Source organism: Schistocerca nitens, chromosome 4, assembly GCF_023898315.1.
Source record: "Schistocerca nitens isolate TAMUIC-IGC-003100 chromosome 4, iqSchNite1.1, whole genome shotgun sequence".
Classification (NCBI taxonomy): Eukaryota; Metazoa; Arthropoda; class Insecta; order Orthoptera; family Acrididae; genus Schistocerca; species Schistocerca nitens.
In genome coordinates this window covers 660,939,030-661,182,822 of record NC_064617.1, presented here as the reverse complement: position 1 = coordinate 661,182,822, position 243,793 = coordinate 660,939,030, and the positions used below count along the sequence as shown (strand labels likewise).

At 41.4% G+C, this 243,793-nt stretch overlaps 2 protein-coding genes across 3 annotated transcripts; one reads left to right on the top strand and one right to left on the bottom strand.

The window, feature by feature from the left end:
- Positions 1 to 1,980: 1,980 nt before the first annotated feature.
- On the bottom strand, positions 1,981 to 118,823 carry LOC126251672 (serine/threonine-protein kinase RIO1). The gene is made up of 10 exons (XM_049952250.1): positions 118,641 to 118,823; positions 118,394 to 118,554; positions 86,280 to 86,496; positions 85,725 to 85,973; positions 57,840 to 58,026; positions 57,628 to 57,746; positions 51,970 to 52,073; positions 44,394 to 44,605; positions 36,896 to 37,138; positions 1,981 to 2,688 (listed from the first exon to the last, which is right to left on the bottom strand). The coding sequence occupies exons 1-10, from the start codon at positions 118,724 to 118,726 to the stop codon at positions 2,596 to 2,598; spliced, it is 1,671 nt and encodes a 556-aa protein (XP_049808207.1). The 5' UTR covers positions 118,727 to 118,823; the 3' UTR covers positions 1,981 to 2,595.
- A 176-nt stretch (positions 118,824 to 118,999) lies between these two features.
- On the top strand, positions 119,000 to 197,367 carry LOC126251673 (peptidyl-prolyl cis-trans isomerase E). 2 transcript variants are annotated; one of them, XM_049952251.1, is made up of 7 exons: positions 119,000 to 119,134; positions 168,055 to 168,224; positions 178,138 to 178,314; positions 178,396 to 178,602; positions 185,793 to 185,974; positions 188,610 to 188,676; positions 196,828 to 197,367. In XM_049952251.1, the coding sequence occupies exons 1-7, from the start codon at positions 119,101 to 119,103 to the stop codon at positions 196,894 to 196,896; spliced, it is 906 nt and encodes a 301-aa protein (XP_049808208.1). In that variant the 5' UTR covers positions 119,000 to 119,100; the 3' UTR covers positions 196,897 to 197,367. The 2 variants fall into 2 exon arrangements, with proteins under 2 accessions (XP_049808208.1, XP_049808209.1); XM_049952252.1 differs by lacking the exon at positions 188,610 to 188,676.
- The last annotated feature ends 46,426 nt before the right edge of the window (positions 197,368 to 243,793 follow it).

Here is a 243,793-nt window from a genome sequence, read left to right as displayed (position 1 = left end):
GTACTCATCAAACTTCAGAGGCAGACATTACCAGAGAGGCATAGGGCATCATGATGAGGTATATTATTAAAATACCAACAGTTTACATACCAGGAAGTGTAATGAAACATACTCCCCCTCCCATGTACATCTCACAAAATTATGATTTTCAGAGTATAGTTGTAGATTTAAGTACATTATGTTGCAAAAGTCATAGAAAGGAGTGTAGCACTGTTGCTACAAAGCTGCATCATATTGATTAAGAATGGCCATAACAATGTGAGTCTTACCGTTGCTACAAAGCTGCACCACATTAACTGATGATGGTTGTGGGTGACATGAGGCACCCAGTGGCATAGTTGATGATAAACAGCTGCATATGAGGGGAAATAAGAGCAGCAACTATTACACAATCAAAGGCTATAAAATACGAAGAATGGAGAGCTCTGAAGGATCTTCCTGTGACCAGCTTCTGACCGTCTCTGTGACACTCAGCTGGAGGGTCACGACTTAGAATTTGGACTAGGTCTTGCTTGATTAGAATAAACTGCCTATTGGCTTCTGTCTCGGGTTCTTCGGCCGACGTTCATCTAATGATTTTTCTGACGTTTCGCCAGCACGAGTGGCTGGCATTGTCAAAGCTTCACCCTCCATTGCCGGTGGTGAACTGGAGGGTGAAGCTTTGACAATGCCAGCCACTCGTGCTGGCGAAACGTCAGAAAAATCATTAGATGAACGTCGGCCGAAGAACCCGAGACAGAAGCCAATAGGCAGTTTGTCAACAAGTGGCCACGAAAGCCTCAACAATTTTGATTAGAATAGTTGTGGAAGGTTACGCTCCTCTCAAACATGCCTCAGTACAGCTTTCACTGTATCTCAATATATTCGGGCATCTTAGTCTTTAATTAATTTTCCTACATTTATGTCTTCTCATCACGTTTCCTAGCCTGTAAAACCATTCAGCTCCAAGATTCCTCAGAGAACTTCAAGCGACATGGAACACACTCCCTGATCCCTTGCTCATTCAGGTTTGCTGTCAATCAAAAATTGTCATCTTTAACTCACTCTCCAGGATGAAAGATTTATTCTGAACTTAAGTGGTCAGCCTTTTCTTTGTCAGTTCCTCAACAATCACCTGAATTCGAGATACAAAAACAATTATTCTCACTTATACAGTTTTACATGCAGTAATAGAACATGAAAACACATTATATGGTAGACTACTAAGGACCTTTTATGCCAGCCTTTCCATAGGTGACCTACTTATAGCTTTCCTGAAGTCCAGACTGATTACATTTTGAGGATACTGCTGCTTCTGGTTTCGTGCAATACTTGTGGAAAGGGTCATGTGATAAAAATGTCAGCCGACTATAACTCAATGGATCAAGATAAAAATCATCAGAAAGCATTTCAATTATTTCTTGCTGCACACAAATCCGCATGCGACCCCCCGCCCCCCCAACACACACACACACACACACACACACACACACACACACACACACACACAGACAGAGAGAGAGAGAGAGAGAGAGAGAGAGAGAGAGAGAGAGAGATATGATACTTTAAACCCTGGCTTGTAGCATCTGAGAACGAAGTTACCACTCTGAAACATCTTTCACCCAATTAAACATCGGCCCACTCTGGGAAATGTCAAGACACCATCAAGGAACATTACACAAACTGCATACATGTTGTCTTTAATAATGAGAGCCTTAAGCAATTCTCATCAATAGAACATGCCTGAGACTGCTTTAGTAATATACACTACAATAGTAAGGAAACTTGTTCTGGATATTTAAATTACCTCAAATTTTAGTACAAATTACACTGAGTCACCATCAGTACTGACCATTGCAGTGCAATGTACCACCAGATGCCCTATAGGAGAAGTAGAAGTGTGGGAGTGAGAAAAATGGAGAGAGGGAAGGAGTTACATACTTAGGCACAGTAGTTACAAAATATTTTCAACTTTTTATTTATGGCAGTTTATTTATTTTATAAATATATATTTTACAAATCATATTGTACGATCAGTATTCATCACACATTCTGAAAATCTTGGCATGCAGTGTTCACATAATTTCTGAAAGGAATTACTAACCATGATCTATTTTCTTTAGCTGCCTTATTTCAATCTGTCAACAATGAAAAATTGTATCTGCTTACCTCTACATCAGGTGATTATTTGTGTAACAGACAAGTGTAAAGAGATATCTATTCTGCTTTTAAAAAGTTTCATTAAGCTATGAGACTAAAAACGTTACACACATTTCTCTCCATTATTGACACAAAAAGTATCATGGGAGGAGAATGTATCAACTACTACGCAACAAGTGAGGAGCTGGACTTTATATCTTTATTACATGTTTCATATATGAAATTAGGCATACTGAATGATATACTGATCATATATTCTATAATGATAGTGACAGCTGACTAAGGGAACATACAAAGTAAGGCTGCCACATTACCTGGCAGCAATTTTCCCTTGCAGAACAGAGAATTTTAGAATTTTACATACTTGGAAACCATTATGAACGAAAACATATTCACAAAAATATAGATACAATAATTTGTACAATACAATTAAGCTGAGCATTTGAAAAGAAGAATTCACTTCTTTTTCAGTAGTCTTTTTTTGACATGTTTCTTCATCTTTGTTTTCCTCTTTTCAGCCTGTTGTTCCTTGATAGCCTTCTTTCTTGCCTGAAACATAAATGGAATTAAAATGGAATTAAGGTCACTTGCTAGTGAATCTGCTTCAAAAATTCGAATATCTTTCCATCTTAAATCAATATTTAGAGTTTTGTGAACAAACTGGTAGTTAAATAAATCGATTTGGACATCGAGATCATCTTTAAAAACAAATTTAAATATATGTTGGTATGCGGCATTGACCATGTTTCCGCTGTGGTCGGATGTCAAATGGCGTCATTATTATTTTGCCACTTCAAAAAGATACACTGCGTAATCGTTTTGAGTTAGCAGCCCTGTTAGCACACATGCTTTCCAATGCTCCTTTGTTTTCCTTTGTATATCTATGGTTTTCAAGAGTTGTTTGTGTTCAAACTTCTGTACATTGTTGAGTTGTTGGTGATGTGTCATTCTCAGAAGTAGTTACACCTCCAAAAAAGTGTTTTGAAATAGGAAAACTTAAGTTTTATGGTAATCGGTTTACTCCATGGGAAAGCAGAGACTGTGTAATTACATCCACAAACCAACTGGATGTTATGTCAACACCACCAAGTGTCTCAAGACAGAAGCTAAAATATTTGAGTACCAAGAGCGACATTTCTATAAAATTTGATCAAAACACTGTAGCTGAAAGTGTTTCCATAATTCCTGAATTGAGTGCTTTATGTTCGCTTCTAAAGAATGCTGCTGTGTGTATGCTTTGTGGAAAAGGTGGTATTAAAATCATCGAAGATTTTGAAAGCAGGAAATGTGTGTTCAGTAAGTTACAAATGTTTTGTGATTTCTGTGGGGTAACTAAAACTGGGTATTCTTCTGGATTGTGCAAAGGAAGAGTTCATAACACAAATATCAGACTTGCATATGGAATGAGGTGTATTGGGAAGGGTAGAAAGGCAGCTCAAACATTTTGTGCTATCATGAATTTGCTCCCACCTACAAGATTTGAAAAGTAAACACAGTTATTTCTTGAATGTCTTGGTCAAGTGAGTGCTGTGTCAGTGAAGAAAGCAGTAGAAAAAACTGTGTTATGCTATGAATATAGCTGCAGCCTTTGATGGGACATGGCAGAAGCGTTGTCACCTATCACTGAATTATGTTGTCACCGCAACATCCCTAGAAAATGGAAAGGTGATTGACATATAATGTATGAAAGTACTGCCATGGTTGCAAAGGAAATAACCAGGATCATGAAACTTGAATGTCTTGGTCAAGTGAGTGCTGTGTCAGTGAAGAAAGCAGTAGAAAAAACTGTGTTATGCTATGAATATAGCAGCAGCCTTTGCAGCTGGAACCAGGATCATGTTTGTGTTCAGAATTTTTCTGGGTACAGTGGTGGAATGGAATCAGAGGGAGTTCTCAGAATATTTCAAAGGTCAGAAGAGAATTATGGTGTACGGTATGTGAAGTAACTTGGAGATGGAGACTCCCAAGGGTTTGCAAATGTGTTGGAAAATATACCTTATGGAAGAACTGTAAAAAGTGAAAAGCTAGAGTGTGTTGGTCATGTCCAAAAGAGGATAGGCACACATTTACATAAGTTAATAAAAGATATGAAGGGGAAAAGGCTCAGTGATGGCAAACCAATTGGTGGTCGGGGTCGTCTCACTAAGGAAGAGGTGGACAAACTGCAGCTCTATTATGGATTAGCCATAAGAAGGAATCGAGACAATATTGAGGCAATGAAGAAAGCAGTATGGGCTACCTTTTTCCATAAAGCGTCTACGGATGACCATCCACAGCATACTCTCTGCGACAGTGGTGTAGACACATGGTGTGGATACAAAAAAGCAATCACTCCCTGCCATATGAGGTATTGGAAGCAATTAAGCACATATACAGGGACGTAAGTGACACTAAACTATTGTCATGGTGCTTACGTGGAAAGACAAAACGTTAATCAAAGTTTCAACCTTGTAATTTGGGAACACCTGCCTAAAACTGTGTTTGTTGGTTTCAATACCATGAGATTAGGTGTAATAGATGCAGTTATTTGCTTTAATGATGGGGCAGTTAGCAGATGTGATTGATGTTTTAGAGTTGTTGGGACTAACTCCTGGTTTCAATATGAGACAAGCACTGATGGCAACTGATTCCTTGAGAGTGACCAAAGGTGAAACCTAGGTTCTTGAGATAACTAAAGAGGCCAGAATAGCAGAGGAGCAAGAAAAGGAAGAGAGAAGATGAGGAACACACAAACCAAGGATATTATGCAACTGGAGGGTTTTAGGAACAACAGAGGTGCTCTGGATGGTGGCGTGCAGAAGTAGCAAGATACAGCCGTGGAGTGGGCACTGCCTTCAGTCTTGGTGTACTTGGATTTCAGCCAGGATGAGGGTGTGTTCATCCTTGTCATTCAGCAGGATATCATTGCAGATATAGGCATCCAAAAACTTGGTGAACTGCACTTGGGAACTGTGTGGAGTTCTGGCAACATGCTTACTCTGTCAAATGTTGTCTGAAGTGAGGGCTGTGTTATTGGAGAATTGTGAGAATAAACATACTATTGATGTCTTTGCATGTCAAATGTTTAATAGTCGGCAATGAAAAGAGGAGACCATGGTTCAATTGGGTTCTCACATAGATACAATGAATTCCATTTCAGGGAGACAGCAAAATGAGTAATGAAGGACGAGGAAATGATAGGCAGTTATGCCTTAGTTGGGAAACTAGGGAGGGCAGTCTTTGTTGAAGAATTATATGAGGACAGGATAAAGATGGTAATAAAGGCTCAAGGGGAAAAGTTGACTATCGGAGACCATTGATTTAGTGGTGCCAGAAGAATGCGCAATTCTGTCTGACAAGGAGAAGCACCGGGTAGTAGGCAAGCCCCGGCTAGAACGAAAATTAGCTGCTAAATATTTCAACTGTGACAGGACTGGGCATACAGCGCAAGTCTGTAGACAGAGGTACACTGTCCATAAGGCAGATACAGCATAAGAAGCTCCCCACAGACCCGACAGTGCTAGGCTGCCAATTAAGGAGATAATTGTTAAACAATTCAAGGGAAACGGGTCGCAATCACATTGTCCTCTGCCAGTATGATGTTCACAGTGCAATCTAACCAGGCACTCTGCACCATGCCTCAAGGCAAAGCCTGTGACATGCTTCAAGGGTCACCAGTTTGGACATTTTACCCAGGAATGTCAGGAGAGGAATGAGTTGGCAAACACTATACGGGCGTATTGCAGCAGTCCCATTACGCTGCATCAGGGATAGTATGAACCACTGACTGCATTGGAAAGAATCACTACACGTGTTTGCAAAGTAGGGATGTGAATGGAACAGAAACAAAGCTAGTAATTGATAGCAGTGTTCACGTGAATCTCATAAAGGTGAGTGTCTTGGAAAAGCATGTACAATGGGACACCAGGAAGGTAGTAACTATAAAAAGTATTGCTAATAACGAAATGCAAACAAAAGGGCAGGTATCCATACGGCTGCAGACCAAGATAGAGGCCAAATAGATGTCTTAATTCCAAGCAGAAGATCCTCATATCAATTTACCATTTGACAGACTATGGGGGCTAGAATTTCTGGGAAAGAAAACCGTTGTACTAAATTTTGTGCGCCATGAAATGGGGATACATGGAGAACGAATCACATGAAGGGAAGCCAGGGCAGATGCGACTATAGGTCAAATTACACTGCGAACTAACAGAAACCAGGATGGGGCAGGGAGGGGGGGGGCACGAACAACCAAAGTCTTCAGTCGTAACGAAAACGAGTTGTAATAAATGTACAGCAGCTATATGTGATTGCAGTCTTTCTCTGTGTATTCCACTGATGAATTCTTCTTGAGTTATCGGCCTAGTGGTGGCGTCATCTTGTCACAACGTTTCAAGGAGTTTCGTGCCCATCATCATCTGGCGAAGTGTCGGGATGCTGTGTTTTGCATATCCATATAGCTGCTTGGCTGTCATCCGCTACTGTAGGCTGGCCAATCACGTTCTTCTGGAAGGGGGTACTGCGTCGGTGGTGGTGGTGGTGGTGGTGGTGGTGGTGGTGCAGCGGCGGTGCGGCCCTGTGTCGAGACCCGGTGGTTATCTTGACGGCAGGAACACTCCGATCTGAAGGCAGTGGCGTCCGCAGACAGATTGGATAGCCACCTAGTCTTGACACTAGGCCACGCCCCCCCCCCCCCCCCAGCTACCACCACCACCACCACCACCACCACCACCACCACCATGGTACCCCCTTCTGGGGGAACATGACAGGCCAGCCTACAGTAGCGGGATGATGTCCAAGCAGCTATAATGATATGCAGAACACAGCATCCCGACACTTCGCCAGAAGATGATGGGTACAAAACTCATTAAAATGTTGCGACAAGATGACGCCACCACCTCAGCTGATAACCCGAGAAGAATTCACCATGTATGGCAGCGTCTCACAAAGGAAATGCGAGTTGCAGGGGGGACACACAACCCAAAGGGATAGCAGCACAGCTGCTCGAAGATAATGACGTGCAATGAGCCTGGGTTAAGGACAAGCAAGTGAGTCTCATAAATGAACAATCACAGAAGTTACTTTCGCCCGGCGTCTCACAAGCTGAGAATGGGGAGCTGCCAACAGGCTATGCACTCCGGAAGTGACAAGAAATTATCCAAACAGGGGCTGAGAACTAATGGGCCATGAAATGGCTGGAATCAACCCAAAATAGTTATCGGAGCATGGGAAGGAAAGATTCTAAAAGTCCGGGTGACAAGCCGATGTAATAATTCTGAGACAAGAAATTAGACTAGGGGTCTCTATACTGGAAGCACTAGGAACAGTCAAGGTTGGGAAGTGTATCACAATTATAATGAACACCAGAGAACAGGATGTACAGTTTCCCACACTTTAAGTGTTTGTGGAGGAAGTTCCATCTCCGAGCAGTCAAAGTTTTTTAAACCTCGTCAAGGCAGAAGAGTGGCAGGATGTTTATAGTTCTGATAGCAAAAATGACAAATATAATGCTTCCCTTAACACATTTGCCATGCTCTTTGAGAGTTGCTTTTCATTCAGGGTGTATACGTGGACAAGGCAAAAAAAAAAAAAAAAAAAAAAAAAAAAAAAAAAAAAAAAAAAAAATTCCCAAATTTTTCCCGGATGACAGTATATTTTCCCTGAACAATCCTTTGAATGATTATGGTTTTATACACGGGCGAACAATTTCCCGGCACTTTATAAATCAAAACTCAGGGAAAAAGACATATTTTGGGAACATCTTTGATGTGCAGCAGCATGTACGATGCGTATTTTCGTATTACGGAGGAGGTACACACTGGAATTGCACCAAACACTGCCTGTTACTTTCCGAATCATTGAAATTGAGATTTCGCCGCGCTTTTGTAGGCCGTTCGTAGTTCATGTCACGTGAGCTCGCCAGCCGATGACAGCGGATATTCAGAGCATAGGACACGTGATGTAGTCAGCCAACAGCAACATCACTGTTAAGCAGCACGAACGCACAAACAGGGGCAGTAAATAGTTTAAATTAATATACATAGTGTTGCTACAAGAAAAGCAAAGTTTTCACATATAATATTGTTCTCAAGCTGCAAGAGAAGCTAAGCTTTCGCATATACTGTTGATCTTTTTTGCGCTTATTACACTTTAAGATATATCACACAAATGTGCCAGTAAAATTTTTAATAATGACATAAATGTCTGATCTTTGGGGTTTGAAAATCTTCTAAATGGCGCGTCATCAAAGATTTGATTTTTAAATGAGAGTCAAACGCTCTGTGATATAATAAATTCATGGTACATTCTTGCACATAGTTCAACTTACATAAAAGGATATTTACTCTGAAAGTAACGCTTTTCAAACCACTATTTGCAATATTTTCCCACGACCTGTTAGAAATAGGTTCGTTTCAGCAGTTGCCAGAAAGCGCAGATAACAGGCGACACCGCGCTTGGGTAGCTATCATGATGTAGGAAGCCCGTATGTACGTACATGTAAAACATTGAAAGATCATACATTACGTCATAAAAGAAATAAGACATCAGAGGATACTGCAAGAGCATCAGAATTTCGTGAACAATATTAGAAAGTGCACATTTAAATTGCATACTTTAAGTGCACATTCGTATGTCCGAATTCCCAATGAAGTAGACCTCGACCTTATGTTAAGCTTTTCAGTGTGGTTTTCGGGATGTAAATTTTCTTGGAGCACCAGTACTGTATTATATCAGATTTGGTGAAGGCAGCAGAGGATCAAGTAGGTAAAAAGACGAGGGCTAGTAGAAATCCTTGGGTAACAGAATAAATATTGAATTTAATTGATGAAAGGAGAAAATATAAAAATGCAGTAAATGAAGCAGGCAAAAAGGAATACAAACAACTCAAAAATAAGATCGACAGGAAGTGCAAAATGGCTAGAGGACAAATGTAAGGATGTAGAGGCTTATCTCACTACGGGTTAGATAGATACCGCCTACAGGAAAATTAAAGAGACCTTTGGAGAAAGGAGAACCACTTGTATGAATATCAAGAGCTCAGATAGAAACCCAGTTCTAAGCAAAGAAGGGGAATCAGAAAGGTGGAAGGAGTATATAGAGGGTCTATACAAGGGCGATGTACTTGAGGACAATATTATGGAAATGGAAGAGGATGTAGATGAAGATGAAATGGGAGATACAATATTGCGTGAAGAGTTTGACAGAGCACTGAAAGACCCGAGTCTAAACAAGGCCCCAGGAGTAGACAACATTCCATTAGAACTACTGACGGCCTTGGGAGAGCCAGTCCTGACAAAACTCTACCATCTGGTAAGCAAGATGTATGAGACAGGCGAAATACCCTCAGACTTCAAGAAGAATATAATAATTCCAATCCCAAAGAAAGCAGGTGTTGACAGATGTGAAAATTACCAAACTATCAGTTTAATAAGTCACAGCTGCAAAACACTAACACGAATTCTTTACAGACAAATGGAAAAACTGGTAGAAGCCGACGTCGGGGAAGATCAGTTTGGATTCCGTAGAAATATTGAAACGCGTGAGACAATACTGACCTTACGATTTATCTTAGAAGAAAGATTAAGGAAAGGCAAACCTACGTTTCTAGCATTTCTAGACTTAGAGGAAGCTTTTGACAATGTTGACTGGAATACTCTCTTTCAAATTCTAAAGGTGGCAGGGGTAAAATACAGGGAGCGAAAGGCTATTTACAATTTGTACAGAAACCAGATGGCAGTTATAAGAGTCGAGGGGCATAAAAGGGAAGCAGTGGTTGGGAAGGGAGTCAGACACGGTTGTAGCCTCTCAATCTGTATATTGAGCAAGCAGTAAAGGAAACAAAAGAAGAATTCGGAGTAGGTATTAAAATCCATGGAGAAGAAATAAAAACTTTGAGGTTCGCCGATGACATTGTAATTCTGTCAGAGACAGCAAAGGACTTGGAAGAGCAGTTGAACGGAATGGACAATGTCTTGAAAGGAGGTTATAAGATGAACATCAAACAAAGCAAAATGAGGACAATGGAATGCAGTCGAATTAAGTTGGGTGATGCTGAGGGAATTAGATTAGGAAATGAGACACTTAAAGTAGTAAAGGAGTTTTGCTATTTGGGGAGCAAAATAACTGATGATGGTCGAAGTAGAGAAGATATAAAATGTAGACTGGCAATGGCAAGGAAAGCGTTTCTGAAGAAGAGAAATTTGTTGACATTGAGTATAGATTTAAGTGTCAGGAAGTCGTTTCTGAAAGTATTTGTATGGAGTGTAGCCATGTATGGAAGTGAAACATGGACGATAAATAGTTTGGACAAGAAGAGAATAGAAGCTTTTGAAATGTGGTGCTACAGAAGAATGCTGAAGATTAGATGGGTATATCACATAACTAATGATGAAGTATTGAATAGAATTGGGGAGAAGAGGAGTTTGTGGCACAACTTGACAAAAAGAAGGGACTGGTTAGTAGGACATGTTCTGAGGCATCAAGGGATCACTAATTTAGCATTGGAGGGCAGTGTGGAGGGTAAAAATCGCAGAGGGAGACCAAGACATTAATAGACTAAGAAGATTCAGAAGTATGTACGTTGCAGTAAGTACTGGGAGATGGAGAAGCTTGCACAGGATAGGGTAGCATGGAGAGCTGCATCAAACCAGTCTCAGGACTGAAGACCACAACAAGAACAACAGCAACAACAACAACAACAACAACAACAACAACAATGCCATACGTGCTAGAAAATGAAAACGTGCACTTGAAATGCAGCGAACAGTTCAAACTAGCCAGTACTGTGTAATTAAACATTTCGTTTCAAATACATTGACTGCCTCTGCAGAAAAGGTTAACAAAAATCAAATTTCTTTAGCAAACAGACAAAAATAACTTCATTGTTCTGCAAGGCGATTAATGCTTGACTGTCAGAAAGGTGGAAATAAAATAAAATCTGAAACTAATGACATATTTTAGCCAGCCGTAATTATGTGAACGTGTTTTAATTCACTTGATATCTGTTTTGTTTTCATTTGACAGTAAACAAAGGGGAAACAGCAAAATCACTAAATGTAAACACGGGTCATGTGGAGACTACCCACAACTCAGACTGCTCTGCACATCAGCCCCGGATCTACGACATTTGAGAACTGAGTCAATACTAAAAAAAATTGAATTTTCAAAATATGTTCATCTTGTAGCGCACATCTTTCTGAAAAATCTGAAACATAAGATATATATATATGAGGAAATGTAAGACATGTTATTTGGTCTTAAGTATGCCAAAGTGCAGTGCCACGCCTCTTCGTAAAGCATTTTTCTACCGCACGTCCAAACTATATTCAGGCGAGTGGAAACTGAAATGTCCTGTGGTGCTTCTCCTGCTCCCAGTCGGCCAGTTTGACAGCCTGCCCCTCTTAAAAGAAATCTCGCAATTAGTAGCGGATGGGATTATTTGTAATCCAGAGAACAAGAACTCTTCAGAAAATGTGAACTCTTTATTGCCTATTAATTAATAACTTGCTGTTTTGTGTGACATAAAATTAAATATACGATATATAAAACCAATACTGACAAGAGATAAGCAAGAAAATACACATTTCTTCAAACCTTACCTCCTAGCATTTTTTTTCTCTTTAATCTTTCTACTGCTTTAAATGGCGTGCCTTCCTTTCTGCGAAAGAATCTATTACCTCATCAAAGTTCGTCAAACGTTTTGCTCCATGAAAAATCGAAATGTCGTTATCTGATACTGAAGAAGCTGTTAATACAAATAATACCCAAGACTGGTGTGGTTTCTCGATCTGATTACGTCACTGTCTGCTAGATAAAACAAAATAGGCCTTTCTAATATGGCAGCAATTTTGTAACACACCAAATAAACGAGACTGTTTTGGTACAAATAGCCATTTTTATAACACGACAGAATATAATTCACGAAGTACCAATATCAAATGTCTATTAGGCCTACTACAAGCAAAAACCTTTGTGTTAGGAAATAGTTTCACATTTGACTCAAACGCACCAGTTTCTCAAGCATGAGTTCGAAAAGTAGTATTATGAAATTTTTATATAAATTTGGAATCGTCTTGTTCTTCCATAATTTGTATGATGTCCCCGTTTCTTCTCCTTCCTCGTTCTAACAATCTTGTTATCACCAATTCTGTAGCTATTGCTGCCATTGTCAAAATTTGTTCGCCAATTAACTTCACTAACCCTGTCAGAATCACAGGTTTAGTTATCCCGCGATTATTTTCCGGTTAGGCGTTATTACATGTTCGAACGACACGTTTTCCATGTTACTTCCAGAATAGAACTTACGCGACTGCTAGCCGGGGACTGTAAAACTGGTCCTTACTAGTGTAGCGATCTGGCCAAAAATTTCTGTCAAAATTTCATTTTCTTGGATACACCGAGAAGATAATACGTAATCTTTCTCACCTGTTATTCCTGTTAGTCGTTTATTTCCATTCTGGTAGTAATTATAACAATGCTGATCATTCGCAAATCCAATCAACCACATAATCAGACAGCGATTGGCATTCATCTGTTCGGCCTTACTCCCTCAGCTTGTATTGCCCCACCCCCCTTTGTCTGCGGAAAGTTTTTTTTTTAGATGTGATGAGGATTCTCCTGATTGAGACATCACACACACTATGCATGCATTCAAAACCCAACTTACGATTCATTCAGAAATCCACTTAAAATGTGTTCAAAAATGTTCAAAAACCAACATTGAAGCGTTTCAAAATCATATGAATAATCAATAGATAAACGTGCGCTGGATGCTAGGCGCTTTGTGAAACAAGTTTTTTTTCCTGAAGAATATGAATTTGGCGCCCCCTCTTCCCGGTAGCATCTAGCTGCTTGCTGCGACTGCTTGCACAGTCAACAGCGACAGTCCTGTAGCCAGAAGCGAGAGAATCTACTACTCAAATGTGACCCAACTGCGCATGCGCACGAGCCCGCGCGTAACTGCTAAAACAAATCAAATGTAAACAGTTGCGACTTCACGTTCATTGGAGGCAATTTATTGTTATGAAGCACTGCATAGTCTTCCTAAAGCATTTGACGCTTGCATGAGCACTGTGTGTCGTCGTTGTATATGGCGCATTTCCTTTGAAATTTAAGTTATTTTTGTTTTTTTTTCTCTTGTTTATGTTTTATTGTTTTCCTGGTTTTCTCCCAGATGAAAAAATTCCCGGGTTTTTCCCGGATCTCCCGGTTGTCCCGGGTCGTATACATGATGTACAGTTTCCCACACTTGAAGTGTTTGTGGAGGAAGTTCCATCTCCGAGCAGTCAAAGTTTTTTAAACCTCGTCAAGGTACAAGAGTGGCAGGATGTTTATAGTTCTGATAGCAAAAATGACAAATATAATGCTTCCCTTAACACATTTGTCATGCTCTTTGAGAGTTGCTTTCCATTAGACTGCTCTAAACAGGGTAGTAGCAGTAAAAAGCATCTTGGGTGGCTGATTAGTGGGATAAGGATATCATGTAGAACGAGGTGGGAATTATAGCAAAATGTTAGAAGTAGTCACAATCAAACAACAGTAGCTTATTACAAACAGTACTCTAAGGTGCTAAAATTTTTATTAGGAAGGCAAAGAGTATGTTGTATGCAAATACAATAGCTAATTCACGGGGTAAAATTAAAACCATTTGGTCAGTTGTGAAGGAAATGCGTGGTCAGCAGCACAAGGTCGACGATATAAGTCAGTTCGTAGTAAAAATATTTCTGTTACTCATAAATCAGATACAAGTACAGTACATAACCAGCATTTTCTGAGCATTGCTGGTGAATTAAATAAAAATTTAGTTTCTACAGGGAATAATGTAACTCTCTTGGCAAATGCCTTTCCGAGACCGATGTCTGAAATACAGACAAGGGAGAGAGTGAGTCAATAATTAAATCACAGAAGACTAAGGACTCTCAATGGATATGATGGGGTGCCTAGTGGAATATTAAATTACTGTGCTGCACATGTTAGCCCTGTATCTAGCCATATTTGTAATTTTTCCTTTATGAATGGCCAGTTTCCTAAACGATTAAAGTACTCAGTAGTAAAGCCACTTTATAAAAAGCGAGAAAGGGATAACATAGACAATTTTAGACCTATTTCTATGCAATCAGTGTTTGTTAAAGTTAGTGAAAAGGCTGTGTATGTAAGGGTAATTGATCATTTTATTTCGGCTTTAGAAGTCATTTAACAACTAAAAATGCCATATTCTCTATTCTCTGTGAGGTACTGAATGGGTAAAACAAAAGGTTTCGAACACTAGGCATATTTTTTGATTTAACTAAAGCGTTTGATTCTGTTGATCACAAAATACTCCTCCAGAAGTTGGACCATTACGGGATATGGAGAGTAGCTCACAATTGGTTCATCTCTTACTTTAGCAACATACAGCAGAAGGTCATTATTCACAGTGTTGAGAATGGCTGTGATGTGGAGCCTGAGTGGTGTACGGTCAAATGGGGGGTGCCCCAGGGATCAGTGTTACAGCTCAAATGGTTCAAATGGCTCTGAGCACTATGGGACTTAACTTCTCAGGTCATCAGTCCCCTAGAACTTAGAACTACTTAAACCTAACTAACCTACGAACATCACACACATCCATGCCCGAGGCAGGATTCGAACCTGCGACCGTAGTGGTCGCGCGGCTCCAGACTGTAGAGCCTAGAACCGCTCGGCCACTCCGGCCGGCAGTGTTACAGCCACTCCTGTTCCTGATTTATATAAATGATATGCTCTCTAGTATTAAGGGTAACTCTAAAATACTTCTGTTTGCTGATGATGGTAGCAAAGGATGTCGTGTGAAACATTGGCTCAGTTTCAAATAGTGCAGTTCATGACCTAAGCTCATGGCTCGTAGAAAATAAACAAACACTAAATCACAGTAAGACTCAGTTTTTACAGTTTCTAACACACACATTGTAATTCTGTCAGAGACAGCAAAGGACTTGGAAGAGCAGTTGAATGGAATGGACAGTGTCTTGAAAGGAGGATATAAGATGAACATCAACAAAAGCAAAACGAGGATAATGGAATGTAGTCAAATTAAATCGGGTGATGCTGAGGGGATTAGATTAGGAAATGAGACACTTAAAGTAGTAAAGGAGTTTTGCTATTTAGGGAGTAAAATAACGGATGATGGTCGAAGTAGAGAAGATATAAAATGTAGACTGGCAATGGCAAGGAAAGCGTTTCTGAAGAAGAGAAATTTGTTAACATCTAGTATAGATTTAAGTGTCAGGAAGTCATTTCTGAAAGTATTTGTATGGAGTGTAGCCATGTATGGAAGTGAAACATGGACGATAACCAGTTTGGACAAGAGGAGAATAGAAGCTTTCGAAATGTGGTGCTACAGAAGAATGCTGAAGATAAGGTGGGTAGATCACGTAACTAATGAGGAGGTATTGAATAGGATTGGGGAGAAGAGAAGTTTGTGGCACAACTTGACTAGAAGAAGGGATCGGTTGGTAGGACATGTTTTGAGGCATCAAGGGATCACAAATTTAGCATTGGAGGGCAGTGTGGAGGGTAAAAATCGTAGAGGGAGACCAAGAGATCAATACACTAAGCAGATTCAAAAGGATGTAGGTTGCAGTAGGTACTGGGAGATGAAGAAGCTTGCACAGGATAGACTATCATGGAGAGCTGCATCAAACCAGTCTCAGGACTGAAGACCACAACAACAACAACAACACACAATTCAACAAAACCTGACCTTTTCATTTCACAGAATGGGCATATGATTAGTGAAACTGAACAGTTCAAATTTCTACACTTCCGTATCTTGTTCAAAGACTTACTGCTGCCATTTTTACTATTCGAACGGTATCTGAAGTGAGTGATCGTTTGACATGAAAATAAGCAAAGTAGACTAATTTTCATTTGCTTATGTCATATGGTATTATATTTTAGGGTAACTCTTCCCATTCTAAAAGTGTATTTTCGGCTCAGAAACGGGTGGTTTGGGCAATAAGTAGTGCAAGTTCACAAACCTCTTGTCGACTCTTGTTCACAAGTCTGGGTATTTTGACATTGGCTTCTCATTATATATATTCCTTACTGTCATTTCTTGTTAACAATATTAGCTTATTTCCAAGAATAAGCAGCTGTCACTCAGTTAATACTCAGCAGAAATCAAACCTGCATTTTGATCAAACTTCCTTAACTCTTGTGCACAAGGGTGTGCAGTATACTGCTGCATCCATTTTCAATAAGCTATCACAAGAATTCAAAAATCTTAGCAGTAATCCATGCGCTTTCAATTCAAAACTGAAGTGTTTCTTCATGGGTCACTCCTCCTATTCTGTCGAGGAGTTCCTTGAAAAATTAAGCTGATTCTTGTTGTATTGTTGATTTCATTTACTTAAAAACATATGGACTGACTGTTTTCAGGTTCATAAACATTTTATTTTTATCAGTTATTACTTTGATGTTGTAATTTCATGTACTGATACTTTCCATGACCCTGGAGATTTGCTCCTCAATTTGGTCCTATGGAGCTTGATGTGAAAATAAATAAACAAATAAATAAATAAATAAATGTGAGTTTCTCCGCAAGGAAGTGACATTCCTAGGACAATTGCTAATTGAGGAAGGGTTAAAACCTAATCCTACCAAGATCGAGGCAATAGAAAAATATCCGCAACCGAAGACAATGACTGAATTAAAAAGTTTTTTTTTAGAGATGATCAGGTATTACAGGCATTTCATGAGCTATTTTAGTAAAATTCCTAAAGCTTTGCATGAGGTACTAACGAAAGGGGTTCCCTATGAATGGGGAGGAGTGCAAGAAGAATCATTCCAGCAGTTGAAGGAGGAAATGCTCAGTGCTCCATCTCACAATACCCGGATTTCGACATGGACTTTTTAGTCATGATGGATGTGAGCAGTCACTCTTTGAGCACTTACCTTAGCCAAGGGCCAATGGGAAGAGACCGAGTTGTTAAAATTCCGCCTAAAGTTAGAGGAGTATGACTACCAGATACTGTACAAAGAAGGTAGGAGTACAATTAACAGACACTGTACAAAGAAGGTAAACAGAATCGAGTAGCTGATGCGCTTTCCCGTATCCACAGCAAGTTAGATGGGGATGCAACACAGAAAGAGAGTGCTGAAGGGTCAGCCAGGAACAATGACAAGTATAAAATAAGCTGACTGCAGCCACGTCCACGGAGATGCAAGCAACAATAATGGCTCCACATTGAGCACTGAAGAACAAGCCAGTGATGTAGGAGAAGACGCATCGGAAACACACAAGGAGAATGTGATGAATACCAAAGAAAAGCAGGGAGTGCTTAAGCAAATGCACTATCGGCGGACATCAGGGGATGGGGAGGACATATGAGCGAGTAAATCAATACTGTACTTGGCCTGAGATGAAGGCAGACAGAGAATTTCATATAGAAGCGTGAAAGTTGCCAGAAAAACAAAATAACACAGATAAAAACGAAGCAGCCAATGGAATTAACACTGACCCCAGAGTCTATTTTTGAAAGATGTGATATTGACATCTTAGGTCCCCTACCACTAACCCAATCCGGTAATCGATATGTCCTGTGGTTTCAGGACTTGCTCACAAAATTTGTTATAGCCGATCCAATTGACCACTAAGACGCAGACATGGTCGCGCATAAATTGGTAGAGAACATAATCCTGAAGTTTGGGATCCCAACAGATTTACTCAGTTACATGGGGAGTAATTTTACAAGCGATACTATGAAGCGAGTATGTAAACTATTGAGGATAGATAAAATACAGATGAAAGCTTACAGCTTACCATCCACAGACAAATGGTTACAGCACTACATTAGCCGAGATCAGGGCAATTGGGACCACTGGATTTAATTCACGACATTTGTGTACAACACAACTCCACACCGTAAAACAGGGTACACACCTTTCAAATTGTTTTTTGGGAGGAAGTGTAACCTACCTGGGTGGTTACATAGAAAACCTGCAAATGTAGTTTGTAACTACATGGATTACATGACTGAGGTCTGAAAATGGATGCAACTGCTGCATCAAGATGCCCCTGTGGTGACCCGGGAAAGCAAGGGGAGAAATAAGGTTAATTATGACCAGACGCAAAACCCAAAAGAATTTAGAATGCATGACCGCATGTTGTTCTATGATGAAAGCGTGCGAAGAGGAAGCAGTAAGAAGCTGGACAGTCAATGGCGAGTGTCGTACACTGTAAAAGGTCCAAATGTAATAATTCGATTAAAAGTAAATAAATGTGTAAAAGTACATATGAATTGGTTGAAAGAACTTTTCTGAGTAATATGGGATGATTAAGGTAGTGCATACCAGAGTGAACTGATGCCAGCGAAAGAAATAAGGGGTCATGCAAATGGAAACAGAAGGCTGAGGAAAGCCGTTTCTTTTGCAGATGAACATGATGCAGGCACTATAGGTGACAATCATTATGGGGAGTACGATGCTGACTGTCCTCACGGAACGAAGAGTGCTGCCAATGGACATACGAGTGCAGCAGTTTAAGTCAGCACCAGGGATATATTACGACAACCACGGTATAGTTAACCTGTACAGCACAACTTGGACAATTGTGAGTTATTTTCAATTAAAGGAACTACACGAAAACTTCGAGCAGATGCAAGCATTGGCTGACAGAGCAGTAGTGCATTGTCTCCACAGGTTGCACCAGGTAAAGTTGAAGGCTGAGAAGTGTGAAAACGTTCAAAAGACAGTAGCACATATGTGGGAAAAATTACACAGTCAAGGTGGTTAACTGGGCAGTTACCCCAGCATGAGAGACCCAGAAATAAACAGAGGAAATTAAACTTTATTGGGGAGACTAGTAAAATACTATTTGGCATGCTAGACGAAGATGACGCAGCATTTTTCAAGACAAAAATAGATGTATTAGAGGAGCAACAGAGAGAGCTGTTGCGACTGTCCAAGGAGCAAGAGACGATAGCCAAGTCGTCATTGACAGGGGATAATCAGACACTAAACACGGTAACTACAAATGCTTAAATTATTGCAGATGAAATCGCGAAGCTAAATGCGCACATAGAAGACTACGAGAACAGCACCAACAGGAAGGTACAAGAGGCCTTGATTATGATAACCATCATGGAACAGTTAGTGCAACTTACAGCCATGTTAAATGAATTAGAGTGAGAGTATGATTTGCTGATTTCTGCAATTGTGAATGCGCAGAAGGGTCTCCTAGAACCACCTTTGATAAATCTTGTGCAGGTAGTTAAGTATTTGGAACCAATCAAAAGAGAACTGAAAGACAAAAAGTTCCTGCAGAACTCTGGAAGGACCAAGGATATATGTTATTGCAAATAATACATTTAGACATCTTTTGAGTAGACGACACCTTAAGTTAAGTATTAATGGTATTTTTAGTTGATAGTTACATATATACACTGTATAAGGTATGGCCATTACCAATTGAGTACGATACGGTAAAGAAATTGTTCTCTTATATAGCACCAGAAGAGGAGTTCCTCATAATAGATGAAGCAAAGTGACAGTACGCGCAACTGTCACGTGACCAGTTACTTTGTAAAATGGTTACGGTGAGAAACTAACAGGCAATACTGACTCTGCAACTTATCTTAGAAGACAGATTAAGAAAACGCAAACCTACATTTCTTGCATTCGTAGACTTAGGGAAAGCTTTTGACAATGTTGACTGGAATACTCTCTTTCAAATTCTGAAGGTAACAGGTGTCAAATACAGGGAACAAAATGCTATTTACAATTTGTACAGAAACCAGATTGTAACTATGAAAGTTGAGGGCCATAAAAGGGAGGCACCGGTTGAGAAGGGAGTGAAACAGGATTGTAGCTGATCTCCAAAGTTATTCAATCTGTATACTGAGCAAGCAGTAAAGGAAACAAAAGAAAAATTTGGAAAAGGAATTAAAATCCATGGAGAAGAAATAAAAACTTTGAGGTTTGTCTTTCAGAGACAGTAAAGGAGATGGAAGAGCAACTGAATGGAATGGACAGTGTCTTGAAAGGAGAATATAAGATGAATATCAACAAAAGCAGGACGAGGATAATGGAATGTAGTCGAATTAAATCAGGTGATGCTGGGGGAATTAGATTAGGAAAGGAGACACATAAAGTAGTATACGAGTTTTGCTATTTGGGTAGCAAAATAACTGATGATTGTCGAAGTAGAGACGGTATAAAATGTAGATTGGCAATGGCAAGGAAAGCGTTTCTGAAGAAGAGAAATTTGTTAACATTTAGTATAGATTTAAGTGTCAGGAAGCCATTTTGAAAGTATTTGTACCAAGTGTAGTCACATATGGAAGTGAAACATGGACGATAAATAGTTTAGACTAAAGATAGTAGAAGCTTTCAAAATGTGGTGCTACAGAAGAATGCGGAAGATTAGATGGGTAGATCACATAAATAATGAGGGAGTACTGAAAAGAATTGAGAAGAGGAATTTGTGGCACAACTTGACTGGAAGAAGGGATCAATTGGTAGGACACGTTCTGAGGCATCAAGGGATCATCAACTTAGTATTGGAGGGAAGTGCAGAGGGTAAAAATCGTGGAGGGAGACTGAGGCATGAATACATTAAACAGATTCAGAAGGATGTAGGTTGCAGCAGTTACTTGGAGATGAGAAGCTTGCACAGGATAGAGTAGCTTGGAGAGCTGCATCAAACCAGTCTCTGGACTGAAAACCACAACAACAACAAGCAGTTTTGAAGGATAGCAGGTACACAGGAGAAGCATAAAATTATGCTACAACTAAGTCCCCATGGAAGTGACTAAGTACAAAAAAAAAAAAAATTCTGCTGGAAAAATAAAGGAAAGGTCAGGAGAAAGAAATTAAAAAAGACGAACAGGAAAAGCGCTGCAAACTGAGGTCAGGTGGGTTGTAAGAAAAAAATATTATGTTGCAAATTTCCATCTGAAGTTCCAAGAAACTGGCACCAGAAGGGAGAATACACATAGTGTATATTGAGATCAAAACAAAGATTGTATTGCAGATGTAGCTCTCCACAGGGCACGATGTATTGCCACAGTGGGCATGTGCACGCTTTATGCGAGTTGTTTGGCTCTCCCTTTGATGAATAGTTCTTGCCAGTAATGAAGTTGGTGCAGGTGGCAATCAAGTGCAATGAGATAAGCTTTACACAATGTGGCAAGTTAGGTGAGTTGCTTCTCCATCAAAGTGAGAGCTCCCTCCAGGCCTGGACCCAAAGTCAAATGCATGATGTACCAGGATAAAGTTCAAGTGGCAAACTGCTGCTGCAAAGCTCTGAGGTGTGTCGGTGTGTCAAGTGCTCAGGCAACTGCGACAGCTGTACCTGTGATCAACAAAGAAGAGGCTCCAAGATGTGCGTGCTGTTGTGGGCCTCGTGTTCCCAACTGGTATGACTGCCAGGCTGCCTCAAGCAGCAGCTGAGCCACAGACAAGAAAACAGATACAGCTCCAGCAGAAATGGACATTGATGCAGGAGAAGGTGCTGACAGCCAGTGGACTATTCTATTTCCTTGGAGTGCTTGGGAAACTTCAACCGTTTAAATAGTTGTGGTGTGTGTGTGTGTGTGTGTGTGTGTGTGTGTGTGTGTGTGTGTAGGGTGGGAGGGGGGGGGGGAGTACAAGAATGGAAAGTGGCAAACGCTGCCTGTGCCAAAGACGATGCACTGGAGGTGGTAACACCATCATTCAGTGAACTCTTGCCCGACAGAAGCTAGCCATCCTCAGCTGCCCTGCCCATTAACAGCTAGAATACCACCCAATGAGAGTGGAGAGCCAGCCAGCCATGTGCAAAAAGACAGCAAGGACTACATTAGGGCCAACAAGAAATCAACGAAGCCCCAGAAATCAACGAAGCCCCAACCACATATGCTGACAAGACATAGACAAAGATCCAATTCGTCCTCTAAGAAGTACAGAGTAGATTCTTTGAGCAACAGATTCAGAACTGAGTGCAGCAATGAAAATTACTGAAGACCCACAATTAACAATGGAGGAATTGGTGCCACAGGTGGAAGAAGATCAGCCCAAACCTTGAAGACTAACCAAGAAGTGCAGACTGATGAGGTTTTTTCAAGCAGAATGCTGGTAACCCAGGAGAGACAAGAACTCATATTAAAAATTAATGAGAAAGTGGTACAAACAGCACAACAGCAGAGAGAGAAACAGCCACGTACCACAATGGAAACATCCTGTGGCAAAATAAGGTGTCAACACAAGCAGTTTTGGCCAGTGCTTTGGGAGGTTTCCCCTGACTGTACAGTAAATATCTGAACTGTCCCCAACAACACCCACCCCATATATTCCCACTGGAAAAACAAAACAGCATCACAGAAAAACAATGAAGCTGTGAATAGAAAAACCAAACCCAAAGGCTGCTAAAGGGTATACAAAAAGCCTTCAAACAGTCTGCCCTTCTTCATAAGACAAGGGAATGAAAAGTTAAAAATACACTGGAATATAAGCCATAAACAAGAAAATGGATTTAGGAGGAGTACAGGATCTGATCAGAATGTTGTGCAACTGTAGTGAAGGAATTAGTTAGGATGATGTAGGGATAATATCATGTGGCCAGACTTTGTTGGCAATGGCAGTAAGGACTTCTGATACAAGAATTCACTCTCATTCTGCCAGAAGCCTTGTCAAAGACAGCAGAGGAGCTCACAGAAGTTACCCTCTTGATCTTGGGGTGGGAAATTGCCCCTAAAATGCAGCAATGATTGATGACAGGATGCTGAAGGCAATGGAAATCACTGCATTAAAGACATACTATGTATCCACGTGAAATGTGGCCTGCAGTTGCAAATGTGTCATGGTGATCTCTACACTGACAAAAGAAATCTGATTAGACCCCCCCCCCCCCAATTAAATAACCAATGAAAGCATAACATTATTAGTCGGAGCACATGGAATGTGAAAAGCTAGAAAATTTACAAGGGAATTGCAAAGGCTCAGTCTAGATATAGTGGGGGGCCAGAAACTTTAAATGGAAAAATGGTAACGAATTCTGATCAGATAAGATGTTGCAATGTGCAATGACAATCACAGGTGGCAATGGCTGTGTTCCATCATGGAACTGGTCAGCGGTGAACGGGGCCTGTTAAGCACATAATGGCAATGCCAGCAGTGTGGATTATCTCATTGGACAGATCACAAATAACTTTATCAATACAACCTGACAAAGATGAAGAAGGTATGAACATGACCTGGCAGGTATATAGAGGCCAATCCGAATGATGGAAACCCATTGGGGTAACCTGGACATCAGCAGGCAGGAAGGGAAGGAGAGGAGAGAATCCACAGAAAGTGATCACTACCAGAAAGGACACTGTGGGGCGACCAGTGTAAGGAAGGACGAAGAGGAAAGGAGGGGTAGTGAGGGAAAGATCAGTAGCAGAGAAAGTGTCATATGCGGCAATATAATGAGTAGGGAAACCCTTATTAAGAAGGCACATATCATGGTCCAAGAGAAACTGGTCAATAAGGAGCCCACAATTAGATGAAAAAGCACTGCGCCACAAAGGGTGATGGGCATTAAAATCCCCAAGGAGGAAGAAGGGAGGGGGAGTTGCTAAAGTAAGGCAGGTAGGGCAGCAGGTGTAGGTGGCCTTTCGGAAGGGAGATAGAGATTGCAAACCATGACTGACTGCAGTGTCCAAGTGGACCTGGACGGGAGCTCTTAAAAAGTGGTACGAAGGGAAAGCCAAGTACTAACAATGTCCAAATAGACCAATGTGCAAACACCACAGGAAGCCCTCAAAGGGCCGACCCGGTTCCTACAGAAAGCACAGAACCCACGAATGGTAAGTGAGTGAGCAACAGTAAACTGAGATTCTTTGAGAACAACACAAACTGCCAAGTAAAATGAGATAAGGGATTGCAACTCTGGAAGGTGACGGTAGTATACATTACAGTTCCATCAAATGAGCACGGAGCAAGGATCCAAATGGGAGGCAAACAGGCTGGAGCCCATAACGCCACAGGGTAACCATCTGTCACCAATGAGGATAGGGTGACATCCATAACTAATAGGTTAGGCTCAAGTTGTGAGGGGGAAGACGGCGCCACTGGGGGCGAGGGGGCGGGTGCGGGCTTGTCCCGAGACCTCCTCCTCCTCCTCCTCCTCCTCTTTTGTAGGTCGAGGGGGCAGGGCAAGGAGTGTGTGTGTGTGTGTGTGTGTGTGTGTGTGTGAGAGAGAGAGAGAGAGAGAGAGAGAGAGAGAGAGAGAGCAGGCTTCTCCTAGATCCAGAACTGAAAGAAAGAGGGCAGCCTTGGGTCACACTGACTGTGTGCACCACAGCTGAATTGTGGTAGCAGCTCTCTAGCCTGGGAGACGCTGGTGGAAGGGTCCAGGAGGGAACCCCATCACCAGCAGGCACCAAAAAAGGGCACTCTTCTGGCCGGGGAGCAGAAGCGACACCCAAAGAGGGGGCGGGGTGCGCCATGGGAACTACAGGAGAGAGGTAGAGGAGCGGGAAGTAGGACTGGGGTAAGGAGGAGGGAGAAAGGATGTAACAGAGGCAAAGTTAGATGTTCATTGACACAGGAAAAAGTCCGTCACATTTCTCAAAAGCCTCAGTGCAGAATAAATGATAAAGGGATTTTGCCTCTTACCTTCTTCTCCTTCTTATAAGCCAGGCAATCTGGTAAGCATGAAGAAATGATCACGACAATTAAGACACACTAGCTCCCCTCATGTAGTGAGGGTCCACATTCACCACGTAGACGGTCCACCATACAACAGGAAGACACGTGCCCGAAACGCAAGCATTGGAAACACCCCATGGGTGGCAGGACGTATGGCTTCACTTAACACCAATAACATGTAACCTTGACCTTCTCTGGGAGGGTATCTCAAATGCCAGAATAAAGGTACCAGTACCAGTGCAACTGTATTAGCTTTCTGAATATAACAAACAAAATGAACTCCCTGTCGTTCCACAATGACCCAGAGTTACTTACCAGTTTCAAGGGTGATGTCCCTATGAAAAATGACTCCCTGAACCATATTCTATGACTGGTAAGGAATAATGGAAACTGGGACCTTGCCCAGATGGTCACAAGCCTGGAGGGCTGCAGACTGGGTGGCAGGAGTAATTTTGATCAACAGCAAACCCGACCGCATCTTACTGAGAGACATCACTTTGCCAAACTGTTCATCAATATTTTCCACAAAACACAACGGCTTGGTGGCGGTGAACCTGTCCACATCAGTTCTAATGCAGACCAGGTAGCGCGGAAAGTGTTTCACCCCAGGATGGCGAGTCTGGCCCTCCTTCCAGGGTTTAGCAAAGGAAGGGAAGACTGCAGAGTTATAAGAAGCAGACTTAAATGATCCGTTAGCAACTGAAGAGATGCCTTTAGAAGAACAGCCAGTTTTTTTTGCAGTTTAATACGTTTCATATGCAAAGCATCCACCCTGAAACCACCCATCCAGATCATGGGCTCTCTCTGTGGGCACCATTCTGACACAACAAGGGCCCTCAGGCAATGCAGCTGTTGCCACGAGTTCCAATGCTGCAGTACAGGAAACCACTCCCAGACATACACAGGGAGGCAACAGCTCAGGTATCATAAGTGAGATCCCTGTTTTGTCAGCGGGCTTCCATGCTGTGTGTGTGTGTGTGTGTGTGTGTGTGTGTGTGTGTGTGTGTGTGTGTGTGTGTGTTTAGGAATACTGAGAGAAGGGAAGGAGGTTGCAGAGGGGGAAGGATCATGGACAGAGAAGGAGGTGCAATGGGATGGAAATGTAGCCCGGGAAGGAAGAATGGGTTGCAGTAACTCAGGGTCCTGTGTGCTCTATACACGAACTCACAAAAGAACCCTGAGGCCCCTGGAGGGATTCCTGCTGAGTTACACCATGGTCAGACAGTGATTACAAAAGTAGATATCGGATTGTAAGACAGACCCAGGGACAGATAAAGACTCAGTTTAAGGTTTAGTAATAATCATGAGTCAGTTGAAATTTAAGAGAATAATTCAGAATAATCAATGTGGAAAGAAACGGGATAGGCCTATTTAAGTACTGAGGAATGATAAGGTGTTTTTCAAAGTTCTCTATGACTATACATCCTGTGATAAAGAAAACCACAACAGTTAGTTCACTGAAGATAAGTGGGTATCTCTGAAAAGCACTACTGCACAATCTGGAAAGACAAAAAGATGTACCACAATGTAAATGAGAAGAGATCTTGGGTAACAGAAGAAATACTTAACTGACTGACAGGAGAAGGAAGGATAAGAATGTTCAGGAAAAGATAGGGAAACAGCAATCTAAGTCACATAGGAATGACAAAGTAGTACAGAGGTGCTAGATGAAATTTATACACGTCAAATGCAAAGAAATTGAAAAAGAATGAGCGATTCAGCACACAGAAAAGTCAAAATGACCTTGGGTGAAATTAATAGCAAGGGCATCAATATCAAGAGTGGAGGAGGTATTCCACTCTTACACAAAGAGAAGAGAATAGATAGATGGAAAGAATAGACAAAAGGCTCTACAAGGAGGAACTGTCTGATGATGTGATAGAAGAAGAAATGGGAGTCAGTATGGAAGACAGAGGATCTACAGTTAGTGCCAGAGTTTAAAAGAGCTTTGGAATAACTAAAAAACTACGATTTAATACATAGGATTTAAGACATATCAGGTTTCCAGCAAAATCACTTCCACAAAAATCCTGAAGTTAGCAATGGCAACTAAGTGCGTAAACTATGTACAATCAGTTTAATAGCACACATACCAAAGTTGCTGACAAGAATAGAAGAATGAATAATCTAGAATCTGTTAAATGATGAGCAGCTTGGTTTAGGAAAGAAAGATACCAGAAAGGTAGTTTTGATGCACTTTATAGTAGAAGCAAGACTTAATAAAATTCAAACACATTAATACAAACAGTTCACCTAGAAAAAGTGTTCGGCAATGTAAAATGGTAGAAGTAAAAAATTCTCAGAGAGACAGGTGTCAGCTATTGTGAAAGATGGGTAATAAACAACACTAGTGAACCCGGGAATGTTTTGCATCACCCCAGTTTCCAGAACTCGGGAAGATAGATGCTGACTGTGCATATTGTATCACAGAGACAGTCCCTTTGACTGTTCAGGGATGTCACTAAAGCTGCCCAAAGATGTAAACAACTTGCATGAGCAGGACCTGTTAGACATAGGGCGTCCGACAGCCAGTCAGTTCCAGAACGTCCACCAGGAAGGAAGTACATGGCTCATGTTGCCTGTAGTTCAATCATGCCTAGATGGTCAATACCACGGTTTGATCGCATCCACATAGTTACTTTGTGCTAGGAAGGGCTCTCAACAAGGGTAGTGTCCAAGCGTCTCAGAGAGAACCAAAGCAATGTTGTTCGGACATGGAGGAGATATAGAGAGACAGGAACTGTCAATGACATGCCTCGCTCAGGCCGCCCAAGGGCTACTACTGCAGTGGATGATCGCTACCTATGGACTATGGCTTGGAGGAACCTAACAGCAATGCCACCATGTTGAATAATGCTTCTCGTGTAGCCACAGGATGTCGCGTTAGTTTTAGTTTAGTTTTAGTTATGTCATGTTCCGTAGATCATTTTCCCGATTATTTTATCGATATGATGTGGAACAAGTCAGATTACAAGATATATACACACACATGAATAATGCTATTATTAATATTACTGAAATTTATAGTTCTACACATGCAACTACATTTAGAGGTACATTTTTTTTTTTTTTTTTTTTTTTTTTTTTTTTTTTTTTTTACCGTTCTGAAATAGAAACTCGTCCATGGAATAGGAGTTGTACAAAAGAAATGATTTTAAGCTAGATTTAAAACTTGATCTGCTACCTGCCAGACACTTTATGTTGTTGGGCAGATGATCAAAGATTTTTGTTGCTGAATAATTTACTCCTTTTTGAGCAACTGATAGCTTCAATAACAGATAGGAAAGGCCATTTTTCCCTCAAGTGTTGTGGTATGAACATCACTGTTCTTCGCGAATTGAGATGGATTATTTATAACAAATTTCATTAGCGAATATATGTACTCTGATGATGCAGTTAAAATACCTAACTCCTTGAAAAGGTGCCTACATGACGTCCTTGGGTGAACACCACTAATTATTCTCACTGCTCTCTTTTGTGCAATCCATATTTTATGTCTAAGTGGTGAGTTACCCCAGAAAACTATTCCATAAGACATTATTGAGTGGAAATATGCGAAGTACATTAGGAGGCTGATCTGTTTTTTACCACAATTAGCGATTATACAAAGAGCGAAAGAAGCTGAACTTAGTTGTTTGAGAAGCTCAGTAATATGCTTCTTCCAGTTCAAGTGGTCATCAAATGTGAACTCCCAAAAATTTGGAGAAATCTACCCTGTTAACTGAGCCCTGTTCATATGCTACATCAATTGTCGGTATGACTATTTGGTGTACAGAACTGGATATAGCGAGTTTTTTCAAACTTAAGGGAGAGCCCATTTTCTGAGAACCACCTAATAATTCTTTGAATGACATCCTTAACAATATCTTCAGCTGCTTTTTCTGGAATGGGATTTATTATAACACTCATGTCATCTGCAAAAAGTACTAGTTCCGCTTGCTGAATGTTAAGTGAGAGGTCATTCATATGAATAAGGAACAGCAGATGACCTAAAATTGAACCCTGTGGGAGTCCCTTTGTGATAACTCCCCATTCACTAGAATTTACCACCCTCACAACATTATTTGTGCTATTCAGCACAACTTTTTGCATTCTATTCATTAAGTACGATTCAAACCAGCTGTGTGTATAGCCTTCAATTCCATAAAACCTGAGTTTTTCTACGAATGTGACATGATCCACACAGTCAAATGCCTTGGAGAAATCACAAAAAATACCAACTAGCGATAATTTGTTGTTTAGGGCTTGTACTATTTGATTGATAAATGTGTAGATAGCATTCTCAGTTGAATAACCCTTCCAGAATCCGAACTGTGACATGCTGAGTAAATTATTTTCACTTAAATGTGAGACTACTCTTGAATACATAACTTTTTCGAATATTTTAGAAAATGAAGTCAGCAATGAGATTGGTCTATAATTATTTAAGTCACTCTTGTCCCCTTTCTTATAAAGAGGTTTGACAATTGCGTATTTCAATCTGTCTGGAAAAATTTCCTGCGCCTGTGAAGCATTACATACATCGCTAAGGACTTCACTTACTAGATTAGAACAACACTTCAAAATCCTTTTAGAGACTCCATCAACACCTACATGAGCTCTTGTTTTTCAGTATATTTATAATTCCCTTAATTTCAGTGGTGGATGTTGGTGCTATTTCTAAAGGCCTAAAGTCCTGGGGAATGACGTTCCCAACATATTTTTTTGCTTCTTCAACTGAAACTTTTAACCCTATTTTTGCTGCTACATTCAGAAAGTGATTGTTAAAAATACTTGCAACTTGTGAATTATTACTCACAACATCATCATTTAGCTTTATTGCTATGGTATGCTGTGCACTGTCGGGCTGCCCCATCTCCAGTTTCACAATACGAGGTGTGGCTAGAAAAAAACCGGACTAGTACTGGTGAAACAATAAAACGAATGCAATAAGGCTGAAAGTCGCGTGGCCTGTCACGTGACTCTCGCTCCGCCTACTGCTCGAGTTTCATCTGCCTCCTGCACTCAGTCTGCCCGTGGCGTCTGTTTTAAGTAGTTGACGTTTTGTCTGTGCGTCGGAAAATGTTGAGTGTACAGAAAGAACAGCATGTTAACATCAAAATTTGTTTCAGACTAGGAAAATCTGCAAGTGAAACGTTTGTAATGTTACAATAAGTGTACGGCGATGATTGTTTATCGCGAACACAAGTGTTTGAGTGGTTTAAACGATTTGAAGATGGCTGCGAAGACACCAGTGATGACACTCGCACTGGCAGACCATTGTCAGCAAAAACTGATGCAAACATTGAAAAAAATCGGTAAACTTGTTCGACAAGATCGCCGTTTAACAATCAGAGCAGTGTCTGAGTTAACAGGAGTTGACAAGGAAAGTGTCGAACAAGTTTACCGATTTTTTCAATGTTTGCATCAGTTTTTGCTGACAATGGTCTGCCAGTGCGAGTGTCATCACTGGTGTCTTCGCGGCCATCTTTAAATCGTTTAAACCACTCAAACACTTGTGTTCACGATAAACAATCATCGCCGTACACTTGTTGTAACATTACAAACGTTTCACTTGCAGATTTTCCTAGTTTGAAACAAAATTTGATGTTAACACGCTGTTCTTTCTGTACACTCAACATTTTCCGACGCACAGACAAAACGTCAACTACTTAAAACAGACGCCACGGGCAGACTGAGTGCAGGAGGCAGATGAAACTCGAGCAGTAGGCGGAGCGAGAGTCACGTGACAGGCCACGCGACTTTCAGCCTTATTGCATTCGTTTTATTGTTTCACCAGTACTAGTCCGGTTTTTTTCTAGCCACACCTCGTATTCCATATAGTTTTTATCTTATTATCCGCATCATTAATTTCAGTCAGAACACACAAGCTTCTCGACTTCATAATGACTTTCCTTAAAATATTGCAATATCTTTTGTAGTAAGCAAGTAGCGTCAGTTCCTGACTTATTCTGGCCTGTCCATATATTTCCCTCCTCCTCTTACACGATATCTTAATTCCCTTAGTAATCCATGGCTTACTTGACTTTGTAGTGCCTTTTTTGGATAACGTTTCAGGAAATCAACTCTCAAATATTGAGACAAATTTACGGTGGAATGAATTGAATTTGGCATCAGCATCATTATCTGTGTATACTTAATCCTACTCTACCTCTTCTAGACTGGACTTAAAACTCTGTATCCTGTTCGCATTACTAAGCCTCCCTGCCTTGTATGAACCTGCCTGAATCCCGTAAGGTGCTATATGTGTTATTTCCATTAACTGTGCATCATGATCAGATAACCCATTACCAACTGGGTACAGATTAATTGTTTCTGCCTGAGCACTGTCTACGAAAATGTTATCGATAAGTGACACATTAATTGTTTCTGCCTGAGCAGAATGTTATCAATATGTGACCAACTATCCCGCTGCACACGAGTTGGAAAATTTACAACAGATACTAGATTGAAACAACCAAACAAAGATTCTAGCTCATTTTTCCTATCCGTATCTTTTAAAAAATTTACATTAAAATCACCACAAACCACTAACTGCTTCTTTCTGTCTGGCAGGTAGCTCAATAATGCCTCAAGATTTTTCATGAATAGCTGAAAGTTACCTCGAGGGGATCTGTAGTTGTTACAATTACTATAGAAGTATATTGCAGTAGCAACTCACAAGCACACACTTCAAGGATCTGATCTACACAAAAACTATTTGTTTCAATATTTTTAACTTTGTGTCCAGTTTTTATATACGTAGCAACTCCTCCTTTTTCCATGTTGACTCTACATGAATAAGATGCTAATTTTTAATCCCTTAAATTTAACTTCTCCATCCCTGCGGTTACATGGCGTTCACAGAGACACGAAACATCTATACCTTAAGAATTTATCCCATTTTCTAGGCATTCCAGAAGCTCATCTATCTTATTTTTCAGTCCTCTAAAGCTCTGATGAAACACACAAATTTTATTTCTTTGCATGCTGCTACAGACATTATGGCACTGTTCTGTTTAAATCTCTTTCATTACTCTCTGTCTGTAACCTGACCCTAACCTAAAAAATGTATTCCTCTGACCCAGTAATCACAGGTATTTTGTCTTGTGTGCATGTGGCCTCCCCCCCCCCCCCTTACATTTTCTGCAAGAAGATCAACTAATCTATCCTTCCCCCTCCTATTCAGGTGCAGGCCATGACTAGTATAACGCTACCTCCCATTTGCATCAACAGGCAGTGCACAGATATGAGATTTAGTTTCTGCCAACAGTAACCCCTCCAGCTCTGTTAACACGGTTGACAGCCATTGGCGCTGCAAAACATCCACAAACCCCACGCAAGTGTGAGCTGTTGCTGCACCTATTACATCCGGGTCACACCTAATACTGTAGTCCGAATTGCTAGCAAGGCTGTTTCCTGCTCCTCCTACTATAAGAACATGGTCCTCGCCATCAAAATCTTTGCACAAGACCCCTAGGTTTTCTGTAACCTGGCTAAGCTTAGCACTAGGTTTCACAATGCTTGTGGCCTGTTACTCTACTCTTAGCCCATCCTGTAGCAACTGGCCTACACCTCTCCCATGACTGCTACCTAACAGCAGGACTCTCTTCTTTCTACTTGACTTTACTCCCAACCTAGCATTACAATTGTTACTACGAGTCTGCTGCATCCTACTTTGCTAAAAACTGTTTGAGGCTCTTCTACTTCAGGTAACAAATCAAACTGATTGCTCACTGGAATCTGAAAAGTGATTTCAGGGGTTTTCTTCTTCTGACTACAACTTATAACCTGTGCCCAGCCCCCGTTGTCTCTTTCCCCCTTCCACCTGTCTAATTCAAAGTACACCATTTCTAGTTCAGCCTGAAGGGTACAAATCTTTTTTCCCTGTTCCACAATTTTCTTGTCATGGCTACATAATCTACAACTCCATTGGCGAGCTTCATCTGGCACTATAACAGCTTCCCCGTACAATCTCCCCATTGAAACACCAACCCACAATCCTGACATTTCACTACCATGCTCACTAATCTACAACAACATCCACATTTGTCACACATGACGGCAGATTAAACAATAAAAATTACACTACAAACAAACAACACAAATAAAAACAATACAAATTACACTACAAACAATTCCCTTACACCAATTAATAATTCGCAGAAAGTAACTTAGCTTATGGTGAGATGAGTAGAGAACTTCTGGCCGTCAGGCGAATGTAGCAGCAGGTGAATGCAAACAGCGCAACGTTAATTGCTAGCATAGGTTATAGCGGCGGAAATCACGAAATGAGTAAGAAACTGAAGGGGCTCGATATTTTCTAATGACAATACTGAATTACGTATAAATACTCAATGGAAACAGAAACACCACATACCGACTTTACTGCACAATATGGAAAATTAACTGTAAGGAAGTATAGAAAAACAGAAAACACGAACCGAATGAAAACTCCCCATAATAAAGCTACATAGACACTACCCGGAAATTACTGAATAATCATATAACTTACTGTGGTCGATAACGAAAACAAACTCATGCCAAAGGCTTGCACTTTAGAGCAGTTGTCCTTTCAAGAAAACTATGCAAGTAAAAGTGAAACCTTCAATATATAGATCACAATAGATACTAATTTAATAGGGAGAAACATTCCACGTGGGAAAAATATATCTAAAAATAAAGATGCTGTTACTTACCAAATGAAAGCATTGGTATGTTGATCGGAGACAATAAAAAACACACAAACACACACACAAATTTCAAGCTTTCGCAACCCAAGGTTGCTTCGTCAGGAAAGAGGGAAGGAGAGGGAAAGACGAAAGGATGTGTGTTTTAAGGGAGAGGGTAAGGAGTCATTCCAATTCTGGGAGTGGAAAGACTTACCTTAAGGGGAAAAAGGGACAGGTATACACTCGCGCGCGCCCGCGCGCACGCACACACACACACACACACACACACACACACACACACACACACACATAAGCAGACATTGTAAAGGCAAAGAATTTAGGCAGAGATGTCAGTCGAGGCGGAAGTACAGAGGCAAAGATGTTGTTGAGTGACAAGTGATGTACGAGGGGCGGCAACTTGAAATTAGCGCAGGTTTAGGCCAGGTGGGTAGCGGGAAGAGAGGATATATTGAAGGGCAAGTTCCCATCTCCGGAGTTCTGATGGGTTAGTGTCAGTGGGAAGTATCCAGATAACCCGGACGGTATAACACTGTGCCAAGATGTGCTGGCTGTGCATCAAGGCATGTTTAGCCACAGGGTGATCCTCATTACCAACAAACACTGTCTGCCTGTGTCCATTCATGCAAATGGACAGTTTGTTGCTGGTCATTCCCACATAGAACGCTTCACAGTGTAGGCATGTCAGCTGGTAAATCACGAGGGTGCTTTCACACGTGGCTCTGCCTTTGATCATGTACAACTTCCGGGTTACAGGACTGGAGTAGGTGGTAGTGGGAGGGTGCATGGGACAGGTCTTACACCGGGGGCAGTTACAAGGGTAGGAGCCAGAGGGTAGGGAAGGTGGTTTGGGGATTTCATAGGGACGAACCAAGAGGTTACGAAGGTTAGGTGGAGGGCGGAAAGACACTCTTGGTGGAGTGGGGAGGATTTCATGAAGGATGGATCTCATTTCGGGGCAGGATTTAAGGAAGTCATGCAGCCTATTGCACACAGTTTGAGCTTGTAGCTGACTTCCTTAAATCCTGCCCCGAAATGAGATCCACCCTTCATGAAATCCTCCCCACTCCACCAAGAGTGTCTTTCCGCCGTCTAACCTTCGTAACCTCTTGGTTCATCCCTATGAAATCCTCAAACCACCTACTCTACCCTCTGGCTCCTACCCTTGTAACCGCCCCCGGTGTAAGACCTGTCCCATGCGCCCTCCCACTACCACCTACTCCAGTCCTGTAACCCAGAAGTTGTACACGATCAAAGGCAGAGCCACGTGTGAAAGCACCCTCGTGATTTACCAACTGACATGCCTACACTGTGAAGCGTTCTATGTGGGAATGACCAGCAACAAACTGTCCATTTGCATGAATGGACACAGGCAGACAGTGTTTGTTGGTAATGAGGATCACCCTGTGGCTAAACATGCCTTGATGCACAGCCAGCACATCTTGGCACAGTGTTATACCGTCCGGGTTATCTGGATACTTCCCACTGACACCAACCCATCAGAACTCCGGAGATGGGAACTTGCCCTTCAATATATCCTCTCTTCCCGCTACCCACCTGGCCTAAACCTGCGCTAATTTCAAGTTGCCGCCCCTCGTACATCACTTGTCACTCAACAACATCTTTGCCTCTGTACTTCCGCCTCGACTGACATCTCTGCCTAAACTCTTTGCCTTTACAATGTCTGCTTATGTCTGTATATGTGCGGATGGATGTGTGCGCGAGTGTATACCTGTCCCTTTTTCCCCCTAAGGTAAGTCTTTCCACTCCCGGGATTGGAATGACTCCTTACCCTCTCCCTTAAAACCCACATCCTTTTGTCTTTCCCTCTCCTTCCCTCTTTCCTGACGAAGCAACCTTGGGTTGCGAAAGCTTGAAATTTCTGTGTGTGTTTGTGTGTTTTTTATTGTCTCCTATCAAAATACCAACACTTTCATTTGGTTAGCTACTAATTTACTTATTTAAGCTACAATATTGCCTCAAATTGTGTGCAATAGGCTGCATGACGAGCAACTTCACTCCCGACGTCTGTGGCGAGGTCCATCTTTGCAACCACACCACTGTGCAGCATGGTACAGATGGGCCCAACAACATGCCGAATGGATCGCTCAGGATTGGTATCACATTCTTTTTACCAATAAGTGTCACATATGCCTTCAACCAAACAATTGTCGGAGATGTGTTAGGAGACAACCTGGTCAGACTGAATGCCTTAGACACACTGTCCAGCGAGCGCAGCAAGGTGGAGGTTCCCTGTTTGTTTGGAGTGGCATTGTGTGGGGTGGACGTACACCGCTGGTGGTCATGAAAGGTGCCGTAATGGCTGTACAATACATGGATGCCATCCTCCGACCAATGATGCAACCATATCGGCAGCATACTGGTGAGGCATTCGTCTTCATGGACGACAATTCGTGCCCCCATTGTGCACATCTTGTGAATGACTTCCTTCAGGACAACGAAATCACTTCACTAGAGTGGCCAGCATGTTCTCCAGACATGCATCCTATCAAACATGCCTGGGATAGACTGAAAAGGGCTGTTTATGGACGACGTGACCCACCAACCACTCTGAGGGATCTACGCCAAATCGCCATTGAGGAGTGGAACAATCTGGTCGAACAGTGCCTTGATGAACTTTTGCATAGTATGCCACAATGAATACAGACAGGCATCACTGCAAGGGTATTGGAGGTACTGGTGTGTACAGCAATCCTGGACCAGCAACCTCTGAAGGTCTCACTGTATGGGAGTACAACATGCAATGTGTGATTTTCATGAGCAATATAAGGGGCGGATATGATGTTTATGTTGATCTCTATTACAGTTACCTGTACAGGTTCAGGAAACAAGGTGACGCAAAACTTTTTTTGATGTGTGTAGATCCTACATAGTTTCCAACAATGCATATTCCACAGTAGTATTCTAATCATAAGCTGACAAGCTGTACGTACCACTTTCCTCTTTTCTGTGAAAACCAAATGCAAGGACGAAAACAAAACAGCACATAGCTGTGTATACAATTTTTGTTTAAAATAAAGAATGTATATGGGATAAACTGTATCTATGGTTTGAATGAACTGCTTTTGTAGTTAAAGCTGAGTGAAAGATAGAAAACAAAACCGTACATTTTCAGAGTACAGCAGTTTCTTTCTTTCAGTTTGTTTCAACAGAAAACCAAAAAAGTTTTTTATGAAAATATTTAGTCTTTGTCCATCTGAAGATTTATTGGACTGTTGTGTAAAAATTTGAAGTAAAAAGGTCAGGAACTTATTTAGAATTTTCCACAATGTTATTTTACAAAAATTTGAAATACATTGGTTGAGAGTTTTACTAACATGTCTGTCTGATGTTTATTAGAGTATTGCGAAAAATCTGAAGTAAATCTGTCAATAACATTTACTATATGGTATCATTCCATGCAGTAGAACTGTTTTTATTTTGTATGGATATATTGACCTAGTCTTAAAACCCACCTTCTTGCTTTCTGGTGATTCATCTCTCGGCCTTGCACTATCCACAAACTTGCTGCTTTTTTCTGTGTCTGAATCATCTTCTGAGGCATTTTCTGTATCTGAATCACTTTTCGCACCCTGAAGAATCTCTGGTGTTTGCTGTGGCTGGGACAGGTCACTTTTGAGTCCTGTGATTGTCTTGTATGTGAGATCTTCTCCTTCACCCGCTTTTGCTTTAGTAATATCTCTCTCAAAATCTACAACCTGCAGCAGACATGAATTGATAGAATGGGACTCCAGGTATAGCACACATGAAACTAAATACTCAAATAAACCAGATCGAGTTACAACAATATACAAGACAAATAAAAATAGCTATCAAACTGTCTTAAAGAGAGAGAGAAAACTCACTCCTCACCACCACCACCACCACCACCACCACCACCACCACCACCACCACCACCACCACCACCACCACCACACCTATTAATGTGTGTGATATTTAAACTATACTTAATAGTTTTCCTTCTCCTACATTTTTATCTAATACCCTTGAATTTTTTATAATTCAATTTGCCCCCCCCCCTCCACCCACCCCACCCCACCCCCCATGAACCATGGACCTTGCCATTGGTGGGGAGGCTTGCGTGCCTCAATGATACAGATAGCCATACCGTAGGTGCAACCACAACGGAGGGGTATCTGTTGAGAGGCCAGACAAACGTGTGGTTCCTGAAGAGGGGCAGCATCCTTTTCAGTAGTTGCAGGGGCAACAGTCTGGATGATTGACTGATCTGGCCTTGTAACACTAACCAAAACGGCCTTGCTGTTGTGGTATTGCGAACGGCTGAAGGCAAGGGGAAACTACAGCCATAATTTTTTTCCGAGGGCATGCAGCTTTACTGTATGGTTAAATGATAATGGCGTCCTCTTGGGTAAAATATTCTGGAGGTAAAATAGTCGCCCATTCGGATCTCCGGGCGGGGACTATTCAGGAGTACGTCGTTATCAGGAGAAAGAAAACTGGCATTCTACAGATCGGAGCGTGGAATGTAAGATCCCTTAATCAGGCAGGTAGGTTAGAAAATTTACAAAGTTAGATATAGTGGGAATTAGTGAAGTTCAGTGGCAGGAGGAACAAGACTTCTGGTCAGGTGAATACAGGGTTATAAATACAAAATCAAATAGGCGTAATGCAGGAGTAGGTTTAATAATGAATAAAAAATAGGAGTATGAGTAAGCTACTACAAACAGCATAGTGAACGTATTATAGTGGCCAAGATAGACACGAAGCCCATGCCTACTACAGTAGTACAAGTTTATATGCCAACTAGCTCTGCAGATGACTAAGAAATTGAAGAAATGTATGATGAGATAAAAGAAATTATTCAGGCAGTGAAGGGAGACGAAAATTTAATTGTCATGGGTGACTGGAATTCGACAGTAGGAAAAGGGAGAGAAGGAAACCTAGTAGGTGAATATGGATTGGGGCTAAGAAATGAAAGAGGAAGCTGTCTGGTAGAAGTTTGCACACAGCATAACTTAATCATAGCTAACACTTGGTTCAAGAATCATAAAAGAAGGTTGCATACATGGAAGAATCCTGGAGATACTAAAAGGTATCAGATAGATTATATAATGGTAAGACAGAAATTTAGAAACCAGGTTTTAAATTGTAGGACATTTCCAGGGGCAGATGTGGACTCTGACCACAATCTATTGGTTATGAACTGTAGATTAAAACTGAAGAAATTGCAAAAAGGTGGGAATTCAAGTAGATGGGACCTGGATAAACTGATTAAACCAGAGGTTGTATAGAGTTTCAGGGAGAGCATAAGGGAACAATTGACGAGAATGGGGGAAAGAAAAACAGTAGAAGACGAATGGTTAGCTCTGAGGGATGAAGTAGTGAAGGCAGCAGAGGATCAAGTAGGTAAAAAGACGAGGGCTTGTAGAAATCCTTGGGTAACAGAATAAATATTGAATTTAATTGATGAAAGGAGCAAATATAAAAATGCAGTAAATGAAGCAGGCAAAAAGGAATACAAATGTCTCAAAAATGAGATCGACAGGAAGTGCAAAATGGCTAAGCAGGGATGGCTAGAGGACAAATGTAAGGATGTAGAGGCTTATCTCACTAGGGGGTAAGATAGATACAGCCTACAGGAAAATTAAAGAGACCTTTGGAGAAAAGAGAGCCACTTGTATGAATATGAAGAGCTCAGATGGAAACCCAGTTCTAAGCAAAGAGGGGAAAGCAGAAAGGTGGAAGGAGCATATAGAGGGTCTATACAAGGGTGATGTACTTGTGGACAATATTATGGAAATGGAAGAGGATGTAGATGAAGATGAAATGGGAGATACGATACTGCGTGAAGAGTTTGACAGAGCACTGAAAGACCTGAGTCGAAACAAGGCACTGGGAGTAGACAACATTCCATTAGAACTACTGACGGCCTGGGGAGAGCCAGTCCTGACAAAACTGTACCATCTGGTGAGCAAGATGTACACGACAGGCGAAATACCCTCAGACTTCAAGAAGAATATAATAATTCCAATCCCAAAGAAAGCAGGTGTTGACAGATGTGAAAATTACCGAACTATCAATTTAATATGTCACAGCTGCAAAATACTAACGCGAATTATTTACAGACGAATGGAAAAACTGGTAGAAGCCGACCTCGGTGAAGATCAGTTTGGATTCCATAGAAATATTGTAACACGTGAGGCAATACTGACCTTACGACTTATCTTAGAAGAAAGATTAAGGAAAGGCAAACCTACGTTTCTAGCACTTCTAGACTTAGAGGAAGCTTTTGACAATGTTGACTGGAATACTCTCTTTCCAATTCTGAAGGTGGCAGGGGTAAAATACAGGGAGCGAAAGGCTATTTACAATTTGTACAGAAACCAGATGGCAGTTATCTCCCCAATGTTCTTCAATCTATATATTGAGCAAGCAGTAAAGGAAACAAAAGTAAAATTTGGAGTAGGAATTAAAATCCAGGGAGAATAAATAAAAACTTTGAGGTTCATCGATGACATTGTAATTCTGTCAGAGACCGCAAAGGACTTGGAAGAGCAGTTGAACGGAATGGACAGGGTCCTGAAAGGAGGATATAAGATGAACATCAAGAAAAGCAAAATGAGGATAATGGAATGTAGTCTAATTAAGCCAGGTGATGTTGAGGGAATTAGACTAGGAAATGAGACACTTAAAGTAGTAAAGGGGTTTTGCTATTTGGGGAGCAAAATAACTGATGATGGTCGAAGTAGAGAAGATTTAAAATGTAGACTGGCAATGGCAAGGAAAGAGTTTCTGAAGAAGAGAAATTTGTTAACATCGAGAATAGATTTAAGTGTCAGGAAGTTGTTTCTGAAAGTATTTGTATGGAGTGTAGCCATGTATGGAAGTGAAACATGGACAATAAATATTTTGGACAAGAAGAGAATAGAAGCTTTTGAAATGTGGTGCTACACAAGAATGTTGAAGATTAGGTGGGTAGATCACGTAACTAATGAGGAGGTATTGAATAGGATTGGGGAGAAGAGAACTTGACTAGAAGAAGGGATCGGTTGGTAGGACATGTCCTGAGGCATCAAGGGATCACAAATTTAGCATTGGAGGGCAGTGTGGAGCGTAAAAATTGTAGAGGGAGATCAAGAGATGAATACACTAAGCAGATTCAGAAGGATGTAGGTTGCAGTAGGTACTGGGAGATGAAGGAGCTTGCACAGGATAGATTAGCATGGAGAGCTGCGTCAAACCAGTCTCAGGACTGAAGACCACATCAACAACAATTCAATTTGCAATATTAATCTAAGGATTTATGCTTCCACTTTAATCTTTTCCAGTTTTCAAACACTCATTGTTTCACTTTCCTCCACAGAGCTGTGGATCAAACAGTTTTCAACAAATCCTTTCCCTGCTGTAGAGAGTGTTTACATAAGTTCATTTTGCTGTCTACTAAGAATGGTTCTGTACAGACAGTGAAACCCTCACTCTCCCTCCACTTCTCCTCAAGAAAATCACTTTTCCAAGCACAGAATTTTTTGCTAACTCTTTATTAATGAGTATCTCATCTAGAAATCTAGAAATAATAATCACGGAGGTGAAATTGAGATATCTGAATTTTGTAATTCTGTGTCTGAACACAGTAAAATTGAGACTTAGCACTAAGTATCATTAAGAGATATTACACATCCTCAGGGCGAGAGAGTAGGTGTGGCATAAGAAGGAGCAAGAACATTTTGAGATTGGGTGGGTGACAGAACATCACTTTAGGAGGGGTGGGAAGGATTGTAGGCAGTTTGTTCTGCATTTATCATCATGATGGTAAGTTGTTGAAGCCTGGCGAAGGATATGCTCAAGTTGTTCCAATCCATGATGGTGTGTGATGAGGTAGCTGGATCATGAGGGCGATGTGAGGATTAGGTGCATGTGTGGATCTAACATGGAAAATGTTTGCCGACTAGGTTTGGCATAGTGCCAGTCTGTGAAGGCTTAATATCTTCAGTATAATGTGCAAGGGACTGCTCGTCGCTGCTGATGTGCCATCCACAGATCGCCAGACTATACTGTAGAGACCTTAGGTTGGAAGAGATGCAGGTACTGTGGGTGGCTAGCAGGTTTGATATGGACTGAGGTCTGAATTGTGCTATCAGGGAAATGTACATCCATGACCAGGAAAGGGGCACTATAGGCTGAGGACACCCAGGTGAAGTTGATGAGGGACACTATGTTGCAGCTGTGAAAGAAAGAGGATAGGATCTTGGCCCTGGGTCCAGACCATAAAAGAATCATCAAAGAACCTGAAACTGACAAGGGGTTTGGGATTTTGGACGGCTAGGAAGATTCCTCTAAACGGTCCATAAACAAGTTGGCATAGGAGGGTGTAATGTAGGCACCCATGTCCAGATCTGTTGGTGCATCTTGTTTGCAGAGGAGAAATAGTTTTGTATAGGAATATAGTTTGTCAGATACATAACGAGTGGGTTCAGAGTCAGTACAATGTTGGAAGAGGTAATGTTCAATAACAGCACCACCACTGGGCATGGGTGGTGGTGGTTTATAGGGAGGCAGTGTCAATATTGGCAAGGGCACTGGGAATGGGCATGGTTGGTGTTTGTTTGTAAGGAGGTGGTGCCAGCAATGAAGAGTAGGGAACCATTTGGTAATGGGGTGAGCATAGAGAGACAATGAAGAAAATCAGAAATGGATGTTATCCTAGACATCTGGGATGGGATCATTATCCTGGTAGGTGGAAGAATCATGCCAGGTTCATCACAACTGTGGCAGAGCCACTGTCTGCAGGGGCAGGGATTAAATTGGTGTCTGTCTTATGCTTTGAGTGGCTGTTCTTTCCCCCTGCTCAGAAATGAGGAATGTCCTAAACTAATAGTTCCCAATCACCCACACTCTTGCCTATGAAATATCCTAGTCCATCCTAACACTACAAATACTCCCAACCCTTGCCACAGAAGTCATACCATGAGAAGGACGTGGGTGTGAGACTTGTCTAAGCATCCACTCAGCACATCCTACACCAATCCTGTCAGAGGCAGCACTACGTGACAGTGAGAGCAGTCATGCCATATCATATCACATTATGCAACAGCTCTGCTGTAACTTCTATAAAGTATTTTATGTGAGAATGACCACCAACCAGCTGTCCACCCGAATGAATGGCGACTGCGAACTGGGGCCCAGAGCAGAGTCAACCACCCAGTGGCAGAACATGCTACTGAACAAACCATGCTCGATTTCAATGGATGCTCCCGAATCCATACAATCTGGTTCCTTTCCACAACTGCAATTTCTCTGAATTGCCTAGATGGGAACTGTTCTTCCAATGCACCCATCCATCCATAAATACTTCTGGTCCCAATGTCTGACAGCTCCTGCCCCACACTTGGCTCCAACCTGTCTAGCTTAACCAATTCTACACTCACACCCTCCCCACTTCAGTGTCCCTCTTTCTTCTTCTGTCAAATACTAACCCCCCCCCCCCCCCCCAAACCACTCCTCCGTATTATTGTGCACTGCACACAACTCCCCATACCTGCTGACAGAACAAGTTCACTGTCGCCACATTCCTAGCCCTTGAGCCAACTGCTCTCTCTTACAGTTGTCAGCCACCTTATCCCACCTCTCCAACACATTTCCCCACCTATCTCCACTCAGCCACGCCACCTGAGAAGTATCCATACCCCAGCTGAACAGCAGCAGAGGCATAACATAGTCAGAAGAGTTCCTGTCATACGCTTTTGGTAATCACAGTTTCTGTGGTGTAATACAGCTTTAAAAATATTAGCGTAAGAGTTAAAAATCACCACAGTGAGGAGAGTACATTTCCTGATACAATAACTACATGTATGTTGTTATGGTATTCAGTCCAAAGACTAGTTCGAAGAAGCTTTCCAAGCTAGTCCACACCGTGCAAGCCTCTTCACTTCTGCATAACAACCACAATCTACATCCATCTGAAACTGCTTACTGGAGGCCTTGGTCTCTCTACAATTTTTACCCTTACACTTTCATTGCCAAACTGAGATTTCTTTGATGCCTGAGGATGTGCTCTGTCAACCAGTCCCTTTTTTTAGTCAAATTGTGCCATAAATTTCCCATTTTGGCAGTTCCATTAAGTATCTCCCGATCTATTATCTGATCTACTGGTCTAATCTTCAGCAGGCCTCTATAGCACCAAATTTCGAAAGTTTCTACTCTCTCTCCTTTCCTCTATTGCTTATCAACCACACTCCATTTCCATGCAAAATTACTCTCCAAATGTTAAAAAAACAGGTGGATCCCTTCCGACTGTTGTCTCTCCCCCCCCCCCCCCCCCCCCTTCATGTCCTCTGACTCTTCTCTGCAATTTATCTTCTGTAGAAGTCATAAATATCCTTTCAATCCCTGTATTTTATCACTGTTACCTTCAAAATTTCAAAGGGTGTAGTCTAGTCAGCATGTCAAAAGCTTTCTCCAATTCTACGAATGCTATAAACATAGGTTTGACTTCCTTCAAACCATCTTCTACAATAAATTGGAGGGTCAATATTGCCTTTTGCATTACTACATTTCTCTGGTACCAAAACCAATCTTTTCTGAGATTGGATTCTAACAGTTTTTCCATTCTTCAGTAAATTATTCATGTCAATATTTTGCACCCAAATTAAAATGATTTCTTTTTCAAATTCTTAACATTTTTTACCTGCTACCATTTCACTTCCGCTTCCCTTCCTATTTATTTCATTCCTATGTGCCTTATATTGCCATTTCCTGTCTTATCCTAAACAATTCTGTACATCCTTCCTTAGCTAATCAACAGAAATATTTCTTCTGTTACCCTAGTTTCTCTGCAGTTATCTTCTTTGTACATATATCTGTCTTTCTGACTTCACAAGACAGAGCACTGATGTTGCCACATTCTTCTAAGTAATCTTCAGGCTAAGCAACACATGCAGAGTGACTGTGTTCTAACCTCACCCAATTTTTAACATACTGCACAGACATTCTTACCTCCTGTAGATTCTTTGGTATGTAGGCTTTCTTGAAGACTTCTTCTTCAATTTGTTCTTGAGCTGTTGTCTCTTCCAGAGTTCTTGAAGCAGCTTTTTCTGAAACTCTATCTAAGTATTCCTCCATATTTCTCTCCGTTACAGTTGGATCAGTAATGAAGTCAAACAGTTCTTTCACTGTCATTGTTGCAACTCCTTTGCGTCTAAAAAAGTCTGTAAACAAGGTGGTGTTCTCTAATGAGAAAGGAGCCTTGTGATACATTTTATTAGAGACATAGTAAGCACACCAGAGTTAACTTATCTAGGATAGCTCATAATCAAGAAGCACAAATAAGTGCCCAGTTTCACATGCCAGATTTAATAAGGTTTCACATATTGTACTGTAATAATACCCCTCCCACAAACACATATATATATCACTGCAATGTATATTTAAAGTACATCAACATGCAGTACGATTCCATGTTAGATTAGCACACGTAGCATACTCAAACAGTAATATTACATCCGACCACATGAGGTACTTGATAACAGAGGTTTACTTAAATCTAGGATATTACATACATTATAACAACACAGTGCCTGATTTCAGTATCCTGTAAGTCAGAATGACACCTGAATTGGGAGTGAGAGTAGCCTTATTTAAGTCTATTTTAGGTTGTTGGAGAGTGGGATGGGGAGGTCTCATTACAACACTCATAACTTCTATGTTCAAATTGATTCCACAGAACTTTAACCATTTTCGAAAGCAAACTAATAGTTGTCTAGAGAATTGTCAATTTTTATTTTCATTCATCTTCATACTATTGCAGTTAAGAAATTGGAAATAGGTTATACTAAGTTGTGTGACCATTTTCACATTTTAACTGCTTATGCTTTCCTGAGTAATACATGGATTATTATTTCCCAGATTATTGATGGCAAGTCATCCTCTCTTGTGCTGCCTTTTGAGAAACAGGTCTGCAAACAGTATGTGTCCCTTTTATGCTAAGATCACTACGGTTGTTTCAAATTGCCTTTCTTGGAATTCCAAAATGATCTGGTTTTGGTAGGGATAAGGTACGAAAATGACAAAATTATTTCCACGACAGTAGTGGCTGGTGCTCATTTGCGTTGGTAGGATGCAGGTAACAAGTCAATGAACTTCATAACGGAACTGCTCCAAACTGTTTCACACAACCTCCAATTGTGTCATAATGCTTCAGAACCACTAGAAAAAATGTAAATATGGTAATTATACACTTACAAATTTATGCCTAATCCAAACAAATACTAAAGCTAATAATAAAGTATGTACAGAAGTGAACTAAATATTTTTGTGTTGTGTGTGTAATAACGTATTTGGTTGATGTGCACCTAACCACTTGATCTGTAGCTTCTCTTCCACACTGAATTAATGTATAATGTAAATGGATAGGCAAAAAACTCATCTCACCAAGTGGTGACAGGAGAATACACTTAAAGTTATTTAAGTATGCAAGCTTTTTGAACCAGTGGTTCCTCCTCCTAGCAGACATGTTGAAGGGGAAGGAAGATGGCTGAAGGAAAAGGACTGGTGAGGTTACGGAAATGGGGAACGTTCAGGAAAGTCACCTAGAACCCTGGGTCCAGGGAGACTCACTGAATGAGATGAGAGAGAAAGGCTGGTTTTGAGGACTTCACTGGATGAGATTTGAAAATCTGAGAGCTTAAAGGTGGAAGAGAGGGTAATACGCATGACAGGGAGTACTGCCAAAACACCACACAAGTTAATGAGAGCAGAATGCTAAGTGCATTGTATGTGTTGTAGAGGTGGGAGTTGGGAAGGGGGATTTGGGGGGGGGGGGGGTGGGGAGTGATAGACATGTCAGAAAATGAGAGAGAAAACTAAAGGGAGTGGAGAAATGAACAGTTACTGTGAACAATTGGTGAGACTGAAAAAATTAATGTAAATTAAGGCCTCACGGGTGGCAAGAACCAAGGACATGTTATAACACCATTTCCCACATGCAAAGTTCTGAAAAATTGTCTCCAGGGGAAGAATCCACATGGCACATGTAGTGAAACAGGCACCAAGGTCATGACTGGCATGTAGTAGAGCATGAGCATGTTCTGCAACAGAATATTGTGTTTTTTCCCGTATACATTCTCTGTCTATTCATCCTAACTCATAACATAGCCATGCTGATGTTAAAGGGTGAGCAGTGTTTACATAATAGCTGGTGTACAACGTATGTCATTTCACAGGTGGCTCTCCCTTTGAGAATATGTTTTGCCAGTTACAGAGCTGGTAAAGGGGGTGGTAGAACAGTGAGTAGATCTTTCATTTATCCAATTACATTACATTTTAAAACACTGATTATTTTCATTGATATAGTAACTTAAAATGTGTTTTTAGCAAACAGTCTTTTTTATATGGATCAGTACTGAGAGATGGCACCATTTGCAGTTTGCAACATTTCTCGTTGATGAATGACAATGGGAAGGGGGCGGCAGACAGGAGAGGGGTGGGCAGAGGGGGGAGGGGGAAGGGGGGCAATGCAGGGTAGAACAAGCATCACACTGTGTTGTGCATCAAGAGTGCACTTAATTCATACAGCTGCTGCCTCGACAGCTAGCTTCCCTCAACAATGGAAGTTTTGCTGTTGCTTCATTACAGTATTGTATGGTCTCAAAGTTTGGCCACTGTGTCTTAAAGCTTCCTATTTTTGCCAATTTCTGCCAACTGAGAACTAGAGTCAAGTTGTTTAAGCTAGACTGATTCAAAATATTTGATAGAATAATAATTGAAATGGGAAACCTATCTCACACATAATACATCATTTCATCCCATTTTAATTTCCTACCAGAGCTCTATCTTATTCTGAAAATTATGCAGTGTACTGGAGAAGCAGTCAAATTCGGCTACCTTGACAATGGACTATGACACAGCTACTAAATTTGACTTCAATGACCTTATCAATGAGTTTTCTGCACTCAGAGCAAGGAAATGGAAAGTAAAATTATAATAAGAACTCAATTCTTGAAAAGGAATTTGTTGTCAAACACTTGATTACAGACATTTTTGTTTTGTTTCCCAATTAATAATTCATACATTGTTAATAAATTAAGAGGAGCAAATTGTGGGGCGCTCAACGGTGCGGTCATCAGTGCCCATACACAGCCCAATTTTTTATACACAGTCCAATCTAACCACTGTCACAAATGATGATGACATGATGAGGACAACACAAAACACCCAGTCCCCGGGCAGAGAAAATCCCCAACCCAGCTGGGAATCAAACCCAGGACCCCGTGATCCAGAGGTAGCAACACTAGCTACTAGACGACAAGCTGCAGACTATCTCTCCCACAAGCTACAGATTATCTACAATACACCATGATAAAATCAATGTACAGCAGCTACTGCAAACAGTAACACAGACTTTGTTTTACTCTACATTCTTTTAATGAGTTTGTACAATCTGTAAATTATTTACTACAGTGATACATTTAACAGCAGAGGTGAGGTCCCAATGAACAACGAAGGGCTGCACAATAAGAGATACGATTATAAACGAAGATATTAGAATAGAATGCATTACTTTCAACATGAATCAAAAAATTCAAAAATATAATGAAGATAGGAGACAACATATCATGTGAATCTCAGGCTACAGATTCCCCGGAAAATGTAAATAACAAGTTGAGTGGGAAGACAGATAGACAGATACTGGAAGACCTTGGTGGGGGGGGGGGGGGGGGTGAGAGGAATGACTCACTGAGTTCGGAACAGGCAACACCCTAATTGTTTTAAGGAATATGACTACAATGATGAGACATTTAATTTGTTCTGTGCAATATTTTTTTGTCAGTTTAGCTCACTGACGTAATATTTTTCAGCAACACTTCATTTTTTATCAAACCTATCTTGCAAATTACAGAATTTCCTATATCTGTGTAGAAAAAAAATTGCGGAAAGGTAGTCACATACATCTTCTTCCCTGCATACAAATGATTTCAGACTAACTTCACCAAAATTTCACAAGTGCAAACTGATGACTGCCATGGAAGAGTGTGTCTGGTTGTGGAATAGAAATCTAGCACAATTTGGGCTTATGGCATTTAATGCACTGTGGAACTCTTTCCTTGCTATTTCTTGTAGAGAACTTTATTGATTACATTTGTAAAGGGCATACATTCACAGTGGAATAGGATGCTCTTTGTGATTGAAAATGTGATGAGCATTCACACAGAGCCTTTACTCTGCATTTTATTGCACGTGGCTTTTCTGTCAACAGCGACTCTGAGCCTACAAATAGCCTTTTTCCAGAACTGTTTCATGGGTAACAATACATTTTACTGCCTACGATAACAGGCACTCTGATGCCTTGATATGAATCAGGAAATTAAATGAATTAACATATGGTGTGTAATAACAATGGCGAAAATTTTGACTGGAGACAAGACTTGTGCCAGTGGCTGAGGGAGTACGACCATTATTTTTACTGCACAGTTATACATGTAGAGGAGAAAATTCCTTTTAATGATGAGTTAGACAAAGTATACAATGGATATCGTAAAGGAGACTACAGGATAATCTTTGGAGATATTAATGCTAAACAGCCTTGTATTGGAAAATAAATCTATATGATTACCCAAATCACAATAGGAGCAGGTTTGTACAATCTGTTTCCTCCACAAACATGGTAGTGCACAGAAAAAATTTTAACCACAAAGATATACATAAAATGACCCAGAAATATCCAGATTGAAATACTTTTAAACAAACTGACTATCTCCCAATACGCACAATGTCTGTTCAACATAACGGATGTAAGGTGTTGTAACAGTACTAATGTTGACTCTAACCATTACATTACAATAGCAACAATCGGAAGTTGTAATGCGAGGTATGTATATGGATGTCATGCAAGTAAATTCCATATTGATTCACTCAAGGAGCTTGAGGCTGCTCAAAGACTTTCTGACCAACTAAAGTGAGACCTCATCCACTTACCCTACAGTGAGTGTATCTAAGAAATATGTAAGAACCTAAAAGCCAGCATTACAAAAACTGCTGATGTAGGCCATACACAGTGGCTTATATGATGGAGGGTGCACATTACTAACAGCAATTAAATATGAGGTCTACAAGAGAACACAACAGGTAAACCACACCCGAGGATCTATGGAGATTATAGAACAGTAAGAAGAGAAGAGAAGAGAAGAGAAGAGAAGAGAAGAGAAGAGAAGAGAAGAGAAGAGGAAGAGAAGAGGAAGAGAAGAGGAAGAGTTGCACTAAAAGAAAAAGAGAGAGCAAGAAAAGAAAGAAATGAAACAGCTGCAAGGAATGAATGAGGAGTAAGTTAATTAAGATCCAAAAGGATTTCCAGTCTAGGACACATTTATATAGAAGTACAGATGGTTCAGTTTTGAATAGTGATGAAGCAATATGTAAAAGATGTTGTTAACAACTTTAACTGCTGAATGAGCATTTAGCTGAGAACCAAAGAATCTTACCCTCTATAAATACAAAGTCAGAAACACAGAGACCAGTACCAACTGTTGGGAAGGTGGAGGCAGCCATCAAAAAACTGAAGAATAATAATAAGGCCTCAGAAATGAATCCCATACAAGCATAATGTAAAAATGCAAGAAACAAACTTGTTAAACATTTCCAGTAGTTTATGATTACAATTTGGGTAAATGAAAATATCCCCGATAATGGAACATCATCATATGTCTGATAGACGGGAAACGTGGTATCATGGCATGCTCCAACTATAGGGGATTTGTCTACTATCTACAGCACATAAATTATTCTCCAGCATCCTGTTTAGTAGGCTTGCACCCTATGTTGAAAATGTAGCTGGTGACTGTCAATGTGGATTTCATGAGGGAAATTCTATTACTGATGAGCTCTTCAAGACACAGCAAATACAAGAAAGTGACAAGAATTTTGGACTGATACACATCACCTTTTTATAGACTTCAGATCAGCCTACGACAGTATCGATGGAAGAGTGCTGTAGATAGTAATGGTTCCCAATAAACTGATTGCCTTAGAGAAAGCTACTATGAACAACACCTGGAGTCAAGTTAAAATATAGAATCTGTTATCACGTGCTGTCACTACAAAAAGATGGAGTAACACAAGCAGATGCATTATTCTGCCTTCTGTTTAATATTGCCATGGAAAAAGGTTATGTGAGATGCACGAGTCAATACACAGGACTATCTTGTACTAACCATATGTAGATGATATTGATAGAATTTCAGGAAAAGCAAGAGCAACAAAAGAAGGTTTTCCAAGTCTTGAAAGAGTTGCTAGAAAGATGAACCTATAGATAACTGGAGGAAGAACCAAGTATATACCCATTACTAAGAAAGACTATCCTAATGAGCCTCCATTCATCATCTTATCAGTTTGATTTCACAGGTAGTTTCACTTCTATCAGAAAAACTGTTCCTGAAGCTTCAGCTCTGAAATCCAAAATTAATGTGTCCACCAACAAGTGCTACCATGCCATCAGAAAACATCTGAAATCTAACCCGCTGTTCGAGAAAACTCAAGTTATGACACAAAGTTTACGTAACGCTTGCACTAAAATATGGTCTGAAACATGGACATTAACGAAATTCAGTGAAGAGAGATTGACACATCTGAAAGAAAGATTTTGTGACAAATTATTGGATCAGTGGAAGAAACTAGTATCTGGAGGAGGCAGCTCAACTATGAATTACAGAATCTATATAAAGAATGAGACACTGTCAGCTACATTAAGATTAGAAGGAGGGAATGGACAGGACAGGTACTGAGAGCTAACAACAGAATGATAAATAGATATTCAGTTCAGTCCCTGAAAGAACCAGGAGAGCTGGACAACCAGAGCTAAGGTGGGAGAAAAGTGTCAGAGAGGACCTAAGGAAAATCGGAATTCAGAATTGGAAGAGTTTAACACTAAACAGCAAAGAATGGAAAAATCCTCTACAGAAGAGCAATGCTCATAAAGGGCTGTCTTGTCATCGCCGCTGGTGGTGATGGTGGTGACTTTGACTACATAGTCTGTTTACCACTTACTGAGCCAACTTACTGGGCTTAATCTCTTACCTCCCTAGAACAGTTTCTGAAATAAAAGTTTAAGACATGCAGATCCATGAAGCTCACATTTCCATTTGCAGCTTACATTTCCATTTGCAGCTCAAGGCAACACTTGAGTTATATTAATATGACAAGAACCAACACAACAAAAGTTCATTGACATTAATGCAATCTCTGTCTCAGGCCAAAATTTCATCCTGTCCTTTTAGTTTTATTCAAATATTTTCTGTTTTGCTGCTTTTGTTATCCCTGCACATTACACTTTGCGATTATAATGTTTTCCTCACTTGCTCAAATGCTTCAAATGTGACATAACTATACTCTTCCTAGTACAAATGTTCTAAGAAATCTTTTTCTGACCATGTAAATGTTCATATAAATACACATCAATAACACAAAGTCAAATTTCATGAACAGACTAGACTCTCTGAAGATGTGAGTGACAATTTCGTTTTCATCACATCACCACAAGAAAAAAGGACAGCTTGTGGAATAATAAAACTAAATTCCATACCTGAGATGTTTGTACAGTCTTTCCTTAAGAATTCCAATGCATGAGGATGGTCATGTTCTACTGACTGAGACACATCTATCATATAAATTTGACCATCGTGATACCTGTAAATAAACAAAAATATGGTGAAGAGAGTTATACTCTGACATTTCGGGAATTTAACAAGCTTCAGTACTCGCATGACCACTTTGCCAAGTTATGAAAGATAATAGTGCATTATACATAGTCATAATATCTGTGTCTAAACTTTCAACTCGATAATAACAAACATTCTCTTTTTCAGAAACGCTTTCCTTGCCACTGCCAGTCTATACATTTTATATCCTCTCTACTTCGACCATCATCAGTTATTTTGCTCCCCAAATAGCAAAACTCCTCTACTACTTTAAGTGTCTCATTTCCTAATCTAATTCCCTCAGCATCACCTGACTTAATTCAACAACATTCTAATATCCTCGTTTTGCTTTTGTTGATGTTCATCTTATATCCTCCTTTCAAGACATTGTCCATTCCGTTCAACTGCTCTTCCAAGTCCTTTGCTGTCTCTGATAGAATTACAATGTCATCAGCGAACATCAAAGTTTTTATTTCTTCTCCATGGATTTTAATACCTACTCCGAACTTTTCTTTTGTTTCCTTTATTGCTTGCTCAATATACAGATTGAATAGCATCGGGGATAAGCTACAACCCTGTCTCACTCCCTTCCCAACCACTGCTTCCCTTTCATACCCCTCAACTCTTGTAACTGCCATCCACTTTCTGTACAAATTGTAAATAGCCTTTCGCTCCCTGTATTTTACCCCTGCCACCTTCAGAATTTGAAAGAGAGTATTCCAGTCAACATTGTCAAAAGCTTTCTCTAAGTCTAGAAATGCTAGAAACGTAGGTTTGCCTTTCCTTAATCTTCCTTTTAAGGTAAGTCATAAGGTCAGTATTGCCTCAAGTATTCCAACATTTCTACAGAATCCAAACTGATCTTCCCCGAGGTTGGATTCTACCAGTTTTTCCATTTGTCTGTAAATAATTCGCGTTAGTATTTTGCAGCTGTGACTTATTAAACTAATAGTTCAGTAATTTTCACATCTGTCAACACCTGCTTTCTTTGGGATTGGAATTATTATATTCTTCTTGAAGTCTGAGGGTATTTCGCCTGTCTCATACATCTTGCTTACCAGATGGTAGAGTTTTGTCAGGACTGGCTCTCCCAAGGCCGTCAGTAGTTCTAATGGAATGTTGTCTACTCCTGGGGCCTTGTTTCGACTCGGGTCTTTCAGTGCTCTGTCAAACTCTTCACGCAATATTGTATCTCCCATTTCATCTTCATCTACATCCTCTTCCATTTCCATAATATTGTCCTCAAGTACATCGCCCTTGTATAGACCCTCTATATACTCCTTCCACCTTTCTGCTTTCCCTTCTTTGCTTAGAACTGGGTTCCCATCAAAGCTCTTGATATTCATGCAAGTGGTTCTCCTTTCTCCAAAGGTTTCTTTAATTTTCCTGTAGGCAGTATCTATCTTACTCCTTGTGAGATAAGCCGCTACATCCTTACATTTGTCCTCTAGCCATCCCTGCTTAGCCATTTTGCACTTCCTGTCGATCTCATTTTTGAGACATTTGTATTCCTTTTTGCCTGCTTCATTTACTGCATTTTTATATTTGCTCCTTTCATCAATTAAATTCAATATTTATTCTGTTACCCAAGGATTTCTACAAGCCCTCGTCTTTTTACCTACTTGATCCTCTGCTGCCTTCACTACTTCATCCCTCAGAGCTAACCATTCGTCTTCTACTGTTTTTCTTTCCCCCATTCTCGTCAATTGTTCCCTTATGCTCTCCCTGAAACTCTATACAACCTCTGGTTTAATCAGTTTATCCAGGTCCCATCTACTTGAATTCCCACCTTTTTGCAATTTCTTCAGTTTTAATCTACAGTTCATAACCAATAGATTGTGGTCAGAGTCCACATCTGCCCCTGGAAATGTCCTACAATTTAAAACCTGGTTTCTAAATTTCTGTCTTACCATTATATAATCTATCTGATACCTTTTAGTATCTCCAGGATTCTTCCATGTATGCAACCTTCTTTTATGATTCTTGAACCAAGTGTTAGCTATGATTAAGTTATGCTGTGTGCAAACTTCTACCAGACAGCTTCCTCTTTCATTTCTTAGCCCCAATCCATATTCACCTACTAGGTTTCCTTCTCTCCCTTTTCCTACTGTCGAATTCCAGTCACCCATGACAATTAAATTTTCGTCTCCCTTCACTGCCTGAATAATTTCTTTTATCTCATCATACATTTCTTCAATTTCTTAGTCATCTGCAGAGCTAGTTGGCAAATAAACTTGTACTACTGTAGTAGGTGTGGTATTCGTGTCTATCTTGGCCACAATAATGCGTTCACTATGCTGTTTGTAGTAGCTAACCCGCACTCCTATTTTTTTATTCATTATTAAACCTACTCCTGCATTACCCTTATTTGATTTTGCGTTTATAACCCTGTATTCGCCTGACCAAATCTTGTTCCTCCTGCCACCGAACTTCACTAATTCCCACTATATCTACCTTTAACCTATCCATTTCCCTTTTTAAATTTTCTAACCTACCTGCCCGATTAAGGGATCTTACATTCCACGCTCTGATCCGTAGAATGCCAGTTTTCTTTCTCCTGAAAACGACGTCCTCTTGAGTAGTCCCCGCCCGGAGATCCGAATGGGGGACTATTTTACCTCCGGAATGTTTAATCATACAGTAATGCTGCATGCCCTCGGGAAAAATTACAGCTGTAGTTTCCCCTTGCTTTCAGCCGTTCGCAGTACCAGAACAGCAAGGCCATTTTGGTTAGTGTTACAAGGCCAGATCAGTCAATCATCCAGACTGTTGCCCCTGCAACTACTGAAAAGGCTGCTGCCCCTCTTCAGGAACCACACGTTTGTCTGGCCTCTCAACAGACACCCCTCCGTTGTGGTTGCACCTACGGTACGGCTATCTGTATCGTTAGGCACGCAAGCCTCCCCACCAACGGCAAGGTCCATGATTCGGGAGGGAGGCGGGGGGGGGGGGGGGGGCGATTTCGGATGCAGTGCATCTTATTTTTGACCAGGTTCTTTCCCAGCAATTAGGTTCTCTGTGCTCTGAGTTCATATCTCTTCTTGGATGGGATAATTTGTGCCAGTAATTTTGTGTCCCACACTACCCTGAAACCTTTGGTGTGGCTGTACTTTTTCTTCTGTGTGCACCCTGTTCCAATGGCTTTGTGTAATCAAGTGATACCGAAATTGAACAGGCTGATGTCATCAGGGGTACACAGCCTATTACATGAGTGAGTTATTGGTTAGACTCGTCTGGGTCCAGTTTTTCTCTAAAACTGATTTACCTGAAGCCTATTTACAGGTTCCGCTGGATGAAAATTCTAGATTGTACCTTGTGATTAAGAGGTCCTTCAAGTTGTACCAATATCAGTGCCTCCCACTTGGTGTGGCTAGTGCCCCAGCAATTTTTCACTTTTGGAAACAATTGATGATGTCCATTTTAGGGTGCATCAACTACCTCTTTGTGAATTTTAAAATTTTCCCGGCGAATTGACTGTTCAAACAAATTTCGGGCTTGCAGCCGGTCGTCGTTCAATACTTCGCACGATATTTCAACTGGACACCTGCCAGTCATCTTCAGGTGAGCCGTCGCAGACTGGCGATAAAGTTCTCCGCTCCGCAATATATAGCGTACTGTAACTATTCTGCGCATGCGTCGAAAACTTGATAGTTGAACCAACACTGCCCGCCGGCAGCGCCCTCGCTGGTGGAATAGCGGAACTCAGTCGCCCTCTGCGTTGCTGTTTGCCACGGCCGTCGACGCACTCTGTCGTCTTCGATTTGAGCAAATCGTGGAGATGATGGTATTCCATGCACTGTCCAGCTGGTAGCCGCTGTCACGGTTTAACAGATTTTCCGCCAGTCGTATTTCTACGGATTCTTTAATAATGGAATCCCAGAAAGACGTTGCTGTAGACAAAATAATTGTTTTCTCATACTCCATTGAATGTCCAGTAGAAATACAATGTTCAGCAATAGCGGACTTGCTTGGCTGCAAAAGGCGGGTGTAACGTTGATGTTCAGTGAAGCGTTCTTTCACGGTGTGTGTGGTCTGACCTATGTAAGCCATACCACATTGGCACGGTATCTTGTAAATTCCAGCCTTTCGCAGTAACAGATTGTCCTTAACTGATCCCACAAGGTCCGCAATCTTTGATGGTGGGCGGAAAACCACTTTTACCTGAAATTTTCGGAGGATTCTCGCTATTTTAAAATCCGGTAAATGCCAAATAACACCTTGCTTGGTGCAAGGAGCATAACCACTGGACGACTGAACAATGGAAAAACATTGCTTAGAGTGACGAATCACGGTACACAATGCGGCGATACGATGGCAGAGTGTGGGTATGGCGAATACCTGGTGAACTTCATCCGTCGGCATGTGCAGTGCCAACAGTGAAATTTGAACGCAGTGGTGTTATGGTGTGGTTGTGTTTTTTGTGGAAGGGGCTTGCACCACTTGTTGTTTTTCGTGGCACTATCACTGCACAGGCCTACATTGATGTTTTAAGCACCTCCTTGTTTCCCACTGTTGAAGAGCAATTTGGGGGATGACGGTTGCCCTCTTTCAACACGATGGAGCACCTGTTCATGATGTACAGCCAGTGGCAGAGTGGTTACAAGACACAGAGTCCTGAGCTGAATCCCGAAGAACACCTTTGGGATGTTTTGGAACGCTGACTTAATGCCACGCCTCATCGATTGAAATTGATACCTCTCCTCAGTGTAGCACTCCCTTATGATTGGGCTGCCATTCCCCAAGAAACCTTCCAGCACTTGATTCAACGTATGCCTGCAAGAGTGGAAGCTGTTATCAAGGTTAAGGGTGAGCCAACACCATACTGACTTACAGCATTACCGATGGAGGGCGCCACGAACTTGTACATCATTTTCAGCCAGGTGTCTGGATACTTTTAATCACATAGTACACTTCGCAGAGAACAGGCACTGCACATGTCCACAGCCGCACCACTTCCACCCTACTAACCAGTTCCAGCCTGGAATCTCCTTCCACCAAATAATCACCACCTGTAGCATCTGCTGCAGAGGCCACCAATATGTAACAGTCACCCCAATACATTAGTGGAGTGCCCTTTTCCCAAGAGAGGAGGGGAGAGATAACTGTTGCACATACTACTTTGATATGCGCTGTGGCTCCTGGCCACTGGCATACACTTTAAATGTTCTGCCAATGGCATCCGTGTGTGCTGGCCACCAGAGGCTGCCCCCAATGGGCCGAACGAGTTGTGCATATAGCTCGGTATCTGCTGCACTGTCTGCCTGAACGTCCCCTCTTCATGAGCGAAGGCACTCGCTCTCGTATTGTGTCCATACTTACTGTCATCAACTACTTGTATCGGTACCGGGACTGTTTCTATGTTTGTGTCTTATGTTCTCAACTGTTGTTAACTTGTATGTGGAAGAAAACTAACATATAGTTCACTGTGGCCATGCTATTGTTTGTGTCTTAAAATGTAGGAGAATCTGAACTGAGATGACATTTCACTTGCTTCTACAGTTTAAGCAGTTCCAAATCACAAAATTTCAATGTGAAAAACTCACAGCATATTGAATTCACTGAGGTCTGCATGCACAAGTTTGCACTTGTTGTACATTGTCCACATCATTACAACACAGTCCCTATAGAGCTTGCATGCTTTCGACACTGATAATTCCACATCCTGTAAAATTAAAAATAGTAAAAATAAGTATAAAAATATATTCATAATACTGAAAAGGAAAACGAAAAGCATGCAGACCGAAAAAAACCAAACCTTTAATTTAGGAGAAGGCCAACCATTTTTGCCTAGGAATTCCATAACTAAAACATGGCTCCTTAGCAAAATAGGTTCTGGAACAGCAAGACCTACAGTGTACATGCGAACCAGATTCCTCATTTCTTTCTCTGCCCAAACTCTTACCATTTTCCGTGGGTTACGGCGGCAATAACCATGTCGAAACCTGTCCAGTTAAAGTCGCATGTATTAGTGTCCACAGTATCATTGAAAAACATAGCAACTAAAGATGTTCCTTAATGCTAATTATGATTACAGTAGCGAAGGAATGACTACTGACACACTACCTCCAAAACTTCTGCAGCATAATATATTAGCAGCTATATTTGTTGTTATAAAATCTATGATACAATATATTTCAAACAGTCTGTTTCAAAAAACTGTAGGGAACAGGATTCTTTCTGACCCCCGGTTCTGCTCATGAACACTCAAGATTATTTCATTTAGAGCTACCATGTTGAAGAGAGAGCAACCAGGAAAATTAAAGAATTCAGAATGTCACAACTCCAGCACAGTCAGACCTCATATTGATCATGACTCTTGATGCCTGATATTAAGTGCATTTAATTATGGCTGAGTCATGCCCATCTGGTGCATGGAACACTCCAGCTTAAAATCAGTGGAGAGCATTTGGCTTTTCATGTGTCCTCTTCAGAAGCTCAATTTAGCACATCTTTCTGTCCAAGTGTGGGTGATTTTCTTGACCAAAGAAGCAGGGTCTCCACTTTGTATATTTTCACTCCATGTTGCCTGATGTAATTACATTCTGGGGATGTGCATCTAAAGCAGTTTAAGTATTTGTTCAGCAGAAGGGAACAGTAAGAACACCGTGTGAAGTAGCACACCTTGTTGAGGCATGTTGAAGGGTCTTGGAACTTTAACATTACTTCCCAGTACATTTTTGTGTTGGTAATAAAAATCAGTTTCTGATACACAATCACAATGCAAGACACAAAAATAATTTTCATGTAGGTATTACCCTCTTGTCTGTGATTCTATGTGGATTTATGTACTCTAGTACAAATGCATTCAAAATCTTCCATCTAACAAATCAAGAAATTGGTAATCCCAATAATTTCCTAAGAAAATTGAAAACATATCCCTTTAGCAAGTTTTACAAATTATATGAAAATCAAGATTCCAGAATTGAAAATTTACATTAGCTACATGATAAATAACAGTGTTTATTATGAAGCTACACAATTTGATGGGCATACTGTAAACAGTACTTTGCATTTATGGATGTAGGCACTTTTCTATTTTAAAACTATCCACGTATTCAAGTAAATATTAAGCTATATTTTGTATCTGACACTGATTCAGATTCCCCGCCTAGTGCAGAGGCGAATATGTCAGAGGTATCAAGTGGTTGCTGTGGGCCACTGCCTTAAGGGGAGCTACAGCCTGTGGCCCAGGTTCGTGGTGAACCTTATTGCTCAGTGTACTTTCTAGTTATTTGTGTCGCATCATTACACAGGCAAGATGACTGTTTCCTGACCTCACGTGTCTACTGATTCAGAACTTTTGCGTTTCCATGCTGACTTCGTATGACCAGACTTATTGGTGTTCACTCATGAACTTACAGGCTATTGTGGACTCACAAGAACATGTGTTTATTTCCCTGTTTGGTCTATCAACTGGAGCAAGTGGAAGCAAGTGGAAATGAACAGTCTACCTATGACACACAGGATAGTAAACTTCCAATATGAGATAAAAATCAGATATTTAATATAACTGAAGAAGCATCTTTTTTTAAAAAAAATAGCACGTATTTCTAAATTAAAAGGTTAAATTTAGATGTCATAACCACTAATAGCATTAAGAGTGTAGTATTGATTTACTGCCAATGAAATTTACAGATTAAGTTTCTATGATATGCTTCAGTCCACATCCCCGATGGTTCCCCTTTTTTGATGGATTCTACAGTGTAGCAAACTTCACACAGTATTTATAAATCCTAACAGATTTCCATACAATCAGTGCTTAGCCTTCCCAGAAAAACACGTCAAAGTTCAACTTATACACAGGAAACTTACTCATGTTTAAAAAGTCATGGTTGTGGAGTACTCAGAAAAATTCAAAAAATGTTTGTAAAATAATATAGGTAAACTAGGATGCAAGGAGAGGTGGAGGAGAGAGGCACTAATATAAAAAAGAAAAGAAAATTACAAATGTATACATCAAAACTCACTAAATGAGTATTTGGAATGATAAATCCAAGTGAAAATACAAACATGACAAAGAAAACATTCTAACTCTGCTGACATAGAATCATCTTTCTGTTATAACTTCAAGTTGAACAAACATATTTCAAGGACGACACAATACATGAAAGTCACAGATCAAGTAAACAGAGTATGACGTGTGTCACTTTAACAGTCAAATCATAACTGAGTCCGAGTCTAGCGGCCGCTGGCTGGCTGGCTGCTTAGGTGGCGCTGCTGCTGCATGGCTGGCAGACAGCGCCACATGTAGAGGACGCGCGTAACTGCGCGGCAGCACTTTGAAAGATCGGCGAGTCACAACACTTTTCCCCTGTTTGAAGTTTTTCCACAGGTCTTGATGGAAGTGGCCTGTAGATTGTTAACGTGCATAGGTGTTGTTTGACTGGCCGTACGGACGGAAGTGTCCCCGATGATAATGGGTCGAGATGACAAGACACATGGGGGTCAAATCTGCTGGGGCCCCGTGCACCAATCTGCCCGTTGTGGCAAGTCCGGGTATTATAACAGGAGACATGGGCGATGCGTCCGCGTCCGTAGGAGAAGGAGGCGAGTAGAGTTGCTCTGACAGATGATGGTCATCTGGTTCCTGCATGGGTATGTTACACGCGTCCTCTACATGCGGCGCTGTCTGCCAGCTATGCAGTAGCAGCGCCACCCTAAGCGGCCAGCCAGCCAGCGGCCGCAAGACTCAGACTCAGTTATGATTTGACTGTTAAAGTGCACACACGCCTTACTCTGTTTACTTGATCTGTGACTTTTATGTATTGTGTCTTCCTTGAAATATATTTGTTCAACTTGAAGTTATAACAATTGGCGACGAGGTAGTGATTTTTCTTTTCCGTCGTTGACCCACATGTTTCCATGGCTACTTTAGAGCAACTATTGCAAGGTCTCATAGAACAGCAAACGCTTCTCACAAATGTGATTCGTGATTTCGTCGTGGCATCAATTGCGGGGCGTCTCTCGTCGTTGTCTCTACCTCCTTTTCCTCCTTACGACGAGATGGTGGAAGACTGGTCTGATTACGAAAAATGTCTTCGACAGCACTTCTTGGCATTTCATGTCGTGGACGGACAAACATGCAAGTCTCTGTTCTTCTCATGTATTTCACCTCAAACATATCGGTTGTTGTCGCAATTGGCTCCTTTGAAAGATCCTGCGTCTTTGTCCTTTGCTGAAATGTGCTCACTTCTGTCCGTCTATTTCCAAAAGCAAACGCATGTGGTACACTTTCGTGTTGCCTTTTATCGTTGTCAAAAACAACCGAATCAATCCTATCGCACTTGGGCTACTGAACTTCACAGCCTTAGTAGAAAGTGTCAATTTGTTACTGAAGTTCACAAAGAATCCTACGCCGATTCCATGGTACGGGATGCTATTATCCGATCGGTGCCCGACAAAGAAGTTAGGCAGCGTGCCCTTCAGTTGGCAAATCTGACTCTAGATGAAGTTCTATCCATCGCTCAGTCTTTTGAAATTTCTTGCGCCGCTGGAGTGCAAATAGAGGCATGGGGTGACGTCGGGGAAATACAACCTCTGTGAAATGTTGACGAAGCGTGTGGCGTGTCCCCGCTGGCCGACGTGGCCGCAGTACGCTCCCAAGCGCAGCCTCGGCCTAACCGTAAACAAACCTCTAAGAAACTGCAGCAAAACCCATGGCAACTTCCTTCATGTCCGCGGTGTTTTACGAAACATTCACAAGAAGACTGTCCACAACATTGGGCCGTGTGTCACAAATGCAAAAAAAAAAAAAAAAAAAAGGGTCATGTGTCATCCGTTTGCAAATCCGACCGCATACATGATGTTCATGAACATGGCGCTGATTCTGATTCTGTGTTGTCTGTCAAATGTACTTCTTCCCTGGTCGAGATGTTCGCATGCAGGTGGATACTGGTTCTGCTGCCACTATCATCAATTCTCAGACGTATCTTCAGTTGAGTTCTCCAATCCTGTCACCTGTCTCTAGGCAATTACAGAATTACAATAAACAGAAGATTTCTCTCTTGAGACAATTTGATGCTGAGGTATCTTACAAATCTGTCATTCACACTGTTCCCATATTTGTGGTCGACCATAGTAACGCGGAGAATCTTTTTGGTTTCGATGCCTTTCACGTTTTTGGGTTCTCCATAGATGATTGTCAATATTGTCTCTGATGCCATTCCTTATGCTCAATTGGATTCCTTGTTGACGACATTTTAGTCCCTTTTTTCTCCTGGGTTAGGCCATGCAAATGACTTTGATGCTCATATCACGCTCAAACCCACTGCTCGGCCTAAGTTTTTTCGGGCTCGGCCCATTCCTGTGGCCCTTTGTGATCAGATCAAAACGGAGCTGGATCGTCTCACTGCTTCAGGGGTCTTGCTTCCTGTCACTTCCAGTGAGTGGTCCTTTCCTGTCGTTGTCGTTGCTAAGCCAAATGGTGATAGTCGTCTCTGTGGCGATTTCAAAGCCACCGTAAATGCAAAATGCCTTATCGACACTTACCCTATGCCTCGCACAAACGAAAAAATGGCTGACATCGAAATAAGTGTCCAAGGAATAGAAAAGCAACTGGAATCACTCAACAGAGGAAAGTCCACTGGACCTGACGGGATACCAATTCGACTCTACACAGAGTACACGAAAGAACTTGCCCCCCTTCTAACAGCCGTGTACCGCAAGTCTCTAGAGGAACGGAGGGTTCCAAATGATTGGAAAAGAGCACAGGTAGTCCCAGTCTTCAAGAAAGGTCGTTGAGCAGATGCGCAAAACTGTAGACCTATATCTCTGACGTCGATCTGTTGTAGAATTTTAGAACATGTTTTTTGCTCGAGTATCATGTTGTTTTTGGAAACCCAGAATCTACTCTGTAGGAATCAACATGGATTCCGTAAACAGCGATCGTGTGAGACCCAACTCGCTTTATTTGTTCACGAGACCCAGAAAATATTAGATACAGGCTCCCAGGTAGATGCTATTTTTCTTGACTTCCGGAAGGCGTTCGATACAGTTCCGCACTGTCGCCTGATAAACAAAGTAAGAGCCTACGGAATATCAGACCAGCTGTGTGGCTGGATTGAAGAGTTTTTAGCAAACAGAACACAGCATGTTGTTATCAATGGAGAGACGTCTACAGACGTTAAAGTAACCTCTGGCGTGCCACTGGGGAATGTTATGGGACCATTGCTTTTCACAATATATATAAATGACCTAGTAGATAGTGTCGGAAGCTCCATGCGGCTTTTCGCGGATGATGCTGTAGTATACAGAGAAGTTGCAGCGTTAGAAAATTGTAGCGAAATGCAGGTAGATCTGCAGCGGATAGGCACTTGGTGCAGGGAGTGGCAACTGTCCCTCAACATAGACAAATGTAATGTATTGCGAATACATAGAAAGAAGGATCCTTTATTGTATGATTATATGATAGTGGAACAAACACTGGTAGCAGTTACTTCTGTAAAATATCTGGGAGTATGCGTGCGGAACGATTTGAAGTGGAATGATCATATAAAATTAATTGTTGGTAAGGCGGGTACCAGGTTGAGATTCATTGGGAGAGTGCTTAGAAAATGTAGTCCATCAACAAAGGAGGTGGCTTACAAAACACTCGTTCGACCTATACTTGAGTATTGCTCATCAGTGTGGGATCCGTACCAGATCGGGTTGACGGAGGAGATAGAGAAGATCCAAAGAAGAGTGGCACGTTTTGTCACAGGGTTATTTGGTAACCGTGATAGCGTTACGGAGATGTTTAATACACTCAAGTGGCAGACTCTGCAAGATAGGTGCTCTGCATCGCGGTGTAGCTTGCTCGCCAGGTTTCGAGAGGGTGTGTTTCTGGATGAGGTATCGAATATATTGCTTCCCCCTACTTATACCTCCCGAGGAGATCACGAATGTAAAATTAGAGAGATTAGAGCGCGCATGGAGGCTTTCAGACAGTCGTTCTTCCCACGAACCATACGCGACTGGAACAGGAAAGGGAGGTAATGACAGTGGCACGTAAAGTGCCCTCCGCCACACACCGTTGGGTGGCTTGCAGAGTATAAATGTAGATGTAGAATTGTTCACTAAACTTGCTCCAGGCCAGTATTTTTCTAAACTTGACCTAAACTGACTTTCTCTTGACGCTGCTTCCCGGCAGTTTCTGGTCCTTAACACGCCTTTCGGCCTCTATCAATACCAATGGTTGCCATTCGGGGTTGCCAGCACCCCTGCTCTCTTTCAGCGATTCTTGGAACATTTATTGCTCACTGTCCCTGGGTGTATAAATTACCAGGACGACACTGTTGCCACTGGCTCCACCACTGAGGAACATCTTCAAAATCTCCGCACACTTTTTCATGTCTTACACACTGCCAGTCTTAAGTGTAATCTTCAGAAATCAAAATTTTTTCAGGCATCTATAACGTACTTGGGGTTTCAACTCTCTCGGGATGGTATTCGTCCGCTACAGCAAACTGTCACTGCGATCGATACCCTTCCTCACCCTACATCTGTTAAGGAACTGCAGGCCTTCTTGGGGAAAATAGCATACTATCACAAGTTTTTACCGTTGCATCGCCTGTTGCATAAAAATGTGCCTTTTCACTGGTCCGTGTCATGTGATGCAGCTTTCCAGAAATTGAAGACTATGCTGAAACAGGCCCCGTGCCTGGCTACTTATCGACCTGGCCAACATCTTGTTCTTGCCAAGGACGCCTCTCAATACGGGGTCGGTGCAGTTCTTGCGCACCGTTTTTCTGACGGTTCTGAACAACCCATTGCTTATGCCTCCAAAACGCTCACGGATGCTGAACAAAAGTATTCTCAAATTGAAAAAGAAGCTTTGGCGATTATTTATGCTCTTCATAAGTTTGGTGTTTTTCCTCTATGGATCCAAATTTCGTCTTGTTACGGATCACAAACCACTTGTTTCCTTGTTTCATCCATCAAAGTCACTTCCCGACAAGGCTGCACACCACCTCCAGCGTTGGGCTCTTTACTGGTCTCGTTTCAATTATGAGATTCATTTCCGGCCAGCGGCTCAACATGTGAATGCTGATGCACTGTCTCGCCTTCCCATGGGTCCTGATCTGGCATTCGATAGGGACGAACTTTTGTGTTTCCACCTGGATGTAGCCGAGCAGCGGGTTGTGGACAGGTTCCCCATCACCGGGGACTGGCTGGCGGCTGCTATGGGTTCTGATCCTACCATCTCCCGGGTTTTACGTTGTATTCAGAAGGGTTGGCCAGATCGTCCGTCCGCTAAGACTTCTGATCCGTTGTGGAACTACTACGTTTTGTGTTACCGCTTCATGGCTAGGGTTGGTGTTATCCTCCTTTCCACGGAAAATGCTTCGTCGCGTGTTGTGGTACCTGCGTCTTTGCGTACTTCGGTCTTGTGCCTCCTTCACCAAGGGCACTGGGGTGTCTCTCATACAAAATCGCTGGCGCGCCATCATGTGTATTGGCCCAGCATTGACACTGAAATCGCACACATGGTCGCTGCCTGTGGGTCACAGGCCGCCACCCTGAAGTCATCTTAGTCACCGTGGCCTTCGCCTGAGAAGCCCTGCGAGCGTATTCATGCTGACTTCGCGGGACCTTTTTTAGGTACTTATTGGCTTCTCGTTACTGATGCCTATTCTAACTTTCCTTTCATTGTCTGTTGCATGTCGCCTACCACCGCAGCAACCACCAATGCTCTAGCACGCATCTTCTCTTTGGAAGGCCATCCCTCTACTCTTGTTACTGATAATGGTCCACAATTTGCCTTTTCCGATTTTGCGGATTTTTGTGCCTGTCACGGCGTCATGCATGTCACGGCCCTTCCGTTCCATCCACAGTCAAACGGTGAGGCTGAACGGCTGGTCCGCACATTTAAGGCTCAGATGAGGAAACTCCTGACTTCTTCTGCTGCTGATGATGCAGCTTCTCCAATTTCTGGCTTCTTACCGTTTCACCCCCATGGGCGACCACAGCCCAGCTGAGCTCTTACACGGCCGACAGCCCTGCACACTACTTCATCTTCTGTGGACTTCCACCTCACGGCCGCAAGTGCCTTTGCTGGGCCGGTTCACCGCCGACGACCTTGTTTGAGTACGGGGATATGGCAGGCAGCCAAAATGGAGTCCTGGCCACATCTTACGACACCGTGACCAACGCCTGTATGAAATCCAGACGGACACGGGTGTTGCAGTGCATCATTCGGACCAGCTTCGCCCTCGTGTGCCGGCAGCGCCTGTTCCAGATGCCGTAACACCACCTACGGCTCTACCTGACGCTCAGGATACTGGTATCTCTCATTACTCCGACGCAGTCCTCTCACCATCATATCGGTGCCAGCACAAAAACTAACGCCACCAGGAGACGTGCCCATGCAGGAACCAGATGACGTGCCCATGCAGGAACCAGATGACGTGCCCATGCAGGAACCAGATGACGTGCCCATGCAGGAACCAGATGACGTGCCCATGCAGGAACCAGATGACGTGCCCATGCAGGAACCAGATGACGTGCCCATGCAGGAACCAGATGACGTGCCCATGCAGGAACCAGATGACGTGCCCATGCAGGAACCAGATGACGTGCCCATGCAGGAACCAGATGACGTGCCCATGCAGGAACCAGATGACGTGCCCATGCAGGAACCAGATGACGTGCCCATGCAGGAACCAGATGACGTGCCCATGCAGGAACCAGATGACGTGCCCATGCAGGAACCAGATGACGTGCCCATGCAGGAACCAGATGACGTGCCCATGCAGGAACCAGATGACGTGCCCATGCAGGAACCAGATGACGTGCCCATGCAGGAACCAGATGACGTGCCCATGCAGGAACCAGATTACGTGCCCTTGCAGGAACCAGATTACGTGCCCTTGCAGGAACCAGATGACGTGCCCTTGCAGGAACCAGATGACGTGCCCTTGCAGGAACCAGATGACGTGCCCATGCAGGAACCAGATGACGTGCCCATGCAGGAACCAGATGACGTGCCCATGCAGGAACCAGATGACGTGCCCATGCAGGAACCAGATGACGTGCCCATGCAGGAACCAGATGACGTGCCCATGCAGGAACCAGATGACCATCATCTGTCAGAGCAACTCTACTCGCCTCCTTCTCCTACGGACGCGGACTCATCGCCCATGTCTCCTGTTATAACAACCGGACTTGCCACAACAGGCAGATTGGTGCATGGGGCCCCAGCAGATTCGACCCCCACGTCTCTTGTCATTTCGACCCGTTATCATCGGGGACAATTCTGTACGTATGGGAAGCCTCCTCCTCGGGACTTTACGGCCAGTCAACAACACCTATGGACGTTAGCAATCTACAGGCCACCTCCATCAAGACTTGTTCAAAAACTTGAAACAGGGGAAAAGCGTTGTGAGTCACCGATCTTTCAAAGTGCCGCTGCGCAGTTACGCGCGTCTTCTACATGCGGCGCTGTCTGCCAGCCATGCAGCAGAAGCGCCACCTAAGCGGCCAGCCAGCCAGCAGCCGCTAGACTCGGACTCAGTTATGATTTGATTGTCAAAGTGTACACACGTCTTACTCTGTTTACTTGATCTGTGACTTTCATGTATTGCGTCTTCCTCGAAATATATTTGTTCAACTTGAAGTTATAGCAATAATGCATCATCATTCCAATAATGCCTTCCCAGTAATAAAGTTAAAGTAAAACGTACATGCATGAGACCTCATAATGGTGTGTCATAAATGGTATAAGTGTGTCATCCAAGACTTAAGTTACTATACGTGCAAGGTAACTACGGCAATCCAAGCATCCACAAGTATTTTTGAGTATACAAGAAGATCCCAAATAAAGTAATATCAAAGGCACAACAGCTAGGAAATAAACCCTTGATATCTGAACCAGAAATGTATAGATTTATGGAATATTCTAAGATAGACTTTACAAACTGACACCAAACAAAATCGTGCAACCACTCAGTTACAATGGCAAACAAACAACAGATATCAAGCAATAATTTGTCACATGTAGCTAGCAATCTTCCGCTTGTTCACTCTCCATCAACAAAATGCTAAAGACATGCAAAAATCACTTTAATGGCTTCAGGTCTGGAAGAGTTCCTTCACATTAATCAAACTATATGACAAATTTCCTTCACATTAATCAAACTATATGACAAATTCTCTTCCCATTTGGTCTTGATGGTATATCTTACTACGTAATAAAATAGGGAGACAATTGTAGCCAGAAAACTTATGTAACAAATAGCTCCATGAGCTCATGAGGTCATCACAGTACATACATACATACATACATACATACATGTAATTCAATTACACATGCACATATATGATGAAAGAAATTGTGCACCTGATATGATAAGAAATGAGTGATGTAGAAATTTGAGTTTGTCCAATGTTTTACACAAAAGTCAACTGCCTTTGTTTATAAAAGTAAAAATACTTTCACTGGAGTTTGACTGAAGGTGTTATACCTATATGACACAATCTTCAAAAATTCATGGTAAAACCTGAGCTATCTGATTCCTAAGACCACAGACATGGAGAAGGAGATGGAATTAAGAATGCTGATGTCATATGCAGGGTAGTGGGCTCAACAACATGCAAGCTGGCTGTCAATGTGTGTATCTCAGCCGCCCCCAACACAGGTGACAGACCACAAAAGAATCCAATTTTTACACAGAGAGGGATCCATGTGGCAAGGACATGATTATCAAAGGCTAGTGGTAGCCACAAGCATAGTAATGGTATTCTATGTTCAATACTGACAACAGCAGAAAATCAGCTGAGCTATGATAAAACCAAAAACACCATTGGAAAATAAATTTCAGGCAAGAATTTTTGTTGTAAAGGACTAAGTCAAACAACAAAAACTTTAAAGTTATTCTTATTTAAAAGTGAAGAATTGGGTAATTTATTTGAAAATAATGTTAAGCAAATAAATATTGCTACAGCGATTGACAAAATATCAGTTACTTGTAATTCTTATGTACTATCAAATGCTTTAGAGATCTCTGATAAAATTAGTTTCAGATGTGGTATATGGCTAAGGAACTTGAGACTAATGTACAGTAACAATAATGTAGTTTTACCTTTAAGTTTGGATCATAGTTACTGACTCCAGAAATTGTGTGAAGCTAACCATCTTAATAACAGCAAAACTGTGCACAGTACCGATTTTATTAGAAGAAAGGTAATGAAAAAGTCTTTCAGAATATCATATTGCATGTCTGTTTATTGCGAAATGTAAACAAGTTTCTTTTATTGTACAAAAATCATTCTAAGTGAGAGTTCTTAATTGTTTGTTTACCAAAAGACATGTTAAGATAAAAATTACCTTCTGGCACCATGTTGATCGGAGCATCAGGATGCACATTTTTGTATACTTGAATTTAATATTTAAATGTTACACAATAATCATTTACTTATGTAGTGAGAGGGTTAGTGTTCAGGTATACTGTGCCAGTAGTACAGAGTGTACAGACCAGTATAGTGCAGTTAAATAAGAGGAACCTTTGTCCGATTGGCAAGTAACAAAGTCACACGAGATAGCTGGCTTTAGTGTGAATCCTGATAGTGAACTGTGAAGACTTAACATTTTTCACTATGTGTGACTCATATTTTTGGTAAATTTCATGGCAAAAGTCACACGACTGACAGAATTTAGTGTAAGTTTGAACAATGGAAAATCCAGGATGGAATGTAGCAATATAATGAAAAGGATAGTTGCTGCTCACCATATACTGGAGATGCTGAGCTGCAGAAAGACTCAGCAGGTCCGCTATATGATGAGTAGCAACTATCCTTTTCATTATGTTGTTAGTGTAAGTTCGGGAACTTAAGAGAGTTTACAGCATTATGGGTTATTAACAAGAAGAAAAACATATTAACATCCAAGAGCTTCAGCCTTGAAATCAGGAAAAGATTTTTGAAATCACATGTGTGGAGTGTGGCGTGCTATGGGTGTGAAACATGGACTCTCGGGACAGAGGAAGACCAGAAGCTAAATTCTTTTGAAATGTGGTGCTATAGACGCATGCTCAAAATAAAATGGATCGACAAGGTCACAAACGAAGTGGTTCTGGAAAGAGCAGGTGAGAAGAGAAGCTTCTGGAGTTTCATTGTTAAAAGAAGAGTGCAATTTACAGGCCATCTATTAAGACATAAAGGACTTCTGAACACAATCATAGAGGGATATGTCGAGGGAAAAAGACCAAGAGGAAGACCACGACTGAGGTACATGGATCAAATCGTGAAAGATGTGGTATGTAACACCTATAAAGAAATGAAGAGAAAAGCTGAAAGACGCACAGAATGGAGACAAGCTGCCATTGTAGCTGTTGCAAACCAATCCTTGGATTGACCACTACAGAAGAAGAAGATGTATCTGAGACAAAGTTGGATTGATTCCAGAATGGTCTAGTGTTTGAGGCTACTCATTCTCTTTATATTTTTCAAGGCACATTTTCCCGACGTTCTTAACATTGTGTGTTGGTAAATCCAATGTCACTATGTAAACCAAGTAGCTGGCTCAACACTGCTGTAGCACTGTGGTGCTACACCCAGGGTCTGCTGATTATCAGGAGCACCCTCTGATAGCATCATGCCAGAATTTGTCATGTAAGCTGGCCGAGGGCCAGTCTGAGTCAATTTTAATGTGATTTACAGATTGCTTGGCAGATGTGCTACTGCTAGGGCTAACGTGTTAATATGGTGGGCTCTATCTGTTGTAGGTGGAACTTTGATACAGTGTGGACTGAACCTTGCTTTGAAATACTGACTTAAGTTAGCTCACACTGTTTCCAATGAGCATCCTGTACATATCTTATGTTGTAAATAGATCAGGCATTGTCGCTTCCAGCTCATGTGTAACTCAAATTTAGAAATGTGGTGATGAAGATGGGATCTGTGGTGTACATCACTCAGACAGTGAACATTTTAGTAATCAGGTGAGAGTATGGAATTTCAGCTATGGAGGAAACCACTACAAATACTAACACAAATGGTGCAGGGTTGTCAGGAGCTAACAACAGCTATACTATAGGATGCAAGTGCTACAAAGTTTTGCAGGAACATCTTCCACAATACCTGTATTTGTGGGTTTTCCACCATATAACAAACAACGCAAAGGGTGGTAAGCTTTACTGCAAATGATTGCAGTTACATTTGTCAGCTTTTTGATATGGAAAGACAAAAGGCCATATTTTTTTCACAAAATCCTGACCTGTATAATCTAATTTGAAGAGCCATTAACAAATCTGGTGGAACTTGAGTTTTCTAAAAGACTTTTCTTTTTACAAGACTTTTTTGCAATAAAGTAACATATTATTGCACAAAGGCTAGAATTCTGGCAGTGGAGACAGAGCTCCAATCAATTAGAATTACATGTACTTCATAGACAGGTACATTATAGCCCATCTTACCTCTGACTAAGGTGACGAGCCACACACTGAGGCAATGAGATCTGCCTCTGATGGCAGTAATGCAAATGAAACTGCCCATGCAGCCCAGAGTTTGTTTATGATCAACATAAAAATCACAACAGTCAGCTCTACGACACCAGCCACATTGGAAATCATTTCCTTTTCAGTGGGGCCTTCACCTGCTCCATGGCCCAGATGTTCTCGTAAAGAATCATACCTGCAGCGATGGCACATGTCTCCTTCACTACATACACAGCACTTGCCCCCACTGTGTACAACATGTCCCAGGCGTGGCAAGAGGTGTGCTGTAGCAGTTCTGATTCAGATACAACCGAAGTTATGGAAATCTAAAAAGTGAGTGATGACTCTACCGAAGTGTATTTCTCAGTGTGTGGTCCAGCAAATGTATTTACAAGCATTCACCGGCAACCACACTATGAGGTTACTCTGCACCACTGATTCTGTGACCTTGTAATCAGCTGAGACAATTCTTTGGATCTATATACATCAGTTTGTGAGGTTACAGAACTGAGCCGAATTAAATTCAGCAATTTTCCCATAAACCTTAGAGGTGATGCATTTTCTGTACCATCGACTAATACATGAGCAGGAGTGTGTAAAATTACAGACTCTATATGTGGACAAAAAAAAAAGTTCTCCAGTTTTTCCCATATTTCCTGGTTAAAAATAAACTTTTTATTCGGTGAAAATACACTAAATCCCTGGTGAAATTACCGTTTTCCAAGTTAAGTGGCGATATATTTTCTTCCAGAGCTGTAAAACTTAGCAATCTTTTGAATGGTAAAGGTTTGGCGCAAAACTTCCCAGTGCTTTACAAAACAAAACACAGCAAGAAACAATGTGTTTTGGAAATATCTTCAACACACAGCAACAATTACACTGCGTATTTCGTGTTACAAAAGTACAAATACAATTCCACCAAATACAGCACAATAGCCAATGGCAACATCATGGTTAAGTAGCATAAACACATAAATAGAAAAAGTTAATGGTTTAAATTAATATAAACACAGTATAGTTAACAAAGAAACCTAGGCTTTCATGTACAATATTGGTCGTTAAGAGGTTTTTTTTTTTGACAGTGTGGTTAGGCAGGATCCTAGGAGCACAGTTTAAATTGTGGCAGCTGAATATTTCTGACAAGTATGATTATAAATTTCCCTGCTGTGCACCAAACACTTTGTGGGTTACCTGGCCGAATACATATTCCATAGAGCACTACAACTTTTTCACAGAGAAGACAATTATAGGTGAAACTGCTAAAGAACGCACTTTGCCCTCCTCCTCCCCCCTCTCCTCCCTTCTAAGGATAATTATACTTTTTGCTATCATTATTGTAGGGTTTGTAATCTATAAAAGAACTAAAATAAATGTGAAAAACTAACCTTGAAACCCCCTCCCCTCCCCCTTTTATTTAGCATGTGTTACGTTTTACGATATGTCAAACACAAATGTGCCAGCAAAATTTTAAATAATTTCATAAATGGTTGTCTCCTGGGCTTGAAAATTTTCTAAGTGGCTGGTCCTCAAAGTGCCATTTTTTGAATGAGAGTCAAATGCTCTGTGATTTAAGAAATTCATTGACATTCTCTCAATTAAAATAACTCATTTGGCTTACAAGGAAATTTACTTTGAAAGTAATTCTTCCTAAACCACCATTCGCAATCTTTTCCCACGACCTGTTAGAAATGTGAAGTTGTGATGTCATGCTCATCGAAATGAGACATATGAGAAAGATGCAGCAAAAGCAGTTTGTTGGTATGAAGTATTGCGTGGACTGATACATTTTGCTGGCAGCAGATGCTTTTGTGTGCACTGTGTTTTGTTGCTGTAAACACATTTTGTTTGCAACTAAAGTTTTATTTTGGTGTTATTCTCTTGTTTATGTTTCACTCCTGCAGTGTTATTCCAGAGCAGTGAGCTAAAGTAAAATTACTTGTTAGAGTATTAGTTCTTACAAATAAAAATTACAGAAATTTAATTGAAAACTGAAACAACGAAAAATTCCTGAAATTCTAAAAAATGTCTGGGTTTTTCCCGGATGAAAAAATTCCTGGGTTTTTCCTGGGGCATATACATCCTGTAATTAGTTTTGTTATATTTCTAACAATAATGAAAAGGGACCACACTAGTCCAGAAAGATGTTATTTATTCACATGTGGGAGATATATGTGTCCAAAGATTTGTTTTGTATTTTTATTATTATTTGTTTGATGTCCTTTTTAGGCAGCTTGCGGCAGATGGAGTTTGAGAGCAGACATCCTTACATCACAGCAGGTACTGCATTGAGCTACCAACATCACACAGAATGCCAAGGTGGGCCTCAGTACTCCATTCCATGGACGTGCAATCATTGATAAAACTACATATATGTTCTCACACATGTAATGAAAGATGATTATCTTAAAGGGACAGAAATAGTTTTAAGTACATAATAATAATAATAATAATAATAATAATAATAATAATAATAATAACAGAAGAGGAAGAAATCAAGATTAATGTAAAACTGAGTACTAAAAATGTTGAAAAATAAAGGTGCAGTAATGTGAGAAACCAAACAAGGGATAAGCACTAATCAGATAAATATTACACTGTTGTTGGTCTTCAAAAATTCAGCAGGGAGGAGAGATTTTAAAACCAAATACCAATAACTTTTATTTCAACTCAATTCTGCTCACATTTTGCCTTTTAAGGTGTCCTTGCAAGGAAATCTTTCAGTTTCACTCACTCACAAATGAATTCTCTTATCCAGTGAAATTCCTTGAGATAGCCGACTCCAAAGTTTTGGTCACTGGTGTGACTCCACCACTTTCATGACATTCAGCTCTTCATTTCTGGAATACTCTTCATACTTTCGGATTTATGGTTCATGAAACATGCACACCACGTCAATACAGAGTATCTTGCACTGCCTGAAAGACTTGCTGTGATAGACATGCTCAAATCTTCTCAATGAGATTACGTAAGACACCTGATTTCAAAGCTGGTGATACTCAAACTGACTGCTACTCCAAGTTTTTTGAAAGTTAGCCCTATGCCCATAGCTCTAAAGGATGCCCTCAAAATAGAGCTGGACAGACTCACTCCGCAGCTAATGGCCCACACATCAGGGAACAACACACAAACCCAATGGCACACTGAGACTTTGCAGCGATTTCAAGGTAACAAACAATGCACAGGTGGAAATGGAAATTTACCCCTTACCAAACTCAGATGAACTCTTTGTAATTTATTCATTGATCTCTGGGAAGCATATTTTCAAATCCCCTTGCATGTAGCATCAAAGGCTAACCTCACACCAAATACCTCACATAGCCTTTACTATCATAATTTATTAACTTTTTGAATCTATTCAGTTTATGCCGTATTTCACCATTTAGTCATCTCTTGCTACAAATACTCCCAACTGTGCCACATGCCTTGATGTTATTTTGGTCACTGGTGTGACTCCACCACTTTCACAGTATTCAGCTCTTGTTCTAAATGCTGGCAGATGAAAGACTCAAATGCAATCCACAAGTGTTTTTTCATTAACCATCCTTGACATATTTGGGGTTCAAACCCTTGGCAAATGGACTTGCACCAATGAAGGACCAAGCCGCAGCTGTCATCTGTAAGGAAATGATGTCCAACACTGCATGTAATGCGTTATATGGTTTTTTAACAACTTACAGGACTACCCTATCTGAAGGCCACAGCCCAGCCGAATGGCATCTGGCCACTTATCACCAAAATCTTTGGGACATGCCAAACCCACTGCTGACACACGATATCATTGAGGCCTCTCCCTTCCAGGTGGGCACTCTGGTATGGGCTTGTAAGTTTATGCCACCCTCCCTAGATCCATGGAATGCATCTCCACTTGCCACGAGTCTGTGACAGGTACCACAGCTTCCAGCTACAGATTTTCGCGGTGCTGTCAAAATCAGCTTTACCTCCACTATCCCGGTCAGTAGCCACCTGCTTCTCTGCCCCTTGCAGATCCTGGTTCCATGGTGACTCTTGCATCTTCCATTCAGTCTCATCCTTCCTCGACCTTTCACAGCAACTTCCTCATACGCTGACACGTGGCACCTTTCCTGGTGGCCGTTCCTTTGGACCGTGCACCACCTGCATCTTGCAGTGATGCTATGCAATGTCAGTATAGAAACTAAACAGCTGGCACAACATTACTATTGATCACTGTTGTGTCACTTGTCATTATCTAGCATGTGCTTGGTCATCTGAAGCATCCTCTTGATGGGACCAGACCACAATTATGCATATGAAGGCCCATACACATGCAACGATCTGTCTGCGCAAATGCCTGTGCATGCAACTGATCACCACAAATATTTGTGTAACCCAAGTTCCAATCTACTGTTCGCCCCCCAACTGTTTGTGAAGAAACGAAATTTCAGTGGCAAGCGACTACACCCTTACGCAGTAACCTTGAAGGTTATTTCATTATTCAAAAATGGAGAAAATTCAATTACAATCTGTGTTTGCAACTTGTGTTGCAATAAAACAAGTGAACAAAATGCCAGAAACATGAAGACACATCAAAATGGTCTACATAGTGGTTGCTTCGGCAAAGCCAGTTTTCAAACATATATTTACTTCATGAGCAGCAGAGCTAACTTGAGGACAGGTGTAATTATTTGAGAATGAATTTAGAAATGTTTGATGCTTATAACTCTTAGTATAATGTCGAAAAAAATTTGTTTGAGAAGAGCAAATTCTCCACATGAGTGGCCGATGGCAATGAAATTGCCTCAAATGGCTCTGAGCACTATGGGACGTAACTTCTGAGGTCATCAGTCCCCTAGAACTTAGAACTACTTAAACCTAACCAACTTAAGATCACCACACACATCCACGCCCAAGGCAGGATTCGAACCTGCGACCGTAGTGGTCGCGCGGTTCCAGACTGTAGCGCCTAGAACCACTCGGCCACCTCGGCCGGCGATTGCAATGAGATTCCTGGCAATTGGAGCTACAAATGTCCAGAATTTGATCCTGCAATTTTGAAACAAGCATTGTGTGAAATCATACCCAACGCACCTGAGCTACTTATGAAGTCCTGAATGATGATTTCATGATGTCAATTAAAGTACTGTACCTCGATTCTGACAAGTTACAGATTCCAGGCCTAGTTCTACCATTTTAGAAGTGTGAGAGACACAGTGTATTCTTAGAAGTAATAAGCGTGGTCAATGAGTTAGTTGAGATTCTCAAGTCCCTGCCTTACATCTAGCAGCAACTTTTACACTAGAGTATGAAATTCCATTCTGAACTCTTGACAGAAATTCATAATAATAGACCTGGAAAATTTTACATGTAATATTGTGGTAGCAGGTTCTGAAGTTCACCTCTAAATCACTCTCGTAATGAACCACATATTATATTAGGAAGTAAAAGTAGTGTAATAATAACTATGTCCCTGAAGAACTTCCATTGTCAGGTTAACAAAATATTCTGTCAGAACTCTTCTTTAGGACAAATATAGGGCCTACTTTTTGGCTACACTGTCACAACTCACAGTACATTATGGTGTTGGGCAGTATTGAGTGAAAGTATGTTAGCAATGCCATGGCACCAGATTGAACAGATTTTGTTACTTTCCTTTGCTCTTTGCAGTAAGCATTCTGCCATGAATTTTTCCTTTTTTTTTATTATGTAATGTTTGTCTGTTTGCTGTACAATCAACTGCTCATAATTTTTCTGTTAAAGAATCATAAGCAGCTACCTTCTTATCCATATTGCTGTATTCCATGCTTTTAATTTTCCATAAACATTTATGGCTCCTACACATTTCAATAAAGTTGCCAATGAACTACCAGTATCTAGAACACTGATGTGTGACTGCCATTTTAAAATTCACTCTGCACACACAAATGAGAAACACACAAGTGAAGGAACAGCTGACTGAAACACCTATTAGTGACACATTTTTAGCGATCTCCTGTCCACATGCTGTAACTTGTCTGCGCAGATGTGACCTGAACCTACAGATTTCAATAATTTCACTCAAATTTCCAACTATAACTTACGAGTTTGCACACATCTCGTCTGTGAAAATCTTCTGTTTACACGCAACAATCTGACTGAGCAGATGTGGTGCACACACACACATTCGTGCGCATGGATAAGTGTGTGTGGATGGGCCACAAGACAGTCCAGGCTTAGGTGAGTCTTGTGATGTGAGCTGTGTAGTCTGCAGCAGGTGTGCTACCAGTTTAACTAAGGTATTAATATGGTGTACTTTATTTTTCATAGGCAGAACTTCAATATGGTGTTGACTGGACTTGCTTTGGTTTTTTGGTTGGTTTAAAAGTGTGTGTGTGTGGGGGGGGGGAGACAAAGGGACAAAGGACATGCGCTAAAACTTATATAGAATGATAAAACCCACAATCACGTATAAAACGTAAAACTAAATTAGCTGATGAGGCATTGTCAGATAAAATTAACGGCAACAAGGCCGGTAACTGAAGAGTCAGTCGCAGGGCAGTCAAAGTGGGACAGTGCATCAGAATAAGGGCCACTGTCAACCGGGCGCCACACCGAAACTTCCTGGCAGATTAAAACTGTGTGCCCGACCAAGATGCGAACTCGGGACCTTTGCCTTTCGCAGGCAAGTGCTCTACCACCTGAGCTACCGAAGCACGACTCACGCCCGGTCCTCACAGCTTTACTACTGCCAGTATCTCGTCTCCTACCTTCCAAACTTTACAGAAGCTCTCCTGCGAACCTTGCAGAACTAGCACTCCTGAAAGAAAGGATATTGCAGAGACATGGCTTAGCCACAGCCTGAGGGATATTTCCAGAATGAGATTTTCACTCTGCAGTGGAGTGTGCGCTGATATGAAACTTCCTGGCAGATTAAAACTGTGTGCCCGACTGAGACTCGAACTCGGGACCTTTGCCTTTCGCGGGCAAGTGCTCTACAATCTGAGCTACCGAAGCACGACTCACGCCCAGTCCTCACAGCTTTACTATTGCCAGTATCTCGTCTCCTACCTTCCAAACTTTACAGAAGCTCTCCTGCGAACCTTGCAGAACTAGCACTCCCGAAAGAAAGGATATTGCGGAGAGCTTCTGTAAAGTTTGGAAGGTAGGAGACGAGATACTGGCAGTAGTAAAGCTGTGAGGACCGGGCGTGAGTCGTGCTTCGGTAGCTATGATGGTAGAGCACTTGCCCGCGAAAGGCAAAGGTCCCGAGTTCGAGTCTCGGTAGGGCACACAGTTTTAATCTGCCAGAAAGTTTCATATCAGCGCACACTCCGCTGCAGAGTGAAAATCTCATTCTGGAGGCGCCACACCAACACTAAGGTGGGTCATCACGGCGCAGGAGGTGGCCATGTCTCACTCAAGCATGGCCAATGCAGAGCCGGCAGAGAACTATAGAGTCCCTGCGAGAGGCCTGCATGGAGGACTACCACACATTCATGGTCTCCTTAATGGCACGCAGTTTGTTGTGCGTGCTGAGGTTATGCCATTTCATCTCCCAAAGCCACAAAACCTTGTGGCTTAGTACTGACCGCAGGTCAGTTGCAGAGAAGGTGATCTCCATAAGCGGTTTCCGCATAGCCTGTTTGGCCAGCCTGTCGGCAAGCTCGTTGCCTGAGATTCCAACGTGACCTGGGGTCCAGACTAACACCACTGAACGACCGGACCGTTCCAGGACATAGATGGACTCCTGGATGGTTGCTACCAAAGGATGACGAGGGTAGCACTGGTCGATAGCTTGTAGGCTGCTCAAGGAGTCGGTACTCAGAAGAAATGACTCCCCAGGGCATGAACAGATATGCTCAAGAGTACGAGATACAGCCACCAGCTCGGCAGTGAAAACACTACAGCCATTGGGCAAGGAATGCTGTTCAATAGGTCCTCCATGGACACATGCGAAGCCGACGTGACCATCAGCCATTGAGCTGTCAGTGTAAACCACTTAGTGGCCTCGGTACATATCAAGAATCAAGAGGAAGAGACAGCAGAGCCGCGGGGTTAACTGAGTTCTTAGGGCCTTGTGAAAGGTCCAGGTGAAGCCGCAGCCTAGGTGTACATCATGGAGGTGAAGATGAATGGACCTCAAGCAGAGGTGGTAAAGGCAAGGACTCCAGTTCAGAAAGATGGGATTGGACACTAACTGAAATTGGAAGCCCTGACCTGGGCCACTGATGTGGGAGATGAACCGCCTTGGGTGGGTAAAGGAGATGGTAATTTGGATGCGCAGGGAACTACAAACATGTGCAATGTAACTGGCCAGCAGTTGTGCATGCCTAACCAGCAATGGAGGGACTCCGCCCCTCACCGGGATGCTGGGCACCGGACTTGTCCGAAAAGCTCCTGTCGCTAGGCAAACGTCACAATGGTGCACTGGGTCGAGTAAACGCAATGCTGAGGGCACCCCCAAACCATAAACCAGACTCCCATAGTCAAGGCGGGATTGAACAAAGGCTCTGTAGAGCTGCAGCAGCATAGAGCGGTCTGCACCCCATATGGTGTTGCTCAGGCAGTGGAGAGCATTGAGGTGCTACCAGATCTTCCACTTGAGCTGACGAAGGTGAGGAAACCAAGTCAATTGGGCATCAAAAACCAGTCCTAAGAATCAATATCTCTCCACTACAGTGAGTGGATCATCATTAAGGTAAAGTTCTGGTTCTGGATTAACAGTACGATGCCAACAGAAGTGCAGACCACACGACTTTGAGGCCAAAAACTGAAAACCATGGACTAGAGCCCACGACTGCGCCTTGTGGATGGCTCCCTGTAGGTGCCACTCAGCAACACCAGTACTGGTGGAGCAGTACAGAATGCAAAAGTTGTCTGCATACAGAGCAGGTGAGACAGATGGGCCTAAAGCTGCTGCTAGACCATTAATAGAGAGACAATCAATACAGTGCCCTGCGGGACCCCATTTTCCTGGATATGGGGGGAACTATGGGAGGCACCAAAGGTGACAGGAAATTTTGGCTAAAAATCAGGAGCGGGCCTCGGAGAACCCACTCGTATAATGTGGCAAGGATATGATGTCGCCAGGTGGTGTCATACGCTTTTCACATCAAAAGAGACAGCAACCAGGTGTTTGTGTCTGGAAAAGGCTGTTCAGATGGCAGACTCGAGGGACACAAGATTATCAGTGGTAGAGCGACCCTGGCGGAAGCCGCCCTGACACCTGACATGGAGCCAGTAGGTCACATGACTTCAGGACCCAACCCAACCACTGACACACCATACGTTCCAGCAGCTTACAAAGAATGTTGGTGAGGCTGATGGGTTGATAGCTATCCGCATCAAGTGGGGCTTTGCCGGGTTTGAGTGCTGGTATGACGGTGCTCTCCCACCAGTGAGATAGAAAGACACCATTGCACCAGATCTGGTTGAAGATGACGACGAGATGTCGCTTGTAGTCAGTTGAGAGATGTTTACTCATCTGACTGTGGATCCGATCTGGCCCAGGAGCTGTGTTGGAGCAATGTGCAAGAGCACTGAGGAGCTCCCACTCTGTGAATGGGGCATTGCAGGATTCACTGTGGTGCTGGATATCAGGTGCAACCAAGAATACAAGTCCATTATCATCGTCAGAATAGAAAATGATACCGCACAGTTGATGAAAAAATATGCACCCAGCAAGGTGACCTCACCCACCAGCTGGAGAATGAGTATCCATGTCGACAAACGATGTGATAGGTCTCAGCACATGATGGACATGATGCACCACGTAAGGCGCCTTTCCCCAATTGGCTCGCTCTTCGGGATAATTTTGAAAAATGGATGTCAAACCCTACAGGGGACCATCACATAAAGGCCCAAACGTGAGAGACTCTATTTAGTCGCGTCTTACGACAGGCAGGAATACCTCAGGCCTATTCTAACCCGCAGGAGGACTTGCTTAGGAATATGGAATTAAGTTAGCTTGCACTCTTTCCAAGGAGTATCCTGTATATATCTTTGATCTTTGATTATAATAAACTGGGGCAAGTCCTGACCAGCTCTTGACGAACTGGACCAACAAAAAATCCAGGATGGACTGTGGCTTCAGTTGCCAGAGACTGTGGTCGTGCGTGTGTGTGTGTTGCATCTGCCGTGTGTGTGTGTGTGTGTGTGTGTGTGTGTGTGTGTGTGTGTGTGTGTGTCATCTGTTTTGACAAAGGCCTTGTTGGCTGAAAGCTTTTGTGACAGTCTTTTTCTTGTGCCTATCAGACTCAAGATCTCCACTATATCTTGACTACCTTACCTTTATAAAGCAATGTGTGTCTAATCAAAGTGCAGTCAAAATTTATTTCACTTCCTGATATACCAGTAGTACAAATTCCCTCCCAAATTTTTTTCACCAAAATCTTCACAGATGAGTTATCACATTTGGAAACTGTGTCTGGTCCTCAGCATCTGTTTCTGCTGGTCACTTAATTGTTGTAGAGTGTTGTTGTTGTTGTGGTCTTCAGTCCTAAGACTGGTTTGATGCAGCCCTCCATGCTACTCTATCCTGTGCAAGCTTCTTCATCTCCCAGTACCTACTGCAACCTACATCCTTCTGAATCTGCTTAATGTATTCATCTCTTGGTCTCCCTCTACGATTTTTACCCTCCACGCTGCCCTCCAATACTAAATTGGTGATCCCTTGATGCCTCAGAACATGTCCTACCAACCGATCCCTTCTTCTAGTCAAGTTGTACCACAAACTTCTCTTCTCCCCAATCCTATTCAGTACTTCCTCATTAGTTATGTGATCTACCCATCCAATCTTAAGCATTCTTCTGTAGCACCACATTTCGAAAGCTTCTATTCTCTTCTGGTCCAAACTATTTATCGTCCATGTTTCACTTCCATACATGGCTACACTCCATACAAATACTTTCAGAAACGACTTCCTGACACTTAAATCTATACTCTATGTTAACAAATTTCTCTTCTTCAGAAATGCTTTCCTTGCCATTGCCAGTCTACATTTTATATCTTCTCTACTTCAACCATCATCAGTTATTTTGCTCCCCAAATAGCAAAACACCTTTAGTATTCCATGGAAAATGTCTAGCATAAACAGAGTGAACACTGTATGGCATATAGTCAATATAATCATCGACTCATCACTTCATTTTGAGATATGTGACTCAATGTAAGAAGACCTTAAGCAAAGCAAAATTGATTAAGTAGGTATTAAACTACAATCCATCCAAAATTTTCTGTTCTGAAAGCCATGTAAGGCAGAAGACTGCAATGAATATAAATTCACAAAAAATGTTGCAAATACACTCCTGGAAATTGAAATAAGAACACCGTGAATTCATTGTCCCAGGAAGGGGAAACTTTATTGACACATTCCTGGGGTCAGATACATCACATGATCACACTGACAGAACCACAGGCACATAGGCACAGGCAACAGAGCATGCACAATGTCGGCACTAGTACAGTGTATATCCACCTTTCGCAGCAATGCAGGCTGCTATTCTCCCATGGAGACGATCGTAGAGATGCTGGATGTAGTCCTGTGGAACGGCTTGCCATGCCATTTCCACCTGGCGCCTCAGTTGGACCAGCGTTCGTGCTGGACGTGCAGACCGCGTGAGACGACGCTTCATCCAGTCCCAAACATGCTCAATGGGGGACAGATCCGGAGATCTTGCTGGCCAGGGTAGTTGACTTACACCTTCTAGAGCACGTTGGGTGGCACAGGATACATGCGGACGTGCATTGTCCTGTTGGAACAGCAAGTTCCCTTGCCGGTCTAGGAATGGTAGAACGATGGGTTCGATGACGGTTTGGATGTACCGTGCACTATTCAGTGTCCCCTCGACGATCACCAGTGGTGTACGGCCAATGTAGGAGATCGCTCCCCACACCATGATGCCGGGTGTTGGCCCTGTGTGCCTTGGTCGTATGCAGTCCTGATTGTGGCGCTCACCTGCACGGTGCCAAACACGCATACGACCATCATTGGCACCAAGGCAGAAGCGACTCTCATCGCTGAAGACGACACGTCTCCATTCGTCCCTCCATTCACACCTGTCGCGACACCACTGGAGGCGGGCTGCACGATGTTGGGGCGTGAGCGGAAGACGGCCTAACAGTGTGCGGGACCGTAGCCCAGCTTCATGGAGACGGTTGCAAATGGTCCTCGCCGATACCCCAGGAGCAACAGTGTCCCTAATTTCCTGGGAAGTGGTGGTGCGGTCCCCTACGGCACTGCGTAGGATCCTACGGTCTTGGCGTGCATCCGTGCGTCGCTGCGGTCCGGTCCCAGGTCGACGGGCACGTGCACCTTCCGCCGACCACTGGCGACAACATCGATGTACTGTGGAGACCTCACGCCCCATGTGTTGAGCAATTCGGCGGTACGTCCACCTGGCCTCCCGCATGCCCACTATACGCCCTCGCTCAAAGTCCGTCAACTGCACATACGGTTCACGTCCACGCTGTTGCGGCATGCTACCAGTGTTAAAGACTGCGATGGAGCTCCGTATGCCACGGCAAACTGGCTGACACTGACGGCGGCGGTGCACAAATGCTGCGCAGCTAGCGCCATTCGACGGCCAACACCGCGGTTCCTGGTGTGTCCGCTGTGCTGTGCGTGTGATCATTGCTTGTACAGCCCTCTCGCAGTGTCCGAAGCAAGTATGGTGGGTCTGACACACCGATGTCAATGTGTTCTTTTTTCCATTTCCAGGAGTGTATATATCTTTTCATAATAGGTTAAAAGAAGAAGATGAATTTGTTAGCCAGTGAGGTAAGAACTGACTTAATTTTTCCATGAAGGAGATGAGTGTTGTACTACAATGCTAAGAGGAGGAGGCGGGGGGGGGGGGGGGGGGTTCCTATATTTAAACACTCCCTCATTAAAGCAGTGGTGCCTAAGGGGCAGAGTTTGCCATGGGAAGGAGGCACTGCAAACTACACATCAAAAGTCCATCATGGAAAAAACAATTCACTAACTTACAGTCAATACTTTGAAAAGTTCCACATTTCGTTGGGATAGAAATTTTAGTAGTCAATTTGATTAGTATGTAAATACTTTAGTGGCACATGGTATGACAACTCATTCACTTGTTTGACTAAAAGTGTGATTAAGAACTTAATAGCCGAGTGTTGCTATGATTTAGCAGCAAATTACTTTGGCGACCCAGCACAAGCACAACTGGGGCCATGAAATTTCGTTCAAAGGAGTGCACCCAAGTATATCTCAGGCTGTGATGCTTCACAATGCATAAGCTACCTATTGTTCGAAAACTGGACTGGATCCATATGAGAAGAATGTATGGATGCCTTGTAACCTATCCTTTGACAGTTACCACCCTCTACTGTGTTGACTGATTGAGTTTCTGTGCTGCTTGAATGACACAGCGTTGAAAGGTATGGGAACAGTCTGAAATAAATGGTGAAGGACTCTTCCAGAAAGGCACAAAAAGGCTCAAGAAACTATTACTAGTGCAACTATCAGCAACTAGCTTGTATGACAGCACTTTCCTGATAATATTCTTGCAGCTGAGATGAAACAGCATCAAACACAGGTTTGCGAGATTTGTCTGAAGAAGGCCACACAATCTATTGGCAAAGCAAGCATGAAACAAAGAACCTGATATTTCCCTGGCTGCAACATACTTCTGTGAAAGCCAGAATGTCTCTGACTTCACTGTTGTGGCAGAAGTAACTGTTGGTCTGTTGTGTTTGATTTGTCATCAAATGCCAGAATTAAAGGTACTAAAGGCCTACAGGTAGGGCAAAGGTCTCCCCACCCTTGTCATTGCTTGATGTTTCATTATGTTCTGACACATTTCCATCAAAGATGAGTGGCTTCTCCAGCTGACAATTATCCGCTTTATCATCAAAAAATACTGGCACTCCAGACAGGTCATATACAGTTGAACTTTTTAGAATCTTACCAGTGAAGCAATCTGAAAGGCACTGCTCATCACGGACCCATGAAAATATTATATCATAGCTAATATTTGATGCTGCTTTTGACATTATTGTAAACTGTGTACAGTTGCTGATGGATTATAATGCTTACTTGTTACACTAATGGTTGTGGCACACAAAATGTTCAAATTGCTTGTAATTCAATTTTAGGTCTTAATGTTCAAACTGTGTAAAAATTAATTTACAGCCACACATTACAATTCTAGTTAGAACAAATATTAACCCTTCAACCTAATTTACAATATGAAGCCAATAATAATAATCATCAAGATAATACAATGATATTAGTATCTGAACAACGGCCAGGTCAAACTTTATTTTCCACATACCTGAATTCTCCAGTAACATATTTATCCCTGTCTTTAAATACAAGTATTGAGGTTTTATAAATCTTTATCGCGTAATCCTTCCCAGATTTTGAGGTAGCGTGATACACATTAGCTTCTTTGCCTGTAGAAATACAGCCATTTATCTCAGAGATGACTTCTCTACTAAGCAGTTTGAAAAGTATCATCCGTGTCCTGGGATCCATAACCTGCTCTGCTGTTGCTCTGTCGTGTTTATCTTTGGTACGTATCCTTTAAAACAAAAATGATGATTGATGATTACCAGTGTGTGCGTTTATATTATTCTAAAAAATTGCCTAATTGCAATAACTGTCACGAAAGTTCTAGAATGACAATTCTTTTTAATATAGAAATTATGTACATATACACTATACAGGGGCAGCATAAAATTGGTCACCAACTAATTTTACATCACACTAGTAATTATGTCACTATCGATTAAGTTACTCAATGAAACCGAAAATTTCGGTGTCAATATTTCAAAACACTATTTTGAAAATAAAAAAATGCTTCAAGACATTAATTATAAGCACTAACCTGTCAGAATCCAGTTTTCTACTGCTTTCTATTAAATGATTTAAAGCATGTGATGGTAGTGCTGGTCCTTCATATCTTTCAACATTTATTTTATTTAAAAATTTGTTGAACAGTTTATCCTGTGGTTGATAAACAATTGTTTTTCCTCCTGCATTTACTTCATAATTGGAATCTAGGTAAGTACTGACTGAGTGTTCTTTATTCTTCTGATTACATGCTGGAAATTGAATTTACAGTTATTAAATGTATCTAAATATATAAGTGACTACTATTGTGTAGGTGCTTTTTGTAACTAACAACTGTTTTAAAATACATAAAACTAAAGTAAATATAAGATTTTTAAATCAATTTAACAACAGCTCAAAATTATAAAGAAAAATGTAATCACTTCATTTCAGGGTGCACTTAGAGTGGAGAAAAAAAAACAACAAATATAAGTAAAAAAAAAAATTGAAGACGGGTAATGCAACAAATCATACACAGTGATCGGCATATATGTGATATTCACATCCGAGCAGTTATGAGCTCACCTATGTTTTCTAATTATTAGCATTATGCCAGATACTGGTTCAGCACCTTCATTTAAGTGATTTCTTGTGTACTTGTGTCTCTGGAGCACAATTAATTTATTGTCCATTTCCTTGCATTAACATGTTGTTCTATGACACTTCCATAACGTGTATTATTCTCCACTTTCACAATTGTCCGTATTTCTATCTTCCAAAATCCACCACTGTCTTTCCTGGCACACACTTCACATGGCTATAATCAAATGTGTTCAGTACATCAACAATTTCCAAGATTATTTGGGATTGATGCGTGTCCACCAGCATTTGGGATTGATTTGTGTCTACCAACCTGGTCCTAATGTCACAGACTGATATACATTCATCTTGTTTTCTGAAGACGACTTTCGTGTCTACTCACAGAAGAGTTACGGCCTCATTCCATGATTTCATTTTACAGTACTAATCATGGGCACTTACCCAACTGCTGTCAAGTTTGGTGTCCCCCCTCCCGTAACATTCCAAATGACAGTGGATAGGCACAGGCCAACAGCAGACGATAATTCATTTATAAATCAAACTGTATTTCATGAAGTAAATGTACATCCCATAATAAACAGTTCACTGGCTACATATGGTACAAAAGTTCTCTCAAGCTCATTAAAGTATAAATCTGAAACCTAGCAAGTTTTCCTTCCTTCTGTATGCATAAGAACAACTAAGTACTTCTGCTTTTCAGAGAGTCATCTCCTTTAATCAAAAAGCGTTTACTGTATGAGGTGGTTAAATGGAACCACTTGTGCATCCCCATCAACCAGTCTTAGCAAAGAAGAAAAAAGTACTGTTTTATAGAATTACAAATGCTAACAGTGTCACACTATTGAGAGAGAATTTACAGAATGAACAAGGAGAAGAAAGTTTACTGAGGACAGTAGATGAGAAATTTAATTCTTCTCTAAAATTATTTTAATAACCCAGTTTTCTTTTGTAAGCAGCTGCAGCAGCAAGTCGTATACTCCTAGCTCACTCATTTCTTACATAGTTTAATTCTTAATTTCTTTGCGTGTTTTTGGTACTTGCATTGTTTGATACATAAATTTCGGGCGTATTATAGTATTTGAGAGTTGTAGCATCGCGTTTTAGTACCTGAATAGTGTAAATTCGTGTAGTCATTTGTCTTTTGTTTTTGTTTTGAACGGCCAGTGTCGGTTGGTCAGTCAGTGTGCTCCCTGCCGCCGTTGGATAAGCAGCTGCAGCAGCAAGTCGTATACTCCTAGCTCACTCATTTCTTACATAGTTTAATTCTTAATTTCTTTGCGTGTTTTTGGTACTTGCATTGTTTGATACATAAATTTCGGGCGTATTATAGTATTTGCGAGTTGTAGCATCGCGTTTTAGTACCTGAATAGTGTAAAATCGCGTAGTCTCCTTCCGCTGCCGAGCAGTGTGTCAGCAGTGCGTTAGTAGCAGCATTACTGCATTTACTAGGCAATCTTGTATTTTAATAACCGTTTAAATTTTGTCGATTTGTTTGCACTCTCTGTAGATTAGTTCAGACGTTCTTTGCAAAACAGTTTTTAGCATGGATAGGGACTGCAACTGCTGTGTTCGGATGCAGGCTGAGTTGGCATCCCTTCGCTCCCAGCTTCAGGCAGTGTTGGCTTCGGTCACACAGCTTGAGGCTGTTGCCAATGGGCATCACTGTGGGGGTCCGGATGGGGGTTTGTCGGGGACGGCCAGCTTGTCCCACGCATCCCCCGATCGGACTAAGACTGTGGTTGCCCGGGATACTGCCCGCATTGAGGCTGATCCCTCACCTGTGGTAGAGTGGGAGGTAGTCTCAAGGTGTGGCAGGGGGCGAAAGACATTCCGGAGGGCTGAACGGAAGGCCTCTCCAGTTTGTCTGACGAACCGGTTTCAGGTTCTGTCTCAGGCTGATACTGATCTTCGGCCTGACATGGCTGCTTGTCCTGTTCCAGAGGTTGCCCCTCAGTCTGCAAGATCCGGGCGGTCGCAGAGGGTGGGCTTACTGGTAGTTGGGAGCTCCAACGTCAGGCGCGTAATGGGGCCCCTTAGAGAAATGGCAGCAAGAGAGGGGAAGAAAACCAATATGCACTCCATGTGCATACCGGGGGGAGTCATTCCAGATGTGGAAAGGGTCCTTCCGGATGCCATGAAGGGTACAGGGTGCACCCATCTGCAGGTGGTCGCTCATGTCGGCACCAATGATGTGTGTCGCTATGGATCGGAGGAAATCCTCTCTGGCTTCCGGCGGCTATCTGATTTGGTGAAGACTGCCAGTCTCGCTAGCGGGATGAAAGCAGAGCTCACCATCTGCAGCATCGTCGACAGGACTGACTGCGGACCTTTGGTACAGAGCCGAGTGGAGGGTCTGAATCAGAGGCTGAGACGGTTCTGCGACCATGTGGGCTGCAGATTCCTCGACTTGCGCCATAGGGTGGTGGGGTTTCGGGTTCCGCTGGATAGGTCAGGAGTCCACTACACGCAGCAAGCGGCTACACGGGTAGCAGGGGTTGTGTGGCGTGGACTGGGCGGTTTTTTAGGTTAGATGGCCTCGGGCAAGTACAGAAAAGGCAACAGCCTCAAAGGGTGCGGAGCAAAGTCAGGACATGCGGGGACCAAGCAGCAATCGGGATTGTAATTGTAAACTGTCGAAGCTGCGTTGGTAAAGTACCGGAACTTCAAGCGCTGATAGAAAGCACCGAAGCTGAAATCGTTATAGGTACAGAGAGCTGGCTTAAGCCAGAGATAAATTCTGCCGAAATTTTTACAGAGGTACAGACGGTGTTTAGGAAGGATAGATTGCATGCAACCGGTGGTGGAGTGTTTGTCGCTGTTAGTAGTAGTTTATCCTGTAGTGAAGTACAAGTGGATAGTTCCTGTGAATTATTATGGGTGGAGGTTACACTCAACAACCGAGCTGGGTTAATAATTGGCTCCTTTTACCGACCTCCCGACTCAGCAGCGTTAGTGGCAGAACAACTGAGAGAAAATTTGGAATACATTTCGCATAAATTTCCTCAGCATGTTATAGTCTTAGGTGGAGATTTCAATTTACCAGATATAGACTGGGACACTCAGATGTTTAGGACGGGTGGTAGGGACAGAGCATCGAGTAACATTATACTGAGTGCACTATCCGAAAATTACCTCGAGCAATTAAACAGAGAACCGACTCGTGGAGATAACATCTTGGACCTACTGATAACAAACAGACCCGAACTTTTCGACTCTGTAAGTGCAGAACAGGGAATCAGTGATCATAAGGCCGTTGTAGCATCCCTGAATATGGAAGTTAATAGGAATATAAAAAAAGGGAGGAAGGTTTATCTGTTTAGCAAGAGTAATAGAAGGCAGATTTCAGACCACCTAACAGATCAAAACGAAAATTTCTGTTCCGACACTGACAATGTTGAGTGTTTATGGAAAAAGTTCAAGGCAATCGTAAAATGCGTTTTAGACAGGTACGTGCCGAGTAAAACTGTGAGGGACGGGAAAAACCCACCGTGGTACAACAACAAAGTTAGGAAACTACTGCGAAAGCAAAGAGAGCTTCACTCCAAGTTTAAACGCAGCCAAAACCTCTCAGACAAACAGAAGCTAAGCGATGTCAAAGTTAGCGTAAGGAGGGCTATGCGAGAAGCGTTCAGTGAATTCGAAAGTAAAATTCTATGTACAGACTTGACAGAAAATCCTAGGAAGTTCTGGTCTTACGTTAAATCAGTAAGTGGCTCGAAACAGCATATCCAGACACTCCGGGATGATGATGGCATTGAAACAGAGGATGACACACGTAAAGCTGAAATACTAAACACCTTTTTCCAAAGCTGTTTCACAGAGGAAGACCGCACTGCAGTTCCTTCTCTAAATCCTCGCACAAACGAAAAAATGGCTGACATCGAAATAAGTGTCCAAGGAATAGAAAAGCAACTGGAATCACTCAACAGAGGAAAGTCCACTGGACCTGACGGGATACCAATTCGATTCTACACAGAGTACGCGAAAGAACTTGCCCCCCTTCTAACAGCCGTGTACCGCAAGTCTCTAGAGGAACGGAGGGTTCCAAATGATTGGACAGAGCACAGGTAGTCCCAGTCTTCAAGAAGGGTCGTCGAGCAGATGCGCAAAACTATAGACCTATATCTCTGACGTCGATCTGTTGTAGAATTTTAGAACATGTTTTTTGCTCGAGTATCATGTCGTTTTTGGAAACCCAGAATCTACTCTGTAGGAATCAACATGGATTCCGGAAACAGCGATCGTGTGAGACCCAACTCGCTTTATTTGTTCATGAGACCCAGAAAATATTAGATACAGGCTCCCAGGTAGATGCTATTTTTCTTGACTTCCGGAAGGCGTTCGATACAGTTCCGCACTGTCGCCTGATAAACAAAGTAAGAGCCTACGGAATATCAGACCACCTGTGTGGCTGGATTGAAGAGTTTTTAGCAAACAGAACACAGCATGTTGTTATCAATGGAGAGACGTCTACAGACGTTAAGGTAACCTCTGGCGTGCCACAGGGGAGTGTTATGGGACCATTGCTTTTCACAATATATATAAATGACCTAGTAGATAGTGTCGGAAGTTCCATGCGGCTTTTCGCGGATGATGCTGTAGTATACAGAGAAGTTGCAGCGTTAGAAAATTGTAGCGAAATGCAGGAAGATCTGCAGCGGATAGACACTTGGTGCAGGGAGTGGCAACAATCCCTTAACACAGACAAATGTAATGTATTGCGAATACATAGAAAGAAGGATCCTTTATTGTATGATTATATGATAGCGGAACAAACACTGGTAGCAGTTACTTCTGTAAAATATCTGGGAGTATGCGTGCGGAACGATTTGAAGTGGAATGATCATATAAAATTAATTGTTGGTAAGGCGGGTACCAGGTTGAGATTCATTGGGAGAGTGCTTAGAAAATGTAGTCCAGCAACAAAGGAGGTGGCTTACAAAACACTCGTTCGACCTATACTTGAGTATTGCTCATCAGTGTGGGATCCGTACCAGATCGGGTTGACGGAGGAGATAGAGAAGATCCAAAGAAGAGCGGCGCGTTTCGTCACAGGGTTATTTGGTAACCGTGATAGCGTTACGGAGATGTTTAATAAACTCAAGTGGCAGACTCTGCAAGAGAGGCGCTCTGCATCGCGGTGTAGCTTGCTCGCCAGGTTTCGAGAGGATGCGTTTCTGGATGAGGTATCGAGTATATTGCTTCCCCCTACTTATACCTCCCGAGGAGATCACGAATGTAAAATTAGAGAGATTAGAGCGCGCATGGAGGCTTTCAGACAGTCGTTCTTCCCGCGAACCATACGCGACTGGAACAGGAAAGGGAGGTAATGACAGTGGCACGTAAAGTGCCCTCCGCCACACACCGTTGGGTGGCTTGCGGAGTATGAATGTAGATGTAGATGTAGATGTAATTAATGTGGAAGTTGAGACATACAGTGGCTGACATCTATGGTCAAAGTATTTTGTGCCAGGAAAAGCTGAATTAAAACAAGTCCATGCTTATTTTGATATGACTCACACGAAGGACTTCCAAAATTGCAACTATATGAAACAATCATGAGCACAATTTGGAACTGCACAAACAGGAATAAATGTTTACAAAACAGATGCTGCCAGACATTTCAAAATAACAAATATGCTACAGTTCATGTGAAGAATCAACTATGAGGAAGTTTTGTACAAAATGGGCATTGCATTTGTTGAATTCTGATCAAAAGCAAATACGAAATGCAATAGCTCAGCAATTTGTGGACCATTTCCAAAATAAACCAACTGATTCTGTTTTTTGATATTTTGCTGAGGGCGCAACATGTGTTCAATTATTTACACCATAAATTAAAAGGGCAATGAAAGAAGAAAAAAGGTAAAAGTGACAATATTGTGATTAATTTGTCGCCTACCAAATGGCAGAACAATAACTATCAATTATCATTAAGTCTTCTGAACCAACTTTATGAAAAACAAGAAAGCTAGATTACAAACTCAGGTACTTTAAGTAAAGAACAATGAAATATCAGTAGTATATAGCATGCTCTTACATATTACCACGGCTTAAGTTATATGGCTAGAAAAGTTTTGAGTCATCAGACGGTAAGCCAAATAGGGTAGTTGAATGTGGGTATTCACAAACCTTCCATGATTATACTCTTGACCCTGGAGTGGGAAACTGCCCCTAAATAGCAGAAAGATCAGCAATTATCAAAGGTTTCAGGATGCAGAAGGCAATGGAAACTGCAGCATTAATGACAAAATGTATATCCATGGGGCATGAGGCTTTCGACTGAGAAACTGTCATTATGGTCACTCCGCTGGCAAAAGTCCCAGATTTCTGTGAGGGAACTTGCAAGGAGATGATTACGATGAAAAGACTGAATTACCAATGAAATGGCCATGTTCTAGGAGTCTGAGCATGCACTGTCTGAAGTCCAATTTGTGGTTAAGAAGTTAACAAAAATCTGAAAGGGGAAATCTAAAGGATCAGTCTAGATATAGTGGAGGGCAGTGAAGTGATATGGAAAGAAAATAAGGATTTTTAGTTAGACAAATGCAGGGTAATATTAACAGCAGTAGAAAATAGCTGCGAGAGAGTACAATTCAGTTAGAGCAGAGAGAATTTACTGTGAAAAGGTCAGAGATAGCACTATTCTCTTCAAAATATAAGGAAACTAGCACCAACAACAATTCAGGTTTACACGCTGGCGTAATAAGCACAAGATTAACAGGCAGATGAAGTACATGACAATACCAAATGTGTAATTCATTACTTAAAGAGAGAGGAAAATATAATGGGAGAACATGGACTCAGTAGTAGAAATTAGAGAGGGAGAGAGGGAGAGAGAGAGAGAGAGAGAGAGAGAGAGAGAGAGAAAAGAGTGAATTTTGCCATAAATTACAGCTAGTGATGGTGAATACATTGTACAACACTCACAATCAATGGTATATTTGGGAAAGGCCTGTGAGGAGAGAGGGCAATTCCAGCAGGCTTACATTATGGTCAGGCATATTCAAAAATACCACAGTGGATTATAGGACACACCCAAAAGCATATACAGACTCTGATCACTATTTAGAAAAGATGAAGATTAAATTGAGTGAAGACGGGTCAGCTTGCAAAGGAATAGGATATTTAGGTACAATACTGTGGAATGAGGTGGTGTTTGAAGTTCTCTAAGACAGCAGACACTGCTATACTAATACCACAACAGACAGTTATTTTGAAGAGGAATGGACACCTCTAAAAAAAGGCAACCACAAAAGCTGGAAGACAAATATAGGTCCGGGGCAGCGGGCAGGGAGGAGGGAGGGAATGGTCGTCAGGAGTGACTCAGCATACAGAAAAGTTAAAAGAACCTTCAGTGAAGCAAAGGCATCAACATCGTAAGAGCAATGGGAATTTCCATCTATACGCTCTCACCATAGATAATGGTGAGAGCCTATAGGTGGAAAGAGTGCACTTAATGCCTTTATGAGAGGGAAGAACCATCTCATGGCATGGTGGAAAAAGAAATGGAAGTTGATATGGAAGACATGGGATACAGTATTAGTGTGAAGAGCTCAACAGAGCTGAGCTTTCAAAGACTTATGACCAAATAAGATGGAAGGAAAATATTCATTGCTTTGCAATTTCTAAAATTATTGCGCCAGGGAGGAGGGGGGTGGGGGAGATGGGGGGGTGGGTGGGGGGGGGGGGGCAGGGGGTGATGGCAGTGTGACTACTATTCAAACTGGTTTGCAGGTTCTATGAATCTGGAGATCTATAATTAGACTAATGAAAAGTATTATTTGCAGAATCCTGGCCATAACAATGTAACATAAGAGTGAGCACACTCACAACATCAGCTTAACAGCTCAAGTATCCAAACTGCTGACAAGAATAGTGTCTCTTACATAAAGATCAGTTCATTTTTAGGAAATGTAAGGGCACAAGAGAGGCAGTTACATGCTGTGACTGATGATGGAAACAAGATTTAAGAAAAATCAAATATGTTCATTGGATTTGTTGATAAAGAAAAAGCAATTGACAATGTAAGATGTCACAAGATGTTAAAAATTCTCACCTGTGCAGTTCAGACAAGCTGGTGTTGGTACAACACATCCAGATGGCATAGGAAGTGAAGCAGTCATTGAACTGGAACACACTGTATTGGGCAGCATGTTCTGCAACTTGGTGGTCCTGCTATCTCTTGGCCATAACAGTATTTTTCAAAGATATTAAAATAAGCCATTGTTAAATACATCTATAAAAGAGGTGATAGGTGAGATCTCCATAATTACTGACCTGTTTCACTACTGACATCTTTTCCCAAATCTTTTGAGAACATGATGTATTCTAGAATAGTATCCCACTTCAACAACAATAATTTGCTTAGTAAATCACACTTTGCATTTCAGAAGAATTGCTCAGCTGAGAAACGCTATTTACACACACACTCACCAAATTTTAAAAGTATTAAAAAAAAATTAAAAAAAAATAATTCTGTTACCTCTCTAAAGCATGTAATAGGACGAGTCACAAAATTCTCCTAAAAAAACTGAGGTTCTATGGCGTTGATCGTGTAGCCAACCAATGTAGTCCAGTCAACAAAGGAAAATTAAGGGGGAAAAACTTGCATAGTCGCAATGTTGTACAGCAGCAATGGACAGTGTAATGAACAACATACTAAGAATTTTGATCAGGGGGGTGTGAGCATGGGAGGAGAGTGTTAAAAAGTAAATTTTTACATTTTTCTTGAGTACCTCGAAGACTGAGGCTTCTAGAGAAAATGTTTCCCAGTACTAAATTAAATTACATTAAAATCCTACAAAAAAGGTCCTATCCATTTTTCCATAGATCTAATAGTTTCTGTGTTGCAAGATATGGAAAAATTGCAGATTATTAAAAATAGTGATTTACTTAAGGGTGTTTCAACAAAATTATAACGACCCTTCCTCAGCTGACTTTATGAGTCAATTTTTCTTTTTCACAAAGAGTGTTAACACCATATTGAATAGAGATACAAATTACTAATAACATTAATGCAAGAAATGCATCGGGGCAGACTATGTAAACCTCTGCACAGGAGAAGTTGATTCTTAGTCATCCTCTATGGCAACTGTAGTGTTCTTCCAGGACAGACAACTTCCTCCACCACAAGCGCTTCTCGCTTTTTCTGTTTACAAACAGACTATACCTCCCCAGCATTACCTCTCAAGTTCTCTCACATGAGCAGACACAGTAACTTCACTGAACTTTTATTTATATAATGGAATTAGGCTAAAAGAACAGGGCCAGTGGCATTCATGGTGGAGCTTATCTACTGCTCATAGGCTGACAACATGGCAGTTTTGTGTACCCAATGGGGTGATGCTTTCAAACAACTAATGAGGGGGGAGAACATAGGAAATGTATTTCTAGCATCAAAATTGAAACCATTGTCTTGTTTGCCGTTTCTTAACTGCGTTAATGAGTTTACAATGGTATTCTGTGATTATGTCAGCAAATGGTATGAAGTGAAGTGGTCTAACAGATTTAGTTCCACACAGCGACATCGCCCATTGGTATATGCATCAAGGACTAACGGCAGAGATTTGGAAGGGTATTAAATGCGTGTGTGAAGTGGTTCTTAAAGAGTCTAGAATTTGTGTTGATGGAGTCATTTGGAAGTGTAGCAGAAGCAGCCACTTCTAAAAGTGTGGTATTAGAAAGAACTACTGGTTTTCTGGTAATAAGCTACAAATTAGTATGGTTTTGCAATTCACATACTTATGAATTTATGAATACAATTTGAGAATTTGATTTGGCGAAGCAAACTGGGATCGACTGGTGACATTTCTGTACATAGGTTTGCATGGACACAGGACTCTGACAGAATAACAGATTGCCGAGATTGATGAATCACAGTTCGGAAAGCAAACAGGACGATGGGTGTTTGGCACTACACAGCGAAATACACAGAAGTGTTCCTTTCCTGCTGTGTCAATGCGATAGAAAGCAATTCTTCTGATACTTATTAAAGAAAATATTTTGCTTGGGGGCAACCTTTACTTCTAACTGTTTCTCAACATACAAATGTTTGAAAAATGAAGGCTTCAGACACCTTCAGGTAAATCATAAAGTAATTTTCAAAGATCCCGAAACAGGTGCCCACACAAATACTATAGAAGACAAATGGGCTGTCATCAAACAGTCCCTGCATGGCATGAAGCACTGTAAAAATTTCTTTGGCAGCTACCTCTTTGAATATATGTGGAGGAAGCAGAAACAGAGCCAGATATGCTTATATGTTTTTGTGGGTAGCTGCACTAGTCTACAACGCATATGAATAAAATTTGCTGTACTTTCAGTTTTTGCTTTCATCTTATTTGCAGACCTCAACCAAGAACTAATAACATTTATTAATCTACCTCCTCCTCTTCTTCTTCTTCTTCTTCATCCTCCTCCTCCACAGAAATCCCCCCATGATGTAATTATAAAAGACTGATCCACCTACCTTTTAAGTAAAATGATTTACTTCAGAAATATTGGTCCACTTACCTTCTCCCATGACTTAATTAAAAAACATTGATCTACTTACTCCATGTGCCCAAGCAGATCAAATGCTTAGCAACACACAACAGAGAAATACTCCACTGTTTTTTTTTTTCTTTTTGATTACATCATAGTTTGCAATGCAGTCCTTGCAATACACTTATAATCTCATTTATAGCAGTGTTTCAATTTCTCTTCTCAATGTATTCAAAACACATTTGTTTCCTACTCTCTCACTGGTTGTGTAGCACAAACAGCTGAAACATCATCTTTGTTCCCATCATACCTCACGGTACGCACTAACATTATTCCTGTGTGAAACACAGAAGTATGCCACTGGTCCTATTGGCTTACTCTATAACAGTTTTCTGTCACCTAGATGTTATGTGACTTCAGATATTTCCACTCAAATCAAGCAATGCATTACAGAGATTACTGTTTTAGATTTGAACATGATCAATCTGTTCCACCAGACATATTGACACCCACCTTGCAAGGTATACTGTGGAGGCAAGTGCAGCCCACTCTAAAACTGAAACCATTTCCTGGTTTGAAGAGATTAATGCAGTCTACTGGTTACACAATTAATAGTGTAGAAGTGCAGCAGCTGCCTCTGTTTTTAGATGCTTGTGTTCCCTTTTGCCTATTCATTTGGTGGATTTTTTATTTTCTCCTTTCATCAATTAAATTTAATATGTCATGTGAAGCCCATGGATTTCTACTAGGCCATTTTGTTTTGTTTTGTTCTAGGGCACGAAAACAACTGGGGTCATATGTGCGCAAGTCAAAACTATAGAACACAAAGACAGAGAGGAGTTAAAAAACGACTATACGTCAGTCTCAATTGATGTAACAGAAGACAGGTAAAAACAGGGGTGTTGAGAAAGGGATAAAAAAGACACCATACAGACACAGAGAGCAAAAACTAAAAATTAAATGGCCTTTGCCATATTGCTATGATGGGTAAAAAGTAAAGTGCGGTCGACAGTCTGCACATCGTTTGCTAAAACAGCCGATAACTCAGATAGCAAACCCAAGCAGGAACATCATTGGTTAAGAATGGACATTCCATCAGGAAATGACAGACAGGTAAAACTTGGGTGCAATGTGTACAAAGTCGTGGGGGAGCAACACTTAACAAATGACTATGGCTAAAAAGGCAGTGCCCAATACACAACTTAGTTAAAATGACCTTCTCCCCATGGGAAGGCCGAGAGGTGGTCATCCAAGCCACTGGGAGAGGCTTAATAATGCAGATACCATAGTGACGCCACCTCCTGACAGACAGCAACACAGAGATCATTGGAGGGGATATATGAACTACTGGGCTGTTTCTAGAATGAAATTTTCACTCTGCAGTGGAGTGCGCGCTGATATGAAACTTCCTGGCAGATTAAAACTGTGTGCCGGACCTAGACTTGAACTCAGGACCTTTGCCTTTTGCAGGCAAGTGCTCTACCAACTGAGCTACCCAAGCACGACTCGCGCCCCATCCTCACAGCTGTAATTCCACCAGTACCTTGTCTCGTACCTTCCAAACATACGAGGACTGAAGCTTTGGCAGGAGCATCGTTTCCTGGCAGACCAACATGACCAGGAACCCACACAAAATATCACAATGGCTCCACTAAAAGTGAGCAAGTGACAATTTCCCTGGACTCGTTGCACTAAGGGATGGGTAGTGTACAGTGCACATAGATTTTGAAGGGTGCTGCACAGTCTGAGCAGAGAAGACAATTGGTAAGTGTGTCGCCAGATGTACTGCATGGCCTGTTACAGGGCAAAGAGCTCAGCTGTAAATACTGAGCAGTATACCAGAAGTCGATATCGAAAAGTGTTGGTGCCAACTATGAAGGAAAACCAGACACCATGGTCAGTTCAAGAACCATCATTGTACACAAAAGTACTATCGTGAAGTTCCATTCGAAGGTCATGAAACCGAAGGCGACAGAGTGAAGCTGGACTAGTGTCCTTAGGAAGCAAATGAAGGCCAAGGTTAACACAGGCCTCTGAACGAAGCCAAGGTGGTGAAGGGTTCGCACCCACTGGGAAAGTTGCAGGTAGTGTTAAGTTACACCAGCAGAGCAAGTACCGAGAGCAGACTCCAGGAGGTAACAGAAGAGGGATGCGTCCTATACTGGCAATTGAAGGAATCATCGAAGGAGGCGGCATAGGATGGGTGACTACGCATGGCAGACAAACGGCACGCATACTGGCTGAGAAGAAAGTCATGGCGATAGGACAGTGGTAGTTTAGCAGCTTCAGCATACAGACTCTCATCCAGGCTAGTGTAAAAGGTGCCAGTAGCCAAACAGATGCCATGATGGTGGATAGTGTTAAGATGGCGTAAGAAGGACGAATGTGCAGATGCATCAACAAAGCACCTACAGTCTAGTTTCGAATGGATAAAGAACCAGAACAAATGGAGGAGGGTGGTTTGTTCCGCACCCTAGGAAGTACCATTGAGGACACGTAGGACATTGAGAGACCGCGTACAGTGGGCTGTTAGGTACGACACATGGCAGGACCAAGACTGTCTCCTATAGAGCATGAGTGGCAGGAATTTCATAGTTTCGACAAATGGAAGAGCAACAGGCCCAAGATGTAAAGATGGTGGGAGAAATCAATTGTGCCGCAAGAACTTCATACAGAAAAAGTGGAAAAACGAAAGCCATTTTGATGCTCCCGGAGTAAAGATGATCAAAACATTGCTGAAAATGCCACTCAGTGAGGCAAGTCTGTGGAGAACTGCAATAGATGGCAAAATCGTCAACAAAAAGGGAGCTGGAAATGTCCGGCGGGAAACAGGGTTAATGGCAATAGCAAAGATGACGACTCTGAAGACTGAACCCTGAGGCACACCAGTTTCCTGGATAAAGGTGGCTGACAAAGCAAAACCAACACACATCTTGAAAACTTGGTCTTTTAAAAATTTTTGAAGGAAACACGGCAGGCAGCCATGGAAGCACCACGTGTAAAGAGTACAAAGGATACCAGTTCTCCAGCAGGCGTCGTAGACCTTCTCCAAAAAACACAGTCACAGTCTGGGATTTCCACAGAAAAACATTCAAGACATGGGTGGACAAAGTGACAAGATGGGCAACTGCAGAACGGTGCGCTCGAAATCCAAACTGTGCAGTCGTTGGTAAATTGCAAGACTTGAGCTACCATACCAGCCAGGCACGAATTATACGTTCCATCATCTTGGGAACACAGCTGGTGAGAGAGATGAGGCAGTAGCTAGAAGGAAGGTTTTTGTCCTTAGTGGGCTTAGGTGTGTGTATGACGGTGGCTTCTCGCTTACGTCTGGGAAATATGCCCTCTGTGCAGATGCAGTTGTATGTATTAAGCAGAAAGTGCTTGCCCACAAGAGAAAATTGCTACAACATCTGAATATGGACAGCGTTTGACCCTGGCGTGGAGGATCAGCATGAACTGAGAGCATGATCTAGCTCCCTCATAGTAAAGGTGGCATAGTAGCACTCAATTCTGAGACAAGAAAGGTATTGCCCAAACCTCCTCTGCTCATTTCCGATGGAGGAAGGCAAGGTGATAGTGGGAAAATCTTCAAATTTCTGCAAAATGGCGGCCCAAGGTGTGAGAGATAGCAATAGGGTCAACAATGACGTGGTCTGCTAGTTTCAGGCTGTAAACTGGCAAATGGATCTTGGTCCCAGAGAACTGTTCGAAGCTGGCCTACACAACAGAGGAAGGGGTTGAACTGTTAAAAGAACTAGTGAATGAAATCCAGCTAGCCTTTTTGCTATCCCAAAGAACGCGACACACTTTGTGTGCATCTGTTTATAATGAATGCAGTTTGCCATCACAGGATGATGGTTGAAAACACAGAGAGCACGTTTCCATGCGCGAATTGCATCGTGGCATGCCCCAGTCCACCCAGGGACTGGGGACACAGCATGGTAAAAAGTAATGTGTGAGGAATCGAATGTTCTGCAGCAGTAAGGATAGTTTGCAAGATATTCCACCTGGTCATCACAACTGGGAAAATCTTGTTCTTCAGATGTTGCCGGGGAGGAGTAAAGCCACCAGTCAGCCTTAGTAAGCTGCCATTTGGGTGTGCACGCAGGTAGGGTAGGAGTCAGCAAACAGATAGCACATGGGAAATGGTCGCTTGAGTAAGTGTCAGAATGAACGGACCACTCAAGACAATGGGCAAGCTGGGCAGTGCAGAAGGATAGGTCCAAATGGGAACAGGTGTACGAAGAAAGGAATTTGACTGTTCAAGTGTTAAGGCAGAAGAGGTTGAGTTGATTAAGAATATTAGTCAAAAGGGCACCTCTGACAGATTCTGGTAGATTCCCAAAGGGGATGATGCACACTGAAGTCACTGAGTAGCAAAAACGGAGGGAGGGGGGGGGGGGGGGGGAAGGTAGCTCCCAAACAAGCTAAAGAAAGTCTGTCCTGGTGGCACTGAATGACTGAGGGACATAAATGGTACAGAGGGAAAAAGTCAGATGAGGAAGTAAAAGGCCAACTGCAACAGCTTGGAGATGGGTTCACTAGAAATGTCATCCTGTATGAGCAGCACAATGCCCCCACGAGATGGCATGCCGAACTCAGGGAGAAGGTCAAAACGAACCGGGAAGAAAAGTGATAGCTCAAAGCGGTTGTGAGGATGCAATTTTGTTTCCTGAAGGCAGAGTACAAAGGGATGCACTGATGTTGAAAGCAGCCGTAAATCCTCTTTGTGGGGCCGAAGGCCACGAACGTTCCATTGAAGGAGAGTCATGATGAGGAAGAAATGAAGGGGTGTCACCTTGGCGGCTGCCGAGTGACAGCCTGCGAAGACTCGCTGCTACAGGAAACTTAAGCAGGAGGATCCTGCTCCATGAGGTCCACAGAAGCATCAGCTTGCTTGTGCTGATAGTCTGTGGAGTCCAACACAGAAAAAAGGTTGGTGGTGTGCACCGGCAACATGGAGGCTAGCCGGGCTAAGGTATCATGTGGCAACACCATCAAAGAGGATCTTCGAGTCAGTGAAGGAGAAGACCATTTGCGTTTGTTGGACTTCCTCAAGCCTTTCTGTTTAGTAGACGAAGACTCAGATGTTGGTTAGCTGGAGAGATATAGTAAGTCTTCACGGGAGTACTCTTTCTGTCCTTTCTGGCCTATCAGTTACGTAGCTGGTGACTTCGCCCCTTGAGGCGAGAGTTTGATTGTGTGTTGCACAGCTAGACGAAGGGATGGCAATGCTACCTCGACACTGAGCAATTTTACAACCTCAGAGCTGAATTTGAGGTTGCATGTCTGCATGGCAATGTCCTTTATGGAGCAAGAGGTAGCAATAACAGAACTATAAGTGCCTCACAGGAGAACGCAGGGTTTGTGACTAGCCAATAACTTGCGAGTGACTGGGTTAGGCACTTTTTCCTTTACCCGGATCTCCTGCAAAGCCCGCTAGACAAGATACACAGGACAATCCCAAGAGGATGCAGCATGGCCGGCATTGCAGTTGATAGAGCGGGCAGGAGAAGGTGGACAGTCACCCTCGTGCTCATCCCTACCACTGGTTACACATTTGGTTGGGTGTCGACAAGACGTTCTAGTGTGGTTGAAACAATGACACTGGTAGCAGCAGATCGGGTTCAGAAGTTGCAGACCAACTGTGATAATTTCATAGCTCGCTTTGATCTTGGACGGAAGGTGAGAAAAAAAAAAGTGCGCGTGGGCACTAAGGAGGAATCTACCCTTTTCATCACACGATGGAGGCAATGACACCCTGATCAGAGTGGTATGATTGGATTATGGCCTCTTTCAGACTATCTAGCAGCCTAGTGTAGGTACCACAATGGGAAGAATCAGAGTTCTATGGGCCTTGACACAAACAGCATAATCATGGAGAAGCAAGGTGGCAAGCAGCTGTTGTACTTGAGAATCATAAATAGTCTCCAAAAGCAAAGTGCCATACTATAAACAAGAGCACGATTTCACAAGGCCGGCAACTGCATCAAAACCTTTCTGAACAATAAACAGATTTACATGAAGGACTGACTTTCTTCAGTATGTGAAACCATGAGGAACCATGGTGCAGCTGGAAGGGGTCTTTGAATCATTAACCTCAGTCCATTTACGTTTTGTAGACATTGATTATGAAGATGATTCGCTCATTGCAAGAAAATCCCCCATGATTGCCAGCATCTCTGATGGCGTGTTCCTTCCAACTGGAGGCCCCATTCACAAGGGAGCACACCTCCCTTAGTTAATTGTTCACATCTCAGGTCACACGTCTCTAACATCTGACAGAGGGACCAATTGGCAATTTGGGAAGGTAGCAGCTCAGGCAATCACCCCTCCCTGGGCCTGGCCTGTACCAGGGGGTATGTGCGAAACCTACCTTTTGATGCGGGGCTGGGAATTTCGCATTACCGAGTCACCTGTTAAGTGTTAGACACTTGGGCCGACAGTCAGGAATGCACAGCGAGGAAGAAGGAAAAGAAGAACCTCAAACGCCAAAGCAGAGAAACGAGGGGAGAAGGGAAACAAAGAAAGGTGAAAGGGAATGAAAAACAATGGTGAGACTGTTCTTATGTCAGCGACGGACAATGCGGGACATTCCCAGTAACACCCCAGACATGTTCCAAAGGGAAATTATGGAGATGGGAACAATATAAATTGAAATAACCTGAAATCAATCAGAGTTTCGAACGAGCGTGAAACAACAATTTATGAAACAAATGAAAGGAATACAATACAAGACGAATTAGTAGCTCAGAGATTAAATAGTGAAGGCAACAGAAAGTCAAATGGATTAAATCAGGGCCTAGTAGAAATGGAAAGGAAAGAGGAAATACCTGTATACGAGGTGTGGCATAAATTTCTTTTCACCTTGGTTCCAACTATCATAAATCCCCCAAACAAAAAACTGTGCCCATTTCTTTGATAAAAGCACAGTCACACCTGTCTACAAGAAGGGTAGCAAAAGTTATCCACAAAACTACTGTCCAATATCCTTGACATTGATTTGTTGTAGAATATAGAACATATTCTGAGCTCAAACATAATGAGGTATCTTCGACAGAATGACCTCCTCAATGCCATCCAGTATGGTGTCCAGAAACATCGATCATGTGCTACCCAACTTGCACTTTTCTCACATGACATACTGAAAGCTTTAGACCACAGCAGTCCGGTAGATGCACTATTTCTCAAAAGCATGAGACTCAGAATCACACCAACACTTATTGCGTAAAGTACGATCATATGGGGTATCACATGAAATTTGTGACTGGCTGGAGTTTTTGGTAGGGAGGATGCAGCATATTATCCTGGATGGAGAATCATCGTCAGATGAAGTAACTTCGGGTGTGCCCCAGGGAAGTGTGTTGGTACCCTTGCTGTTCACACTGTATATTAATGACCTTGCAGACAATATTAATAGTAACATCAGGCTTTTTGCTGATTATGCAGTTATATATAATGAAGTACCTATCTGAAAGAAGCTGCATAAATATTCAGTCAGATCTCGATAAGATTTCAAAGTGGTGCAGAGATTGGCAACTTGCTTTAAATGTTCAGAAATGTAAAACTGTGCACTTCACAAAACGAAAAACCATAGTACTCCATAACTACAATATCAATGAGTCACAGTTGAAACGTCTGCCTCGACAGCTGAGTGGTCAGCGTGGCAGACTGCCCTGTAAAGGAGCCTGGGTTTGATTTCCAGCTGGGTCGGATGTTTTCTTTGCTCAGGGACTGGGTGTTGTGTTGTCTTCATCATCATATCATTTCCATCAACACGCAAGTCGCCAAAGCGGTATCACCTAAAAAGACTCGCACCAGGCGACCAGTCCACCTGACGGGAGGCCATAGCCACACAACATTTCATAGTTGGAACTCGCCAGCTCATACAAATATCTGTGTGTAACATTTTGTAGGGATACAAAATGGAATGATCACACAGGCTCAGTCATGGGTAAAGCAGGTGGTAGTCTTCAGTTTACTAGTAGGATACTGGGGAAGTGCAGTCAATCTACGAAGGAGAGTGCTTACAAATCACTCATATGACCAGTTCTAGAACTTTACTCAAAGTGTGTGGAACGCATACTAAATACGACTAACGGGAGATATTGAACTTATACAGAAAAGGGCAGCACGAATGGTGACAGGTTTGTTTAATCCATGGGAGAGTGTCATAGAGATACTGAAGGAACTGAAATGGAAGACTTTTGAAGATAGACAAACTATTCAGAGGAAGTCTATTATCAATGTTTCAAAAATCAGCTTTAAATAATGTCTCAAAGAATATACTACAATCCCCTACATACTGCTCACATAGTGATTGCAAGGATAAGATTAGAATAATTACCACACACACACACACACACACACACACACACACACAGTTGGAATTTTGTGAACAATATATTTCGTGTGAGATGGCGGCAAAGTGCATCACGTGAAATATAATAGACTTCTCTGGTGCTATTGCATGTTATGAGTTTGTGTGTGTAATATAATGTTACTTGGTTTTTGTGTTTGATTTGTTTGACCTGGAAGTGCAAATATATTTACTGGATCTAAATGCCTTTTACTCACTACTACTTATGCAACTGTGTCAACTCCAATAGGTTATGGGCTCAGTGATGCATTTGGAATAAGTATATCCATAGTATAAGTAGTGAGAAAGTATTGGAAAAGTTCCCAGTAGTGCACTTGCGTAAAGTACAAGTTACCCTTAAAAGACAAATGCAACTCTCTCTTATTATTCTTCAGTATTATTCTTTACGTTAACAAGATCAAAGTTACCATTAAAATGAACACAGTACAAATTCTGTAGATTGAAAGACTTATGGGTCACCAAAACTATGCAACATGGAAATCTGCAGTAGAAGCGTATTTACGTTTGGACAAGGGTTTTTTTTTTTTTTTTTTTTTTTTTTTTTTTGTGGTTTTAGGGCGCACAACGTCAACGGTCATTAGCGCCCAGACTACTTTAGGAATGCACCGCGAGTCACAAGTTTAAAACAGCAACGAAACGGAAAACACGATGAAAGACATACTGACAGGCATAGGATTAAAAAAGAAAACAGCATAATCAAATGTCCTTTGAGAGGGTTGTCAAATTGATAAAATGAAGAACGCGAGCAGCTGCTCGTGGGTCATCCGCTAAAATAGCTTCTACAGTACATGGCAGGCCAAGATCGAGACGCAGGGTGTTAAAATCCGGACACGACGTTAAAATGTGGCGGACCGTCAGCAATTGCCCACATGGGCAGAACGGCGCCGGCGCAGCCGTCAGCAGATGGCGATGGCTGAACCGGCAGTGGCCAATTCGCAACCGGGCCAAAACTACCTCCTCCCACTGAGAAGGGCGTGAGGAGGACGTCCAAGCCACGGGAAGAGCTTTCAAGGCCCGAAGCTTGTTGTCTGTAAGTGCAGCCCAATCGGCATGCCACAGCGATACAATGCGCCGACAAATTACCCTGCTACAATCTGACGAAGGGACACAACAAGAAGCTGTCCGAGGCTGGAGGACCGCAGCCTTGGCCGCGGCATCTGCAGCTTCGTTCCCAGGGATACTGACATGGCCAGGAACCCACATAAAGCTAACCGGAGAACCGACGTCCACCAGCTGCTGAAGAGAGCGTTGGATCCGGTGCACGAAAGGGTGAACCGGGTACGGATCACCGAGGCTCTGGATAGCGCTCAGGGAATCGGAGCAGATGACATATGCAGAATGTCGGTGGCGGCAGATGTAAAGGACAGCCTGGTAGAGGGCAAAGAGCTCAGCTGTGAAGACCGAACAAAGGCCATGGAGCCGGTATTTGAAACTTTGTGCCCCGACAATAAAAGAACACCCCGTCAGTGGTCTTAGAGCCATCTGTATAAATGAAGGTCATATTAATGAACTTCGAACGAAGTTCGATAAAACGGGAATGGTAGACTGAACCAGGGGGTAACCTCCTTCAGGAGCGAGCAGAGGTCAAGGTGGACGCGAACCTGAGCCTGGAGCCAAGGTGGCGTGTGGCTCTCGCCCACTCGAAAGGTGGCAGGGAGTGAAAAATCAAGGTGTTGAAGGAGGCGACGAAAGCGAACTCCAGGGGGTAGCAGGGCAGAGACATACAACCCATATTGACTGTCGAGAGTGTCATCAAAAAAGGAACGATAAGACGGGTGGTCGGGCATTGCCAGTAGCCGACAGGCATACCGACAAAGCAGTATATCGCGCCGGTAGGTGAGTGGCAACTCACCAGCGTCAGCATGAAGACTCTCGACGGGACTAGTATAAAACGCTCCGATCGCAAGTCGTAAACCCCGATGTTGTATGGAGTTGAGGCGGCGTAAGATGGATGGCCAATCCAGCTTGGAGCGGACGATCGACCGATATAGGCGAAGGAGGACGGTTCGATCCGCTCCCCACGACATACCACTGAGAACACGGAGGACATTGAGAGAATGGGTACAACGGGCAGCCAAATAAGACACATGTGGAGACCAACTAAGTTTCCCGTCAAATGTAAGACCTAAAAATTTTGTTGTCTCCACGAATGGGAGAGCAACGGGACCGAGTCGTAAGGACGGCGGGAGAAACTCTTTGTAGCGCCAGAAGTTAATACAGATCGTCTTCTCGGCAGAAAAACGGAAGCCATTGGCGACACTCCAGGAGTAAAGACGGTCAACAGAACGCTGAAGACAGCGCTCCAGGAAACACGTACGCTGCGCGCTGCAATAGATGGTAAAATCGTCCACGAAAAGGGAGCCTGATACATCAGCTGGGAGGCAATCCATTATTGGATTGATCGCTATGGCGAAGAGAGCGACGCTCAAAACTGAGCCCTGTGGCACCCCATTCTCCTGGCGAAAGGTGTCTGACAGGACAGAACCCACACGTACCCTGAACTGTCGATCCATTAAAAAGGAACGAATAAAAAGAGGGAGGCGACCGCGAAGGCCCCATGTATGCATGGTGCGGAGAATGCCCGCCCTCCAACAGGTGTCGTAAGCCTTCTCCAAATCAAAGAACACAGCCGCAGTCGGGCGCTTCCGCAAGAAGTTATTCATAATGAAGGTTGACAAGGTAACCAGATGGTCAACAGCAGAGCGGCGCCTATGAAATCCACATTGTACATTGGTAAGTAGGCGTCGAGATTCGAGCAGCCAAACCAAACGAGAGTTAACCATTCGCTCCATCACTTTACAGACACAGCTGGTAAGCGAGATGGGTCGATAACTGGAAGGCAAGTGCTTGTCCTTCCCCGGCTTAGGAATCGGGACAACAATAGACTCGCGCCAGCATGCGGGAACATGTCCCTCAATCCAGATGCGATTGTAAGTACGAAGAAGAAAACCTTTACCCGCAGGAGAAAGGTGCTTCAGCATCTGAATATGAATAGAATCAGGCCCTGGAGCGGAGGACCGTGATCGGCCAAGTGCGTTTTCGAGTTCCCGCATGGTGAATGGGGCATTATAACTTTCACGATTCGAGGAGCGGAAGTTAGGTGGCCTAGCCTCCTCTGCCTGTTTGTGGGGGAGGAAGGCAGGGTGGTAATGAGCGGAGCTCAAAACCTCTGCGAAAAAGCGGCCGAAGGCATTGGAGACAGCCTCAGGGGCCACAAGGACGTCATTCGCGACCGTCAAGCCAGAAACTGGTGAGTGGACCTTAGTGCCAGATAGCCGGCGCAGGCTACCCCAGACAACAGAAGAAGGAGTAAAACTGTTGAAGGTGCTTGTGAAAGCAGCCCAGCTGGCTTTCTTGCTTTCTTTAATAATACGACGACACTGTGCACGTAATCGTTTATAATTGATACAATTCGCCACTGTAGGGTGGCGTTTAAAGGTGCGTAAAGCACGTCGACGAGCACGTAAAGCGTCTCTACATGCTGCGGTCCACCAGGGGACCGGTACGCGACGTGGAGAAGAAGTAGGGTGAGGGATGGAATATTCAGCAGCAGTGAGAATGACTTCCGTGAGGTGTGCGACCTGACTATCGCAGCTTGGGAATGTTTGATCCTGAAAGGTCGCCCTGGAATAGAAGAGCCCCCAGTCTGCTTTGGAGATGTTCCAACTAGATGAGCACGGAGAGGGGGTATGCTGCAGGAGATGGATAACACACGGGAAGTGGTCGCTCGAATATGTATCAGAAAGTGCATACCACTCGAACCGGCGTGCAAGTTGGGGAGTACATATAGAGAGATCTAAATGGGAATAGGTGTGAGATGTGTCCACAAGAAAAGTAGGGGCGCCAGTATTGAGGCAGACAAGATTGAGCTGGTTGAAAAGGTCTGCTAACAGGGAGCCCCTCGGGCAGGATGCTGGAGAGCCCCAAAGGGGATGGTGGGCATTGAAGTTTCCAGTTAACAAAAATGGCGCAGGTAGCTGAGCAATAAGTTGCATCATGTCTGCCCTGGTAACGGCAGACGACGATGGAGTGTAAACGGTACAAATGGAAAATGTAAAAGTGGGGAGAGTAATGCGGATGGCAACTGCCTGCAGGCCGGTGTGCAACGTGATGGGATCGTAGTAAATATCATCCCGGACCAGCAACATAATCTCTCCATGAGCTGGGATACCTACCACAGGGGGTAGGTCAAAACGCACAGAGGTGTAGTGTGCCAAGGCAACTTGATCGCATGGGCGTAGCTTCGTTTCCTGGAGGGCTACGATGAGCGGACGGTGCAAGCGGAGCAGCAACTTCAAGTCCTCTCGGTTGGAGCGAATGCTGCGAATATTCCAGTGAATAAGTGCCATCGTAAGAAAAAAAAAAAAAAAGGGAAGACGAAAGAAGGGGTCACCTCGAAGGCCGCTGAGGGCCTGGCTTCGAGCGAGCACTGCCGCCGCTATCAGTAGGCGGACAGTCAGCGTCCATTGGGTCTATAGGTTCATCGGCCATCTGGGGAAGATGGCCGGGAGGGGGAGCTTCCTCCGCCGGTGAACGGCCAGATGTTCGGCTACCAGCGGTGCGGCCAGGCGAAACGGATGACGGCCTGGGGCGGCAACCGCTGGGTGGCGCAGGAGAAGAAATGCGCCGTGGCAGAGAAGGAGAACTGTGCTTCCTATTAGCCTTCTTGGAAGGTCGTTTGGTGGAAGTACCGGTCGAAGGCTGGGAGGTCGAGGTACGTAGGAAGTCTGCACGGGACGGTTCCTTCTTGAAGGCCCGTGCATCTGACTTCTGGGTCTTCGTCTTAGCAGAAGCTGATGAAGGGGCTGTTGTCTGAAGGGTGATGGGAGGAAGAGGAGACGTCGACCGCGCGATCTTAGCACTGGCCGAACGGACGACCATGGTGCTGAAGGTCAGATCGCATGTCTGGGTTGCCACCTCCCTGGTAGTCCGAGGAGAGGCGAGGACAGTACTGTATTTCCCCGCTGGGAGCAGCGTGGGCTTCCTACTAGCCAATAGCTTGCGAGCAGCCGAGGTGGACACTTTCTCTTTGACCCGAATTTCTTGGATACAGCGTTCTTCCTTATAGACAGGACAGTCGCGGGAGGATGCGGCATGGTCACCCTGACAGTTCACACAACGAGGAGATGGAGGTGGACAGTCACCCTCATGGGCATCCCTGCCACAAGTGACACATTTAGCCGCATTGGAACAAGACTGGCGAGTGTGATTGAAACGCTGACACTGGTAGCAGCGCGTAGGTGTCGGGACATAGGGGCGAACAGAAATAACCTCGTAGCCCGCTTTGATGCGCGATGGCAGCTGAACACTATCGAAGGTCAAGAAAAGTGTCCGGGTCGGTACAAGGTCATTGTTGACCTTTTTCATGACCCTATGGACAGCCGTCACGCCCTGCTCAGCGAGGAAAGATTGAATCTCCTCGTCAGTCAAGCCGTCGAGGGATCTAGTATAGACCACACCACGAGACAAATTCAAAGTTCGGTGAGCCTCCACCCGGACAGGGAATGTGTACAGGAGTGTGGCCCGAAGCAGTTTTTGTGCCTGAAAGGCGCTCTCAGTTTCGAGTAATAAGGTACCGTTACGCAACCTGGTACAAGATTTGACAGATCCAGCTATGGCATCGACGCCCTTCTGGATAACGAAAGGGTTGACAGAGGAAAAAACCTTTCCGTCCTCAGATCGAGAAACGACGAGGAACTGTGGGGCAGGCGGTAGTACTTTTGTCACTGGTAGCTGGTCACGTTTCCGTTTTTGGGCAGAAGTCGAGAGAGATGGAGTAGAATTCATTGCGGAGGAATCCCCCATGATTGCCAGCGTCTCCGATGGCGCGCTCCTTCCTTGTGGGGACCCTCTCAAAGGGCACTCCCGCCTTAGGTGAATGTTTACACCTCAGGTCACACCTCCCGAGAAACAGACGGAGGGACCAATCGGCATGGTCAGAAGGTATCAGCTCAGGCAATCACCCCTCCCCGGGCCTGGCCTTTACCAGGGGGTACGCGCGTGCCTTACATGTCTACCCAGGGCGGGGAATTACGCGTTACCCCGTCACCGGCTACGCGTGCGAACGCGTGGGTCGGCCTTCAGGCGCGCACAGGGAGGAAGGAAGAAGAGGAAAAAGGAGAGGGAGAGAGAGAGAGAGAGAGAGAGAGAGAGAGAGAGAGAGAGAGAGAGAGAGAGAGAGGACAGTGTCTCAAACACCGAGGCGGAGACCAGAGAAGGCAAGGAGAAGGAGGCAATGAGAAGGCAAGGAGAAGAAGACAATGAGAAGGCAAGGAGAAGAAGGCAATGAGAAGGCAAGGAGATTATGCAGGGGAAAGAGTAAGGAAGACTGAGGTGGAGAAGAGCAAAGAAAGGAACCAACCAAAGGAAGGAAGAAACGAGAAGTGAAAAAGCAAAATGACCGCAAATAGAGGTCGTGGAACCGTCCGTCTCCGGACGCAGGCGCTAACTACCCCCTTGAGGGGGAGGGACTCCTTTTAGTCGCCTCTTACGACAGGCAAGAATACCTCGGGCCTATTCTTACCCCGGACCCGCAGGGGGGGGACAAGGGTGGTGATGGGACAATGAAATCCACGGATCAGAATTGTTCAAGTAAGGACAGGAAAGCAAAATCAAAGTTGATATTACTGATTGACTCAGTGAATTACGTTCGCGTTGAAAAAGCTTTGACAGCGAAAGAAGTCTGAGAGAAATTACGAAGTGCATTTGAGGATGGAGATCTTACAAGGAAAGTAGGATTATTAGGCGAGTTAATTACCACTCAGCTAGACAAATGCAAGAATGTAGACAAATATGTCAACAAAATAATAGCCACATCAAACTGACTGAGAAACATTGTGTTTGAGATCGCTGACAAATGGATATGAACACTACTGTTGGCAGGACTGCCTGAAAGGTAAGCACCTATGATTATGGAGCTGGAATGCTCAGGTATACTGATCATGGGCAACAGTGTTAAAAGTAAAAATCCTACAGGATGTAAAGAGTACTTCAAGCTGTCATGTATTGGAGAAGGAAACTGCATCTGCTCTTTTTAATTTAAAAGAGAGAGAGAGAGAGAGAGAGAGAGAGAGAGAGAGAGAGAGAGAGAGAGATTGAAAAAAATAAAAAGGAAGAAATCAGTGAGATGCTATAGATGTCAGAAGAAGGCGCATATTGCATCTCAGTACAGTGAAAAAGTAAACCCAAGATCTGAAACGCAGCAAAAGAGGTATGTTGCTCATAGCTCAGAGAGAGAGAGAGACCAATAATAAAGGTAAGGCACTTTCATGTTTTTATTCTTTTGGAGATGTGGGTAATTGTCAACGGGAATGGATTTTAGACTCCGGTGCATCTGTGCATATTGTTAAACACAAATCTCTTCTTTATGATGTTAAAGATAAGACTCCTATGGGAATATCTACTGTTGATGGCAGTAAGCTCCAATGTCATTTGGATGGGGAACTAGACCTACATGTAAGTGTGAATGGGAATGTAATATGGTTACAGCACATGATGTTCACTATGTAAAAAGTGTTGCGACTAACCTACTGTCTGTAGGAGAAATTGTCAAGAAAGGAAATACACTCACTTTTGACATGCATGGAGCAAGAGAAATCAAGTAAAATGGTGAAGTTATAACTACAGCAAGTAACAAAAGGGGTGTTTTTAAGTTGGATACCACTGACAGTAAACATAGGAATGTTAAGTCATTGAGTACACTCAGTGGAAGGTTTTTTATGGCACCGCAGACTTGGACACCTAAGAGTATGTCTAATAAGGAATATGGTAAAGGGAATACAAAATTATAGTATATCCAAGGACCCTTGTGAGATATGCATGAAAGGAAAACAAGTGAGGCTACCTTTTAAGAGTGGTAAAAGTAAATTTGCAGAGGTCTTACAGTTAATCCATACAGATGTATATGGCCCAACTGAGTGCAAATCCATAGGTGGGAGTTGTTATTTTCTTACATTTATTGATGATTATTCACAACATCATGTTTATTTTCTTAGTTCCAAAGACTAAGTGAGTGGCGCTTTTGAGGAATATTGTAATATGGTCAAAAGGTGGACAGGAAATAAGATTAAGATCATCAGGTCTGATAATGGGAGAGAATATGTTAACCAGAAATTGAAGACACTTTGTCAAAAATGGGAATCAGACATCAAACCACCATAAGGTAGGCCTATAGCCCATCTCAAAATGGGGTTGCTCAGAGGGCTAACAGGACCATTGTTGAAAAACAAGGAGCATGAGAACTGATGCTGGATTATCGAAAGATTTTTGGGCAGAGGCAGTATCAATGGCTGTATACTTGAACAACAGATCACCTACAAAAGCATAAAGGGATAGAATCCCCCCTCCCAATGAGATATGGCTAGGGAGGAAACCTGACCTAAGCAATATAAGGGTTTTTGGGTGTGACATGTGGCACACATTCCAAAACAGCTGAGAGGAAAATGGGACCCAAAAGCTAAATAGTATATCTTTGTAGGCTATTGTGAGAATTCAAAGGGCTACCGATTAATGGATCCATTGGATAAAAGCATAGTTACAAGCAGATATGTAGTATTCTTTGAAAATAGAAAGGACTCTGAGGGGGGCAAGACTACTAAGTTAACTGCACCTAGTCACGAGAGTGAAACCTTATGTGAAGAATGGCAAAGTGAAGAACAGGAAGGGGACAGTCAAAGGCAAATTGAGACTATTTATGATGACAATGAGTTGAGGGACGAACAAAATGAAGAGAACAATGTAAGGCGTTCGTCTCGCGTACCAAAACTGAAAGAATATCCGGATTTTGAGATGTATGCAGCCCAGGCTTTTAATGATGAGCCAACAACAGCAGAAGAAGAAATGAGCGGCCTGAACTCTCAAGAATGGAAATAAGCGATGGAGAGGGAATTGGAATCTTTATCACAGAACGAAACCTTTGAATGGGTAAATACGCCAGCAGATAAGAAACCATTACAGGCAAGATGGGTATTCCTTTGAGGAGCCCTGAAAATTTATCACCAAGATATAAAGCACGACTTGTAATAAAAGGATATTCACGAAAACAAGGGGTAGATTACAAAGAAACTTTTTTACCTGTAGTCAAGTATGTCTCATTGAGATGTCTTTTAGCCTTGGCAGCAAAACAAAATTTAACAATTCATCATACAGATGTAAAAACAGCATATTTAAATGGGAAATTGGAGGAGGAGATATTTGTCATTCCACCAAGAGAAGTCATGAAAAACAGATGGAAAGGGAAAAGATTTGGCATTTGCAAAAAAGTATTTATGGACTTAAACAGAGTGGACATTGCTGGAATCGATGTCTACATAAACTCTAATAAATATGAATATGAAGCACTCAAAGGCAGATCCCAGTATATACTATAAAGGGGGAGGAGAATGGATAATAATAGTGGCAATATGGGTGGACAACTTCCTTATCCTGACTGAAAATGAAAGCCAAATGAGAATTTTTAAGAAACAGCTGTAAACCAAGTTTGAGGTGCATGATTTGGGGGAGGTTAACCATTATTTAGATATCACTAAGGATGAAGAGAGACAAAAACTGAGTATAAATCAATCGTCAAACACAGAAAAAAACTTAAAGAAATTTGGCATGAGTGATTGTAAACCCATAACTACTCCAATGGAAGTAGGAGTGAAGTTAAATATAAATGAGACAGACGTGGAATGTGATAAGAATGTTCCATATTTAGAAGCATTAGGGAGTCTGTTATATTTGTCTCAAACATCATGACCTGACATTGCTTTTGCCACCAACGGAGTGAGCAGATACCCCAGAGACCCAAAGGAAAAGCACTGGAAATCTGTGAAAAGGCTACAATTTAAGACATAGAGAAGGTAATGAAAAACTAGAAGGCAACAGCGATGTGAACTGGGGGACTGAATTGGGAGATAGGCAGTCCACTACTGGCTGCTGCTTTAAATTAATGGGGGGCCACATTTCGTGGTCTTGTCAAAAGCAAAAAACTGTTGCATTGATTACCATAGAGGCTGAGTATATGGCGCTATTTTACACCCCACAGGAAACATTGTGGCTAAGAACATTAATATGTGAAACAAAACCAAATTTAATTGTGGAACCTGTAATGATCTTCTGTGACAATAAAGGAGCCATTAACCTAGCTAAAAATGATTTCACTAGTACTAGGACCAAATATAATAATATAAGGCACCATTTTATTCCAGACCACACAGAATGACAGAACATTGCCATGGACTACCTGAGCACAGAAGACGTGTTGCGTGACCTGACAAAACACTTGAGCAAAGAGAAGTAAGAACAGATTGTGGGGCTATTTTGATTATCTTGGAAAGGCAAAGGGGGTGCTAGGATTGTGTGAACAATATATTCTGTATGAGATGCAAAGTGCATCATGTGAAATATAATAGACCTGTCTGGTGCTCTTGTACACTCTGAGTTTGTGTGTCTAATATAATGTTTCTTGGTTGTTGTGTTCAATGTATTTTACCTGGAAGTGCAAATATCGTTACTGGCACTCTGTGTCAACTCACACACACACACACACACACACACACACACACACACACAGAGAGAGAGAGAGAGAGAGAGAGAGAGAGAAGAAGAAGAAGAAGAAGAAGACTGTAGTTTTAGACATAGATGAAGATTCAGTTAAATGACTTAATTAGTTACCTGACCTAAACACTAATCTGTATTTGATGTTAACACATTAATCTTTCCTCTACTTTTGCCATCAGTTATTTTGTACCCGAACAACAATTTCATCAATTACTACTAGTGTCATTTCCTAATCTACTTCCCTTGGCACCATGTTATTTAATTATACTTTATCGTACATATCTGGCTAACCTGCGTTAGAGTTACAAGATTGTAGCAAAAACTTCAAAATAATTTAAGTTTCTTCCTGAATGAGGAAGGATCATTAATGCTGTAGTATACAGAGAAGTTGCAGCATTAGAAAACTGTAGCGAAATGCAGTAAGATCTGCAGCGGATAGGCACTTGGTGCAGGGAGTGGCAACTGTCCCTCAACATAGACAAATGTAATGTATTGCGAATACATAGAAAGAAGGATCCTTTATTGTATGATTATATGATAGCAGAACAAACACTGGTAGCAGTTACTTCTGTAAAATATCTGGGAGTATGCGTGCGGAACGATTTGAAGTGGAATGATCATATAAAATTAATTGTTGGTAAGGCGGGTACCAGGTTGAGATTCATTGGGAGAGCACTTAGAAAATGTAGTCCATCAACAAAGGAGGTGGCTTACAAAACACTCGTTCGACCTATACTTGAGTATTGCTCATCAGTGTGGGATCCGTACCAGATCGGGTTGACGGAGGAGATAGAGAAGATCCAAAGAAGAGCGGCGAGTTTCGTCACAGGGTTATTTGGTAACCGTGATAGCGTTATGGAGATGTTTAGCAAACTCAAGTGGCAGACTCTGCAAGAGAGGCGCTCTGCATCGCGGTGTAGCTTGCTCGCCATGTTTCGAGAGGGTGTGTTTCTGGATGAGGTATCGAATATATTGCTTCCCCCTACTTATACCTCCCAAGGAGATCACGAATGTAAAATTAGAGAGATTAGAGTGCACATGGAGGCTTTCAGACAGGCGTTCTTCCCGCGATCATACGCAACTGGAACAGGAAAGGGAGGTAATGACAGTGGCACGTAAAGTGCCCTCCGCCACACACCGTTGGGTGGCTTGCGGAGTATAAATGTAGATGTAGATGTAGAACTCTAATTTCTTCTCCAAATTTCTTCTTGGTTTCTTTCACTGCTTGCCTAATGAATATATTGAATGTTTGCAACCATATATCATTCACTTGTGAACTACAGCTTCCCTTTCATGTCCTTCGTATCTTACAAATGCAGTTTGATTCAGGATACAGCCTATGTATCCCCTGCCTAAGCTCTTTAATAATTGATGATGGGTGTAAAGTTAAAATTGGTAATGAGTAATGCAATAAAATGTGAGACTGAATTCTACTATTTGCTTATTACTTCCTTGCACAGTCTTGTATAATACTTATGACTGTAAAATCAGAGAAATTTTGCTTATACTGAGGTATGACAATTATTTTTCTAACAAACTATCATCAAATGGATGAGAAGAGTGGGGTGGAAATGCTATACTAGTACACTATGTAGCCTTCAAGCCACACAGAAGTGGGTTATGAAATCAAAATGTAGATGGGGAGATGATGTACTGATTCCACCAAGAACTAAAACCTCAGGGATGTGAAACAAAACGTTACAATACAGTTTGGTAATCACTAATTAAATAACATTAAGAACCGTATTACAAAGATGCTCATCGACTCCAATATCTTACTCGGGTTTGCTGCTTTCATTCAAATTGGAAGGGTGAACTAAACACACTGCAAGGAAGCAGAATAAGGCGAGGGGAAAAAGGGCAAAATCGCGGGTTATTTCACATAGCAGCTCAAATATTCTTATTAATTGACAGAACTGCTATGCAGAACAGTTTGCAAAGCAATTAGAGCTCTGCTTCAATGCTTCATGGAGTATCAAAATGATTTCGTCCAGACGTTTACCAGCTAGAGATAATATCTGGATTTAAACGGCCACCACACGGGTCTGTACACGTGACAACGCAAGGCAACATGCCCGTTAAGTATTTACAAATAATTGGCTTACAATATACATTATTTTAGGAAAATTCATCTAAAAACAAGTGGGAATTAAATTTACCTGGTGCTTTTTGTGGCCAATCGTACATTTCATCCAGATAGTCTCCATTATCATCTTCGGCTTCATATCCATCACTTCCACTTCCATCATTAATTTCGAGGTTTTGCAGACCTGTCACAAGCTGTGATTTGACCAGTGGTTTGCCTCTAGGTGTAGGATAGCTTTAAAATAATAACAATAATAAAGAAACACAAATAAGTAAAACTTTCAAAGTACCGTTTACCCTGTTTTCGTCGGCGGTGCTTACCCAACATCGTCCTCTGCGTCGCTAAATTGCCCATCGACGGAATCTATATTCCAAGCCTCCTTAATTTCTTTATCAACCAAATCCATTTTCTATGCATTAGCAGACTACTGTTATACATATGCAATACTCACGACACCTAAACAGACCGACTTTTGTTATGACGCAATCATACGAATGCACTGTCGCCAATAGTAGTAAAATCAGAGGCGATTGCAGGGTGTTGAAGCTGTAATGTTTACGAATATTGTAAACAGTCAGTGCAGTTTCATATTACTATCTGTAAAATAACACACTATACTGAAGAAAACCAGTTCAGTAGTCAGTATCGTTTAAAAGTTTCAAGTTTCAAAAGTTGGAAACATGTCACCCACGTCCCGATACACTTTTGTTCACTGTATGTTGCATGATTGAAAACTGAGTTTCAAATGTGTAGTTTTGTGTTGTGAAATAGTTCAATGCTATGACAACAAATACTAAACGTACGGTGTATGTTGGTAAGTGTGATACCTGTTGTTTACATTGCCGATACTTGTAAGATGACTTTATATTTGGATTACAAGTAATATACTCAAGTGATATAATATAGACATATACCGCGATGACATATTATTATTGAAGTCAATTGTAAATAAAAGAAAATGCTATCCCTTTCTTCTGTTCGTTCGGTAATTATATGGTAAACTAGTATGTAGCGTAGCCCATGGCTTATGATCATCGCCGCTTCTGCTATAACGCATTCGTTTTCACACTAAAAAAAAATTTAAAAAAATCTGGGAAACATGTTCTCGGAATAAAAGCAGGTAGTAACACTGTAACAATGTCTAGCGTAATTTATATTATATAGAACATACGTTATTGCAGTTCTGTCTCTTAACATCCTACAGTAAATAAATATATAAAGTAGGACATTCAATAATAATATACGTACTAAGAGAATATGACATCAGATGTAAAAATAACAGTGATGCAGCATACTTAACAATGCCCAAAAAAATTAAAATGGATTATTATATACAGTAATGTAGCTTATTATAACTCAGAGTTCCTATGTGTGAAAATTAAATATAAATTCAACATCAAAGACTGAAAAATAATTTTTGTTTAGAACGCAGATACGTATATAGGGATATTTGGAATGGTAACCACTGCTTAACTGTGCACTTGGGAGGAGGAATGATCCAGGAAGGAATTAACAAGAATCATGTGGGAGGAGTTAAAGATGCTGTTCAGAAGTGATGGAGGAAGGAAAAAAGGAGGGCAGGTTGAAGGTGAAATGCACAGAGTGGAGAGAGATCGAACCCATCCCATCACGGAGGAGAACCTTTGGGGATGTTGAAAGAGTCTAGTAATGTGTTAATAGGCAAAAGCAGCCACTGCTGGCTACTTCTTTAAAGTGTTGTATCAATGGATTATGAGTAAACTCGAACTAAGACTTAAGGTAATTACTTTTGATTTTGTAATGTGTGTATGTTAGGAGAAAAAGGGCTACCTTGGAACAAGCCACTTAATGAAATATGGTGTGAAGGTTCTATATGTTCTTTGATGCTGATATACCAAATTTCAGTTCACTATCTTCAAGGGTTGAATTTTAGGGGCTTTCAAAGAGAGGCTACTCGTTTTCACATCACATGCAAATGTGCTAGGCTTTTTTAAAAGTTCTAGCACACATTTGGTCATTAGCTTTAACATACATAGGTAACGTTTTATGTTGAATCACACCACGGCAAAAATTTGGGATTTAGCCACACCTAAATATAGATATAAGCCTCTAAAGTGGCAAAAAAATTTGTCTTGCTATTCTGAGAGCTAAGGTTTTACCAACCACTGCTACTTTTCCTATGAAACATAAGAGGGCTATTCCTACTAATAGTGTCTAAATGGATCAAATTTAACTAACATGGATGCCTAGAAGAAAAGGTTTGCATCTGGGAGATTCCATGGTGACTCACATTACATTTTGAAATTGGTGTTTTACTATGGTGACTTGTTATCAATCTATAAACCCATATTTTCATTTGTAAATCATTATTATAAATTGTGTTATTCAGGCAAAGATCTTGAAGTGTTGTTTAAGCAGGGAAGAGGATTAAACATAAAGAACAGGAATGTAATTCATTTTGTGACTCATGTTACAAATTTGGGACATCCTACTCCTAATGTGCATGTTAGGTCCAAAGTGTCCTCAATCTATTAAGAGTGTGGATCTGGTTTTTATCACAGCAAATGCATATTAGATTGGCATTCAAATGACAGAGTTACAGATTTCTAAAAATATTTATACCATGTGAAACATTATAGCCTAATATATTGAATAAGGCGCATGACTCAATGTTACGTGATTCACATTAGGTGCTGCTACTTGTTGGAAAAACCTTTTTTCCTGCAAACAGAGAAATGAAAATAAGACATTATGTGCCAAATGTTGTTGTTGTTGTTGTTGTTGTTGTGGTCCTCAGTCCTGAGACTGGTTTGATGCAGCTCTCCATGCTACTCTATCCTGTGCAAGCTTCTTCATCTCCCAGTACCTACTGCAACGTACATCCTTCTGAATCTGCTTAGTGTATTGATCTCTTGGTCTCCCTCTACGATTTTTACCCTCCACGCTGCCCTCCAATGCTAACTTAGTGATCCCTTGATGCCTCAGAACATGTCCTACCAACCGATCCCTTCTTCTAGTCAAGTTGTGCCACAAACTTCTCTTCTCCCCAATCCTACTCAATACCTCCTCATTAGTTACGTGATCTACCCCCCTTATCTTCAGCATTCTTCTGTAGCACCACATTTCGAAAGCTTCTATTCTCTTTTTGTCCAAACTGGTTATCGTCCATGTTTCACTTCCATACATGGCTACACTCCATACAAATACTTTCAGAAACGACTTCCTGACACTTAAACCTATACTCGATGTTAACAAATTTCTCTTCTTCAGAAACGATTTCCTTGCCATTGCCAGTCTACATTTTATCCTCTCTACTTCGACCATCATCAGTTATTTTACTCCCTAAATAGCAAAACTCCTTTACTACTTTAAGTGTCTCATTTCCTAATCTAATCCCCTCAGTAGTTCTAATGGAATGTTGTCTACTCCCGAGGCCTTGTTTCAACTCAGGTCTTTCAGTGCTCTGTCAAACTCTTCACGCAGTATCTTATCTCCCATTTCATCTTCATCTACATCCTCTTCCATTTCCATAATATTGTCCTCAAGTACATCGCCCTTGTATAAACCCTCTATATACTCCTTCCACCTTTCTTCCTTCCCTTCTTTGCTTAGAACTGGGTTGCCACCTGAGCTCTTGATATTCATACAAGTGGTTCTCTTTTCTCCAAAGGTCTCTTTAATTTTCCTGTAGGCAGTATCTATCTTACCCCAAGTGAGACAAGCCTCTACATCCTTACATTTGTCCTCTAGCCATCCCTGCTTAGCCATTTTGCACTTCCTGTCGATCTCATTTTTGAGACGTTTGTATTCCTTTTTGCCTGCTTCATTTACTGCATTTTTATATTTTCTCCTTTCATCAATTAAATTCAATATTTCTTCTGTTACCCAAGGATTTATATTAGCCCTCGTCTTTTTACCTACTTGATCCTCTGCTGCCTTCACTACTTCATCCCTCAGAGCTACCCATTCTTCTTCTACTGTATTTCTTGCCCCCATTCCAGTCAATTGTTCCCTTATGCTCTCCCTGAAAGTCTCTACAACCTCTGGTTCTTTCAGTTTATCCAGGTCCCATCTCCTTAAATTCCCACCTTTTTGCAGTTTCTTCAGTTTCAATCTGCAGTTCATTACCAATAGATTATGGTCAGAATCCACATCTGCCCCTGGAAATGTCCTACAATTTAAAACCTGGATCCTAAATCTCTGTCTTACCATTATATAATCTATCTGATACCTTTTAGTATCTCCAGGATTCTTCCAGGTATACAACCTTCTTTTATGATTCTTGAACCAAGTGTTAGCTATGATTAAGTTACACTCTGTGCAAAATTATACAAGACGGCTTCCTCTTCCATTTCTTCCCCCCCCCCCCCCCCCAATCCATATTCACCTACTATGTTACCTTCTCTCCCTTTTCCTACTGACGAATTCCAGTCACCCATGACTATTAAATTTTCGTCTCCCTTCACTACCTGAATAATTTCTTTTATCTCGTCATACATTTCATCAATTTCTTCATCATCTGCAGAGCTAGTTGGCATATAAACTTGTACTACTGTAGTAGGCGTGGTATTCGTGTCTATCTTGGCCACAATAATGTGTTCACTATGCTGTTTGTAGTAGCTAACCCGCACTCCTATTTTTTTTATTCATTATTAAACCTACTCCTGCATTACCCCTATTTGATTTTGTATTTATAACCCTGTAATCACCTGACCAAAAGTCTTGTTCCTCCTGCCACCGAACTTCACTAATTCCCACTATATCTAACTTTAACCTATCCATTTCCCTTTTTAAATTTTCTAACCTACCTGCCCGATTAAGGGATGTGACATTCCATGCTCCGATCCGTAGAATGCCAGTTTTCTTTCTCCTGATAACGACGTCCTCTTGAGAAGTCCCTGCCCGGAGATCCGAATGGGGACTATTTTACCTCCGGAATATTTTACCCAATGGGACGCCATCATCATTTAATCATACAGTAAAGCTGCATGTCCTCGGGAAAAATTACGGCTGTAGTTTCCCCTTGCTTTCAGCCGTTCGCAGTACCAGCACAGCAAGGCCGTTTTGGTTAATGTTACAAGGCCAGATCAGTCAATCATCCAGACTGTTGCCCCTGCAACTAATGAAAAGGCTGCTGCCCCTCTTCAGGAACCACATGTTTGTCTGGCCTCTCAACAGATACCCCTCCGTTGTGGTTGCACCTACGGTACGGCCATCTGTATCGCTGAGGCACGCAAGCCTCCCCACCAACGGCAAGGTCCATGGTTCATGGGGGAAGATGTGCCAAATAAGATAAACTTAACATTAACATTGCACTTTTCAGACACTAAGAAAAATTATAAGAGCATGCCAACTGGGAAAATGAACTGTAAATTCAATTAAGTCAGAGAATTGAAATATCCTTTTGCATTGACAACATCAAATGGATTAATTTTCTTTATAATTTCATCACGTTTTTCGGGCCATTTCGAATAGCGACCAGCACACTCCATTGCACTGACTAAGTAAGAATTTCCAAAAACGGCACATACTTCTCCAGCATTGAATTTACCGTCATATACTACTTTGTTCCAGTCTCCAATTTTCACACTTTCTATAGTTTCTTCAGTATGATGATCCGCAGCAGCAAAATTATTTGGAGACAGCAGAGAGGTTTGTAGTGAAAGCTATTTATGCTTGGTAGTGATGGTGCTGAAGAAAATATTTGAGCCAGATTAAGTTTCACGTTGATCCCTTGAATTTCATCAATAGACATATGAAAAACCTGCATAGTTGTGGTACTTGCAGCCATCTGAGCGAAAGTTGATGCATCACCTACTATGAATTTTCCCTTTTTTACTGCATTCCCCACTAGCTGTTCCTCAACTGCACCAATTCCATCTATGGCCTCTTTACCATGGGATGTAGCAAATAAGTTCCAGTAGATTTCCCCATTATGAAATGATTGAAATTAAGATACAGAAGCAGTAATATATTTGTTTTTCAATTATGAGGCAGGTCCATCTGACCAGATTGTAACTACCTTCACATTTTCAGGTATAGTTGACAGTAACTTGCCAGTGTAAGCAATTGCAGCACTCAAGCCATGGCTTTATCCAGAGCATTATGTGACTTCTACAGAACAGAGACAAACTTGCTTTACTAGGTTGCTGATCTTACACCTTATGTTGCCTATGTTTTCTAACTCTCTCCACCGCATGGTCCAAGGCGTCTTGTCACAGTCCGCACGGCTCCCCCTGTCGGAGGTTCAAGTCCTCCATCGGCCGTAGGCATGTGTGTGTTGGTGTCCATAGTGTAAGTTAGTTTAAGTAGTGTGTAAGCTTAGAAACCGAAGACCTGAGCAGTTTGGTCCCATAAGATAATACCACAGATTTACAAATTTTAACTCTCTCGCTATTTTTAACTCTTCTAGTAACAGTCCTTGCTTATGTTGACTCAGCTGTAGAAACTTTTTGTTTCTGCTTCTGCTGAGTTTTTTGAGCTTCTTCCAGATACTTCTTCTTAAATTCTTCATATTTTCCTTCACTCTTTAACTTTTCCCTCCTCCTACTCTGTCTTTCTGCTGCTGCTAAGAGCCATTGTCTTCTTCTAGTCTTAAATTAATACAACTGTGACTCACAGCACACATTTAATTTTCTCTCTCTACAATACTGGTTGAAACTGTGAATTTTTAGTAGTGTTATTAGTTACACATTCACACTATGAAGTAAATTACTGAACAAGATAAACTTATCTCTAATATCTCTCTTGGTATAAAAACTTGATTATATGAAAGGTTGTGCTGTTGTATTATATTATTTACCCCAACCTGTAATTTACCCACTTCAGTTTTATGCTCTTTATTTGATACATTAGGGTATGTAACAATAATATAAATAATGATATGCTAATTCTTACCTGCCAGTTAGTTGAAATAAAGGTCCAAAATCACCAATAATTCACACTCTCGTCACTTGAAAAACATATGGCGTTATAAAAATGCCTACAAACCAGGGAGGGAAAGCAATAATGGGCCACAAACCATTGTTGCCCTACTTGGTTCAAGAATCATAAGAGAAGATTGTATACATGGAAGAAGCATGGAGATACTGACAGGTTTCAGATAGATTATATAATGGTAAGACAGAGATTTAGGAACCAGGTTTTAAATTGCAAGACTTTTCCAGGGGCAGATGTGGACTCTGACCACAATCTATTGGTTATGAACTGTAGATTAAAACTGAAGAAACTGCAAAAAAGGTGGGAATTTTAAGAGATGGGACCTGAAGCAGGCAAAAAGGAATACAAACGTCTCAAAAATGAGACCGACAGGAAGTGCAAAATGGGTAAGCAATCAAGGCTAGAGGACAAATGTAAGGATGTAGAGGCTTATCTCACTGGGGGTAAGGTAGATACTGCCTACAGGAAAATTAAAAGAGACCTTTGGAGAAAAGAGAACCACTTGCTTGAATATCAAGAGCTCAGATGGAAAGCCAGTTCTAAGCAAAGAAGGGAAAGTAGAAAGGTGGAAGGAGTATACAGAGTGTCTATGCAAGGGCGATGTACTTCAGGGCAATATTATGGAAATGGAAGAGGATGTAGATGAAGATGAAATGGGAGATATTATACTGCATGAAGAGTTTGACAGAGCACTGAAAGATCTAAGTTGAGACAAGGCACTAGGAGGAGACAACATTCGATTAGAACTACTGACAGCCTTGGGAGAGCCAGTCCTGACAAAACTCTACCATCTGGTGAGCAAAATGTATGAGACAGGCGAAATACCCTCAGACTTCAAGAAGAATATAATAATTCCAATCCCAAAGAAATCAGGTGTTGACAGATGTGAAAATTACCAAACCATCAGTTTAATAATGCGAATTCTTTACAGACAAATGAAAAAAGTGGTAGAAGCCAACCTCAGGGAAGATCAGTTTGGATTTCATAGAAATATTGGAACACGTAAGGCAATACTGACCCTACAACTTATCTTAGAAGCTAGATTAAGAAAAGGCAAACCTACATCCCTAGCATTTGTAGACCTAGATAAAGCTTTTGACAATGTTGAGTGGAATATTCCCTTTCAAATTCTGAAGGTGGCAGGGGTAAAATACAGGGAGCAGAAGGCTATTTACAATTTGTACGGAAACCAGATGACAGTTATAAGAGTCGAGGGACACGAAAGGGAAGCAGTGGTTGGGAAGGGAGTGAGACAGGGTTTTTAGCCTCTCCCCAATGTTATTCAATTGGTATATTGAGCAAACAGTAAAGGAAGCAAAAGAAAAATTCGGAATAGGTATTAAAATCCACGGAGAAGAAATAAAAACTTTGAGGTTCGCAGATGACATTGTAATTCTGTCAGAGACAGCAAAGGACTTGGAAGAGCAGTTGAACAAAATGGACAGTGTCTTGAAAGGAGAGTACAAGATGAACATCAACAAAAGCAAAATGAGGATAATGGAATGTAGTCGAATTAATTCGGGCGATGCTGAGGGAATTAGATTAGGAAATGAGACACTTAAAGTAGTACAGAAGTTTAGCTATTTGGGGAGCAAATAACTGATGATGGTCGATGTAGAGAGGATATAAAATGTAGACTGGCAATGGCAAGGAAAATGTTTCTGAAGAAGAGAAATTTGTTAACATCGAGTATAGATTTAAGTGTCAGGAAGTCGTTTCTGAAAGTATTTGTATGGAGTGTAGCCATGTATGGAAGTGAAACATGGACAATAAATAGTTTGGACAAGAAGAGAATAGAAGCTTTCGAAATGTGGTGCTACAGAAGAATGCTTAAGATTAGATGGGTAGATCACATAACTAATGAAGTACTGAATAGAATTCAGGAGAAGAGGACTTTGTGGCACAACTTGACTAGAAGAATGGATTGGTTGGTAGGACATATTCTGAGGCATCAAGGGATCACCAATTTAGTATTGGAGAGCAGCGTGGAGGGTAAAAATCGTAGAGGGAGACCAAGAGATGAATACATTAAGCAGATTCAGAAGGATGTAGGCTGTAGTACGTACTGGGAGATGAAGCAGCTTGCACAGGATAGAGTAGCATGGAGAGCTGCATCAAACCAGTCTCAGGACTGTAGACTACATCAACTACAACAACAACAATAAAACAAATCTAATACACAACACAGCAGATTTGCAAAACAGAAACACTAAAGAGTGAGTTCCATATTTTGTTAAATAGTTATACGATTTTGTAAAGGCAGATTGAGAAAAATTGTATTATCTTCCTGATGATGACTGTGATTGCGCTTTTGAAGTCACAAAAATAGGTTGCACAGGAATCCAGCAGGTGTCTTACGCAGCTGGCCAGTGGAAGAAAGGAGCAGAACCATGTGGTTGCATAAAGCTGATGAGGACATCTTCTTGTTCATGTGAAATATGCTATTAACTTCATTTGAAAGGCATGGACAGCAATGGTATCATAATGGAGACAGTCGGTAATCAAACAAATGCTAATACTCTGACTTTCTTTTCCACCAAAATAGATAACAAATGAATGTAATGTGGCCTTCTCCCAATGAAATCCTTGCACAGCATCTTCAACAGCAAATGAATAATTCTCAGCAAAATACGTCAATATAATTAATTCATTTTATGCAAGATTTCTTTTTAGCTGCTTACTTTACACCTTAGTGTCTTGTCACAAAGTGATGGCTTCTTAAACCGGTAATTTTCAAAATCAGTGTGCCTATGAAATCTTCAACAGTTCTCTGACGTGTCTCCAATGCATGTCTGTCAGTATGGATCTGTTGTTAGTGTTAAATTGTTTCTTCAGGGTCATAGTCTTCAAAAGTGTCTCCGAGAAAAGCTTCTAGTTGTGTATTTCCTGGACATTCCTCACAACATTGCATTACACAGTCTTTTGATTTCAAACTGCATACAGTTTTTTTTTTTTTTTTTTTTTTTTTTTTTTTTTTTTTTTTTTCAAAACCTTGTAGTCATCTTGAATGGACGGTTCTGAAGCCAACATTAATTTGACATTTTGATGAACTGCACATACACATATTGAATGTGTACCAGAAGCACCAACACAAAATTTTGAGAAGCTCAGTTGATTTCCATATTGCTTACAATAAGCAATGAACATTTCTTTCAGGTTTCAAACGAGCATACATATCTGCTTCTGAATCTTTTTCCCATTTATTTTTACTGCATCACAATCCTTTTAGCCTGAACATAAACAAGAAAAATCTCCAAAAAAAGTGAAGACATTTTGTTTTACTTCATCGTTGAGCATTTTCCCTTTTCAGTTTGCACGTGTTGCCAAAATCCCATCTTCTATCTTTAGTTTCCTAGACTTCTCCATTTTAGTCAAAACAGCAAATTCTTTAGCCAGTTTTTCAATAGTCCAACTATTTTGGGCTAGGGTCAAAATTTGAACTTTACTGCAATTTCTTGAAGCCTTAAACTTAAGTTCTTCATTTAAGATATCTACATCTTTAAATTTTTGGCATATGTCCATTTGTATTTGAGCAATGTCTACTTGGCCTACACCACCAGCTGTGGTAATTACCTTAGTAATGCTACCTTGGGCTTTCAGAACTTTGCACTTCATGTATCTCATTGAACCCCTTTTGGTGGCCTGTTGAACCTTTAATAGTGACTCTCCAAGTGATGGTACTGAAGTATTAGCAGTAAAGCAAGCAGCAACAACATCCATATCTTCAGTGAATGATGATTCTTGCTTATGCTGGTGGGATGATTCTTTTTGGGCCACTTCATGTCTACATTTGGTACAAATTTTCTGACCATGTTTAAAAACATTAGTCAGTAACGTCAACCTATCAGACATTGCAGCGGTCACTGCTCCTAGAGCCTTCTTGGTTAATGTTTTTCTTTACCAAATGGGTTGCAGTAAGTCTTTTGCAGGGACTGAAATTTTGTCATCAACAAGGCATTTTGGTATTATGGACAAATTTGGATATCTTCAGTAAAATCAAGCCCAAACCTATGTCGTAGAAGCTCCTTGACCATTGGAGACATTTCCTTAACTAGTTGTAGTTGACTTTTGTCATCAGTGAATGGTAATGACTTATGACAATCAGCTCCATCTGATCCACCAAAGTAGCTGGGTGAAGGGGTCTCTTGGTTAATTTTATACAATAGTTTATTAACCTATAACTAGCAATTTTGAAAGCTTATGAATATCCAGGTTTGAAGCATGGAAGATTCAGTCTTGTTTGTATATAAAATATACAAATTAGGCCATCAAGACATATTGTTTTAGTGCTTACCTTGTACTGCAATAATGATTGTTGATTATTCAAACACTCAGTACTCAACACTAAGTCTGTATAAGGTCAACACCAAAGATTACACCTCACAGAAGACTGACACATTGAAAACTGCCAATAATGAAAGGAACAATTGAAAGTGGTATTTCAGCAATGTATCACTGCTGCGAGGATAGAGGCTTAAAAAACTATTGCTGCTTTATAATGTCGATGGAAACAGTGACAGTGCATATATGCATCACCATGCATTGTAGGGTTAAAACATTCTAAACAACATAACTCTCCATTATGATCATCTAGATTTTATGATCTTAAGAGCATTTTCTGAGGTTTTTTTACTATATTTATATTGTATATTGTAAAATAATGTAAAAACGCTTATTAACGCAGTCACATTCCCTAAACTGCAGGCAAATTTTACACCATTAAATGACACTACAATTACACATTTTTTGATTTACAACTTCAAATTTTATTAATTTTCTGTATTTACCAATAATCCATTTTCCCTACTTTTGAATAGGTATTCTTACTCATCAATATGCAAGGTCCAGAAATTAAACAATATAGTATTTTGACTAAAGTTCAGTCTTGATCACACCATTTATGTTTTAATGATGTAGGTAACCGGTTTCGGTTCTTTTTACAAAACCATCATCAGACCTGTGAATAAATTTTAGGAAATACTAGAAACCAATCTTTAAATAAAATGAAAGTGTCTAATAATGTCAAAATTTAACAAGATAAAATAAAATTAATTATGATGGTAGGCGGAGCTCTCTTCGCTGCTACGCAGTCAACTGATGGTTATGAGTACTGAGGACGAGCTTAAATATGCAGAGACTCCGCCTACTTCCTGTCACACTACTTCACAACTGCCAATCAGCGTTCATAATATGACGCTATCGTCAAAGTATAAAAGTAAGAAATACACTAATAACATAAAACTGATTCATTTAAATGTCTGATTAACAGATAGTTAGTATGTGTACAGCTTATTTATATTTTGGATAAAAACAGTAAACTACGATGTGTAATAGTTGTGCCCTCTATGGGCAACCTTAATACTATTACAGTGTCAGTTACATCAAAGATGTGAAAGTCTTTGGAGTTGTGGTATATATCGATTATACCGAGTCGCCTACATCACAATTGCATCTTTGTTGGATGCTGCAGAATCGTCTTACTTTAACTGTAGTTTTCATAGCAATATTCTTTATAGCAGTAGGGTAGCAGCTAAGAGTACGTTCCGCATTATGTATGTCTGAATAACTGATGAGACTGCTGATTAAATTTTTAAAACTCATCGATCTAATAGTTTTTATAATAATCAATGTCAATTTAATAACTATTTGTTGAACAGCATATTTTACATACATAGCTTTTGCCATGGGTATAACTAGTCTTATATTTTAAAAAACAAAAGAGTAGATGCTTTTATTATAAAATTTCGTCAAAAAGGTCGTAATAATATTTTTCGCGAAAATCTAATTGTTCACTGAGCAGCACTGATGATTTGGTTTTCAAATGAGCATATATCTCGATTTCTTCTAAGATATCCATAAGTAAGCCTTTATTTGCATAATGAAGAACTTGTAAATTCTGCTCTACTGTCCCCTCAGCATGATTATTGAATGCTATACGATGGCCGAATACAGACTTTGTTCGTGAGGTACCCGACGTATGTTCTTTGTACCTTACTGCAAAATTTCGACCTGTTTGGCCGATATATACTTTCTCACAGTCTCTACATTGGATCTTGTACACTCCTGATGTGGTAGATTTTCCATTATCTTTACTTACGGTATGTCTTATTTTTTGTTGTAAAGTATTGTCAGTTGTAAATGCTATTGTTATTCCAGAATTTTTGAATAAATTAGTAATTCTATCTGATATGTTTCCCATATATGTCATCTTCATATATTTTGGATTACCTATTAGTGGAGTACTTTGTGATTGTTGCACTTTATTAAAAATGCTATCTAACTGTTGTGTGTTGAAAGAGTTGGCTTTTGCAATTTGTTTTAAGATGGTCATTTCCTTTTTAATCTCATTAGCTTCTAGCGGTAATTTTAGTATTCGGTATATCATAGACTTAAAAAATGCTTTTTTATACTTATCAGGATGACATGATGTGGCATTAATAATATCAGTGGTTGTAGGTTTCCTGTATATGGTGAAAAAATGTTTCCCATTGTTATTAGTTATAGTGAGATCTAGGTATTTAATAGATTTTCAATTTTCATGCTCAACCGTAAATTGTAACTTCGGATGCATAGAGAGTAATTTTATAGCAAGTTTCTCAATTTCATCTTTTGAACCATTATAAAGCAATAATGTATCATCTACATATCGCTTGTAATATATGATTTTATTTGCGATATCAGGGTTATTTTTCAGGAATTGCGTCTCAGTGTGGTTCACGAAAATGTCTGCAACTGTCCCAGCCAAAGAATTGCCCATTGCTAAGCCATCTTTCTGACAATAGATTTTAGTATTAAAAGAGAAATAATTGTAATCTAAAGTGCATTCAAGCAGTTCTATAAATTCGGTTATTTCGTCTTTAGTCATATTTTTGTATTGTACTAAGTTATCCCTAATTATATTAATCGTCTCATTAATGGGTATATTTGTATACAAATTTTTAATATCTAATGAGGCGAAACTTGCACTAGTTGGAATGTCTATATTGTGGATTTGTTGTGCTAGTTCATAACTGTTTTTGATACTGAAATTGCTGTCATATATATAGAATGCTTTCAAAATTTTATTAAGTTTCATATTTAGTTTATATGAAGGACTACTTTTGTAGTTGACAATAGGTCGTATAGATTTCTCTTTTTTATGTAGTTTAATCAGTGATCTTAATTTAGGTATTTGGGGATTCATATTTTTCATCATATTCTTTTCTTCAGGGGTCAAGAGGTGAATATTTTCATCGACTAATTTCTTGATCTTTATCTGGAACTTTGGAGTGGGGTCTTTAGTTACTTCATTAAAAAATGAGAGTGTTTTAAATATATAATCGTCTTCTTTAATAATAACAAGGGTATTTCCTTTATCGGCCTTTACCACAATTGCTTTCTCTGCTAGTAGTTTATTATTGATATTTTTAAGTGTTTTATCTTCAGTTTTTCTATGCAGTTTATTTTTCTCTTTTAGAATTAAATCTTTCGTTTTTAGGGCTATCTTACATGCTTCGGGTTTATTTATTTTCGATATTTTGCTTGTTGCTATAACATCAGCAATTATGTGTTTAACATTCGTATTATTTAGTGGGGGAGTTAAGTTATATTTTAAGCCTTTGTCAAGTAGCGACATTTCGGACTTTGTGAACTGAATATCTGTAAGATTCATTGTCCTTGGATAAAATTGATGTATATTGTTGACCTTTTCTAAAAGCTTATTTTGTTGTTTAGCTACAAGTAAATCAATTTTTCTCTGATGTCTTTGGGTAATCGCTTTACGTAAAAAGTCTATTTTCTCATCAATGCTGCTTAGTAAAATAGAAAAAATCAAAGGTGAGAGTTCATTACTTAGCAATAAATGCAGACTATACATTTCAACATTTAAAAGATCTTTTATCTTAAAAGCTTCTCTAATTTCAGATTTAATCCATAAGATACTACTCTTTTGTTGTACATATGTTGCATTACTAGATTTGGATTGGATATTAATTATAGCATATTTTGGTATGATATGTTCCATGAGGCAAGTTTTATTAAATTTAATTTTCATACCAAGTTTCATAATTTTGGTTCTAATATTTCTAAACCTTCATTATGCAAATAAAGGCTTACTTATGAATATCTTAGAAGAAATCGAGATATATGCTCATTTGAAAACCAAATCATCAGTGCTGCTCAGTGAACAATTAGATTTTCGCGAAAAATATTATTACGACCTTTTTGACGAAATTTTATAATAAAAGCATCTACTCTTTTGTTTTTTAAAATATAAGACTAGTTATACCCATGGCAAAAGCTATGTATGTAAAATATGCTGTTCAACAAATAGTTATTAAATTGACATTGATTATTATAAAAACTATTAGATCGATGAGTTTTAAAAATTTAATCAGCAGTCTCATCAGTTATTCAGACATACATAATGCGGAACGTACTCTTAGCTGCTACCCTACTGCTATAAAGAATATTGCTATGAAAACTACAGTTAAAGTAAGACGATTCTGCAGCATCCAACAAAGATGCAATTGTGATGTAGGCGACTCGGTATAATCGATATATACCACAACTCCAAAGACTTTCACATCTTTGATGTAACTGACACTGTAATAGTATTAAGGTTGCCCATAGAGGGCACAACTATTACACATCGTAGTTTACTGTTTTTATCCAAAATATAAATAAGCTGTACACATACTAACTATCTGTTAATCAGACATTTAAATGAATCAGTTTTATGTTATTAGTGTATTTCTTACTTTTATACTTTGACGATAGCGTCATATTATGAACGCTGATTGGCAGTTGTGAAGTAGTGTGACAGGAAGTAGGCGGAGTCTCTGCATATTTAAGCTCGTCCTCAGTACTCATAACCATCAGTTGACTGCGTAGCAGCGAAGAGAGCTCCGCCTACCATCATAATTAATTTTATTTTATCTTGTTAAATTTTGACATTATTAGACACTTTCATTTTATTTAAAGATTGGTTTCTAGTATTTCCTAAAATTTATTCACAGGTCTGATGATGGTTTTGTAAAAAGAACCGAAACCGGTTACCTACATCATTAAAACATAAATGGTGTGATCAAGACTGAACTTTAGTCAAAATATAATAATTAATTGATCACTGTTTTCCAAAAATGTTTACCAAAATTGTATAAACAATATAGCTTTGAGTAGAATATTCCGGAGGTAAAATAGTCCCCATTCGGATCTCCGGGCGGGGACTACTTAAGAGGACGTTGTTACCAGGAGAAAGAAAACTGCCGTTCTACGGTTCGGAGCGTGGAATGCCAGATCCCTTAATTGAGCAGGTAGGTTAGAAAATTTGAAAAGGGAAATGGATAGGTTAAAGTTAGATATAGTGGGAATTAGTGAAGTTCGGTTGCAGGAGGAACAAGACTTTTGGTCAGGTGAATACAGGGTTATAAATACAAAATCAAATAGAGGTAATGCAGGAGTAGGTTTAATAATGAATAAAAAAATAGGAGTGTGGGTAAGCTACTACTAACAGCATAGTGAATGCATTATTGTAGCCAAGATAGACACGAAGCCCACAACTACTACAGTAGTACAAGTTTATATGCCAACTAGCTCTGCAGATGACAAAGAAATTGAAGAAATGTATGATGAGATAAAAGAAATTATTCATATAGTGAAGGGAGACGAAAATTTAATAGTCTTGGGTGACTGGAATTCGATAGTAGGAAAAGGAAGAGAAGGAAAAGTTGTAGGCGAATATGGAACGGGGGTAAGGAATGAAAGAGGAAGCTGCCTGGTAGAATTTTGCAAAGAGCATAACTTAGTCATAGCTAACACTTGGTTTAAAAATCATGAAAAAATTTGTATATGTTGCAGAGGCTTGGACACACAGGAATGTTTCAGATAGGTTATATATTGGTAAGACAGAGATTTAGGAACCAGGTTTTAAATTGTAAGACATCTCCAGGGGCAGAGGTGGACTCTGACCACAATGTGTTGGTTATGAACTGTAGATTAAAACTGAAGAAATTGCATAAAGGCAGGAATTTAAAAAGATGGGATCTGGATAAACTGAAAGAGCCAGAGGCTGTAGACAGTCTCAGAGAGAACATTAGGGAACAATTTACAAGAATGGGAGAAAGAAATACAGTAGAAGAAGAATGAGTAACTTTGAGAGATGAAATAGTAAAGGCAGCAAGGATCAAGTAGGAAAAAGACAAGGGCTAGTAGAAATCCTTAGGTAACAGAAGAGATATTGAACTTGAATGATGAAAGGAGAAAATATAAAAATGTTGTAAATGAAGTAAGCAAAAAGGAATACAAAAGTCTCAAAAATGAGATTGACAGCAATTGAAAAATGGCTAAGCAGGGATGGCTAGAGGACAAATCTAAGGTTGTAGAGGCATATATCACTAGGGGTAAGATAGGTACTGCCTACAGGAATATTAAAGAGACCTTTGGAGAAAAGATAACCACTACCATAAATATCAAGAGCTCAGATGGAAAACTAGTTCTAAGCAAAGAAGGGAAAGCAGAAAGGTGGAAGGAGTATATAGAGGGTCTATACAAGGGCCATGTACTTTAGGGTGGTGGTATGGAAATGGAAGAGAATGTAGATGAAGATGAAAAAATGAGATTGATACAGCATGAAGAGTTTTACAGAGCACTGAAAGACCTTAGTCAAAACAAGGCCCCAGGAGTAGACAACATTCCATTAGAACTACTGTTAGCCTGGGAGTGCCAGCCCTGACAAAACTTGACCATCTGGTGAGCAAGATGTGAGACACAGGCGAAATACCATCAGACTTCAAGAAGAATATAATAATTCCAACGGCTGCAAAATACTAACGCAAATTCTTTACAGACGAATGGAAAAAGTGGTAGAAGCCGACCTCGGGGGAGATCAGTTTGGATTTCGCACGTGAGGCAATACTGACCCTACAACTTATCTTAGAAGATAGATTAAGGAAAGGCAAACCTACAGTTCTAACATTTGTAGACTTAGAGAAGGCTTTTTGACAATGTTGAGTGGAATACTCTCTTTCAAATTCTGAAGGTGGCAGGGAAAGGACCTGGATGACCAGTTGAACAGAATGGACAGTGTCTTGAAAGGTGGACATGAGATGAACATAAAAAAAATGAGGTGGTGATAAGGGAATTAGATTAGGAAATGAGACACGTAAAGTAGTAGATGAGTTTTGCTATTTGGAGAGCAAAATAAATGACGACACTTGAAGTAGATGTAGACTGTCAATGGCAATGAAAGCGTTTCTGAAGAAGATAAATTTGTTAACATTGAGTTTAGATTTAAGTGTCAGAAAGTCATTTCTGAAAGTATTTGTATGTAGTGTAGCCATGTATGGAAGTGAAACATGCACGATAACTAGTTTAGACAAGAGGAGAATAGAAGCTGTCGAAATGTGATGCTACAGAAGAATGCTGAAGGTTAGATGGGTAGATCACATAACTAATGAGGAGGTACTGAATAGAATTGGGGAGAAGAGGAATTTGTGGCACAACCTGACTAGGAAGAGGAATCGGTTGGCAGGACATGTTCTGAGGCTTCAAGGAATCACCAATTTAGTATTGGAGGGCAGCATGGAGGGTAAAAACTGTAAAGGGAGAACAAAGAAAGAATACACTAAGCAGATTCAGAAGGTTCTCCCCCCCCCCCCCCCCCCCCCAGGGGGCTCACCACCCTTAGGCGGGTTCATGCTTGGCTACCATGGGGCCCCAGCCTTTGCAGCAATTTTTCCCTTCCTTGCTGCATGTCTATCCTCTTGCTATTGTTTTTACCCTCCCTTGGAAAACATGTCTGGGGTATTATAGGGAATGTTCTGCATTGTGTCGCTAACATGCGAACAGTCTCACCTTTAAAACTTTAATCCATTCTGGATTTGGAACACTGCTACTGTCTTGTTAAAGGTTTCAGGAATTACTGCAACCAGTCGCTGTTTTTTCTCGAATTTTTATTTATTCATGACCAGTTTCGAATCGCCTGGCGATTCATCATAAGATGAACCAAAGAGTGTTCGGTTTGTTTATATTTTGTAAAGTATGTGGGAGTCACTATCAGTGGAAAAGTGCTTGTTTCACCTGATATTTAACAATACTGGAAAGCATACATTATGTTTTCCAGAGCAGTGCTTGCAACAATCATAAAAACAGTGCACGGCCCCCGCAATACTCCAAACTAAATTGTATCATCTGATGATGAGTCGCCAGACGATTCGAAACCAGTCATGAATAAATAAAACTTGAAGAAAAAAACGGCGATTGGTTGCATTAATTCCTGAAATCTTTAATCTCACCTTTGTTTGTGGCTCCCTTTTCCTTTCTTTGTTTCCCTTCTCCTTTTGTACCTCGGCTTTGGCGTTTGAGGATCCGTTTCATCTTCTTCTTCTACTTCTTCTTCTTCTTCTTGTTCTTCTTCCTCCTCCCTGTGCACTCCTGAAGGCCGGCACATGCGTCTGACGTATATCAGTTGACTGGGTAACGTGTAATTCCCAGCCCCGAGTCGACAGGTAGGGTTTGCACGTACCCCCTGGTACAGGTCAGGCTCAGGTTGGGGTAACTGCCTGAGCTGTAACCTTCTCAGATTGCTGATTGGTCTCTCCGTCAGATGTTCAGGAGGTGTGAACAGTCACCTAAGGCGGGTGCGCCCCCTTGTGAAGGGGGCCCCCAGTTGGAAGGAGCGTGCCTTCGGAGATGCTGGCAATCATGGGGATTTCCTCACGATGAGTCAGTCATCTTCCCCATTGATGTATACTAAAGGTAAATGTAATGAGGCTACTGATTTGAACACCCTTCCTGCTGCACCGTGGTTCCTTGCGGTCACACGTACTGAAGCTGGTCAGTCCTTCGCCACAGTCAATCCGTTTATTATCCAGAAATGTGTTGATGCAATTGCTGGCCCTGTGAAATCCTGCTCACGTTTACGGAATGTCACTTTGCTTTTGGAGACAGCTTCTGATTCTCAAACACAACTACTGCTTGCTGCTTCGCTTATACATGGCTACTCTGTTCGTGTCGAGGCACATCGAACTTTGAATTCTTCCCATGGTGTAATTTACACCAGGCTGCTTGACAGTCTAACTGAGGCTGAAAAACAGTCTTACCTCTCTGATCAGGGTGTCATTGCTGTCCATCGTGTAATGAAAATCATCGATTCCTCCTTGGTGCCCACCTTGGTGCCTCACCTTTGATAGGATGGTGCTGCTGTCCAAGATTGAAGCAGGCTATGAAATTACCACAGTCCGGCCGTATGTTACGAATCCGATGCAGTGCTACCAGTATCATCATTTCAGCCACACTCGAACATCTTGTCAACACCCAGCCAAATGCGTAACGTGTGGCAGGGTTGCACACGAGGGTGAATGTCCACCTATTTCTCCCGCTGTATCAACTGTAATGGCGGCCATGCCGCTGCCTCTCAAGACTGTCCCATGTATCTAGATGAATGGGCTGTTCAAGAGATTTGGGTAAAGGAAAACGTGCCGTACCCAGTAGCTCGCAAGTTAGTGGCTAGTCTTAAACCCTGTGTTCTCCCATCTGGCACCTATAGTTCTGTTCTTTTTACCCCTCGCTCCATGGAGGACATGGCCACACAGACATGCGACCTCAAATTCGGCTCTGAGATTGTGAAATCGCCCAGCGTCAAGGTAGCATTGCCATTCCCCCACCCTGCTGTGCAGCAAACTGTCACTCTCTCGCCTCAAGGGACGAAGCCACCCATTACACAACCTGCAGGCAGGAAAGGACAGAAGGAGTACTCCCATGAAGACTTCCTCTGTCCCTCCAGCCAAACAACACCCAAGTCTTCCTCTAACCAGAAGGACTCGAAGAAGTCCGCTAAAGACAAACGATCTTCTTCGCCAACTCGAAGATACTGCTCGACAGTGGCACCACGTGGTCCCTAAGGCTGGCCGACCCGTGTCTCGCCAGTGCACACCACCAACCGTTTTTCAGTGTTTGGCTCCACAGTCCAACCGAACAAGCACGCCTTTGCTTCTGTGGACCCCAAGGAGCAGGATCCTGCTGCTTCCGTGCCCTGTAGTAGTGACTCTACATCGTGTGTCACTCGGCGGCTGCTGAGTTGACACCCCTACATCTCTTCCTCCTCATGACTGTTGTCCAATGGAACCTTCATGGCCTTTGGCCCCACAAAGAGGATTTACGGCTGCTTTTAGTATCACAGCAACCCCTTGTACTCTGCCTTCGGGAAACGAAATTGTGCCCTCATGACCACATTGAGCTTTCACATTACTTACTGATTCGTTTTGATCTTCCCTCTGAGGTTGACATTCCATTTCATGGGCCGTCATGCTGCTCTTACGGGATGACCTTCACAGTCAACCCGTCTTCCTGACTACCCGTCTTCAAGCTATAGCAGTTTGCCTTTCCTACCCTGCTTGACTGTTTGCCTCTGTGCCATATATGTCCCTCCGTCATTCACTGTCACCAGGGCAGACTTCCTTCAGCTTATTGGGCAGCTACAACCCCACCCCCCTCCCCCCTCCCCCTCCACCTCCCTTGTTTTTGCTACTCGGTGACTTTAATGTGCATCACCGCCTTTGGGGTTCTCCCAGGACCTGTCAGAGAGGTAACCTCTTGACTGACCTTCTTAACCAATTTAACCTCTTCTGCCTTAACAGTGGAGCACTCACTTTCCTTCAGACTCCTCACTCTCCTATTCCCATTAAGACCTATCCTTTTGCACTACCCAGCTTGCCCATTGTCTTGAGTGGTCCGTTCTTTCTGACGCCTACTCGAGCGACCATTTCCCATGTGCTCTCCGTCTGCTGACTCCTACCCCATCTGCATGCACGCTCAAATGGCAGCTTACTAAGGCTGACTAGCAGCTTTACTCCTACCTGGCAACTTTCGAAGAACAAGATTTCCCCAGTTGTGATGGCCAGGTGGACTATCTCACCAACATTATCCTTACTGCTGCAGAACGTTCCATTCCTTGCACGTCCTCTTTACCATGTCATGTCCCAGTCCCTTGGTTGACTGAGGCATGCTTCGACACAATTTGCGCATGGAGACGTGCTCTCTGCGTTTTTAACTGCCACCCTACACTGGGAAACCGCATTCGTTATAAACAGATGCGTGCAAAGTGTCGTTGAGTTCTTTGGGATAGCAAAAGAGCTAGCTGGATTTCATTCACTAGTTCTTTTAACAGTTCCACACCTTCCTCTGTTGTGTGGGCCAACCTCCGATGGCTCTCTGGAACCAAGATCCATTCCCCAATTTGTGGCCTTACAGTAGCTGACGATGCCATCGTGGACCCCATTGCTATCCCCAACACCTTAGGCCGCCATTGTGTGGAAGTTTTGAGCTCTTCCCACTATCACCCTGCCTTCATCCATTGGAAACGAGTGGAGGAGGCTCAGGTGATACCCTTCTCTTCTCAGAATCATGAGAGCTACTATGCCGCCTTTACTATGAGGGAGCTAGATCATACTCTCAGTTCATCCCGATCCTCCGCCCCAGGGCCAGACGCCATCTGCATTCAGATGTTGCAGCACCTCTCTCATACAGGCAAGCACTTCCTGCTTAACATGTACAACATCATATGGGCTGAGGCACATTTCCTGGACACTGGCGTGAAGCTACCGTCGTACCCATACCTAAGCCCAGTAAGGACAAAAACATTCCTTCTAGCAACCGCCCCGTCTCTTTTACTAGCTGCATTTGCAAGGTGATGAAATGTACGATTCATGCTCGGATGGGGTGGCAGCTCTAGTCTCGCCACTTACTAATGAATGCACGGTATGGATTTCGAGCATGGCATTCTGCAGTTGACCATCTCATTACTTTGTCCACCCATGTCATGAATAGTTTTCAGCAGAAATCCCATACTGTGGCCGTGTTTTTCGATTTGGAGAAGGCTTACGACACCTGCTGGAGAACTGGTATCCTCCGTACTCTTTACATGTGGGGCTTCCGTGGGCGTGTGCCCTGTTTTCTTTGGGCATTTACAAGACCAAGTTTTCAAGGTACGTGTGGGTTCTGCCTTGTCAGACACCTTTATGCAGGAAAATGGTGTGCCTCAGGGTTCCGTCCTGTGCTTCGTCCTCTTTGCTATTGCCATTAACCCTCTAATGGCCTGTCTCCCACTGGGTATCTCTGGCTCCCTTTGTGTCGATGATTTTGACATCTATTGCAGTTCTCCACGGACCTGTCTCACTGAGCGGCTTCTTCAGTGCTGTCTGGATCGTCTTCGCTCCTGGAGCATCGATAATGGCTTCCGCTTTTCCCCTGACAGAACCGTCTGTATGAATTTCTGGTGGCACAATTGGTTTCTCCCACCATCTCTCCATCTTGGGTGTGTTGCCTTTCCATTCATTGACACTACGAAATTCCTGGGGCTCAAACTCAATAGGAAACTCTCTTGGTCCTCCCATGTGCCTTACCCGGCAACCCACTGTACGCTGTCTCTCAGTGTCCTCAGTGGTACTTCCCGGTGTGCCGATTGAACCACCCTCCTCCGTTTGTAATGGTCCCTTGTCCTTGTCCGTTCAAAACTCGACTATGGGTGCTTTGTTTATATATCTGCATGCTCATCCCTTGTACGCCGTCCCAACACTATCCATCATCATGGCCTCCGTTTGGCCACGCGTGCCTTTTACACCAGCCCGGTTGAGAGTTTGTATGATGAAGCTGCTGAACTACCACTATCCTACCGCCGTGACTTTCTCCTCAGCAGGTATGCATGCCATTTGTCTGCCGTGCATGGCCACCCCTCCAATGCCTCCTTCTTTGATGGTTTCCTTTGATTGTGGGTATGGGGCTTGTCCTTCTTCTCTGTTATCTCCTGGAGTCTGCTTTCGCCACTTGCTACGGTAGATTAACTTCACGCTACCTGCAACCTTCCCAATGGGTTGAACCCTTCACCACCTTGGCTTTGTAAAGCAGCCCACGTTAACTTTGGCCTTCATTTGCTTCCCAAGGACACTACTCCAGCATCGGTCTGTCGCCTTCAGTTTCACAACCTTCGCATGGAACTTCACAATAGTACCTTTGTATGCACTGATGGCTCTCAGACTGACCGTGGGGTCAGGTGTGCCTTCGTCATTGGCACCTGTGTCTTTCTATTGGCTTCCGGCACATTCCTTAGTATTTACAGCCGAGCTTTTCACCTTGTATCTGGCCACAGAGTACATCTGATGACACAGCCTTCCCAATTGTGTACTGTGCTAAAACTCACTCATTGCCTTCCAAAGTCTCTGTGCGCTGTACACTGCTCGTCCCTTAGTGCAACAGGTCCAAGAAAACTGTCACTTGCTCACTCTTGGTAGAGCCAATGTCATGTTTCTGGGGGTCCCTGGTCATGTCGCCCTGCCAGGAAACAGGGCAGCTGGCGCTGCTGCCAAGGCTGCAGTCCTTGTACCTCAGCCTGCGAGTACCTGTATTCCCTCCGATGATCTGTGCGTTGCCGTCTGTCAGGAGGTGGTGTCCATTTGGCATTGCCAATGATTCTCCATTCACGGGAATAAGCTTCAGCTTATTAAGCCCCTCCCGGCACGTTGGACGACCTCCTTTTGGCCTTCCCGCCGGGAGGAGATTATTTTAACTCGGCTGCATATTGGGCACTGCCTTTTTAGCCTTCATCATTTGCTCAGTATTGCTACCCCGCCACTTTGTACTCATTACGCCCAAATTATAACTGTGCCACTTTGTGCTGGAATGCCCTTTTTTTAACAATTTACGTTCCAACTTGGGTTTGCTGTCTGATTTATCAGCCGTTTTAGTGAATGACGTGGCCTGTCCACTGCGTTTTACTTTTTATCTGCCAAAGCAGTATGGTGAAGGCCATTTCATTTTTAGTTTTGGACCTCCATTTCTGTATGGTGTTCTTTTGTAATAGCCCTTTTTCCACGTGCCTGTTTTTAGCTGTCTCCTATTCTGTCCATTGGGACGGACATATAGTTATTTCCCTCCTCTCTGTTCATGTTCTATAGTTTTGACTTGGGTGCGTATGATCCCAGTTGTTTTTTGCACCCTAAAACAAAACAAACAAACAGATTCAGAAGTATGTAGGTTGCAGTAGTTACTTGGAGCTTGGAGTTGAAGAAGCTTGTGCAGGATATAGTAGCATGGACGGCTGCATCAAACCAGTCTCTGGAATGAAGACGAAACAACAACTGCTTTGAAAGCTTAAAGCATGCTCTTTCCAGGTTTGGTAAGAAAAATAGGACTGAACAAAACACAGTTGGGATATTGCACCCCAACAATACTGTAAAATTTGTATGTAGAACATTTTGGCCAACTTTGCAGATGTGTACCTTTTCTTCTAGGCATCCAGTGTTAATTAAATTTGGTCCACCTACAGACATGATGGGTAGGAATAACCCTCTGAAGTTGTGTGATTGGTTCATTTGAAAAGTAGCAGTGGTCAGTCAAACCTTGGCACTAAGAATTGCACGATGAATTTTTTTGCCACTTTAGAGGCAATCTATATTTAAATGTGCCAAAAATCCCAAATTTTTGCCATGATGTGATTCAGCATAAAAAGTTGCCCATGTATGTTAAAGCAAATGACCTAATGTGTTCTAGAACTTAAAAAAAAGCCTAACAAACATGGCACATCTGCACCTTCGTACATGACGCAAAGGTGAATAGCCTCTCTTTAAAAGCCCCTAAAAATTCAATCACTGAAGATACTGGACTGAAATTTGGTATATAAGCATCAAAGACCATATAGAACCTTCACACAATTTCATTAGATTTGGAGATGGTCGATGGGGACACTTTTTAATATGATCCGTTTGACGTGGAACGACCCCACTGCTCCTTCTTCTATGGTACTCAGCTGCTGTTTTTATCCAGTCAGGGTGTATACGGCCTGGGACATCCGGGAGATCTGGGAAAAACCTGGGAATTTTTTCATCCGGGACAAATCCGGGAATTTTTTAGAATTCCGGGATTTTTCATTGTTTTTGATTTCAGTTAAAGTTTTGTAGGTTTGACGTGTAAGATCTGATACCCTGACAAAGAACTTTAATCCACTACTGCTGAATAATACTGTAGCAACGAAACATAATCAGAGAATAACACCAAAATAAAAGTTTAGTTGCATAGAAAATGGGTAATTTACACAATGCACAGACCAGAGTGCCGACACCGAAAAGTGTCAAAGGCTTTAGGTCGAAGGTTATGCAGTACGTCCGTAACAACTAACGTGCATTCGATGTGCGTGACGTCGCAATTGTTAACATTTCTAACAGATCACCAGAAAATATTACGAATAGTGGCTTGAGATGCGTTACTTTTGTAGAAACGCACTTTGCCGAGTTGAGCGAGTTCGGCCTACCTTCGTAACGTACACGCCGCGGCCTGTCTTTCTTGTAGGCTTCGTGCTCTGGATAACTGCCGTCATTCGCTAGCGAGATCACGTGACATGAGCTATGACTGGCTGACAAAAGTGCATCGCTCAACGCAATCTCTATTTTAGAGTTTCGGAAGCTACCGTGCTGTAATTTGTGTATATACTTTCGCAATACGAAAATAAACTCTGTGCATATTGTCTCGCATCAAACAACTTTCCAAACGCATTGTTTTTCCTGGATTTTGTTTCCTAAAGTGCTGGGACGTCCTCCGCCGGTATAAGACCTTTACGATTCAAAGGACTGATAGGTTTTACAGCTCCGAGGGAAAGTATACTGTTACTTAACACGGATGTATTTTCACCTGCTTTATACGTAATTTCATCCGGGAGAAATTGTGTTTTTAACCGTGAAATCCGGGAAAAATCTGGGAATTTTTTTTTTCTTGTCCACGTAGACACCCTGTCAGTGCTACAAACAAAGCATTTACGTTACTTTACACAAAAAGCTGCCTCCCTCTGTAGCAACACCTCCAGTGCCCATAACAATAAACTTTTAAGTGGTGGACCATCCTTGCATTTTTCATAGTTTGTCTACAATATATTTACTGTATACATTATCCATCAGAACACTCATCAGAGTTTCATAGCTAAAAATATTATACAGGGTGTTACAAAAAGGTACGGCCAAACTTTCAGGAAACATTCCTCACACACAAAGAAAGAAAATACGTTATGTGGACATGTGTCCGGAAATGCTTACTTTCCATGTTAGAGCTCATTTTATTACTTCTCTTCAAATCACATTAATCATGGAATGGAAACACACAGCAACAGAACGTACCAGCATGACTTCAAACACTTTGTTACAGGAAATGTTGAAAATGTCCTCTGTTAGCGAGGATACATGCATCCACCCTCCGTCGCATGGAATCCCTGATGCGCTGATGCAGCCCTGGAGAATGGCATATTGTATCACAGCCGTCCACAATACGAGCACAAAGAGTCTCTACATTTGGTACCGGGGTTGCACAGACAAGAGCTTTCAAATGCCTCCATAAATGAAAGTCAAGAGGGTTAAGGTCAGGAAAGTGTGGAGGCCATGGAATTGGTCCGCCTCTACCAATCCATCGGTCACCGAATCTATTGTTGAGAAGCGTACGAACACTTTGACTGAAATGTGCAGGAGCTTCATCGTGCATGAACCACATGTTGTGTCGTACTTGTAAAGGCACATGTTCTAGCAGCACAGGTAGAGTAGCCCGTATGAAATCATGATAACGTGCTCCATTGAGCGTAGGTGGGAGAACATGGGGCCCAATCAAGACATCACCAACAATGCCTGCCCAAACATTCACAGAAAATCTGTGTTGATGATTGTGATTGCACAATTGCATGCGGATTCTCGTCATCCCACACATGCTGATTGTGAAAATTTACAATTTTATCACGTTGGAATGAAGCCTCATCCGTAAAGAGAACATTTGCACTGAAATGAGGATTGACACGTTGTTGAATGAACCATTCGTAGAAGTGTACCCATGGAGGCCAATCAGCTGCTGATAGTGCCTGCACACGCTGTACGTGGTACGGAAACAATTGGTTCTCCCGTAGCACTCTCCATACAGTGACGTGGTCAACGTTACCTTGTACAGCAGCAACTTCTCTGACGCTGACATTAGGGTCATCGTCAACTGCACGAAAAATTGCCTCGTCCATTGCAGGTGTCCTCTTCGTTCTAGGTCTTCCCCAGTCGCGAGTCATAGGCTGGAATGTTCCGTGCTCCCTGAGACGCCGATCAATTGCTTCAAATGTCTTCCTGTCGGAACACCTTCGTTCTGGAAGTCTGTCTCGATACAAACGTACCGCGCCACGGCTATTGCCACGTGCTAATCCATACATCAAATGGGCATCTGCCAACTCCGCATTTGTAAACATTGCACTGACTGCAAAACCACGTTCCTGATGAACACTAACCTGTTGATGCTACGTACTGATGTGCTTGATGCTAGTACTGTAGACCAATGAGTCGCATGTCAACACAAGCACCGAAGTCAACATTACCTTCCTTCAATTGGGCCAACTGGCGGTGAATCGCGGAAGTACAGTACATACTGACGAAACTAAAATGAGCTCTAACATGGAAATTAAGCGTTTCCGGACACATGTCCACATAACATATTTTCTTTATTTGTGTGTGAGGAATGTTTCCTGAAAGTTTGGCCATACCTTTTTGTAACACCCTGTATATAAGGCAGTGTGTATTATATGTGGCATGAATGTAGTCATCAAGATGCCCTGCAAATCAATCTGTTATCACAATCAATATTTCGTTTTCACAATAATTGGTTTCACCAATTCCCAACCATATTCTACCTTTCAGTGCAACCTATACCTCCAACTACACTGTATATCAGTCTGACACTACCTATGTCAGTATTTAGTTGACTCGATCCCGTCAGTTCTCCAGCCGGATTCGTCCCGCGACATAATTATGTTGTGTGACATACATGTGCAAACAGGAAGAGAACGGAACACTGTCGGTATTATTTTTTTTAAATGTAGCTTGTGGTGACAGACTGATCTGTAGTATAGCCAGAGGTATAGGTTTGCTGGAAAGGTGATAGTTGGATTTGAGTTGGCAAAGCCAGCAAATGTGTATAATGTGTATGAAATATTCAGAAACTACTTCAGGTATGTGATCTATCTGATCATTCATGTGGATCTTCTATCCTATTATACTTTCCTTTTTTCTCATCCAGTAGTTACAACATTTTATTTGTTATTGTTGTTTGTACTTTCAGTTACTTACTGGTTTTTCTACCTAACTGCTCCCCTGATCTCACCAAATGATCTATACTTCCTATTCTTACCTTTCTCACATGTTAGTGCATTTTTCTTTCCCTCGGGTGATAGTATTCCGCCTGATGGCAGATCCGTAAGTGATCAAAATATTCATCTAGACTATTGTTCTTCGGATTTGATTATGGATCCATTTATTTCCATCTCAGTTTCTTTCTCCAATGCCAATAATTTCTGTGTGGTCTTTAATTTATTATTCACTTGCTGTCTTCTTCCTTGCATTTACATTTTCTTTCTATTCTGTATTTTCCACTGTCATGTAGAAGACACTTAAATCTACTTTTGTTACCTACCCTATTATTATACGTGTATGGTATTTTTCAGAATAAATTTCCTCTCACTAAGTTGTTTCATCACCCCTTTTTCCCAACTGGACCAATATTTATCTTAATAGACACTAGATATGTTTTTGACTGTCTCTGTGACCATGTCAATTTGACATCTAATTTCATTGGTACAATAATCAGTTGTTGCCATGAGGCCCCCAATGAGGCTCACGATTCTTCTGTTGTGATTGACAAACATAAGGCCACCAGCATAAGTAGTACTATTTCCCTCTCTGTGGTAAAAGTCTAATCTCTGACTATCTGACTATAACGTGTGAAAAAGATAGATTCACCACATAGAGGAGTTGTTCAGTCACAGATAGCCACAACAAAAAGTCTGCTATACTTGTGAGCTTCCGACCAAAACACCCAAAACACCTTCTTCTAATGTAGAAAACACACACATACACACACAACTTGCACAAAAATGACCACTGTCTCTGGCTGCTGAGGCTGGACTGCAAGCTGTTGCATGTGATGGGAGAGGCTATCTACCTGGTTGATTTAAGGGGGATGGCAGGTTAGGGGTGGGGGAGGGTGTAGTGCTGCTTTTGGAACCATGCAGGGGTCAGGGTAGGGTAAGTCAGATGGTTTGGGGAGAGCACAAGTAGCACTACACCCACCCCCACCCCCACCCCTACCCTACTATCTCTCTCCCTCCCCACCCCAGCCTCTTCCTTACCCCACCACCCAGATTTCTTCTTGTCCGAAACCCACATGTATAGCAGTCTTTTTGTGGTGCCTGTCAGCAACGCAACATCTCCTCTATACGGTTTGTAGCAATCTATCCTTTTCATAGTGTTGTCATTATTCCATCCTGGTTTTCCATGTTTGATAATGTCTGACTGTCATATACACTCATCACAGAGGTCGAACCATTAGAGAGTTCAGTTATAGAGAATTTAGGGTTCCCAAGCTGTGGGTTGTCCAGTGCTGCCAGTCCTCATTTACTGTAAGCTCTGTGAGTATTTCATCAACCACTGTGCAGCCCAGGAGTGGAACATTGCGTTTTTCTGAGAGCAGGGATCTTGCCTTAAGTGCTAGGTTGGAAGAATTCTAAAAACCTATAAAAGTACCCTCGATGTCGAGGTGTGCTCTGGTGTGATGCGTTGTTTGGCTGTTGGGGCAAAACAGTCTCTAGTGGACTGCCTCTGGGTTTCAGGGGCACCCCTGGTTAGTGAGACTTACTCAGGAAAGCAGAACTTATTTGGTTGAACATCTATTTTGGCTCAACTCACAGTGTAAAGGGAGTACTAACACCCAGTCAACAATGAGAGCTCTGGTGGAGAGCCCTGAGAAAACAAATTGTTGGAATTGTAGTGAAGGAAGTTTTAGTAGGAGGGGCTCATTTGAAATGCTCTTCCATTTCTTTATTCACAATGGTTTACAAGTAACAGCGGGATCATAGAAAGAAGTCAAATGGTTTTGAAGCAATACTCTGCTGGCCAAGACAGCCACATAACATGAAGTGTCTGAACTTTCAGGGTCCAAAAAAATAGGTGACTGCCATATAGTAACTGAAATCTGTAACACCTGTAATTCCAGTAATATAATGGAAATTGATCTCCAAGAATTAGAAGAATGGCCAAATCTGGGCTTCTCAGAGATAAAGAACAATATGAAGAAAGTAAAAAACTAACTAGGAAAAAACTGTGGTTTGTATTTTAATACTCAGCTTCCTTGTATTACCATAGTACTTCATAGGTAGGTGCATCCCCTTCATTGGTAGACCATGTGTATCAAACCCTATAGAATTTTTTAAATCCCTAAAGTTTGCCCCCCACCCTTGCGGGTCCAGGGGTTAGAACAGGCCTAAGGTATTCCTGCCTGTCGTAAGTGGGGACTAAAAGGAGTCTCACACTTTTTGGCCCCATGAATTCAGGTCCCATTCTATGGTTTGGCCTGCCACTTTCAAAATTCTACAGAATTGTGGGCCATATGGGAAGGACGTCTTATGTGGTGCATGAGTTATCCATAGTGCCCTCAGATTCGATCTCCTGAATCTCTTGTCGTGGCTTTGCATCTACACTTGTGATTCAACTATTTGGGCGAGGACACTTTCCGGGGTATGTTATCTTCTTCTGCTGTCTCCTGTCCTCTTTTGCCTCCATGACAATATTGGATTTCTCTGCACCCAATATGCAGCACGGTAGCCAGTCTGTTGTGGTGGGGCCGTTATGTACCCATTTGGTGGTAGCCCCCTGACAAGACAGGGATCGCACTGCTGATGCCTGAGCTGTAAACTCCCCACATTTGCCAAAGAGTAGATGCCTGTCTTCGTGGGTCATCAGGGCTCCCGGCAACGGCCATCATGCCAGTTGGTCTTTGCTATGTCTGGGTGGCACCCCTGGGTAGAGCCCCTGATCGGAGTGGGTGGCATCAGAGCGGATGACCCGCAATGAAGCAGACTGTATCATCTCTTGCTGGTGACCATACGGCACCAGCAGTCTCTAAGAAGGCAAGATTGAATACAATGCTGACAGGTATGACCCTAAATAGTTTCCCTCCCTCGCTACACCATGGGAGGAACATAGGGCAACAGAACAGAGAGAGCTATATTCGCCTCAGTTTTTAATATGTAGCAGAACTGGTGGGGACTCCTTTCTAACTAGTAAGCCTCAGTTTTTCATTGAACAGCTTGAGGATAAGTTTGGAGAAGTGACAGTGCTGTCCAAGATTCGAAACAGCGCAGTCTTGATTCAGACAGCAACTTTGGCCCAATCTCGAGCATTACTCGCCTGTGACAAGCTGGGTGATATTCCTGTTTCTGTCATTCCCCATAAAAGCCTCTACATGGTCTAGGGGATCATTTTCCATCACGATCTCCTCTTGCAGTCTGACAGTGAGCTCCGCACCAGTTTAGAATGGCGGGCTGTTCATTTCATCTGGTGCATTTACAGGGGACCGAAAGACAACAGGGTTGCTACCGGCGCCTTCATCTTGGCCTTTGAGGGTGATTCATTGCCTGAAAAGGTCAAGGTGATGGTTTACCGTTGTGACGTTAAACCATATGTCCCTCCCCCTATGCGGGCTTTAAGTGCTGGAAGTTCGGGCACATTTCCCATTGCACTTGCAGCACCACATATCGAGACTGCGGACGTCCACTGCACCCAGATACTCCATGTGCACCTCCTCCCACTTGCATCAACTGTGGGCAACACCACATCTGCATCTGAGAATGTGTGGAGATCTCGGCATCTCCTGAGGACCTGGATCTCACTGATGCCTCATCCACAACAGGAATGGATACAAATATTGAATCGGTGGCAGCAGGTGACCCTGAGGCATAACCTGCCTCCTTGCGCACTTCATATCTTCCTAGCTTCACGATAATGTCATTCTCCAGTGGAATTGCGGCAGTTTTTTCCACCACCTAGCTGAACTATGGCAACTGTTAAATTTTTACACCTGCTAACTGCATTGCCCTCCAGGAAACCTAGTTGCCGGCAGTGCGGACTCCTGCCCTTTGCGGCTGCAGGGGATATTACAATAACCGTAGCTAGTATAATAGTGTGTCAGGTGGAGTTCGTGTCTATGTCCTGAAATCGGTATGCATTGAACCTGTGCCCCCTCAAACCCCTCTTGAAGCTGTGGCTGTCAGGATAAGGATGACACAGGAACTAACTGTCTGCAACATATATCTTCCTCCAGATGGCCCAGTACCCCTGAACGCATTGGCTGCACTGATTGATCAACTCCCTAAACCTTTCCTACTTTTGGGAGATTTTAACACTCATAACCCGTAGTGGGGTGGCACCGTGCTTACCGGCCAAGGCAGAGATGTCCAAAATTTACTGTCACAACTCGACCTGTGCCTGCCTCATAAATACAGGTGCCCCCACACATTTCATTATGGCACGTGGCACATATTTGGCCATTGATCTCTTGGTTTGCAGTCTTGGCCTTCTCCTATCTATCCACTGGAGAACACCTGACATCTTGTGTGGTAGTGATCACTTCCCCATCTTCCTGTCACTGCCCCGGGGTCAGGCCCACTGACACCTACCCAGATGGGCTTTAAACAAGGCAGATGGGTAGCCTTCACCTCTGCTGTCACTGTTGAATCTCTCCCACATGGTAACATCGATGTGGTGGTTGAGCACATAAATGCAACGTTTCTGCAGCGGAAAACACAATCCCTTGTTCTTTATGGTGCCCCGGTGAATGACAGTCCATTGGTGTTCGTCGGAAGTTGCTGAGGCAATTAAGGAATGTAAGCCAGCTCTACAGCAGTATAAGTGGTGGCACCCTTCCCTGGAGCACCTCATAGCCTTTAAACGGCTCTGTGCCTGCGTTCGCCAACTTATAAAATGACGGAAACAGGAGTGTTGGGAGAGATACATCTCGACCATGGGGTACCGTACTTCACCTTCCCAAGGCTGGGCAAAGATCAAACGAGTTTTTGGGTACCAGTCCTTAACAGGTGTTCCCGATGTTAACATCTATGGCGTGTTATCTACCGACGCAAATGCGATTGCCGAGCACTTTGTTGAGCACTCTCAAACAGCAGATGGAAGGGAAAATCCTCTTGTTCACTACACACCACAGTGAACCCTATAACACCCCATTCACAGAGTGGGAGCTCCTCAGTGCCCTTGCACATTGCCCCAACGCAGCTCCTGGGCCAGATCGGATCCACAGTCAGATGATTAAACATCTCTCAACTGACTACAAGCAACATCTCCTCGTCATCTTCAACCAGATCTGGTGTGATGGTGTCTTTCTATCTCACTGGCGGGAGAGCACCATCATACCAGCACTCTAACCCAGCTAAAACCCGCTTGATGTGGATAGCTATCAACCCATCAGCCTCACCAACATTCTTTGTAAGCTGCTGGAACGTATGGTGTGTCATCGGTTGGGTTGGGTCCTGGAGCCACGTGGCCTACTGACTCCGTGCCAGGGTGGTTTCCGCCTGGGTCACTCTAACCACTGATAATCTTATGTCCCTCGAGTCTGCCATCTGAACAGCCTTTTCTAGACACCAACACCCTGTTGCCGTCTTTTTTGATTTACAAAAAGTGTGTGCACCAACTGGCGACATCATATCCTTTTCACATTATATGGGTCGGGTCTGTGAGGCCCACTCCTGATTTTTAGCCAAAATTTCCTGTTGCTTCATACTTTCATGTCCAAGTTAGTGCCTCCCAAAGTTGCTCCCATATCCAGGAGAATGGGGTCCCACAGGGCTCTGTATTGAAGGGTATCTCTGATTTTAGTGGCAATTAATGGACTATCAGCAGCTGTAGGGCCGTCTCTGTATGCAGATGGCTTCAGCACTTCGTATAGCTCCACCAGTACTGGTGTTGCTGATTGGCGTCTACAAGGAGCCACCCAAAAGGCGCAGTCATGGGTGCTAGCCCAAGGCTTCCAGTTTTCAGCCTCAAAGTCATGTGTTATGCACTTCTGTTGGCATTGTACCGATCACCTGGAACCAGAACTTTACCTTGCTGATGATCCCCTCACTGTAGTGAAGACTGGTTTTCAATGCCCGATTGACTTGGCTTCCTCACCTATGTCAGCTTAAGTGCTGGCAGCACCTCAATGCCCTCTGCTGCCTGAGCAACGCCAAGTCAGGTGCAGATCGCTCTATGCTGCTGCAGCTCTACAGAGCCCTTGTTCAATCCCACATTGACTATGGGAGTCTGGTTTATGGTTGGGCGGCACCCTCAGCATTGCGTTTACTCGACTCAGTGCACCACTGTGCCGTTCGACTAGCGTCGGGAGCTTTTAGGACGAGTCCGGTGACCAGCGTCCTGGCAGAGGCTGGAGTCCCTCCATTGCAGGTCAGGCACGCGCAACTGCTCACCAGTTATGTTGCACACATTCGTAGTTCTCCTGCGCATCCGAATTACCGTCCCCTTTTCCCATCCACGGTGGTTCATCTCCCGCATCGGTGGCCCAGGTCAGGGCTTACAATTGCAGTTCGCATCCAATCTCTTCTGTCTGAAGTGGAGTCCTTTCCTTTACCACCTATACTTGAAGTCCATTTGCGTACACCTCCATGGTGTACACCTAGGCTGCGGCTTCTCTTGGACCTTTCACATGGCCGAAAGGACATGTACCAAGGACATGAAGTGGTTTACACTGCCAGCTCGATGGTGGCGTCCACTTCGCGTATGTCCATGGAGGACACATTGAGCAACATTCCTTGCCCGGTGGATTTAGTGTTTTCACTGCCGAGCTGGTGGCTTTATCTCGTGTTTCTGACCACATCCGTTCATGCCCTGGGGAGTCATTTCTTCTGAGTACTGACTCCTTGAGCAGCCTGCAAGCTATCGACCAGGGCTACCCTCGTCATCCTGTGGTAGGACCATCCAGGAGTCCATCTATGCCCTGGAACGGTCCTTTCGTTCAGTGGCATTAGTCTGGACCCCAGGTCACGTCGGAATCTCGGGCAACAAGCTTGCTGACAGGCTGGCCAAACAGGCTATGATGAAACCGATTATGGAGATCGACATTCCAATAACTGATCTGCATTCATTTTTACACCGCCAGGTTTTTTGGCTATGGGAGATGGAATGGTGTAGTCTCAGTACAAACAACAAACTGCGTGCCATTAGGGAGACTACGACTGTGGCAGTCCTCCATGCGGGCTTCTCGCAGGGACTCTGTGGTTCTCTGCCGGCTCCGCATTGGCCACACTCGGGCAACCCACTGCTGCTTCCTGCGCCGTGAAGACCCGCCTCATTGTTGATGCAGCACCTGGTTGACAGTGGCCCTTATTCTAATGCACTTTCCTACTTTGTCTTCGGTTACCAGACTTGTTGCTAATTTTATCTGACAATGCTTCATCAGCTGATTTAGTTTTATGTTTTATTCGTGAAGGTGGGTTTTATCATTTGATCTAAGTTTTAGCACATGTACTTTGTCCCTCTGTGTCCTCCACCCTAGTGTTTTTAGCGTGGAGGTTTTAATGTGTTGTAGAGTGGCTGGCTTCTCCCTTTTATTCTTATGGTCAGCCAGCCATGGTAATCTGTTTAGTCGTTTTAATCTCTTCTACCTGTTTCTTGTGTTTCCGTGGTTTTCTTGTCCCATTTTGTCCATTTAAGTGTTTGTTGCCCTTCCTTCATTCTTGTGGTTTTTCCTTTCTCTCCATTTTGTGTTGTCAGTCTCGCTTGTTTTATTCTCACCCTTGTGGCATTGTTTTATTCGGAACAAGGGACCAATGACCTATCAGTTTTATCCCATCCCCCTTCTTTTAAACCAACCAACCAACCAACCAAAGGTTTGGAAGTTATGTGTGAGGCACATGAAGGAAATGGACTATGTTCATACCTACCAAAATGTATTAATTGTTCATCACCATGTCAGAAAGATAGGGAAAAAGGAAGCCCTCACTGATCCACAGCTCCTATAATTCAATGGAGGTTGAAAGGACTGAGAACTTACATCATGGAGCTGAAACTACTGGCACAGCAAAAACCACTGTGTCTTTGTCTGTAGAAGATACATTTGAAAGTGTCTGATGTCATTGAGCTAAGAGCTTACTCTCTTCACAGTATTATTGATCTTAGTGATGAAAGACTTACGGGGGATGGGGGCATTATTCCTTAGTAATACAGGCAACATGTCATCTGTCCCACTTCCGTCCAGTTTGCAGGCAATACTTCTCGCCATCTGCGCATCACTAAAAACCACTGTATGCACAGTATTTTCTGTATGCACTCAATAAAAAGGCTTTCATAACCCTAATTAGACAACCTTCCTGGCCATTCCAAAATTTTTGAGGATTTTAACGCACCTCATGTGCTATGGAATTTCAGGAGCACCTGCCCCGAGGATTGAGTCATTCAGAATCTCATTGTATCAGGAGATATCTGTCTTTTAAAAACAGGTTTGGCAACACATTTCAGCTCTGCCACAAGGTGATTCTGAGCCATCAGCCTTATCTTCTGTTGCCTGCACTAAGGGATATTACAGATTAGAAAGTTGGCACTGATTTGCACTCAGTGGCAATTTCCCCATCTGGATTTACTTTCCAGATAGAAGAGAACTCTAAAGGAAGCTACCAAAATGGATCCTCAGGATACTATGTAACAAGTAATGAGACTTTAACACAGAGTTAGCGTACAGGATTGGGTGAATCACATTGCTGCATGCCGTTCATCATTCTGCGTGTGATAGCAGTTATAGTTGCTGGCTGGCAGTGTTTGGGTCACTGGCTCTATTCTCTCCTTCTGTAATTTTTTATTATTTAAGGTTTTGGAGTTGTGTATGAAATATTGAAATTTACTGCAGCATGCTGTATATGTATAAATAGGAGCATTCTCTGCTCTGACACCACCTGCAGGTCCCGGGGTTAGAATAGGCCCAAGGTATTCCTGCCTGTCATAAGAGGTGACTAAAAGGAGTCTCACACCTTTTGGCCTTTATGTGATGGTCCCCTGTAGGGTTTGACCTCCATTTTTCAAAATTTTCCCAAAGAGCAAGCCAATTGGGGAAGGCCACCTTACATGGTGCATCGTGCATTGAGATCTTTAGCCCACTTTCTCGTCGTGGCATTGCAGTCCCACTCATCCTCCATCTCTTGAGCGAGGACACCTTCCTGGGTGTGTTTTTCTCCACCCAATATACAGTGTTGTTTTCTGTGCCTATGATGACCATGGAATTCCTTGCATCTCATATCCAGCACGGTAGCCAGTCCGTTGTGGTGGGGCTGCAATGTACCCTTTTGGTTGTAGCCCCCTGACTACACAAGGATCACTACAGATGTCTGCGCCATTAACTCCCCATGTATGCCAAGGAGTAGATGCCCGTCGCCCTGGGGCTCGGTACTCCCAGCAATGACCATCCAGCTGCTGGGTGGCACCTGAGGGGAGTGCCACTGGTTGGAGTGGGTGGCATCAGGGTGGATGATGCATGATGAAGTGTACCACGTCATCAGTTGCTGGTGATCAAATGCCAGCAGTCTCTAAGCGTTCCAAGTCTCAGTACAATGCAAGAAAGTGTGATCCTAAATCGTTCCCCTCCCTGGCCACACCATGGGAGGAACACCAGGCTAAGGATGGCAGCAAACATTATTCTCCCTTGTACCTCGTATGTATGGGAGTTGATGGGGACTCCTTTGTCTCGATGAAGCCTCAGTTTTTGTAGAGCATTTAGAGGACAAGTTTGGGGAGAGGGAGGACTTGTCCAAAATACAGTCAGGGTGAATCTGGATGAAAACAGCATCCTCTGCCCAGTCACGGGCATTACTCGCTTGTGACAAGCTGGGGGATGTTTCCGTTACCATCACGACTCATAATGGCTTAAATATCGCCCAGGGTATTATTCCACACTGACCTCCTTTTGCAGTCTGACGATGAGTTACGCACCAACTTCGAGTGACGACGAGTTCATTTCATCTAGTACGTTCATCAGAGTCCGAGGGATAATCAGGTTGCCACCGGTACCATCATCTTGGCTTTCGAGGGTGACACATACTCGAGAAGTTCAAGGTGATGGTCTACTGCTGTGATGTCAAGCCATATATCCCTCCCCCAATACGATGCTTTAAATGCTGGAAGTTCGGCCATATGTCTTCCCACTGTACTTCCAAGATCGCATGTCCCCCACAGGGGGTCCACAACTCTTTTGTGGATATGTGCGTAGCGAGCATGGGACCCCGAGCTAATGTGGCCCTCCTTCCTTTCCGGGCTGCATACCTTCCTTTTCCGCATCCTTCCCTCTCCCCCATCTTCGCCCCTCCTCCCCTCACCTCTGGCTCTTTCCTTCCCTTTCTCCCCCTCTCGGAGTATGGTTTGTGCCTACGTCCGGAGACGGACGCTCGTAAATGTACTGCATTCTTCGCCTTCTCTGCTTGTATGTCTTCATCCTTCCTTTGTCCTTCTCTTTTCCTTACCTCTTCTCTTTACCCTTTTCTCCGCTGCGGCGTTTGAGACCACTCCTCTTTCCTTTCTCTTTCTTTGTTTTTCCCTTTCTCTTTCTTCCTCCCTGTGTGTGTCTGAAGGCCGACCCACGCATTTTTGTGCGTAGCCGGTGACGGGGTAACGCGTAATTCCCCACCCCGGGTAGACAGGTAGGACACGTACGTACCCCCTGGTAACGGCCAGGCTCAGGGAGGGGTGATTACCCGAGCTGATACCTTCCGAAAGTGCTGATTGGTCCCTCCATCCGTTTGTCGGGTGGTGTGATCTGAGGTGTGAACAATCACCTAAGGCGGGAGTGCCCTCGGAGAGGGCCCCCACAAGGGAGGAGCGCGCCATCGGAGACGCCGGTAATCATGGGGGATTCTTCCGCAATGGTTTCCTCACCTTCCACTATGTCTGCTCACAAGCATAAGGTCACTGAGTCTCAGCCACAGGCAGTTTCTTGTTGTTTCTCGGTCTGACGAAGGTCACGACTTCTCCACGGTCAACCCTTTCATTATTCAGAAAGGTGTCAACACAATTGCCGGTCCTGTAAAGTCTTGTTCCAGATTACGGAATGGAACCTTGTTGTTAGAAACAGTCAGTGCCCTCCAGGCACAAAAATTGCTGCGTCCTTCACTGCTCCACACCTTCCCTGTCCGGGTTGAAGCGCACCGCACTTTAAATTCCTCGCGTGGAGTCGTTTACACACGCTCCCTCGATGGATTGTCTGACGAAGAAATTCAGCACTACCTGTCTGACCAGGGCGTAACGGCTGTTCATAGAGTTATGAAAAGGGTTGACACGAACATCATTCCAACCCGCACTGTCTTCTTGACATTTGACAGAGTTCAACTCCCAAACCCTACGCATTGCTATCGGTGTCAGCGGTTCAATCACACCATCCAGTCCTGTTCCAATCTGGCCAAATGTGTTACGTGTGGCAAGGATGCCCATGAGGGTGCTTGTCCACCTCCATCCCCTCGCTGCATCAACTGTATGGGTGACCACGCTGCTTCCTCTCGAGATTGCCCCGTTTTTAAGGACGAAAAGCTCATCCAGGAAATCAGAGTGAAGGAAAAGGTGTCGACCTTTGCTGCTCGAAAATTATTCGCCAGTCGACAGCCCACCGTGCCTCAGACAGGAAAATACGGCACTGTCCTTGCTTCTCCTCGGCCAACAAAGGAGGCGGTCACGCAGACTTGCGACCTCACCTTTAGTGCCATGGTCGTCAGATCGGCCAGTGCAAAGATCGCCCGTTCAACCTCGCCACTTTCGCCTGCCCACTCTATGACTCATCCTTCATTGGGTTCTGCTAAATCTTGAGCCCAAAAGTCAGACACCAAGACTTCGAAAAAAGAGCATACTCATGAAGATTTTTTACATACCCCAACTTCACAACCATCGGTTCCTCCTTCTTCTACACATCATATTTCCAAGAAGGCTACAAAGAAACCCAGTTCATCTCCTTCTCCGCCAAGGCGTGTCCCATCTACAGCACCACCTGGCGGAAATCGCCCTCGGCCGTCTTCTGTGTCGCCGAGGCGCACTGCTGGCGGCCGATCAACCGGCCGATCGCTGGTGGCAGGAGCTGCTCCTGAACAACCTATGGATCAGGATCTTCTGCCTTCGACTGAATGCCATTCCATGCTGTCGGTCGCAAGCTCTGAGCAGTCGTTGAGTTGACAGCAACCTTGGTCACATTCCTCCATTTTCTGTTCACCCTATGTCCATTATCCACTCGAATATCTGCGGCATTCGCGCCAATCGGGATGAATTGTCGATCCTCTTACGATCCTACTCGCCGGTCATCTTCTGTCTTCAGGAAACAAAGCTGTGTCCCCATGACCGCTTTGTTCTCCCTCATTTTCAGTCCGTCCGATATGATCTCCCCTCTGTTGAAGACACTCCAGCCCATGGAGGACTCATGATTCTTCTCCATGATACTCTCCATTATCACCCAATCCACTTAAACACTTCCTTCCAAGCTGTCGCCGTCCGTCTTTCCCTTTCTGGATACACGTTCTCTCTTTGTACTGTATACATTCCATCGTCCACACCAATGGCACGAGCTGATCTCCTTCATCTTCTTGGTCAGCTTCCAACCCCCTATTTGCTGGTTGGGGACTTCAGTGCCCACCAACCGCTTTGGGGATCTCCACATCCTTGTCCACGTGGCTCACTATTGCTAGACGTCTTCCACCAAGCGGATCTAGTTTGCCTCAACACTGGGGTCCCTACATTTTTGTCTGCCTCCACGACAAATTTATCTCATTTGGACCTTGCAGTCGGTACTGTTCCGCTAGCTCGGTGCTTCGAATGGTTCGCCCTTGATGATACGCACTCTGGTGACCACTTTCCATGTGTCCTTAGACTGCAGCCTCAACTGCCATATATGCGCCTACAACGCTGGAAGTTTGCCCAAGCCGATTGGACACTTTTTTCGTCTCTAGCGACATTCGATGACCGTCACTTACCCAGCGTCGACGATGAGGTAACACATATTACTGACGTTATTCTTACAGCTGCGGAACGTTCAATACCACGCACCTCCGAATTGCCCCGGCGCCCCCCAGTTCCTTGGTGGAACGAGGCATGCCGTGATGCAATACGTGAGCGGCGACGTGCTCTTCGCGTTTTCCGCCACCATCCTACTTTGGCCAACTGTATCCGCTATAAGCAGTTCCGTGCGTGATGCCGTCGTGTCATCCGCGATAGCAAGAAGGCAAGCTGGAAATTCTGTATTAGCTCATTTAACACCTTCACTCCCTCTTCGGAAGTTTGGAGTCGGCTTCGACGGTTCTCAGGCGCGCCTAGTTTCTCCCCGGTCTCTGGGCTCACTGTCGCGCATGATACATTAGTGGACCCCTTTGCAATTTCTAATTCATTGGGTCAGCACTTAGATTTCGAGCTCTTCCAATTATCCGCCAGCGTTTCTCCCGAAGAAATGTGCAGCGGAAGTGCGACATCTTCCTCTCAAAATCGTGAAAGCTACAATACTGTTTTCTCCATGTGGGAACTCCAACATGCACTCTCTTCTTCTCGCTCCTCCGCCCCAGGACCGGATGGTATCCACGTCCAAATGTTGCTGCATTTATCAACCCATAGTTTGCGTTACCTCCTTCACCTTTATAATCGAATTTGGACCGACAGTACTTTTCCCAGACGATGGCGGGAAGCTATTGTCGTTCCTGTTCCGAAACCTGGAAAGGACAAACATCTCCCCTCTAGCTATTGCCCCATTTCTCTCACGAGTAGTGTCTGTAAGGTTTTGGAGCGTATGGTGAATTAGCGTTTAGCTTGGTGGCTGGAGTCCCGCAGTCTTTCAACACCTGCCCAATGCGGATTCCGAAAGCATCGTTCTGCAGTTGACCATCTTGTTGCTCTCTCCACTTATATCATGAACAATTTTCTCCGGAAACGCCCAACAGTAGCAATATTTTTTGATCTGGAGAAAGCATACGATACCTGTTGGAGGACAGGCATCCTCCGCACACTGTTCTCTTGGGGCTTTCGAGGTCGGCTGCCCCATTTTCTTCGCGGATTTATGGCAGAGCGCACATTTAGGGTGCGGGTGAACACTACTCTCTCCTGTACTTTCTCCCAAGAAAACGGGGTACCCCAGGGCTCCGTGCTGAGTGTTGTACTTTTTGCCATTGCCATAAATCCAATTATGGATTGTCTCCTTCGTGATGTCTCGGGCTCCCTCTTTGTGGACGATTTTGCGATCTACTACAGCTCTCAACGGACCAGCCTTCTTGAACGACGTCTTCAAGGATGTGTCGATCACCTCCACTCTTGGAGCATCGAAACCGGCTTCCGTTTTTCTCCCAGTAAGACCGTTTGTGTTAATTTTTGGCGACGTAAGGAGTTTCTTCCACCCTCCTTACATCTAGGACCTGTCAACCTTCCGTTTTCAGACGTCGCTAAATTCTTGGGTCTTATGTTTGACAGAAAACTGTGCTGGTCCTCCCACGTTTCCTATCTTTCGGCTCGCTGTCTGCGATCCCTTAACACCCTCCATGTCCTGAATGGTACCTCCTGGGGAGCAGACCGAGTGGTCCTTCTCCGCCTCTATCGCGCCTTAGTGCGCTCGAAATTGGACTCTGGAAGCATAGTCTACCCCCTTGCTCGGCCGTCTATTCTTCGGCATCTCGACTCTATCCACCACCGTGGATTACGTTTAGTGTCTGGAGCTTTTTACACCAGCCCTGTGGACAGCCTTTATGCTGAGACTGCTGAACCTCCGCTGTCCAATCGGCGAGCAGTCCTTCTGAGTCGTTATGCTAGCCATCTGTCTTCCATGCCTGCTAATCCAGCCCATGACATTTTTTTCAACGCCTCCTTTGATGTAGGGTATGCAGGCCGCCCCTCCTCCCTACTACCACCGGGAGTCCACTTCCGTCAACTGCTCCATTCTCTTTCCTTCTGCTTTCCTAAAACCTTCTTGACAACTTGGGGTACAGCACCGACTTGGCTCCGTCCCCAGATCTGCCTGCTCCGTAACCTTTGTCGATTTCCCAAGGATGGTACCCCTTCACTTGTTTATCGTCGGGCATTCGCTGCTCTATGTGCACAAATGACTGAAGCCACATTTATTTTCACCGATGGCTTGAAAACATCGTTCGGTGTAGGGAGTGACTATATTGTTGGCGACACCCGAAATCACTTTTGGCTTCCCGACCAGTGTTCGGTTTATACTGCGGAGCTTTACACTGTTCTCCAGGCTGTCCACTACATCCGCCGCCATCAGCGGATACAGTACGTTATCTGCTCAGATTCTCTCAGCTCTCTCCTCAGTCTCCAAGCTCTTTACCCTGTGCACCCTCTGGTCTACCGGATTCAGGACTGTCTGCGCTTGCTCCACCTGGGGGGCATCTCGGTGGCGTTCCTCTGGCTCCCGGGACACGTTGGTATCGGTGGAAATGAGGCGGCCAATATAGCAGCCGAGGCTGCAGTCTCTCTTCTTCGGCCAGCTATTCAATTGCTTCCCTTCGCCGATCTACGGAGCATTTTATGTCGTCGTGTTGTTTTTTTATGGCACGCACATTGGTCAACACTTCCCCATAATAAATTGCGGGACGTGAAAGCTCTTCCTTGTGCTTGGACCTCTTCCTCCCGAACGCGTTGTCGGGAGGAGGTAATTTTAACTAGACTCCGGATAGGGCACTGTCTTTTTAGCCATCGACATCTTTTAAGCGGTGATCCTCCCCCACTATGTACCCACTGCTCTCAGCTGTGGACGGTAAGACACCTTTTAATTGAGTGCCCCTATTTTAATCCGTTACGCTCCCGTCTACAGCTGTCGCCTGATCTATCGTCGATTTTAGCAGATGAAACGCGCTCAGCTGATTGCGTTCTCTAGTTTATTAGTGCCAGTGAAATGACGTCAGTCATTTGAAGCTTTTTTTGGGGACAACCAAACCCTTTCTGTAGTGGATTTTAAAGCCTTCCTTCTGCTTTTAGTTTCTCCAATTTTATGACTTTCATTCCCATTGCTGCTGGTTTCCATTTTCGGTTTTTAAAAAAAACACATCGCATGTCGAGATTGTGGACATCCATCCCATCCCAATACTCCATGTGCCCGGCCTCCCATCTGTGTCAACTGTGGAGTGCAACAGACTGCAGGATTTTACAGTGAGAAAGGAAAATCATGGCATATGAGACCCTGGACTGACTGACCTATACTGAGGCCAAGAGGAAATTTGAGTGCTTACATCCTGAGGCTATGACCTCCTGTTATGCTGCCACTACGAGAACAGTTCCACGAGTTCCAGTTGGCTCTCAGAGCCAGAAGACAATACCTGTCCCCTTAATGGTGGGGGACACTTCCCTCCCTGTTGCTCCCACACCACCTACCTCGGGAGCATTGTCCCCCCAATCATCTGGGACAAATACGTTGGCCAACATATTTGCCGCTGCCGACCGACCACGTGGTGAAGAGATGCCGGGGCTGGACTTCAGTTAAGTAGTTTTAATTCGTCATGGTACCACGGTACAATAGGTTTTAATTTTAATGTTGACTGTGGCTTACTCTGGCATGTTATAGTAATTTTATGCTTCTGAAGAAGGCTAGATTAATTTAGCCAAAACCTGTTAAAGACCAGAAAATTTGCGCAACTGAGGCTGATTCATCAACATATTAGTCTAATACAGTTGCTGACGGGGCTGCAATATGCTAAAAGTTCTTAGAAATTACAGTTGACGATACACATTTGGATGTCTTTTGTGGGGATGTACACAGTCAAACAAAACAGTAGATCACAATGTTTCATATACTATCACATGCATCTGTCCTGTTCCCCATTGCTTTCATTAGTGACCTTGGAAAACATTAGGAACAGGACATACATTCATTTTATGTTTTTTGTTCAGAATCACTAATACTATCATCCCTCAAAGCATGTACCTTTCCTCCTGATTCACCCTGTGTATTCCAGTCTTCATTTAGGATTTCATTATTGCTTACTTCCAGTATCAATGAACTTTCTGGTCCTAATACTATCTGGGTATTATTACCTTTGATAAGGGACACTATTTAACTGTCGAACCCCACCAGGATGAAGTCTGTTGATCATTCATACCAATCTCTTCAAGATGAACTGGCATTGAGCAATATTTAGTCAGGAACCCTGGAATAATACCATAACTGTCAGATGACATCCAAGGTTCTCAGAAACACATATACAACTTGTTGCCTTGCAAGTTCCATGGGTGTCATGTAGAATAATAGACATTTGGAGAATGTTGAACAACATGCTGGTATATTTCCATCATAAATGCCGCAAAGGCCCATTGGTACTGACTGCCTGCCATGTCATCCTCAGCCACAGGTGTCACTGTATGTGGATAGGGAGGGGCATGTGGTCAGCACACCACTCTCCTGGCCATATGCCAGTTTATGAGACCAGAGCTGCTACTTCTTAATGAAGTAGCTCATCAGTTTGCCTCCACAAGGGCTGAGCGTAGCCCATTTATCAGTAGCGCTCAGCAGACTGGATGGTTACCCATCCAAGTGCTAGCCCAGCCCGACAGCATTTAACTCCCGTGATCTGACTGGAACCAGTGTTACCCCTGCGGTAAGGCCATTGGCACATTCTACACTAATGAAGAGAAGGATGAAGATCGTTTGATGACTATTACAGTACTAAACATCAGGCAGCAGGGCCAGTCTGTTCATGTCAAGCAATAGTAGACAATTACTCCAGCAGAATGAAGCCCATTGCTGTATCCAAGTCTAGTTCACTGACCAGCATGCCACAGTCATTCCCACAGTCTCCATCTAAACAATGGATAATTTAGATTGAAATGGAAAAGATGTTAGACAACATTATACAGCCATCAGAAAGTTCATGGTCCTCCCCAATGTTGCCTGCGAAGAAGAGAGATGGCTCATAGCATTTCTTTGTTGATTTCCAATTGCTGAACAAAATCAAAAATATGATATGTATCCATTGTGACAAATGGATGACACCTTGGAATGTATGAAGGTATAGAAAATTACTTCTCCAGTATGGATATTCAGACTAGCTACGGAATGATCAATTTTGATGGGGTTGACATGAAAAAGGCTGCTTCTGTAACACCTGATGGCCTCTTTGAGTGCAAAGTTATGATGCTTGGCCTGCACAAAACTTCAGCTACCTGTGAAAGCATCATGGAAAACGTGATTTGACATCTTGAATGGATTATATGTCTTTATTATCTGGATGGATGACACTGTTGTTTTATTGAAGACTTTTTATTAAAATTGTAACCACTGGTCAACTGTGCTAAAGTGTTTCCATGGTGCAGATCTATGACTGGATTTGAGAAATGCATCTTCATCAGCCAAGAAATAAAAATCTTCGGGCACCTGCAGTTGTTAGTGAAAGCATAGTCTGACCTGATTCTGAAAAGGTAAGAGCCATAACAGATTTTCCAATGTTTCATCACATATGTGATGTGAGAGGCTTCCCAGGAATCTGCTCCTGCTACAGATGCTTCATAATAGTTTTCAGTTCCAAGGCACAGCTACTGTAAGGTCTTTTCAGGGAGATGCCAAATGTTCTTGGGCCCATGATCAGGGAACATCTTTTTGTGATCATAAAGCGGCACTGACATCTTCATTAGTCCTAGCATTTTCGATGAGAATCCTGAGACAGAACTATAATCTGATAGTAATTATTACTGGAGGGGTGCAGTTCTAATGTAAATCTAGGAGGGCACTTAAAAAGTGATTGCTTATGCCTCCAGAGTATGTTCCAAGTTCTGACTCTACTTATATGGCTGTTGTGACTGACAAACATTTTTTATGCTGGCTGACAAGCCCAAAGGATCTCTCAGGACCCTTGGCAAACTGGGCACCAAAAGTTCAGGAATATGGCATCAAAGTAGTTTACAAAACTGAACACAAACACAAATTACAGACTACCATTGATAGAATCGATTGGAAGAATATTATTGCAGATCTGGCAGTATGCCAGACATTGCTGCACAAATGAGCATTGGTAGTTGAACAAAGGAAAGGTCCAACATCGCAGAAGAGCATGGAAGACTAAAAGAAGGAAAAACATTTCCATTGAGAATTCAGACTTAACAGATAGGCCACAAGAAATATTGAGCCAATGGGAAGTAAATTGTTGTTTGTCTCGTAACTCTTCTACAGCTAGTCAAACTAATGTATTTTCACTTACGTGTTTTCATTGCATTTTAACATCAGGGTATCTGGGATTTAAAAAGACCCTTGATAAAATCAGAAACAGGTATCACTGGCCATGTTTGTGCTTATCTTTCAGATATTTTGTAGGACATTATAGAGAATGCCAACAATGGGAGCATGTGCCTCACTTACTCCAGAACATCTGGTACTAATTTGTCCTCCACTAACTTCATCAGATTGAAATTGACCTCTTGCGGAGATTTTGCAGTTCAGTAAAAAGGAATAAATGGATAATATTTTGGACTGAGTATCTAACATGCTATGCTGTCAGCTGGCCGGTGTGGCCGAGCGGTTCTAGATGCTTCAGTCTGGAACATCGCGACTGCTATGGTCACAGGTTCGAATCCTGCCTTGGGCATGGATGTGTGTAATGTCCTTAGGTTAGTTAGGTTTAAGTAGTTCTAAGTTCTAGGGGACTGATGACCTCAGATGTTAAGTCCCATAGTGCTCAGAGTCATTTGCTATGCTGTCATTATTGCTGTACCGATTGCTGAAGTTGCAGAAATCACCACGTTTACTCCAGAAGACATAATTTTGAAGCATGTAACTCCAGGTGTAGTGAGTTATGACTATGGGAAAGTATTTTAGTCAACGCTAGTGACAGAAGTAATTAAAAGTTGCAAATTGTGCACAGGATGATAACTGCTTGCCATCTGCAGATGAAGGCATCACCAAATAATTTAATGAAATGACAGATATGCTCTCAGTGTATGTGTACATCAAGCAGAGAGACTAGGATACAGTACTGCTTGTCATGACATTCACATGCAACACAAGAAAATAAAACACTGCAGTTTCATGCGTTTTTTTCTAGATACATGGTTGAGAGCTGAAACAAAAATGGATACTTTGTTTGTGTTTCAACCCAGTACTGTTGAATATTATTGGATTAAACAACTTAACAACCCAAATGAAGATGCAAGACAGTTGGCATGCATGTGGGCCTTGGATGCACAAGCTAAGGATTGTGGATGTTATAACGCCCATAATGAATCTTTAAGCTACAACCCAGATGAACTAGTGTGGATTTTTACACCTGTGCAGATGATCAGGCTATCAGAAAAGTTATTAAAGTGCCACTTGAGTATAGGAGGCAAGAGATGTTGTCCAGTCCCTTTGCATGAAGCTCTATCAAACCCTTGAGGCCCAGACTGACAATAAAGGTTTGCAAAACATCATGAAGCCTGCCCAATGATCATGATGGTTCAGTGGAGGCAATTCCATTTGAATGTTGCAGTGACCGTGAGGATATGATAACACAATTGGAACATGGGGATCCACCATCATTGTCATATGAAAGCCAGGAAGCTGTTGTCCATGTCAAAACACCAAGCTGCTGTAATGAGAGGAAGTGAAGCAATGCCAATTGATGTATACCTTCTGCTGTGGAGTAGTGGTTACATAGCTGTCGACTGGCAATGAGTAGGTCGCTATTTTGATTCCGTCCTCCTGCAATTATTTATCATTTAAGTTTTGTAATTTGTGGTTGGCTTTGGGATTTGCTTATTTTTGAAATACTGGAATGTACCACATCTGTATGTACTTTGTCTGTACTCAATAAATGTATTTTCATTGTAAACAGTTCTTGTTGATAACTGTGGTCTTGTAACTGATAATTGATTGTGGATTCTACATGTCAATGATAATTGTGATGTGAGACACGTATTGGTGACATACATACACTAGATTATGTCTATGAACAAGAATTTTAATTCTTCTCCAAAAAATTTTGTCTCATTCTAGTATAATGTCATTAATTTATGATTTATGTATTTGCTTTTATAGGTGGTTTGGCAGAAGAAGTTGACGAGAAAGTTCTGCATGCAGCATTCATTCCATTTGGTGATATAGTTGACATTCAGATACCTCTTGATTATGAAACTGAAAAACATAGAGGTTTTGCATTTGTTGAATTTGAGGCAGCCGAAGATGCAGCAGCTGCTATTGATAACATGGTAGGTTACTTTAACTCTGAATGGAAATGAAAAGCGGGAGCAATGGATGCATTCCTAAAGGCCCTTAAAAATAAGTCACTGCTGGCCAATAACATGTCTGTATTCAGTAGCTACACTGAAGCACCAAAGAAACTAGTATAATCTTTTGTATTCAAATACAGAGACATGTAAACAGGCAGAATATGACGCTGCAGTTGGCAATGCCTATATAAGACAAGAAGTGTCTGGCGCAATTGTTAGATCAGTTACTGCTGCTACAGTGGCAGGTTATCGAGATCTAAGTGAGTTTGAACGTAGTGTTATAGTTGGCGCACAAGTGATGGGACACAGCATCTCCAAGGTAGCAGTGATCTGAGGATTTTCCCATGTGATCATTCCATGAGCATATTGTATCAGGAATCCAGTAAAACATAAACTCTCCAACAATGCTGTGGCCGGACTTAAGAGAATTGTTCATTGTGACAGAAGTGCAATCCTTCACAAATTGCTACAGTTCTCAATGCTGGGCCATCAACAAGTGTCAGCGTGAAACCATTCAACAAAACATCATTGGTATGGGCTTTCGGAGCTGAAGGCCCACTCATGTACCCTTGATGACTGCACGACACGAAGCTTTATGCCTCACCTGGGGCCCTATTCTGTATTGTTCATACCGATCGGTGCAGTAGGTTAGCCTCGGTAGTGATGTCATTTCCGGTTCTTTATCCGAAGTTACTATTCTGTAAGCTTCTGAGACCTGTTATCGATTGGTCCACCAGCCAATTTTTTGACAACTGTACCGAGAGGTTTTGGATTTCAGTATGGCCCTTTCATTCGATTCAGTGTGACTTATTTACACCTAGAATTTGTCATTTTAAAAATATTGAGTGTCGGATTTAGTGATTATGTTACCGAAGAATCACCAGGACGTGTCCGGGTGGAAAGTGAGTTCATAATAGACTATTTTCCTTTGTTAGAAATATGGTTTGTATTGATACTGTGAATGATTATGACATAAGAAAAACAGTTTGTTAGTATTCTCACAAAATACCTGTTATTTTTACGTAATTAAGAGTTTGACAAAAATCATTAAATTTCTGCTTACATGTATCACACAAATGTTAGCTGAAATTACTAGTGACTTCGTGTACATTTTCCCGCAAATGGTTTACTTATTAATTATTGAAACACGTTTAAAACTTTGAAGTAACAATGTAAAGGAATTTTGTGAAGCCTGACAGACGAAACCTTCCAAAATTTCATGCACTTATGGCTTTAGCGCGCGTCATTCGGCAACGAAGTCAGCCTGCGTTTCTCTTGAATGGAATTGTGTGTTAAAGCACTACATGTAAGCGAGGGCTGGTAGCATAGTGGTTAAGGCAACAAATTGCCATGCCAAAGGTCGTAGGTTCATATACCTCTGGATACTGAAATTTTTTCCCCTCTTCGTGTTTGTAACACGTTCTTAGACTTCATTAATCATCAACGTTAAGAATTTTTCTGATATATTCATTTTTATTTATATGTAAGAGTGTGCTTTCTCAGTATCTTCAATTTCGTGACTTCCATTTGTTCAAGAAATTAAAGATGACATTGCTGTGTGTGAAAGAACTGACAGTGACATTATACTTTTTCGTGTCAGAAATAATTCACCATTATTTTATGAATACGTAGCAATTTCCGAGTGTGTGGTCAGACAGGAATCTAAGAGCATAACTTAAATTACTGTGAATGAAACTAGCAGCAATCGTCTTTATACTTTAGCTTGTCAGAAGTATTTATCTGTGATCAAATCCTTAACAACGGTAGACAGAGATGAAAAATTCCTGCCACAATATTTTTAGACCCTACCACCATAAGAGAAACATTTTGATTCATCAGATGCGTGTTATTAAACTAGAACGAAATTCTATAGTTGCACTCGCCACACGCCCTCGAAAAGGCGTTTTTAATTTTGTTTTTATGAACCAAATTGTTGATGTATCATATAGGGAAGTAGGCTACATCATCATTTGGATCTCTAGGAGCGAGTTACAACCACATTCTATGCACATTCTTATTCTTTGACACTCTCTTAAACAATTTTTCAGGTTCGTGGAGATGTGTTCCGTCTATGCAACTAATTGAAGGCAGTTTGTTTATTGCCATATGCATTTCGCTTCTTTTATTTGCGAAGCATCTTCTCGAATAAAAGAAGCGAAACGTGTATGGCAATAAACAAACTGCCTTCAATTAGTTGCATAAACGTGCGTTAACGGAACATACCTCCAAGAATTTTGAAGCAACTAAGGAATGACAGAAAACAGAAAAAAATGATAAATTTTTTCGGTATTTCCATACCTGTATTTGTACACTGTGGTACTACACTCCATTCCTAACTCATATTCCGAAACGCAAAATTCAAAACAAGACGTTGATGTGAATGAGGATAAAATGACATAGTGTGACATTGATGACAGTTTCCACACCACAGTCAATATTCTATCATTATCATGCATTCATGGAAGCACATGGTCAGCAAAATTTGAACAGTATTACGTACTCTAACCACATTTTTTGGTGCTGTGAAGAATTGCGTGCCTTTGTTGGCTACTAGCGGCTTTGGGTTCGTGGCGCTGCAGTGCGCCTGTGTGAATCCGAGGCAGATTGCTTTTGATTGGTTGGTGCAAGGAGAACAGACAACAGCATTTCGGTTTGCTAGGACCATTCGGCATCACGTCTGAAATGCTTACAGAATAATGTTGGGCCTCTCCTTCGAAAACGAGATCGTTCGTGCACTTGTGTACCGAACCAATTGGTAAAATGGCGGAAAGATACAGAATATGTCTCCTGGACCCTGCAACACTGACATTGGACAATTGATGACGGGAAACATGTTGCCTGGTCGGACAAGTCTCGTTTCAAATTGTATTGAACAGATGGGCTTGTATGGGTATGAAGACAATCTCATGAATCCATGACCCGTGCATGTCAGCAGGGGAATGTTGAAGCTGGTGGAGGCTCTGTAATGGTGTGATACGTGAGCAATTGGTGTGATATGGGGCCACCAGACTCCCCAGAAATGAACATTATTGAGCTTATCTGGGAAGCCTTGCTATGTGCTGCTCAGAAGAGATCTCCACCTCCTCATACGCTAATGGATTTATGGACAGCCCTGCAGGATTCATGGTCCAATTCCCTCCAGTATTACTTCAGACATTAGTTGAGTGCATGCCATGTCGTATTGTGGCATTTCTGCATTCTCAAGGGGGCCTTACATGATATTAGGCATGTGTACCAGTTTCTTTGGCTCTTCATGTATAACAGTGATCATACACCTGAGGTGAATATGGAAATGGGAAAAAGGGTGGTGTATGTGAGAATCATTTCAACTGAGGTCGAAAGTTTCCAGAAACGAGGAAGACCTTTGGTAGCATCAGCAACACTGCTAGAGAAACTCATCCCAAAGACCCTGAACAATCAGCATACAGGGCGAAGGAAAAAATGCTGCACTTGGATGTCAGCCTGTGAATCCTGATCCGGTTTATCTAGCGACATCAACAATGTAGGAAAAGATATATTGCTACTTACCATAATGATGACATGTTAAGTTGCAGACAGGCAGAATTAAGACACTTGCATGTAAGCATTTGGCTACAGCCTTCGTCAGAAAAAGAGAAACACATACCATTCATTCACACAAGCAAGCACACCTCATGCACACATGACCACCAACTCCAGCATCTCGGGGCCAGAATCAAGTATCACGTGGGATGGAAGCAGCAATCTGGAGGGCACAGGGAAGGGGAAGGGATGGCAGTGTATGGGTGGGGGGGGGGGGGGGGGGAGGATCCAGCAAGTTGCAAAGTGTTTGCAAATGCATGGTGATAACTTTGGACATTTTCTCTAATGTGAATGTTGCTCTTACCTGTACGTATTAGCTTTGCAAAGATAAGCCTGGACATCAAAAGTACAGAACGTAATTATTGTGCATATCATAATGTGAAATCTAGTGTAACACAGCTATTGTCTTTCTTGTACCTCATTGGTACTGTATCCACGATTATTTTGTATTGCCTTTATTCGTATAAACGAGGAAACCAAGTGGTCATTTACATCTGTAAGAAGTTCATGTTGTGTCTTCATGTTTAAATAAAGGTAACAGGAACAGAAATAAATATACAAGAAACTGCATTTTGGAGGTGTAAATTGGATATAATTTGATGCTTTAACTGGGAAAAAAAGAAACAAATGGTGTGACTAAGACTGGAACACCTGGGAGTCTGCATATGTTTCCTGTGGCATTACCTCATCTCAGTGAGCTAATGGGACAGCTCCAGGTGCAGAGTTCATGTTACTTGTTGTTGGCCAAGCTGCACACAGTTGCAGTATTGGCAGAGTCTCTTTTTCCTAAATTGCATTTCTGTTAAACCTATTGACAGGACTAGGTTTTTCTAGGTGTACTCTTTGTTATGAATTGGGGTAAGGAATTGTATGCCAACTGCCAAGTGCATCATTTTTATTTCACCCTGTATAAGCACATAGTGCACAGGACCAAGTTAGTCGTGGTCAGGCCAGTCGCAGTCGGGACCAGTACCAGGAAGAAGAAGAAGAAGAAGAAGAAGAAGAAGAAGTACTACTACCACAGCCTAGTCTCATAGTCACTAGAATGACACTTCAGTGCTGCTGCAATGAAAACTATGAGAAGATTGGACCCATTCAAGGGGGAATGCCACTGAATTTTCAATAAGTATCCAGCAATAGTTACTATCTTCAGTTTTCTATGTTACTAAAGAATAAGTCACTGCTAATAGCAACAAGTAGTAGTTTATATTTTCTTTGTGTAGCTCTCTTGCACTTGTCTCCCAGTCAGAATAAGGTGTCTAATTGCATAAGTCGCAGGGAGTTATAATTAGTGTTTTCTGTATTTCAGAATATATACAGGATTGAGTGCTGTCTCCGACTTGTCTCCTGTTGTGGTTAGTGTGATTTATTGTGCATAGTTGGTACAGGTTGCAAGCAGAGCACTTGTCTCTGATAGTGAAAGGTAGAATTCAGGAACTGGTAGTTGGTGGAAAGGCCTACCACATAGTAAGGTAGGGTGAAATTGTTGATGTAAAGATATACAGCCACTGGAAGGTGCCTCTCCAAGTAAGACTAAATTATTAGAAACTGAAGTTTCCTTCAGTCATATCATTAAAGGTTTGTACCCTTATTCATTTCCTATGAAGCAACAGCTCATCCAAAGTTGGTGATAGGACCAGTGCTGGGATGTGACACTGCTCTGTAAATTGCAGGCTGTGGACAGAATTATAGAATGAAAGTATCTTGATGTCTGGTGGTAATGTTTAGCTAACCTGCATTGCTGCATCTCAGTTAATTGATCGGAAGCTGGCAAATGTATCGAGAGATCATCAATAGTTTAGTAGTCCCACCAGACAACAGTATGTAAAAATATACTATCATTGTGTGTGACTGCTAGGACCTCCAACCAGTACACTGCCACTGCTAACTCTCAGGTATGCGAGCTGTAGCTTCGTACATAGTGAGCCAGCTGCATGGCCCGATAATAGGCTGCCCATAGGCTGCCCACCACCTGATAAAAGCCATTTCTGTCTTTACCTGTGCCCACATTGTACAACACTGATTTCAATGTGTCAGTTGTAGTGGATTGTGCTATTCTCTAGACCTGGTTTGCTCTTTATACTTTGTCTGTATCTTCTAACATTAGGCTTGTGCTAAGGCTTGGATTGTGATAGGGTTTCTTCTCATGATTTTTCTGCCTTAACACTTGATTACCATATCCATTTCCAGGATGTTATTTTATGTGGTTTTGTTGTGTTGCATTTGGAAATAAATGCTGAGAGCTGTCTACAAACATGACGTTGAGATATTTGTGAGATTGAACATCTGCACTTGTATTTTGAACTACGTACTGTGCTAAGACATGTGAGATAGCACTGGAATCGTATTAAGTGAACATTCACTTGGGATGCATGGAAGACATTCAGCAATTGCTGTACAACAGCAGCAACAGTAGCACCAGCAGTGACACCATCAACGGCAGCTGTCAGCATTAGTACTAACAAGGGAACCTCCCCATCGCACCCCCCTCAGATTTAGTTATAAGTTGGCACAGTGGATAGGCCTTGATAAACTGAACACAGATCAATTGAGAAAACAGGAAGAAGTTGCGTGGAACTGTGAAAAAATAAGCAAAATATACAAACTGAGTAGTCCATGGGCCACATAGGCAACATCATGGACAATGTGAGCTCAGGAGCGCCGTGGTCTCGTGGTAGCGTGAGCAGCTGCAGAACGAAAGGTCCTTGGTTCAAGTCTTCCCTCCAGTGAGAATTTTACTTTCTTTATTTTTACATCGTTATTATCTGTCCGTTCGTTCATTGACGTCTCTGTTCACTGTAATAAGTTTAGTGTCTGTGTCTTGCGACCGCATCGCAAAACCGTGCGATTAGTAGACGAAAGGACGTGCCTCTCCAATGGGAAGCGAAAACATTTGATCGTAAGGTCATAGGTCAACCGATTCCTCCACAGGAAAACACATCTGATATATACTATACGACACTGGTAACGGCATGTGCGTCACATGACAGGAATATGTTGTCGACCCACCTAACTTGTACACTTGGCAAATGGGTAAAAAGATTCTTCTACCTTGCCTGATTTAGGTTTTCTTGTGGATCTGATAATCACTCCCAAAAAAGTGATGAAAACGTAAGAGTTTGTCACATAAACTGAAAATAAAAAAATTAAACTTTTCACTCGATGGAGGATTTGAACCAATGACCTCTCGTTCCGCAGCTGCTCACGTTACCACGAGACCACGGCGCTCCTGTGTTCTTAGAGTCCTTGATGTCGCCTATCTTCCCATGAACTACTCAGTTTGTATATTTTGCTTACTTTTTCACAGTTCCACACAACTTCTTCCTGTTTTCTCAATTGATCTGTGTTCAGGTTTTCAAGGCCTATCCACTGTGCCAACTTATAACTAAATCTGAGGGGGGTGCGATGGGGAGGTTCCCTTGTAAGCTTCTGGAACTCAATCACAATATGATTGATACTTCATTTCCAGACAGGTCAGATCAGTGACCCACAGCAACAGTGTGCATGTTTGCTGTCAATAAATTTTCATTTGTTCCATTTAGTACAGAAATTAGAGTTATTAACAGAACCATTCATTCTTCCATTGGGAAGACCATACAGAGGCCATTTTACATAAAAGATGTATGTGGTAGCTGCTAGGCTGGAGTTCCTTCAGCATAAGAACAAATAAAGCAGAATGGGTTGCAAGTTTTGTAAGGACTTAGTTGTAAATTTAGTTTCAAGTACATGTGTAACAAATCCTACCGTGAAGTCTCATTAGAGGTGATGCGATCCATTTGTCAGTGGATGAAGATGCTTGCTCATACTCTTATGCAAGTCAGATAACTCCCGTGCTTCAAAGCACCAAAACATTTGAGATTTCGGAAGTAGAACAGTAAGCTTCCACAACAGACTGTGAGGTTACCAGACTGTTTCATCTACCTTCCAGGACTGAAGCCGCCGCTAATCAGGCCACATCATGCTGTAAACTACTTCAGTGTTTATGTATGCTTGCATCTTATAATGGTGATTTCATTGTTCATAATGGACTGTACTATTTTCAAGACTGTGTGGATATTGCTCTTCAGAGTTTACCTGTGTCTGCTGATGCTAGAGTTGTGCTTGAACTTGGGTTGTAACAACATTTATACTCCTAACTTTATTGCCTCAGCATATGATATCAGTTTCCAAGTTTATAATACCGCATTAATTTCAAGTGCTGGTACCAAGCTTTTTGTGAGAGTAAATGTTGAATCCTTTTGCAAGAAAAAGAAAAGAAAATAGTTATCTTGACATTATAATGCTTATGGTTTCACAGAATTTGAATTAACCTCAGTTTCTGTGTTTCAATTATTTATTGTCCATTTGTGTGACTGAGCGTAAGCATTTTTTGAAACAGAAGTTGAAACATTGGTTCCATATCGACTGCAGTTGCAGGTAATGAAATTCCCATGGGGAACTTATCAGGGAGCTTCATTCTGACGTTAATTTTTGGTTATTGCTTGCCTGCTTGTCTTGGTGGTGCTTAATGTTAGGTTTAAGTATGAACTTAGATTGTGTAGTGACTCGCCTTAACTTTACATTTGATTGCCAGCTTTCTGCTGTTTGCCATTCTTTAACCATACATTATTACAGGAATGTTCCCAGATATCCTGTGTCTCAGCCTTACACAGTTGCCATATGTGAAAATGCTTAATTGAATTTTTACTACGAAGGGGATTTTTAAACGTACAAGCAAGGACAGAAGCAAATGTTGCAGTTGACAATTTATTATGGAGCTGAGTTAATTCCTGAAAGCCTTACCTAACATGTGATATTTACACATTGTTGTAATCTGTGTCTGGCCGTCACAGACAACCATTAACTCAGGATACATCTTCCTTGCACATTCAGCATAAAGTTATGGAACTCAAGGAAACTTTGTCTTTCCAGTGAATGTGAGCTTAATCATACCCTTATCAGTAACACACCGTAAAATTACTTTCTCTTCCATGTGGGTCATGAAATAAAGTAATAACAATACTGTACATACGACTGTGTGTGTCATTCCACATTTTGACAGCATAATAAAAATATATTATGCATTCACTAATGCACTATACTACTATCAGTGGGTCATCAAGTATAGAAACATAGCCACAGAGAAAGGAAATAACACAAAGGAAAGTGCATGGTGTAAGCATACTTACTTGGTCAGGAGGGACATGGAGTCTTCAGTGCACTGTTCCTTTCCAAACCATACCATTCGCATATTTAAGAAACATGTTAAACAAACCTTGGCACATGAACTGAATCAAAAAGTTAACAGCTGTTTGGTCTTTTACTTTGGCATTTGTAGGATATGCACTCTAAACAACTATTGCGTAATCTGTGCAATCCCTTGGAAAGTTCCTGAAATGTCTATTTTCACTGATCGCCCACTGCCGAGTCTCTGCCTGAGAGTATCCCCATCATCTCTCCATCACATTCAAGCCATCCATGTGCTATGTTTCTCATACTTTCTCATTATCGTGTCTGATACCACTTCAGATGTTTTTAAAATCTTTCTCAGATTTCGACCTTCCGTAAAGGATTATCACATTATCTGCTCTCAATTTAATTGCTGAAAAAATAATAATTTTCTACTGCAGTAATGCTTCCTCTATTCCTACCGGAGTCAGATGGATGAGTCCATTCACATGTCTGAGGAGTGTCTTCTCAGGCCTACTGCATCTTTTAAATTTAGGTAGACAGGAAGGCCACTTACGCAGAATGTTCTAGAATGTTCTTGAAGCTCTTACAGGCCCTTCATATGGCCACCTTCCAATCACGCACTGGTTTCATGGCTTTACCTCTTTCTCATACTCTGCGTTCTGTTGCTCTGGTGAAGACAAATGCAGAATTAGCTTCCTGTGTGACTCCTTGCATTAACATGTTTTGTTCATGTAAATTAATTACCAGACTACTTTTGTCATTACACACAAAATGGTTTCATCAGATGATGCAGATCACTGTGACTTTCCATCTTGAAACATTAAAGTGCGTATATCCTGTACTTTAGCATTGCATTTAACCATAATAGAACGAAAATACCTGGGTTGCTATGTTTCACATGTAAAGTATATTTTAGCAAAAGAAACAGCAGGAAACTACAAGTGGCTGAAATTTATTCTTGTGATCTCTAATGTTGCAGTATTAACTTTTAAAGTAAAAGTTCAGAATTCCAAATTTAAAAAACAGGTGAGGTATTAGAGACAAAAATGTGAATTTCATTAATGTTAATAAACTCAAAGCATGTATCATTGAAAACAATGAATTTTTGACAATATAATGTCATTGGATAGATAATAATAGAGCATATATTGTGTTTCAGAATGATTCAGAACTTTTTGGAAGAACCATTAGAGTAAATTTGGCAAAACCTCAGAAGATTAAAGAAGGTTCATCAAAACCCGTTTGGGCAGATGATTCTTGGCTTCAAGAACATGCTGGTGCAACATTAAAGAAAGCTGATAATGCAACCAAGAGATCTGCTAATGGAGAAACAACTGTAAGAATGTATAACAGTTTGTTATCAACACATGTGTCTGGTGTGGTATTTTTTTCTGCCACAGCTTGTTTTCTTTTGTAGGAGGATGAACCTGAAACAAAGAAAGTTAAGAAAAATCCACAAGTATATTTTGATATCAAAATAGGAAAAGTTGATGTTGGTCGTATAATAATGATGCTCAGAAGTGACATAGTTCCCAAAACTGCAGAAAATTTTAGATGTCTTTGTACACATGAAAAAGGTTTTGGTTATCAAGGAAGTACCTTTCATCGAATAATACCTGATTTTGTATCCTTAAAAGCTGAAAAGTGCAGACTTGTCACTACCAGTTCGAAAAATGTGATGTCTCATGTTTTTTATAATCATGTGTTGTGATATTTTGTGTGACTGTGTAAATGAAAGTGAACATGTACACTACATTTGAAGATGAAGATGAGTATACTGTAATATATATTTGTAGTCAAATTTTTCAATTATTCATTTGTTTCGACATTGATATCTGTAGTTTCTGTGTAAATAATTAATACTGAAATTGTCTGTGTATCTCATAAGGCAGGTAGCAGCTTCATGAACATAAGAAGTAGCCTACTGATAAAGCTTACAGTCTTCAAATTTGTAACCTAGTTGTTTAAGTTCTGGAAATCTGAAATGCATTAGCAACAGTATTATGAAGGGTGGAGAAAAGCTGCGTCGCGAAATTTTAACCACAGATAGCTGATGCCAGTAGGAACCAAAATTACTAATGTTGTGTTGGTCGACAGTGCACAATTTTTAAACTACGGGAACTTGGTGCCATGCACTCTGATTGGCCGCAGGATTGCCCTGTTGCCGGATGCTCTGGACAACGCATGATTGCAAATGCTTTGCCTGCTGGAGATCACAATGTATCCAAGGCAGCCGCACACTCGGTGGTAGTGTGCCAGCCTTCCATTCTGGGGGCCTGGGAGTGTATCTGTCGGGGTCCTGACACATCCATTGTAGTTTCATGATAAAACGTACTGGGAACAAACCCGTCAACAGCTGTTAGTTCAAATACAGAAAGTCTTACAAATTGTGTCGACCCTGAAAAGGGCCTTTTTTGTAGCTAGGACATTGTTTGCATCTCTGGATCTGGAGGGCTATGCCGTTGGTGGCTTAGCTACCAGAAGGTTCACCCAAGCTGGACAGGCTAAAGGGGAGGAGCCAGACAAAGTGTGTTCTACAACGACCTAGCGATATCCTGTGTCCTATCCTATCCTATCCTACGCCTATCCTTTTTCCTTATCATTCTCAATCAAAATTGTAGTGGGAAAAGGTCTACGGCTTGAGGGGTGGACGAAGATAGCCAGTCATTTCAAAAGGAGATGTGGTGAATCTCAACAGTCATCAAGCCGGATGAACCTTCTCACAACAGAGTGGCGTCTGTACTCCAGTGGAGCGGCCACAAAAGACGTCTGATCCCAGTGGGGGTGGCTTGACTACATCCTCTGGGGCTAACCACCTCAGTTGTAACCACACTACTGAAAATGCAGTAGCCAAAGTTGAAACTTCGGCTTGTGAGGCAGTCATGAAGCATGTGATAATTACAAATATACCCCAGGGGGCTAATCCCTCATTGACTGAGGTCAATGCAAGCAGGCTGTTGGATTATGGGGAGCCTGCATCATGTGCAAAACAAAACTGTGAACCTACCAGTACCTCCAAATCTGATCTAAATCACGGACACAAAATCGGATCGAAACAGACTTTTAAAATGGGAACCATAAACTTACAGACAATGATGAAGGTTGGAAAGCTAAAGCAAGTTGTTGACAGTATGAGAGAAATTGTGATTGGCATACTGGCACTATAGGAAACAAGATTCAGGGACGAAAGCATGATGGAATCGGAGGGATATGTAATTCTGAAAGGGAAACCCGGTGTTGGAGGGCCAAAGCAACCTTTTATGTTTGGCACAGCCTTTGTAATAGATTGTAGATACCTGGATAGTGTCACTGTGTGGAAGGGCATAAATGAGAGGCTGTCGTATCTGACAATGAAAATAGGAAACAAAACCTATGCAATAGTAAATGCACATGTACCAACATATTATAAGAACAAAAAAGACGAAGCAGGAACTGAACATTTTTGGTCCACTTTGGATAAGGTAGTGACAGATGTGCACAAAAGAGGTGTCACTATTTTGCTAGGAGATTTTAGCATGCAAATAGGCATGGAAAGGAAGTATAGAGGCCCTGTGGGAGATCAACCAGCCCACAAAAGAACAAGAATGGTGATAGATTAGTGGACCTAGGTAGGAGACACAGGATGAGAATAATGATAACCCATTACAAAGCTAAGGCAGCCCTGGAAAGGATTGGGGAAAAACAGCTAGACCATGTAGCAATCTGTGACAAGAATCACAGAGAAATTATGAACATGAAAGTGAGGAAAAATAGCAGGATGGAATCAGATCAACTTCTCCTAGCATATTTCTTGCTCGAACAGTCCACGGGTGTACTGCCGGTATATAGTGTCCAACGGGCACAATATTTCAGCGATCAGACATGTCGCCATCATCAGATGTGCTGATGAACTGAGCTCCTGAGGGCGGGCGGCTGTCCTAAATCCCCTTCCCCCGCGAGGCACTCTTTCCGCGGTTCGTGCCCACGGCTGCGTGTCGGCGATCGTCGAGAGGCTGGTGTCGGCGTCTGTGGTGGCGTCGGTGTAACTGCGTCGTCCGGCCTGATCGCTCATTCATTTTCTTTGCTGAGCCTCTTTTTAATTAGACTGAGTGCTGGTTCCCATGCCTTGCTGAGGTTATAGCCGCAATCTCTGTTGATGAGTCCGTGCCTGGTACGAATTTCGATAGCTTCTCTAATGACGCTGTCCCAGTATTTAGATGTCTGTGCAAAGACCCTGGTGTGTTGGTAGTCCATTTCGTGATTTTCGGACAAACAGTGCTCTGCAACTGCCGACTTTTTGGGGTACATAAGTCGAGTGTGCCTCTGATGTTATCGGCAATGATCTTCGATGGTGCGCACTGTCTGTCCGATGTAAGTCTTTCCAAACTCACAGGGAATCTGGTATATGCCAGCCTTCCGTAAACCGAGATCGTCTTTGACACTTTCCCATATTGCTCATGTTTTATTGGGCGGGCAAAAGACAGTTCCTACTCAGTGTTTCCTCAATATTCATCCTATTTTCCCCGACAGTGTGACAGTATACGGTATATAGGCAATGGCTATCTCTTCCTCCGTGACTTCGTCCATCTCCACACACTGTACTGTAGAGGTGGGGCGGAGAGTGCGTCTGATCTGCCATTCCGAGTACCCGTTTTTCTGGAATACAGTTTTGAGGTGTTCCAGCTTATGGGGCAGACACTCTGCGTCCGAGATGGTGCGCACCCTGTGCACCAGTGTTTTTAATACCCTATTCCTCTGCAAAGGGTGGTGGCAGCTATTTGCATGCAAATACAGGTCGGTGTGTGTTTTCTTCCTGTATACCCCATGGCTCAGGGTGCTATCCGCTCTTCTTTTGACAATGACGTCCAGGAATGGTAAACTTCCTTCTGCTTCGGTCTCCATAGTGAATTTGATGTTCGGATGTATGGAGTTCAGGTGTGTAAGGAAGTCTAGGAGCTTGCCCCTTCCATGGGGCCATATCACAAATGTGTCATCAATATAACGTAGAAAACAAGTAGGTTTCCATTTGGATGACACCAAAGCTTCCTCCTCGATATACTCCCTTTAGAAACTCGTGACCACAGGTGAAAGTGGGCTCCACATTGTGACTCCTTCTGTTTGTTCATAGTATTGTCCATTAAACAGAAAATACGTGGAGGTCAGAACGTGCCTGAAAAGGTCGGTCGTCTTCACGTCAAATTTCTATGCAATGAGCTCAACTGACTCTCGAAGAGAGAATGTCAAAACTTACCAGGGTATCTGAGTCTTTCAGCTTGAAGTTCTCGAGACGTTTTACGAAATCCATAGAATTCCGAACGTGATAAGGGCTTAGTAGTTCTGCCAGGTATTTGGCCAGCAAATATGTAGGTGCCCTAATGTTGCTGACATTTGGGCATAACGGCACCCCTTCTTTGTGGACTTTAGGAAGTCCATAAAGTCTTGGTGGTACAGGTCCTTGAGGTGTCAATTTCTTGGCGACACCCTCTGGTCAATCCGCGTCCTTGAGAAGAGCCCTAGTCTTGTTCTCCACCTTCTTTGTGGGGTCAGCATTGATCTTCCTGTAAGATTCGTCACTTAGCTGGCTCTGCATCTTCTCAATGTAGTACTTATGGGAAAGGACAACTGTAGCATTGCCTTTGTCAGCTGGTAAGACAACAATCTCAGGGCTCTGTCTCAGGTCTCAAATGGCTTCCCTCCCCATGCTGGTAATATTCAACTTGATTGGTTTAGTTCTTGTCGGAGCACGGCAGGTTTCCCGGCGCACTTCTTCAGCTGCTTCAGAGAACGTCTTGAGGGATAACTACAGGGGCATCTCTCTCTTAAACATAGGGTACAAGGTTTTATCAAGAATCTTGCTGAACAGAGTTGGAGAACAACTGGCAACTGAGGCCGGCAAAAGGAGAGTACCACTGTGGCTTTAAAAAAGGGAGGAACAGCTAGTTGGAATAAAAAGGGTAACAGAACACAGACACAGGAAAGGAAAAAAGATAACACTGACATTTGTGGACTTCCAAAGGCCTATGATTCAGTTGACAGAAGTACTCTGCTTGATGTGTTATAAGATAGAGGACTGGATGCTACATCACATGCAATAATAAAGGAAACATTAAGCGACGCTACTGTCAGGATCGGGCATCACAGTACACTGTCAGACAGCTTCAAAATAAAAACAGGAGTCTGGCAAGGGGATGGACTGCTACCAATTTTATTTAACCTGGTTTTGGACAAAATAGTGAGACAGTGGAGACAGCTAAATAGTAACATGAAGATCAAAGGTGTGCAGATATGATACAAGGTCAAACATAATGCAACAGTGGACTACCTGACATTCGCAGATGACATGGGGCTCTTAAATGAGATGGTAGAAGAGGCAAAGACAGCACTAAAAAATCTAGCCGAAACAGCAGAAAAGGTCAGCCTGAAGACTGCTTATAATAAGACCGACATTGAGCACTGAGTCTGACTGGAAGATAGATGGCCAAGTGGTTGAGAAAGTCATCAGCTTTCATTATTTGGGGGAGAAGATAACTGGTGGCATACAGAGCAACAGTAGTGCCATAGACAGGGCACAGCTTTTGCAGAAGCTTCGGATTGCGGTGAAAACAGCATATGGCAAGAAAAAATCTGTCTTGGAATGCCAGATTGCGACATTACCAGCAACTGTAAGAAATCCTCCTCTGTGTGCATCAGAAATGATCACACTCAGCAAGAGAGCTTGTATACAGTTGGAGGAGGAAGAGCGAAAAATGTTGAGAAACATATGGTGCACCAAAAACATGGGGCTTGGATACACAGAACATGGACAGGAACTGTATGAAAATATTGAACCCATATCAAGCGAGATACAAAAGAGGAGGTTACAATTTGTTGGGCTTATTGGAGGATGGATGAGGCGAGGTTGACTAAGAGGATATGGACTGCAACATTTCATACTGGTAACAACTGGGTGAAGGAAGTCAGAGATGACTGGAAGGCTGTAGGGAATAAAAGAAAGGAATCTACAGGCAATAGTACAGGACAGGGAGAACTATAAAGGGTTGGTAGATAGTCGCAGGTGGCCGGACACTAAAATCAAAGTTGTCGTAATAGAAGAAGAAAGAAACAGAAGAAGCGAGAGAGTGAAGAGGTATTGGGAAGAAAGATGATGTGCAAAACAAGCCATACGTGATCCTTAAGGGTCCTAGTGAAGCAGAAGAAGAAGAAGAAGAAGAAGAACATTGTTTACTTAAGGCAGCTGCTCAAACTCGTAACCCTCTGACGCAACACATGCTTGGTAACACCAAACGGTGTTTTGCTGAACTCTCTCAAAGATTCCTGGCATTGCCCTGATGTGATTGGTGGCATGTTGAATGTGATCCATTAATTCCTCTTTGTTTCTAGGTTGTTTGTGTCTGGGTGGGTGAACTAGTACCCACAGGGAAAAGTCCGGTGGCGTGAGGTCTGGTGATCACAGCAGCCATGTCCTACAAGTACCTCTGTCAACTACTTGACTGTCAAAAGGTTCATTTAAATATCCTCGCACAGCACGACTGTTATGTACTTGTGCCCAATCATGCTGCTACCACTTCCATATCCACAGGTCCATGGGAACATCTTCTAGCAGGCTGGGTAGAGTTTCTTGCAAAAAGTGAAGGTAATTTGCCACGGTAAGTCGAGGAGGTAGACGGACTAGCCCAATCAGATGGTCACCCACAACGCCTTCCAAAATATTGAGCGAAAATCGTTCCTGGTGTCCGTGGACGTACGTGGTGTGAGGATTTCCCCGTGCCGAATAATGAGTGTTTCGAGTGTTGTAAAGGCCATCACGATGGAAGGTACATTCATCGGTAAACAACACAATTGCAGAGAAGCTGGGATCTTGTGCAACACGTCGCAGAAACCACTGGTAAAACCCTAGCCTGTGTTCATATTCCGCCACAGGGTTTAGGTCTCGGACAGGGCAGAAACTATTTGACATGTGTGCATTTCACGTTGAGGCATTGATGGGGGCAAGGGATGTTTGTATGTGTGAACCGACAAGCATAGCGCTGCCCATCAACCAATGAATGGCAACAGGGCAATCCCACAGCCAATCAGAACATGTGGTGCCAAGTTTCCAAGGTTTAAAAATGGTGCTTTGTCAACCTACACAACATTAGCAATTTTGGTTCATACTGGCATCAGCTACCCAGGGTTAAAATTTTGTGACACAATTTTTCTCCACCCTGTAGAGAAGACACTGAGTTGCATACAGGCGTAGCAAGAAGACTGCTATACATTTAAGCTTGTAGGTACAAGGTGTCCTCCCAAAGAAAACACACACACATTCATAAAAATACAACTCTCTCTCTCTCTCTCTCTCTCTCTCTCTCTCTCTCTCTCACACACACACACACACACACACACACACACACACATACACTACAGCTGGCTGCTTTGACCAGGCTGTGGACTGCAAGTGCCCCTGATGGGAACAGCAATCTGGTGTAGATGACTGGAGAGGTGGCATGGGGTGGAGAGGGGTAGGGATAGCAGAGTAAGGGTGGGGGATGGTGTAGTGCCATTTCTTTGTGTTTTTTATTTCAGAAGAAAGCCTGTTGTCTGAAAGCTTCAATGTATGGCAGCCTTTTTATTGCACATCTGCGACTCTAGCATTTCCTCCGTATGGTAAATAGTAATCTGTACTTTCGTAACACTGTTGTAACCTAGTTGTGTATGTTGTTAGCATTATTGGCAATTTTTTCCTCTCAATATTTTATCAGTCTAAAAGTTTCAGTTCCTTACAATACAGATATTGTTCGGAATTTATGACGTGGATCAAATGTCTTGATTTTCTATCCTTAATGAGTAATACAGATGTGCCAAGGAGGAGATTTCACCAACCATAATGGCACAGGGGGTAGATCTATATATGGAAGTAAATTTGAAGATGAGAATTTTACTCTCAAGCACACTGGACCTGGAACACTTTCCATGGCCAATTCTGGTCCTAATACTAATGGATCACAGTTTTTTCTGTGCACTGCCAGGACTGATTGGTGAGACAGATACTGCAATACATATTTTTTGCCTTTATTTGTAATAAATAAATTAAGAATATATAAGAATTACGAAAGAATGGTAATGGAAAGTCCTGTTGGAATGTAAACATTTAAGCAATAAAGTCTACAACTCCCCAAACTGTTGTCAAGCCGATAGGGTTTAAGTTTGTGTTTGAAGTTAACTCTATTATCCATTAAATTCTTTATGTCACTGGATAGGTGGACAAAGATTTTTTTGTACGGCTGAATACCTCATTCATTTCTGTACCACACTAAAGCTGAGTTATGGACAGTGTAGATAAGTTCTTCTTCTAATATTATGTTTATGAATGTTCCTGTTGCTTTCAGAGTGTTATTTATTGTTGGCTATAAAATTTACAAGGGAGTAAATGTTGTATGGTGCTGCTGTCAGTATGCCCAACAGTTTAAAAAGTTGTTTAGTAGAATTTCTAAAGAGGACAGCACACATTATCATCTGCCCGACAAACACCTTTTTCCTCAGTGACGAGTTATTCCAGAGTAAGATGCCATAACTGTTAGTGAATGCAAAGGGGAAAAGTAAAGTGTCTTCCTTAATTTTTTGTCTCTAGAATCTGATATTGGCAACGAAAAAGTTACAGAGCTTAGATATTTAAGAGGACATGTAACATACAACTTCCAGTTTAGATTCTTGTCAGTATAAATATTTGATTATTGTGTTTCATTTATTGATTTACAGTCGCACGTAATTTATGATGGTATGGTCAGACCTTACACATTACTGCAATGCATTGTGTTTTAACTAAATTTAGTGACAGTCCGTTGATAGGGCACTAGTTACAGATTTTCAAGAAAGTATTATTTACATTTCCAAATGTTGAAGTTACTCTATTAGGCTTGATTAGAATACTATAATTTTCAGCAAAGAGAACTATTTGTGCTTCTCGGATGTATAATGGAAGATCAATTATATCTGATCTGAAGAACAAGGACCCAATATCAATGCCTGTAGTACACATGCACAGATTATTCTCCATTCTGAAATACGAGGTGTGGCTAGAAAAAAACCGGACTAGTACTGGTGAAACAATAAAACGAATGCAATAAGGCTGAAAGTCGCGTGGCCTGTCACGTGACTCTCGCTCCGCCTACTGCTCGAGTTTCATCTGCCTCCTGCACTCAGTCTGCCCGTGGCGTCTGTTTTAAGTAGTTGACGTTTTGTCTGTGCGTCGGAAAATGTTGAGTGTACAGAAAGAACAGCATGTTAACATCAAATTTTGTTTCAAACTAGGAAAATCTGCAAGTGAAACGTTTGTAATGTTACAACAAGTGTACGGCGATGATTGTTTATCGCGAACACAAGTGTTTGAGTGGTTTAAACGATTTAAAGATGGCCGCGAAGACACCAGTGATGATACTCGCACTGGCAGACCATTGTCAGCAAAAACTGATGCAAACATTGAAAAAATCGGTAAACTTGTTCGACAAGATCGCCGTTTAACAATCAGAGCAGCAGGAGTTGACAAGGAAAGTGTCGAACAAGTTTACCGATTTTTTCAATGTTTGCATCAGTTTTTGCTGACAATGGTCTGCCAGTGCGAGTGTCATCACTGGTGTCTTCGCGGCCATCTTTAAATCGTTTAAACCACTCAAACACTTGTGTTCGCGATAAACAATCATCGCCGTACACTTGTTGTAACATTACAAACGTTTCACTTGCAGATTTTCCTAGTTTGAAACAAAATTTGATGTTAACACGCTGTTCTTTCTGTACACTCAACATTTTCCGACGCACAGACAAAACGTCAACTACTTAAAACAGACGCCACGGGCAGACTGAGTGCAGGAGGCAGATGAAACTCGAGCAGTAGGCGGAGCGAGAGTCACGTGACTTTCAGCCTTATTGCATTCGTTTTATTGTTTCACTAGTACTAGTCCCGTTTTTTTCTAGCCACACCTCGTATTTTCATTCTGTACACTTCCAGATGTCTTTGGTCTGCTTACTGACTTAAATTAAGACCAAAACTTGGGATTTTTGTCAGTTTGGTAGATAGAATTTTACTTTAGAACTCATTGAATACTTCACACATAGTCCTCCTCAAATTCATTTCGGCTTCATTCAATTTTGTTTGATTTAGTAGTGGCCTGGTGTACCTGGGTACCCACCCATTGGCCACCAACTTGCTGTGGACTTCTGTGAACATACATTGATGCATATCACATTTTCTCTTCCATCTTTCCTTTCTATTTTAGTGTTTCCTGTATGTTTTCCTCCATTATTTCACTAGAGTGTCGAGTCTCCAAGGCGTGGGCAGCTCTGTGGCATTTCCTCCTCACACTAGGTATGCCCACTTTTTTGTGTGTGTGTGTGTGTGTGTGTGTGTGTGTGTGTGTGTGTGTGTAATAGAGAGAGAGAGAGAGAAATAAAATAAAGTATAATTGTACAAAAGTGTAGCTACAAGTTCAGTCATGTTCATGTTAATGTGCCTGTTACTACTTACACCTCAGCTATGTGATGAGTGGCTACCTTTATTCCTTTCATCATTTGTATTTCACTCAGGACTTTCTAGCAGGCTTACCTTATTTATGGATATCCTATAGTCAAGCACTCCATCTGTTGTAACTAGCTAATTTTTTTTTTCCCTTCTTACAGGCTAGATGGGAAGCATGTTGTATTTGGCCATGTTATTAGTGGTCTAGATGTCCTAAAGAAAATGGAGGTAATGATGTATTTTCATAAATAATAATGTAGTTGTAGTCGGGTTGCAAAAAGGACACCCCTAAACCATGACACTTCATGCATAAGGACCCGATTGTGTGGAGGGGGCAGACTAGCACCATTTTGAGCTCTGGAGTTTGTAAACATTGCCACAGTGATGGTGTCAGGTTGCCACCTCTATGCTCAAAGTTGTATGTGGCGCCATGCTTTCTTAGTGGCCGCAAAGCTTTTGTTTGATTTTCATCATTTGTTATGGATTGTGCGTTTCATTTCGGTTCGTGTTAAAAGTGCATTTTACAGTGTCATGAATTTCAAACGTTTGTGATACAGCCTTTTCCTCCAGCTGTAGGAAAGTAGGCAGGGGTACTACCTTAAAGAGCAAATCTTTTGAGCTTGCATATAATGTATGACACTGTTTTTAGGAAGAAAGGGATAACAGCGGGTCATTTATACCATTGTCAAAAGTCGTTGAATGAATATCTGCTGCTCTGAAAAGTGGAACAACTTCTGTGAAGAAAGTAACAAAAAAGAAGTGTGCTGGAGACCTACAGGTGCCAATTGCTTTTATTTTGACTCCAATGAAAACCAGAGTGCATGCTACTAAAATGTCAATTCACAACATACTTGTGTATGTAAGTATTACCATGGAAAGATTATCCAACCTGGAAGAAGCTGCTTTGCTGACTATTAGATAGTGGCTTGTTTTTCAGAGGAAAAACAAGTCTTTTAGGTGTACTGAGGGAGTAGGGTTTTGATGGAAACTTTTTCTAGATGAAGAGTTCTGCTTGAACAAGAGGATTTTGTCATCTGGAGATGCCATTTTTTGAGGGAAGTGTCTTAAGTGTAAACCCAACTAAATCATTTGATTGTATAAAATGTGGGTGAATGATGGTCATTCCAAACCCACTGTATCATCATGACACAACATATCATTGCCATTTTAATGGAATAGAACTCGTGTGGTCTCAGAAAAAATTAAGTGTTGCACACAGAAATAAATTAAAAGATGTAGGATTTTTAGTGCATGAGGCAATGGGCAGTATTATGCCCGACAGTGTGGTACATCGTTGAAGAGGCATGGCAGTGAGAAGGTACACTGGAAGAAAGGGGTGAAGAGTTAATAATAAGATTAGGAGATGATAGCAGCAGCAGCAAGGGAGAAAATAGTGACAGTGATATAGGAAATATGGATAATGACAACACACTCCTTGAAGGCTGTACAGTCAACCTTCTTCCCTAAACTTCCCTAAAATACAGATGGAAATCAGAGCCAGTTTAAGGCCCAAGTGATGCAATAATACTGTGCAATAATGCTGTGATATGTGGTTTATTCATCTCATTACGTACAATTTTCAAATCATTTGATTTGATGTACAGGAGACATGTCAAGGTTTACAAAAGAAACTTTTTTCACTTTTTTAAGAGAACTACAAAAGTTTACATTATATTTTACATTTCTAAGTTATAGCTACACATGTAGATAAAATAATACATGTAATACAATCCCTGTGTTCAGATTGTGAAGCTGTCCTCAATGAATTCATCGACAGAATAATAACACTTTTCCACCAGAAGAGTAAAGATCAATCTTTTCAGTGAACCAATCTCCATTTTAAATATATTACTGCCTTTTATTTTATTGAAAATTTTTAACCCCATATACTCTGGCATTTGGGCATAAAGTTTTAAACGATGTGTTGGAAGTTTGAAGTTATCTCTGTGGCGAGTGCTGTAGTTGTGGTCAAAACGGAAAGTGTCTAGTGTATGTTGATTTGTATATAGGAACACCACCATCTCATATATGTATAGTGAGGGGATAGATAGTATTTTTAAATTTTTTAACAGTGAGCGACAGGATTCCCATTTTTTTGCAACACACGTTTCTAATTACTTTCTTTTGTAATACTAGGAGCCTAGTGACATTTGCTGAATTTCCCCAGAAGATTATGCCATAACGAATAACTGACTCAAAGTAGCAGTGATAAACTATCTTTCTGGTATCCATGTTTGTGGCACCTGACAAAATACACATTGCAAATGCTAAGTTGTTCAGTTTATTTGCTAAGTAATCTATGTGTACCTTCCAATTTAAATTTTTGTCAAGATTTAGGCCTAAGAGCTTCACGTGGTTTGCTTCTGTGATATCCTGATCATTGCAAGTTATCTTTATTTCACTCCTTTCTACTGATTTAGCTTCAAATTGCATCATTTTGGTTTTAGTTACATTTAGTTTTAGTCCATTTTGATAGAACCAAGATTCAAGTTTTTCTACAGTATTTTTGGATTTTTCTGGATTATTTTCAGATACCTCATTTTCAATTAGAACTGATGTATCATCAGCAAATAAGACTGAATGAACATCAATAGCAAGTGGTAGGTCATTTACGTAAAAAAGAAACAGATAGGGACCCATTATCAAACCTTGTAGGACTCCTTGGGGAACTGTTTTCCAGTCTGATGAATAATTGGTTCCATTTGAAGTTAAAATTACTCTTTGTTTCCTACCTGACAGGTAAGAGCTAAACTATTTTAAAGCAGTGTCTCTGATTCCATACATCTGTAATTTGTGGAGGAGTAATGCATGGTTCACTGAATTAAAAGCTTTAGTCAGATCACAGAATATACCTGTGACCTTTCTACCTTTATCTAACGTGGAGCATATTTTTTGGATAAACTCATTTATAGCATTCACAGTGCTTTTACCCTTTTAGAATCCGAACTGGTTTTTAAAAATTATATCATTTACAGTAAGAAAGTTATTAATTTGTTTTGCTGCAATTTTTTCAAACACTTTAGAGAAGACCGGCAAGAGAGATAGGGCGGTAATTCCCCATATCTTCTGTCGATCCTTTCTTGAGTAGAGGTTTGATCTCACCATATTTCAATACATCTGGAAAGCATCCCTGTTCAAAAGATTGATTTATAATAGTTGGCAGCGGTTTAGAAATAATATCGTACACATACTTGATTACAGATGTTGTTATTTCATCCCACCCATGTGAGGTTTTGATTTTTAGAGACAATATTTCCTTTTCCTCATCTGTTTGGGTGATTTTTTTCAAATTGTTTAAAAGATGTGTTCTGGCTGTTTTCCAAATTTGTGATGTCCTGATAGAATGCCATATCCACATCCGATCTTACTACATTTAGGAAGAATTCATTGAAACAACTTGACATCTGAACAGGGTTTACTATAATTTCATTTTCATGACTAATTTTCAAAATCTCATGAATTTTTACTTTGGCTCCTAATTCAGACTGAACAACTGACCACACTGATTTTGTCTTATTTCCGTGTTCTCGTATGAATTTATTATTTGCCAATTTTTTAGCTGCCACTACAACTTTCCTAAATAAAGCTTTATACTGTTTGACATAAATAACAAAATCCGGATTTCTGTTTGATTTTAACTCATTGTGGAGCTCTCTTTCTGGCACTAGAGATTTTTATTCCTGTTGTAATTCATTTGAGTTTACCATTAACTTTCTTTTGCTTATATCTACGAGGAAATGATTCATTAAATACCTCTAAGAAACAATTTAAGAATTTGTCATAGTTTATCGAGCTTGAACTATTGTAGTCTACAGGCCAGCTTATTATACTTAATTTACTGCGGAATAAATCCATTTTACTTTTACTGAGATCCCTTTTTATACAAACTTCTGGAGGCTTTATGTTTGCTTTTGGGAGCTCAATAAACAGAGCTGAATGATCTGAAATACCCAAGTCTAAGCAGTATTTGTGCTTATTTCCACTGTCAAATTTGTAGTTAGTAATAATATTATCAATGCAGGTCACTGATCTGCTGTTTTCCCTAGTGCCTTCAGAAAAATTTAGCTTGAAACCAGATTTCTGAATTAAGTCACGAAATTTTGTGGAATCATTGCTTTCATTTAAGACATTTAAGTTGAAGTCTGTTGCTATAACAACTTTTTTCTTACTTTCTTTCTGGAGTTTTTCCAGGAGGCATTCGAATTTGGCTAAAAACACTTTTGTTACCGCACATCCAGGAATTCTGTAGATTGCTATAACCAGTGTATTCAGATCACTTAGTTCTACAGAGCAACTTTCAAACACGTTCTCTTCATTTAAATAATTAAAACTATCTCTTACTGTATAACTTACAGAACAATTGACAAGAATGCAGGAGCCTACACAAGATTTGCTTATTCTACAAAAGCTAGCAGGTACCTTAAAATTATTAATACTATTTAGTACTTTTATACTATCTTCTGTTAACCAGTGTTCATTTAGGGACATTATTTTAATATTTACGGATTCTGAAAGCAGTTCGTTGATTTTTGAGAATTTACGATTTGGTAGTTCTGCCCCTAAGCCATTTATATTCCAGTGCATCAATAGATCATTTTTGCTTTTAGCTATTTCACGTGCATCCTTTGTTTGGTACCTAAACTTTTTATTTTCAGTTTGAGTTTTTGCTTTGTCACCCCTATCAGAATGAATTAGTTTCCCTTGCTTCTTAGGATTTTACACACGTCTATGAACATTTTATTAAGATTCACAGAGCCTAATCTATTCAAGTGCAGGCCGTCTTTTCCCAGACACTTGCAGTTTAAGAATTTGTTTGGGTCAATGAATACTGCACCGGGTCTGTTGCACTGTTCCCTAATGCTGGTATTTATCCTGTTGATGTATCACTTACCGATCTTCGATGAATAATTCCACTAATTACTAGCCTGGATGTTGGGTATACAGTTTTCGCTGATCTAATCAGATTCCGTGTTTCATTCACGATTTCTTCCTCACTGTTACTGCGGATGGAGTTTGTGCCCATGTGGATTAAGACACCTCTGTAATTGTCGGTACTTAAAGTTTTGTTACCAGTTTCGCCCGTGTTTCTTCTTGTGGACAATACATTCTTAAAATGTATTTGTTGAGTTGATGCGATCGGATTCCAGGTCGAACATCGACCTTGCAGTGATTCAGAGTGCTGAATGATAAAGATGCTGTGCTGTGATAATTGTTCTACTTTTTTGCAAGCAGAAAGAAAGGTGGATGAAAACTGATACGAGGAGCATCAAAGATCACTCATGAAAACTTGTTGAAAGAATTGATGATGGGGCAAAAACAAATCTGTAGCTTGTGGTATGTTGATGATCCAACATCGCAGTTCCATAAAATCAATGCTTACCTTATATGTTATATTACTACTGACAATCCTTTTGAAGACTTGAAATTTACAAGTGCAGTTTCAACTCACAGTATTTGAGACATAGTTATGGAAACATATCCTGCAGTAATACATGCACTAGACAGTTATATTCAGATAAGTAATGTATACATAGAGATAAATATGTATATATACTTTTATTCATAGCTCTGCTCCAATTAAATTTCTTAAAAGTTTCTTCCTTCTTGGCCATTTCCTATTTTCTGGGCAACAAATCATGTAATTCATCATTCTTAATACTTCTATTTTTGTACTCATCTGCCCTAACACCCCACAGTGCCAGCAATGATTTATACATTTCAGTGTACTTCAATAATAATACTCTTTCATCTTGTTTTGGACCCATTTTCCACACCACAACAACAACAACAAACACATTCTTACCTAACCTCATTGGTCTGTGTAGCACACAATAGACTGTTGAGGATATTGTCAACACAATATATGGTTGTCTGGGTTAAACATAGAATAATATAAAGTGCCTTAACTTGAGAAGTAATTGAGATATTTATTGATATCTTTCTTCAAGTATGGTAACTCATTATGTTTCTTTACACACCTAATACACATCGGTATGCACACTGTTAGTTGTGCGATAGACATCTGATCTGTATTCCACTTCTCCCCAAGCATTTTATAGCATTGCATGTGTAACATTTGTGATAGGTGCATGAATATGATGGGGCAACCTTTTTTGGATGACATCATGTGCTGTCAAACGAGATAACTTTAACTATCTATTTGCTTATTGGATTGACTTTTGAGGGCTCCACTGGAAGGATGTACAGAATACTCAACAGCAGCATCTGGAACTCCACACTTGGCTTGGTGGCCCAGCGTTGAAAGCAAACTTCCAGTTTCCTCGAAGCTGCTTGTCCCATTTCTTGATTGTTACGTCAGTGGAAACATTATCAGTCAGTCAGAGTCCATACACAAAAAACATTTTGAGTTACCACACTTATAGAAGCAAACTGCCAATAAATACCTCAGTTAAGTTATTACATTTTATATTGTCATATGTTTAACCCAGACATCCTGGATTTCCAAAGCTTTAGGTATTCTCAGTATTACTGCACAACTTTTCAATCTCATGCCTACCAGGTCAACATTATTGCTTATCTAGGAAATCTTGTCAATATAATTGACTGTCTGGGGGGAGGGGGGGGGGGAGGCGGTGATTAATGTTCTGTACTTGACATATCTCAATTAAGTGGCCCCTAGACAGTTGCGGACAATATTTTCCAGATGCACATTAATACTAAACATGCAGGAGTGAAAGTGAGATGTGGTTGTAGAATAATGGTGAGGGCATCAGAAACTTTGGAAATATATTGCACTTCCTGGAAATACTGTGCTGTCTGTGGGCAGTATTGATGATATCATTGCAACATTGCTGGCTACACAGACCGGGGTTAGGTTAGGTTTGTTGTGTGGAAAATTAATTCAAAGCAAGTTAAATGATTATTATTATTAGAGTGCATCGAAATGTGCAAATCACTTCTGGTGTAGTGGGATGTTATGGCAGATAGTCCAAAAACAGAAGTCTTAAGAATGATGAATCATATGATTTGTTGAAACTTCCTGGAAGATTAAAACTGTGTGCCGGACTGAGACTCAAACTCGGGACCTTTGCCTTTCGCGGGCAAGTGCTATACCAACTGAGCTACCCAATCACGACTCACGCCCTGTCCTCCCAGCTTTACTTCCGCCAGTATCTCGTCTCCTACTTTCCAAACTTCACAGAAGCTCTACTGCGAACCTTGCAGAACTAGCACTCCTGGAAGAAAGGATATTGCAGAGACATGGCTTAGCCACAGCCTGAAAACATTTTAATGCATGACATGTTTCCGTAACTTTCTCAAATACTGTGAATTGAAACTGTACTTATAAATTTCAGGTCTTTGGAAGAATTGTCAGTAGCAAGGTAGCATAATAGATATGCGCTGATTTGGTGGAACTACAACTGTTGCTGCATTTTATGTTTTTTGATGATGGGAACATGGGAGGGGGACAGGCAGGAACCTATGTATGTGGAGAATCATTTCTAGTTATGTATCAAATGTTGGACCATCAACACACAAAATGTTAATATAATCCCTCTGGATCTGAAAGGAATGTTCACATGTATGTCCGCCTGAATACTCATGCCATGACGTTGTGGTGACATCTCTGTGTGTTCTTCTTAAATGTGTATTATTTCTTTGTGACTGTTATACTACCATTGCACCATACTGGCCTGTTGGTATGACTTTATCAAGACCTTTGAAGGTTTACCTGATTTGACAGGTGCTTCAGCCTAGCACAGATCCATTTTATGCTTCTTTTTTAAAAAATAAAGAAAGAAAATGTTGTAAAAGGAAAATTTTAAGATAATCTGAAGACACCCCACATAGATGAAACACATTGTTAATGAAAGAATAAATGGCAACCAAGACTGCTCTTAATTCAAATCTTCCACAGTTTCTTTCAGGGCAACTTCTCATTGCTGTGCTCCTTCAAAGATGTGCTTTAGTAATAGGCTTTTGGAGTACCAAACTGAGAGGGGTTTCAAAGTAACTGGTTTGTATACAGTGCCTATCACAATTAATTGTGAAATCTAACAAGAGTGTAGGAGGAAAATGGGTGAGAGGGCCACCAAATTAGTAGCTGCTTGTGTGGAAAAATGTTCTCAGTCCAGCCCTGTAAAAAAAATGCATTAAAATACTGAAACTTTGTAATTTTTATCTTGACATATTTCCAAGACTTTTTAATTGTGAAGAGAGTCTGTTTTGATCACACAAGGTTATTGGTACCTGTGAGGGTCGTTCCTTCTGCAGCTCGACTGTAGTTTTAAGAATTAAGGAAGATTTTTAGTATTACATTGTTATGCAACTGAGAGATTAAAATATTTCTGCTTAAATATTATTTGGTGCTTACATGTATTTGCTTGGAATGTAATCAATTTCTTTCATTTTTTCTAGAAATGTGGGACAAAAGCGGGCACACCAACAGAAAAAGTGTCAATTGCAGCATGTGGGGAACTTGTTTAATTTTATCTACAGTTCTATTTATGGGGACATCCACTGCATGAACATGTGTCCCTTGAAATCTGCTGGGCAGTACAAATTAATTATAATTGTGCAACTGTGAACATTTTTAAAACTCACCACTGTGAAGCAACTGTGTCTGTACATTGGAATGTTACATTCTAATTTTTATGAGATTACTAGAAAATGGAAGAAACATTGCTATTGAGAAGAAGAAGAAGAAGAAGAAGAAAACACACTCTCTCTCTCTCTCTCTCTCTCTCTCTCTCTCTCTCTGTGATATTCACTGTTGTTGAAGATGTGCCTTGTATATACCGTGAAATTATTAGCCTATCTTTTATTTTGGAGCAAACTGATTTTGTAGCCTTTTTAAAAAATTGTTGTTAATGTCATTAATTTTTACATCATAGGTTCTTATCATATTTGAAGTGGTGTAGAAGTATTGATGTTTACATAAAATTCTTGCAGTACAAATATCAGTTTAGTTACTGACTGATGTTATTTATTTATTTACATGTCAAGTTCCGTAGGACCAAGTTGAGGAGCAAATCTCCAAGGTCATGGAACATGCGAGTACAAAAAATTACAACATAAAAGTAATAACAGATAAAATTAAAATGTTTATGAATCCGAAAAAAGTCAATCCATAAGTTTAAGTAAACACAATCAACAATACAACAAGAATCAGCTTAATTTTTCAAGGAACTCCTCGACAGAATAGGAGTGAGCCATGAGGAAACTCTTCAGTTTCGATTTGAAAGCACGTGGATTACTGCTGAGATGTTCGAATTCGAGTGGTATGTTATTGAAAATTGATGCTGCAGTGTACTGCACACCTTTCTCCACAACAGTTACGGAAGTCTGATCCAATTGCAGGTTTGATTTCTGCCGAGTATTAACTGAATGACAGCTGCTTATTCTTGGGAATAAGCTAATATTGTTAACAAGAAATGACAGAAGGAATATATATATATTGAGAGGCCAGTGTCAAAATATCCAGACTCATGAACAGTAGTCGACAAGAGGTTCGTGAACTTATACCACTCATTGTCTGAACCACCCATTTCTGAGCCAAAAATATCCTTTTAGAATGGGAAGAGTTACCCCAAAATATAATACCATATGACATAAGCAAATGAAAATAAGTGAAGTAGACTAATTTTTGTGTTGAACGAGCTCTCACTTCATACACTTTTCGAATACTAAAAATGGCAGCATTAAGTCTTTGAACGAAATCCTGAACGTGGCCTTTCCACTACAGTTTACTGTCTATCTGAACACCTAGAAATTTGAACTGTTCAGTTTCACTAATCATATACCCATTATGTGAAATTAAAACGTAAGGTTTTTTTTTATTGTGTGTTAGAAACTGTAAAAACTGAGTCTTACTAGCAAAACGTGTCAAAGGCTTTAGGAAGACTATGCAATGCTTCGTAACAACAAATTGCCTCCAATGAGCATGACATCACAACTGTTAACATTAGATTTGTTTTAGCAGCTATGAGTGGGATCGTGCGCATGCGCAGTTGAGTAGTATCTTCTTCCGCTTCTGGCTACAGAAACGTGGCTGTGGGCTGTGTAAGCAGTCACAGGAGGGGGGGGGGGGGGGGGCAACTAGGTGCTACCAGGAAAAATTTTACTGGTGCGCTCAAGCTGCCAGATTGGTCAGCAGCCCTGGATCTAGGAGTGCGGGGGGAGGGGGGGGGGGGGGGCAAATTCATAAAAACTTGTTTCACAAAGCGCCTAGCATCCAGTGTACGTTGGTCTATGGATTATTCGTATGACTTTGAAAAGTGTCCCTGTCGGTTTTTGAACATTGTTGAACACATTCTAAGTTGATTTCTGAATGAATCATAAGTTGATTTGTGAATGCGTGCATAGTGTACGTGATGTCTCTGTCAGTGGAATCCTCGTCACTTCTAGAAATAAACTTTCCTGCAGACAAAAGGGGCTATACGAGCTGAGCAGAGTATAGCCGAATGAAAGAAAGCCAACCACTGTCTGATGATGTGGTTGATAGGGTTTGCGAATGATGAGCGTTGTTACGATTACCAGCGAAATCCATAGATTCAGACTACCAGAGTGCGAATAAACGACTAACAGGAATAATAGGTAAGAAAGATTACGTATTATCTTCTCGATGTATCCAAGAAAATGAAATTTTGACAGAAAATTTTTGGCCAGATCGCTATACTAGCAAGGGCCAGTTACGCAGTCTCCGGCTAGCAGCCGTTTTAAGGTCTATTCTGGAAGTAGCGCGGAAAACGCGTTGTACGAACACGTAACAATGCCTAACCGGAGAATAATTGCGGGATAACTAAACTGGTGATTCTGGCAGAGTTAGTGAAGTTAACCGGCGAATAACCTTTGACATTGGCAGGAATAGGTACAGAATTAGTGATGACAACATTGTTTGTTAGAACGAGGAAGGAGAAGAAACGGGGGCATCACACAAATTATGGAAGAATAAGACGATTCCAAATTTCTATAAAAATTTCGCACTATTCCTTTTCGATCTCATGCTTGAGAAACCGGAGTGTATGAATGAAGTGTAAAACTATTTCCTAATGTAAAGCTTTTTGCTTGTAGTAGGCCTAATAGGCTTTTGATATTGATACTTAATGAATTATGTTCTGCCGTGTTATAAAAATGACCATTTCTGCCAAAACAATCTTGTTTATTTGGCATGTGTTACAATTGCTGCCATATTATAAAGGCTTATTTTGTTTTATCTCGCAGACAGTGACAAAATATAGGTAATCAGGTCGAGAAACCACACCAGTCTTGGGCCTATTTGTGATTACAGCTTTTTCAGTATTAGACAACGACGTTTCGATTTTTCAAGTAGCAAAACGTTTGACGAACTTTGGTGAGGTAACAGAGCCTTTCGCAGAAAGGAAAGCACGCCATGTAAAGCTGTAGCAAGATTAGAGAGAAAAAAATTCTAGGAGCTAAGGATTAAAGCAGTGTGTACTGTCTTGCTTGTCTCTTCTCTTTACTGGCTTTATGTATCCTATACTTAATTTTATTTCACACAAAGCAGCAAGCTGTTAGCTAATAGGGAATAAAGAGTGCAAATTTTCTGAAGAGTTTTTTTTTTTTTTTTTTTTTTTTTTTTTTTTTTTTGAAAAAAGAAAAAAGAGGGGCATGATGTCAAACTGGCCGACTGGAAGCAGGAGAGGCACCATAGGACATTTTAATTTCCGCTGTCCTTAATATAGTTTGATTGTATCCAGTACAAAATATACACGTTTCAATTCCACAGATCGAAATACAGTGACGTGCGATAGAAGAATGCTGTGTGAAGAGGTGTGGTGTTGCACTTTGGCACACTTTGATCAGATAACATGTCTTGCAATTCCTCAGACACGTATGTTTTATGTATCAGAGTCTTCAGAAAGATGTGTGCTACAAAATGAACGTATTTTTGAAAATTTGATTTTTTTTAAATTTTTTACGTCCTATCTCAAACTCTCGAGGACGCCACTATCTACTATTGCCCCGCTCCGGAAATATCGTAGATACGGGTCTGATGCGCAGAGCAGTCTGAGTTGTAATAAGGAAGCGGGTAGTCTCCATGTGACCCGTGTTTACATTTAGTGATTTTGCTGTTTCCTCTTTGTCTACTGCACTCACGTCAAATCAAAACAAAATTGAATGCTTTGGCCGGGAGCTATCATGTGAATTAAAATACATTTGCATAATTATGTAAGGCTAAAATATGTTATTAGTTTCAGATTTTATTTTATTTCCATCTTTCTGGCAGTCAAGCATTATTTGCCATGCAGAACAATGAAGTTATTTTTATCGGTTTGCTGAAGAAATTTTCTTTTATCAATCTTTTCCGCTGAGGCAGTCAATATATTTGAATCAAAGGGTTTAATTTCAAACTATTGGCTAGTTTCAACTGTTCGGTGCATTTCAAGTGTACCTTTTTATCTTCTAGCACGTATGGAATTATGCCATAACAAAGAGCCAGACATGAGATAACAAAGTACTGGTACCCAAGGAAATTTACATCCCGAAACCACATTGAAAAGCTTAATATCAGGTCGATGTGTACTTCACTGGGAATCTGGGACTCATTTAAAAATCAGCTCTTTGATGACGAGCCACTTAGAAGAATTCATAGCCCAGAAGAGCACACTTTTATGTCGTTATTAAAAAAATTTACTGGCACATTTGTGTGATATATCTTAAATGTAATATGTGCATAAAAGACCAACATTAATATGTGAAAGCCACCCCCTCCCCCAAAACCCACATCCCCCCCCCCCCCCCCCCCCCCGACGAGGCAACAGTCCGCCGCGACCGACGAGGCAACAGTCTGCTGCGAAAGCCCGAATTCTGCGTGCTTGCCCGTGTCCGCCTGGGGGGCGAAAGCTTGAATTTTGTGTGTGTGTTTGTGTTTGTTTGTGTGTCTATCGACCTGCCAGCGCTTTCGTTCGGTAAGTCACATCATCTTTGTTTATATATATATATATATATAATATTAATTTAAACCATTAACTTTTCCTGTTCGTGTGTTTGCGCTACTTAACAGGGATGTTGCTATTGGTTGACTACACCACGTGTCCAAAGCTCTGAATATCCGTTGTCATTGGCTGGCGAGATCACGTGACATGAGCTATGACTGGCTTACAAATAGACATCACAATCTCGATTTCAATGCTTCGGAAAGTAACAAGCGGTGTTTGGTGGAATTCGAATTTATACTTTCGTAATACGAAAATATGCAGCGTACATGTTACTACACATCAAACATCTTTCCAAAAGGTATTTTGTTTTCTAAAGCGCCGGGAAATTCTATGCCCATGTATAAAACCATAACCATTCAAAGGATTGATAAGTTATACAGTTCCACGAGAAAATATACTGTCAATTAACAGGGAAAAACTATGTTTCCACGCGGGAGAAAGTGTGTTTTTAACTGGGAAATCCGGGAATTCTTTTTCCTTGTCCACATATACACCCTGTATTTGAAACCGAGCCAATGTTGCACACAATATCCTTTACTACCAAGTTAGTGTCATGAGCGAACAGAAAGATGACTAACTAACGTTCAGGAAACTGACCATTCCTAAAGGAAAAATTACAAGTATGGCTAAATACAGGGCTAACATGTGCAGCACAGTACTTTTAATATTCTGCTAGGCACTCTATCATATCCATGAGAGTCCTTAGTCTTCAGAGATTTAATTATTGACTCAATCTTCCTCTTGTCTGTATCACAGAGGGGTATTTCAGACATCAATTTCAGAAAGGCATTTGCCTAAAAAGTTATTTGATTCCCTGCAGAAAGTAAGATTAGATTGGATTAGATTAGATTAATACTAGTTCCATGGATCATGAATACGATATTTCGAATGATGTGGAACGAGTCGAATTTTCCAATACATGACATAATTAGGTTAATTTAACAACATATTTAAGTTAATATAACAACTTTATTTTATTGTGTTTTTTTGTTTTTCTTTATTTTTTATTTTCATTTTTTTATTTTTTTAATATTTTTTTTCTTAATTTATATCTAAAAATTCCTCTATGGAGTAGAAGGAGTTGTCATTCAGAAATTCTTTTAATTTCTTCTTAAATACGTGTTGGTTATCTGTCAGACTTTTGATACTATTTGGTAAGTGACCAAAGACTTTAGTGCCAGTATAATTCACCCCTTTCTGTGCCAAAGTTAGATTTAATCTTGAATAGTGAAGATCATTCTTTCTCCTAGTATTGTAGTTATGCACACTGCTATTACTTTTGAATTGGGTTTGGTTGTTAATAACAAATTTCATAAGAGAGTATATATACTGAGAAGCTACTGTGAATATCCCTAGATCCTTAAATAAATGTCTGCAGGATGATCTTGGGTGGACTCCAGCTATTATTCTGATTACACGCTTTTGTGCAATAAATACTTTATTCCTCAGTGATGAATTACCCCAAAATATGATGCCATATGAAAGCAATGAGTGAAAATAGGTGTAGTAAGCTAATTTACTAAGATGTTTATCACCAAAATTTGCGATGACCCTTATTGCATAAGTAGCTGAACTCAAATGTTTCAGCAGATCATCAATGTGTTTCTTCCAATTTAATCTCTCATCAATGGACACACCTAAAAATTTGCAATATTCTACCTTAGCTATATGCTTCTGATTAAGGTCTATATTTATTAATGGCGTCATACCATTCACTGTACGGAACTGTATGTACTGTGTCTTATCAAAATTCAGTGAGAGTCCGTTTACAAGGAACCACTTAGTAATGTTCTGAAAGACAGTATTGACAATTTCATCAGTTAATTCTTGTTTGTCAGGTGTGATTACTATACTTGTATCATCAGCAAAGAGAACTAACTTTGCCTCTTCATGAATATAGAATGGCAAGTCATTAATATATAATAAGAACAACAAAGGACCCAAGACTGACCCTTGTGGAACCCCATTCTTGATAGTTCCCCAGTTTGAGGAATGTGCTGTTCTTTTCATATTATGAGAACTGCTTATTTCAACTTTCTGCGCTCGTCCAGTTAGGTACGAATTAAACCATTTGTGCACTGTCCCACTCATGCCACAATATTTGAGCTTGTCTAGCAGAATTTCATGATTTACACAATCAAAAGCCTTTGAGAGATAACAAAAAATCCCAGTGGGTGGTGTTCGGTTATTCAGATCATTCAAAATTTGATTGGTGAAAGCATATATGGCATTTTCTGTTGAAAAACCTTTCTGGAAACCAAACTGACATTTTGTTAGTACTTCATTTTTACAGATATGTGAAGCTACTCTTGAATACATTACTTTCTCAAAAATTTTGGATAAAGCTGTTAGAAGGGAGATTGGACGGTAATTGTTGACATCAGATCTATCCCCCTTTTTATGCAAAGGTATAACAATAGCATATTTCAGTCTATCAGGGAAAATGTCCTGTTCCAGAGAGCTATTACACAGGTGGCTGAGAATCTTACTTATCTGTTGAGAACAAGCTTTTAGTATTTTGCTGGAAATGCCATCAATTCCATGTGAGTTTTTGCTTTTAAGCAAGTTTATTATTTTCCTAATTTCAGAGGGAGAAGTGGGTGAGATTTCAATTGTATCAAATTGCATAGGTATGGCCTCTTCCATTAACAGCCTAGCATCTTCTAATGAACACCTGGATCATACTGTATCCACAACATTTAGAAAATGATTATTAAAAATATTTTCAACTTCTGACTTTTTGTTTGTAAAGTTTTCATTCAATTTGATGGTAATACTGTCTTCCTCTGCTCTTGGTTGACCTGTTTCTCTTTTAATAATATTCCAAATTGTTTTAATTTTATTATCAGAGTTGCTGATTTCAGACATGATACACATACTCCTGGATTTTTTAATAACTTTTCTTAATATAACACAGTAGTTTTTATAATTTTTGATAGTTTCTGGGTCACTACTCTTTCTTGCTGTCAGATACATTTCCCTTTTCCGGTTACAAGATATTTTTATACCCTTAGTAAGCCATGGTTTGTTACAAGGTTTCTTACGAGTATATTTAACTATTTTCTTGGGGAAGCAGTTTTCAAATGCATTTACAAAAATGTCATGAAATAAATTATATTTTAAATTGGCATCAGGTTCACGGTACACCTCATCCCAGTCTAACTGCTGTAGGCTTTCCCTGAAATTTGCAATTGTTAAATCGTTGACTGAACGTACTACTTTGGAGGACTGTTTAGTATTGCTGAATGGAGCTATGTCATATATTGTAACTAGCTGTGCACCATGATCAGAAAGACCATTCTCAACAGGCTGAGCATTTATCTGGTTAAACTTATCTTGGTCTATAAAGAAGTTATCTATCAGTGAGCTGCTATCCTTTACCACCCGAGTAGGAAAATCAATAACGGGTGTCAAATTGAAAGAACCGAGTAATACTTCAAGGTCATTTTTCCTATTACCCTCTTTCAGAGAATCTACATTTAAGTCCCCACAAATAATAATTTGCTTCCCCCTGTCTGACAGATAGCACAACAAGGAGTCCAAATTTTTCAGAAATAGATGAAAATTTCCTGATGGGGACCTATATACAGTTACAATTATAAATGTGCCTTTATTTAATTTAAGCTCACAGGCACATGCTTCTATATGTTTCATTTAATTCACCAGCTATGCTCAGAAAATGATTGTTAAATTCTGTACATATATCTGATTTATCAGTAACAGAAATATTCTTACTATGAACGGACTTTGTATCGTTGACCTTGTGCTGCTGACCAGATACTTCCTTCACAAATGACCATATGGTTTTAATTTTATCCTGTGAATTAGCTGTTCTATTTGCATACCACATTCTCTTTGTCTCCCTAATTATATTTTTGAGCACCTCACAATACTGTTTGTAATGGGCTGTTGTAGCTTGATTGTAACTACTTCTAACATTTTGCTATAATTCCCACTTTGTTCTACATGATATCCTTATCCCTTATCAGCCATCTGGGCTCCTTATTACTGCTACTACCCTGTTTAGAATGTTCTAATGGAAAGCAACTCTCAAAGAGCATGACAAATGTGTTAAGGAAAGTATTATATTCATCATCTATGTAATCGGCACTATAAACATCCTGCCACTCTTGTTCCTTGACAAGGTTTAAAAAACTCTCTATTGCAGTTGGATTAACTTTCCTACATAGTTTGTAATTATAGGTGACATTCGTTTGCATACAAAAGACTTTTAGTGGTAAAAATTGTGCATCATGGCCTGAAAGGCCATTCACCCTTTTACTAACAGGATTCCCATCTAGTAATGAAGAATGAATAAAAATATTGTCTATGGCTGTGCTACTGTTCCCCTGCACCCTAGTTGGAAAAAACACAGTCTGCATCATATATAAGATTAGGAGATCTACCAACACCCTTTTCCTTGCACCATCATATAGAAAATTTATATTGAGTCACCACATATAACTAATTTCTGGTACTTCCTACAAAATGAATCAAGAACTCTCTCTAGCTTGCACAGAAATGCTCTGAAGGCAGAGTTAGGGGACCTATAAACAACAACAACAACAACAGTTAGAAGTTTAGTTTTACTAAATGCAACTGCCCGTGCATGACATTCAAATATCTGTTCAGTGCAGTGCCATGATACGTCTTTGGACTCAAATGGAATACTGTTTTTTACATATGTAGCCACTCCCCCACCCCGCAAGAAACTCCTTGAAAAACAGCCAGCTAATCTGTATCCTGGTAAAGGAAGCTTCGGAATTGCCAAATTATTTAAGTGGTGCTCTGATATACCAATAATTTCCGAGTCAACATCTATAAGCAGTTCACTAACTTCATCTCTAATACCTCGTATATTTTGATGAAATATGCTAATTTCTTCTCTACTTGGAAACATAACTTCCTCTGAAGGTGAGCCTTTAGTTAGAGGGACTTCCTTTAAGCAGGTATACCTATCAGCTGACTTCAATCTCAAAAAAGTGCAGCTCTAACCCCAACTACTACAGGAATTTTTCCATGCGTGGTCCCACCACCACCCACTACACTGTCTTCTATAAGCTCTACCAGCCTTCCCTTCCCATACCTATTGAGGGGCAGGCCATGCCTAGTGAAACCCAATCAACTGATGACCCAACTGGCACCACTAAAATGTGACGTTTGCCCTCTGTCATCAGCACCCTCTCCAGCCCCATGTTAATGCACCTAAGAGCCACATTAAGATGAGGCCGATAATGGCACTGAAACAGTTGCACAAAATGCACATTAGTGCCACCAGTTTGAGTAGCTATCTTTACCAGGTATCCACATACATCATATTCCCCATCCCTATCAAGACTGTTCCCTGCTCCACCCACTATCCCTACCTCATCCTCCTTCATAAAATTCCTACGTAACTCCCCTATACTGTCAGTCACCTGAGCCAATCCTGCACTAGGCCTTACAATGCTGGTGACCTGGTACCCACTCCCCAACACTTTCTGCAACCGCTGGCGCACAACTCTAACGTGTGAACTACCTAGCAGCAGAACCTTCTTCTTTCTGTTAGATTTTGAAACTGACCTAGGCCTCCTAACTGCTGAGGACTGCTGCATGTTCCCTACATCTACAGCTACAAGAGGCTCCTCTCCACTCAACTCTGACAGTTGGTCAGATCTATTCCATATACGCAAAGTGTAACTCTCTGAATATCTCCTCCTCCTCCTCCTCCTCCTCCTCCTAGCTGCCTTCTTGCCAACTGCCAGTTCCCATACCCCACCACCCTTCACCCTCCTCGACCTATCTAGTTCCTCCTTTGCACGTTGTAACTGCAACTGAAGGGCACAGATCTTATGCTCCTGTTTCTCTATCAACTTTTTTTCTACTACAGATTCTGCATTCCCAGGAGAGGATCTTGCTAGAATCCGCACTGGCTTCCCCACTGCATTCCCCCAAATGAAAATACTTTGGACAAATCCCACATCATAATCCACTACTCACAAACCTACGACAGAGCCCACTTTTCTCACTCATGGTAAAATTTTACAGTTACTGAAAAAAAAAAAAAAAAAAAAACTATATGTCTACATTACCTAGGTTCAGTTGCACCAGTAGAACTATTTATAGAACTAACAATAGTGGTCTATAAATTCTCTGTCTATTAAGAAAGCAACTACTTGTATTAATACTACTACACCACAACTAATACCAATACAAATAAAACTTCACCGAGCGAGGTGGCGCAGTGGTTAGCACACTGGACTCGCATTCGGGAGGACGACGGTTCAATCCCATCTCCGGCCATCCTGATTTAGGTTTTCCGTGATTTCCCTAAATCGTTTCAGGCAAATGCCGGGATGGTTCCTTTGAAAGGGCACGGCCGATTTCCTTCCCAATCCTTCCCCAACCCGAGCTTACGCTCCGTCTCTAATGACCTCGTTGTCAACGGGACGTTAAACACTAACCACCACCACCACCAATAAAACTTCACAAAATTACTAGCTAAAACCAAAAATTCAAGCAGCCACTGGAACACTCAATGAAGTTAAAACACTGAATTAAAACTTTACTGAAATATTTCACTAGAAACAATAGGAAATGTCAGCTGGAAACTAAAGCATGAAGTTTACTAAACAACTTCAGTGCACAGAAAACTAAAAATCGCAGTAAGCGAATGTTTCCAAAAGTTTATTAAATCGTTATTTCGCCATAAACAGCACGAAACACCACTGAAAACTATTAAATTTATTAACTGTATAACAGTGCACATATAACTTTGTCAGCTGCAAATGCACACTGCAAAATGTAAACACACTACATGTGTAAGCATGTTTTATAACTTTGGTGAGGTTAAATTAAATGTTGCTGTTCAGAGAAGCATTGAAAATACAGAGCAAGCCTCATAGGAATTTGTGACGAAGCAAGCTGGAATAATTTTAATTCCCCTCTTGTTTTGTCATCTGCCTCCTTAAAATTCATTTTTTCATTTTGACTTAATTAACATTAACATACGTGAGTATAAGCTTTAGTTTCATAAAAGAGAAAGACTGGCCCTTAGTTTTTAAAGAATGTAACACCAGGTCTAGTTTTGTGCTTAGTTTTATAATTGATTTTCTAATTTATTTTGACTATTCCTAAATAGTATCTTTTGTTATAGAGTGAAATCAGTGATTGTTTCGGAACTTAAATTCTATTGTTGATGTTTAAACAAATATATAAATTCTGTACTAATTATAAACATTTGGAAGACAAAATGCTAGTATTCTCAAAGTATTTATTTGGCTCTATTCAAAAGCATGTTAGCAAAGCCAGCCCTTCATAAATTCCAAAGTAATCAACAGTTTTGTCAAAAATATTGTTTGCGTAATTATATTTGTTAATTTCATGATTTAAACAAATAATTCAGCCTAAGCCTTGTAGTAGAAGAAACTGTTAAAAAGACACAATTTTTCAATGTATTCAGTTAATTTAATGATTTAAGTTTCAATTGTAATTTCTGTAAATTAAATTTTGAACAATCTGTAGTTTCATCACCTATTATTGTGATGATGTATAAGGTTCCAATTTTTGGTCACGAGACAGTTAGTCCACGCCCGAGTTTCAGACGAGCAACCTGTGCTGGTTAGAACAAATTAACTGTGGAACAAATGTTAAACAATTAGGCCATGTGTAAAAACAGTGACAGTGTCTGCTCCATATGTGCCTGATTATTCTTAAGAATTGTGAACTTTGTGGTTAGCCTTTACTGCTCGTAGCTGTTCAACAGTAAACTATCGTAGCAGTATGTGGAGTTCCACCAGCAAACTATTAATGAGGCTTATCGAAAGTTTAAACAACAGTGCACTGGCCATATAACTTTGTGTTATTCTAGGGTTGTGAACAGTGAAATGAAAGTACTATGAAACACAACTGTGAACCTGTTAGTTACATAATTTGCAGTAGTCTGTGTCGGAATCCACAACCCATTTTTTTGCCAGTGTAGTGATGCAGTACATTGGCAATCAACAAACGAAGAAATAAAAGCAGGAGGGACCACCACAAATTGAGCTACATTCCCATTGTAAAGTCAGTTGTAGAACTGATGTCTAGTTTTCTTAGTGTATGACAAAGTATTTGATTGCACTAAGAATTTATTTCACCACACAGCAGACCAGCAGTTTGTATTTTCATCCTTGCAGTGGTATGGAGATAACTAATGCCTTCAATAATCTAAAGGATTTTTATGTTGACGGGTGAGTACTCTCACATGTTTCTTCAGATTCAGCTTTTATAATAACGAGGATGTTTCAAACAATTACTCTGAATCCTTGCTCCGTAAAACCAGTTGATCAACATTGTAACAATGGAATACACAATAAACAATAAAAACTCAGAGGTATCTCAAAAATTGGCATCATCATACTACCATAAACATCTCATTTCATTAACAGCTTCTGGCTATAGGAATTTCCTTGTTGTGAAGGACTACACGTAACGAAATGTTACTGTTTGAAAAAGGCTTACTTCATTTTTAGAACATAGGATGTTCCTTTCTGCTGTACTAACCATAAATATAATGATGTTTCATGTCCTCAGCAAGTAAGGCAATTGGTAAACTGCTTATATCATGTTTCCACCAGAGTTTCCTTCTAGGGTTGTTTCTCAGCTTCCCCTCCTATCTCAAACATTTCCTTGCTAATCTAAATTGCTATTGAATTATTAGTTCCCATAAGGAATTATTAACTGAATGCAAGTGTGAAACTAAAAGTACAGCATTGAACTAGTTATAACCAAGTGGTTGGCAGCAGGTAATATTGTAAATATGAAAAAGTGAAGTGTTGTAGCTGTGCCAGTGGAAGTTTAGCGACAATAAATAGTTCATATTGTTGACTCTACTGTGAGATTTGCTAAATGTGTACTTTCTCTCCTGTATGACCATCACACTTCCACCTCATTCATAGCTGTCAATTGATTTTAAACGGAGTAAAGGTACAATTTTTATATTTTAGTATTCCTTCCTCAATCTCAGTTCCTAATTGACCCAGCCCCCTTAACCATTTGGATTGTGGATCCTAACACATACTCGAGGCCCTAACCATGCCCTCTAACCTCTTTATAAATGTGTATTTCTGTTTTATTATGAATTACAAATTGAAGTGAAATAAATGTTAATAATCATATTTATCAAGAGATAACCTCCCTTAAGACATTTGCTTCTGTAGTTTGCCATCAATATACAAAGCCAGTTACCTTTTAAAGCAGAGTTTTTATACTTTCTTGTTAGTCATCACATTATTGGCTTAAAAACCTTTTTAATCATTTCACTATAACCAGTAGTTTACCTTTGCCACTATTTTTGCATATTCAGGCTCCAGTCATAAATTTCTGTAGATCACAATCTCTTTTACTGCACTTGAAAACAGGTTTGCTTCACACAGGTACCATTTGTGCCATATGATTACTGGTTGTATGATGAGAAGATGTCTCTGTTGAACTAGGGATTACATACTTTGAAAAGGTATGCATTCATGTATGAAAAACTCTCAAATGTGTACATAAAGTGCTGAAACAGAAATTTGAATTTCCACCCCCCCCCCCTCACTGAAGCAATGAAATTCCAGTTTAATTTTATACAGTGAATGTTTCAAGTGCAATGAAATCTGACAAACGTTAATGGGTTAAACATTATAGCACAATTTACACTTAGTTTTCCACTTTCTTTCACTTGTACACCAAACAAGATGGACTGTTGCCCAAACCCCTGTCCTGCTATCCAGATTTAGATTTTTCATGATTTCTGTAAATGAATCTAGGCAAATAATAGGATGGTTTTTATGAAAAGAACAAGGCTATTTCCCTTTCTCAATCCTCAGTTGTGTGATCCATCTCTAATAACCTTGTTGTTGACAAAATACTACATTGTAGTCTTCCTTCATTCCTTTGTTGTTTTACAGTTATCAGAAGTCCCAACTTGAGTCACTTTAATTCTCTCATAAATTCCGGGAGAATACGTGTATAAAAATAGCATTTGCTCCAGTGTTTAGAGATATTTTGGAACAATTTGAGTTGTTAAATGCACTGAACTTCCTAACAAACTTCCTGTAATTTTTGAAAGTAAGCTCCGGGTTTTTATTTTATTTATTTATTTATTTATTATTTTTTATTTTTTTTGCCCCTTTGCTGCTTTATTAACACTTCCTAGGACGTAATCCACTTTATAATGAGTTACTTTGAACCCATGTATTAAGTCACAGCCTTTGTCCCAAAGAATATACTTAGTTCTGGCTACATACAAATGTCAGCTGACATTGCATTTTGAAGGCGTATTGCACTGAATGTTTACTGATCTTCAGATTCTCAATGATTAAAAAATATTTTTATCATTGTGTCTCCGCCTGCTTGGCAATAAAGGTACTGTTGTAATTGAGAATTTTCTCTTGTTGTCAGTCTCAAGACAGTGTACAAATGAAAGAAACATATTTGTGAAAGAAAATACTACTTACACTCTCTGAGCATTGCCAAAATCCAGTTGAAGAAGCATATTTGAGGGGATTTTTTTTTTCACTTTGTATAATTGATGGAGATAATTTATTGCTACAATGTTACTGATTTAGAAAACCTTAAGCAATGTAAAACAAATTACTTAAACTCATTCTAAATAGTTACATTACCAAGTTAAAATTGTATCATGGGGTTACATTATAAACACCACCACAAAACCACAATTAACAGTTGTCCCTTTGTACCCACTGTGATACAACCTAGCAAGAATTGGGACATACTCTCACGTAATGTGGGCACCATTGTCTTGGGTTATTGCAGTTCCATAAAATGAAGCAAGCCAGAAATACAACCGTCAGCACTAAATCATGAGGAAGGTAGGTGGCAAAAAATACATAAAAGTAATTTGACAATGTTCATCAAAATTTAAGACACAGAATGTAAGGAGTACATAACAATCAATATTTTAATGCAAAATAAATGGCATTCTTATACATTTTCAAAAAGACTATGTTAATTGATAGAACAGACAGGGTACACATCCGGGGGTGTATATTCAATGTGTGCTAGACATGCGGTGCATGCCCTGCCAGAATTTGTCCATTTTTATGAATACTTCTATTTTTGAAATCTCTGAGAAAAAAATTAGAGGAACAGGAAACAGCAGTGTATTCTGCTCTTTTATTCGACATTTGTACAACTAACTGCTACTTGTGGCGTAAAACAAGCACAGATACACTACGCACTGCAAGTGACAGCTCTCTTGGGATCAGACTTGGGAAACAGAGGAAATGTTGTCTGCTGGCAGGTAAGCTGAGCGTTGTGGAAGGAGGAATCATTCAGTGGCAAGGCCGCACACATCAGAGAGAAAATGTGGGCAGGAGGAGACAGGTGGAAGGGTGCGCACACATTCAGTTTTGGGGAGTGGATGCGACTTAATGTTATTGACGGTGTGCAGTGAAAGCTCCCTTGTTTTGACTGGAAAGGATCCTTTCACACATTAGTGTTGGTATTCTAGATATATTCCCGTAAGTGTCTTTGGTTTTTGTATTTAACTGTAGATTTTTGTAAGAGTCTGAGATACAGTGAGGTGTCTTATTTCATGTCAAAAACTACAGTAAGTTTTATTGTCTTTGTACCAATTCAAAACTGACAGTGGAACTAACTAAAACATTTGCTAGAAAAACCATTTGCCATGAAAACACTTTAAGAAAAACTGGAAGTAGTTAGATAAGGGAGGCAGAATTCACCATTATCTCATCTATTTGTAGTTCAAGGCCATAATGCATTATTGTTTTTCGCAGTATGAAAGTGTTGTTGATTGGCGGGTTTTCATTATTCGAATAAACTTTTCTGTTGGTCATGTTTGCTGTTTTCCAGAGAAAAAATGGCATTGAGTAAACACAGTTTTTCAGATTTAAATCAACAAAGACATTTAAAATCACTTTCAGTCAATTTTTGCTGTTAAAAATGTTTGAGGTGGTCAGAACTGACATTTTACTAAATGAGCAGCACTGAAGTAATATAAACCAACATAATGAACAAGTTAAAAGGAACAGGGAAATTTTGAAAATACATGTTGATGCAGTGTGTTATTTAGCTAAACAAGAGCTTCCATTTTGGGGACATAATGAGTCGGATGCTTCTGTTGACAGAGGAAATTACCTGGAGGTACTAAATGTTTTGAAAAACTATGACCTTGTTGAATTTTCTGTTGACATTGATTAGTTTCCGGATAGAAATAACCAACAATGAAGATCGAGCACTCTTTATTCACACACAATAACCAGAAAATTAAGCACATTGAGCAAAAAGAAAGACAGTTACAAACAAGATCCAAAGCTTACTGAATCCGAAGATAGAGCACTCCTTGTTCTAGTGTTATTGGCAACTGTCGGTCGCCACAGAGGACACACCCCTCCCAGAGTGCAGAGCACACTGGGGAGAGGAAGTGGGCATTGTTGAATACAGAGGTGTGGGCCACTTGATGGATGTTTGTTGATTGTGCTAGGTAAATTGACTACTCATGCCATGGCTGGTCCGAATGGAAGTCATTGGTGGACAATTTCTCATGGATTCCAGGGGGTTCATGCATGGTGGTCTAGATGTGTAGCCCGCCCTCCAGTAAGGACAAACCAGTCGCCCTGCACATGGGAACTGGACCAGTATGGGAGTTGGCAGTGTCAGAGGAGTGGCGAAGAGAGGGACGTGCATTTTGAGCATCCTGTTGGTGCCAAGTGTCATTGTTATTCCAGCTGCATCCATCTCGCAGGATGGTTACATGTGAAGTGGGCGTGGCCTTGTGCAGTGTGTCCCTCTCATTTTTGAAGGATGAAGAGTGATCCATCTTGAAGCTCTAAGTGAAGCTCATCACAGGGGCACCCAGAAATGTTGATGGAAAAGCAGGTCTCGATGGTAGTCATAGGGGGCGCTGTAGGGGGGGAGGGGGGTATTGTAGCTTGGGTTGGGAGAAGTGCTAGAAAACATTGTGTGAACAGCAGGTGACAGCATTTGTATTGATGTAATGTCACGCGCAATGTGTTAGGAACCTGAGGCAGCAGATTGTTACAAACAGAATCTGAGTGAGGCAAGGCAGAGGTATCATCACACACAATGACAGTGACAGATGGGCATATGCTCTGTGCATGCAAGATCTGGTTGGTGCACGGGCAGAAGGGTAGTATGTGCTGGTTAAGGGCTATCTTGCAATGGTGGAGAACTCAATTCAAGAGGTTGTCATGGGACAGATTCCTCAATCGTCCAAGCTGGTTCAACCTGCTGAAGCGAAACTGTCTGATGCTGGCTGTTGATGAGGATGTCCATAGTATTATCGATGCATGCCAATGCCTGATGCAGGCAGGTGTAGTGCCTGTTTGATTGTGTCATCCTGTAATGTAATAAACAATTGGCCTGCGAACACCCATATACCTATCATACCCCTAATGGCCTATCCGAGCCCAGTAGGTTGCAAGAAACTATCAGTAGAGAAGTTGAAGAGTCCTGAAGTAGGTTCTGCTGTTCAAGATCACTGTCCTGTTAGCAGGCTGTTCGTCAAAATTAATAGGAGACGAAATAACATTTCATGTGGCAGATAATCAGCCATCAGATTTTCTGAGCCACGGATATCATGGATGTCAATCATGTACCGACAGATGAGATCCATGTGCCAAAACCTGTGTGGGGGAAGGTTGATGGCAGGATTGTGAGTAGAAACTGCAAGGGGACCTCAATTGGTTGAGGATAACCATGCATTTGGGCCCCGAAACGCTGCAACCAAGTGGTCTGTAGTAGAGTGAGGTAGAAACTCTGGAGAGAGGGGGCCAGAATCTCATGCAGAAGAAACTTCCTAGCAAACATTGAATGCAGTAGCAGGTGTCAACGCAGGTGTATGTTGCACTCGGTGTGGTGTGACAAAGGAGGTTACAGCCATCTGTTTCAGAGGAGAAAACACTAGAAACCCTAGAGAAATGAACATTCTCTGTATAATCTGTTACCAAAAAATCATCCATAAAATACTTGAAAATGGCAGCTGAAGGCTTCATGAAATCATTCAAAAACATTCTCATTGTATTGGTAGCACCCATGGAAAAATGTTGTGCTTCACAATTGAAAGTAATTTCTGCAGTAGTGACGTCCTGCACTGTCAGGAAGGTTGGAGGTTGAATCATTGTTTGAGCTGCTGCAAAACTGGTAGTAAGTAATGCATAAATTTAAGCATATTCATGCCATTAGTGGTCACCTATGTGGAATTTTCTATCGACCTTCATGAGTCTCTGAATAGATGTTGCTCTTTATTTGGGCACTATAGCCAGAACATAAAGCACATTGAGTGAAGACAAACACAGTCAAAAACAAGATCTAAAGCTTGCTGAATCAGTGGTAATTGATGTCCGCCACAACTCCTTGGTAGAGGCACCATTGAGTACATTCACAGTACTTTGAGGAACGTCCATAAGTATACAAAATGGCAGTATTAAAGCTATTCCTGAAGCATCCTAAGAATCTCTGAACTGGAAAATAAGATCAGCGTACTTCATAGACATCATGCTTGATGAAACGTCTGACATATTGTGTAAACTGTAAATGTCAATAGTTTTGGTTTATGTTTATGAAAGCTATAAAAACAAAATATTCATTGGTTTTGGTGTTGTAAGTGCAGACAGAACCACTAATGGTTTGTTTCCTCATGTTGAATGCATAGTTGCAGAATTTTCCATTGCAGAGAAGTTGGCTGGCTGTATTTATGATAGAGCATACGTAATGAGTAGGGATATTAATGGCCTGCTGAGTACGAGTATGTCAAAATATCTGAAGGCTGTTTTCACTCTCTGCTACACCCACATATAAAATTTGGTTTTTCAACAAAGCACCTCTAACATAAAAGAATGTATAATATTTTCCAAATCTTCCAAAAGTATTTGTACATTACAGGAACTTGTTCAGAGAAAGTTGCCATCACTAGCCCCATTTAGTTAGATCATCTCATTCAGATCAGTCCACACCTTTGAAGAACACAGAGTAGGGCATTGTTACATTTCTTTAACAGTTTCTTGATAACAGTGACAATTCGGATAGTGATGCATTGGTGAACTCTGTTTTGGATTTTTTGGACAGTTTTCTTGTTAGGACTATTTTCTAAGCTGTTCAGTTACACACATGTCTTAAATAACTACTGGAAATGAAACACTATGATGTCATGCATGGCACCAAAAAGATTAAGGAGATTTCAGAACAGCTGCAATTTGGCAGGATGTGGAAGCCATCTGTGATTCAAAACTGTGATACCAACTCCAAACAGAGAGTGAAGAGACAGTGTTCAGATGAAACTGATATGCAAATAGAAATACCTAACTGATCGCATTAAGAGTGGTCATAAAAAAGGTTCTCTTCTTTCTGTGAGCTGAAATTTTTTCACCTGTTTTGCTTTCAGAACTATGAAAATTATGAACTAAAATTTCCTGACAATCTTTTAGAAAACCTATTATCAATTTATGAGACCTTCATAGAATATGTAGCTTTGATAAATGAACTCATTGTACTGTACTGCGTTCTAGTCAAGGAATGTGTGCGAGATGTTTTCATTAATGACTGAGTATGACCCAATTTCTGGGTTCAGTGAAGTACATAAATTATCAACCTTTATATTGACAATTCCAAGTATTTCATCTTCAGTGGATCTATCTTTCTCAGCTCATAAAAGAATTAGCACATATCACAGAAGCACTCATTTGCAAGAGAGAGAGTGGATCAAGTGTACTGTCTGTAGATCAGTGAAACCTTGTCACGCTGAAAAGCAAGCTCCTGTTTTACGACAATGTCAAAGAGAAATTCTCATGCTAGTCCCAGGAAAGAACAACTGAACCCATGTATAAGTAAGTAAATCTGCCTATTCAAAATTAATTGTGTAGTTGTAAACTGTTGCCAAAACAAGACTGAAAAATAAGAATCATGTAGAGCATGGAGAGTATTTTAAAAATTGACGTTATGATTCACAACTTATGTACCATTCTACATTATGTCTGACTTGTCCAGAAGTGGAATTATATTTTCTGTGTCAATCACTGCTTGGCTATCTACATGGTGTAATGGTTAGAGTAGCTGACAACTGTTCTGGAGATCAGGATCGATTTGCGATACTTCCAATAATTTTGAAAGGCACAATTATTGCTGCCTATATGGTGCTGAAATTAGGAAGGCTTAAGACTAGATTTTTCATGATTTGACTGTACTATCAAGAGAAGAGAGATTATTTAGCTGTCAGATGTTCAAAAAATTGTTGTTAAAACCTCAGAAACTTCAGAAATTGTTACAACGATGTCCAAAAGCTCATAATTACTTTTAAAAAACGTCCCTTTCTTTTAACATAAACCACAGCTGTGTTTGTACCTAATTCTTTCTTTCTAGTATGTTTTTACAAATTAGGAAAATATTGTCAAGTGTGTAAACACTGTTTTTGAAAATGTTGCAGCCATCTATGCATAAATCACTAATTTTAAAAATATGTGTGAGTTCTCAAAGTGTGTGTTTTATGAATATAATAGAGGGAAACATTCCACGTGGGGAAAACATATCTAAAAACTCTTTGCCTTTACAAATGTCTGCTTGTGTCTGTGTATGTGCGGACGGATATGTGTGTGTGTGTGTGTGTGTGTGTGTGTGTGTGTGTGTGTGCGAGTGTATACCTTTCCTTTTTTCCCCCTAAGGTAAGTCTTTCCGCTCCCGGGATTGGAATGACTCCTTACCCTCTCCTTTAAAACCCACATCCTTTCGTCTTCCTCAAAGTACTGTAAATGTACTCAATGGTGCCTCTACCAAGGAGTTGTGGCGGACATCAATTACCACTGATTCAGCAAGCTTTAGATCTTGTTTTTGACGAAGCAACCATTGGTTGGGAAAGCTTGAATTTTGTGTGTATGTTTGTGTTTGTTTGTGTGTCTATCGACCTGTCAGCGCTTTTGTTTGGTGTATATATATAATAGAGGGCAACATTCCACGTGGGAAAAATATATCTAAAAACAAAGATGATGTGACTTACAAATGAAAGTGCTGGCAGGTCGATAGACACACAAACAAACACAAACGTACACACAAAATTCTAGCTTTCGCAACCAACGGTTGCTTCGTCAGGAAAGAGGGAAGGAGAGGGAAAGACGAAAGGATGTGGGTTTCAAGGGAGAGGGTAAGGAGTCATTCCAATCCCGGGAGCGGAAAGACTTACCTTAGGGGGGAAAAAAGGACAGGTATACACTCGCGCGCGCACACACACACACACACACACACACACACACACACAAAGGCCTTTACAAATGTCTGCTTGTGTCTGTGTATGTGCGGATGGATATGTGTGTGTGTGTGAGTGTATACCTGTCCTTTTTTCCCCCTAAGGTAAGTCTTTCCGCTCCCGGGATTGGAATGACTCCTTACCCTCTCCCTTAAAACCCACATCCTTTCGTCTTTCCCTCTCCTTCCCTCTTTCCTGATGAAGCAACCGTTTGTTGTGAAAGCTTGAATTTTGTGTGTATGTTTGTGTTTGTTTGTGTGTCTATCGACCTGCCAGCACTTTCATTTGGTAAGTCACATCACCTTTGTTTTTTGATATATTTTTCCCATGTGGAATGTTTCCCTCTATTCCAAAATGCCGTCATTTCATAAAAGATTTTGCCATTCAGTATTATTTTTGACTAAATGAACTGAAAATGTTTTTGTGATTTTAAAAGCATATTCAAAAGGAAGTTGGTTATAAAAATGTTATTACATAATTTGAGTTACATATTACAGAAAAAAATGTGCTGTTGACTCATCATTGTGAATTTTCTTTTAAAATCATTTTTTTCAATGTTACTACTGATGCACCAAATAGCAAGTGTGTTATTTAATGACAACAAATCAGAATTGGAATCACCATAAGACAATGGATTGACAATCGCTATTGAAGTGGAAACAAGTTGCAATATCATTGCAAAGAACTTGCAACATTGTGGCAGAGGCCATGATGGTGTACCAGAGACAACTTGGGTGCGAGGTGGCATTGTTCACACTTCTCTCCAGTACTAAATTGGTGATCCCATGATGCCTCAGAACATATCCTACCAACCGATCCCTTCTTCTTGTCAAATTGTGCCACAAATTTCTCTTCTCCCCAATTCTATTCATTACCACCTCTTTCGAAAGCTTCTATTCTCTTCATGTCTAAACTGTTTATTGTCCATGTTTCACATCCATACATGGCTACACTCCATACAAATACTTTCAGAAAAGACTTCCTGACACTTAAATCTATTCTTGATTTAACAAATTTCTCTTTATCAGAAACGCTTTCCTTGCCATAGCCAGTCTACATTTTATATCCTATCGGCTCTGACGATCATCAGTTATTTTGCTCCCCAAATAACAAAACCCATTTACTACTTTAAGTGTCTCATTCCCTTATCTAATACCCTCAGCATCACCTGATTTAATTCGACTACATTCCACTATCCTTGTTTTGCTTTTGTTGATGTTCATATTATATCCTCCTTTCAAGGCAATGTCCATTGTGTTCAGCTGCTCTTCCAGGTCCTTTGCTGTCTCTGACAGAATTACAATGTAGTTGGTAAACCTCAAAGTTTTTATTTCTTCTCCATGGACTTTAATTCCTACTCCAAATTTTTCTTTTGTTTCCTTTACTGCTTGCTCAATATACAGATTGAATAAAATTGGGGATAGGCTGCAACCCTGTCTCACTCCCATTTCAACCTCTTTTCCCTTTCATGCCCCTCGACTCATACAACTGCCATCTAGTTTCTGTACAAATTGTAAATAGCCTTTCTCTCCTTGTATTTGACCCCTGATACCTTTAGAATTTGAAAGAGAGATTCCAGTCAACACTGTCAAAATACTTCTCTAAGTCTACAAATGCTAGAAATGTAGGTTTGCCTTTCTTCGAAGACAAGTCGTAGGGTCAGTATTGCCTCATGTGTTCTAATGTTTCTATGAAACCCAAACTAATCTTCCCCGAGGTCAATTTCTACAAGTTTTTCCATTTGTCTGTAAAGAATTTGTGGTAGTATTTTGCAACCGTGACTTACTAACTGGTAGTTTGGTAACTTTCACACCTATAAACACCTGCTTTCTTTGGGATTGGAATCATTATATTCTTCTTGAAGTCTGATCGTATTGCGCCTGTCTCATACATCTTGCACACCAGATGGAAGAGTTTGTTCATGACTGGCTCTCCCAAGGCTATCAGTAGTTCTAATGGAATGTTGTCTACTCCTGAGGCTCTGTTTCGACTTATGTCTTTCAGTGCTCTGTCAAATTCTTCACGCAGTATCATATCTACCATTTCATCTTCATCTACATCCTCTTCCATTTCCATAATATTGCCCTCTAGTACATCGCCCTTGCATAGACCCTCTATATACTCCTTCCATCTCTCTGCTTTCCCTTCTTTGCTTAGAACTGGTTTTCCATCTGAACTCTTGATATTCAAACAGGTGGTTCTCTTTTCTCCACAGGTCTCTCTAATTTTCCTGTAGTCAGTATCCATCTTAACCCTAGTGATACATGCTTCTACATACTTACATTTGGCCTGTAATCATCCCTGCTTAGCCATTTTGCACTTCCTATCAGTCTCGTTTTTGAGATGTTTGTATTCGTTTTCACCTGTTTGATTTATTGCATTTTTATATTTTCTCTTTTCATCAATTAAATTCAATATGTCTTCTGTTACCCAAGGATTTCTAATAGCCTCTTCTTTTTATCTACTTGATCCTCTGCTGCCTTCACTATTTCATCTCTCAAGGCTACCCATTCTTCTTCTACTGTATTTCTTTCCCCCATTCCTGTCAATTGTTCCCTTATGCTCTCCCTGAAACTCTGTACAATCTCTGGTTTTGTCAGTTTATCCAGGTCCCATCTCCTTAAATTCCCACCTTTTTGCAGTTTCTTCATTTTCAATCTGCAATTCATAACCAATAAATTGTGGTCAGAGTCCACATCTACTGCTGGAAATGTCTTACAATTTAAAATCTGGTTCTGAAATCTCTGTGTTACCATTATATAATCTATCTGAAACCTTCCACTGTCTCCAGGCCTCTTCCATGTATACAAGCTTCTTTCATGATTGTAAACCAAGTGTTAGCTGTGACTAAGTTATGCTCTGTTCAAAATTCTACCAGGCGGCTCCCTCTTATTCCTTACCCCCCATTCCATGTTCACCTACTACTTTACCTTTCCTTCCTTTTCCTACTACCGAATTCCAGTCCCCCATGTCTATTAAATTTTCGTCTCCCTTAACTATCTGAATAATTTCTTCTATCTCATCATACATTTCTTCAACCTCTTCATCATCTGCAGAACTAGTTGGCATATAAACTTGTACTAATGTAGTAGGTGTGGACTTCATTTCTGTCTTGGCTACAGTAATGCATTCACTATGCTGTTCTTAGTAGCTTATCCACACATTACAAACTGAAAAAAATGACTAAACAGACTCATTGTCAGAGATCGTTCATTAAGTGTGTCAACAGTTTGTTCTACCTATTATGTGAATCACTTATTATGGGAGGTTGTTGTATCATGACTGTACTTCCATGTGACATTTTGTACCACAGCAGATGATAGTCACAAAACATATGTTATCAGTACTATTGCCTCCCCTCCCCATAATGTTACTCTTCTCATGGAAGTCTATGTGCTTGTTCTCTCCCTGTAAACCCCACAAAGCTGGCAATATAAGTTTTACAAAAACTGAAACACCCCTCACCAATTTTCAATTTAGTGATCAAGAGAGCTATGTGCCAAATGTATACATGTGCACTATAAAATCTAGGCAAAACTTTTATGGGAGAGGAAGCTAATTTCTACAAGTAGCCAAATGAGTAAATTTTTTTACTACTGTGAAAACAAAATTTACAATTGTATTTAAATTTGATCCACAGTGCTGAGAAAGTACTGTTGTTGAACTGCCAACTTCAATAAGAGGGTGCTCACCAATGAGCTGAGTTGCAGAAAACTGTTTAAGTAAGTACTGTAACACCAGTAATACCTGCAGAGGTGCCTCCAAAGTGCCTTAACAGCATTAATAGGTTACTATTAGCATAGATGTCCGCTAGAGGGGACACTTGACCCCTTCTGGAATCTGGATACAGACTTTTTATTTGATATAGAATTCTGACGCATTTTTAGCAATGATTGGCGGTAATTTCACCAAACTACGTAGTTCTCAACGTTTCTGTATGAGACAGGAACTTCAATGGCTTTAGCAATCAGTATACATTGAGGAGACAAAAGTCATGGGATAGTGATATGCACATAAAAGAGGCGGTAGTATTGCATACACAAGGTATAAAAGGACACTGCATTGGCAGAGTTGTCATTTGTACTCTTGTGATTCATCTGAGAAGGTTTCCAACATGATTATGGCCACACAAAGAAATTCTGACTTTAAATGCATAATGGTGGTTGGCACTAGACACATAGGGCATTCTATTTCGGAAATCATTAGGGAATTCAATATCCCGAGATCCATAGTGTCAAGAGCGTGCCGAATATACCAACGCAGGCAACGCAGTGGCCGATGGCAATCACTTAACAGCTGAGAGTAGAGGCGCTTGCATAGAGTTCTCAGTCCTAACAGACAAGCAACACTGTGGGGTGTATGATGAATGTATCCATTAAGACAGTCCAGCAAAATTTGGCATTAATGGGCTATGGCAGCAGACGACTGATGTGAGTGCCTTTGCTAACAGCATGACATCACCTGCAGCACCTCTCCTGAACTTGTGACCATATTGTTTGGACCTTACACAAATGGAAAAATGTGACCTGATCAGGTGAGTACCAGTTTCAGTTGGTAAGGCCTGATGTTAGGTTTGAGTGTGATGCAGACCCCACAGAGCCATGGGCGCAAGTTCTCAACAAGTTGCTGTGGAAGCTGGTGGTGGCTCCATGATGGTGTGGGCTGTGTTTAACAGGAGTGGACTGGGCCCTCTGGTCCAGCTGAACCAACTGTTGATTAGAAATGGTTATGTTTGGCTATTCAGAGACCATTTGCAGCCATTCATGGACTTCATGTTCCCAAATAATGATGGATGTTTTATGGATGACAATGTCCCATATCACTGGGCCACAATTGTTCATGATTGGTTTGAAGAACTTTCTGGACAACTTGAGCAAATGATTTGGCCAACCAAATTGCCCAACATTAATCCCATCAAGCATTTATCAGACATGATTTAGAGGTCAGTTTGCATACAAAATCCTGCACCAGCAACACTTTTGCAATTATGAACGGCTATAGAGGTAGCAGGGTTCAGTATGCCTGCAGGAGACTTCCAATGAATTGTTGAGTCCATACCATCTCAATTTGTTGCACTACACAAGGCATAAGGAAGTCCGACAATATTGGGAGGTAACCCATGACTCTCATCACCTCAGTGCACAACTTTGGTTTGGTACAGTATCGTACCATTTATGGGAACTTATTCCATTTCTATGGTGTGATGGTAGTTTTTGCACAGTTTTGCTGTCAAGGTGGATGCAAATCTTTATGAGACAGAGCCAAAATTGTGTCCTCAATCTCTTCTCTGTTGCTTACTCGTTGAACTGTAGAAAGGGTCCCATCGAACATCGTGGAATAGTTACCTCTTAAAGGCATATGCTTGTCTTATTTACCTGCTTTGGGCTGACTATACCAGATATGACGTGTTAATGGTCTAAGAGCTTACAGTATTGTACTCGATAATGGCATAAAATCTGAAACTTAGATTGTACTGAAGAAAAATACAATAATATACAGTCAAATGGCAGTGTATGCTTTCAAAAAATCCTGATGCGTGAACTTTGGCACCAGTTTCCAACTCAACAAAACATTGCTGGATGTTACCTTCTTGACAGTTATTCCCATGTAGTCACAATAGGAGCTTGAGGTTTGTCTGTGGACATAGAAGACCCTCATTGTTATGCTGATTCTCCATTCAGTTTTAAACTGTGGAGATACTGTAACAGACTTCATATTACTACATTCCACTAGTCAGAGGCAGTTTATTCATGTATCACATGCCTAGTGCTTATAATTAAATTGATGGTGTTCTGAGTGCTGCCGTGCAGGTTGTATACATTGCAGGATGTGACACGTGGTAGGTATGTTCATTAATCGGTGTGCTCTGGAGTACATTGAAAGAAATAATAATAGTTCCACTTTTGGCAACCAGGTGGAAATATGAAGCTGTAAGCAGCGAGAATGTGAAGTGTTCCCTGTTTTGATGTCAGTATGTTGTTTGTTGTTAGGCAACACATGTTCATTTCTTTTGTAAAATGACTGTTGGTGTAAAGGTTTAAGATGGTTGAAACTGTCCATACAAAAACCCAATGGCTATTTAGAAAAAAAGACAGTGCACTGCTGGTAAAGTTGTTTTATTAGAACGGCAACAACAGCAGTGCTGCATTATGGGAATACCACCAGTAGAAAGAGATACAAAGAGTCCCATGTCAATAAATGGGCTAAAGAATATGATCAAACAATTTGAAGAAATAGGTGGTGCAGCAGGCAGAGGGAGGTGGCCCATTCCCATGTCAGTTGTTGATGCAGCCAGTCCTCAAGCTGTATGATGAGAATTCTTGGTAATACTGAAGAATGGGATACAACCCATCGGCTTTGACGAATGACATCAAAAGGTACCAAAGATGATGCATTGCAAATATTTAAAAGCATAGACGAATGTTGAGAACCAAACAATTGTAGTACAGAGAAAACAAATCATGGACATTCGACATCTACATCGATACTCTGCAAGCCACCGAGCAGTGCATGGCGGAGAGTACCCTCTACCATTACTTGTCATTTCCTTTCCTTAGTATTAAGAAAACAGTCTTAGATGTGACGCCTCCAGCAGTCGGCCATATGTTCGCCCTGAAGATGGCCCCTGTGATGGGCTGAAACCGGCCAGTACTAAATAAAAAAAAAAAAAAAAAACGCAATTAAGACTGTTTTCTTAATATTAAGTTAATTTATATTAATCGCTGTTACTCCATAACCAAGATGTCTAACCATTTCCTTTCCTGTTCCACTCACAAATAGAGTGAGGAAAAAATGACTATCTATATCCCTCGGTATGAGCCCTAATTTCTTGTATCTTATCTCTGTGGGCCTTAGGCGCAGTGTATACTGGCGGCAGTAAAATTGTTCAGCAGTCAACTTCAAATGCCACTTATCTAAATTTTCTTAATATTGTTTCTCAAAAAGAACATCATCTTTTCTCCAGGGATTCCCATTTGAGTTCTTGAAGCATCTCTGTAATGCTTACTTGTTGTTTGAACCTACCGGTAACAAATCTAGCAACCCACCTCTGAATTCCTTCGATATCTTCCTTCAGTCCGCCCTGGTTCAGATCCCAAACACTAGAGCAGTACTCAAGAATAGGTTGCACCATCATGCTATACAGATGAACCACCCTTTCCTAAAATTCTCCCAATAAACTGAAGTCGACCATTCGCCTTCCATACCACATTTCTCACATGCTCGTTCCTCACCATATCGCTTTGCAACATTATGCACAGATATTTAGATGACTTGACTATGTTAAGCAGAACATTAGTAATACTGTATCCAAACATTACAGGTTTGGTCTTACTACTCATCCACATTAACTGACATTTTTCCACTTTTAGGGCTAGCTGCCATTCATCACACCAACTGCAAATTTTCTGTAAGTCATCTTTTACCTTCCTACAGTCACTCAACTGCGACAGCTTACCGTACATCATGGCATCATCAGCAAACTACCGTAGATTACTGCCCACCCCATCTGCCAAATCATTTATGTATATAGGGAACAGCAACAGTCCTCTCGCATTTCCTTGGGACACTCCTGATGATACCCTTCTCTCTGATGAACGCTTGCCATCTAGGACAACATACCGGATTCTATTATTTAAGAAGTCTTCAAGCCACTTACATATTTGTAAACTTATTCTGTATACTCGTACTTTCATTAATAGCCTGCAATGGGGCACTATGTCAAATGCTTTCTGGAAATTTAGAAATATGGAATCCGCCTGTTGCCCATCATCCATAGTTTTCACTTTATCACATGAGAGAAGGGCAAGCTGAGTTTCACATGCACGATGCTTTCTAAAACCATGCTGATTTGTGGACAGCTTCTCAGCCTCAAGAAAGTTTATTGTATTGGAACTGAGAATATGGTTAAGGATTCTGCAGGAGAGAGATGTTACGGGTATTGGTCTTTAATTTTTTGGGTCCGTTCTTTTATCCTTCTTATATACTCAAATCACCTGCATTTTTTTCTAGTCACTTGAGACTTTGTACTGGGCGAGAGATTCATGATAACTGTAAGCTAGGTAAGGGGCCAATGCTGTGGAGTACTCTTGGTAAAATCAAACAGGGATTACATGCGGACCTGGTGATTTATTTGCTTCCAAATCTTTCTCTACGACAGGTATGCTTATTACTATGGCTGGGGGATAGAGCACTTGCCCACGAAAGGCAAAGGTCCTGAGTTCGAGTCTCGGTCTGGCCCACAGTTTTAATCTGCCAGGAAGTTTCATACCAGTGCACACTCTGCTGCAGAGTGAAAATTTCATTCTGGATCAATAATCCCTTGTTTCTATTCTGACATTGTCAGTAAGGATATACCACGTACATCCATATTTCAAATGTAATATTACATATATCACATTTTTCACTGTAGAAAAGTGGGGCTAGTATTCTGTACTTCAGCTGACCTACATAGTTCAATTGAAGAACAGAACACTTGTACTAGCAAAGGCAAAAACAGGACAGATGTAATATTTATATACTGCGCTTTAGTTGACATATATAAGTCAACTGAAAAATAGGATACTAGTACTAGCGAAGATAAAAAAAGTGACAAACGTAAAATTTGTACCCTGTACCACTAGTGAATCCGAAAAAAGTGACAAATGGAAAATTTGTACCCTGTACGTCAATTCACCTATATAGTTCAGTTGAAAAAAAGAATACTAATATGAGTGAAAGCAAAAAAAGTGACAAATGTAAAATTTGTATCCTGTTCTTAAGTTAGCCTATATAGGTTGCTTTTTCTGGCTTCACTAGTACCAGTAGCCTGTTCTTCAGTTGACTTACAAGTGCAAGGTATGAATCAGTTGTAGAGGAAACAGCAATTGGAGGGGAGGAGGAGATAGATGGATGTGGGAGGATGAAGTGCACCCAGAAAGAGGGAGGAGAAGATGTGTTCATACATGAATTGAATGGACAAAGTGGGTGAAGCCATGGGGAAAAGGCTAGTTATGTATAAAATTTGATTATTCTCTGGTAAACTTCAGAAAAAGGTAATGCATTCCATTGTAAGAGCTGTGTGCCTGTACCGTTAATATAATACTATATCACCCATAATTTTATGGTTGTGAGATTCAGTTGCCACCAGATAATGGTGTAAGGAACTGAAACCAAGATTGTGAGTCACTACTAATAGTTACAGAACTTTGTGAAAATTATTCCTTGTCTGTTATTATATTGCAAACTGATGAAAATGAGGAAATTACAGCATTCTATTTCCCAAGGAAATGCAGTTGTACAGTATAATTTCATGATAATGGCATCCATGTGGGTAAAATATTCAGGAGGTATAATAGTCTCCTATTCGGATCCATGAGTGAGGTCTACTCAGGAGGATACTGTAATCATGCATAACAAATTTTGATTCTGGAATTCAGAACATGAGATGTTAGATCCCTTAATTGGCTAGGTACGTCAGAGAATTTAAAAAGAGACTTGGATTGGTTGAATCTAGATGCAGTGGAAATAAGTACAATGGCAGGAAGAAACATATATCTGTTCAGGTGAGTATAGGTTTGAAACTTCCTGGCAAATTAAAACTATGTGATGGATCGAGAGTCAAACTCGGGGTCTTGGCCTTTCATGTGCAAGTGCTCTACCAACTGAGCTACCCATGGACAATCCTCCACTCCAGAATGAAGAGGTGAGATACTGTCAGAAATGTGTCATGACCTGCCCTCACAGCTTTACTTCCGCCAGTATATCGCCTCTTCATTCTAGAGTAGAGGATTGTCCATGTAAAATCAAATAGCGGAAATACAGGAACAGGTTTAGCAATGAATAAGGAATAAACTGATGATGGTCGAAGTAGAGAGGATATAAAATGTAGACGGGCAATGGCAAGGAAAGCATTTCTGAAGAAGAGAAATTTGTTAACATCGAGTATAGATTTAAGTGTCAGGAAGTCTTTTCTGAAAGTATTTGTATGGAGTGTAGCCATGTATGGAAGTGAAACATGGACGATAAATAGTTTGGACAAGAAGAGAATAGAAGCTTTTGAAATGTGGTGCTACAGAAGAATGCTGAAGATTAGACGGGTAGATCACATAACTAATGAGGAGGTATTGAATACAATTGGAGAGAAGAGAAATTTGTGGCACTACTTGAGTATAAGAAGGGATCGGATGGTAGGGCATATTCTGAGGCATCAAGGGATCACCAATTTAGTATTGGAGGGCACCGTGGAGGATAAAAATCGTAGAGCGAGACCAAGAGATGAATACACTAAGCAGATTCAGAAGGATGTAGGTTGCAGTAGGTACTGGGAGATGAAGAACCTTGCACAGGATAGAGTAGCATGGAGAGCTGCATCAAACCAGTCTCAGGACTGAAGACCACAACAACAACAAAGGAAGTGTGAATGTGGATGGTAAACTATAACTAGCATAGTCAATGCTTTATAATAGCGAAGATATACACAAATTTAACACTCACCAAAGTAGTAAAAAATTGTAGACCACCTGCTCCCATAGACGTTGAAAGAATGTATGATGAGATAAATAATTCAGTATGTTAAGATTAAAAAAAATTAATTGTGATGGAGGACTAGCAATTGACAGGAAAAGGAAGGAAAGGAATTATAAAAGGAGAACATGGACTGGGAGAAGGACTGAAAAGGAAGCTGTCTAGTAGAATTTTGCACAAGGCGTAATTTGACAATTGTGAACGCTGTTTTAAGAATTTTGTGAATGTATTCTAATCTCTACCTTCTCCTACACTTTTTACCCTCTAGTACCATGGTTGTTATTCCCTGATGTCTTAACACATTCCCTATCAGCCTGTCTTTTCATCTTGCTATGTTTTCCATGTGTTATTTACTTTGCCAATTCTGTGGAGAACCTTCGTGTCTTATCAGTCTACCTTATTTTCACCATTCTTGTGTATTACCACACCTTAAAAGCTTAGATTCTCTTCAGTTCCAATTTTCCCACTGTTCATGATTCACTACAGTACGATGCTGTGCTCCAAACACACATTCTCAGCAAATTCTTGTACAAATTGGTGCTTATTTTTTATAAGAGTAGACTTCTCTTGGCCAAGAATGCCCTCTTTGCCAATGATAGTCCACTTTTTATGTGCTCCTTGCTTTGACCATCATGACTTATTTTGCTTTCACGGTAGTAGACTTCCTTAACTTTATCAAATTCATGATCACCAATGCTGATATTAAGTAGCTTGCTATTCTGCAATTCTTCTTCACTTTCACTGAGTATCATAGTGTCATGTCTTATCATTGGTCTCCTTTCACTTTGAATTTTTATACCACCTTTGAACCTTTTGTTTTGGCCGAGCGGTTCTGGCGTTACAGTCTGGAACCGCGCGACCGCTACGGTCGCAGGTTCGAATCCTGCCTCGGGCATGGATGTGTGTGTTGTCCTTAGGTTAGTTAGGTTTAAGTAGTTCTAAGTTCTAGGGGACTTACGACCTCAGAAGTTGAGTCCCATAGTGCTCAGAGCCATTTGAACCTTTCGTTTATTTCCATCATAGCTTCTTTCATGTATAAATTGAACATCATGGCCAAAATAGTGCATCCTCACTTAGAACCTTTTTAATTTGTGCATTTCATTCTTGGTCTTCCAAATTTTATTGTTCCCTATTGGTGTTTGCACATATTCTGTTACCCATCTTTCCCTTTAGCTTACTTCTATTTTTCTCAAGATTTTGAACATCTTACACCATTTCACATTGTTGAAGGCTTTTTCTAGGTTGAGAGATCCTATGAGCATGCCCTGATTTTTCTTAAATCTAGCTTCCATTATCAAGTGCAATGTTAGAACTGCTTCTCTAGTGCCTTTCTCTTTCATAAAGCCAAACTGATCATCAGACAACAGAGCTGCAATTTTCATTTCCATTTTTCTGTGTATTTTTCTTATCAGAAGCTTCGATGCATAAGATGTTAAGCTGACTGTGCAATAATTCTCACACTTAGCTGCTCTTGCTGTCTAATGAATTGTGTGGATGACATATTTCTGAAAGTCTGGTGATGCATCTTCAGTCTCATGCATGTTACTCATCAACTTGAAAAGCTATTTGGTTACCATTTCCCCCAATGATTTTAAAACTTCTGATGGAGTGGCACGTATCACTTGTCGTATTTGATCTCAAGTCATTCAGAGCTCTTTTAAATTCTGTGTCTAATTCAGGATCCACTATGTCTTCCTTATAAACTCCAGTTTATTGTCAGACAAGTCCTTCCTCTCATAGAGGTCTTCAACGCACTTTTTCCACCCATCCATTCTCTCCTCTGCATTTAACAGTGGAATTCCCATTGCACTCTTAATGTTGAAAACCTTGCTTTTAATTTAACTGAAGATTGTTTTGTCTTTTTTATATGTTGAATCAGTTCTTCCGATGGTCATTTCTTTTTTGGTTTCTTCACATTTTTCCTGGAGCCATTTCACCTTCTTCCCTGGACTTCCTATTTATTTCATTCGAAAGTGACTTATTTTTGTACTCCCTTCTTTCGTCAATCAGTGGAAGTATTTCCTTTGGTATTCAAGGTTTCTTCAAAACTTGCCCTCCTTGTAGTGTGATTGTCCTTTTTAGGACACTGAAACTGCCTACTCTAGCATTTCCTACCACAGTATCCATATATGGACTTCATATAGGTCTCATCATTGCTAGTATTTCAGTACCACACTTCCTTCCGCACTGATTCTTCCAGATGATGCTCTTAAACTCAAACCTATTCTTCATCACTACTTGATTGTGATCTGAGTCTGTATCTACTCTTGGACACACCTTACAATCCAGTATCTGATTTAATCTTCCCTTGTCTCCAGGTGTTTGCCAACTATACAGGGTGTTACAAAAAGGTACAGCCAAACTTTCAGAAAACATTCCTCACACACAAAGAAAGAAAATATGTTATGTGGACATGTGTCCGGAAACGCTTACTTTCCATGTTAGAGCTGATTTTATTACTTCTCTTCAAATCACATTAATCATGGAATGGAAACAAACAACAACAGAACATACCAGCGTGACTTCAAACACTTTGTTACAGGAAATGTTCAAAATGTCCTCCGTTAGTGAGGATACATGCATCCACCCTCCGTCGCATGGAATCCCTGATGCGCTGATGCAGCCCTGGAGAATGGCGTATTGTATCACAGCCGTCCACAATACGAGCACGAAGAGTCTCTACATTTGGTACCGGGGTTGCGTAGACAAGAGCTTTCAAATGCCCCCATAAATGAAAGTGAAGGTTCCGTGCTCCATAAGACGCCGATCAATTGCTTCGAACGTCTTCCTGTTGGGACACCTTCGTTCTGGAAATCTGTCTCGATACAAAAATACCGCGCCATGGCTATTGCCCCATGCTAATCCATACATCAAATGGGCATCTGTCAACTCCGCATTTGTAAACATTGCACTGACTGCAAAACCACGTTCTTGATGAACACTAACCTGTTGATGTTACGTACTGATGTGCTTGATGCCAGTACTGTAGAGCAATGAGTCGCATGTCAACACAAGCACCGAAGTCAACATCACCTTCCTTCAATTGGGCCAACTGGCGGTGAATCGAGGAAGTACAGTACATACTGACGAAACTAAAATGAGCTCTAACATGGAAATTAAGCGTTTCCGGACACATGTCCACATAACATCTTTTCTTTATTTGTGTGTGAGGAATGTTTCCTGAAAGTTTGGCCGTACCTTTTTGTAACACCCTGTATATCTTCCATTTGAAATTTATTGTAGTAATCAAGTAGCCTTTCTCCTCTCTCATTCCCACTTACAAGCCCATATTCTCGCATAACCCTTTCTTCTGTTCCTTCCGATACAACCTCATTCCAGTCCCCCATTATTATTAGAGATTCATCTCCCTCTACATGCTGAATTTGCAGTTCAGTATCCTCATATACTTCTTATATTTCTTCATTTTCTGCTTGCAACATTGGCATGTATATCTGAAGCTGGTGGTGGTTTGCTATCAGATCTTATGAGCAGAACCCCATCACTGAACTGTTCACAGTACTTCACTCCCTGCCCTACTTTCCTATTCATAATGAATCCTATTCAGATTATAACATTTTCTACTGATATTACCTAACATTTGCCTGACCAGAAATCCACATTTTGTTTCCATTTCACTTCACTGACCCTTGCTCACCATACCTAGATTGAGTCTTAGCATTTCGTTTTTTTCTAGTTTTGCTGCTACATGCAAATTTCTGAAATTCTATGCTCTGACTCATAAAATGTTATCCCTTTGTAGATTATTCCATCTTTGTCTCATGGTCAGTTACCCATCGGCAGCCTCCTTGTGAAGGTCCAGATGGGGGCTACTCTGGAATCTTTTGACAATGGAGAAATCATCATGACAGTTTATAATTACAGGACGTATGTCCTGTGGATATTTATGATGTGCCTTAATGTGGTGATTTCCATTGTGTTGTGCATCTTCATGTCTGCAGATTATGGCTTATTCTTTCAGCTTCTAAAGGCAGTCCTCCATCCCAGGGACAAGGAGTGCCTTGAACCTCTGTTCACTCCTCTGCTCTCTTTGGAAAGATCACAGGCAGAACAAGTGGTACTTCTTATGCTGATAACCACCGTTGCTGATAACCTTTATTCAAAATTTAAGCAACGGCTGGAATATTTTGAGTACTTGTCAAAAGGTTGTAAATGTGAAAGAGATTTTGAAAAACCATGAAGTTTGAGGTATATTATACAGGGTGATTCAAAAAGAATACCACAACTTTAAAAATGTGTATTTAATGAAAGAAACATAATATAACCTTCTGTTATACATCATTACAAAGAGTATTTAAAAAGGTTTTTTTTCACTCAAAAACAAGTTCAGAGATGTTCAACATGGCCCCCTCCAGACACTCGAGCAATATCAACCCGATACTCCAACTCGTTCCACAATCTCAGTAGCATATCAGGCGTAACAGTTTGGATAGCTGCTGTTATTTCTCGTTTCAAATCATCAATGGTGGCTGGGAGAGGTGGCCGAAACACCATATCCTTAACATACCCCCATAAGAAAAAATCGCAGGGGGTAAGATCAGGGCTTCTTGGAGGCCAGTGATGAAGTGCTCTGTCACGGGCTGCCTGGCGGCCGATCCATCGCCTCGGGTAGTTGACGTTCAGGTAGTTACGGACAGATAAGTGCCAATGTGGTGGCGCTCCATCCTGCTGAAATATGAATTGTTGTGCTTCTTGTTCGAGCTGAGGGAACAGCCAATTCTCTAACATCTCCAGATACTGTAGTCCAGTTACAGTAGCACCTTCGAAGAAAAAGGGACCAAAAACTTTATTGGCAGAAATGGCACAGAAAACATTCACCTTAGGTGAGTCACGTTCATACTGAGTTGTTTCCCGCGGATTCTCAGTGCCCCATATACAGACATTGTGACGGTTGACTTTCCCGTTAGTGTGAAAAGTTGCTTCATCACTAAACACAATCTTTGAAACGAAAGATTCATCTGTTTCCATTTGAGCAAGGATAAAATCACAGAAATCGTTTCTTTTAATCTTATCAGCTGCAGACAGTGCTTGAACCAATTTCAGACGATAAGGTTTCATAACTAACCTTTTTCGTAGGACTCTCCATACAGTTGATTGTGGAATTTGCAGCTCTCTGCTAGCTCTGCGAGTCGATTTTCCTGGGCTGCGAACAAATGCTTGCTGGATGCGTGCTACATTTTCATCACTCGTTCTCGGCCGTCCAGAACTTTACCCTTTGCACAAACACCCATTCTCTGTAAACTGTTTATACCAACGTTTAATACACCACCTATCAGGAGGTTTAACACCATACTTCGTTCGAAATGCACGCTGAACAACTGTCGTCGATTCACTTCTGCCGTACTCAATAACACAAAAAGCTTTCTGTTGAGCAGTTGCCATCTTAGCATCAACTGACGCTGACGCCTAGTCAACAGCGCCTCAAGCGAACAAATGTACAACTAAATGAAACTTTATAGCTCCCTTAATTCGCCGACAGATAGTGCTTAGCTCTGCCTTTTGTCGTTGCAGAGATTTAAATTCCTAAAGTCGTGGTATTCTTTTTGAATCACCCTGTATAATGGTAAGAGACAGATTTCAAAATAATATTATAAACTACAAAACATTTCCAGGGGAAAATGTGCTCTGACCATAATTTGGTTATGGACTGCAGATTAAAACTGAAGAAGTTGTGGAAAAGTGTGAAATTAAGGAGAATGAGAGAACCAGAGGTGGTTGAGAGTTTCAAAGGCATAAATCAAGTTGTGGTATTCTTTTTGAATCACCCTGTATAATATACCTCAAACTTCATGGTTTTTCAAAATCTCTTTCACATTTACAACCTTTTGACAAGTACTCAAAATATTCCAGCCGTTGCTTAAATTTTGAATAAAGGTTATCAGCAACGGTGGTTATCAGCATAAGAAGTACCACTTGTTCTGCCTGTGATCTTTCCAAAGAGAGCAGAGGAGTGAACAGAGGTTCAAGGCACTCCTTGTCCCTGGGATGGAGGACTGCCTTTAGAAGCTGAAAGAATAAGCCATAATCTGCAGACATGAAGATGCACAACACAATGGAAATCACCACATTAAGGCACATCATAAATATCCACAGGACATACGTCCTGTAATTATAAACTGTCATGATGATTTCTCCATTGTCAAAAGATTCCAGAGTAGCCCCCATCTGGACCTTCACAAGGAGGCTGCCGATGGGTAACTGACCATGAGACAAAGATGGAATAATCTACAAAGGGATAACATTTTATGAGTCAGAGCATAGAATTTCAGAAATTTGCATGTAGCAGCAAAACTAGAAAAAAACGAAATGCTAAGACTCAATCTAGGTATAGTGAGCAAGGGTCAGTGAAGTGAAATGGAAACAAAATGTGGATTTCTGGTCAGGCAAATGTTAGGTAATATCAGTAGAAAATGTTATAATCTGAATAGGATTCATTATGAATAGGAAAGTAGGGCAGGGAGTGAAGTACTGTGAACAGTTCAGTGATGGGGTTCTGCTCATAAGATCTGATAGCAAACCACCACCAGCTTCAGATATACATGCCAATGTTGCAAGCAGAAAATGAAGAAATATAAGAAGTATATGAGGATACTGAACTGCAAATTCAGCATGTAGAGGGAGATGAATCTCTAATAATAATGGGGGACTGGAATGAGGTTGTATCGAAAGGAACAGAAGAAAGGGTTATGCGAGAATTAGGGCAATGGAATACAATAGATAACAAGTAGCTAGTTTTGAGAAATGAAATACTGACAGCTGCAGAGGATAAAATAGGCAAGAAGACAAGGCCCTTTAGGAGCTGTTGGATAATATTCAAGATATTGAATTCAGTCAAAGCTGCCAAAAGGGAATTAAGGAGTTGTTGAGACACAGACAGAAACAATAAAAATGCTACTGTACGTTTAAGTTTTCGGCAAAAAGGTCTTCTTCTGAAGTAGAAAACACCCACCCAATCACCCAAGCATAAGCACAACTCTACACACACATGACCACTGTATCAGCCACAGATGGCTGGACTGTGAACTCCCACAGCACCTAAAGGGATAGGCAGTCTGTGGGTGGTATGGATGAGGAGGAGGCTGGGATGGGAAGGGAGAGTAATAGCAGGGTAGGAGTACGGGAGGTTGTTGTGCTGTTTGCAGGGATGAGGGATGGGGGTGGCAGGTTGGGCTGCCAGGTGCAGTCAGGAGGTTTGAGTGGGGGAAGGGTGGTAGGGGAAAGGAGTGTGGAAAATGAGAGAAGTGGTTAGGGAAAAACAACCAGCGGGTGTGGTGGTGAGATAGAAAGCTGTGTACTGCTGGGAAAGGGATAGGTAGATTGAAGACAGGGACTATCTGAGATTGAGGTTAGGATGTTATGGGAATGCAGGATGTATTGCAGGGACAGTTCCCATCTGTACAATCAGAGGAGGTGGTGTTTCTACATCTACATTTACATCTACATAGCTACTCAGCAAATCACACTTAAGTGCCTGGCAGAGGGTTCATCATACCATCTTCACAATTATTCTCTACCATTTTAATGTTGAACAGTGCTCCTAAAAAACAAACACCTGAATCTTTCTGTGCGAGTTCTGATTTCACTTTTGTTATGATGATCATTTCTCCCTATGTAGGTTGGCATCAACAAGATATTTTCGCATTTGAAGGAGAAAGTTTATGATGGAAATTTCGTGAGAAGATTCTGCCACAGCAAAAAATGCTTTTGTTTTAATGGTGTCCACCCCAAGTCATGTATCATGTCAGTGACACTCTCTCTCCTATTTCATGATAGTACAAAATGTGCTGCCCTTCTTTGAACTTTCTTGATATACTCCATTAATCCTATCTGGTAAGGATCCCACATCCTGTGGCATTACTCCAAAAGAGAACGGACAAGCATAGTGTAGGCAGTCTCTTTAATATATATGTTACGTTTTCTAAGTGTCCTGCCAGTAAAATGCATTCTTTGGTTTGCCTTCCCCAAAACATTTTCTATGTGCTCTTTATTTATTTATTTATTTTTTTATTTATTTATTGTTCCGTGGGACCACATTTAGGAGAAGTCTCCATGGTCATGGAACGAGTCAATACATGAAATTATAACACGATTGTAGAAACAGATAAAATGAAATATAAGAAACATATTCAGGCGACAAGTCATTAGTTTAAATAAAGAAAATCAAGAATGTAACACTGGAATTTGCTTAATTTTGTAGCTCTTCCAGGAGCTCCTCGACAGAATAGAAGGAGTGAGCCATGAGGAAACTCTTCAGTTTAGACTTAAAAGTGTTTGGGCTACTGCTAAGATTCTTGAGTTCTTGTGGTAGCTTATTGAAAATGGATGCAGCAGAATACTGCACTCCTTTTTGCACAAGAGTCAAGGAAGTGCATTCCACATGCAGATTTGATTTCTGCCTAGTATTAACTGAGTGAAAGCTGCTAACTCTTGGGAATAAGCTAATATTGCTAACAACAAACGACATTAAAGAAAATACATACTGTGAGGGCAATGTCAAAATTCCCAGACTATTGAATAGGGGTCGACAAGAGGTTTTCGAACTTACACCATACATAGCTCGAACAGCCCGTTTTTGAGCCAAAAATACCCTTTTTGAATCAGAAGAATTACCCCAAAAAATAATACCATATGACATAAGCGTATGAAAATATGCGAAGTATACTACTTTTCGTGTTGAAATGTCACTTATTTCAGATACTGTTCTAATGGTAAATAAAGCGGCATTTAGTTTCTGAACAAGATCCTGAACATGGGCTTTCCACAACAGCTTACTATCTATCCGTACGCCTAGGAACTTGAACTGTTCCGTCTCACTTATAACATGCCCATTCTGTCTGATTAAAATGTCAGTTCTTGTTGAATTGTGAGTTAGAAACTGTAAAAACTGAGTCTTACTGTGATTTAGCATAAAATTATTTTCCACAAGCCACGAACTTATATCATGAACTACATTATTTGATAATGTTTCAATATTACACACAAGATCCTTCACTACCAAGGTGGTGTCATCAGCAAACAGAAATATTTTTGAATCACCTGTAATACTAGAAGGCATATCATTTATATAAATAAGAAACAGCAGTGGCCCCAGCACCGACCCTTGGGGAACGCCCCATTTAACAGTGCCCCATTGGGACTGAACATCATTACCACTCTCAATATTGTGGAGGATTACCTTCTGCTTTCTGTTCTTAAAGTAGGAGGCGAACCAATTGTAAGCTACTCCCCTTACTCCATAATGTTCCAACTTCTGCAGTAATATTTTGTGGTCAACACAGTCAAAAGCCTTCATTAAATCAAAGGAAACAACTAACGTTCGCAACCTTTTATTTAATCCGTCCAAAACCTCACAGAGAAAAGAGACTATAGCATTTTCAGTTGTTAAGCCATTTCTAAAACCAAACTGTACATTTGACAGCAAACTATGTGAATTTAAATGCTGCAGTAACCTTGTATATACAACCCTCTCGATAACTTTAGCAAACACCGATGGCATAGAAATAGGTCTATAATTGTCAACATTATCCCTGTCTCCCTTTTTATAAAGTGGCTTCACTACCGAGTACTTTAATCGGTCAGGAAACCGACCACTCCTAAAGGAAAAGTTACAGATATGGCTAAGTACTGAGCTAACATACGTGGAACAATACTTCAGTATTCTGCTGGATACCCCGTCATATCCATGAGAGTTCTTGGTCTTTAGTGATTTAATTATTAACTCAATCTCCCTCTTGTCAGTATCACGGAGGAGCATTTCAGGTAACAGTCTCGGAACACTTTTTTCTAAGAGCGCTATATGATTCCCTGTTGGGACTAGGTTTCTATTTAGTTCACCTGCTATATTCAGAAAGTGATTATTAAGTACTGTACATATATGCGACTTATCAGTAACACGGACATCCCCACTACGCACTGATTCTATATTCTCGACCTGTCTCTGCAGACCAGCCACTTCCTTTACGACTGACCATATGGTTTTAATTTTATCCTGAGACTTAGCTATTCTATCTGCATACCACATACTTTTTGCCTTCCTAATAACTTTTTTAAGCACCTTACAATACTGTTTGTAATGGGCTGCTGCATTTAGATTGTGACTGTTTCTAACGTTTTGATATAATTGCCACTTTGTTCTACAAGATATTCTTATCCCTTTAGTCAGCCACCCAGGCTGCTTGTTTGTGCTAGTACCCTGTTTTGAACGTTCTAACGGAAAGCAACTTTCAAAGAGCACGAGAAAAGTCTTGAGGAAAGCATTATATTTATCGTCTACTGTATCAGCACTATAAACATCTTGCCACTCTTGTTCCTTGATAAGGTTCACAAAAGTCTGTACAGCAACTGGATCGGCTTTCCTAAAAAGTTGGTAACTATATTTAACATGTGTTGCAGCACAAAAATCTTTTAGACTTAAAATTTGTGCATCATGATCTGAAAGGCCATTCACCTTTTTGCTAACAGAATGCCCTTCTAATAATGACGAATGAAGTTGTTCATAATTGTATTTCCTAGGTATTTTGTTGAATTTATGGCCCTTAGATTGGACTGATTTATCGCTAACCAAAGTTTAACAGATTCCTTTTAGCAGTCTTGCGGATGACCTCACACTTTTTGTTATTTAGTGTCAATTGGCAATTTTTGCACCATACATATATCTTTTCTAAATCGCTTTGCAATTTGTTTTGATCTTCTGATGACTTTACTAGATGATAAACAACAGCATCATCTGCAAACAAACTAAGACAGTTGCTCAGATTGTCTCCTAAATCGCTTATATAGATAAGGAACAGCAGAGGGCCTACAACACTACTTGGGGAACGATCCAAATTCTGCAGTCTCATGCCTATACAGAAAGCAGCAAATCGGATGCAGCTTGGTTCAAACATCACAACTGCTTTCACAGGTAGGCATGCCTTTGATGGGATAGGAGATGCCTGTGACTAGACTGGAGAAGGTGATGGTGAGAGGATGTATGAGACAGGTCTTGATATAAGCCTACTGCAGGGTTATCACCCATTAGAGAAGGAGCAGGGGTAGAGTACGGATGGTCAAGGATATTGCTTATGTTTGATGGGTGTCAAGTACCGCTGTGGGAGGGGTGGGAAGGACAGTGGGTAGGATATACCCTATTTCAGGTCACCATGAGAAGTAGTCGAATCCCTGGTGGATAATGCCATTTGTTTGCTCCAGTCCTGGGTGGTACTGCGTCATGAGGGAAGTGGTCTTTTTGGCAAGATAGTGGTAATGCAGGATGTGGTAACTGACTGGAGAGAAAAGGGAAGGGAGGTTTGTTTCTATAAATTATTGGGAGAGTAGTTTTGGTCTGTGAAGGTGTCGGTGAGACCTTTGGTATATCAGGAAAGGGTCTGCTCATCACTACAGATGCGATGGCCACGGTGTATGGAGAGGACATCCTGGTGCAGAATCGGTGGCAGCTGTTGAGGAGAAGGTGTTGATAGTGGTCGATAGGTTTGGTAAGGATGGACGTACTGATGTAGCCGTCTTTGAAGTGAAGATCAACACTGAAGAAGGTAACTTGTTGGATTGAGGTTCTGGATAAATGTGGATAGGGTGTCTTCCTAGGTCCAGATTACAAAGATGTCATCAACGGATCTAAACCAGCTGAGTGGTTTGGGGTTCTCGGTGGTCAGGAATGATTCCTCTAAATGGCCCGCAAACAGACTGGTGTGAAATGGTGCCATGTGATTACCCATAGCTGTGTAATGGACTTCTTTATAGTTGTTCCTCTCAAAAAAGAAGTAATTGGGGTGAGGATATAGTTGGTCACGGTGACCAGGAATGAGGTTACAGGTTTGGAGTCAGTCAGGTATTGGAAAAGGTAGTTTACCACCCATGATTGGAGCCACTGAATCTTATTCTCTGCCAGGGTTTCGACTATCTCTCATCATGCCCTGATTTGAGGAATATCCTACTTACTATCCTTCCCATCCTTCTCACAGTGGTATTCTACCACCAATCAAACCTAAGCAATGTCCTGGTCCATTCATACTCCACTACTGCTCACAACCCTTTGCCTCATGGCTGATATCCCTGCATAGACCTAGATACAAGACCATCTAGTACATCCTCCCACCACCACCTACCCTAGTCCAGTCCAGTCACAGGCATCTCTTATCCCATGAAAGGCACAACTACCTGTGAAAGCAGTCATATGACCTACAAATTAATCTGCATCCGCTGTGCTGCTTATTACTTGGGCAAGACAATCAACAAGCACTGTGTCTGCATGAATGGCCACTGACAAACTGTGATTAAAAGACACATGGACTAACCATTTGCTGAACATGCCTCCCAACACAATGTGCTCCATTTCAATGACTGCATCACATCCTTCACTATCAAGATCCTTCCTTCAAACACGATCGTTTCTGAATTGCACAGGTGCGAGCTGCCCTCAATACACTGAAGTGACGAAAGTCATGGGATACTACGTCCCATACATGTTCAATGGGATTCATGTCGTGTAATTTCAGTGACCAAATCATTTGCTCCAATTGTCCAGAATGTTCTTCAAACCAGTTGTGACCAATTGTGGCCTGGTGACATGGTGCATCGTGTTTGGGAATATGAAGTCCACGAATGGCTGAAAATGGTCTCCAGGTAGAGGATATAATCATTTCCAGTCAATGATCTGTTCATTGCACCAGAGGTCCTAGTCCATTCCGTGTAAACACAGTCCACACCATTATGAGCCACCGCCAGCTTACATAGTGCCTTGTTGATGACTTGGGTCCATGGCTTCGTGGGGTCTGCACGACCTTGAATCCTACCATCAGCTCTTACCAACTGCAATTGGGCCTATCCCATCCGGTCACAGTTTTTCAGTCATCTAGGATCCAACTGATATGGCCACAGGCTTGGGAGAGGCACTGCAGGCGATGTCATGCTGTTAGCAAAGTCACTCAGGTCAGTCGTCTGCTGCCATACCTCCTTAACGCCAAATTTTGCTGCTCTTTCATAAGTGATACATTAATCGAATGTCCCACACTGATTTCTGCGGTTATTTCACGCAATGTTGCTTGTCTGTTAGCACTGGCAACTCTACACAAATACTGCTGCTCTTGGTCATTACGTGAAGGCCATTGGCCACACATTGTCTGTGGTGAGAGGTAATGCCTGAAATTTGGCATTCTCAGCACACTCTTGAGATTGTGGATCTCGGAATTTCCTAATGGTTTCCGAAATTGAATGTCTCATGCATCTGGCGCCAACTGCTATTCCGTGTTCAAACTCTGTGAATTCCCGTTGTGTGGCCATAATCACTTCGGACACCATTCCACATGAATAATATGAGCACAAATGACAGCTCTGCCAATGCACTGCCATTTTATATTTTGTGTACGTGATACTACCATCATCTGAATATGTGCATACCACTATCACCTCATTGTATATCGCACATTCCTGTAACCCCGATGGCCTCGACCTTCACTAGTCCCTGTCCTTCATCTAATTATCCTGTTCCCATCTCTCACTCCAGCACTACGCAGCCTTCTGTTTCACCAACACACCCACTTGCCTTTCTCCATCCTCTACTCTTGTTTTCCACTCATTTCCCCCCCCCCCCCTCCCGCTCTCCTCAATCCTCCCGGCTGCACCTAACAACTAAACCCTATCATTTACATCTTGTCTGTATGCTCCTGCAAGCAGCACTATACCTTCACTTATCTATCCCCTGCTATCCCTCCCCCTCCCCACCCTAGCCTGCTCCCCAATCGCTCACGTCCTTGCATAAGGCACCATTGTAGTTTGCAGTCTAGCTTAGTGATGGGCTAAACTGCGATTTTCCGATATCAGTTATTTCTGTGAATGCTTCTTTTCAGTATCTGTTATTCTTAACTGTGATTTGTCGCAGTTAAGAGTCGCAGCTAAGGCACCTAGGTCATGTATCCCTCCGCACTCTACCACTGCTATTTCTGCTACTTCCGCGATTTCTGCGACTTACCACCGTATGAAAAAGTTACATCTGTCCACACAGAAAATTGCATCTCAAGAAACCTGTCATTAGTAAGTATGTTTTACGTTTGTTCTTCCGTTGGCTTTAATTTTGTGTTAAAGAAACAACTGTGAAAAATTAATAGTGTAATTAATATGTAAGTAGCCATACAGTACCGTAATAGTTCGTGTTTAGAAAATGAATTCTAACATATTGTTATGTTTACAGGTACCCGAACTACATTTCAGTCACTCAGTAAAGTGATATCTCAAAATATCATTGTCAACAGATCTGGAGAAATTTCCACTGCGTCTTTAGACCGTTTTCGTCAGATGAGAGGTCAGTTTCTAAGTGTTTCGATGAACTTAAGTAATTAAGTGAGATCGTTCTTGCAAATGTGAAATATACCCCATTGAGTGGCTTTCATTACAGAAAATATTAGCAATCTACTCTGTCAATTATATTGCTTGTAATTAGTGACAGCAAAAATTGTTTAATAACCCTTGTGATTTTGCAGACACAGTTCTGACTCTGATTACTGGTTGCTGTACGTATCTATCCACATCAAGGCTGTTGAGAGATAGTTGTGAAGATTCAAGACAGCTCTTAGAGGTTTTGCCGTTCAAAACTGCCATAATTGTGAAATAAGTGTGCAGATGAGCGATGAAACTATGTTTTATTGAAGTTGTTGTGCGATTTTAAAGG

What these genes read in the sequence shown, in the direction of transcription:
- LOC126251672 (XM_049952250.1), bottom strand. Translation starts at nt 118,726, where the DNA reads ATGGATTTGGTTGATAAAGAAATTAAGGAGGCTTGGAATATAGATTCC. An exon ending in TTGGCCACAAAAAGCACCAG is followed by an intron (nt 86,497 to 118,393) that starts GTAAATTTAATT and finishes TTCAATTTCCAG; the next exon opens with CATGTAATCAGAAGAATAAA. An exon ending in AGAAAACTGGATTCTGACAG is followed by an intron (nt 85,974 to 86,279) that starts GTTAGTGCTTAT and finishes TTTGTTTTAAAG; the next exon opens with GATACGTACCAAAGATAAAC.
- LOC126251673 (XM_049952251.1), top strand. Translation starts at nt 119,101, where the DNA reads ATGACAACAAATACTAAACGTACGGTGTATGTTG. An exon ending in CAGCTGCTATTGATAACATG is followed by an intron (nt 168,225 to 178,137) that starts GTAGGTTACTTT and finishes ATTGTGTTTCAG; the next exon opens with AATGATTCAGAACTTTTTGG. An exon ending in ATGTCCTAAAGAAAATGGAG is followed by an intron (nt 188,677 to 196,827) that starts GTAATGATGTAT and finishes CATTTTTTCTAG; the next exon opens with AAATGTGGGACAAAAGCGGG.